Source organism: Sander lucioperca, chromosome 9 (assembly GCF_008315115.2).
Source record: "Sander lucioperca isolate FBNREF2018 chromosome 9, SLUC_FBN_1.2, whole genome shotgun sequence".
Lineage (NCBI taxonomy): Eukaryota > Metazoa > Chordata > Actinopteri > Perciformes > Percidae > Sander > Sander lucioperca.
The window spans coordinates 17317587-17605944 of NC_050181.1; the positions used below are offsets into that span (position 1 = coordinate 17317587).

Sequence of the window (288358 nt, forward strand, 5' to 3'; positions counted from 1 at the left end):
TTAAATAAGGCCCATGACGTGGCAATCCCCCTTGTTGAATGTGCACGTAGACCAACAGGAGATTTGAGCCCCTTAGACGAATAGGCCACGGTGATTGCCTCCACAATCCAGTGTGATAAACGTTGCTTTGTGATAGGCTTACCCTTGTGAGGTCCAGACCACGAAACAAGCAGCTGATCTGCTTTCCTGAATGACAGTGTCATAGCCAGGTACGCAAAAGCAGTACTGTCTTAAGTGAAAGCATTTTCGCACCCACCTCCAATAAGGGTTTGAACGGTGGTCCCGATAAAGCTTCCAACACCAGTGGCAAATCCCATCTGGGAGACAACGATTTTGACACCGGGCGTAAGAGCCGCGCTCCGCGCATGAAACAGCAGACCAGGGGATGCTGTCCCACTGTCTTACCGTTTAAACCCACATGACATGCAGAAATAGCGGCCAGATATACTTTAATCGTGGAGAATGCTTTTCCCATATCCAGGAGAGTTTGCAGGAATGTCAACACAATCCCTACTGAGCACTGAAAGGACACTACCCAGTAGATGTGCACCAGTCTTCAAACACACGCCACTTAGCTTCATACAAAGTACGTGTAGATGGAACTCTGTCACTTTGAATAGTCATTATAACATTTTCAGTTCTGGGTGGGGGTGAAAGATTCCCCCTTGGGCAAACAGGTCTGCAGGGCTTCACCCTCTCTCTTCTTCTCCTTGCAGCGGCGTTGCACGGTAGCCATCGCAGGCCGAACAGACCCTTCGGATCCACGGCAATGTCGAGGAGCTGGACTTTTTCGCGGTGTGAGAGGCTGGATAAATTGAGCCAACGCGGCCTCTCCTGCATCACCATGGTGCTCATCGCTCTTCCCAAGGAGGCATAGGTCAGTCACAACGCACACCTCGTCCCACAGCGTACAGTCCATGGTGCCGGCCATCTCATCTTGGAGCTCAGCCTGGTACGCCATCAACATGGATGATGCGTTAAGACCTCGCACTCCGAGGGCCACAGACTTGTATGCCTTGTCGGTCATAGATGACTGGAACTCATCTGTCTTCAACGGGAAGCCAGGAGCAGACAGTGCCATGAGAGCTTTCTGGCTGGGGTGAAGGTGGTGAGCAACCAACGGTTCCACAGGTGGCAGCTTGAACCGGGCTCTTTGACGAAAAGGGCTTCGGCCAGGTGCGGGTAGCTTCCTCCAGACACTCGGGGAAAAGGGGGAGCAGTTGCCTCTCTGCACTCTTCACCTTGGGCAGGCGCTTGCCTTCGTACCAGGAACCGGTCTTCTCAGGTGGAGGGCTGGGCCATGCAATTCCCAGCTTTTCGGCAGCACGTTTGTAAGGCTCATGCCGATAGCCGGGGATCCCCCATAGCCGCCTCTCGCATCCTCGGTGCTTCGGCTATATGGGGTCTCAGACATCGCTGCCCCTGAGGCCGGCAGGAACGGATTATCTTCGTCGTCGTACGAGAGGATGTTGTCCGACCCGTCAAGGGAATCCAGCTCGGCGTCAGGAGTGTCCTCGCAGCCCCCGTGCACACAGCTGTACTCGAGCAGCGGAGCCACTTCATCCATCTGCTCAGCCCAGTCTTCACTCGTGGTAGCTGCCAGCATGGGGTCCTGGTCAGTCAAACTAGCAACGCGAGCAAGCCGACGACGGAGACTTTTCATGGGCAGCCAAGCGCAGTGAGCACAAGAGCCCGCCGGGGCCAGTGCTTCTTGGGCATGTTTAAGCTCCAGACAGTCGTTGCAGCAGGGGTGAGTGTCCCTCGCGGAGATATTATTCCCGCATGAGCACACTCGCGCTAGCATGGCTTCCTTCGTGGCGGAAGAGGAAGCCATTTATACTAACTTAACACCAAATGTAGTTTGGAAACTGGCCAATATCGTGTTGCTATAGTATAGCTCAGAGTCATGTCACCTACCGAAGTTTTCTGATGACTCTGCAGTTGTTGGGTGTATAAGGGATGGACAGGAGGGAGGGAGTACAGAGCGCTGGTGGACAACTTTGTGGAGTGGTCTGGTAAGAATCACCTGCTGCTGAACGTGGATAAGACCACAGAGATGGTGACTGACTTCAGGAGGAAGGGAACGGCTCCGCAGCCCCTTTGCATCCTGGGTGGAGATGTGGACATGGTTGAGGAGTACAGATACCTGGGTGTCAACATCGACAACAGGCTGAACTGGAAAATCAACAGCACTGCAGTCTACAAGAAGGGGATGTGCAGACTCTATTTCCTGAGGAAGCTGAGATCCTTCAACGTGTGCAGCAGAATGTTGGAGATGTTCTACCAGTCTGTTGTGGCCAGCGCTCTGTTCTCCTCCGCCATCTGCTGGGGCAGCAAACCGGAGACGTTTGAAGCTGTGGTGGAGAAGAGGTCACTGAACAAACTGTTATCTATCATGGGTAACCCCGACCACCCTATCATGGGTAACCCCACATTGGTCCAACAGAGGAGCACCTTCTCTAAGAGGCTCCGACAGCTTCGATGTCGCACGGATTGATACAAGAAATCATTCCTGCCGCAGGCAATCAAACTATTTAACACTTCTTCACAGATAAAACTCATATACATCACAACTGCACTAATTGCAACTTGCACAATAGGGTTGTTTACCTACAACTTTATAAATACTATTTAAACAGTTGTACAGTTTTTTATTTCCAACTTATAGAAATTTTAAACTATTTATTCTTATATTCTATCCTATTATTATTTCATGTATATTGTATCCTTTTACTTCATGTATATTATGTATGTGAGATGTGTGTCTGATATTTTTGCTGCTGCAACACCGGATTTTCCCATATTTTTGGGATCAATAAAAATCTATCTATCTATCTATCTATCTATCTATCTATCTATCTATCTATCTATCTATCTTTCTATAAATACGTTGTTGCGTATCATTGCACATTTTTAAGTGGGTATATGGAAATCCTGGAGATTTCTTAGTGGGTATACTGTGTTTACGTGTGTATCATGTAGACTACACCACTGCAGCAGATATAGCCAAACCTTTGAGACGCAGCAACATCAGAGGCCTGTACTACGAGGCAAGGTCGACATGCCCTGGATTTAATTTAGTTATCCGGCTTCACCAAACCTAACAGCAGCAGTCTGTCATAAGGTGTGACCTGACGGTGCTTATCAACTAGTTCAGTCAACCCAGGGTTTCCCAATCCAGTGACGAGCACATTCACATAAAAGTGGAGGTGTTTGTACCATATGATCAATCACAAATATGGACAAGTCTACATGTCTACCTTTTACAAAAGAAGGGCACAATAAAGATAATCCTACAGAAATATGAAGAACACAGACAAAATACAGGCAAAACGCAATACAGTGGCTGCAAGGGACGTATAGCACAAAATTCTGGGCCCCCGCATCCACAGCTATTCATTCTAGCATCTTTTTGTCCCGTTCTCACATGAGGGCCCTGGGTACTCAGTCCCCTTTTTCCCCCCAGTCCGACGCCCCTGGTTGCTGCTGCTAAACCCAGGAAGGCAAGCTGGCAAAAAAAATTGCCAAAGCTGTGAATGTGTAAGTTACAAGGCTTATCAACAGGGTTCGAAATTAACTTTTTCTGCTTATTTATATCAATTCTGCTTATCAATATTAATGCCCCTTCAGTCAGGCACAACAAGATCTAACCTAATTACACTTGTGCATTCCATAACAATGTGTTGCTGTATTCTTTCAGTTGTAACCCTGGCAGTGTTAAGCAATCATGAACATAAAAAAACATAATTCAAACTGGTAAGCAGCCTTACTTGCACATATTTAAAGGCCAACAAGTACAAGGCTAAGACAAAGATACATAATTCCTTTTGCTGAAAATCTACATCTTTCATAATGATACCCATCAGGGAAAGTCAACGGGTTTTGTCGGTCTTTAAATGTTTTCACTTTTTTGAGCGCACCTCTTACTATCCGCGCACCGAGTTCCTCCACATCTCAAGAATGGTGAAACCATTATCAATCGAGTAGGTAGGTAAAAAAAAAAAAACACAAGATAAGATAAGATATAAAACCCTATGAAAAAACGAGGTAGAGATGATGTGACCCTGCCCGGAGGAAGCCCGGGGCCCCCGTCTGGAGCCAGGCCCAGATGGAGGGCCCATCAGCGAGCGCCTGGTGGCCGGGTTTGCCACGGAGCCCGGCCGGGCACAGCCCGAAAAAGCTACGTGGCACCTCTCTCTCCAACCCATGGGCCCACCACCTGTGGGAGGAACCGCTGGGGTCGGGTGCGCTGCCACATGGGTGGCAGTGAAGGTCAGGGGCCTCGACGGACCAGACCCGGGCAGCAGACGCTGGCTCTGGGGACGTGGAACGTCACCTCTCTGTGGGGGAAGGAACCGGAACTTGTGCGGGAGGTGGAGCGCTACCAGTTGGATCTGGTGGGGCTTACCTCTACGCACAGTCTCGGTTCTGGAGTTCCGGAGTTGCCCAGGGTGTGAGGCGCCGGGCGGGTGTGGGGATACTCACAAGCCCCCGGCTGAGCGCCGCTACGTTGGAGTTTACCCCGGTGGACGAGAGGGTCGCCTCCCTACGCCTGCGGGTTGTGGGGGGGAAAACTCTGACTGTTGTTTGTGCGTATGCACCAAACAAGAGCTCGGAGTATTCGGCCTTCTTGGAGACCTTGAATGGAGTCCTGTATGGGGCTCTAGTAGGGGACTCCATAGTTCTGCTGGGGGACTTCAACGCGCACGTGGGCAATGATGGAGACACATGGAGAGGCGTGATTGGGAGGAACGGCCTCCCTGATCTAAACCAGAGTGGTTGTTTGTTGTTGGACTTCTGTGCTAGTCATGGATTGTCTATAACGAACACCATGTTCGAACATAGGGATGCTCATAAGTGTACTTGGTACCAGAGCACCCTAGGCCAAAGGTCAATGATCGATTTTATAATCGTTTCATCTGATCTGAGGCCGTATGTTTTGGACACTCGGGTGAAGAGAGGGGCAGAGCTGTCAACTGATCACCATCTGGTGGTGAGTTGGGTCAGAGGGTGGGGGAAGACTCTGGACAGACCTGGTAAACCCAAACGGGTAGTGCGGGTGAACTGGGAACGTCTGGAGGAGGCCCCTGTCCGACAGACTTTCAACTCACACCTCCAAACCCTTTTCGTGCATCCCTGTGGAGGCTGGGGGCATTGAACCCGAGTGGACAATGTTCAAAGTTTCCATTGCTGAAGCTGCGGCGGGGAGCTGTGGTCTTAGGGTCTTAGGTGCCTCAAGGGGCGGCAACCCACGAACACCGTGGTGGACACCGGTGGTCAGGGAAGCCGTCCGACTGAAGAAGGAGTCTTTCTGGGATATGTTATCCCAGGGGACTCCGGAGGCAGTTGCAAGGTACCGAAGGGCCCGAAGGGCTGCAGCCTCTGCCGTGAAAGAGGCAAAGCAGCGGGTGTGGGAGAAGTTCGGAGAAGACATGGAGAAGGACTTTCAGTCGGCACCAAGGTGCTTCTGGAAAACCGTTCGCCACCTCAGGAGGGGGAAGCGGGGAACCATCCAAGCTGTGTACAGTAAGGATGGGACGCTGCTGACCTCAACTGAGGAGGTAATAGGACGGTGGAAGGAGCACTTTGAGGAACTCCTAAATCTGACTAATACGCCCTCTATGGTAGAGGCAGAGCTGGAGGATGATGGATTTCCGTCCAGAAATGCTTAAAGCTCTGGGTGTGGAGGGGTTGTCTTGGTTGACACGCCTCTTCAACATTGCGTGGAAGTCGGGGACGGTGCCTAAGGAGTGGCAGACCGGGGTGGTGGTTCCCCTTTTCAAAAAGGGGGACCAGAGGGTGTGTGCCAATTACAGGGGTATCACACTTCTCAGCCTCCCCGGTAAAGTCTACTCCAAGGTGCTGGAAAGGAGGGTTCGGTCGATAGTCGAACGTCAGGTTGAAGAGGAACAATGCGGATTCCGTCCTGGTCGTGGAACAACGGACCAGATCTTTACTCTCGCAAGGATCCTGGAGGGAGCCTGGGAGTATGCCCAACCGGTCTACATGTGCTTTGTGGATCTGGAGAAGGCGTATGACCGGGTCCCCCGGGAGACACTGTGGGAGGTGCTGCGGGAGTATGGGGTGAGGGGGTCCCTTCTCAGGGCCATCCAATCTCTGTACGACCAAAGCGAGAGCTGTGTCCGGGTTCTCGGCAGTAAGTCGGACTCGTTTCAGGTAAGAGTTGGCCTCCGCCAGGGCTGCGCTTTGTCACCAATCCTGTTTGTAGTATTTATGGACAGGATATCGAGGCGTAGTCGGGGTGGAGAGGGGTTGCAGTTTGGTGAGCTGGGGATCTCATCGCTGCTTTTTGCAGATGATGTGGTCCTGATGGCATCGTCGGCCTGTGACCTTCAGCACTCACTGGATCGGTTCGCAGCCGAGTGTGAAGCGGCTGGGATGAGGATCAGCACCTCTAAATCTGAGGCCATGGTTCTCAGCAGGAAACCGATGGAGTGCCTTCTCCAGGTAGGGAATGAGTCTTTACCCCAAGTGAAGGAGTTCAAGTACCTTGGAGTCTTGTTCGCGAGTGAGGGAACAATGGAGCGGGAGATTGGTCGGAGAATCGGCGCAGCGGGTGCGGTATTACACTCAATTTATCGCACCGTTGTGACGAAAAGAGAGCTGAGCCAGAAGGCAAAGCTCTCAATCTACCGGTCAGTTTTCGTTCCTACCCTCACCTATGGTCATGAAGGCTGGGTCATGACCGAAAGAACGAGATCCAGGGTACAAGCGGCCGAAATGGGTTTCCTCAGGAGGGTGGCTGGCGTCTCCCTTAGAGATAGGGTGAGAAGCTCAGTCATCCGTGAGGAGCTCGGAGTAGAGCCGCTGCTCCTTCGCGTCGAAAGGAGCCAGTTGAGGTGGTTCGGGCATCTGGTAAGGATGCCCCCTGGGCGCCTCCCTAGGGAGGTTTTCCAGGCACGTCCAGCTGGGAGGAGGCCTCGGGGAAGACCCAGGACTAGGTGGAGGGATTATATCTCCAACCTGGCCTGGGAACGCCTCGGGATCCCCCAGTCGGAGCTGGTTAATGTGGCTCGGGAAAGGGAAGTTTGGGGTCCCCTGCTGGAGCTGCTACCCCCGCAACCCGTTACCGGATAAGCGGAAGAAGATGGATTGGAAGATAAGATATACTTTATTGTCCCTGAAGGGAAATTTGCTTTGGACTCTGTCTGTTCCGCAGCTTTACAAAGACAACACAAAATACAGAAAATAAGCATCTCTCAACACATACTCTCATGCAACACAAAACATGCTTTCATATACATTAGACAGATTAGATAGATAGATAGATAGATAGATAGATAGATAGATAGATAGATAGATAGATAGATAGATAGATACAGTAGATAGATACTTTATTCATCCCGAAGGAAATTTTAGAGTAAGCACATTAACTCCTCCTTTCATTGGCAGTTTCTAATTGAACGATCTTGTACGTATTGCACAAAATGACACAGTGCACTGGCATAATGCACAACCCCAATAGCGTACGTATTGCACAAATGACATAATGCACACCCGAACAACAACATTTTAGTGTCACTGCCTCTTTTTTTTTCAATGAAGAAACTTTCGCAAATAAAAATACAAAATGTAACAAAAACAGAGGGTGTTTAAGTCAAGTTGTTGAAACAATTACCCTTCCCCCCCCCCCCTTTTTTTATATTTTGGGAATTTTCATTTTCCATTTCTCCTTGTCTCTGTAACCCCCCCCCCCCAATTGTGTCACTGTATGTGTTTGATTCTCAGGATTTATTAAGTTTTAAATCTCTCCTGCGACCAGAAGCCTGATGCTCAGGTTCACATAGTTTTAAAGTCTCTCACCCGTCTGATTAGAACATTAAACAGCCAGCTGCTTTCTCAGTATGCGGTGTGTCTGCAGGCCACCGAGGTGTGTGACACTCATGTGGAGTGTGTGTGTGTGTGTGTGTGATCCCTTGTTTCTCGCAGACTCTGGCTCCAGTGTTATCTGATTCCCCCGCTGTGTTTGCTCTCAACAGGTGTTTTTATCATGTGATTCCCCTGCTGTCTATACTCTCAGTTGGTTTTCATTATCAGATTCCCCTGCTGACTCTCTTGCTGCACGTCTCCCCCTCTCCTCTCCGTTTTCAGGTCTTTTTCTTGACCGTCCAGTGAATGCAACAAAACCTCTCTTAATGCATTCAATTAATATTTGGTGCTGGACCTGATCTGCTGAACATGATCCATAACCTCTTCCCTAGGCGGTTCTGTGTTACAGAATTTGGTCTGAAACTGCTGCTGTGTATTGATTCCTTGTCGCTTTGACCCATAGAATCGCCGGTAGCCGACTTTTCATTCACACGTAGAGCAAAATGTTGGGTGCCATTAAACCACTGCAGAAGAAGAGGGTGCAGCAAGTTGACAATGTGGAAAACGTGATGGAAATATGGCATTTATGTTTGTTTATTGAAATAATTTGAGGAAGGTTACAGTCTAATTAATGTTAATGCCTCAAATCTGACCTGTGATGATTTCCTGCATGTCTTCCCCCTCTCTCTCCTCTTTCTCACCTAGCTGTCCTATCAAAATTAAAGGCAGAAAAGCCCAAAAAATAATCTTTAAAAAAAATAAGAAAAGGTTACAGTCTCCTCATCGCTCCACACAGACGTTTAGGCTGCATGCTTTATATGTCATATAGCAGGGGTGGCGAACCTGTGGCTCTTGAGCCATATGCGGCTCTTTGCCTGCTGCTTTGAGGCTCTTACTGTGTGGCTGGGGGCTGTGTTATTGGTGGATTTATTTATTTATTTATTTTTTACTTTTTGAAACATTTCAGATAAGTACCAAAAAAAAATGGAATGCACTTGCCAATACATTTGCCAATTATTTTAAAATAAAAAATAATGCAGCAGAGTTTTGAGGACAAATTCTGCAACCCGAGGAAAAAAAAGCTGCCACAGATCACCTTCCTCATTAACCCTTTCACTGCTGAATCAGATTGTTTGAAAGCCCCTCTAGTGACAAACGAGTGAAAGAGTCGTTTCGAGTGGCCACAACCGTCAGAGTCAATCTAAGTGAGAAAACAAAACTATGAAAACTGCTATGTATTATGACTGTCATCAGATCTGGAAGTAACTGCTGCTGTTGTAGTGTGGACGTGCATGTGTTGTGTGGCTTTTTGCTATGGTGCGTGTTTTTTTGTGGCTCTTAATGCTGAACTGGTTGGCCACCCCTGTCATATAGTTTATGATTTAACAATGATGTACCACATACAGAATTTTAAATACCTGTTTTTATTCTGAATGCCAGATGCATATTGCAGAATTCTTGATTCACATTCTTCCCCCTTAACTCTGCTCTCAGTTTAGCAATCATTGCAGGTTATTAATACAGGAACATGAATTTTTCACACCATTATTTTCTTCAACGTGGTCCTCTGGGGATACATTTCTATTTAGTTTGAAATCATTATCCACTTCAGTAGGGGTGAAGTGATCAGTAATAAGAATTGTATTGTTTGAATTGCTGAAAAAGCAACCAAAAATGATGGCAGCAGTTTGGAGGTCTGGAACCAGGCTATACAGAGGGAATAAAAATGTGCCAACTATGCCAAGAGCCCTCTTTGTGTTTGTTCATAAAAGCATTGCATCATGCATTGTCACTGAATAACTGACACAACTTTCATACAGTGTATTCAGTTCCAGGTCTTTATCAAGCGCAGAAGCTGAAATGCCTAAACTAACAAAGGCAACTTTGAAAAGCCTTTTTGTGTCCCTACAAATAAACACTTTTTCACATTACCATGCTGGATAACTGAGAAAAGTTTGAAAAATGTAGATTGCTAGTGGTTTTGAAGACTGTCAAGTATTTATTCATTTGAATAAACAAGAAGAATTATTAATAAAAAGGTCTTCTTGTCCTTCCCGCTGGTTTTCTCCTAGTCTGTGCCACCCAGTAGGTTTTGATCTTCCTCAGATATTTATCTGGAAGAGAGAGAGAGAGACAGACAGACAGACAGACAGACAGACAGATACACAGAATGAAAGAAATATTAGTGTACATGATTAAAAGTAAAATATTGCATATTTGAAGTAACAGCATTGTAGACTGGGTAAACCCAGCCCAATCTGCCGCCGATTTGATTTCGCCCTGCAACTCAGGCTGGAAACCTGTACGTTTATCTATCCTGCTTCTGTTACAATTTTGCGGGAACCAATCACAAACTGGCTTATCCACCTGGCGCGCTATTGGTGGGTTTAACACGATGACGATAGAGAAGCGATGGCAAGCAGCTTCTTGTTTACATTCAACATGTTGGCCACCGAAGTGCAGCAACCCGTTGATGCCGCTGTCGCTGTTGGTCTGATTAGTTGAAGGACTATCCAATTGCGTCCAGAGTCATTTGAACTATAACCGTTGATCACGTCTCTTGTGCAGTAGAAAATACAGAGCAGACTCCCCAGACTAATGTTCAATCTTAAAAGATTGAGCTTGATCTGCTGATAGCCAGACTAACAGCATTGTTTATTTTCTCCAACATCTCTTTTCTTGTATGCATGTAATTTGTCCTGAGAAGAAATGAGCTAAAGAGATTGTAAAGCTGTCTAATTCTATTGATCATGACTGAATGATAGTTATACTGATCATTATTCACATTCGAGAGAAATTGAGCAACAACCAATTCTATTGACTCCCCTCTAAGGTGGGCAATTAAACAGTCTAATAGCAGCACAGGTAATTATTATCATTGTCTACTTACACTCTGGGATGCCAGGAGTCTCTTCCATCATGTTGCATAACTCGATTTCTTTCAACCTGATGGAGACCTTGCAAATGTCGTCTGCCTCGCTCCATGGGGCTGGACCAGGATCCTCTGCTGTCACACTGAAGGCGTCCAGAGGTCGGTAAGCAGGCACTGCCAAACAGCTCAGTGTGGTCAAAGCTGCTCCAGCTTCAACCCGCAGAGAGGCTGCGCTGTTTGGCTCAGCGCCGTCTTTGTAATCCTCATTAAAAGAGTCTGTAGTGGACCATTTGGTCAGAGAGTTCAGCTGTCTTGGTTCTGGGTGAAAATGAGCCCAGATATTCTTGTTTTCTGCCGTTTTGTCATGGATAGAGGGGATATAACTGACAGCTGCCATTTTGCTCAGAGAGGGCATCATTGTTTTGTTTAGATTCAAAGTGGAGAGCATCATTAACAGTTCTAGAACCTGGAAGGGTTTTAGGTTCAACCGCAAGAATGTCACATAGTCTGATGTAGTCTGCAGGACAAGATTTATATAAAATATAAAAGGTTCCTTGGAGTCAGCTGTTCGCTGTACTTGAGTACAGACTCAGCCTCTTGCATTTGTCTTGGTCTTGTGCCTTGTTGGACTTGGAATTGTCTTGGTGACTGGCTATTTGTCAAGTTGTCCCTGGCTGCTGATTCAGGATCAGTTGTACAGACCGTTGCCTAAAATCTATGCATTGATTAGTTTGATGTTTAGAAGATAGATCATTCCTGTTTCTAGATCCAACCTAACTGTTTAATCACTATATTAGCATTGGAAGGACAATATTGCCTATTATGGTCTCGAAAAGGACTCGATTTGTTCTGACTTGACTTGGTTTCGATTGAACCTGTCTAGGACTTGACTCGGACTCGATTAAGTTAGTCTTGACTAAAGCCCTGGCTGTTCCTAAGTTCAAAGTTAACCTAGTTCTAATGTGTTTAATAAGTAGAGATGTACTCATCACTAAATTAAAATGGGTTGTGCGCCTTTATGCAGTCTATGGTAGTTTTAGAAAATATAGTTCTTGTGTAGAAACTGGTTGTTTGTTACTAGCTTAATAATCCCACCCGTTGACTGCCAAGTATTGTGTAGCTAACTGACCCAACTGACAAAGCTAACCTTAGATTGCTAACATTAATATATAAACAATTTAGAGTGAAGGAGTATGGAATATGTTCTGACCCCGCCACTATACATGCGTATGCATAAACTCTTTATAGTTCATACTTTTTTACATCCATCGGTCAATATTTTTTCTGTTAATGTTCCTATTTTATATTATGTCTGCTGACTCTTGCACTGTATTTACCATTATGCACCAAAACACCAAGACAAATTCCTTTTATGTGCATACTTACATACACACTTATCCCCAACCGGCACCGTCAGACACCCCCTACCAAGAGCCTGGGTCTGTCTGAGGTTTCTTCCTAAAAGGAAGTTTAGCTAAATAGGCTATGTGAATGCTGGTGCCGGTCCAAAAAGCTGTGACCGGCAGCCTGTCTGGCGGCATTTATTAACCATTTGGCTTGTTACCATTTAAATGGTGTTCAATAGCTCCTTATTTGTCGGCAGCGTACGCTGTTGCAATGCCTGTTCTTATCTGTCTCGTTTTAACCAGTCCCTCCAGACGAGCGCTGGGTGGAAATGTTCGCGCATTTCAAAAGCAGGGAGATTCCATTCAAAAATGTAGGTCTCCTTTGTTAGTTCGCCATGTGTCTACCGGGCACAAATGCTCCCGTTGAGCGGATCTTTTCGCTCATTAACAACACATGGACTGACGAGAGGAACCGCATGACCATTTCCACCTTAAAGACGCTACTCGTCACACGGGCCAATTTTGCTGACACCTGTGCGCAATTTCACAGTAGGCTTTCAGATAACACACTGATTCTTGAGCAAATTCACTCCTCTAACAAATACTGTATACGGAATGAATGTTTCCAATAGGGAAGCTATCTGCTCTATCAAATGAGATTACATTTGTGATTGTTACACTAACGGTAAGGGTACATGAATTATCATGAATTCATGCATGAATTAATTGATGTAGACTATGTATTATTATGCATTATGTAATCAATGATTTATGTTGACGTGTTCATAGAGGTCATTCGTGACCTCATACATGAACAACACAACTAAAGCATTAGGTATGTGGGCACATCATTATGAATTATTAAGCATGATCATGATTATTTATTCTTCTGCAAAAAAATGTGGTCACCACTGCGCAAATTCTGATTTGAACACAACTTGTGCATAATGATGTAGCCACCTTACCTAATGCTATAGTTGATGTGTTGTTCATGAGGTCATGAATGAGAAGCTATGAACTCATGTCAATTCCTGATGATTCATAAGATATAGAGAAATGAAGTAATGCACAAATCATGAATTAATTCATGCATGAATTCATAATTCATGTACCCTTACCGTAAAGTGTTACCATAACTTTAGTTCAAGCCTGTGGCAGCAGTTCCAAATAATTCGTTTAGTGCCATGCAATGAAAAATATCTTTTCAAGTTCAGTGGGAGCATTTTCCAAAAGAATGCTTTAATTCTGAAAAATAAAGTTGGTCCCACACGTAACTCACTCAATGGGCCCTATTTTAACGATCTGAACCGCAAGTATCAAACGCCAAACGCAAGTAGCTTTGTGGGCAGATCTCCGGCGCTGTTGCTATTATACTGGCGGGATAAATGACTCTTGCGCCTGACGCAAATCTAAAATGGGTTGGTCTGAGGTAGCTACATTACTCATAGGTGTGGTTTGGGCGTAACGTGCAATAAACCAATCAGAGCGTTATCTCACATTCCCTTTAAAAGCAGGCGTGCTTGTTCCATGGTGGATTGCTATTATAATGGCGGATTTGCTAGGCGCACACTCTTCATACATCCATGGGCACACGGCAGGAGCTGTTCACAGCCGAGGAGACCGACGTTTGCTATTGATTTTTCTTTTTGACAAAATGTAAATAAAGAAATGTCACAAAAACATACTTTCCGATGTTTTGGGCTCACTCTCACTGAATCACGAGGTTATGAATGCATGGTGATATTTTTGCAATGTAGTCTAACATTAGACCGAGATGACCTCACTATAGACGATGCAGCTCTTCTGTCTCTCCTCTCCAGTGCTGCTGCTGGGGCATTTGGGTTAAGTGGCATCGGCACATGCAGCTCAACATCACATCTCCTTAAGTCCTCTAATATTTCTTCATTTATGTCATCAACACATCCATGATTCATGGAAATGCTGTGTAAAACAAGGTCATATTTTTCCTTGTATTTATGTATGGTTTGCAAAAATGGGAACTGCTGGGTCCGTGAGATGAGACAAGCAAAGTGCATGCACGGTGTGCACACTCTACGTTACGGCCAAGCATGCGCCCTTAAAATAGCATCTGAATAACGCGCCACTGACTTTAGACTAGGTTTTTCTTGGTCTGCGGAATTGTTTTCTGAAACTGCAAAATAGCACTAGGGAACGTTTGCGCCGGAACACGCCTCCTCTTTTTGCTGAACCGCCCCCGGGAGCGCAAGTTCATTCCCTAATTTACCAACGTGAGTCTGTGGAGGGAAAAGTCCGCTGTGCGTCGGGTGCAAAAAAGTCTAATATCCACTTTTATACAATGAATAGTGTTATACATTTGGTAACATTGGGAATCGATGACAGGCTATGTGTGTTCATCTGACAGGGCTGTGGGGGGGACCTCAGACCACAAAGGTTGGGAACCACTGAACGGGAGGACCCAGTTTGGCATTGCAGCAGATCTTGGAAATCGGATCTCTTCACTGGCTCCCAGTGCAAGCTAGAGTTGATTTAAAGTGCTCATATTATGCTCATTTTCAGGTTCATAATTGTATTTAGAGGTTATATCAGAATAGGTTTATGTGGTTTAGTTTTCAGAAAAGACCATATTTTTGTTGTACTGCTCATTGCTGCAGCTCCTCTTTTCACCCTGTGTGTTGAGCTCTCTGTTTTAGCTACAGAGTGAGACATCTCACTGCTGTTCCATCTTTGTTAGGAGTTGCACATGCTCAGTAGCTAGGTAAGGACTACTAGCCAGTCAGAAGCAGAGTATGATGGTGTGCCCTGACAGTAGCTTGGTAAGGACTACTAGCCAGTCAGAAGCAGAGTATGAGGACGTGCCCTGACAGTACCTAGGTAAGGACTACTAGCCAGTCAGAAGCAGAGTATGAGGGCGTGCCCTGACAGTACCTAGGTAAGGACTGCTAGCCAGTCAGAAGCAGAGTATGAGGGCGTTCCATGCTAGCAGCTAGGTGAGCATTATAACATGTGTTCCAAAGTGACCATGTTTGTCTCTGAAGTAAAGGCTGGACTACAATAGAGCTGTTTGGAGCAGTTTATGAACAGTGTTTTCTGTTGGAGATGGTAAGTCCCGTTTTCACTTAGTAAACCTATAACGTGCACAAAAAGATATATAACACAATAAAGGAAAGGGGAAAAGCCAAAAAGCAAATATGAGCACTTTAAGCTTCTTCTTTGAACATAGAAGGCATGGACTCACACCACCTAATTCATCTGAGCTTAATACACCATATACACCAGCATGCTCTCTCTACTCCCTGGATGCTGGTCTCCTGATCATTCCCCTAAATCTAGATTGAAAACCCACCTCTACTCATTATACTACAGCCAACCATGACACACCATCCTTTCTGCGTCCTTCACAAACCAACTTTTTCACTTATTGTCTTAAGTTGCTGGTTTTGTATTGTTTAATATTACTGCTTTAATGCTGTTCAAATGTTTTCTTGCTGTCTGTTATTTCTGTGTTCCTTAAAATGTAAATTTCACTGAGATCATGTTGAAAGATTTTACACTTTAAATAAAGTTTGATTGATTGATTGATTGATTGGAAACAACACAGGGACTAAAGAGGAGGAGGCACGCATTGAAGTTGGAGCTGTGACCACATAGTAAAACCCCCCCCCCTCTCTCTCTCTCTCTCTCTCTCTCTCTCTCTCTCTCTCTCTCTCTCTCTCTCTCTCTCTCTCTCTCTCTCTCTCTCTCTCTCCTCCCCCCCCCCCCCTCTCTCTCTCTCTCTGCTCTCCTGTCTTCATTCCGTCGGGCTTGAGGAGATCTCTCTTGGAGCTGGAGAGGAGAGCTCGGTCGCCTCTCTCCTCCAGCAGCCGCCGGGCTTCTCTGCAGCCTCTCGCCGCCTCCTCATCATGGATCTCGGGACTAAAAGACTGGCTGGGATTATCGCTCAGGTCGCCCTGCTTCTCTCCAGCTCGTACGGGACAACCGGAGAAGGTGAGCAGGCTGTGCGCTTTTTATTTACTTACCCCGGAGGAGACGGAGCGAGTCCGGGCAGCGCAGCCCCGGGGGAGAGTGCGCCTTCAAATGGGGCTTCCTCCTTCTGTCAAACCGCTTGGGAAAATACAGGTTTAGTAATAGGCTATTTCAGATGTTAAACTATATTAATCTGGGAAAAAGTGCACAGCTTTTTTTGCGCGTATCGGTTGCGCATCAGCGCTCGATTGTAAAGGAGACATTAGGAGAGTTGAGGCGCGTTTAACAATGATTTAATTTGTACATATTTATAACAACTGGATCAGTTTTAACAACGAATGTCATCCTTATTCTTGCACTAACGTTCAATCAGAACATGTCTTCTGCGTAACTTTTATGCCACGTCCTTGCCCTGTTTATTTTAGTCGACTATATTTGAAGCACGTGTTTAGTGAATGTCAGGCTGACTGTGATTATAGTTCCTACTAGAAAGCTTTGCATTTTACGATGCTTCTGCACAGAGAAGGTTTCTGGTTCACACAGCTGAGTGTTTGACAGTAAAAGGTCTCAGCTGTGTGTTTACCCTCTATAGGCTGAAAGGAGCAGCATTGCCACTAAAAGCCAGTTTGTCCATTGAATTGTGTGCCTAAAACAAGGTTATCTTTTTTTTCTTTCTGGTTAATTTGGCGCTCAGTGCAGCATGATGAGCATACTGGGACTGAGCCACCACGGTAGAGAGCAGCCAGAGTGTGAAGGTGTGTGAGAGAGAGAGAGGCTGCATGCAGGTTGGAGAGGACGGTTTGAGACTGAGAGGTTGCATGGTCTGTGATTTTTGTAATAGGGAAATAAAACATACTTAAATATATTCCCTTAAGTGCCATTGAGTCATGTTTGACATCAGCAATCAGGCACAATGGCGGTTCTTGTATTTTCATACATTTTTAACCCCACCTCTATCCCCAAAGAGGGGATATTATTCATTAATTTAACACTAAATGAGTATTCTTGCTTTATTGTTGTATGTTTATCGCAAGTCTTTTGTAGAACCAAACCCAACTCACTTACCCCTAAAACAGCATGTGGCCCCAGCCTGGCCCCCTCCATTTAAAATGGTTTTAGAACTGCCACTGATCAGGTAGTTTCCATGCAGGTCCGAAGCTGTGTCAGTGTGTGAATATGAAGTGGGGCTTTGCAATCATGCTTCCCTGCCTGACAGAGAGAGAGAGGAGGGGGGGGAATCCAAGAGGAGAGAAACAGGACATGGAGAGACAGGACAGTGATGTATGCCTCTAATTCGAAACAAATGGTGGAAAAAGTCCTCCATCCCTTCACTGTTCTATTCTCCTCTTCCACAACACAATTATTTCCTGTTCCTTATGTAACCCCTGTGCCTGTGTCTTGGCCTTCTTGCTATTTGCTGTTCAACATAATGTGATATGTGCGCATAGTACTATATTTATATTTCTCCCCATCCTCACTTGGCTTCTCTCTGCTTCTGCTTTTACCTTTTCTCAACTCTCCTCACACCCACCTGCGTCGTCTTTAACCTCTTAAACCCCAGAGTTGCTACAAACTTGGTTAAAAACCCACACGTCTTTATTTTTAATAATAGTGGAGGTTCCACAGTTTCTAAAAATATTTCTAACCCATTATGTCAAGATGATGAACAAAGAATATTTCCATTTGATGGGATGGTGTAGCCATAAACCGTCCTTTGTTTGAATACGTTAGTCAGTGTACATTATTCTAATTGTGTGGGATCAGATATTCCAACCTTCAAGCTACTTAAAATGAAACCAAAGGATAAAACTGGGTATTGAAGTATTTGTGGAATCCCGGTATTTCACTTTAGCAAGGATATTTTACCCAAAGGGACATTCAGCATAATCATCCAAGAAGGGCTTTTCAGGCTGACCTTCCTGCTGCAGTTTAATATCACAACAGCCTGCTGTAAGATAGTGAGACAGTGGCCCAATCCCAAAGTGAGCCCTGAGGACTAAGGACTAAAGACTCACAGACATTGATCTCAGGTGCTAAGTGAGTGAGTGTGTGAGGCCACATGGGTATAAATGGGATTGGGACAGCACTTCACGAGATCACATGTTACCTTGGCGACATTAAATAACAAAGATGTTGCTGACACTGGTTTTGGAATTTTCATTTTAAGTTTGTTGCTTTCCACACGGCCAAGGCCCAGGAGACGGCTGCCTGACAACAGGTTGGTCTGTGTTCCGTGGCCGTGTGTCGTGCTGTTGTTTACCTTTGTAATTTCTGGATTTCCCTATGGTCTCCGCAGTTAACGTCACAACGCTTTGAACTGTGGGTAATTCCCTTTGGTGAAGTCTGCATCGATGCAGACTCACGGAAAGGGCTCGGTAAGTGTGTACTCAAACCCTCACGCCCTTTGAAATTTGACATTGGGACAACCCTAAGCCCTTACGAATTTTGCGAGAACGCGCACCAAAGTCCGTGAGTCTGTGAGTCCGGACTTTGGGATTGGGCCAATGAGAGAGACAGATAGCATCCTCTACAGTCGGACAGATGGAGGAAGGAAAGAGAGCATTAGTGAGGAGGAGAGAGGAGTGTATAAAGACAACATATTCAGTTAGAGCACAGTTCCTCATCCAACCTTCCTCTTTTCTTCCTCCATGAAAGAACCATCCACAGGACAGCCTCACCGTCTTCCCTCCTGCTGTTTCCTACTCAGTCCTCTCCTTTCGGACTCGTCCTTCTCTTCTTGTTTTATTGTCAGCTTTTTTCCTCCCTGTTTATCCTTCTGACTCATTTGTAGGGTTGGGTATTTTTACGATTCCGATGCCGAATCGATACTTTTAAAATGATTCCGATTCCTAAACCGATTCTTGAAAAACTGAGAAATGACATCAAAGATGTAATATGTTTACTAGCGATCATGTGCAGTGAATGGTTAATATGCTTTTACGTCTGTTTTGGTGAGCCCAGAGGGCATTTTAAAAGTAGCCTACATTTACTGTAGCTAGCTAACGGTAGACTACAGAGAGAGGGGGATATTTTTACGTCTGTTTCGGAGCGACAGAGGGAAAATATTTCAGTCGACACATTAAGTGGAACCGAAATGAGGAACCAAAATTTTCGTTCTAATCCGGTCCGATTCCTACCGGTTGCTTAGGAACCCAGTACCCAACCCTACTCATTTGTCTCTACTCAGGCTGTTCTCAACCATGAGTACATATAGCTACAGAAAGTAAAGCACTGTAATGTGTATGTATTTAACGCATTTGTTGCTGTGTGCACCACATAGCTGCTGTATAAGAACGCTGTGGACCGCAAGCCAGAGCGAAGTTTTCTTCCTGGGGAAAACAAAAGACTTTCACTCAGGAAGCACGTGTTGTTTTAATCCAAACCACGACCTTTTTCCTAAATTTAACTAAAGTAATTTCTGGTGTCTAAACTTAACTGTTGTCACCGCATGACATTAACATTTTTCGGTCTAAGCTGAACTGCAACAGCCCAGAAAGGACCATCAACTCATGGTGCTCTGTCCCCGGCTCACAGTCACCTTTTGTCAGCTAAACTGAACTCCCAACTGCCTCTGATAGGACCGACAGGAGCTCCCGGAGCTCTGGAGCTGGCGTCACATGAACAGCCACCAGTATTTATCATCTTTGCGTCTTTCGTATTTGTGTATCAAAGAAAAACCGTCTCCTGAACGAGAGTCTCTGTCTCTGTATATGTGTTTATGTCGCCCGGCCTGATCCAGCAGCACACTCATCGTGCACAGACCATAAACCACAGCAGCATAATAAGTTAAGACTGCAGAGGTGGAGGGATCCCAGCCGCAGGTTTCAGACCAAGCTTTTCCATCTCTTTCCCCACCCCTGCAGACAGCTCGCTGTTCATTATGGAAGTGGTACTAGACGACAACAAAATAGAAATACATCACATTACAGCCACAGATGGCGTTCCGATGACTTGTTAGCTGGAGCCACTAGTAGTGAGATTCAAGGAAGGCAGCGTGTGAAACAAGCTACCCTGCAGGGCCGTAAAGTCACTGTGTGTTTATTCGCCATCCAATATTACAACATGAAAGCGTCACCGTGTGTTTAGCAGCTCAGAGACAGGCAGGCGGCAGCCAAGTGACTAAAATGTAAACAGAAATGTGCCTCTGAGCTGCCAGAAACCGGGATTTCCTGTTTTACTCATTTGTGCTGCAGGTTTGTTTAGGTGTTCAAGGACAAAAAGTTAAGATGTTCTTTACACTTCTATTCTCTGAGATAAATACACAGAATGATGGCGGCGTTAGCCAGGACCGTTAGCCAGTCGGGATCACTTTACTGACTGTGTCTCAATTGTTTTTCCGAGTAACCAACTCGGTACTCTAGCTATATAATTCAATGTGAGTACACGAATGTTGAAATGACAAAAAATGCCCGTCCCTTGTAGCCGTGATAAATTAGCCTGAACCTAATGCTTAGCTACCGGTTCAGGAGGAAATTATCCAACTCTGCGTCATTTTGGGCTCTAAGCTGTCTCCATCTTTCAAATACATCTCCAATATTTACCCAGGGTCATGCAACTGTTAGAAACATGCCGTTTTTTTTTAGGTCGGGTAGAATCTATCTCCGTTGATCTTGTTTGTTTGCTGCATTCATGGCTGTACTAACGTTACAGCTGTAACACGCTGGGTTTACGTTTTCACAGGTATATCTGGCAACCCGGGCAGTTGATAACAACACACAGGCCAAAACACAAACAGACATTCTGTCACGGAACGGAAAGTTCAAAAGGAGAAAAATACTGGCATTAGCATTGTTGTCAGAAAATATAGTATTTCAACATAGCATGTTTCCTTAATATCTGATGACACATTGGGGTTATTTTTGGATTTATCACAGTAAATATATTACAAATTGGACCTTTAAGGTTTGAAAAGCTATTAGCAAATGTGTCTTGTGGTTTAAGTAGTTTGGGTTTTTGTGTTGGTTTATTTTTTTTCTATGTAGCTTAAAATAAACGCTGTGACATTTAAGAATAGGGTGGCGGCAGCTTCAGCTCAGGGTAATGCAAAACAGGTTGGCCATTAATCATAGTGTTGTTGGTTTGAGCCCCAGCTGCTCCTGTCCAAATGTTATAGTGTCCTTTAGCAACACTGAACCTCAAAGTGCTCCTAATAAGTACAAGCATCTGCTGAATATAATGTGATGTAATGCAATGGATCAACCAGTGCATGTCTGTTGTTTTCTGCTGTGGTGTTAAATATGCTTTCTGGGAATGTGGATGCAGAATGTAGAAAGCAGGAGCAGATAATGCACCGTAAGTACACTTGTCACAGACTAATTATTGGAGAGATCGTACTAGGGGCATCTAACTAGGGATAGACTTTAGATTATAGGGATAGATTATCGGCCCTGGCCGATTATCGGGCTGTTTTTTGGCAGTTTGCAGATTATCTGTATCAGCGTTTTATTTGCCTGATAACTGATAAAGTTAATGAATTAAAAAGTGTTGTACTTTGGCTCGGCTACAGCTCTGTGTCTGTCCCTCTGCTTCAGTTTCTCTCACCACTGAGTCTGACTTAGGCTATGTTTAGACGGAAACGATCTGAAGAGAAAACGCAAAAGTGGCGTTCTCTCTTTTTATTCCGCGTTTAGACAAGAGTTTTGGGGGGGGAAATCTGCGTGCATATGGTGACGCAAGTGTGTGAAATTCGATGTAGTATGCACACCAGGCGGCTAGGTGGTAGTGTGAAGCACTGCCACACAACACCACCAAGCCTGCGCACCTACGTAGAACCTTCCTTCTACTTCTCCCCTTAGTAGCGCAAAACCAAAACATGGCAAAGCGAACAAAAGCTGACAATTTTGTCTGGACAGACGAGGAGGAGGAGTTGCATGTTTGTCTGATGATGACCGGCACAGTCGACCGTGATATGCCACAGCACAGCACCCACAGGAGCACTACCAATATCCTGAGCCTCGCAGCCCTTCAGCCGCTGCTTGAGAGCGAGAGGCAGCGGGCAGAGGAGGCTGAAGAAGACCCTCCTCTGCCCGCTGCCACTCGCTCTCTCTCTCTCTCTTTCTCTTCATCTGCAACGTTGTAGCCTACTCTGGCTCAAATGAATAGCCTACATATGGTCATCGAACTATAGCAACCTTATGAACATTGTCGAAATCATTTAAATATTGAGCCATCACATTGAAAATCTTTTAGATAACAGAAGCCTATAATTTCTGTAGCCTACTCTGTAACAACAGACTACCTGGACGCCTTTTTCTCGTCTCTCTCCACACCGCTGTCTTCAGACTTTTGCATTTTTACCCATTAGACGGGAACGTGACGGTGGAGAATTTTTAAGATTTCCACTCTGGAGGGTGGTTTCACTTTTTTGCATTTTTAAGCCCCCAAAACGCTGTCGCCGTATAAACGGAAGGCACATCTGATATATATATAGATAGATATAAATATTTTGTCCTTTTCACCCGCGAGCGTCATCGTGTAAACAGGGCCTTACAGTGATGGTTCGGAGTAATTTCACCCTAGGCTGCTTTGCACATTGACCTCAAGCCAAACAACCCCCCATAAGCTTTTTTCCCTTGTTATAACCATAGACAGTAAAATGAATGGACAAAGCAACGCCATAGACTTGCAAGGGAGACCAGTGAAGTCTATTAGAAGCACTTTTCCGGTCATGGCTGAGTGTTACTGCGCAGCCTCAAACTGAGCTTGAAGACGTAGATGTGACGTGAACAACCTGTCTGAAAGTTGGAAGTCTTCTGGTAGCTGTGCCAAGAGAAATCTCAATCATTCCCAATCTAGCAGAGACGGAGAGCGTAGGTATATGTAAGGAGATAACATAGACACAGGCTAATTATTGATCACTAAAATGATAGTTAACATTAGTAATTAAACTTAAACAGCTAATGGAAGTCCAAACTGCCTGTGAGCTTCTCCTGTACTATACGGTAATTTGTCTATTATGCGACAGTAAGTCTCGTGGTTATGACACAACCGTTAGCCTATTTTTATAAAAACGTCTGCTACAGAGCCATAATGTGAGCTACAAGGTAATGGAGCCTTTTATACATTGTCATGTTTCTTTAGAAATAAACAATGGACAAAAAAAGTCTGTAAAGTCTGATGTAAAGTTATTTGCTGTCAAAGTGACGTCAAAATGAATTGCAATCAATGGAATGCTAATGGCGGGTGATGGCTTATTAGCATCAAAATGGATCCATAGTAGGTACGCTTTGCGGAGGCTGGCTTACACCCTTGGTTATAACTTTGGTCGAGTTAGCGTTATCAGCTGGTTAGCTTAGTGCAGGCGCTAATAGATTGAATGGATGGCATTATTAGTGGGGTAATTTACGAGATACAAACGTGGATCCATTAACGCCTGCACTAAGCTAACCAGCTGATAACACTAACTCGACCAACGTTATAACAAGGGAAAAAAGCTTATGGGGGGTTGGTTGGCTCGAGGTCAAGGTGCAAAGCAGCCTAGGGTGAAATTACTCCGAACCATCACTTTAATGGCATACTATGTAACTTTTCCCTCTTCAGTGCCCCTGCAGGTTGTCTCATTGGAACTACAGCCGAACTACCCTGCGGCCCTTTGCTGCATGTCATTCCCTCTCTCTCTCCCCTTTCATGTCTTCATCTGTCCTGTGGAAATAAAGGCCTAAAATGCCCCAAAAAAATAATCTTTAAAAATTTTTTTCAATTGATATATCACTATTGATATATGAGGCTAGATCTCATCTTAAATTTTGGATATCGTAATATTACACAAGTGTTGTCTTTTCCTGTTTTAAAGGCTGCATTAGTTAAGTGATGAACTTTTTTGAACTGACCAGACTGTTCTATCTGTTCTATTATTTGTCTTTAACCACTTAGTCATTATATCCACATTACTGAGGATTATTTATCACAAATCTCAAACCCCTGTCTGTCTGCTGACAGCTGCAGGTTGAGGATTCACCAAGTTAAATGTAAGACCTTCTTAATATCACATACCGGTTTCACCATCATACAGGTGAAAGTATGAAAGTATAATGGAAAACCAGTCGGGCTGATATAGACTAGAATTCTTTTTTATTACAGTAGGTCACTTTTTTTTAGTAATTCCTAGCAGTATATAATAATGATAATTCCTGATGATGTACAGTAAATCGATAAATTAAAGGTCCCATGGCATGAAAATTTCACTTTATGAGGTTTTTTAATATTAATATGCGTTCCCCCAGCCTGCCTATGGTCCCCCAGTGGCTAGAAATGGTGATAGGTGTAAACCGAGCCCTGGGTATCCTGCTCTGCCTTTGAGAAAATGAAAGCTCAGATGGACCAATCAGGAATCTTCCCTTTATGACATCATAAGGGGAAAGGTTACCTCCCCTTTCTCTGCTTTGCCCACCCAGAGAATATGGCCCGCCCATGAGAGAGAGAGAGACATCATGGCTTTGCCCCCCCCCCCTCTCCTCCTCAATAGCTACAGACACGGAAACGCACATACTAAGGAAAGCTCATTGTGGGACTGGCTCTAGCGGCTGTAGTTCTACACCAAGGCTGAATTTCGGGAAAGAGACTTCAGATACAGTATTAGGGGACCACTAAGGTCTATATAAAAGAGACTTCAGATACAGTATTAGGGGACCACTAAGGTCTATATAAAAGAGACTTCAGATACAGTATTAGGGGACCACTAAGGTCTATATAAAAGAGACTTCAGATACAGTATTAGGGGACCACTAAGGTCTATATAAAAGAGACTTCAGATACAGTATTAGGGGACCACTAAGGTCTATATAAAAGAGACTTCAGATACAGTATTAGGGGACCACTAAGGTCTATATAAAAGAGACTTCAGATACATCATTAGGGGACCACTAAGGTCTATATAAAAGCATCCAAAGAGCACCATGTCATGGGACCTTTAATGCAACCTGGACCTAGATAAGTGGCAGGAAAAAAAGATGGATTCAGCAAATAAAAATGATGAATTTCATGTAAATTTCAGTTGCACATTATGAGACAACGAGCTTTCTAGCTACTGCAGCTAACAGTAGTGACAGAGTTCGCTACAGGTCTTATGGTGCACAGTACAACTAAAGGAATGAGGTGCCCGCACTCTGCTAATTCTCCCATACGTTTATTGTGCTGCAACATTTCGTTTTCGTCAGTAGTGTCGAAACGTTGCAGCACAATAAACGTATAGGAGAATTAGCAGAGTGAGGGCACATCATTCCTTTAGTTGTATCCAACTCCTTTTTGCCCTGCACCTCACCAGTGTGGATGTGCACACTACCACTGCTGTTCTATCTGATGGTGCACAGTCCCACTTTCACAACAAGAGCACTTTTAGTTTAGAAGTGTGTAACGTCTCTCAACATCCCACGATCAGATAGCCTGCTAAGACATTTTATAGTAAACATTACGCTGACAGCCGGCCAGAGAAAATATTTAGGACTTTTTGATACCTTCTGAGGCCTTTTTTGTTTGTTGAGGAAACTGAATTAAATCCATTTTAGACTTTTCAAGACCTCGACTACTCTCAGTGTGCATTTAAAATGTTTTAATGGAGAGGCTGACATTGAAATATTTGGTATTATAACGCTATTAGAGTGGGTTGTGTTTCCTTTTCTTTACTGTTTATTGCTTCTCTGTTGTCTCTCTAATTGTGCCCTCAAAATGTTTTGTTGCCTTATAACTCGTTTTGTTCTGATTTATTTCACGGTTCCTCCGAGCACTGCAGTACTTTGAATGTATGTCGGTGTTAATTACTGGATTTAATTAGCTTTGCTGTATTGTTAGCTGGTGGGTTTCCTCAGATGGCCTTCAGAAATACTCCTGATTCTTTGATTACTTTGCTGTTAACGCTTTGGATTTTCACTGCTTCTGAACATATAAAGGTGCTACAATACAAACACGTCAGCCTTAAAGATTTTAGTTGTTAAGTCGTATTCCTCAATGGACTTTAGGACTTAACATTTGAACAGTAGTGTCTTTGGTTGTAAGCCTTGTCAAGCTGCAGAAGTCTTTTACTTTTTCTTGATCTTTTACTTTATGCTGATCAGGATGTACACAGTACTTCTGCAACTGCTAGATTTTCTGTGTGTGTGTGTGTGTGTGTGTGTGTGTGTGTGTGTGTTGTTTATATATGTTGCAATCCTCACTGTAGGGCTGCACAATATATTGTTTTTTTTTTATCATCATTGCAATATCAACTGCCGCAATAAATGCATTGCAAAAGGCTGCGATGTATCGCGGAAGAGACTCAGAGATTTTTAGTGATGCCTTTTACGTTTAATCGAATGTTCAGTTTGTTTAATAAAAGAATTATGGAAATAATTTCCTTTCATTTGTTTTAAACTCAACATGCAATTTTTTGTATTTTAGCTGAATACTGAAAGCAGCAGAAAAGCATAATGGAGTGCACTGTTTATTTATCGCATATCACATAGTTTCCTCATATGGTGCAGCCCTACCTCACTGTTTAAATTAATATTATTATTTTTCAAATATAGCCTTTTTCTGATTCAAATCCCTGCTTAAAGATAAAAACAAATCTTAGAATACATTTTTCCTGTTTCATCTAATCCATCAGTGAAGTTCAAGGAGTACATCTCTAAAGCGTTAGGCTAAGTCACTTTCATTTTCATTTCCCAGAATGCCTTTTAAGATCTTACTCAGCATCTTGTTCTCTGGTGTGCAGTATCTGTGTAGGTGGATGGAGTGATTGTGATAAAGTAATGAGCTTCCAGGAGAGAAAAAGTAAAACTGGAGAGAGAGTAAGAACATTGTCACGGCGTGCTGTTCTTGGTTTTTCAAATGATAAGGCTTTTGAAGAGGCTTCTTTGGTTGCAAAATTAGTCTCCCACATCTCCTATGATGAACTTCTCTGCGGGATTGCTGAACATTGATGCAAAATTGAGACTCTTGAAAGAAGCTCTTGCTCTTTAATTGCGTGGAGCTAAACCTGTATTTTTCTATGATTGTTGATGTTTTTGATTACTAGGAGTTGGATGAAATATCCATATGACAATATACCGTTGTCCTTTGTTACGATATGAGAATGGAAACACTGATATTTTAATGAATAAAATAAGGTGCTCTAAATAGATTTCCCTGCTCCCAGCGTGGCTACTTCATGGCTCCTCGAGGTGGCACCCAACACATAAATGAGGGAAACTTGAACAGAAGTCAACTAGCCGAAGAGGAGGAGGTTTTCAACGGGATGGCGGACAGCAGTTTGAAGAAAATAACAGATGCCGCGGCCACGTTTTCGCTATCGTGAGCCATGTATCATAATGTGAGGTATCCTGTGATTCCCACCCTTATTGATTACTGAATCATTTCCCTACATGTGACTACTGTGATCATTTCCTGTCATTGCATTAACAAGTAGAAATTGAACCATCGGTCTCATCACCTTGCGTAGAGGTGTCAGAAAACAACTTGCCATTATAGTCTTCAGTGTCATCCAGGAGACAGAGTAACATTGGCATTCATTTGGAGTGGTGTTTCTGTCCACCTGATTAATCTAAGTTAAATACTCTTTTTAGCTAATCTCTTTTAGCTCTGTTGAAGGAAATATACAACTTTAACAGCTAAAGGCTCCACTATGTTCACCATGCTAGTTGCTAACTTTTTCTAACTACTAGGGATGCACCAAACCCAGATTTTTGGGGTTTGGCCGAATATTGAATCCACTGGTTAAGATTCTGAAACCAAATACCGAATCCTATTCCCAGGGCTAGCAAAGCTGGTAATGGTCGTCTGGTTAACACCAAGTTTTCCTTCCAAGTCCTTCCTTTGCCGTACCTGAAGTTGCTGCATTTTGGCTGCTGTCTGTAGATTCCTTCATGCACAACTCGTATTCTTTTTAGGGCTGTCAAAGGATAAATGTTTCTAATCGCGATTAATCGCCAAATTTCTACAGTTAATCACGATTAATCACATGATTTATCACTTGAATAAAATTCTATTATTTTGCATTTCAGAACTGTTTTAAGTACATATTAACAATGGAAAGCAATTCTTACCAGTGTATCTTAATTGGGAATCAAATGAATGCAAAGAAAGTTACTTTATGAACTTGACTTTAAGATTCGTAATTGTTTATTATTTATTTACTGTAAACAAAAGAAAAATGTGTGAATCTCATTCATTATTCATTATCATTATTGCACAATTCCTACAAGTACCTAACCTAACTGAGATGTAACACTAACACTTTGCTTATACAGTACAAACAAAATGGTTCAAAAACCGGTTGCCACAGCAGGACATTTGTAACCTTTACGTTTTTCTAATAAGGAATGTAGCAATTCTCCTGGACAGAAAAGGGGGTGGTCAATGTCCCAAATGACAAAAACAGTCAAAAAAACGATACAAATAACACAGTCCTAAAACCGTATGCTGATATCCAGAGTCAATATAGTGTGCAGTAACTTCAAAATAATTTTGATTACTTACTGACGTCCAGTGATCACTGGAAAATGAGTTTGCAGTACTTTGCAGCAGTTCGAGTTGGGATGCTTTCTCCGTGTCGTACAGGCTGTGTATATGTGAAACTACTGTCCCCCTCTACAACTTTTTAAAAGTAAACTTTCCATTCAGAATCTTATTGGCATTCATTTCGGCGTCTCGTGCTCGCCATCCACTCAAAAAGTAACGTTAGCCTACTACTCTTGGGCCGGCTCACAAGCCTAAACAAGTGTGTGCGGCGTGCCTGTTGTTTAGTTTCCGGTCTAGCTAGATCCGGTGTAGTGTTGTAGTTTTTCTAACGATACTAGTTGTTGCAACAGCATGTGAAAAAAACTACAAAGTTTGCTAGGCCAAAAAGAACGTTAATCTCGCGATAAAAAAATTGACGCTGTTAAAATGGGTTTGCGTTAACGCCGTTAGTAACGCGTTTAACTGACAGCACTTTTGGATGTTTCATACCAAATGTTGTAACAGTGGTGATGTTGTGTATTGTTTAGGGTCCTTGCCACGACGAGACAACTCGGCATTACAAATTGAACATGTAGCTGGACTTGAATGGCCTTCTTTTGACTGAAAATACTGCCAAACTACACTTTTTCTGCTCCCGAGTTCCATTTTCACTTTCTCACAGCCTACTGCATTGAACGGTTCACCTACGTAAACACCTCCCCGTAATCAACGGTGGCGTCATTACGTCGACCAGCGTAGTGCGCGTAGTGCAAGTGTAGGGTTTGGTTCGGTGAAAAAAATTTTTCGTTTCAAAAAAAGCCAAATCCGAAGCCGAATCCTGGATTTGGTGCATCCCTCCTAACTACCGATTGAGATTTAACCAAAACAGTAAAGTTGTGATTTGGAAAACCAAAACAACACGTTAAAAGAGGCTAAAACGCTCACTATAGCTCAGAGGAACTTCAATGTTAAGTCTCAGGGGATCGTCAGTATAAGCAACTCTTTTCACATTACATGTTGTCATTTGACCTATTGTTGATATAAAAGTATTATTTAGTGCAGCTTTAAGCCCTGTTTCTTTCCCCACTTCAGTCCTGCATGTTGTGCACCAAACTGTCCCAAGGAGAAAAAAAACACTCAGGAAACCATTCAGTTCATCGATCTTCACAGTGATGCCACATCTACAGCTGTTATCATGCCATCACATTTCAATTAGAATTAAACAATAAGGTTACTACTACCCATGTAAGGTTTGAAAGTACCCTACAGAGTGATTTCATTAAACAGATGTAGATAGAAACTATAGTCGTTCTGCTCCCTGCAAGAAAGAAAAGCAAGAACGAGGAGATAGGAGGAATTTTTACTTTATTGTTCCATGTGGGAAAAGAAAAACAACACACTTTAAATATAATGTCACAAATCCAAAAGAATTAGGCCACGTTTCCATCTAAACATAGCCTTACTTCCCACTGAATGCAAAAGTAGTGTTAGTTGTCCAAGAAGAGGAAGGACTGTGGATGTTTGCAGCCTGCTTTGCCTGTGTAGACAAATACAACAATAATATGTTTTCTAACCTGAGGATGAATCGATACTTTAACACATTAACAATGGCCTCTTTAAAGGTGAAGCATGGACAGATAAAAAGACTCCTAATGATAGACAGACATTTTACAACATTTAAGAAAGTAAATAACGGTTGAGGGTTTGGATTGAGAGGACGGATGGATGAAAAGTATTGTCGTGAGAAGCTGTAGAGAGCCCAATTAAAACAGTATTGCCTTGATGTAAAAGCTTTTGCACCAGGAGGAGAACCATTTAAAAGCCATAACCAAAAACAAACACAGCTCTCTGAAACCAATAAGTTGTCCTCCAGCCTTTTATTCCCCAAAGAGCCCACCTATAGTACATCATTCACTTACAGTAATAATCATCCACGCTGACTTTTCTCTCCACATTTCATTTGTTTCTAGTACCCGGGGCAAGGTCTGGCTGAAGCTGTTTATCACAGTGAAATGAAGGAGCTAAAATATGTCTTGAGAGTTTTGGTATTTGTGTTTCTTGGCTCACTATAAGTCAGCGCCTTAGCAGCAAGGCCTAAACCACTTCATGTTAAGTGGAGCTGCTTTTCATGCCCATTTAATAGAGACACTGTATAGATTCAGTTTATCTGCTGAAATGCTCATATCAGGTGTGACAAATCAAAACTGAACAGTGAAATATGAATTCCTAAACATCAGCGATTAAACACAATTCAGAGAAAGTTGCTGCACTAAAGCATCTGCATTGTGTTGCGACCTTGTTGGCCATATACAAGCAGCATTAGAGTTACAGAAACACTGATATGTCACCAATATTTCTCAGAAATCATGCCTTAATGCATTTTTTGCTTAATCCTTTGAATGGCTCTTCATGGTATCTAAAACAGAGTATGCTAAGCTATAAGCTCAGCTCTCAGCACCTAATTCTGAATCGTCTTTGCGATACTTTTTGTCTTTGGGAGATACAGTATTTCTCCAAACTGAACCCCCCACCCCCATCTCGGCTCTTGGACAACTCTTCGTGTTGTTTTGGTGCTGCAGCAGCGCTAACGTGTAGTGTGTCTGCAAGCGTTCCAGCTTGCAGACATTGTAGACACAGACAGAATATTGTCAGGTTGACTATATTGGTGCTTTCACAAAATATTTTACCAATGAGATTTTAGATAAATCATTATCAGTAATGTGGATATAATGACTGAGTGGCTAAAGGCAAATAATAGAACAGCTAGAACATTCTGGTAAGTTCAGAAGATTACATAATTTTACTGTTATGCAGCCATTAAAACCAGGAAAAGACACTTATTAGTGTTTCCCCTAGAATTATACAAGCCCGGTGGGCCGCCAGGCCAACGGGAACCCCCATCAGGCCGGAATTACATTTTTTATGCCATAAATAATTGGTTCTCCTATATTTATTCAACCTTGCACTGCCGTGAGTCCATGAATGGGACAACTGTCTGTTGTTAGTTGCCGTCTGTTGCTGCTAGAGTCAGTTGAACAGGTTAAAGTAATATAACGTTGTCGGTAATGTATACCTCCCGGTAGTCTCGCCTCGCCTATCTCCACAGTGCTGATGGATTCAGTGTTTTTAGCTTAAATAGACCAGATAATATGCGGTTAAAACAGATTGGTGATGCTGTTTTGCCCATGTTTTACGTGGTGTAAATATGTAAAGAAACTTTAAAGTGTTAAATTAAAAAAAATAATCTCAGTTAGGGGAAACACTGTTTATGCCATATTACGATAGACGATATCTTGATATCACAATATCAAAATAATATGGATATATTGCCAGCCCTAGTTCCAGCTATAAGTGTAGCCAGCTAACTGGTTTAACCATCCATCCATCCATTCATCTTCGTCCGCTTATCCGGACTCGGGTCGCGGGGGCAGCAGCTCCAGCATGGGACCCCAAACTTCCCTTTCCCGAGCCACATTAACCAGCTCCGACTGGGGGATCCCGAGGCGTTCCCAGGCCAGGTTGGAGACATAATCCCTCCACCTAGTCCTGGGTCTTCCCCGAGGCCTCCTCCCAGCTGGACGTTCCTGGAACACCTCCCTAGGGAGGCGCCCAGGGGGCATCCTTACCAGATGCCCAAACCACCTCAACTGGCTCTTTTCGACACAAAGGAGCAGCGGCTCTACTCCGAGTTCCTCTCGGATGACTGAGCTTCACACCCTATCTCTAAGGGAGACGCCAGCCACCCTCCTGAGGAAACCCATTTTGGCCGCTTGTACCCTGGATCTCGTTCTTTTGGTCATGACCCAGCCTTCATGACCATAGGTGAGGGTAGGAACGAAAACTGACCGGTAGATCGAGAGCTTTGCCTTCTGGCTCAGCTCTCTTTTCGTCACAACGGTGCGATAAATTGAATGTAATACCTCCCCCACTGCGCCGATTCTCCGACCAACTTCCTGCTCCATTATTCCCCTCACTCGCGAAATACCTTGGGGTCTGGTTTAACCTTCAAAGATAAACTCAGGCAACGCCTGCGTTTACCGCCTACGATGACAACTGTCCCCTGAAAAATGTAGTTGATTAAAGTTAATTCTGTGAGTTTATGTAAGAACAAAATCGTGGCTGTTGTCTGCTTACTGTAACATGCTCTCTGTTTGCCAGTTTCAGTGCTAGGCCTATTTAAGTTTGGCCAAAGATGGTTGTATGGAAGAAGAAACAGCGCTATATATGTTCATACAAATGTGAAGTAGGCTGGGCATTAAAAGAAAGACACTGCATTATTTTATCAGTTTATGTAGGAACAAGAAAAGTGTGTGCCTCTTGGCCCAATCATATATTTTTTAATATAAACAAACAGTTTAGAGAACAATCAAAATATCAGTCAGAAAAAGCCATTTTCCCAGTCATCTTCAAGTATGCTTTCATCTTTCTCTCTTAGCCTCATCAGTCCTCCTTTATCTTCCCTCAGAGCTGATTTAGAGCCATTGGAGTGTGTGCTATAATCATAGCCTAATGACAGATAATCTAAAGAACACTCAATGACTTTAATCCCACCCTTAATACCACTACACTCCCACTGTAGGTCGGTATACGGATTAGTATTTTCGCCCTCGTCCCTGGGCCTTTTAATAATGTTGACTGTTTCCTCTGAGTCACCACTCTAAACTCACAACTAATGACATTTAAACTTTGTAGTATCAGTTTACTTTCTGAGTACTGCCTGAAAGTCATATTTAAATAGCTGTTGTGAGTCAGTCCATCCATATTCAGACCATATTCCGCCCCGTTGTCCTGTGATTAAACTTTATGAGGGCTGACATGATGGACAGGTTATCATATTTTCTTCGCCTTGAACTTTGTGTCCAGTCTTAGCCAATTAAGCTTTAAGATCGGCATGGTTTGTTTATTTCCATGCTCAGTGTTGGAGGAACGGTATGACTATTCAGCTGCTGCAGGCTGTGGAGGGATTTAATATGAGTTACCAACCCAGTCTCATGAAATGTTCATGAAATGTTCGTGAAATGTTCTCGTAATTTAATGTATTGATTCTTGTACACGGACACGTTTGTCTCGGGTTTTTTTTTTTTCGTGATGGTCAGCGCTGTTTTTCAACACGGTCTCACGGCAGTTTGTGTAATTGTCACGTTATTTTTAATCTATTGATACATGCACAACAACACGTTTATCTGCTTATTTTAGGTGTAGGCTTGCCACATGGAAATGTATTGCTTTTCAGTGAACTGCGTGTTTGCACAGGGAAGAACAAAGCCATCGCAATGTTGTGTAAGTATGGCGAGCTTCCCAGCAAAGCTCCCGGTCTTTAATGATTCATGAGAGGGCAGCATCAGCCAGAGTCAGGGTGAGGAACAGGGAAAGTGGCTGAGGATAAATCCCCTTTCATATTTCTTCTTTAGTGTCATTTATGGAAATGTGTGCAGGCAAAGTGGAGCCATGAATGGGATCTGATGAAGTCAAGGTTACAGAACGGATGTGGAGCCACCAGTCATGAATCTGGATTAATGAACCCCGGCAACAGGTAGTTAAACAAGGAGCTGACAGAGGACTGCAGTCCATCCGTTTGATATTGGGCGCTGCTGGACTGTATTTGTTCAAGGCCGTCCCCAGAAGGAGTCTGTCTCCCCAAAATAATGAAGCCATTCATCAATGGAGCTGTGGTCATCAAATATGACTTGCTGTCGCCTCAAAAAGCTTTCATCTGCCGAGGTCATGATACTCCGTCACTCCGGGACAGTAGACTTAAACAATAAATGTTTTTTACACTTACAACTCTATTTGCACCAGCAGATACATTAGTTATGACTGTTGTAATTAGATATTTAACTGGGGACGTAAAACGTACCAACTGTAACTGCATTAGTTACCAAGGTCACCGTGCTCTTTCAGTCTCTATTACAGCAGGGATTAGCCTTTGGCTAGACAGATCATCCATTCAAAGGGAAGTCTGTGCTGCAGTTGGTGCAAACACAACATATTATTCCAAAGAATGATCAATGGGGAGCTAGAATGTGTTCAGCACAGTTCATATCAAACTGTCAGTTAGATAGCTTGGAAAGTTGCAAAACTTTGGTCTGAGGGTGGCGCTCAAGAAAAGCTTAGTTTAATGACTAGCATTAGAAATTTATCCTCTGGTGATAGCAAATTTCATGAAAATATGACCGTTAGTTTCCTATTCCTACTTGGTGTACAAAGTTAAACATCATACCTCAAGGAATGTCAAAAATAAAAAGGGGGAGGTATGAACATATTTAGTAAATTGAGCTTTCTAATATTCTTGAGTGCTCTATCACTTTTCAAAACCCAAATTGCAAAGTTCTTCACACAAGGTAACTAATGAAAATCTACAAATTATAAAAGCATTAGTTATGATAAAACAAAGTTTAGCAGTATCAAAAAAAACTCGAAGCAATTTAAAAGACGTCACTAATACATATCATTAAATCATTGCAAGTGTCCATTTAGAGGGCTGCATCTGCACGGTGGATGTGCTATTTGTTGTGTACATGTTCAAAAAGTGTGAGACATGAGTCATGATACTGCCTGAATATGGGTATAACAGCGTATATTTTAAGACCTTCTCCCCTGACTGGAAGACAAAATGACGCTCCGTTGTACACGACAGTGACAGAAATAGTTGTGTCCAGAATGAAAAGAGGGTTAGGGTTAGAGAGCTTGAGATACACTAGAACTTCAAACCCTGGCTCTTTACTCCCCTCCACACACCTGACCAATCACTGCAAACTGGGTGTGAATGTCAGATTGCTCCGGAAAGCAATCTCCACCCCCGAATTCCAACGTTTCCTCTGGGTTTCTGAGGTTTAACTGCCAGACATACTGATCAAATATCTTAAGGTGACTCTCAGACCCATCAGAAGTCAGAGCGAGAAGTGTTCAAGGCTATTACACTAGTGGTGACAGACTCATAAGTTTTGAATTTAAATATGGTGAACCTTGGATGGAAAGGTTGAACAAGACGACATGATGAAGAGTTTCTGGTTTTGATGAAATCTCGAGGCGACCAGACCAGACATTTTGTGAATACCTCTGTCACTCATACACAGGCAGTTTGTGTGGGTTTAGCAGATGAAAGTGGCTTTCCTCAACAGCATGTGTCCACCGTGCTACCCTCACAGTGTGGGTTGGACGTCACCACTGTCACTGTAAGCCCTGCAATTGAAAGCTTTTCAGCCTCACATTGTGCAAGATAATACCATGGAACTGTGGTGCCACTCCATTGTTTGCATCAGCACAATGCACGTCCTCCAGTGTATCTGCATCACTTCATGCGCCACAGTTCAGGCTCTTTACACACTGAGATAGATGCTGATAACAGTTTAACGTTCTCTCTGTTGTGTATTTTTATAAACCTGGCGTCCACAGCTCTGCAGACTGCTGATGAGAAGAAGCAGGGCCAGTCAGTTTGTATTAAAGAGGAGGACAGAGCTGAGTCAGTGGCCATTAAAGAAGGAAAGGTAAGGCTGAATTTCAATACAACAAGACGTTGAGGTGAAACAGAGGAAAAGGGTGGGCTGCAGGAGAAAAATGAGGGTGAGGAGAATTGAAGGAGGACAAGGGAAGGAAAGAAGAGGAGGAGGAAGAGCAAAATAAAGAATGAGAGGTTAGAGTTTAGGGGTCAGAGTCTGCAGGCTGTCTGGTAGTAGTATTCCCTCTGTGTTTCTCACAACTGCAGTGACATTTTCTACTGCCTTTTCCATTTTATCCCTCAATGACTTTGCTGTGTGTGTGTGTGTGTGTGTGTGTGTGTGTGTGTTACTGTGTGTGTGTGTGTGTGCCACCATCTGCTTTCTTGATGCACCGCCTCTCATCTTTGGGATGATTTGACCTCATAAGACGAAGCAGGAGGCAGAGGATAGCCGGTATGAAGGAAAGGGAGGAGCATAGTGAGTGAGAGAGGAAGAAAACAAGCAAATGAACGTGGAAGAAGGCTGAAGATAAAAGGAGGAAGAGGAGGATTAGGGTGAGAGGGGTGAATGAGGAAGAGTAGCTAATAGTTTCCACTGTCTGTTTCCCTGCTGTGACATTCTCAACAGCCTCTATAATTTACCCCCGCTGGCTTTTTAAGGGGCTTTGAGTGTGTGTGGTCATGTTCAGGGCCAAGAGTACTGCCTTTCTGCATGACTGCATTGGTACAAATATTAATGCCTAGCCAAAAGAAGTGAACGTTCAAGTAGCAGCTTCCCGCTCTTGGTTGGATCTGTTTGTGTTAGTGTCAGTATACTACCTTTAAATAATTATGATGGCATGAGCTTCAGTTTTAAGAAACCTGGATTCAATGTGATCACATCTAATTGTGTGCTTAATTGCTGAGGATGTGTGATGCTGTACTGTACTAGCTGGTGAACCCGGTGAGTATAAAGCTGCTAAGGAGCATTGATAATTCTCTCAGTGGTTGGATGGAGACAAGAGTGCGGATCGGGCCGCATTTTTCTGTCCGAGCCTGGCCCGTGTCCGACAGAGCAGTAACCGAGCCTGACCCGAGCCCGACAGACATTAAGATATTTATGTCTGAGCCCGACACAGTTAAAATCTCGTTTTTTTCTTATGACACATGTATGTTTGTTTGTGTGGAAAGCTTTTATTAAGCAACTGTAGGAAGGCATTCAGAAATGTCAAGGGGGTAAGCTTTGCTTCAGAACTCGAACCTCCTATGGCGCCATTTTGATGCTACCAAACAATCACCCAATGTTAGCATCCCATTGACTGCCATTCATTTTGACGTCACTTTGACAGAGAATAACTTTACATCTGAAGCGTTTAGAGACTTAATTTGTCCATTGTTTATTTCTAAAGAAACACGACAGTGTATAAAAGGCTCCATTACCTTGTATCTCGCGTTATGGCTCCGTAGCAGACGTTTTTATAAAAATAGGCTAACGATTGTGTCATAACCATGGTACTTACTGTCGCACAGTAGAGGAATTACCGTATAGTACAGGAGAAGCTCTCAGGCAGTTTGGACTTACATTAGCTGTTTAAGTTTAATCACTAATGTTAACTAGCATTTTAGTGATCAATAATTAGCCTGTGTCTATGTTATCTCCTTACATATACCTACGCTCTCCGTCTCTGCTAGATTGGGAATGATTGAGATTTCTCTTGACACAGCTACCAGAAGACTTCCAACTTTCAGACAGGTTGCTCACGTCACATCTACTTCTTCAAGCTCAGTTGGAGGCTGCTCAGTAACGCTCAGCGCTCACCGAAAAGGGCTTCTAATATCCTTCACTGGTCTCCGTCCAGAGCAATGGGATCTGTTGGTCCATTATATATTGTGTATGGGAAATGTCAACAGATGAGCGCATCAGCGCACACGGGGCAACAAGCGCATGTTAACACAGGCTTGCACCTACATAATAAGCTTTTTTAAATTTAAAATGTTCAATGTCTTATGGCGCTGATGTGACCGAGCCCGACCTGAACTCGAACATCATTTCTAAATATCTGTCCGAACCTTAGCGACGGGTTCCGACAGGCTTGGTTCGGGTATCCATCCTCTAATGGATTAGTTCAGTTCAGAAACAAACAAATGTAATGTTGCTCTGTGTCTGTTGGATGTATAAATAGGAAACACGTTTGCCATAACAACCGGACTGGAAACTACGTGACAACCATCAATCAGGGATGGGAAATCTAAAACTGTCCTTTCCATTTAATGTTAAGGTTTAAACTCTGAAAAATATGTTTCTCCACTATCACTCTTTAACAAAAGATTGACCTTTATTTCAACCCCAAAAACCACTCCCTATTTACTCTGTAGTGCACTATATTCACAAAGGAACAAAGTAAGTAGTGACCATGACTTTCTCCTAACAATCTCGCTTCTTATTGGGGAGTAAACTATCTGCCTATTATATAGAGAGTAGTGAATGGGTGAACATGGGAGTAATTTCAGACACCGCTTTTGTTATTTAGGAGCTATAGTGCAAACAGAAACCCAGATGGTATCTGAACTGGATTATCAGAGCAGTCTGATGCTGCTCTTCAGGGAGGAGAAAGTAGCTCTAGTAGTAGGTCTTGACCAGTTATATCACACAACAGTGTGCTAAATTCAATTTTTGCGGAGCGCATTGTCAACTCGGGAGATAAAATACTTCAAGCTTCAGGAAAAAAAGATTAAATTTAAGACAAGAAGATAACTCATGTGTGCAATACTGTTCTGAGCGATGCCATCTACAATCCTCAGCTCCATCACCACCATTGTCTATCTGACAGGAAGTGGAGAGTCTTTTTTTGTGTGACGTGGTTTATCAGTTTGATATGTTATCTTGGGTTAAAGTTGTGTTCTTCCCTTTTTTTATTCTTGTGAGCTGAAAAGACTCTCCAGTCTGGTCAATTCAGGATTTTCAAATTGCAAAAGTGTTCTGTCAGGATCCTGCCGTGACTGACTACCTTTGTGCCACCCTGGTGGCCATTTTGTATATTGTGTTGTGTTTTGTGCTTGTTGCTGTTTCCCATGTGCTCTGTGGTTACCTGTCTGTCATGACGTCTTTGTCTCCGCCCATCCCCTTATATGGTCTGCACTTTCCGTCTTGTTAGTTTCTCTCCGTTTCTGCTCTCACCTGTTCCCAATTATTGCCTTGTTGGTCTCGTCCAGTCCTCTGTCTTCCTGTTAATTGGTCTGTGTATTTCTACACAACCTGTGTTCCTATGTTCTTTGTTGGTTTGTGTCTCTGTTTGTCCTGTCTGAGTCCTGTTCGTTTGTGTGTTTGTAGATTTGTAGTTGTAAGTTTGTAAGTTGTCATAATAAAGCGTGTTTGTCTGAACTTCTGCCTGGAAGAGTCTTGCAGGTAACACTTTACTTGAAGGTATCGACATAATCGTGACATGACACTGTCATAACTATGACATGATACTGTCATAAACGTTATAAACAAGTCATTATCGTTGACTTCTGTCATTAAGTGTCATTCGGTTTTTGTCATGACAAGTTGACATTGTTTGGGTTGTCTGATTATGACAAGTTGACATTAATCAAAGTGACATTACCAGAAGTTGTCTTGGTCATGACAAGTTGACATTAAATTAGTTTGGGATGTCTTTTTAATGACAACTTGACATTAACCAGGATGACATTACCAGAGGATGTTTTTGTCATGACAACTTGACTTTCAAGTCAAGTCAAGTTGTCTTAATAAGGACACTCTCAAGAAATGTAATGTCAAGTTGTCATGACAAATACATCTTCTGGTAATGTCATCCTGGTTAATGTCAACTTGTCATAATCAAGACAACCCAAACAATGTCAATTTGTCATGACAAAAACCGAATGACACTTAATGACAGAAGTCATAAACGTTTATGACTTGTTTATAACGTTTATGACACGTTCATGACAGTGTCATGTCATAGTTATGACTGATTATGTTGATACCTTCAAGTAAAGTGTCACCGTCTTGCATTTGGGTCCTCCTGCTGAAACCTGACACTATCCATGCAACTATAATGTCATTGGACTAAAGCTTCTATTCCATCAGCTGTTTTAAGAACAATGCATTAAGAAGGATGTGACTAACAAGCTATGACAGGAGATGTTCACCACCATATCCTATATTTTTGCCCTAATTGGGGTCTGTCAGGACCTTTATCCTAACTACCCCACAATTACACTGTCCCGTGAAGTGTGAAAGTGCTGCCTCAACTTCTGGAAAGGACAGAAACTCTTCTCTTAGTGCAGTAGCCTTTGTGTTTCCAGCCTCAGGAGAAGCTGAGCTCTGGCTGTTTGACAGGCAAGAGAAGATGGAGAACACCAAATTATCTGCAGAGAAGTTTTTTTAGAGCACTTATCTTCTAATGCCTCCTGAGGGAGGACGGCTGAAAAGTAGCACTAAGTAGATGCTGTGACTGCGGCTCCTGTTGTGGTTTAGTGAAGGTGTAAACAAGCTCACACACATGCATGCACACACACACACACACACACACACACAAACAAACACACACGCACACAGGGAGAGAGCTCCATAGATGCCTTTGGTCACGACTTCCAGTTTCTCTCCTTTGGAGCAGATATAAAGTGTTTGTTATTGCAGTGCTGGTGCAGTGAGGGATCCGTAGAGCAGCTGTTAGAGTAAAGGTGTAAAGTGGTTGTCTCTGCTGTGATCTCCATTAGAGCCCGACCGATAAAGGATTTTTAAGGCCGATATCGATACAAATATTTGGTGATTTAAAAATCCGATATTCCGATATATCGGCCGATATATATTGAAAAAAAAAAAATCCAGAAACGCATAACAAAACATAAACAGATTTCCCTAACATTAGTTATTAGCTATGTAGCTATGTAGTTATTTATGAGTCTTCACTAAAATAATATGATAATGCAGTTTAAAAATAAACTTGTTTAATTGTCACAACAGAACAGAGGAACATCAAAATATATAAAAGTTCTGATAAATAAAATGTATAAAAATACAAACTTAAGATATGAAACTTAAAGTCCTTTGAACAAAAACACAATAACAACAAAAAAATCAAAGTGTTGCCAACAGGGAGGTTGTAGAGCGCCTTCTGTTGGACAGACTATGCAACGCCAACACTCAGAACATGGTTGAAGGGGGTTTCGTCTGTTTTCATTTTATTTTTTAAATATTCATTTATCGGCCATAATAAATGCTGATACCGATAGTTTGGAAAATGCCTAATATCGGCCCGCCGATATCGGTCGGGCTCTAATCTCCATAGCTTGGCTGTTCCAATAGCTGCAGCTGGCCTTAGGTTAGTGGAGGCATGTATCACCTCACCTTAACAATGTCTCTTAGATAGCTTCATCTTTTTTTTTGTTTTAAAGATTATTTTTTGGGCATTTTAGGCCTTTATTTATATAGGACAGCTGAAGACATGATAGGGGAGAGAGAGGCTGAATGACATGCATCAGAGGGCTGCAGGCCGCTGCGTCGTGGAGTAAACCTCTACATAAGGGCGCCTGCTCTACCAGATGAGCTACCCAGGCACCCGATATCTTCTTCTTGCCCACCAACTGTAGTTTAAAGATTAGTGATGTACCCGCAAAGCATTTGAATAAACTGAACAAGGTAAATAGGGGCAGTATTGGTGTTTCTGGGTTAATGCTCTACGTTGAGACAAGTTAATTGGGAAAAAGCTTGCAGTACTGCATGTGCTGCAGTGTGTATATGGTGCCATGGTTAACAAATGATTTAGCATTACTGAATGAATCGCTTGCTTGACAGTCCCCGCAACTGATGGATTTATTAGTAGTTTAGCGCTGAAATTGTATTCTTAATATCTCACAAGCTGGTTTGTTCTGCTATGCTGTCACACCACAAACGATCCACACCAGAGATGGCTTGGATGTGGAGAGAGATCCTCCTTTTCAGGCAGTCTTTACGCAGTTGTTTTGTCCACACCAGAGCTTGAATAACGTGTTCATACTAGGGGTGCACGATATATTGACTCAATATTGTTGTCGCGATATCACGTTACAATATTATATCGAAAGTGTCGCAGTAAGTATGCAGTATTTTGTTTATTTTGTGGAGCGCTGCGTCCCATCCACTGTGTGGCTTAGTTGTAGGGCTGTGTATTGGCAAGAATCTGGCGATACGATACGTATCACGATACATGGGTCACGATTCAATATATTGCAATATATTTCGATACTGGTTGTAAAGCGATATAAGTATAATTTTAGAAAAACAAATTTTTAAAGTGCCCATATTATGAAAAAAAACATTTGGGGTGTTATGTTGTGTCTCTGGTGCTTCCACACACATACAAACTTTGAAAAAAATCCATCCATGCTGTTTAGAGTGAGATACAGTTTCTGAATGTGTCCTGCCTTCAGTCTCTGGGTGAGCTGGTCCAAATCTGCACGGCTTGTGACGTCACAAGCCGAAACAAGCTGGCTAACCGCAACCATTAGCTCGTAGCGTTAGTGTTAGCATGCTAACGCTAACGTTAATGCTAACGCTAGCATGCTACCTCGTTCTCAATAGCAAAGCACTGCTACAACACACACAAGTTCACCATAATCTACAAAAGAACTACTTACATGTACGCCCTCATTTAGAAGTCTCCCAGCTAATCCTGCTAATCCTAAAGTAGGCCAAAGTTCAGCCATAGCTACGTTGTTAGCTTCTAGTAAAAAGTCAGGCACTGTTAGGCACTGCTAGGCAAGGACACTAGTGGTGTCGTCTCAGCATGGCCATCTAGCAGTAGGGGGTTTAAACACAACATAAACGTGAACCACTGTCTTACATGAATATTTTTGAACGTTTAAAAAAAATAAAAAAACATTTTTTTTTATAAAAAAAACAACAACTCAATATTGCCTTTTTGAAAATCGATACAGTATTGCAAAACAAAATATCTCGATACTCAAGTGTATCGATTTTTTCTTACACCCCTACTTAGTTAGTGTTTGATTTAGAGCCCGCTTGAAACTCTATAATGATCATGTTTCATTGGCCAGTTACCGTGCCACTTGCACATTAGTACACGTCAGCGCACGGGTCCACTACGTGACAAACCCTATGGAGCGTACCACCTGTGTGTGCATATTTCAACAGAGTGACAGTGTAAGTGAAGAAATAGATAGAGACAACAAAACGGAACGAATCAGAGAAGAGAAAGAAAAGTTGTGTCCTGTTCTCTTTATTTATATATTTTATACTGTCCAACCAGTAAAACATGTCCTGTTCTGTAGACATGGTCATTATGTATTTATTCATGTTGTACCAGTCCAATATGACAGTCAGTTGAAATAAACCTTGTGTTATATTTGTTATGTATCTATTTTGATGCGTTTTCCCATAACTTTTGTAATTTTACATAATATCGAAATTAATATCGATATCTCAATATTCATAATCAGTATCGCAATATCACATTTTGTCAATATCGTGCAATCCTAGTTCATATAGGCCTACGCCTAAAAAACTTCAACCAAATAGGCAAATGCATCAGAAGCACTCCTTATAATGTATTGTCATGTTTTTTAAGAGAATCCAAAAACACACTCACAAGAACAGCACCAGGAAAAGACCACACTGTTGTGATATGATAAATACAGACAGTACTGTATCTAGTCTCACGCTACAATAAATGCATATTATATAGATGCATTGCTCAACTTTCCACTCCCTTTGAAAAGACAAACGGTACAGTGTGCTGCTCCGACACTCATTTGCATAAAAAGTGTTTGTAGTATATAAGCCCCTCTACTGGTGCAATGCAGAGTTTTCAATTTTATGAATCCCCAATGTCCAATTCAGTGTTTCATTTTTTTAAATAAATTAGATTAGCCGAGGTGCTTGAATGATGTGAATATCCTTGTGCCGTGTATTTTATTTGAATGACAGAAGAAAATTACTTTTTTTTTTCCCATGGAGACTTTTTGCTCCGCTGCTCTCTATTAAGAGACATTTACAGGCAAATATATTCAAATTATTTACTTAGTGCAGCTGGTGAATTACTAGATATTTTATTATACATCTCCTCCTGGAGTCATTAGTACGAGTGATGTAGCCTGCAGCATTCCTGCCAAATCTGCATAACTCTGGCATTATAATTCACAGTGAATGTTTTGATCTGAACCCTGCTGGAAGTCCTGTTTCTCAGCAGCTTGCTTCAACTCTCTCGTCTGTGTTTATGCGAGTTAAACCTGGCAGTTTTAAAGACAAAGACATTTTAAATGCTGCTTTTGATGACTTCATTTGGTTGATGTCTGTCTCCCACACAGCCTCCTACGTGGCTGCTCAGCGTGATGAGCCTCACTGAGGAGGAGGAGGAGGATTGTTTCATCCTTTCAAAGGCAGCGCTAGATTGATGCAGAGTGGTGTATGCATTAGGAAGCTGTTTGTATGAATATGTGTGTGGGCTTTATTCTTGCACGTACAGGTTGTGCTGCACAAAATGAGGTTATTATCTGGTATTGTCTAACTGGATGAGGGTCGAAGGCCAGAAGGCATCAACATTATCAGTTACGTGCACAGACATTTTGGGAGGCAGGGGCTCAAGGAAAAAAAAAAGTGCTAATAGTTAATAAATAATTATTTATTCAAAATGTAAACGTTAAGAGCCCTATTTTAATGATCTAAGTGCACGGTGTGAAGTGCCTGGCGCAGGTGTGTTTAGGGTGTGTCCAAATCCACTTTTGCTAGTTTGACGGCGGAAAAAAGGATCTGTGTGCCGGGTGCATGGTTCTAAAGGGTTGTACTTAGTGTCTTCATTAATCAGAGGTGTGTTTTGGGCGTAACATGCAATCAACCAATCAGAGATCATCTCCCATTCCCTTTAAAATCCAGGCGCGTATGGACCTTGGAGCATTGCTATTATGATGGCAGATTTGCACCGTAATATTTTTATTTGTAATCTTCTGCATGATTGTATGCTGCTGTGCGTCCCTGTGTGTGTAACAAGCATAGTGTGCGCGCGCTGTGCATAAGCCTAGGCGCATTTACTAATACACTGTTAAAATAACAATGAAATGCTGCGTTATTGACTTTAGACTGAACACACCTCCATGTAAGACCAGCACGCCCAGAATGCACCTGAACACACCTCCCTGTAAGACCAGCACGCCCATGGGCCACAGATGGGTGCAGGTGCATTTGCTATTTAAACGACGTGGGTGCTGGACGGGAAACTGACAACTGCGTCGGTCTTAAACTAGCAAAGACACTTTTTTATCAATGCTTTGCGCTGCGCCGGGTGTGAGATAGGGCCCTAAATATATTAACACAACTCTGACTACCTTAACAACTGATTTTATTTCCCTTACGCAATTGTTCAATAGATTTAATGAATACTCAACAAAATAATCAGTTCACACAGAGACTTTTTAGTCTTCACCTGGTTAATCACAAACAGCAAAGGAAACTCTGCCACAATGTGCATGTTTTCTGTGCTACTAGTTTCAAGTATATATTTAGAATAAGTGACTGCACCAAGGAGAGGGACATCATTACACTAAGAATTTGTTTATTTTGCAAATGGCAATAAATCATTTACATTCTTTTGGTGCTATTGGAATAAATAACACTCAACAAAAATCTTCACACTAAACTGACAAATTCTTACAGGAAAAAACACTGTTATTATTAGATGAGGAGCCTACGATCCAAATGATGAAGTTACTGTTGTACTGTTAAACCAGCTACATTAAATCCAGTGCAATATTTATTCAGGGTTACAAGTCTCCAACACCTTGTCTGTGTATGTTCATGTCATTTTCTGTTGTTGTACATGTATGCTTTGTTTCCTTACTTGGGTGTTTATGTCATTTGTGGTAATGTTTCATGTATGTTTTTTTGTGTTATTTATTTTATGTATGTCTGTATGTATGTATGTATGTATGTATGTATGTATGTATGTATGTATGTATGTCTATGTCCACTTTTTTATATGAGCTACCCAGGGATGCCAAAAGAATTTCAGCCCTGGCTGACAATAAAGTTGTATCGTATCATAGTTATTTACTGTTTAATGCAGGACACTTTCTTCATGTTGTGGTCAATTTAGAGATTTTGGTCTATTTTGCTTTCATGTCTTCCTTTACTCTAATGGAAATAAAACTTCCAAAATACACACTGAGATGGTATTTGTTTTAGGCTGCATCAGTAGATTTATTCTAAATTCATCTCCATATTTAAACCTAACATTTCAGGGGAAAAGACTCATTAACTGGGCCTTGTCAAATGTATGCATATTAGCGCATTTTAATTAGTTAACGCCCTATACAGTATGCATATCAATGTGGCGATTGGGATGACGTTACTGGACACAGATTCTACTGTAGCTGTTCACCTGGAGTGTCTCCATTAAGTACAGTACATCTACCTGTAGGGCCATGATGCCTCAGCTAAACCTTAGCTAGCTTATCACACAAGCTAGGAGCTCATGTCAGCAAGACAGAAGTTATTTGTTTTGTCTTTTGGCTAATTAGCTGTAAACTTGAGGCACTGGCTGCTTAGTCTTTTGTTCATCACCACTCACCGCCACGCAAGCCAAGAAAAACTTTCTAGGGTAGGAGCTGGATCGGACTGCAGCCTCGCTGGCTGCCTGCCCTCCTGCCTCTGTGTGTGTTTGTGTGTATTTGTGTGTGTCTGTGTGTATCTGTGTGCTGCCGAGAAGACAATCGTGGACAGCGAGAGAGAGAGAAAGAGAGAGAGAGAGAAAGAGAAAGAGAGAGGGCTCGACAAAGTATATATATATATATATATATATATATATATATATATATATATATATATATATATATATATATATATATATATATGGATCATTAATTGGAACATCTACTTAGAAACATCTTCATCCTGCCAACCCCGAAATCTGGTGCCACTGATATGTCTGCACTTCTCTCGGATGCTCTGAAACAGACGATACAGGCAACACAAACACCGCTGCATGTGACGCTAGTTAACACTATACTCGACAGCAGCTAACGTTAGCCTACCGCTAACTAGTTAACACTATACTCGACAGCAGCTAACGTTAGCCTACCGCTAGCTAGTTAACACTATACTCGACAGCAGCTAACGTTAGCCTACCGCTAGCTAGTTAACACTATACTCGACAGCAGCTAACATTAGCCTACCGCTAGCTAGTTAACACTATACTCGACAGCAGCTAACGTTAGCCTACCGCTAGCTAGTTAACACTATACTCAACAGCAGCTAACATTAGCCTACCGCTAGCTAGTAGCTGGATTAAAAACGGTTAAAATGCTGACAGCTAACGCTAAACGGTGTAAAGTTTGTGTTTTAGCCGTCGGAAAAACAACACAAACGGTGCGTTCAATGAAACTGGTAAACTACAGCCTCGTGGTGCATTTGAAGTTATTGTAAATGTCCTTTTCCCACCTGGTGGTTGTTTTTATCGTTCAACAGCAATTTACTAGTGAAATAAGTTATTGTTATTGTTATACATTATTATTAAATCATTTCATTTTGACCATATGGCCTTAGCAATAAACAAGCCGTTCTTTAATGTCACCGACTGTTGTTTAGTACCCTTTTTTTTCTTTTCTTTTTTTACTTTCTTAAAAAGTATCGGTTCAGGCACCGTTAATTATGTATGCGATTCATTTCGATTAATTAATTACAGAGTATGTAATTAATTAGATTAAATTTTTTTTAATCGATTGACAGCCCTAATATATATATATATATATATATATATATATATATATAAACCATATAAACCATTGGCTACACTGTTGCATGTAGTTCAAAGTCAAGATCATGTTTATTGTTTCACAATCAACTATATCAACATTTTATGTTGATGCACTACTATATATTCTTATTATTTTATTTTAACAAATTGGCCTTACAACTGGCCTCTTCCTCCCTGTGTCATCTTCATCTGCCTCCTCCTGATCACTCCCTGCCTCTGTCCCTCTCTCTGAATCTGCAGCCTCCTCTTCCTCCCTGTGTCATCTTCATCTGCCACCTCCTGATCACTCCCGGCCTCTGTCCCTCTCTCTGAATCTGCAGCCTCCGCTTCATCACTCACAGTCAATTCTTCCTTTCCCTCTTCTCTTTCACTTATTTCTGCATCTCCTTCTGTGGTCTTCTCCTGCTCTGATCGGCCTGGTCTCTCCAGTTTACTGCCTTCTCCTTCATTTCCCTCCTCTTCCTCCTGTGCACTACTCAGAATTTGAATACAAATGATCGGTCTCAGCCAACCGAAACGGCGACCCTCTGTATAAACGTTATGAATTCAAACATGCCAGTTTGTAATATTTTGTATTATGCTGTTCTTGTCTTTACTAAAATCAAAACTAATCAAAGGGCAGAATGCTCTTACAAATCACGAGGGGGCGATTTGACTTTTGGCTAACGTAATAGACTAACGTAATAGTTGTTGATGCTGACTCGCCTTTAGCATACATTACATTTATTACAAATGTAACTTTAAATTAACCGTGTGTTTAAACTTCACCTGGGGAAACTGACTTCACCTTCAGAGGCTCGGGGGGGGGCAGCTCAGTCGCTCCAGTCTTTGCTGGGATGCAGGGCCACCACACCGTAGCAGACTCGCTGTGTGTGAATGCTGCTCTGCATGTTCGATGCAGGGCCACCCCACGACACCAGACTCGCTACAGTTTTTGACGTGATTTAACATAATATTTTGATCGAACGGATTGCAAAAATCTGCATATAATTAGGAAAGTGAGTACTGCGATATCAAGCCCCTTTTGATGTCTATGTGTGCACGTACCTGAACATTATGCTGGAGTTTGTGTCAGCGGTTTAATGAAGAATTGGAGATAAGGAACACATATTCCTGTTGTCGTTAGCAGTGAGAAGGGGAAAGTGCTGTGAGTCTCAGTTTCACAGCCAAAGGTGTCTGTTGAGAGAACGAGTGGCAGGATACCAGTTCTTCAAAGCATTGTGGGACGTTGGCAGTGGACCACGTTGGACATACTTGTTTTTTTTACTTTACCATGTGATCCTTTGGATTTTTGTGTCTGTATCTGATAATCCATGAATAGAATCAAGCACCTAGGAAATAGAAAACACACAATACTAACTTCTTATCATATATTTCCAGGTTGACACTTTTTGTGATCCTCTCTGCTTTCTATTCACTGAAATCTGACAGTTTTCATGTAAGATGGGAAATTTATGGCGTCAGGATTATGTCTGTTTTGCGAGTGCGCTCACGAGCAAATCTATCATTTCACAGGCGCAGACATATGACAGATATGACTCGCGCACCGATCCAACAATCGGGAGTTGTACAGGCAGCTGCAAGCGCCACCATGCGCCACAGAGGGTCTACTTTGCTTTGCTTCTGTTCACTGCTGTTTGTCGAGCTGATGGATGGAGCTCATCGGTATTCAGGGTCTCCGGCTCCGTCCTGGACTCTGTGGGCAGAAGCTTTGTTATTCAGCGAAACAGTAAAGAAGGGGAGAATGCAGGTGAACGAGCTGTGCTCTCCCTCACTGTGTAATAGTAATAGTCTGCCATGTCAATATTCCACTATTATTCCGAATATGACATTATTCTGAATTTGATACAGGTCATGTAAACAGCTTATTCCGGTTGGAAATTACAAATAAGGCCTTTTTCTGAATATAGCATTTTCCGATTAAGACAAGTGGGATATTCCCGTATTTTTCGGGTTTTAGAGGCTTGGACATGTATACAGCGCATTCGGAATCTGCATCTCAATCTGGGTTTGTACTGCAGTTTGCAAAAGTTTACGGCCAGTTTACAGCTCACGGTCAGCTCTATGTGTTGCTTTGGTTGTTGTACACAAACCAAACAGCCAACAGTGTAAGTGAATCCATTGGTAGAGATGCATGCTCAAGCTACTTAAACATTATTAAAGACTTGGATATCAACAGGTTTTTGGATATGCGCACACATCGCTACGCTGACCATTTTCAAGAAGCTGTTTGAAGGAATGAAAGAGGGATGCTGTGTTTGCTGGGTCAAACAAGTCCACCACCGCTGGTAAACTTTTTAAAAAATACTGTTTTGCACGGCTGCATGTAAACATGAATATTGGTGGACCATTCATTTTCATTAACCATGTAAACAGCTTAGTTGGAATATTGTCATTTTTGGAATGAGGGCAAAAACTATAATATTATGTGCATGGAAACGTAGTCATTGTTGATTGAAGGCCTCAAACCTCCAGAGACTTTAAAAAAAATTGTTTGAGCCTGGTCAAAGTGCTGTCAAACTCACCATTTGTCATATCAGTAAAATTATTACAAGTTAAGTTAATTAAGTATGAATGGATGAATTGGCCAGAGGGTGAGTGATGGGTGTCTGCGATAATATTTGATTTAAATAAAAAGATATTTCCCATCAGTCAAATGTCATGTCTTAATGGTTTCCTTCCCTTTGTGATCAAGTTTTGTGTGACTTCTTTATTGTTACATCTGAGGCTGAATCTCTTTCTGTTGGCCAGTATTACATCAGATAATGTTGTTATTCTACAATTCAGTAGAGATTGGACAGCAGAGTCACTCCATATTCCTTTATTCATTGAAATTCTTCTCAGAATGACATATTCCTTCCATAAATGTTGCTCCCTGGACTTGCTTGGAAGGGCTTTTGTCTTGAAGTAAAACGTATTGGGTAACACTTTACTTGAAGGTATCTACATGAGACTGACATGACACTGTCATAAACACATGACACTGTCATGACACAGTCATGACACATGAACCCTAACCCTAACTCTAACCCTAACCCTAACCAAAACTTTCATCCATGTATGTATCTTCGTCCGCTTATCCGGGGTCGGGTCGCGGGGGTAGCAGCTCCAGCATGGGACCCCAAACTTCCCTTTCCCGAGCCACATTAACCAGCTCCGACTGGGGGATCCCGAGGCGTTCCCAGGCCAGATTGGACATACAATCCCTCCACTAGTCCTGGGTCTTCCCCAAGGCCTCCTCCCAGCTGGACGTGCCTGGAACACCTCCCTAGGGAGGCGCCTCTAGCCAGATACCCAAACCACCTCAACTGGCTCCTCACAGATGACTGAGCTTCTCACCCTATCTCTAAGGGAGACGCCAGCCACCCTCCTGAGGAAACCCATTTCGGCCGCTTGTACCCTGGATCCCGTTCTTTTGGTCATGACCCAGCCTTCATGACCATAGGTGAGGGTAGGAACGAAAACTGACCGGTAGATCGAGAGCTTTGCCTTCTGGCCTTGTCATGACAAAAACCGAATGACACTTACTAAAAGAAGCGTAATGTCATAAACGTTTATGACTTGTTTATAGTGTTTATGACACGTTCATGACAGTGTCATGTCATTCTTATATAGATACCTTCAAGTAAAGTGTAACCACGTATTGTCTAATATCGTCCGTTGTTGAGGAATTGTGGTTTCTTCTGCTGTTGACCTGGGTGCCTAAAATATAAATGTCAAAGGAAAACTTTTGTTCTAAGTTTACCCTCGATTAGACGTTGAGGCTGACAGAAAGAGAAAGGAGGTGCGTTTGTTTTGGAGTTTGTGCGGAGGATGAAGCTGCAGTGGTTTAACATGCAGAAAGGCTCTCTGTCCAACACAGCCAGGGTCAGTGTGGAGGTTCAGCGGCTGCAGAGTCCAGCAGGTATTCAACATTTAGCTCTATTTTCCTCTGAGCCGCCTGTGTTTGTGCTCCACTGGTCACAATGTCAGGGATGTGAAATGCCAAAGCTCAGCTGAAGAGAAAGCGGCGCAGTGTTTTTAAATGGCTCGGCTCTCTTTACCTCAGCGAGGCTGTGCTCTCACCACACATTATCTCCTCAGGGATTACAGCACTCTCCCTTTCATTTCACCTCTTAAGACTACTGTAGTTCACCTGCTCCTCACGCTGAGCCCCCACCCCCCAGAGTCTGTCAGGTCAGAGCCTGCAAGGATGAATAGCATCAGGAAGAGCTTCAGAGGAAGTGAGAACTGCAGGCCTTCAGATGGCTGTGAAGTGAAGACCACATTTTACTCAAAAAAAGATAAATAAAATTTGACTGTCGGTTCTATCTCAGAGGATGTTTTCCCCAATTGAGAATGCCAACACAAAGAAATCGGAAGGTGAGGGACATCTGGCTGAAAATCTTCGGGCGGAACCGGAACAATCCCGTAAGGGACTGTTCGTTATTTAGTTAAGGGGCCACTGGAGGAGTTTTGTGACCTCTAACCTAAAAAGACTTGACCCTCCCCTCGTCAGTAATAATTTTCCTATGACCCTCCAAAATGATTTGAAAAAGAGGCATGACCCTCTCCTTGCGTGCAAGTTTGCACTTAGCAAAGAAGTACAGATACCATTTAATTTTTACAGCCATGACGTATACGACTTAACCTCTGCATTCTCATCTTATACATCCCACTCCTCTGTTATGGTGTGGTGGCCATTTCAGTAGATTTACTTACTAACATTGTTGTGGAAACACAATAAGCATGGAAACTAAATGCACAGTTCATGCATTACTGCATTACTTCAGATACTAAGTTACTCCTCTAGTAAACTAGTATTCATATGAAATAAAACAATAAAACATTGAGACCATTCAGCAAAGGACACTGGGATATAGGCTAACCAACACCGGTTGCTATGGACTTGGCACTAGGCTTCGTCATTGTATATTTTAGCATTTTAGGTAAAGCTGCCGATGCTGAACATTATATTCCAAAACATATATGTTTATTTTTAAAGCAGATTTTAAGTTACATTGTAACAATTTAACAATTCGCCCTTATGAAATCCAATCGCGGCACGGCTGTTTTGGAACGCAATAGACAGACGCTTAAATTCAACTAAAATGTAACAGTGAACAATCAGTGTTGGACCTACAGTCTGTTGAGATGCCTCTCCAAACTCACCATAAAACGTTAAGACACGTTGAGAAAAAAAGATCCCTATTTTGCCGTAATCCAATGACATGAAAAAAAAGTAATCCACAGCGATCAGTAGATCCACAAACAGAGTCACGGTGTATCCAGCAAGGCCGATACGAGCGTCACATTCACCAGCCAGCTCCAAACAGGTCAATGAGGCCTCTCCACTTCGCCGTTTAAACAAAGTGGAATAAACGCATAAAAGTCCAAATCTACACAAAACCCGCAATCAATTAGTAAGCTGACATCACATTTATATACATGGCATTTAGGAAACCTTTATTGCAAGGTTGGCACGGCAAGATGTCCAGACTAGTGCAACAGTAACTTTCGTTTTTTTGCGTCCTGCTGCTCCCATCGTCAGCCAGGTAATATTATTTTTACTAAAGCAGTATATGAAATCTGATGTATTACCTATCACCATTTAGTTGTTTTGTGTTATTTAAGATATTTATATAATATCTGGTCTTGCCAGATGTAATTATTCCACTCATTTTTTAAACAATGCAATTGTCTGTTTGAGCCACCAGGGGGCAGTGCTCCTCCTGCCCCCCCCCAGCAAACTCCGTGTATGGGGTCAGACCATCTGCTAGGGGGCCGAGACTGAGAGCTACATGGATAAATATGCACCAAACAAGCCACTTTGAAATTTTGCTCTTTTCATGAATAAAAAAGTTGGGTGACCCCCCCACCCAGACTAAAAAATGTTGGATGACACTCCCCTCAGCATAAAATAAAAAGACATGACCCTCCCCTATTTTCCTCCGGTGGTCCATTCCATAACGGTCCCTAAATGAAACTTTGTCGATATAGACTACTCGATTACTAACAATTGAAATAATAAAGATTGACTGTAAAGTGTTATTTGACTGTATATCAGGACTCTGAATGATATAGGCTGCAACAAACTGCCCTCTATAGACTTCAGACTCAGTCATTGCCAGATAATTTCATCATCAAAGAGAAACTATTCAGAGGTGCGGTGTCACTGAGGCCAAGCTGAGCGTTCTGATGTATTCAAGCAGCTGTACTGTAAAACTCTTCATATGCATATATGCAACTTTTGATGTTAGATTTCTTAAAGCTGCATTATGTAACAAAAAAAAAAAAATAGTGCCTACCATACACTAGAAGACTTTGAACAGACTAAAGTCTGACACCATCTCACATCTAACGTTAAAGACTGTCATAATATGTAAAGAATGGGGATCTTGCACAACACGACTATGTTTACATCCAGAAACCCCGCTCCGAGCGCCGTGGTGGTAGGCTGGCTGTAATACACCGAAAGGACTTACTGGTCAAAAAGCTTTCAGTACTCAATGTGACGATGCAATAAAAAATATCTTTTGGGAGTGCAATGCGCTGCCGTTAGCCTTACAAGCCAGACCCACATCAAGATGTTGGGTCTGGGAACTCACCATTGGCAGGGCTCAATCCGATGGTTATCTTTCAAATTCCCTCTGCACGCAATAGGATAGCGTTACAACCAACCAGAGCAACGAAGAAGGTAGCGGAGCTAGTTGATAGATTAAACTTTTGCCGTATCCGGTCGGCAAAACTCCGAACACATCTTCCTTTTTTAAGAATGACTTCAGTGCCATTCTTTGTTCTTTTCTCAAAGAAAAGCTTAACTCCAAGTCTTCCAGAAGACCGCTGTTCGCCAGCAGCAGCAGCCATAAGCCCGCCTACCGACTCTATACACGATGTGATTGGCCTGACCAGAGTTTACTTTTTCCAACTCGCAAGCCAACGGAGAGTGCCTAGACCCCCCTGGCTGCAAATTAAATTTGCTGCCGCTAGGGTGCGTCTAGATTTCTAGGCTACGCTGCCATACCTCTGGCCTCTACAATGTATTTATTTGGGAATGTGTTCTTTGTCACTAAATAATATAATTATACCAACGTATCACAGTTCAGCTAGAACAAAATCTAATGCTGATGTGACAGCTGTATAATGTAACTTGTTAAAAAAGAGACAGGTTAAAAGGTGACCCTCCAAATGGAGTGTTATTGCTCTTTTAAAAAGTGAAATCATCAGGCCGTGGTGGATATGGAGAGGCAGATGAAGACCGTGTGCTGTTGAGATGAAGTACCCTAATGTTGACAGGGTAATCGAAGCTAAAGCCTTGTTGTCGGAGTTGTGGGCCGTGATCGGACCGCGGTGTGACTCAGAGTAATTGGCTCTTATCTCAGCGCTGGAGAACAACAGCCAGTAACAGAGAGGCTTCAGATGGAGGCAGCGTTAGTTTGGCTTTAGCTTACAGTTTGGAGCTCGAGAGGAGAGCTGTGAATATTTATTGAGATGATGACGTTCATGAATCTGTTTATATTGCTCTGTATTTCTACCGTGTGTCTTTTGCTGTTAAGTAAATGATTTCTCTGCAGCAACACATCCCCGTGATCCAATTTGATAAAAAACCAAAAACTTGCGTTAATTTAAGTCAATTAAAACAAGCCCAATTAACATTAATTATTGCATTAGAGTATAATAAATTATGTTTTTATTGCAGCCGATCATCCATAAAGCATTAAAGTGTGAAATGTGGGGGTTTCTCCTGACAACAGTGATCGGTCTCCGTCAGGATCCAGCCTGTAATGAGCCAGTCAGGACGCCATTCATCTCCATAACACGTGATTACATCATTCATTCATCCACTTTATTACCCTGTTCATTCATCTGATATGGTGCTATTAACAGCTGACAGCCCTGTTTCCACCTGGGGAACATGGAACCTGCTTCTCAATGGTTAGACTCCGCTCTGACACTCACGGTCTCGTATCCACAGATTCAATAGGAACGACTATGAAAAGATAGAAAAGATTTTGATCTAAAGGCATCTTTATCTTTGCGTATTACATTATCTTTTAAAATGACAGTGGGTAAAAGCTGAAAAGCACAATGGTCAAGTTGAAAGCTGTGCTGTGGTTATTTAGCACAGATCATTTTCACTGTTTTTAACAATTCTCTCAGGCTAAGAGATGGAGAGTAATAATCTACAGTCTGATAATGGGATGTCCTCAGCCTGTTTCTACTGTTGATCTGAACCACTCAGCTGTGGATTTCACTCTGGAGAAGATCTTTTCATCTACTTTTAGTAGTAGATAAATGTATTGTTCCCGTGGGGCAGTTGAGTTTGCGGCACGGTCGCAAGGCACTTCATGACAGGACATCAGACATATGATACAAACAAATAGTCCATACATCAGACACCGACAGAACATGGAGAACATACATCACACACTACAATACACTATACACCCTTGGGTATGACCAGGCCAGCTGGACATATAGCTTATTTTGACTGATTTAAAGCTTATATGGCTTGTGGTACAAAAGAGAATTTGGATCTGTTCTTGGTCAGAAGGGGTGGGCAGAAACGACGCCCAGATGGCATTCTCTCATCATAAATGTTCTGGTACTTCTGTTCAGCCTTCTCCGCTATTCTGAAATGTGTGCGAGCGTAGAAATACTGTGGTTAGAGTTTGATAGAAGGTCCGTCTTTAATTATAAATCCTTGTATTAAGTACAAAACACTTAAAACAAATCGACTTGTTGGGAAGCTAACAACGGCGCTAATTAGGGTGACTGTAATGTGACTAATAATGAATGCTTTAATTTTTCTACTACAGCCATGTATCACGTTACAACACAGTTAGGGCTCCTGCACAGTGGCTGCGTGGCGTGAGCATGGCGTTTCTGTTGCGTGTCAGTTGCGTGGCGGCTGCGTGGCGTTTTATGTCTTTCCACACCAGAAAGGTGTCTGACGCGGCGCTACTGCTGCTAGCCTTGTCTGTACACATGTATATTTCCCATAAACATAAACGTAAATATATACTGATTTGATTACAGCAAAGACAACGTCGGCAGTGTTGACGGCAAAATAGGCTCCAGAATATTTCGTTCTGTATTGACAGGTGCAATATTTGAAAATCAATAATTATTATTCTTTTTTTTTATTACATTTATATCTGCATTTATGTCAAAACCTAGAGACTTTCAAACATCAAAATGTCATTTATTAAATGTATTCATGTCAAAATGACATACAAACATCTTTTTCGTATTCTATTTTGCCTGGAAACGCTTCCAACACGCTTGCGTGTCGTGTGAAAAATAGGCATCGGTCCTATTTTTAGCATGCACATGTTTTCGGCGCGGCTCAAGCCGCGCCTGAGACGTGCGTGTCACGCAGGCAGTGTGTAAGCTCTAACCTGTTACCATGGGAGCCGAAATAAAAATGGACACACCACGCAGCTGACACGCTCACGCCACGCAGCCAGTGTGTTGTAGTGGTGTTCGAAATTCCCCGCGGTTAATTTCATTCACTACACAGTCCACTGTAAAATACCCACAACGCACAGCTAATTTGAGCATACAGACGATGTACCCTACATTTTTCTCCTGTATGCCACAATGCAACGCGGTCCTGTTTTCTTGGAGGAGGAGAAGAAGAAGAAGCAGAAGAAGGAAAAATGGAGTGGGCTTTTGTTTTTAAACAGTGGGAATGTAATATACATCATCAATATACCCTTTTATTATTCTCCTGGGTGCTCGGTTTGTTTCAGGGACATATTAGAAGTATTTTTGTTTGATGCTGGGCGAGCCCGCCTCCGTCACACAATACTGGAGCATCTACTGACGCAACGATAGTCTTAGTGTGTGTCCGAAATCTGGTTTAGCCGTTCCCTAAATTGTCAGCCCAGTCTCACGGCAGTTTGTGAAATGCTCACCTAATTTAATCTATTGATTCGTGTACACGGACACGTTTATCTCCTTTTTTTTTGTGATGGTCAGCGCGTTTTTTTAAACCATCTTTTCAAACCATTCATTAAGAGCGACTACGGAAAATCCGCATAGGAAGGTTGGTCGGAGGGGTGCATGGGTCAAACAACACAGGACTTTCACCCAGGAGACCGGGGATCATGTCCCGTGTGTCACGTTTCCTAAACCCAACCGTCCCGTTGTTGTCCCGCGTGTCATGGAAACGTAAGCCCACCCACGACCTTTTCCTTAACTTAAGGGGCCGTGTTCAATTCACAGAATTCTGTGAGATCAGGTTGTAAAAAACATGCTGACCATCACGAAAAAAAGGAGATAAACATGTCCGTGTACACGAATCAATAGATTAAATTACGTGAACATTCCACGAACTGCCATGAGACTGGGTTGAAATTGTTCACTATTTAATAAACACTACATAAGGAATAGTGAGTGAGTTAATGAGGGAACGGTTTCCAACACAGCTTTAGTACAAGGCTTTCCCAAAAAACTCTAGGTGAGGCTCTTTACCTGAATATTCCTTGTCACAGTATCATGTAATTCAGAGTTTGCTTCTATCAAGAACTTAGCAGAACACAATGTAAGATGTTAACTATGTCATGAAAAATAAGTCACAAGATCCACAGTTAACATACAACGTAAAAAAAGCTGAGTGAAGTCTGATAAATTGCCTTAAGTGACAACGAGTTGGTGCTGATGACTATGATGATGTTTGAAAATGCAATAAATGTGTGTGGAGTTAGAAAGAAGTAAGCTTATTAAATCTATATAGCCCCATCCTGATCTCACCTTGAAGTTAGCAGCTGGAAGTGTCACTACTAGCGTAACACAGCCGCATCTCTGACCAACTATCAAGTTGCATTGTGGGTAGTGTAGGAAGAAGAATGTGTGGAATAAAAAAGACTGGTTCTGCTGCATTTTTTTTTTATTTCCATCATGAGTGAAAATATTATAGATGTGCATTGCTAAATGTGTGGAGTAACAAAACTATAAGAAAAGCTTGAGTTTCTCTAACAGCAACAATGGAGGTACCAGTAACAAAGAGGTCAAAGGTTAAAGCCACTGCACATTGACAACAAATGTGACAAATTGTCCTGACCATAACAATGGGCATACATACAAACAGACAGCGAAAATTCTTCACTCCTTCCAGAAATTATTTCTAAACAGCATATCCAATTCTAAGTGTGCTTTTTTTCTGCTTTGTGATTGGTTGACAGAGGTGTGTGACAGCGCGCTGGTGTCCAACCTGCCGCCATCGTCCTTCAGGAGCTCGTCCCAGCTGTCCAGCAGTCACGCACCGGGCTTCGCCAAACTCAACAGGAGAGACGGTGAGGAAGAGTTTCTGCAGCTGACCCCAACAGTATACACAAGTATCTGATTGGGCTGGAGTCATATTATTATTAAAGTGCCCATATTATGAAAAAAAAACACTTTTTCTGGGATTTGGGGTGTTATTTTGTGTCTCTGGTGCTTCCACACGCATACAAACTTGGAAAAAATCCATCCATGCTGTTTAGAGTGAGATACGGTTTCTGAATGTGTCCTGCCTTCAGTCTCCGGGTGAGCTGGTCAAAATCGGCAGGATTTTCTACGTCACTAGCCGAAACGAGGTGGTTAACCGTAGCATGCTAGCTCGTTCTGAATGGCAAAATACTGCTACAACACACACTAGTTCACCATAATCTACAACAGAACTACTTCCATGTCCCTGTTCTGCAGGTATTCCACACAAAGTTGGAAGTGTACCCTCGTTTAGAAGAAGTCTCCTGGCTAATCCTGCTTTGTACTACTGAAGTTGTAGAAACAACTAGCTAGATGATGTGATCCTTACCTAGCTACTGAGCATGTGCAACTGCCAACAAAGATGTTACAGCAGTGAGAGGTCTCCCTCTGTAGCTAAAACAGAGACCTGAACACAGGGTGAAAAGAGGAGCTGCAGCAATGTGCAGTACAACATAAATATGGTGTTTTTAAATTAAACCATGTAAACCTATTCTGGTAAAACCTCAAAATACAATTATGAACCTGAAAATGAGCATAATATGGCCACCTTAATATTGTTATTGTTGCCAGGGTATTAGGGAATCATGTTTATACTGCCTTTGTCGTATATTGCCTTTTATAAGAGGGGATGTGAGCTTCTCCTTTAGTCTAGTGAAATGGGAGGTTTACCTGAGTCAAACAGAGGCAATAGAGAGGAAGCAGCGGTGCTGGTAACAAGCGTCTCTGCTGCAGTTGTGCTCAGTGGAGAAGAGACTTTGTTTAAACTCAGGAGACAAAACCCAACAAACAGGAATATTTTCACCGGATTCACAGAGACAGAGGTTTAAAATGACGTCTGACAGACTAAAAGAAAGAACAAGCAATAGCTGCTTCGTCCCATCTTCATTCTTTATAGATGCTGTTTGTGTTGAAGGTTTATGCCAGAAGGATACATGTGAATGTTTTTTTTCACTCAACATAGAACCCAGCAGGGAGTCCTGTGCTGGATGCGGATGTGAGGCTTTGATAAAATGAAGATGGAGCTTTCTGCAGGGAACGGGCTTCACATTAAAGCCCAGAATCAGCTGGGAGGGCGAGATGGGTTTAATCTGGATCTGAATGATTTTCACCACCTGGGAAACTAAAAGAAGCTGCGCCTGCAAAACACTGCTCAGGCCTCAGTTTGTTTAATCATCGAGACTCTGTCGCAAAATACTGCCACGCTGCTCTTCGTTTTCTGACCTGACATTGATTTTTGGTAACGGTTGATTGAGAAAGCTCTCCGCTTTGGTACTGGCATGTATCTGCAGCACCTGTAACAGTATCCAGCAGCTTAGCTTTTACTTCAACCTGCAACTGAAGATTTGATTCACCTCCAGAACTGCCAAAACATTACAAGTAGGAGGACGTGAAGGTTGCACAGATATTTTAGCTAATGTAGTAAAGACTTTAAAAACTTTCACCGTTTGCCCTTTGCTAACACCTACTGGTCTGAAGCCAGTCGACTGAAATGCTGCTGACATTTCTTGGTCCCTTTATTAAAGGTGCATTAGGTAAGAGTTATAAAACTAACTTTCTGTCATATTTGCTGAAACTGACCCTATGTTCCAGTAGAACCACATGAAGCAGGTAATTAAAAAGAAATCCGGCTCCTCTGGCTCCACCTACAGCCTGTAGTGTGATTTGCAAAAATCCACCCTGTTTAGATGCACCAATCAGGGCCAGGGGGGGTGTCTAACTGTTCAGATGTTTTGGTGCCTAAACTTAGCTGTCACCGCCGCATGACACTCACCAATCAAATTTTTTGGCTAAGTCCTGGATCGGACCACAGATTGGTGATAAACAGTATGACCAGGATGCGATTTTCCGGGTGGGATGCGCAGGATTTCCCCCTTTCTGGTCTACATATCCCTGCCTCTGCTCAATTATTTTTATCCCCGGTGGGAACAAAATGCATCCCCCCCCCCTCAAAGTGATCATCTACTTCACCTATAGCCTAGACCATATATTAATTGTATACCTAAAATAGAAGTAGCCTATTTTAAGTGTAGTGCTGTAATATGAACAGTATAGTGATAGAAGGATAAAATCATAGCGGCCGTTGCAGGTTGTATTTAGCTGCTACAGAGCTCCAGGACGCCGGCTACCAGCCGCAGTTGTTTAGCCGCCAACAGGTGACTGTGAGGACGGGCCTGTCAGGGGCCGTGGTAGCGGAGTTTAGCCAGAAAAAGTGAGTGTCATGCAGCGGTGACAGCTAAGTTTAGGCACCAAAACGACTTAACTAATCTGGATTAAAATACTCCCGAAGAGCGAAGAGCATTTCCTGGGTCAAAGTGTTTTGTTTTCGCCACATAGTGAACTCCACTTTCCGGCTTTAAAGCGCTGTGCTGAGACCACGTTGTGCTATTTCATTATGGGATTATTTTCCATTGAATATCGAAGTTGATAAACACGTGTTTTGGCATGCCAGGTTCGAGTGGCTCAACAGTTATGACAGTAATATTCATGCATCTCCTAATCTAGCTCTAGCATTTAGCGGGTAGATAAGGAAAGCTGTGTGTGTTACATTTCCTCCTCAGTAACATTCACGGTGCAAGATCCCAGAAAGTGATTCCATCTGCTCGCCAAGGAAATCAATGGACGTCTCTGTCTCATTTCCATCTCCTGCTGCTGCTGCTGCTAACGTTATGCCTCCTCCAGTTGTTCTCTGAGGAGCAGCTTTGCTCTCAATTCATTTACCCACTAAGTGTACAGAGATTATCAGAGTCTTGGAATATCCCCTACACAGCATCACGTCATCCTTACAGCTGGAATCTATAACACTACACACATTCAGAATTATCCAGGTAATGTTTAGGTGAATCGCTTGTTCTTTCACATGGGATGCACCTTTGTATATCATAGCACATTTCACCACCCACACTTCATTGCACTTCATGTGTAGCCGACTTTATATATTATGTAAATGTAATGAATTGGCTTCCAAACAGAACGTTAGCCCTGTAGAGGGATTTTGTGAAAGTTGGACCATCTGTGTTCTTCCATGGTACAGTTTTTCTAACAAGAGTCTGCGACCACACTGCAGAGCTTTGAGCTAAAGGCTAACGTCTGCATGCTAACACGCTCTAAATGACAATGCTAAAAGCTGATTTAGCAGGTGTAATTTTTAGATTGTTCATCATATTAGTACATGTGCTAATAAGCATTAAACAGAAAGCACAGCTGAGGCTGATGATAATGTAATTAGTTTTACAGGTATTTGATCTTAAACTAAAGTAGTGGACACATTTTGAACTGATGATGACACTAGATGAAAAGTCAATGGAACAAGTTATTAGCATAGATATAAAATGGATAGAAAGAACATTGGACTGCCGTGGTCATTTGATTGGTACACAACAAAATAGCGTTTGTTGTTAGTTGTCATGGTGACAATACACTAAGCTGTTAACTTACTCATCTGGCGATAGCAATGTGCTTTGGCGGAAACATTATGTTCATTTAGCGGCTGGCTCTCTGCCTCTTAGGCCGGCTACACACTGGCTACGTGGCATGACCGTGTCAGCTGCGTGGCGTGTGCGTTTTTATTTCGGCTTCATGTTAACAGGTTAGAGCTTGCACACTGCCTGCGTGACACGCACGTCTCAGGCGCGGCTCGAAAACACGTGCATGCTAGAAATAGGACCAATGCCTATTTTTCACGTGACACGCAAGCGTGTTGGAAGCGTTTCCAGGCAAAATAGAATACGAAAAAGATGTTTATATGTCATTTTGACACAAATTCATTTAATAAATGACATTTTGATGTTTGAAAGTCTCTAGGTTTTGACATAAATGCAGATATAAATGTAATTAAAAAAAAATTAATAATTATCGATTTTCAAATATTGCACCTGTCAATACAGAACGAAATATTCTGTAGCCTATTTTGCCGTCAACACTGCCGACATTGTCTTTGCTGTAGTCAGGTCAGTATATATTTATGTTTATGTTTATGGGCAACAACATGTGTACAGACAAGGCTAGCAGCAGTAGCGTCACGTCAGACACCTTTCTGGTGTGGAAAGACAGAAAACGCCACGCAGCCGCCACGCAACTGACACGCAACAGAAACGCCATGCTCACGCCACGCAGCCACTGTGTAGCCAGCCTTAACCTTACTACACCACTGCTCGTTATTCCGTAACTGCAAAACCTCATCACCTCCGCGACTCTCCGGGAGTCGGTTTATACGATAGTTTATACATTACCATGGCAATGGTACACATAAAAATGGGTGCCGCTCTGACCATTCAGCATTGTTGATTGAAATGGAAATGGCCTTTCTATCCATTTTATTTCTATGGTTATTACAATTCATCCTCTGGGGACCAGGAATGTTTCTACAAAATGGGATTGTGATCCATCCAATCATTGTTGTCCATGGCCATGAGGAGAGCAGAACTTTTTTTGTTTACTTGTCTGACTGACTTGTGATGGTAACACTTTGTTTTATCATTGCAACTCTGCCAAAGGGAAACAATAACTTCATGTAACCTATTTTTAAACAGACACTATAAAAGCCAGCAGCAGTTTCCCTCTGCAGTGAGACCAGAGGACCTGGCATTGTGTTCCAGACTGTGACCTGATGTAGCTGATCACAGTGAGGACAGCTGGCTCAGAGTCTGACACTACAAGTGGATAAAAAGCCCTGATAGTCTATTGATTGGAGATGAATGGCCTTTTACCAGGGACCTTAAGGATGAATGAGCGATTTCCCCTTTTCACTTTTTATCTTTTTTATTTCTCTCTTGCTTTCCACCCTCTTCTTTTTTCAATTCACTTTCCTTTCCTTTCCTCATCCCTCTCTGTCTCTCCTATTCCTTTTCTCCTCCTCCTCTCTTCCTTAATCTGAATTGTCCCTGTCCCTCTTCTGTACAGTTTGTGTTCTGCTGTAGTCATTAGTTTCACTCTGTCCGCCGTCACATTTTCATTTGCATTGCACTAAAAAAGTTCTCAGTGACGCCACTGCAGTTATGCTGTAATGGACTTGAACATGATTATCGTACAGCAATCAATCATTGAAGGTGTAATTAAACTTTAATGGGAACCTGTGAATTGGGACTTTAACAACGGCCAACTAGTAGTACTGACTTCCATATTTAATTGTCCTGCGTGGTTTCTGAAAAATTCCACTGTAAACTCCATCGCAGTAAAGACCTTTGTACACCAAGTCAGTACATTTTGTCCGAAATTGTTGCACGTTTAAGATTAGATTAGATTAGATAGACTTTATTGATCCCAAATTGGGAAATGTCAGTGCTACAGCAGAAAAATATCAGACACACAGCACACATACAGAATTTACAAGAAATAATAAACAGAAAATTCAAAAATTACAAAGGAAAGAATGAACAAACGTATATATACAAGTTAGTAATAAAAATATACCACTACGTAAATAGTATTTATAAAGATGTACAAAAGTAAGTAAAATCTATGTTTGTGCAATTTGCACTTAGTGCAGTATTGTGATGTATATGAGTCTTATCTAACAATCAGTGATGAAGTGTTAGAAAGTTGTATTGCCTGTGGTAGGAATGATTTCTTGTAGCGGTAAGGGAGACACCGAAGCTGTCCGAGCCTCTTAGAGAAGGTACTCCTCTGTTGGACCAGTGTGTCTGTGTGTGTGTGTGTGTGTGTGTGTGTGTGTGTGTGTGTGTGATAGATAACAGTTTGTTCAGTGACCTCCTCTCCACCATAGTTTCAAATGTCTCCTGTTTGCCTCCAATAACGGAGCCAGCCTTCTTGATCAGTTTGTTCAGTAAGAATTAAAGAATAAGAATAAATATGACTTTACGCTCCCAGCACAAAGCGCCACAAACGACAAACCAAGTAAAGAATTGTGGCAGGTGATTGCAGAACAGCTTGGAATCGGGAATGGTATGATCGCAAAACAAAGGACGTACGAAAGATTAGACTGTAGTGATTGTGCTTTAGGCAGCCAAACGATAGTTTGTTGCTAATGTCATTCATTCGTTAGTTGTTGTTGGGACTAGTGCCGTCCAAGTGATGTAGTCAGACTACCACAAAACCCTCCTCACTGCTTGACAACGTTTTCTTGTTCTCGTTTTGCGAATTTTCTCAACGAACAGAATAATACAACACATCGGACTCAGTAGATATCCTTTAGCTCGCGATTGCATCACACCGTCCTTATCAGCAGATATATCAAGTTGTCACAGATTTGTAGATAAAGACTTCTTGTAGTGGCAATCTGACCACAAATAAATGCCACTGGAGGGAATTTGAAACCATTTCCAACGCTTGCTGGTGCAAATAATGAGGTCCGCCATCGTCTTAAGGTTAATCCTTTATTTTATAAATGCTTTTAAAAACACCTACAAAAAGTTTGCAAGATTAACAACGAGCAGACGAGATCTGAAAACATCACTCGCACACAGCTGAGGTTGAAAAACTGTGTGGCTTCCCAGATCCCTCTTCCTCTTCTCACCTGGGATTCCCTTTTTAACCTCTTAGCACACATACACACAGGTACACAGGTGACGTAGCGAACAAACCATTCACACAAACCTACCACACACACACACACACACACACACACACACACACACACACACACACACACACACACAATACACACACAATACACATAATACACGCACGCAGCACGTCTAAATTGGCTACAACACTTCTTTTCCATGCTGGCTTAAAAGTTGAGATTGAAAGGTCGTTCTGGACCTTGGGAACAGTGTTACCATGACAATTATCACCTGACTCTGCAGCTCCCCTCAACTTCTGTGGACTTCTCGAAATGAGCATTGCCACATACAGTTTTCTGTGACAATCATGGAATCCACTTTTTGGACTTTTGTTTTGTGTCAGTTTTAGCTGATAAATATATGAAATATCTAAGACATATTACAGTTACCTTGGAAAGTGTTTAATAATTTGTAATGCAAATTGTGCATTAAAGATCTTAAATAAGAAAAACTAAGGTTTAATCATCATTTTTTGTGCCCTTTTGCAGTATGGCAATTAAAAACTTGTAGATCTCTCAGTGTTTCCCAGCCTGCTGCTGCTGTCAGTGCTGCATTGAGCTCATTAGCTTCCTGTTGGACTCTGTCAGACTGACATGTTATCAGGCTGCTGAAATTACCCTCCACACTTTGTATTCTCATGCAAATGACCAGCGCTTATTCTGGACCTGGCACTTATATTAGCCTGTCTGTTACATGCCTTTCCATCTGCCTTTGCATTCCTTTAAAGTGCCTGTCTGTCTGTCTTCTTCCTGTCTGCCTCTTCATTTCCTTTCAGCCTCACTGTCTCTCCCTCTCTCTAACCCTGTCTGTCTCTCTGTAGCTGTCTGATGGAATATCAGTACATCCTTAGTCTGGATCAATGGAAGTACATTTCAGGTATAATTGCCTGACATCGCAACGGATGTCCCTCACCTTCGCTCTATGTGTGTTGTTGTTCTCAAACTCCATTCTCTTTGGGAAACAACAGCAACCTCCGAACTAGCAAGCACACTGAAAATGTCAACTTTTGAAGAAGATTTGGATGGTGCAACAAGGCAGACCTGCTTGGTTCTTTCGGGGATGATTGTAAAGATTTACAAAGAATATGTTTAGGGCGTTTCCTTTCTAACTGGGAGGTTTTGGGACCGATTGGTGGGATTGCTGTGGACGAAGTACAAATGGGGATACACTGGTAAGAGCTAATGAGGTTTAACCATGTATCAGCTAATTTAAATAGCTTAATACTTAATACTTTACTGTATTGCGTCAACAGTTAACTTCATTTAATATGTATGTGGCGTTTTCTTTTGTGGGGTGCAAATGTTCCACCAGAACAAGTTCCTTCCTGAGACTATTTAGCAGAGTCACCGTTGCTGTGTCCGGAGCTTAGCGCCGCCCCAGACGATTGTGATTGGTTTAAAGAAATGCAAACAACCCAGAACGTTTTGTTTTCTCCTATCCCAGAATGTATGTGTGGGGGAGCCAGACCTTACTCCACAGGGCTGGCGATCCGAGACTAGTACATTCTTAATGATGAAACAGTCATGTGTTCCCATTTCATCCATCCATCTGCTCCAGGTGGCCAGAAGCAGCCAGGCCCAGCCAGGCTGTCAGGGGCGTGCTGTACTTGGCTACTTACTGTATGTCACAATTAATCTGAGAAAAAGACGACATTCACATTCAGCCAGCTAATTCTGAAAACATATTTTCCTCTGTGTTTTGTCCCTCCGTCCTCACTAAGCCTCATTTGTCACACTCCGATATGGAGCCCTGCAAACATGCTCTCCAGAATGGATGGAAATGAACAGGCATTTCTGTGTCGTGTTCTTCTTAGTATAGAATTTGGTGACATGTTATTATTTAGACCTCTGCTTTTTCGGACTCTTTCTTTGACTCGTCAAAATGTCTGCCATATATTTACCGACGGGACCTGACAGACCCGACGGGTTCGGTCTTAATTTCTATCATTTTACACGGGTTCGGGCCGGGCTTGGGCTTGCACCCCGGGTTGCGTGGTAAATGAGCGGTCAGGTGATGCGTTTCGATGCGCACATTTGAATAATGTCGGGCTGTAAATGAGGTTCAGCTTTTAAAAAGCTGTCAATCAAAATGTACTTGTCGGGCTTGTGCCGAATTCTGTCGGTCTCGGGCCTTGTCGGGCCGAACTTTTAAGGCCCGATTACAGCTCTACACCTGACATCTAAGCAGCCACAGCATTTGCAAACATCTGCGTGGGTGTGTAGAAACTTTAAGATCTAATGGCTTTAGTGTAGACGTAGTCTCATCATTCTTTCTCTGGTATCATTGCTGTCATGGCTGTCACAGCTTAATGTGCCGTATCTGAGGGATGCTGGTGAAGTGAAGAGATGACACACCATACTGTTGTGTTTTTGTTTGTTTAAAATCAATTTCAGTTCAGTGTTATTTTTTTTAGCTTCTAATGGTATACTTTTGATTTATCAACATTGTTTGAATGATAGATAGATAGATAGATAGATAGATAGATAGATAGATAGATAGATAGATAAAAACTTTATTGTCCACTGAATTTACATACACTGGAAATTCATCTTTGGCACTCTGGCAACATAAAATACTTAAAACACAGCACACAGACACTTATAAGTTAAGTTGTGTAGTTACATAAGATGTAAAATAAATAATTAGAAAAAAAGAAACATGAATGAATAAATACTAATACAATTCTCAGTCTTGATCATTCTCATCATCATCGTCACCCTGACTGGGTGGTGCATGAGTGAGTAGGAAGAGGAGTTATTTGAGTTTGCCTTGATTCAGAATGAACACAGCAGCAGGGACAAATGACCTCTTGTACCCGTTTTTCCTGGCCATTGGAACCATCAGTCTCCTGTCAGATGGCAATAGCTGAAAAGATGGATGGAGGGGGTGGGTGGGGTCATTGAAGACCTGGATAGCCTTTTGTGTTATGGAACGGCTGTATAAAGTGTGGAGTTGTAACTGCTTTTCTCCTGTGATTTTGCTAGCTTGGATTACCACCTGAACCAGCTTGTTCCTATGTTTGACTGAGAGGTTCCCATACCAGGAGGTGATGTTGAACGTGAGAGCATGCTCAGGGAGTGACCTGTACACCATGGTCATGGTGTGCTTGCTGGTGTTAAAGCTTTCCCAAGAAGGGCGAGGCGCTGTCTTGCCTTTTTATAGATGTAGTCTGCATTAAGTTGGAATTTGAGGTCTTCATCTATAATTGTCCCAAGATATTTAAAATTACTGACCTGTTACACTCCTTCCCCTTCATGTTGATGGGCATGAAGTTAATTTCTCTGTTGCCTGCTCCCCTCTTTCCTTCAAAGCACAGTTCCTTGGTCTTACTGACATTCAGGTCAAGGTAACTGCTGTCAAACCAGGTGACAAGATGGTTGATGTGATGAAAGCAGGAAGGGCTGTTGGCATCCTGTAGGCAGGCAACAAGGGCCATGTCATCTGCATATTTGATTAAATGTATAGATTCATCGTTGTTGTAGTTGACCTCATTGGTATATATGGAGAACAGAAGGGGGGACAGGACACACCCTTGTGGGACACCGGTGTTTAGGACAAGACAGTCAGAGATGGTATTGTTCATACTGACGCGCTGGGGCCTTTCCCTCAGGAACTCCCTAATCCATAGGATGAGACTATGGATGACATTCAGGGAATTTAGGCGTCCCAGGAGAAGATGTGGCTGAACAGTATTAAATGCAGAGGAGAAGTCCATAAAAAGTACACAGGTGTATGTTTTGGCCTTGTCTAAATGACTGTGTATTTTTTCTAGAAGAGTGAGAGTGGCATCCTCCACACTTCGATCGGCTTTGTAAGCAAACTGCATTGGGTCCATGAGCTCAAACGTTTGCAGTTTTAGTTCTCTGCACACTAGACGCTCCAAGCGCTTGCATAATAAAGAGGTGAGGGCAATGGGTCTGAAGTCATTGAGTGACTTAGGGCGTGTTGTTTTAGGCACTGCAATAATAGTTGCCATTTTCCAGGCCTGAGGGACAAAACTGGTGTTAAGAAACAGCTGGAATAGCTGGGTGAAGATTGGACCCAGTTGAGTGGCACACTCTTTCAGTACCCTTCCCTTGAGTCCATCTGGTCCAGGGGCCTTGCGGGGGTTAACACGCTGGAGGACTAAAGTCACATCCCTTTCCCTCAGTGTCACGGGCATAGCTCTCATCCCCTCACAGGCAAGCTCACATTTGCCACTGAAGTCATGTTTATCAAACCTAGAATAGAAGACATTCAGATCATTGGAGAGACTGACAGGGTCTTCACACTGAGGTGCTATGTTATGATTCCTTCCCATCATAGTGTTAAGTCCTCTCCAAGCATCTCTTGCATTCCCATTCCTTAGAAGTACTTATTGGACTTTAACTTATCATTGCACTTACAATAACGAGCTTAGCTGTCCTCAATTTAGGTCATCGTGTCGTCTCATCTCTGGTTTTTCCTGCATCCACCGTGTGTGATTGTGTGTGTTAGTGTGTGTGTTTCTGTGTGTGTGTGTGTGTGTGTGTGTGTGTGTGTTTGTGTGTGTGTGTTAGTGTGTGTGCGTGCGTCAGTTGCGGGGGGAACTGAGCAGCCCCGTCCGCTGCAGAGAGCCGACAGGATTGAAACAGCAGCAGCTTTCAGCAACTTTAGAGAGAAAAATCGTTACAGCGTACATTAATGTTAAAATGTATACAGGTTGGCAGGACGGTGTGAAATGTTTTGCACGGTCTTTCGCTGTACGTTTTGTTGGTGTGTGAAATGTGAGATGTTCGAGTCAGTCACACACGTCTCGTCTTCATCACAAACAAGGAAATGATCAACCCGTTCTCACTCCCGCTTGGTCATTGGCTCTCAGAGTGCACGTGGGACTGCTGGGATTGGTTGAAGTCGTGGGAAACTTCAGGTTATTGGTAAAATTTGCGGAAAAGTTGCAGTGATTGGTCAAAATTGCGAGTCGCACCAAATTTGCGGTGATTGGTTGAATTTGCGTGAATTGGCGCGATCGCAACATTGCGAAATCCTGGAGGGACTGACTATTCCCTGATCCTCTTTCTGGCCATCTTAGCACTGATGTCACACTCCTGACCTCCATTATTCTTTACTTCTCTCAATGGTTGGTTGGGTCGTGTCTCGACAGACATTGGGAGAGAGAAACCATGGCGATCTCTTTGATTTAAAGTGACAGCCATGACAGAAAGCGTTTAGACCATCAGTTCACCTCAATTACAATAGTTTGACTTATATGAACAGGGTGGACACAGTAAATCTTTGTAATGCCTCTCTGTCTCTGAGCTGCTTCCCTCTGACTTTTAGTCTGCGTGAGTAAAGGTCAGAGTGTCTGCTCTTTTCTGTTCTCCTGTCACTGCACACTTCTGTTAGTCAAGTGCTCATTAGCTTTGCCATTTAACTCTTTAAAGATCAGGCTCCAACAGTCGCCAGACCGACACCGATTCTTTTTCCCAGCTGAGCTTTTCTCCTCTGCCTGCCGCCACACATTGTGTGGCTGCATTTCTGACTTTCAATAAAAGCTGTCGAAGTTGCAACTGTTGCCTTTTTGAGCTTACATGACACTCAGGGTGAGAATATATGCCGTAATATAACCATATGAAAAACTATTAGGTCAGCTCGGCCCGTCTTTCTAGACTAAAGAAGTCTGACTTGTCTCTCAGCCAAATCACAGGGGGAATTTAATGCGACATGATCCCCTAATCTGAAATCTGTCCCAAAGTGACCATCTGGAAGACATAGTGTGTAAAATAGGCTTTATGTCATTGAGGATTCGCCTACAAATATAGATAGTGGATATAGGGTTAGAAGAGAAGAGAACTGCATTGTCTCTCTTAAAGGGACTGTACTCAACAATCAGAACATTAGTATAGCAAACATGTACCATGTAAAGATATAGTGGGAGTATGGCGTCCTGAGCAGAGGATGAAGTCACACTCCCTCTGTGTGTGTGTTGTATATGAGCTTCTCTCTTCTTTGTATTGATAGCCGGTCCGGCTGCAAGTGCATGTGTACGGCGTCAGGATTATGTCATGTATAAAACATGCTCATGAGCAAATTATATCATTTCACATGCGCAGATATTACTTTTTTCGCACCAATCCAACAATTGAGAGTTGTACAGGCAGCTGCAAGCAGGAAACAAAACATAGGGAGAGGGGAAAAAATGGCACTTGTGCGTATAAAACTAAGCAGCACAGAGTACAGAGCAGCCACCGCGCGCCCCGCGTGTCTGCTTTGCACGCTTTTGCAGGTCAGCTCTGCTCGCAAAGTTGATATCCACTCGCCCGAATGAAACTTGACTTTTGACATTTTGGAGCGGAAACCAAGGACGCACTGGCCCTCCTAACCCTAACCCTTACCCACATGGAGCTCATTAGTTGACCTTGATTGACAGCTATCGTTACAGGAAGCTCAGAGTTGTTGTCCCGGCTGAAGAACTGAAGTGTCTTTCATTATCCTTGTGTGTGTGTGTGTGTGTGTGTGTGTGTGTGTGTGTGTGTGTGTGTGTGTGTGCGTGTGTGTGTGTGTGTGTGTGTGCGTGTATGTGCATAGGAAAATACTTTGTTACTTCGTTTTGGCCTGACACCCTCACACACACACACACACACACACACACACACACACACACACACAAGGATAATGAAATAGTACACATTGCTTCAGTAATCTAACTCTAATCGATCACATTTTTATTTTCTGTAGGAAGACATCTCAACCTGCACAACCAATCAATACATTACAACACAGCCCTTTCATTGATGAGATTTACTATGTGGGAGGATACACACTGTAAAACAAGGCTAATGTAAAACGAATCAATGCTTGGCACCACATTTTTGTTTATGGGAAATGATAAACCTGAGTTTTCCAAAAGATATTCCCCCATGGGATGGGAGCACGGTGTAACAAGTCGCTCCAGTGTCCCAGAGGTGTTGAGTTGGGTTGACATCAGGTGTCTGTGAAGGCTGAAGCATTTGATTCACGTCACTTTCATACTCATCAAATCATTTAGCTTCCTGTATGCATGTGCTATGTTGTCAATTCATGTATTTATTCAGGTGTTTCCCTTTATTTGTCACCCATCGATATATTTACAGCATACAATATCTTCATTGGCTGTGATTATGCTGGACTCTAATAAAATGGTCTAAAAGCATTATAGTTTGGAGACATGCAGTCATTGTATGTCAGAATATTGGAAAACTCTATTTCAGTTGAATTTATTGGAAAGTTGAAGTATGGTTTAAGGCACACGCTACAGAATAAGCAATGTTTAAAATGATTTCATAACATTGGGAGACCACTTTCTGATGCTGATTGTACTGCATGTTTTCATTTCACAAATGAAAAGACATTATGCATGTGTGTTTCTCAGATAGATATTTTAAAAAAAACATATTCCTGATGCCACTCTGGGTCACAGAGCAAATACGAGTGATTTAAATTCATCAGGAAAGTTCCAAAAGTATGACTTATATCCCATTATATATAGCTTCAAAATAGATTTAACGGTTTTTGCTTTGGTTCAATCAATATTTTTCATTCGACTTTCATAACAAAAAAAGTGAGATTCTAGTTCAGAATGAAAGGTCAAGCAATGCAATTCATTTTCTCAGCATCTACCAAAGCCTATTCCATCTCCTCCCAGGTGGAAATCTAATAAATGATTTATGTATGCTGCTTTCCCTCCCTCTGGCCCTGCAGGCGCTGGAGGCTGGTCTCCTCACACCTCAGACAGGTACCAGTGGCTGGAGGTGGACCTGGCCCAGCGGACCACCATCACAGCTGTCGCTACGCAGGGCCGCTACGGCAGCTCTGATTGGCTGTCGTCGTACCTGCTGATGTTCAGCGACACGGGACACAACTGGAAGCAGTACAGACAGGAGGACAGTATCGGGGTGAGTCCACACTGCAGGAAACACTTCCATCAGAGCTGTGGGGTTACGGCTGCACCACACTGCATATCGTCGCTGTCGGGCAGAAACCTTGGATCTCCATGTAAGGGACAAAGCAGTGAGGCAATGAGGAGAACAGGAGTTTTTGTTGAAAAGAGCATTTTTAATTCACGCAAACAATGCAAAACAATATAAAGCAAGAACTTAATATCTAGACCTATAACTTTACTCAAAAATAGTACCATCAAACTGGAAATGAACTCAACAAACTGACCTAACTGAATGAAACAAAAGGGGACATACTGTATATACTTGTCCAAACCAAATTACACACAAGGGGAAAACCAAGATGGACATAACTACAAATAATGTAAAGATAACCAAACTTAACCTAAATCCCCCCTCCAACATGGTAGCAGATGGTACGGCCCAATTGGCAGGCCCCGGGATATAACATTGGGCTTGTTGGAGATGAGCCAGGCCTGCGCAGAATCGATCACTGGCGAACGCCGCCCAATGCATGCCGCTTAGATTGGTGTCTGACTTGATCCCGACTTGCTCTGACATCATACACACGTGGGCAACGACCTCACGAGATCAAGGCGGCCGCAGGTTTTAGAGCCAGGCGCTGCAGTTGCTCTCCACTGACTGCCAGACCCAGGCGGACCCAGGGCATGATGGGCAACGCCCGGCTCGCAGCTGATTGGTTCAGAATCGACTCAGCATGATGACATTTTATATAAACTTTTTATTGTTTTTGAACTGGAGGGATTTTACTTGCTATTTGTTTGATTTAAAGGCTTATGTGTGGCTGATGGTGATTTTTAGAAGTCAGAGAGACTAAGGTTTTTATTCTGCGTTTAGACGAGCGTTTTGGGGGGGGATATCTGCGTGCATATGGTGACGCAAAAGTGTGTGAAATTCGATGTAGTATGCACACCAGGCGGCTAGGTGGTAGTGTGAAGCACTGCCACACAACACCACCAAGTCCGCGCCGCCTGCGTAGAACCTTCCTTCTACTTCTCTCCCTTGTAGCGTGGAACCAAAACATGGCGACGTAAAAGCGGACAATTTTGTCTGGACAGACGAAGAGGTGGCACAACAGGGCGTGGACTGGGAGTCCTGCCAGTCAAAATATATAGACGTATGGACCGAATTTCTTTAGCAGTATCCTGTACCTGGAGGGACGTCATAACCACACGAGAAAGACGCTATCTGTAAAGCTGAAAGCCATCCGGACCAAGTATAGGCAGGCTGTGGATACCCAACGGCGCAGTGGCCATGGGCGAGTAATCACTCTATATTTTGATTTATGTAACGAAATATGGGGTGGGTCGCCATCCACCACAACAATAGAGGCTGCAGACTTTTGCGTTTTTACCCTTTAGACTGGAACGCGACGGTGGAGCATTTTTAAGATTTCCACTCTGGAGGGTGGTTTCATTTTTTGGCGTTTTTAAGCCCCAAAAATGCCATCGCCGTCTAAACGAAAGGCACATCTGATAAAATATTTTTATGTTTTCACAGTAAACAGGGCCTAAATCTGTTCAGATTATGAATCATCTACAGTCTGTTGCTAAATAACACCAGCAACAGATGTAGGGAGAGCATTTTAACAGCTACTCTGTCATTATAAAAACAACTGGAGACTGTGTACAAGCTGATATATGGGTCTGATAACATTTTATTAAATCTGAATCGGATCTAACAGGATGTGAGTGTTTCTGTGACTTCCTGTTGAGCCTGAAGGCTGCTGAAAACGGCTGGAAACTGTCCGACTTGACCACAGATTTTTGTCACCGCCCCCGGCTGCTGCCGCCTGCTCTCGTCCACTTTACAGGCGAGGCGCAGCTCATCTTTTACGAGCCTAGTCCTTCACCCTTGGCCACACCTTTTCTGCACCAGGAAGGACCTCCCCACCAGCATGGTAACAAAGACAGAAAACATAATGACTAATATATCAGAATAATTATTTAACCTTACAATGTAAAAATGTGTGCACTCCATTTACACCGTGAAAAGCCAAAAGGAAAGAAACATGTGGAGTATGTGGCTGACTGCACAAGAAATGAATGTGTGTACTTAAAGCTGCAGTAGATAACTGTTATAAAATTAGTTTTTGTCAAATGTGCTGAAACTGTCAGACTATATCCTGACAGAATTGAATTTCAGAATTGAAATAGGCAATGCAGTAACAGAATCTTGATTCATATTTTATCAGTGCTGCCTAGTTTTACAGTTTGACCGCAGTTCACGAGCAGTCTATGACACTGCGTAAGAGACTCCTTGGCTCTGATTGGTTGTTTTCCTCATGCCATTAGGAGCACCAAAAATATGACAAAAAGTAATTTTTTTATGAAGGTTACCAACTGTAGCTTTAACAGAATGGGGTGAAATTGTGTACCGTATTACCATTGCTGGCTGATTTTTTAACCTGTGTCCTTGGCCATCACACTCCACATTTAGTCATTTAAATTTTTTCCTTCATAAATCAATGCCACTGGTCACCCTTTATGTCTGTCTGTGGGTTTCACAAATATTTTTAACAGTGACGAGGCAATTTCGTCTGACTTTGACAAATGTAAATAGCTCAATGAAATGTTTTTAAAATTAAAATGTTTTGAAATTAAATTTTTTTTTTCATTTCCTGAAAAGCAACATTTCGGACATATGAGGTTTTCGCCCAACAGCGACCATATGCGTGTTATGTCCATCTTTATTTTCGTGGCTACCCTTTAGTTCTTTTGGTCTTGAATAGACTCTATTTTCTCTCAGGGATCAATAAACATCATCCTATTTAGTTTTGTGTGATTCATATGAAGTGATGGAGTGTCAAGCAGTGCTACATCTACCCTGTGCTGATAAACGGAGTCATCATGAGTTTATCTCTTCATTTATAATGCATGAACCGAGGTGAAAGCTCTGCTGACTCTGCAGACCCGTTGACAAATCACTTCAGCTGCAGATCACGAACACAGGCGCAGTCAAGTGGCACAATTTTGTTTTATTTATTTATTTTTGTCTGGTACTCGCTGTCATTTCTCTCTCTCTCTCTCTCTCTCTCTCTCTCTCTCTCTCTCTCTCTCTCTCTCTCTCTCACTTTTTCACGGAGTAAACATGTTGATTTCATCCATCGTTGCTACTGTCGGCACAAATGTTTGAGATGTTAAAGAACGGGATCAGATACAAAGTGACACACACTATCGTTCTCTATCTGTTGGGTGGCACCAATACTTTTGATGGGAAACTCTACTTATAGTTATTACATTATTATTACTTTTATAAAGAAATATAAGACATATATTACTCATACATACACATACTGTACGCTGTATGCAAGCTTTGTTATCAGACGGGGAAACCCATGCATGATTGGATTTCTTGCAAACACATTGCAAAACATACACAGTTTTTGAATTAATTGTAAAATTATAGAAATGTCAAATGTATTTGAATATTTCAAAAATCATATACAGTTAAATGAGTCCCTATAAGTGTTGCAGCAGCCTTTAATTTGGGTTTACAACTTATATTTACATGTGAACATACACATCCTCTGACTAGACAAATGTTTTCTTTGCACAATCAAGTTCAAATGTAATGCAGTTTAAAGCGCGCTACACATTCAAATTTTCTACAGAAGGAAAGCTCTTGAGTTTGCTCACATGTTGACCTGACCCATCTTATTCATCATTAAATTCACTTCTGACAACATTTTAGACGAGAAATCAACTATGTAGAGGTCAAATATGGGCTGTTTTACAAAAATTGATGGCTAATTGCAAATTTTGTCCGACTGTGTGTCGGGAGTTCAGCGGCCGGTGCTGCCTGTGTTGCTGCCTCGCCTGCTGGGAGGTAGATGGAGCTCCGTCACGGCTGGCAGCCCACGGCACTCCATACCCGCGCAAAGTCACCGTTTTTTGGGTTAATGGACTACCAAACGCCGCTGCCCTGACAGAGCTCCAGGGCCTGCAGCTCCTCTCTTCCTGCTAAATGGCCGCTGTGTGTCAGCGAGCTTGTTACGCCAGCAATCTCTTACCACAGGTTCCAGTTAATCTCATAATGGATATGTGTGTTGAGTTATTTAAACAAACGATCATGGAAATAAACGCCTCTTGTCCGCGAGTCTCATTGATAGAGCCTGCGGCTGGATGGAGCTCTATCAATGAGAGCTAGCTAGCCTCCTCTTAGACCTCTGAAACGAAACCCCTAATGTTCACAAAAAAGCATTACATTGAAATCGGACACCATAGTTAGCTTTATAAGACCTTGGGGTAGATGTTCTATAAGTGTCATGACGAAATTCAAACTGTAAATATACGAAAATTATGCCGAAAGTGTAGCAACGATCTTTCCCATAGGATTAAATGGGACACATTCCTAGCTAGCAGCTCCTCCTAAGGAGACCCCTAATGTTCACAAAAATGCATTAAATTGAAATCGGACACCATAGTTAGCTTTATAAGACCTTGGGGTAGCTATTTTATAAGTGATGTGACGAAATTCAAACTGTAAATATACGAAAGTTATGCCGGCAGCTGGCAGCCAGCCAGCTCCAGAGCTCCGCGGAGCCCCGGTCGTCCAATAACCGAGAAACGGTGACTTTCACTGGGTATGGAGTTTGCCGCTTTCTCGTCAAACTCATCAAAACATTACGTGAATTACTACGAGAATGGATGACTCCACCCACATTCATATAGCGCTGTGTGAACGCGTTCATGTGATTGGCTTATAAGTAAACAATCCCCCACGTGGGGTGCGTTCTTGTGATTGGCTAAAACAAGGGAGATATCTGATTGGTTGTAGATCATTCCCTGTTTAAAAATTTGTGTGTCGAGCCAAGTCAGGGCAGTCTCAAAATTCACACACAAATGCAGTGAAGTTCACAGACCGCAAGCAGTTTGTAAATCAAGATATATTTGTGTGTGCATCAGAAATACATTTCTGAATCTTGTCCTGTGCATTTCTGAATCTTGTGTGCATTTGTAAATGTTGTTTGCATTTCTGAATTGTGTGTGCATTTATGAATTTTGTGTGCATTTATGAATTTTGTATGCATTTGTGAATCTTCTGTGCTTTTTAAATTTTGTGTGTGTATTTGTGAATTTTGTGTGCATTTGTGTATCCTGTGTGTGTATTTATGAATCATGTGTGTGCATGTATGAATCCTGTGTGTGCATATGTCAATGTAGTGCGTGCATTTATCTTTATTGAGACTCTTTTAGCTCCATAGCTGTATGGAACGCACCGGGCAGAGCAGCAGCTCGACCGCAGCCTGAACCTAGGGTTAATAACACATGGGTACCGAGTCGACCGTTCTCTGGGATATGTTTTCATGCTTATCGAATGTGATCAGTTTTAGCGCAAACTGCTAATTATCTTATAAAGCTAGTTATCAGGACACCAGTAAAGTAAAAAGAAATCTCTAAGAGAAGAAAACCGCTAACAAGGCTCAAAATAGCACCACACTTCCACGGGAGCATAATGAGGGTCCTACATGTAAACCGAAGCATTGAGAACTTTGTAAGTGTACAGACAGTTTATTAAAAAGTTTTCTGTTGCACGACTAAAACTACTTTTGAACGTACACGTTCCACCAAAACAAGTTCCTTTCCGAGGCTATTTTGCAGAGGCACCATTCCCCCTTTCGGAGCTTAGTGCCACCCAAGACGATTGTGATTGGTTTAAAGAAATGCCAATAAACCAGAGCCATTTTTTCCCATCCCGGAATGCTGTGTGGACTAGCCTGACCTTCCTCCGCAGCGCTGTGGAGGAAGGTCCGGCAAAGCGAGACTAGCACAGAGAGGCAGTTCACCCGCATGTTCCCAGTGAGCCTTATACAACGTGTGGGTATTACAAACTGTGAGTATGGACATTTATCCAGCGTAAAGCCATATTTGTTCCAGCAGTGCAGAGAGAAGCTTTTGATTAGAAGTCGCGCCGAGGCAATTTCCCCACATGGAGGGAATCCAGCTAATCTGAGCACCGGGGATCGTCTCCGACGGAGAGCAGAGAACGACTTCTCACAGCTTAAAAACATGTTGATCTGACACTCTGCATTAAACTGAGCACGATCCCAGTCACATTTCAAAGTGTTTCCGAACTTCTGTGCACTCGTCGGCCGAGCTTACCGAGTCTGTCAGAGGAGAAAGTTGAAGGCAGAGCTGCTGGATCAACCACAACACATTTTCTACTCTTCTTCTGCTTTCAGTGTAGAGGCCTGGAGACCAGGGAAGAAATATGCTGTTTTCTCTTCTCCTCTTTCTCTTGGTCCTCTTTTTTTTCTTCTTCCAGAAGCCTGTGGGTGCTTGGAAATATAGCAATCCATCTTTTCTTTATAGTCTCTCTCCTCTTTTTCAGTTTCAGTTTGTTTCCTCCTGTCTGGAGGGCTGGGGGTGAGGACACGAGTGGCCATCTTTTTTAACTTTCTTCTCTCTCCCTTTTATTTCCTCTCCTCATTTCCTGCTGCTTATCTCCCTCTTACTCTCACCATGTGATTTTCTTTTCCTTTTATTTTGTCCCTCGGTCATTTCCCTTTGATACTCTTTACTGTATCTCCTCCTTTCTTTTTTGTCATTTATTCATTTAACACTTAAAATGACCTATGTGTACGTGTTCTTGTGGCTGTGTGAATAATGACTGTTGGGACTGTGAGTCAGAAGAAAAGTAGCATGACGTTGTTAAAACACCACAAATTCTGCATAACGGATTTTTGCATGCTCCCAAAACTTTTATTAAACATCCATGTAATCTTAAAGCAGGGTATATGTGTAGGCTTTGCCTATGAATACAAAAATTGGCTGCTAGGGGGCGCTACAAGTACAAAAAGTTTATATCTCATGAACAGCTCACGTCTACAGTGGGGTACTGATTCGTAAAAGTGGCCGTGGCCTATAGGACCCAGGTTTGGATTCACCACTTACACTAATGTCAGCAACTTCAAATGTACAGTAGATGTAGATGTATAATGGTTCATGGACCTCACATACCAAAGATTACACATACGGACACCTAGGTGGCGCTATAATGACGTCAAACGTGTTTTTGCCTATAACTCCCACATTACACATTGCACATTAGAAACCCTTACATTCCCGTGGTCCTTGAATCAAGCTGTATCTGATGATATAGGCCACGGCCATTTCCGCTAAGAAGTTTTTTCGCAATATCGCGCAATGTGCAAAACCAACTTTTTCGAACTCCTCCTAGGCCATGCGACCGATCTGCACGAAACCTGGTACGTAGCAATTCCAGATGGACGTGACCAAAAGTTATCAAAAGAATTTTGCTACGTTAAACTATGCGCATTTTAAGGCCAAACTAATTTCCTAGCTAGCTACCAAACACAAACTTTATCATATCTCTGTCAAATTAAAATTAAATGCTATCAGCAATAACCTTGAGATGCTCTTTACCAAATTTGGTGAAAATCGGCCATTATATGGCGCTATAATCAACGTTTATGTGTTTTGGCCGATAACGCAATGCATGGAAATGGAACATTTGCAATTGCAATTTCTCTGCCGTAGTAATTGCTATCAACATGAAACTTGTGATGCTTGTTTGGCATGCCGCTCTGAGGCTCTGTACCAAATTTGGCGAAGATCGGCCATTAGGGGGCGCTATAGTCAACGTAGACCAGTTTTGGCCCTTTTACTCAATCAATGTTAATGGGTAATTTGCAATGGCAATGTACCACATACCTTGCAGCTCACACCTCTTGATATTTACCAACGTTTGCCTCCCCACGTTACACTTTGGGTCCTGCTTTCACGCGCTCCCGGGTCGTCGGGGGAGACTCGCGCTGGGAGGCTTGGACCCCGTCATAATTCAATTCAGTTCAATTCAATTTTATTTATAGTATCAAATCATAACAAGAGTTATCTCGAGACACTTTACAGATAGAGTAGGTCTAGACCACACTCTATAAAGCCCCAACAATTCCAATAGTTCCCCCAAGAGCAAGCATTAGCAGTGGCTATTGCGACAGTGGCGAGGAAAAACCTCAGCAGACCCAGACTCTTGGTGGGCGGTGTCTGACGGTTGGGGTTATGACAGTACGGGATGTAGCGTGGCACAGCAGAGCATGGGTGGACGCGGTGGACGCAGCAGGACGGGGAACAGGGAACAGGGAACAGGGAATCGCAGAGCGCAGCAGGGTGTAGCAGGTCCATAGCCACAGCTGCACCCAAGACCCAGGTCTTGGTGTCGCCCTAATCCGAGGCGATGTTCTGGGCGAAGAAGAAACATAAGGACTCCGGGGAGTAAACTCCCCAGAGCTAGGTTAGTAACAAGCACTTCTGGGACAGGATGTGCATAAAAGGAAACAAAAGAAAAGAGCGTGTCATAAGAAGTAACTTCCTCGGCAGTCTCGAATTATAACAGCATAACTAGGAGAGGCACTATATTATTGATTATACGATAGGTAAATCTGATGACTATAAAGAGAAGCAGAGAGAAGCAGGGGTGCTGTGTCTGCAGCTATACACCCTGCCCCGCCGGTCTAGGCGTTCACTGCAACACCTCACTCCCTAACTATAAGCTTTATCAAAGAGGAGAGTTTTCAGTTTAGTCTTAAATGTAGCGACGGTGTCTGCCCCCCGAACCCAGATTGGGAGCTGGTTCCACAGGAGAGGAGCCTGATAGCTGAAGGCTCTGCCTCCCATTCTACTTTTAGAGACTCTAGGAACCACAAGTAACTCTGCATTCTGGGAGCGTAGTGCTCTAGTGGGACAATAAGGTACTAAGAGGTCCTCAAGATATGAAGGCGCGTGGCCATTTAGAGCTTTATAGGTCAGAAGAAGGATTTTAAATTCAATCCTGGATTTTACAGGAAGCCAATGGAGAGAAGCTAATACAGGAGAAATATGATCTCTTTTCTTAGTTCTTGTCAGAACACGCGCTGCAGCATTCTGGATCAGCTGGAGAGTCCTAAGGGACTTATTTGAGCATCCTGATAATAAGGAATTACAGTAGTCCAGCCTGGAAGTAACGAATGCATGGACTAGTTTTTCTGCATCGTTTTGAGATAGGATGTTCCTAATTTTAGCAATGTTACGAAGGTGAAAAAAGGCTGTTCTAGAGGTTTGTTTTAGATGGGCGTTAAAGGATAGATCCTGATCAAAAATAACTTAAAAATAGATTTCTGACAGTAGTACTGGAGGCCAGGGCAATGCCATCCAGAGTAATTATATCTTCGGCTAATGAGGTTCGTAGGTGTTTCGGGCCCAGCACAATAACTTCCGTTTTGTTTGAGTTTAACATCAGGAAATTGTAGGCCATCCATGATTTTATATCTTTAATGCAAGCTTGAAGTTTAGCTAGCTGGCTGGTTTCGTCTGGCTTGATTGACAGATATAATTGGGTGTCATCCGCATAACAGTGAAAGTTAATTGAGTGTTTCCTAATAATATTGCCTAGAGGAAGCATATATAAGGAGAATAGAATTGGTCCAAGCACTGAGCCTTGAGGAACCCCATGGTTAATTTTAGCGTAATTGGAGGGTTTATTGTTAACATTAACAAATTGTGATCGATCAGAGAAGTAGGACTTAAACCAGTTTAGTGCGATTCCTTTAATGCTAACTAAATGTTCCAGTCTCTGTAAGAGGATGGTATGGTCAATAGTATCGAATGCAGCACTAAGATCTAATAAGACAAGTATGGAGACAAGTCCTTTGTCTGATGCAGTTAGAAGGTCATTAGTAATTTTCACCAGTGCCGTCTCTGTGCTATGATGCTTTCTAAATCCTGACTGAAAGTCCTCAAATAAGCTATTGCTATGTAGAAAATCACATAACTGATTAGCGACTACTTTCTCAAGGATCTTGGAGAGAAAGGGAAGGTTAGATATAGGTCTATAGTTGGCTAAGACCTCAGGATCGAGGGTGGGTTTTTTCAGTAGAGGTTTTATCACAGCTACTTTAAATGACTGCGGTACATAACCTGTCAATAAAGACATATTTATCATATCTAGCAATGAAGTGTTAACCACGGGTAACGCTTCTTTAAGTAGCCTCGTTGGGATGGGGCCCAAGAGACAGGTAGATGGCTTTGCTGAAGAGACCTTTAGCATTAATTGTTGAGGGTTTATAGGATAAAAGCAATCTAAGTATATGTCAGGTCTAGTCGTTCTTTCTAGCAGTCTGTCAGTTAAAGGTGACCCATTAGAGGTTGGGGGCAAGAGGTGATGAATAGTATCTCTAATTGTTATAATTTTATCGTTAAAGAAACTCATGAAGTCATCACTACTCAGAGCTATAGGAATAGATGGCTCAATAGAGCTGTGGCTATCTGTCAGCCTGGCTACAGTGCTGAAAAGAAACCTTGGGTTGTTCTTATTTTCTTCTATTAGTGACGAATAGTAGTCAGATCTGGCCTTTCTTAGGGTCTTCCTATATGTTTTCAGACTGTCTTGCCAGTCTAAACGAGATTCTTCCAGTTTGGTGGAACGTCATTTACTTTCAAGTTTGCGCGAGATTTGCTTTAATTTACGAGTTTGGGAGTTATACCAAGGCGCTAGTTTCCTTTGCTTCATCGTCTTCTTTTTAAGGGGAGCAACAGAGTCTAAAGTAGTCCGTAGGCAGGCCGTAGCACCGTCTACGAAATTATCAATTTGAGAGGGACTAAAGTTTACATAAAGATCCTCTGTTATAATATGGCACGGTAATGAGTTTAGTGCTGTTGGAATATCTTCCTTGAATTTAGCTATAGCACTGTCAGATAGGCTTCTAGCGTAGAAGCTTTTATCTAATTTTGTATAATCAGGTAGTAAGAATTCGAAAGTTATTAAGAAGTGGTCTGATAATAAAGGATTTTGCGGGAATACTATTACGTCTTCAATTTTGATGCCATATGCCAGCACAAGGTCAAGGGTGTGGTTAAAACAGTGCGTGGCCTCATGCACACTCTGACTGAAACCAATTGAATCTAGTAGTGAGTTGAAAGCAGTACTAAGGCTATTGCTGTCAACGTCCACATGATATTAAAATCTCCTACAATAAGTACTTTGTCTGATTTTAGGACTACACATGATAAAAACTGAGAATTCCGATAAAAATTCAGAATATGGACCTGGTGCTCGGTAGACAACAACAAATATAATAGGCTGTACTGTTTTCCATGTTGGATGCTGAAGATTAAGAACGAGACTTTCAAAAGAGTTATAATTTAGTTGAGGTTTAGGATTAATTAACAGGTTTGAGTCAAATATGGCTGCAACTCCCCCTCCTCGGCCTGAGCCTCTAGAAATTTGAGTATTAATATGAGTGGGAGGAGTGGCTTCATTTAGACTGACATACTCTTCATGGCCCAGCCATGTTTCAGTTAGACAGAATAGATCAATTTGATTATCGGATATCAATTCGTTTACTAGTATTGCTTTGGAAGACAGAGATCTGATATTTAGTAGACCGCATCTAATTTTCCTATCCTGTTCTATCATTGCAGTGGTAGTTGTAATTCCAATTAGGTTAAGTATTGCCCCTCTTTTGGTTACCTGTGATTTAACTGATCTGAGTCGAGTTACAGACACTGTCTCGTTTTTTGGGGCAGGTTGTGGCTGACGTGAACTGGATGCTAAATTGACTATGTTTGCAGTCAACTTCTTATTACTTAGGGGATTCAACACTTTGTATGGTCTATTGTTGATTATAACTGGAATAGTACTAGTACTACATGTTACCCTGCAGAAAACATTTTCAGATTCATTCACTTGTAAAGTGGCATTAGGATCAATACCTGGGGGGCATGAATCTGTGATATTTTCAACAGAATGTCAATACTTAACTTTCAGTGTGGTCGTTATGTTGTCAGATAGCAGCCTGGCTCCATGTCGGTTTGGGTGGAGACCATCATGTTTCAGCAGGCTGGGCCTCTCCCAGAACAAGTTGAAGTTGTCGACATAGGGAATGCCCAGGGAAGCGCAGTGTGGTTTCAGCCAGGTGTGGAGCCAGAACAGTCTGGACCATCTTTCAGCACCCTTTCTGTAGGTAGGTAGAGGCCCAGAAATGACGATCCGTTTTCCTGTGCCCATCAGGGTGGTGATGAGAGTGGTGAAGTCTTTTCGAAGTGCTGTCGACCGTCTCTCTCTGATGTCGTTTGTGCCCACATGCACGATGATGTTGTCGACCTTAGCGTGGCAGGCGAGGATGCTGGGAAGTTTGTGCTGGATGTCACGGACCTTGGCACCAGGGAAGCAGTAGACCTTGGACGGACCGCTAGGTGTAGGGGGAATGTAGAGGTCCCTGACCATGGAGCTTCCGATGACCAGCGTGGAAGTTGTTGGGTCTGATGGGGGGCGCGCCGACTGTGTGGATGGGCCAGGATGAGCGCCGTGGGGACGTGGCAGAGAAGGGTTTCCGCAGAGCAGAGGGAACTCCTCATCGTTCATCAGAATGGTGTAGCGATTTTCTAGTCGTATAGGTTGGGCTGGGCCTGAGCGTTGTCCTGACCGTCTGCTGTGGTGCTTGCTTATACGCCATGGCTCAGGCTGGTGTGGAGTGGAGCTGGTTAGCAGAGCTGACTTGGTTCTCGGCAGAAGCCGAGGAGAGACGACAGGGACAGAGGTTGTATTAGTGCGTGGTGGGGTGAGAGTAGTGCAGGGCAGAGTGGAATCAAGACATCCGACATTAGTGTGTGTGTGAGGGGAGCTTCCAATGATAATGGTGTCAAGGAACTGTTCATTCACCTTGATCTGGTGGAGAGTCGCTATTCTGGCTTCAAGTTCCACTATCTTCTGGCTGAACAGGAGGCACGAGTCGCAGCCAGGTGTACAGCTGAGGGGGGGCATCGTGTAGCTTGCTAGTTTAGCTAGTAGCAACGTTGACGGAGGCCCTCTCCAAAACCGATCCCTCTTCACTTGCAGTTCACAAGTCAACACTTGCGGATGCTCCTGCTTGTGTTAGCAAGCTGTGGATACTCTGTTACTACTGCCAAAATATAGAAAAGAATTCCAAGGAGGCAAACATCCTAAGGGGTCCGCGTCACCTCCCCGCTAGCAGACAGGCTAACTAGCCGTTAGCACAACAAATAGCTAGACGTTGGTTAACGGAGCGGAGGAGAGTTTTACAAACAACGGAGAAACTGCGGCCAGACAGGTCCGGTTAAAATACAGCTAGACGATGCAAAGAGTGACTGTATTTCACTGTAGAGGACTTAAATCGCAGGACGTTAAGCGTTAAGCAGTCTGCAGCTTCCGTTGTCTACAACAGGAAACAGGAAGTCAACCGGAAGTCATACGTACCTGAAGGTGTGTCGTACCTTGACGGTCAAAATTTTCAACTTTTGAAATTTTCAAAATTTTCAACTTACCTCAACTAACTGCTTTCAGTTCTAGTTATATTTTAGGTTATTCAATGATCTGCAAACAACACCTTTGTTTAAATTAAAGTTTAAATAATTTTCTTATATATATCCATAGTTAACAAAGTCTGGTTTGATTTGAACTAAATCCAGCTGCAGAAAAGTTGTGCTGAACTCTACACTGTATATTTTTCCAGGTAACACTAACTCAGAAACATGATGAACAAGTCCTTGTGTGTGTGTGTGTGTGTGTGTGTGTGTGTGTGTGTGTCTGTGTGTTTTCAGTCTTTTCCAGGGAACAGTAATGCAGACAGCGTGGTTCAGTACAAACTGCAGCAGCCGGCGATAGCTCGCTTCCTCCGCCTCATTCCTCTGGACTGGAACCCCAGCGGGAGGATCGGACTCCGGCTGGAGACCTACGGATGTCCTTATAGTAAGCCTTGATGTCCTCGCAGACAAGGAGTGGAAGTGCTGCTGGCTCTTTCTTGTGTTGTATTCACTCATTCATTCAACCTCTATTGATCCTGGAGAGATCATTGAGGGGCGACCCTCATTTTCAATTTCGTCAAGTCAGATTACAAAGGCAAATACAGAACAACAGCACAGAAAGTACAATGATAAGGAACACAGAAGGGCAATAAAACATTCAGATTTGGAAAATGATTTGATAAATGCGTTAAGAAAATAGCGACGAAATACTGTTATGTGAAGCAGTTACAAGTAGAAGTTTGCAGGTTTAAACCAGATTTCTCAATTGTCCAAGAGAGACAATTGAGTTGATTTTAAAAAAAAAAGTGCTGTAATATCTTCCAGGAGTCAGGTGCACTGAAACTGAAAGCAGTTTAAAGCAGCACTAACAGGTAGGGATGCACCGAATCCAGATTTTTGGGGTTCGGCCAAATACTGAATCCACTGGTTAAGATTCTGCCGAAACTGAATACAAAAAGCCCAATATTCAGCCGAATCCTGGATTTGGTGCATCCCTAGCAACAGGTGCTCTTTGGATATTGTGGGTGTATTGTGTTTATTTCATCCTGTGAATGGGCCCAGTGCATGAGTGGAACCTGGTCTCAATTTAACAAAATGTAAAAAGGCATGTCTCCTTCAAAACAGGGCCCTCCGTAGTTCTCTCTAGTCTTAATTGGACTGACTGGACTCTCTGGAGATGTCACACTGTGGACACTGGTTGCACTGGTTTCATCTAAATGACCTGCTGAATTTGTTTATTCTTCTCCAGGGAAATTTACTTTGCATGGAGGATTTAACAATGGCAAATTACTACAACTGAGTAATCAGAGAGAGTCAACATCTCACCAATCAATATGCGGCACAATTAATTTGGTTAAAAAAAAAAAGAAACACTCATTACACATCACAGCAATTAAATTGCTTGTGATTTCCCACAGACACAAAGGACGACAAACGCCAAATGACTCCTCTTCATCTTCTTCATCTTCTTCACGGCTCAGTTGAAGAAGCAGGTGTTGGTAATCTTTTGTCCTCTCAGGATAAACTCCCTGCTGTGTCTTTGTAAATGTTTGTTCACTGTGTTATTGTCCCTCATAAATGACACCACACTCATGAATATCAAAAAACTCCACACATTTACAAACATACTCAAATACATTTATCACACACTAAATATTAATGTGCAAACGTGATTTCCATATGAACTGATATGAAGTGTCTGCGTGTCGTATTCTACAGTATCCCCATCCGTTAGCTTCTGTTTTATTCTGTTTCTCCTTCCATCTGTGAGGCTGTAGTCAGACTGGTAGCTTTAAAAATAAAAGAATTTCTGCTACTGTCATGATACAACATACATAGGTACATACATACGTTCATTTACTGTAAAAAAATAAAGCATCAACACAATTATCACAGTAAGTTAAGTGAAAACTGGGGCTGGGTACCGAATTCAATAATTTTTAGGCACCTCCCAAAATGCCTCTAAAGTATCGAAAAATGCTTCGTCATTCAATACCCAATTTCAATACCTAAGGAGTAAATCTCATCAGCGTCAGTGAGCCAATCAGCATGCAGCATGCTTCTACCAAGATCTAATAATGTCTGTGATTGGCTGTCTAATGTTACACGTCGTAGAGACATGCCGGAAAAACTCCACCTTACACAGAGACGGCTCACGTAGAAGGAGCTGAAAAATAAATAAAAAGATTTGTGCCGTAATGTGTAATGTTGTAATTTTTTTTTTTGTTTTATAAAATTGGTATCGAAGAAAGTATTGTTTAGGAAGCTGTATCAAAGTCACGTTATTGGTATCGGTACCGGTATTACATTTTCTTTTGAACGATACCCAGCCGTAGTAAAAACATAAGTCATCAGCTTTATGTAGCCTACAGCTTAATATTTTCGGAGGATAAGGAGTCATATCGCTGTACCATTCGATACCCGCATGTCAGTGTTCCCTGCACTCATGTGGCCTAAAAGGTGCACAATACCCAACATCTGAAAGCTGTAAATGCTTGATACATTTAGAGGTCCAGACTATGTTGAGGCAACATAACACTGGAACTGGCACTAATTCATCATATTCCTTCACCAAGTGGAAAGATGTTTTTTTGTCCCTTACTGTAAAACTGCTGTTTTCTGCTGTCCCCTCTGGAAGAAGATGGATTATGAGAAACATTTAAAAGATGGATTTTGATAAATACCCTGTGGTGGTCTGGAAATATTCTCAAGTTATTTAAGGCGACGGCAGATATATTAGTGTAATATGTTTATCAGCCAGCGTGACGGTTGGCAGAGGAGACGTGTTGTTTTCCTAGCTTGGCGTTCCTGAACTAATGTGGCATGCACAGCAGAATCCTCAGAGGAAAAACAAATGAAGGGAGCTGAAATATAGCTGTTAGCAGCAAACAGTTTACCACAATGGGACAACTGTGGGTAATAATCTGTGATTGAGGCAACGCAACAAAACATTTCATGACTTGTCTCGGCAGACATTTCACGCTTAATCAATCAAATCTATAAAAACGGATAAAAACGCAACATCAGCGATACAAACTGAACAAACAGCACAGACATAACACCACTGCTGTCAGTCATACATGCACATGCGCCCCCAATCAAAAAAACTAAATGTTAAACCAAAAAGTACATTACATGTTGATGAGGGCAAAGTTAAGGTCATGAAGAGTTTTTTAATATAGACGTTTTGCAGTTTTTGTGCCAAATTGTTCTTTTCTGGTCAGTAAACATGTATAGAGATAAAGCTTTTATTCTGAAGGATTTGAGCTGGAAGTCTTGTTGTGTCGTGTTGTTTTTTTTTTTTTGCTGTGTGGACCACATTGAGTGCTGCTGCATAAGACTGCGGCTGGTCGTGTAGGGAGGTGGTCTGAGTGGATGGGTGGGTGTTAACACACAGGACTTTGAAGCCAGGGAGCGGAGTTCGCTTACCGGGGAAAACAAAAGACTATCACCCAGGAAATGTGTGTTCCTTGGAAGTGTTTTAATACAAACCAGGATCTTTTTCCTAAACTTAACTAGTTGTTTCGGTGCCTAAACTTAAAGGTCCAATATGTAATATATTTACTGTAATAAATCCAAAAATGACCCCAATGTGTCGACCTAAAAAAACAACAACAGTTGCGTGACCAGAGACGTAACAAACCCCGGGTAAATATTGGAGATGTATTTGAAAAAATGGAGACAGCTTAGAGCCCAAAAGGATGCTGAGTTGGCTAATTTCCTCCTGAACAGGTAAGCATTAGCTTCAGGCTAATTAATCACGGCTACAAGGGATGGGCCTTTCATGTCATTTCAAAATTTGTGTACTCACATTGAATTATATAGCTAGAGTACCCGAGTTGGTTACTTACAAAAACAATTGAGACACAGCCAGTAAAGTGATCCCGACTGGCTAACGGTCCTGGCTAACGCCGCCATGCTAACCCTGCTAACTGCTAACATAACCGGAGGACCATGCAAGCGGGCCCTGTTCAGCGGCCCTAGCCGACAACGGTGAGTTATTTTAAGCCAAGAGAGGGGGACTGTAAATCGGGAAGAGAGGACCGTGAGTTTGCAGTGTGTTTAGCGATTGTGGTAGTGTCATTTTTAGCGGTTCTCACTGTAATTCTAAGCCGAGGAAGTGTGTCTGTCCGTACATTTTTTTGCAGAAATATAAATAATCATGATCATGCTTAATAATTCATAATGATGTGTGAGCTCACGAATGACAGACTATGAACACGTCAATTCCTGGTGATTTATGGAATATTAAGGAATGCAGTAATACATAAATCATTAATTACATAATGCATAATAATACATAGGCCTACATCAACTACTTCATGCATGAATTCATGATAATTCATGTACCCTTACCGTAAAGTGTTACCAGTGTTATTCTAACCAACACACACACAAATGTAATCTCATTTGATAGAGCAGATAGCTTCCCTATTGGAAACATTCATTCCGTATACAGTATTTGTTAGAGGAGTGAATTTGCTCAAGAATCAGTGTGTTATCTGAAAGCCTACTGTGAAATTGCGCACAGGTGTCAGCAAAATTGGCCCGTGTGACGAGTAGCGTCTTTAAGGTGGAAATGGTCATGCGGTTCCTCTCGTCAGTCCATGTGTTGTTAATGAGCGAAAAGATCCGCTCAACGGGAGCATTTGTGCCCGGTAGACACATGGCGAACTGACAAAGGAGACCTACATTTTTGAATGGAATCTCCCTGCTTTTGAAATGCGCGAACATTTCCACCCAGCGCTCGTCTGCTGACTTCCCAGCAGACCTGGAGGGACTGGTTAAAACGAGACAGATAAGAACAGGCATTGCAACAATGTTTACAAATATACATTTTAACGCTGGCTGCACAGATTATGCAGACGTAGACCGCTACGATTGGCTGACACACACACACACACACACACACACACATTGTTAAAATCATACGCTGGACGCTTTATTAGTCTTTCTACATTGGTTTAGTTAATGATCAGGCTATAATAAGACCACATTGGCTATGTAATCGCTGACAACCAGGACAATTTTATAGTGGTTGGTGTAAACCAGGACATTTTAGCGTCCCGACAGGCTTTTGTTGGGACTCGGGACACGCAACTCAGAATCGGGACTGTCCCGGTCAAACCGGGACGTCTGGTCACCCTAGGTCTGTAGCCTGCGACACCAAGCTAGCAACTGCTGCTCTGTAGCACGGAGCTGTGTAGCTGATATCACGTGACCAGTCGGAGGTCTCCCGGTTTTCATATGATATCGTACGTTTTAGTGTGCATAACTTTTCGTACAATATCCTACGAACCTGTTCATGAGAATGTGTTGTGTTGTTTTGCAATATTTCTCAGGATAATGCAGACGTTTTTTTCCTTCCCAACCTTAAACATTTCCCTTCACGTCCCTACTGTGGTCCCTTAGAAAACTGAGCTTCGGTCACTTGTGGGTTTGACAGTTTGCAGCTACAATCAATAGTTTTATATTAACATTAAATACATGATATTATATTATTATATGTCTCCTTAGTGCTTGCGTTCTAGAATGGTTTTGTCTCATCGCGAATCTTTGGTCTATACTGGGCTTTAGGATGACTAATAACACAACGCAAAATTTGTCTGAAGTTACTTTTTTTTAAGTTACATAACATAAAATGCTTCTTAAAAGCTATTTCATTGGATAAACAGCAATATTTCCCAAGTAGTAGAATTTTTGCTCCATTGATTTGCAGGTCCAGTCAGAGAGACTGAGGGAAATGTGAAACAAAGTTGAAATTATTTTAAAACCCTAAAAAATTCGGGGCTGGGGCCCCAGAAGCCACAATCCCATCCCCAAATCTGTTGGTGGGATACTTATAGGGATAATTATAATCAGATAAAATGTAATATTCTGGACGAAATGTCATGTAGGACTTAATTGGAATGGCTTGTTAGTATATTGAGTAGAAGATTAGGCTTAGAGTAAAGTTTCCAGCTTTAATACACACTCAGGATGACTCCGGAGCTTCGTCTTGCTGCTCTGTAATCAGCAGGAAATACACTGTACAATCCAATAAGAGCATTACTGCAAGCACAGTGGCTGCTGTGTGATTGTGTGCGAGTCCTGGCGTCAAGGAGGCCAAGAGTTGCCAAGTTCATTAAAAAAAACGTTCAGTAAGACAAATTAGTTGAACGGCTGGAAAGGAAATGGATGCTGAACTCAGCTACAGCTTTTTAATTCAGTATTTGCAGTCCATTCTATAAAGCAGGGGTGTCAAACGCATTTTCCTTTAAGGGCCACACTGGAAAAGAGAATCACATCAAGGGCCAGACATGTAGAGTTTATTGACATCTTATTTTTTTTGTCATTTTTGTTGCTTTTTTATGACTATTGTGGCTTTCTCAGATGTTTTTGTCACTCTTTTTTATTTTTATTTGATGTTTTTTGCAACATTTTTTAATATTTTTTTTTTTACTTTTGTCACACTTTGGTCGACATAAAGTAGCCATCATAGAGTTTAGTAAATCAAGCAAAACATTTTTTACAACCTGTTTCACAGCCTGAATATGAAAACTCTCTCTAGTTATGTGGGAGCTTCTGAGTCTCAAAGTCGGCAAATCTGCGTGTATCTGAGTGTCGCGTAACAATAGTTTGAAAACAGTTTCCCGTCTTTTTGGTATGGCGAACAACAAGACGGTGCAAAATGTATTGTGAACCTGAATTTATACGCTGGCCGGGTTCGGCCAATGGCCTTGAGTTTGACACGTGCTTTAAAGCCTGCACACTCAACGCACACACAGTTTACCTCACCTGCAAATCCTCAGCGAGCAAGCAAGACCTTGAGGTGAAATTTACTGATGAAGAGTGATAAACAAAATTCTGTCGGACCCTCATGCTGCTTCCACAATATCACAACAGCAGGGAGAAATTCTGTCTAGTTCTCGGTGATTTTGTGTTTTAACGACAAAAACATCAATCATATTTGCAGATTCTGAAATGAAATTAACAGCAATTCTATAGCGCACAATGGTGGACTTAAAGCTATAGTGCGTAGTTTCTGTCTCACCCATGAGGAATTCTAAGTAATGACAACAACACAGTCGGCTCGTCCACATGATACAAGCCTTACTCCTCCACGTAGTTGCTTGTAGCCAAGGAGGACACGGAGGATTAAAAAAACATGATGAACTCTTCAAAAGAGGTCATTATCTTCACTCGAGTTTCTGCACGGGAAAGTCACCGGACGTCACAATCTTCTGAACATAGTCACACTGAGAAATCCAGAGAGAGTGGTGTGGAGCTGATAGTCTTAATTAGCTTTGTAGCAACTCATTTGATAATGGTTTGAATGTAACGGACTCCTCTGTGTCTGTTTTGTCTTCCAGCCTCTGACGTGGTGAGTCTGGACGGCGGCAGCAGCGGTCTGGTGTACAGGTTGAGTCCCGTACCGAGGCGCGCGTCCAGAGAGGCCATCTCTCTGAAGTTTAAAACCCTGAGGAATTCTGGAACACTGCTGCACGCAGACGGAGAGGGAGCACTCGGCCTCAGTCTGGAGTTAGAGAGAGGGAAGCTACTGCTGCTGCTCAGACAAGGTACAACACACCAGATACATACTCATATCCACTGTCCACAAATACTTCAGGGCACTGACAGTACAGTGGAGAATAGTCATTAACGGGATCGTTCCGGTGCCGCCAGATGTCCGTTTCCTTCCTCTTTCTTTGTGTTGGCGTTCTAAACTCCGGTGGATTTCTGAGGATTATGGTTAACTGCTCCTCAGATCTCTGCAGGGTAAATCCAGACAGCTAGCTAGACTATCTGTCCAATCAGAGTTTTCTGTTGCACCACTAAAACTACTTTTGAACGTACACATGTTCCACCAAAACAAGTTCCTTCCTGAGGCTGTTTTGCAGATGCACAGCGGCTCCGTCCAGGGCTTAAAACGATTGTGATTTGTTTAAAGAAATAAAAGAGCACGCTTTTCTCCCATCCCAGAATGCTGTGTGGACTAGCCAGGCCTTCCACCGCAGCGCTGTGGAGGAAGGTCTGCAATGCGAGATTAAGTGGAGTATAACACAAAAATCTGAGAAAACATTTGTAATTTAACAAATTTAACAATTAGCGCCTGTTGATGACTTTAAAGACGTTCCTACTATGCTTCACACTAGTCTTAGTTATATGAAAACTGTAATTTTTCTGCATTAATTTCTTCATTAAAATAGATAAGTAAGAGATACTGTACATGTTTCAGATGTTTTGTCTTTTGACGAATAGCTAAAATGTTCAATAATGCCTGTCTCACAATGTAAGAAATACACCAAAAACACACATAACACAACATATATCCTCTGACAGGGGAACATACCATTTCCATCTGAATCACCCTGCAGGTATTTAATAACCACTACTTGTTTGTGATTTCCAGTAAAAAAAAGCTTCAGCTGAAACAGTTTGATCAGCAAAGAGACATTTTGTTCTCTGTAGAAGATCTGTATATATGTTGGAGGGCAATATAAACCCCTCTGAGCTAACTTTAGATTGGTTGTGGTTGGGTGAGATGGACGACACGCACGCTGCCGCCTGATTGATTTAAATCTTGGCTCCCCCCTCTGCTGCTCTCTGTCTGAATGTAAGAGCCTAATGTTCAATCAGGATTACAACACAGCTATCAATGTGCGGAATGTTGAAGTTTAACATTTCTCTGTAGTTGCAGCCATGATGGATGGTCTCCATTCACTGTAGCATGTGTTAGGGCTGGACTCTACCACACTTGATGCACGACTTACAGTCGGTCCAGAGGGAGGTGTGTGTGTGTGTGTGTGTGTGTGTGTGTGTGTGTGTGTGTGTGTGTGTGTGTGTGTGTGTAACCGGGGTTAAACCAGAGCTTGTCAGGCTGCCATGCTGAATCATCACCATATGGCTCACCTCTCATTAGGAACCCCATCTGGCTGCTGAAATATTTTCTCCATGCATCCATTAAGGGTTAGAGGCGAAAAAATTATTCTTGGATGCATCATGATTTTCTCTTGAAAGATTATGTCTCAAATGCAGTAAAAGTGAATAATTGGAAAGTAGATTTTTGCGGCTAGTAGTACATGCAGATAAACGGCGTCCACCTCCTTCCACGCCGCCAGTGCACGGAGCTCCTCGCTCCTCTCGCCGCCAAAACGTCCACCAAAATGGTTAAAGTGCTCATATTATGCTAATTTTCAAGTTCATAATTGTATTTAGAGGTTGTACCAGAAAATGTTTACATGGCTTAATTTTCAAAAAACACCATATTTTTGTTGTACTGCACATTGCTGCAGCTCCTCTTTTCACCCTGTGTGTTGAGCTCTCTGTTTTAGCTACAGAGTGAGACATCTCACTTCTGTTCCATCTTTGTTGGGAGTCGCACATGCTCAGTACCTAGGTAAGGACTACTAGCCAGTCAGAAGCAGAGTATGAGGGCGTGCCCTGACAGTACCTAGGTAAGGACTACTAGCCAGTCAGAAGCAGAGTATGAGAGCGTGCCATGCTAGCAGCTAGGCGAGCATTATAACGTGTGTTCCAAAGTGACCACGTTTGTCTCTGAAGTAAAGGCTGGACTACAATAGAGCTGTTTGGAGCAGTTTGTGAACAGTGTTTTCTGTTGGAGATGGTAAGTCCCTTTGGGGTGGACTTTGGGCTTTTTCACTTTGTAAACCTATAACGTGCACAAAAACATATATAACACAATAAAGGAAAGGGAAAAAAACAAAAAGCATAATATGAGCACTTTAAAGTGAAATGAGTGCCTTCAAGATATTAAGATTTTTTTTTTTGCCATTTGTGCATACACCAAACTGTCCATGCACATATGAATTCTTATGCAGGCTCTTTGAATCAAGTAAAAAGGAAAGCACACCAACTAAAATAGAAAAAGATTATACAAGGTGAATAAGATCAAATAAAATAAGACCTAACCTTAAGACTTAACCCTTACAGTAAGAATAATTGCCAATGAGCCACCGTTGAATAAAAAATATTTTCTGCATTTACACCTATAATGTGCCATTGTAAGAAAGAAAAAAAACTATGGAGCCAGAAGAGGGGGGCAATATTCTTACATTTACGAGAAACAACTTTTCTGAGATTAAAGTGGTAAATTTACGAGAAAACAAATTCACAATATTACGAGAAACAACTTTGAAAAGTAGTGTTTGTTTTCAAGGAACCACATTGCTTCAGGATCACTACAGACGCCGTGGCTTATATTAATGACCTAATCATAATATATTACAACCGCATTAAGCAATAAGGAAATACCATTGATTTTAGACCAGAATCACCATATTATTATGTTCTGCTCTAATGGAGTTTTTGTGCTGTTTTGGGTAGTTTTTGCTAAAACAGCTTTCAGGCCAGGGGAAGGGTTCTTTTTAGCGTAAATATCAACGCTCACCTACTAGGGATCAACCGGTACTGGTTTTTCAAGGCCGATCTGATTGTTATTAGTTATTTAGTTTAGATTTAGTTATTTTTGGAACCGAATCTTTAACCCTCCTGTTGTCCTCGGGTCAAATCTGACCCATTTTCAAAAAGTTTCTATATCAGAAATTTTGGGTTTCTTTCAACCAAATTGTCAAAGAAAATAACATGGATGGTTCCATACAACGGTCTTCACAAGTCAAATAAATGATCAGTTCACTACTTTCATTGAATTTGGGTGTTTTATTCAATTTTATAGCATTTGAAAATAAATTCATAAAAGAATGTTGAAAAAGGTGACACAAATGTGGGAAAAAGCTTCAAAAACATTTTAAAAAACGCAGAAAAAAATCGACAAAAACATTGGAAAACATGACAAAAACATCGGGAAAAGCGACAAACGTGTCGAAAAGTCGACCAAAACGTTAAAAATAAGTTAGAATTTTAAATTTTGACCCAGAAAAACAAAACATTGCATGGTCGACAGGAAGACAACACAAGGGTTAAGTCAAAATGAAGATATTTTCGGTTACATACTCCAACACAAAATTTTGTTTAAATTCTTTAAGCAATTATTTAATAGTTAGCATTCCATTGACTGCCATTCATTTTGATGTCACTTTGACAGCAAATAACTTTACATCTGAAGCGTTTAAAGACTCTATTTGTCCATTGTTTATTTCTAAAGAAACACAACAATGTATAAAAGGCTCCATTACCTTGTACCTCACGTTATGGCTCCGTAGCAGACCTTTTTATAAAAATAGGCTAACGATTGGGTCATAACCACGAGACTTACTGTCTCATAGTAGATTAATTACCGTACAGTACAGGAGAAGCTCGCAGGCCGTTTCAACTTCCATTAGCTGTTTAAGTTTAATTACTAATGTTGCTGTTGCTGTTGGTCCATTATATACTGTCTATGTGATGATGTCACTGTCAAGCCAAATACGCACAGAGTGATGATGTCACTGTCAAGCCAAATACGCACGGAGTGATGATGTCACTGTCAAGCCAAATACGCACAGAGTGATGATGTCACTGTCAAGCCAAATATCTGCGACAGATCTGCTGGTGACATTTTCATCAGACTGTTGTAAATGACCTCAGATTCCCCCAAGGTGTTGAAAACAGGTCACACAGCTCCGAGAATAATTGTGAATCACTTAAAACTTCTCACTCCACTTATACAGTAGCTCCCTCAGGACAGCCTGTTCCTGCCAGTCTTTCACCCCGTGTGTCCATCCTAAACACCGGCTGGACGCTCCAGCTTTCTCTCCCAAACTGTCATGACAGGGAGAGCTCATTAAGGGGGCGACAGTGGTGAATGTAATAAGCCATGACTGCAACAACCTTTAATGCACCTACCTATTCCTTCTTTCTGATTCCACCAAGTGTGCCACACGTGCGCCAAGGAAGCCTAGCCACGAAATTACGAAGAGTGTAGGGCTGGGTACCGAATTCAATACTTTTTAGGCACCGACCGAATTCCCTGTAAAGTCTCGAGCATAAAAAAAAAAGCCTCGTCATTCAGTACCCAATTTCAACACCAAGGAGTAAATCTCATCAGCGTCAGTGAGCCAATCAGCATGCAGCATGCTTCTACCAAGATCTAATAATGGCTGTCTAACGATACACGTCGTAGAGACACGCAGGAATAACTCTACGTTACCATAGAGACGGGGCTCACGTAGAAGGAGCTGAAAAATCAATCAAAAGATTTGTGCTGAAATGTTATAATTTATTTTTGTTTTATAAAATTGGTATCGAAAAAAGTATTGTTTAGGAACCGCTATCAAAGACACAGTATTGGTATCGGTACCGGTATTGATTTTTTACGATACCCAGCCGTATAAAAACATGTCTTGATTTCATAAGTCATCAGCTTTATGTAGCCTACAGCTTAATATTTCGGAGGATAAGGAGTCATATTGCTGTACCATACGATAACGATACCTGCAGCCCTAAAAGTGTTTGGCACGCTCCAAACGCACTTGGCAGGGCACCCCCTCTCCATTTCTCCTTGCCAAAAGTGTTTTCCTATCCCCTGCTTTCTCTTTATCTCTCCTTCTGTCCCCCGCTTAGATATATATTTCAAATGCTCATCATCCCAGCACCTGTATCTTCCTCCATCCATTCCTCTCTCATATGTCTATCCTACCTTTCATCCATCCGACTCCAAATTCTCCTCCGTCCCTTCTCTTTCCCCTCCGTCTCCTCTCACAGCATGTAAACTTGTAGAAAAACTTCACCTGAAGAAAAAGACAATGACACATTCTTAAAGAAAGTCTTTTAAAGAAAGTGAAAGTAAAGAATTAACTTTACACTAAGACCCAGACATCTTAGGAACGTCTGTTTCACCGTAACAAGTGGATCACCTTGGATGTCACCTTCCAGAAAAACACTTCACTAACTCACCTGTGATTTAAGTGAAGACTGTTCCCCTTCAAACACATTCTGTCATCTTTTAGAATGACAGTTCCACTTTAAAGGAACACGCTGACTTATTGGGACTTTAGCTTATTCACAGTAACCCCCAGAGTTAGATAAGTCCATACATATCCTTCTCATCTCCGTGCGTGTTGTAACTCTGTCTGACGCCCCCAGCGCTAACTAAGCTTAGCACAGATCCTGGAGGTAACCGGCTCCATCTAGCCTACTGCTTCGAATAAGTGACAAAATAATGCCAACATGTTTACATGTTGTACAGGGTGTACAAATAACAAGGTCACATGAGACACAGCCATCTTCTAACCGTATACAAACTGGGAACTATATTCTCAGAAAGGCAAAGCACTGCTACTTCTGCTACTTGGGCTACTTAGTGATTTGCTAGCAGCACCTGAAGCCCTGTGGTGAGGAGCAGGGAGTTCGCCTGGAGTTGGAGTAATAGAGTCAACAATTACTAGATAGTAAAAGCATAGTGACCTTGTTATTTGTACACCCTGTGACTATACAAATCACAACATGTAAACAGGGAAATGTTGGCGTTATTTTGTCACTTATTGGGAGCAGTAGGCTAGTTGGAACCGGTTTCCTCCAGGATCTGTGCTAGGCTAGAGTTACATAGAGTTACAACACGCACAGAGATGAGAAGGGTATGTATGGACTTATCTAACTCTGGGGGATACTGTGAATAAGCTAAAGTCCCAATAAGTCGGCGTGTTCCTTTAAGGGCCTATTTTGACGATCATAGCGCACGGCGTGAACCGCATGGCGCAGGTGCGTTTAGGGTGTGTCCAAATCCACTTTTGCTAGTTTGACAGCAGAAAAAAGGGTCCGTGCGCCGGGCGCATGGTGTCTTCATTAATTCATAGGTGTGTTTTGGGCGTAACATGCAATCAACCAATCAGAGATCATCTCCCATTCCCTTTAAAAGCCATGCGCGTTTGGACCTTGGTGCATTGCTATTATGATGGCGGATTTGCACCGTAATATTTTTATTTGTAATCTTCTGCATGTGTGTGTGCTGTTGTGCGTCCCTGTGTGTGTAACAAGCATAGTGTGCGTGCGCTGTGCATAAGCCTAGACGCATTTTACTAATTCGCTGTTAAAATAACAATGAAATGCTGCGTTATTGACCTTAGACCAGGTTTTTGTTGGTCAATGGGACGATCACTTTCCGCTGCCTCAAGATAGCAATATGCCCAGAATTCACCTGAACACACCTCCCTGTAAGACCAGCACACCCAGAATGCACCTGAACACACCTCCCTGTAAGACCAGACCATGGGCGCACAGATGGGCGCAGTTGCATTTGCTATTTAAACGATGCGGGCGCTGGACGGGGAACTGACAACTGCGTCGGTCTTAAACTAGCAAAGACACTTGCGTCGGGCTTTGCGCCGCGCTGCACCGGGTGCAAGATAGGGCCTTAAGAACGGTGTCATGTTAAATTAAGTCTGCATCCTAATAAAGAGAGGCTGCAGCTCAGTGAGAGGAAATCCATTAAAATGATAACAGAGAGAGTGAGAGGAGCTCAGACCAACACTGAAAAACAGCAGACAGCCTCTCTTCTACTTCTTCTTCTCTTCCTCTGTTCTTCTTATATTTATATATTTCTGCATTTGTTACATGACTCTTCGCCTCTGTTTTCCTCCTCCTCTCCTCTTCTGTTGTCATTACTGTTGTTTGTCTTGGTGTGTCTCCACAGACCTCCCATTGCTATATTTTCTCCACATCAGAAGAGACCATTTGCTTTATTCAGCTCCCTCTGTCTCTAAAACACACACACACACACACACACACACACACACACACACACACACACACACACACACACACACACACAAACACACACACACACACACACACACACACACATACACACACACACACACGCCCCTTTGATACTCCCCATCGGCCATCTTTTCTGTTTTCCTCTTTCGTCCTTCACTGTTATGTATCTCTATCTTTTGAATATGTGTTTTTCCTCTTGTGTTTTTTTCTTTCAAAAGTATCCCTAAGCCTTTTTCAGTTCAGTGTCCTTTGACTTTCTGTCTTATATTTTCCGCTTTATTTCACCTTCCATGTCCTATCTCTCTCTCCCTCTCTCTACATACGTATTCTTAGGTTACAGATTGTGTAAATTAGGTCATCTGCTGTGTGTGCGTTGACCTTGGGCTCACCATGGTCCGCTCTGCTCTGTTAACACTATCACACCTCCAGGTCTGAACCCCCCCGGAGCAGATGCACTTCACTTTATGAGGCAACACTGAGTAGCAGCCACTCTGACCTGAATAACCGAGAAAACAACACTAATATTTCGAAAAACCGACGGTAGATAAATCTGCCTTCAGATATAGCACTACAACCGCTCCCACTCTCCTTAGGGAAGCGTTTTCTTTGTCCTACATGGGGAATATTTATTTTATCATATTTTGTTCAGCTTTTAGGACTTATGATTTTTGTCATTTGTACAGTGTACCTTTTAGAGTGCTTTTGTTTAACATATTTCAGAACATCAAGTAGTGATATTACACTTGATACTTGTAGCTTGTAGGCAAACGATGATAATGTATTGCAGCTAAAGCTTTGCATTGATGCTTGAATCATAATCTCAAAGACTCATTTCAGTGAAAAGTCAGCAGATAGATTTGATGAATATATCAGAAGGCAACTAAGGCACTTCCACGCAGATCATAATTGGTGTTTTTCATTACTGAAATCACCCATTTTGAACACAATTGCCTGCATGGAAAGCTTCAGTGCTTTAAGAAAACTACCGTATGTTTGCTGACTACTTAGTTCCACATGGTGAAACAATTGTTTCCTCATAAGTTACAGTCACTTACTTTGCTCCACTGCAGGGTAATAATCAGTGGACTCTGCATTAGGAGGTAATCCTGCACCCCAATAAATGCGATAAAAGTACAATTCTTAAGTACCAATTAAAAATACTGATTAAAAAATGCTGGGTTTAAACTCAGATTAAACTGCTGTCACTATTTGGCTGATGCAGGATCTGGCTTTATAGTGAGCAGGTAGGTACAGTATAGGGGAATTAACACTTGTATTGAATGCTAGTCGTACATAATCTGAGTCAATATCTCTACTTTCAGTTACTTTTGTGAAGTACCAACCCGTTCTCACTCCCAACTTGTCATATACTGACGCTTGGTCAGTGGCTGTCAGCTTCAGATACGATGCAAAAATCACCTTTTAGCGTCTGTATGGAACGCACCGGGCAGAGCAGCAGCTCTGCAGTGCTGTAGGATGATGTAGTATTAAGAGGGACAACGGTAGCAAATAGTATGAAAGACCGAAAGTCCACGTAGGGAGGTGGTGGTGGATGGGTCAAACATCACAGGACTTTCACCCAGGAGAGCGGGGTTCATGTCCCGTTCTTGTCCCGAGTATCACTGAAACATTCATTTTGTAACCCCACCCACCATCTTTTCCTAAACCTAACTGTCCCGTTCTTGTTCCTCATGTCAGTTAAACGTACGTCCCGACCCAGAGCGTCAACAGTGACACCAAGAGTCCCGACTAAGCGTGTCTAAATATGACGCTAAAGGGCTAGACGCGAGTCCCGAGAGCGTCACATAGTGAAGCCAAAGGGCTAGACGCTAAAGGAGACTTTTTGCGTCAGTAACAAACGCCAAGGGCACCTGACCAAGCATCGCTTTTTGATGTGCAGGGAGTGAGAATGTGCTGCAACTAAATAATGATTCTTCATGATCATTTTTTCTATGTTTGAAAAAGAGGAAGATACTGCAACTGCAAATTGGACTGTCCTCATTTTGTTATCTTGTGTCTACAGTTTGGCTTATGATGCAGAATTGACTCTCTGCGTTCAAACAACAGAAATGTGGATGATGGTATCTCGCAGACTGCCTCACTTCACCTTTCTTACTCTTTGCTTCAAAATAAATAGGAAAACTTCTGAGGCGGCAAAAATCTTCCAAACAAACGTCTCACTCTGTGCCCCAAAGCTGTGGATCGTTACAGAGCTTCTGATGAATATGTGACAGGCATGGTGCTTTATGAGAGTCAATAGCTGAAATGATTATACCAGCCTGTTTTCTGATAAGAGCTGTCAGTGTCTCTCTCCATAATCAGATTTTGAGCGGCGGTAATATAATAGCAGACAAGATGCAATGAGGTGATTCTGCCTTGAAGACATGTGCAGAATGATGAAGTAAAGAGTTATGCACAGGCTATGATGTAGTTTTTAGACTCAATCCTAAACTTTTTTTATTAACAAGGCCCCCAGACTCCTGCTGACATTGGCTCTTAACCTTTCCTCCATCCCTAGACACTACACTTTGCATTAACCCAAATCCTGGACTATGTATCTGCCCATTGCACATTCTACGTATATATCCTAAACTTTTTGCACATTGCCAGAGGTGGGAAGAGTATAAACAAATTCTACTTAAGTAAAAGTACTACTGAATGAACTTGAATGAACTTTTACTTAAGTACAAGTGAAATTACCTGAATAAAGATTTACTCAAGTAAAAGTAAAAGCTTCATTTTCTTTTGCGTTCTTCAGCAGAATTGAACAGACTTGTCCATCTCTATCCTTCTTCTGATTTAAAGGTGCACTATGAGTTCCTGCATGGTTTCAGTGTGATTTCGTTTTTGTCTCAAATCTTAGGCATCTCTCCTTGATCCGCTAGCTGCCTGCCCCCTGAACACACCGTGAAAAAGCCCGGTCTCGGGAGACAACACAGGGGTTGTAAACACGTCAAACAAACACTAGAGGCACAGGATAGGCACCAAAATACAACAAAAGACTCCAGCCAATCACCAACACGATGGTTGGGGGAGGGAGTGGGGGTTAGTGACAGTTAGTCAGTTAGTCATGACAGTTACGGAAGCATGGGGGGAGGGGTGAGCTTGCTCTGTTTTGTTTTGAATTTACTTGGAACGTCAACAGAAGTGACCATGCAGGAACTCATAGTGCACCTTTAAAGTGCCCATATTATGAAAAAATCACTTTTTCTGGGATTTGGGGTGTTATGTTGTGTCTCTGGTGCTTCCACACACATACAAACTTTGAAAAAAATCCATCCATGCTGTTTAGAGTGAGATACGGTTTCTGAATGTGTCCTGCCTTCAGTCTCTGGGTGAGCTGTTCAAAATCGGCACGGCTTGTGACGTCACAAGCCGAAACGAGCAGGCTAACCGCAACCATTAGCTCATAGCATGCTAACGCTAATGCTAACGCTAATGCTAACGCTAGCATGCTAACGCTAGCATGCTACCTCGTTCTCAATATCAAAGCACTGTTACAACACACACAAGTTCACCATAATCTACAAAAGAACTACTTACATGTGCGCCCTAATTTAGAAGTCTCCCAGCTAATCCTGCCTTGTAACTGACCAAAGTTGTAGAAAGAGCCTTTCTTTTACTGTCTATGGAGCTAGCTAGCTGACATGATCTACATCTGAGCTACTGAGCATGTGCAAGTGCAATCAAAGATAGTACAGAAGAAGAAGAAGAAAAGAGGTCTCACTCTGTAGCTAAAACAGAGACCAGCTGAAAAGAGGATCTGCAGCAGTGAGAGAGAGCACTGCAGTACAACAAAAATATGGTGCTTTTTGAAAATTAAACCATGTAAACCTATTCTGGTACAAATGAAAATGAGCATAATATGGCTGCTTTAAGCGCCAGTGAACACAAACTGGTGCTGCCCATCATTCACTGCAGTAGTTTCCCAGGTGCAATTTATTTCCTTAATGTTAAACAGCTATATTGTACATATTTGTTTCTGCATTTACTGTTTATTTCATAAATAACGTTTAGTATGTTTATGTTTGTGTGTGCACCAACCACCAAGGCAAATCTCTTGCGTTACTTACTTTGCAATAAATCCTTTTCTGATTGTGATTCTGATTGTCTGCCACCTGCCTGTACAACCAAACCAACACAACCATTGGCTGTGTATGCTGACCACTGTGCAGCTCTACTAACAGTTTACTGTCTTGCTCGTGGGCACATAGTTCAACACATTCAATTAAAGTTCATTTATAAAAAATGAAAGCTAGTTTTGGAAAATCGACAGCGTACATGGACACTTCCTTCTCTTCTCTTATTGCTGTCTTGCAAGGCATGGAATGGATTTGCTTCAGACAGATGTCATTTTGCAAAGCCCAAATGCACAGCTTGCTCTGCTGCTCTGTCTTTGATTCTAATATTAAAAAAAAATTTTGCGAAAGTTTGCGAAATGTCAAATTTCTAGGTTATTGAGACCCAGTTCTTGAATGTCCTGTTTTCGAGGTGAGAAATAAGCTACGCAGCTACAAAATCATGCTTAATTTTGTATCTATAAGCACCTAGTTTACAGTAATCACTTGCTCTTAAGTCCAGGGGATTACAAGAGGCAGCAAGTCGTGTTGTTTCCACTCTGAACTCTCATATTGCTTCGTGCTTGCTCTTTCCAGTCATTTAGCCAGTAATCAAATCCTCCATTCAATGAAACCCTCAATCCTAAGGTCCTCTCCCTCTCTGCTCCACCTCCAACATCTGATTTCTGTTGAGGTCTTGCCATTGTTCCTCTCATATTAATCTCTCTGTCTCTCCACTCGTTCAGACTGTAATCAAATAATAAATGTGTTGACAGGACAAACTTCCCCAGTTATTTATGGTCTACATCCTAACTTTCTCTCTTTTTGGATGAAGTATCTTTTTTTTATCCAAGCTGCAGACAAATAAACCTGCTCACAAAATAGGCTGAAATATCTCATATACATTTGTCCATCATCTTCCAAACTGTCTCTGTTTCTCTCTTTGAAGTTGGATTTGTCTCTCCCTAAAGAATAGCTAATACATTTTTAATGGCTAACTGTATTCAGCTTCAAAGTTTCTCTTCCAGTACTTTTGGTGGGCAGAATCCACTTATTTTGACTTGCTCATCAATCATTGATGATGTCTTACTATGAACTATGGTTCCTCTCCAGTTTTTAAGCATTATCACACATTTGGCACAGTATGCAGATACCCTGCAGTCCCTAATGAGATGAGAGAGAGGCTGACCTCGGCGTGCCCCCCTATGTGGGAAACTGAGAACAGTGAAATATTTAGACACAGCATGGAGGCTGGTGTGTTGTGGCTGTCATCAGGCGTGCGCTCCCATGACACCAGGTCAGGTTGTTAGAAAGAAGCAGACCTGCAGGTCAGATAATGAGAGGACAAACACCAGACTGTCACATCACATCACTAAAGATAGGAAAGGAGAAAACAGCATACATGAAAATAAAATAGATTAGTTATATTTAGTAGAAGCAAAGCTGCAAATAAAATAGCCAGAATAGCGCACTGTGTGGCTGTGGCTCAGGTGGTAGAGCAGTCGCCTATCAATTGGAAGGTTGGGGGTTCGATCCCTGGCCCTGCAGTCCCATGTTGTGTCCTTGGGCAAGCCACTGGTTGCATCTCATAACATTTAAATTGCCTCCTTGAGTCCTCCACTTGCCTCCCTTAGTCCCTCCCACTGCATCTCATGGCCCTTAATTGACAGCTTCTTGACTCCTCAGTCCTCGGCTGAACCGGAAGTTGTTCTGTCCCTCCTCGGTGAAAGCCGTCTCAAAACTCTTATTTCTGTCCCGAGGACTGAGGAGCGAACATCGAGGAGGGATCATCGAGGAGGGATCATCGAGGAGCTATAGGTGAGGATACAGAGAGGTAGCTTTCCTGGAAGCCGTGCTGAAGGAGTTGCTAACTCCGCCCAAACAGCTGACGAATTAATGTGACGCTTCAGAGGAAAGGACGTCTCATCCCTCTAAAACACATTTGCTCGTTGTCTCTCTCCTCCCATGATTTCCTCACGTCTCTCCCGTGCCTCCTTGTGGGAGGGGCTAAGATGCGAGGAAGGGAGGCAAGCAGTGGAGTTGAGGAGGCAATTTAAGGGACATGAGAAGCACCTCGTGAAATCATGGGAGAGAGGAAACAAGCAAATGTGCGTAAGAGGGATGAGACGTCCTTTCTTTTTCATCAGCTGTTTGGGCGGAGTTAGTAACTCCTTCAGCTGCACGGCTTCCAGGCTGCTCTCGTGTTTCCGTGCCTATAACTCCTCGATGATCTCTCCTTAGTGCTCGCTCCTCGGTCCTCGGGGCAGAAATAAGATTGTGATTATGAGATGCAGCCACTGAACCCCGAATTGCTCCCGATGCTGCACCATCGGAGTTAGAATGTGTGTGAATGTTTATCTGATGAGCAGGTGGCACCTTGTACGGCAGCAACGGCCACCAGTGTGTGAACGTGTGTGTGAATGGTGAATGGTGCCTGTAATATGTAAAAGCGCTTTGAGTAGTCGTTAAGACTAGAAAAGTGCTGTTTAAATACAGTCCATTTACTTTTAACCAGCATAGCAGACTTCATAACATTGAAAAAACACACTCACAACTCCAAGAAAATGAATGAAGTTTGATTTTATCTTTAATGCATACGGTTCTTTTCTTCTTTCGTAATGTTAAGTTCAGACTTAGCAAATTAAACAGTGGTAATGTTTTATTAAAAGACTGAGAGTCTGTCTCTGTAATTTCCATTTTTCACTTTGTGTTATTTCAATAACGGTCTCTTTGTGTCCATCTGCCTTATCCTCTCCCAACCTCCCCTTCCTTTTCTTTTCATCCGTTGACATCTGTGTCTTTGCTCCTCTTATCTTCTTCCTTTTATTTGATTGATTCCGTCCTCCTCCTCACCATATCCACCTCTTCATCCTCGCTGTTTCTGCCCCTTCCTCTTCACTCTTTCCCTCCCTTCCTCTTACTTCCTTTCACCTGGCTATCTCACGATCTTCCTACTCCTCGTCTCCTTCTTCTTATCCTCCTGTATGACCTCTTCTCAATTATTTTCCCTCCCATGTCTTTCGTACTACTCACTCTTTCACTCCCACCTTCACCAACTCAACCCTCTCACGTCCCTCCTCTGTCCAATCCTCATCCTCCCTTTCCTTCTTTGCCATCTTGTCTTTGTCACCTCCCTCTTCCTCCCCACCTGCTCTTTTGTGTTGCTCCTCCTCCTTTATTATCATTCAGGTAAAAAAATTATTTATTTTTGAAAGGCACAGAGGTGAGGAAGGAGAGTGGAAATAAATGCGGCTTGATTTTTGATAACCCTAACATTCCTCGTCTTAAATCCTATCTACCCCGTTCTCCTCCTCCTCCTCCTCCTACTCCTCCTCCTCCTCCTCCTCCTCCTCTCTTCCAGGTAGGATTTCATCCTCTGAACCCCGGCTCCTGGCTTCCCTCGGCAGCCTGTTAGATGATCAGCATTGGCACCATGTAGCGGTGGAGCGGCGCAGCTCTCACCTCAACCTCACTGTGGACAAACACACAGAGAGGGTTCAGATGCCTGCAGAGTTCAGCCACTGGGACATCCAGCAGGTGTGTGTGTGTGTGTGTGTGTGTGTGTGTGGGGGGGGGGGGGGGGGGTCTGTTGACACAGACAACAGGTTCTCACTCCCATCTCGTAAAATACGGAAACTTGGTCAGGTGCCTTTGTCGTTCTTATTGACACTAAAAGTCTCCTTGGTCGGGACTATTGGCGTCCCTTTTGATGCAGTTAGGTTAAGGAAAAGGTCATGGGTGGGCTTACATTTCTGTGACACGCGGGAACAGGACGGTTGAGTTTAGGAAAAGGTTGTGGGTGGGCTTACGTTTCAGTGACACGCGGGAATAACGGGACGAAAGCGACTTTAGGAACCGTGACACAAACCCTGGTCTCCTGGGTGAAAGTCCTGTGTTTGACCCATCCACCACCCCAACCAACCTCCCTACGCAGAATTTCAGCCTTACATACTACTCGCTAAACCCTATGTAGCTGCTGCTCTCCGGTATGTTATACAAACACGCTGAAGGGCGCCTTTTTCGTCACTTCAGACGCTGACAGCCACTGTCCAAACGTCCGTATTTTACGAGTTCGGAGTGAGAACAGGTTGACACAGAAACACACCTGCATAAACATAATATATACCTATACAGTGGTGAAAGCAGGGGCGGGGCAACAAGGGGGAGCACCGTCACTTGGCTACCTGTTCTGCCAATTTTCCCAGCCCTTGTCACATGACCAATTAATGTTTCCATGACGACTATCCAAAATTCTGATACCATGGAACCAGCACTGGAATTGTTTTTTTATTTGGCAGACTGAGCCTATAGAAAATGTGTATTGTATTGGATATACAATTTTTTTGATGTTTTATTTATCAGAATAGCATTTGGTTTTTCTATCCTTTCCAATATGTCCCATATTTCTAAGCAGATTTTCTATGCTGTATTCTGATGAAATGCCCCCACCTGGCCCCCCCACCAGGCCCCCCCTGATTGATTATTGCCCCCCCCCCCCCGTGCAACCTCACCTAAAAAATCCTGGCATCGACCCTGTGTGGAAGAAATATTCAGATCCTTTACTTGAGTGAAAGTACTAATACCACACTGTAAAAAATACTCTGTTACAAGTAAAAGTCCTGCATTGAAAATGTTACTAAAGTAAAAAGTAGTCATCAGGAAAATGTACTTAAAGTATTAAAAGTAAAAGTACTCCATGCAGAAAAATCCTCCCATTTTACAAAGTGTAAAGGATCCAAACAGTTGTGTGTTTAATGGTCTAATTATTTCAGTTGGACTTGTAGACCTGGAGTGGAGTAAAAAGTACAATATTTCTCTCTGAGATGTAGCGGGGTAGAAGCAGAAAGTGGCATGAAAAGAAAAGACTGTAAAGTACAAGTACATCAAATTTGCACTTAAGAATAGTACTTATTTAAACGTACATTCCACCACTGTATGTATTCATTTTCACAGCAGATATTTGTTTCCGTCCCCATACAGCTGAGTGTCGGGGCAGTCCAGAGCTCTCAGAAACCAGAAGTCTCCAAGAGGAACTTCCATGGCTGCCTTGAAAACCTGCTGTTCAACGAACTCAACCTGATAGACTTAGCTAAACACAAAGACCATCACGTTACTGTAGTGGTAAGTACACTTTTACCATGAACACCCGCTACTGGTGCATGTTCTTTCCTTTGTGGTGACAGCTTATTGTCTAGGGCTGGGTACCGAATTCAATACTTTTTAGGGACCGACTGAATTGCCTCTAAAATATTGAGTATCAAAAATGCCTCGTCATTCAATACCACATTTCTATCCCTAAGGAGCAAATCTCATCAGAGTCAGTGAGCCAATAAGCATGCAGCATGCTTCTACCAAGATCTAATAATGTCTGTGATTGGCTGTCTAACGTTACACGTCTTAGAGACACGCAGGAAAAACTCTACATTACCATAGAGACGGCTCACCTAGTAGGAGCTGGAAAAATAAATAAAAAGATGTGTGCCTAATGTGTAATGTTGTAATTGATTTATTTAAAAATAATGGATTTCATAAAATTGGTATAGAAAAAAATGTATCATTCAGGAACCGGTATCAAAGTCACGGCATTGGTATCGGTACCGGTATTGAAATATTTTGAAGCCCTACTAATAGTCACTTGCAAATGTTCCACTTTGTTTATACGCTTCTTGGGAGTGAATAGGTCAGAGCTAGGGGTGGGAATCACGATATGATATTATCACGATACTTATGTCACGATACGGTGTTATAGCCATTTTAATTATATTGCAATATTCTTCGATAATAGTTTTATCTAAAGAGATACGTTTCTCTGTTTGTTCATCTTACGATCTAGTGGACTGAGAAAGCAAATGATTGAATTATTTCAGTACTAAAAAGTTAAATTCGCATGTGCAACTTCTACAATAAAAGATCAATTCTTGGCGCCCATGTATCGATACAGTATTGCCACGGAAAATATCGCGATACTTTGCTGTATCGACTTTTTCCCCCTCCCCTAGTCAGAGCCTAAATGGCAAAAATCAACACTGCATATACCCTCTTCAGATGTATAACAGTATTGATCAGTTACAAGATTAGCTCAAAAGGGTAGGTCCATGGGAAATACTAGCCTACAAATCTTTTGTGGCACCACATAGAGGTGTTATTTATTCCTCTAAAGTGACAATGACAGATCACTTAAATCATTTGGGGGAACGCACAGAGCTTTGATGTTCAGCCTCTCAGACTCTCTGGGCTCTGAGCGTTTTTATCTGGGAGAGAATGCAACATCAATAGCTGCAGCTGTGCCACCTCAAATAAAATCTGCAGGCTATTTTTGGCACTGCAACAGCTGATAAAAGATTGTGCTTTGTGTTGTGTGTGACTATTACTAGAGGTGCTAACAAACACCATAAGGACACAGGCTAAGACCATAGACAGTAAAAGAAATGGACACAGCGGACATATGGACATAGACTTCCACAGAGACCAGTGAAGTCACGTAGAAGCACTTTTCCGGTGATGGCTGAGCGTTACTGAGCAGCCTCCTACTGAGCTTGAAGACGTAGATGTGACGTGAGCAACCTGTCTGAAAGTTGGAAGTCTTCTGGTAGCTGTGCCAAGAGAAATCTCAATCATTCCCAATCTTGTTACTTCATATGAATTCACTTGCCACATACCGAAGTATTTCCAATCCATCAAAACGTTGCTGAAATATTTTATTCTGATGCTTTTCATGGACTCTCTATGGGCTTCTCCCTTGACTGTATGCCTCCACGTCCCCCCCGATTGCCTGCGAGCTTCTCTTGTACTATATGGTAATTCCTCTACTATGCGACAGTAAGTCGCGTGGTTATGACACAATAGTTAGCCTATTTTTACAAAAATGGCTACTACGGAGCCATAACGTGAGATACAAGGTAATGGAGCCTTTTATACATTGTCGTGTTTCTTTAGAAATAAACAATGGACAAATAGAGTCTTTAAACTCTTCAGATGTAAACTTATTCGCTGTCAAAGTGACGTCAAAATGAATGGAAGGCAATGGAATGCTAGCGGGAGGTGATGGCTAGCCTACAATCTCCCCATAGGAAGTACACTTTCCAGATGCTCGCTTATCCCCTTGGCTAAGACTCCACTGAAGCTTCTCCAATGCTAACCAACCCCTAACACAGTAGCGCCGCCAGCCATAAACCTCTCTGTGCGTCCATTTGTTTTCTGTGAGACGTGAAACGCATCTAATGAGAACAATGCGTAAATGCACACAGGAGCAGCAGCCGACAGCAGCTCTGTTCTGCTCTCTGCTCTGGTCACAGTAATCATTGTCTCATTAATTATACCTTATTTCACCAACAACCCATTCACTGTTAATCAAATTCTTTATTTTTTAGGACTCGAGCCTTTTAAAAAAAAGAAGTCAGAATTCTGAGAATAAAGTCTGAATTCTGAGATTAAAGTCCGAATTCTGACTTTTTTCTCAGAATTCGGACTTTAAACTCAGACCTCAAATAAATTTTTCACATGTGGCCCTAATCCTCTTCCATATTACTGTAACGTAGCCTTTCAAACAGGAAAAGCCAACAGTTTTGCCATATTACGATATCCAAAATCTAAGAAGATATCTAGTCTCATATCACGATATCAATATACAGTAGTAGTTATATATTGCCCAGCCCTGTGTGTGTATTTCTTACATGCAGGTGTGTTCATACATCAGCCATCTTAGAGCACCAGAGAGAAATCATGTGGATGATGTTGCTAATGAGCTGTTAGCTGGTTAGCGACTGACGAGCGCCTAACGAGGACAGTGAGTGATGAGAGGTCAAAGGAGAGGAGACTTTCAGTCACGCTACCTTGTCTTCTCCATGACCACCTTTAGATGTTTCTACAGCGACAATAAGTGGACCCAGCTCAGTGGAGAGCAACCGTTTCTAATAAATGGCCTCTCATTACAGTAAAGGACTGGAGAGCGGAGAAGCCAAAATAGAAAAAGATTCAGAGAATCACATGCATGGCTGAATATCTAATAGAGACTATTAGCTATAGTCCTTTTTAATATGTGTGTGTGTGTGTGTGTGTGTGTAAGGGTGTGAGGGGGATTTTGGGTATGCCGCGTGTGTGTTAGTGAATGGCTTTTGGGGGATTTTATAGTGCCCTTTTTGCTTTTATATTTTGCAGTGGTGCAGCATCCTCCGCCATGTACGTCCATATATCATGTTAACAGCTCTACAAAGGGCTTTTAGATGTCATCTGTGTTTCCGGAGCATTATAAAGATAGCGGGATGATATTGCCAGCAAAGAGCTGGGACTGTAATATATTACTGCTGCAGCCTTAGCAACGGACCTGCTGTCATTATCACTACTCAAAACAATGGGCCGCAACGGAGAAGTCTATATAGTCCCCATTCACACACATACCCAGCTCTCTCCACACCTCTGAATTGGCTGACATTGGTATTTTTCAGTTTAGAGGAGACTTGCTGATGAGATGATAGCGACAGAGGTCACACATCGGCACGCCCTCTGCAACTGATTAATATTCATGTTTGATGTTGTTTTTATCTCTCCAGTAATCATGTTTCTGTGCCGCCTCCTCTCTGTCTCTCTCTGTCTACTCTGCATCTGTCTCTCTCAGGGCAATGTGACCTTTTCGTGTGCTGAGTCGCTTTCCGTCGCCGTGACGTTCCCCGGCCCCCAGAGCTTCCTCCAGTTGCCGGGGGCGGCGGGGGCGTCCTCATCCGAGGGCGTGTCGGTTGGGTTCCAGTTCAGGACGTGGAACAAGGCGGGGCTTCTGCTCACCTTTGAGCTGCCTCAGGAAGGGGGCGTGGTCTGGCTGTACCTGAGTGAGGCCAGACTGCGGCTACAGATCCATAAGGCTGGCAGGGCGCTACTGGAGCTCACTAGAGGTCAGTCTACAGGTCAATTTATGCTTCTGCGTTAAATTGACACCGTGGTACGTGGAGATGCGGACCCTACGCCATAGCCTGCCGTGCACCTCTCAAAAAATGTAACTACACGTCGCGGCGACGCAGATAGCGACAACTGTGTTTGGTCAGCTCGGCCGTGGCTTGGCTTGGCCGACTCATTTCCTGGTTCTCCTTCTCCATAAACAACATGGAATCAAGGAGAGGGTTAACTTTTTCTGTTACAGCTTTCCCACCAGCGTCTGAAAGCACAGGGGACACTTTGTCTCTCCGCTACTCGCTCCGAAGCTAACCCCCGTCACTCTCTCACTCGCTGTACCACACACACACACACACACACACACACACACACACACACACACACACACACACACACACACACACACACACACACACACACACACACACGTGCTATTCTCTTAAAGAGATTCGCTAGAACAACATGGACACCAGCACATAAGTATAAAGGCTGATTTATGCTTTTGCGTTAAATCGAGTGGGTTCGTACGTAGTAACGTGGACACACGGACCTACACCGGACCCTAGGCCGGACCCTAGGCCAGACCCTAGGCCGTAGCCTGACGTACACCTCTTGAAAAATGTAACTACTCATAGCGGCGACGCACGTCGCTCGGCCGTGGCTTGGTAGCGTTGCATTTCCCCCGACTCATTTCCTGGTTCTCCTTCTCCATAAACAACATGAAATCAAGGAGAGGGTTAACTTCTCCTGCTCCAGATTTCCCACCGTGGTCAGAAAGAACAGGGGAGACACTTTGTTTCTCTCACTAGGACTCTAGAGTCGGTACTCGCTCCGAAGCTAATTGCCGTCACTCTCTCACTCACTCTACCACACTATTCTCTTAAAGGAACACGGCGACTTATTGGGACTTTAGCTTAGTCACAGTAACCCCCAGAGTTAGATAAGTCCATACATACCCTTCTCATCTCCGTACGTGTTGTAACTCTTTCCGACGGCTCCACCGGTAGCTTAGCCTAGCACAGATCCTGGAATCGGTTCCAACTAGCCTACTGCTCCCAATAAGTGACAAAATAACACCAACATTTTCTTATTTACATGTTGTGATTTGTATAGCCACAGTGTGTACAAATAACAAGGTCACATGAGACACAGACATCTTCTAACTGTATATAAACTGGGAACTATATTCTCAGAAAGGCAAAGCATTTCTACTCTCTGCTCGGGGCTTCTCAGGTGCTGCAAGCATATTAATCCGCCCAAGTAGCAGAAGTAGCAGTGCTTCCCAGTCCCAATAAGTCGGCGTGTTCCTTTAAAGAGATCGACGCACACACCAAAGCACAAGTATAAACTTCAGGCCACTTATGTAGGCTACAGCATAAGCTCTACGTAGATCCTCCACACAGCCCCTTAACTGCCTATAAGATTCATTTCTAACCCCTTACCTCTTGTTACCAATGCCTAAAAGCTTAAAAATGCCTTACACCCTACCTATAGCTAATCTTAACCTCAACCTCCTCACACGTCACCCCTAACCCCTAATCCATTTATGTTTAATGAGGTTGAAAATCTTTCCTTTCACTCTTTTTGTAAACATTGTAAAATGCTATATGAGTGGAAATGCATAGGATAATAATTATGACGATGTTTTCCCAGGTTCAGCTCTGAATGACGGTCAGTGGCATGCGGTGGAGCTGAACTCCAGGCGAGGTCACGTGACCATCGCCGTGGATGAAGAAGGAGGAGGCGTCGCTCACGCCAGCCACTCCGTCACCACAGGAAATCACCTCTTCTTCGGTGGTAAGAGCCAAATCGAATCATATCAAAGGTGTAAAACTGTTGAAGGTGGCAGTCGCTGAGCTGCTGCACCAAACTGAAACAGAGCATCAATCAGTATTCAAGAGGAGTTTTTGCTACACAATGATGTCATTCAAATACATTTTGCACTAGGTCTGTGTTAGTTCAGCTATATTTCAATTTTGAATTAAAGCTTTAGTGCGTAACTTTTTGATATTAATGAACGTCCGTTACATTCAAGCCATGGCCAGATGAGTTTCTACAAAGCTAATTAAGACTATCAGCTCCACATTTCTCTCTGGATTTCTCAGTATGACTATGTTCAGAAGATTGTGGTGTCCGGTGACTTTCCCGCGCAGAAACTCGAGTGAAGACAATGACCTCTTCTGAAGAGTCCATCATGTTTTTTTAATCTTCCGTGTCCTCCTTGGCTACTAGCAACTGTGTGGAGGAGAGGGGTGCGGTCACGGAAGGCTTGTATCATGTGGACGCGCCGACAGTTTTGTTGTCATTACTTAGAATTTATGGGGGAGAAAAAAACTACACACTATAGCTTTTTAGGCACAATTATCTAAATGATTAATTTAAATTAGGGCTGCATGATATGAGTGAAATATGTAATTATGATTATATATATTGCGATTGCGATATGATTCACAATATTGGAGGAAATTATGATTTTTATTTTTTAAATGATTATTCTCATTTTCATTGAAAAATTTTAAAATGCATTTTTTGAAATTATTATAATGTGATTTTTGCGAGGATCTGTGCCAAACAGAGATTTTTTCTGTTGTCTGTAGGATAGGATATGTAGGCCGGGACGTCTCTGCAGCACCATAATACTTCTTTTAGAACACAGGTTCTGGTTTGACACAGATTTTGCCTTTAACAAATATTGCACCCTCCCACCCCTCTCTGCGATTTGGTCATTGCACTAGACCATAATGCGATTTCGATAAAACTGCGATTCAACAGTTAATATTACCCACCTGAATGTTTTATGTTATTTTATTCAACAGTACATTGAGTTCTAACTGTGTCTCTATTCATATACAAAACAACTACTATCTTTTCAGACTACAACTTTAAAATGTAAACTACAGTTGCAGTAAACACAGTAATCAGTAAGTTGTCATATTTGCCCTGAAAGATTAGTATTTTTATATATTGTACTGTACAGTTGGAGTCATCAACACTCAGCTGTACTGTTGTGTGTGTTTAGCTCCTGGCTGTCTTATAATGAAAGTTATAAGTCTGCTTTTCCTTTCCCTCTCTTTCTCTCTCTCTCTCTCTCTCTCTCTCTCTCTCTCTCTCTCTCTCTTATTTCTCCTCTCATTTCTCCTTCCTTGTCCTTGTATAATGCTGTCCCTTACTTTCTCTCTCATCTTTCTCCTCCTGTTTTCTGTCCTCTCTTCAGTCTTTCCAGTCTTTTTTCCTTTTCTGCTCCATATGTTTCTTTCTCCACTTGCTTCCTCGCTGCCTCCTTTTCTTAAATCTCATCTCTTTTCTCCTGTCTTTGCTCAGCCGTGTTGCGGTCCAGGATGTTATTTACTGCCTTAGTCTTTTTATCATACTGCACAGACACATTTACACTAGTTCCTTTTCCACATTAAATTGACTACTGTGAAAACAAATTAGCCCTATTCATTTGATTAAGGCTTGGCCTCTATTTGCATTATTCCAGCCACTTGAAAATACACAAATCCCAGCTCAGCTCTCTGTGTGGTAAAATACAGTACATTTATTTGAATTCACATTAACATTAAATGATGTGTTTTCAGCATTACCTACGGATGTAACTATGCATTTTATCCACTGTAAGGTGACATTGGGAGTCCTTAAAGCCACCTTCAAAAAAAGTAGTATTATTATTATACAACATAACATATAAATGTGTAACGATTACAGCCGGTTGAGATAAAGAAAAAGAATTGTGATTCAGTTTTTAAGCGTCCCAAGGCGTAATGTACTTAAGATTTCACTTGTTTGACTTCAAACATCACCATGTCTTCTTACTTTTTTTTTTTGGAAGAGATTCTTTTTATCTTTCTATCTATTTCATTTTTGTTATTTAAGATAAAGTACAATCTCAGTGTCACTTTTGCTAGGCCGACACATCTGTCGTTTTGCACAGTTTATAGAAACAAAGGAATATTTTTCAGTCATTTGTCTGCAACTCATTCTGTTAACAAACATCGTGAAAATCGTACTGTCAACTTACAAAGTCAAATCCTGAATCGAATTGAGAGCTGAGTGTATCATCACATCCCTACCATTACCTAAACCCAAAGTAACCAGCACAGTGCGTTGTATTCCACATTTGCTCTGATGCACCTTCCAATTCTATGAATAGTATCCATAATACTATAGCTGTCTTGGCTTCTGCTTAAAGCCCATTGCTGTGTTATATCCCTGCTGTCATGTCTCTCCTGCACAGTCTTTCTGTTGTCGTGATAACTTCTTCTTTGCGTCCCTGCTCAGGTTGTCCTGCTGAAGAGGACAGTCAGGAATGTAAAAACCCCTTCAACATCTTCCAGGGCTGCATGCGTCTACTCAGTGTGGACAACCAGCCAGTGGATCTGATGAAGGTGCAGCAAAGACTGCTGGGAAATTACAGCCACCTCCAGATCGACATGTGTGGCATCATTGACAGGTCAGAACCCCCCAAAAACCCATCTCACTGGTCTCCCATGGAATCATGTTACCCTCTCTGCCATTTCTGAGGCTACATTTACATTGCTACGTTTTGGTTTTAAAGGAGAATTCTGGCCAATTTTTACGTTAATCTTAATTGCTATAGCTATGCGAGTACTTTCGATACAAAAAACCCGACCAGGATCTGTCCTAGCAAACTGGAGTAGCTGCAGCTACGTGTATGAGCTTCCACTGAGCTAAAACGGCAGTTGTCGGGGCAAGGTTTAGAGTGCCTTTGTGCCTCTTAACAGACACAAAATGCAATGTCTGTGGCTTGCACAGTAATAGCGTTACTGAAGGCTAGATTTAGCTTGCGCTTGGAGCAGCTGCTTCATCTGCCTGTTGCCCCTCTGTCTGTCTCGTTCTTTCCAACTCTTGTGAGGCTAGTTCTTCGTCTGTATACTCGGGTTCGAATAAATAAGGACGACCATCAAACTCAAAAGGCTCTTCCGTGTGTTGTATATCTGCTATATTCTCATAGTTACGTTACTCCAAGCTTCTTCCCTCGTGAACACCTCTGCTCTTCACTCTTCACACACTACGCTCCGATCTGCACACTGCGCGAGGCTACAGCTAGGCTTCAGTAACGCTATTACTGTGCAAGCCACATACATCATTTATTTCCATGTAGTTACATAGTCACTGATATGGTCATAACCACTACAGTGCTCAATTACCTATTTTTGAGGGGGAAATAAACTACAATTTTTTGCCGCAAAGGCATGATCTGTCCTCTGGAGGACATCCACCAGACCACAGAGTGCTCGGGGGATTTTTGTCGGCTGCGGGAGGCGAGGAAGGCAGGGACGAAGGCTGCTTGCCCGGCTAAGGGAACTACCACACAGATCGACACTGACAAGCCTCCTACCTACCAACACCAGATCGATCACACACAAAATGGATGAGCTACAAATACACATGGAACTGCTGCGTGATGATTTTCACAAAAGCTGAACACACTTATCACGGACGGCAGATAGCAGCTAACAGCTAGCAGCTAGCAGTTAGCAGCTAACAGGCCAAGCTGCCCACCGGCAGGATCAAGACAGGGTATGTGAATGTAAACAATGTCTGAGTTGAAAACGCATCTTGTTGTCATGTAAGGGCCCTGTTCATGTGGCAGACATATTAATTGCATTTTGTGTCTGTTAAGAGGCACAGAGGCACTCTAAAACTTGCCCCGACAACTGCCGTTTTAGCTCAGTGGAAGTTTGTACACGTAGCTGCAGCAACTCCAGTTTGCTAGAACCGATTCAGGTCGGGTTTTCAAGATTAACGTAAAAAATGCCGGAATTCTCCTTTAAGTGGCGTTTTTAACCAATCTCCATTTAAACTAACACACCCAAACCTCACATCTCATCAACATTCCTACTGGGCATAAACAGGAGGCAGCATGTAGACTCCGCCCGTTGCTGGTAGTTGCCTTGGTAACGTTAGTAGCTTAGAGAACGAGATGTCATGACCCAATCAGGCGGCTAAATGTTGGCACCAGTCTCGGTGTTGCCAAAGGTCTCCGTTTGCGGCTGTTGAGAATGCAACAAAACCCCGCAGATTCCAAACCAAAACGGGTCAGAAGTGTTTCCTAATGTCTCCGGTTTAGGGGCTCAGAAACACCAGAGCAGGGGGAATGAGAGGGGGAAGCACCAGAGCAGGGGGAATGAGAGGGGGAAACACCAGAGCAGGGGGAATGAGAGGGGGAAGCACCAGAGCAGGGGGAATGAGAGGGGGAAGCACCAGAGCAGGGGGAATGAGAGGGGGAAATACCAGAGCAGGGGGAATGAGAGGGGGAAACACCAGAGCAGGGGGAATGAGAGGGGGAAACGTAGGAAAAGATTTGTTTTTAAACCAAAACGTAGCAATGTAAATGTAGCCTGAGACATTAATGCAGAAATGCCTACACTTGTATTCCTTAGATAAAGTCATTTGTAGTTCTAACCATAAGTATTGTTCTAAATGTTTGCAGTTTAGGGGTTCCTGCTGTTCAGTATAAAACAGTTGGCACAGATTTACATAGTTTTTCTGCTTAAAGGATTTTGGATATGTATATATATATATATATATATATATATATATATATATATATATATATATATATATATATATATATATATATATATATATATTTGGTCTGAGAGTAATTTACAAAGCATTGTCAATCAGCTGCTGCAGGTATTGTCTCATCACGTCAATGTTTTGCTGAAGTAGACAGATAATGAACTTTCAATCGTTGTTTCGTTGGTGGCCCTTTTATAAGGATTCAATCAGCTCACCAACAAGTCAACACAATCCAATTACACTGGGAAACTAAACTTCTTACTAAAAGCTGCTGTTCGCTGGAAACTCTTAGTTAGGAACATTTTTTGCCATTAAGGAGGACTCATAACATACTTGCTGAATAAGGACCCTGAGTTTACTGAGTTACACATCACTTCCTGAAACTAGCAGTGTAAAGTGATCTTCCATACCAGGAGTGGGGTTTGAACCCACGAGGGAATTAGCCCATTGGATCTTAAGTCCAACGCCTTAACCACTCGGCCATCCTGGTACTGCTGCATGGGTGAATACATCACAATACATGTCAGATAACCTCACAAGGAGGCATAAATACTAGCAATGGGATTTGAATCCATGAGGGTGCGTTCATTACACATTCTTGGTTAGTTTGTGCGTACTATACACTACAAGACTCTGAACAGACTTTGAAAAGACTAAAGTCTGATGCCATCTCACATCTAACATTAAAGACTGTCATAATATGTAAAGACTGGAGATCTGGCAGGCTCACACATTGCAAGACTACAGCTAGATTTGTATATGTAACGATGGTCAAGCATCAGGAGGACAGAGGCGAAATGTTGAATTGTTCTTCCTTTTTATTTTTCCTTTGGAAAATAAATCAGGCTTTGGTGTACACATTTACAGCATCAGATCAAAAGTATACAGCTTCTCTGCTAATTACTCTTTCAGTAATAGAAAATGCATACAAAATTATTATCTGAATCATAACTTTTTAACTTCTCACGTAGAATGGCATAACTGCAGCCGAAGTGCATAAAGTTACAGCACTTCATTAAAACCTAATTACATTATGGAGCCACATACCTTTGGAAAATAAATCAAAACATTGTCTTCAGACTTCAGAAAGACTGACTGGGACTGAGTTTTATGACTCCCTTACACCAAACGATGGAGACGACGGGAGCACGCCAACTCTAGCAAGACTCTCAGGATTTTATTCCCATATTGGAAATAGCCTAAGTCTGCGACAGTGGAATCGCTTGAAAAGTCGTTTGGTGTAAGGCTGGCATAACATGTTTATCTTGAATGACAAATGATTGATAAAGTGCCACAGTGTTTTCTGAGAGGCTGTGAAACAACCATCAACAATACATGTAGCACCATGCAAGAAATTAAAGGAAATCATATCTGTGCACATCTCAACCTCATACACAAGGAGTGAGTTTTGAACCCACTAGGGCATATGCCCATTGGATCTGAAGTTATTTTCCTATATCCTACCACTGGATACAGAGACTAATAGCTGGAGTCGTGCTCTGTCTTTGTTTTGTGATCCAACTTTATATGAGACACATCTGTGAAATGTAATTTTTCTTTTCTTTGACTTTTTGGCACAGTAATTTATTTGTGAGGTGAAGCGTTGTGTTGTGAGTGTTAGAGCCAGGAAAATAAGAAACAAACACACACAAAGAATCAAAATGTTACACTCACACTCAGTATTTCCATTAAGGAAGGGAGAATTATTGTTCAGCGGAGACCTGAGGTGTGACATAATCACTGATTAAGATTATGATTTTTTTGTTACATATAACAAAAAAATCTCATCTTTTCTCACCAGCTGTTTAATAATAAATGCTATTCTCACTGGTGTATCGCCTTTTTTCATTATTTATCAGCTTTGATCGAGCCTGTTTCAATTAGAATTACCATGATGATATCAGTGTTATACCACAGATCTTCTAATTTATTACTTTCCATTCTCTGTTAATGTCAGCAACTTTCATTCTGGTTTTATGCATTTGTGAAAGCCCTTACATTTTCTCTTTTGAAGACCATGAGCCACAATGGGGACCTTTGTTACATGTCATTCCCCATCTCCTTCATTTCCTGTTATTTCTCTACTGTGCTATCTTGTACAGAAATAAAGACATACTGTAATTACTGTATACCCCATCCCCACGCACATCTACAATGAAGTACACCTTACAGAGAGAGAGAGAGAGAGAGAGAGAGAGAGAGCATGAACAGACTACCTATCTTCCCATATTACCTTTCAGGTTTCTTGAAAATAATGATAATATGGATGATGGATATCACTTCTCTAATGCACAATGGTATTGGTGAACAACTGGAAAACATAATCTAACGAGACTAAGAGTCTACTGCCATTACTTTGAGCCAAATACTAATGTCATCCTAAGGGAAACATGAATGTGTAGACCAAATGTCATGGAAATCCATCCAATAGTTGTTATTATGTTGTTATGTTATATGTGTATTCAACATAACCCTAACCCCAACAACAAATGTCAACCAGATGGTGTGTAGGGTTGGGCATCGTTTATTTTGATACCAATTCTGATTCTTCCTTTCAATACCAATCAATTCTTGATTACGATTCTTTGAGGGAGAGTTGAAACGTGTCACATGCTTATTTTACAGATAAGAGGAACATTTTATTTTGATTCAATGGTGGTTTGCAGTTTTACCTGGCTTTTTTAACGTAAAATAAAGCCACATTAGAACGCTGCTTACTGTGCTCCATGGCTGCAAAACAACAAGCCTGGAAATATGGCGGCTGCTACAGAAACCAAAACTTGCACGTGTTAAATTTGGAACCGATGATCTGATTCAAAACCAAATTTTCCAAACAATTCCAATAAACAAACAATTCCATCGGAATCGTTATTTTTGAAACAATTCCAAGTTGGAACTGGTTCTCGATGCCCAATCCTACATGGTGGTGCTAGAAAATTAGTTAGGGGATCACCAAAATCAGAAGGATTCACCCTCTGGGGACCATGAATGTCTGTTGTTAAGATATTTCAGTTTGGACCAAAAGAGATGGTCCGACCAACTGACCAACTGTCATTGCTTCTGCTAGAGCCGAAAACATAAGATGTTATTATAAAAGATGATAGGAAAATATCACAATTTTCAGTTCATCTTTGATGTTTGTATTTCCATGTAATTTCCATTTCCATCTCTGTAAGAGTCATTTGTAGTTATCTCACATCAAGAGAGTAACTCATGTGGAGCAGAACCAATTGCTTGCTGTCCCAGTGTCATGCTAAAAAGCCCAATAAAAGGAACAATTATAACAATTATAAACCAGCAGACACACACTCATATACCCACCTATGTATATATATATGAATACAGCTACACACACCAGAGAAGGATAATCTGCACCAGTGGGTTTAATTAAATATCCTCCTGTTTCTACATTTATTAATTATCCAGCAGAATTCAGTTCTTGCACAGATCTGCAGTGGAACAGAACGAGAGACAAATCATGGCTCCCACTGTATGCTCTCACTGTAACTCTCTTGATTAAATTTGGGGATCATGGGATATAAAGTTGAAAGGAAAATGGAATTACAGGCGCAGCTTCCATACGCTTCTCTTACCTCAGAGCAGGATGTTAACTGTGTTAATGTGTCTTTGTGCAGACGTAACAGCAATGCAACCTCATTCAATGAGTACAATATAAGAGCAGCCATGCATTTAATAGACTTGACCCATCAGTCTTGTAGCAGGGGTTGGAGTGAATCAACAGTCAGATCTAATTTACTTCAGTTCTTGACATTGCAAGCAGCATGATCAAAAAGCCAACAGAAGTCCATCCATTTCCTGTAGAGGTGAACAACCGGGGGAATGAGGGAAACAACAACCTTGTCAGCCATTAAAGCTTTAGTAACTTTTTTAAAATAATGAACGTCCGTTACATTCAAGCCATTGCCAAATGAGTTGCTACAAATTTAGTTAAGACTATCAGCTCCACACAACTTTCTCTGGATTTCTCAGTATGGCTGTGTTAAGAAATTGGTGTCGTGTGTGGAGGAGGGGTGGAAGTGAAGCGCGTTCACAGAAGGCTTGTGTCATGTGGAGGCACCGACAGTTTTGTTGTCATTACTTACAATTCCTCATGGGGGCGACAGAAACTACGCACTATAGCTTTAAAATGTTCTAGTTCTCCATGGTTGTTCTGAAAAATGGCAGGAAAAAAACACATTATCACTGAGGCTATTTTGCAGAGGCACCAAGACGATTGTGATTGGTTTAAAGAAATGCCAATAAAACAGAGCATGTTTTTCTCCCATCCCAGAATGCTGTGTGGACTAGCCAGACCTTCCCCTGCAGTGCTGCGTAGGAAGGTGTGGCAAAGCTAGACTAATACATTGCAGAAATCAAGGCTATTAATCATACAGGATGTTCTCAATGGCCCAGATAACACAGGGGACATATAACCTTGTTTCTACTGTATGTTTTCAGCCAATAATAGCTGCAGCTGAGTTAAAGCTGTAGTCACTACAAATGATTGGAAGAGTTTTAACTATGCTTTTCCTATGTTAAGGTCTTACTGTCCAATCAAAGCTTTTACCAGGAGTGGGATTTGAACCCACGAGGACAACTGTCCATTGCATCTTGAGTGCAACGCCTTAACCACTCGGCCATCCTGGTGGTAGTTGCTGACTGTTTTCTGCAACAAGCTGCAGCACAACACGCAGTCACTCGTCTCTTTTCCTTCTCTCTTTCTGAAATGAAGCTGCCTTTATGTGTGGTTGGAGTGTGTCACTTTAACACACAAGACCATGTTGTTTGTCCCGTCTCCTGGTTGCTAGTTGCTATAGTACTCCCTTGAGAACTCAGTGTTGACATTTACATGGAAATTAAACATTTAGTTCGGCAAATAGTAGTCTCACCTTGCCAGACCTATCTCCACAGTGCTGTGGAGTAACGTCTAGTACACCACACATACATTCTATGATAGGAGGGGAAAAAAACGCCCTGGGTTGTTTGCTTTTCTTTTAAACCAATCACAATCGTTGCTCATCGACGCAGCAACGGTGGCTTTGCAAAACAGTTTCGGGAAGAAACTTGGCTAGGCTTTATCCTGGGAATGTACTTCAGTTGATTCAGACCAGGCAAGTAGAGACTCTGATGCTCTGTGAAGTTATTATTCTGTTGTGTTTTATTACTATATTTAGTACATTATGACAGATACATTGCCTACAGTCTGTGATCATTCTGATCAATGTTTATTTATGGGAGAAACATTTTACAGGGGTAAATTTCAACTTAATATTAGACATGTAGCAGAAGGAGGTTACTGCACTTGAACATAAACAGAATACCAGGAGTGGGGTTCGAACCCACGAGGGCATATGCCCATTGGATCTTAAGTCCAACGCCTTAACCACTCGGCCATCCTGGTACTAGTCATGTCAGTAAAGTGTATGTGATTTGAACACATGTGGACTTGTGTCCATTGCATTTTGGGGATAATGCATCACCAATATTGTTATTCAGCTACTCATTGACATTTGTGACTAAATGTGACTATAGTGTAAGAGTCATTTTCATTTGTTTTGGGTGTAGGACACAAATTGTCCACTGGTGTCACTAGTGTGTTTGTGACTGGTATCTATTTAGGTAGGAACCTTTCAACAGGTAACTAGGGGTGCTGTTAAACGGAGGAGCACAAATAGTTTTTGACTGCATCAAATCGCTACACAGCGCAACTCACATGTGGATGTGTAAATGTTTGTTGATGGAGCTTAATGGACACATGGACACATGGATTCTTGCACGTTGAGTCGAAGAGCATTGTGATCAATAAATGACTATTGGAGTCTATGATTTCAACTGAGCGGTGTAATGTAGGAGAGACCGCGTCAGTTAGTTTACTAGCCATATACTGTTTGCTTGTTTGTTTTAAGTCCGTATAGCAGCCCCCTCTGTGGCTTTAAGTTTGTAGGCTTAGCCAATATATATAGGATGGATGTTTACGGCCTAAATATACTTTTTGTTGTTCAGCCTCTTCTTCAACCATTCAAAAAGCTACGAAAAGATAAGCACTGTAATTCGCAAGCATTCCACGTTTTTTTTTTTTCTTTTTGCATTATTCACTACATTGAGTTCGCTTCCCGGAGAAAACTAAAGTCTTTCACCCAGGAAATGCGTGTTCCTTAGGAGTATTTTAATCCAAACCAGGATCTTTTTTTCCTAATCTTAACTAGTCGATTTGGTGCCAAATCTTAACTTTCGTCGCTGCAAAACGCTCATATTTTGTGGACTAAATTGAACCGTAATGTCCGCCGAAACGACCGGCAGCTTGCGGTGCTCTGTACCCGGCTCACAGTCACCTATTTTCAGGTAACTGAATCACCAACTACTGCTGATACAACGGAGGTCTGTAGCCGGCATCACAAAGTTCTGTAGCGGCTTAAACAACTAGCAACTGCCGCCCGCCGTATAACCGTCACCAACACACTCATTACAGCCCTGACACACACACACACACACACACACACACACACACACACACACACACACACACACACACACACACACACACACACACTGAATATATATAATAAAAGAACCAAGCAGTGTGAATTTAAAGTAAAAAGCTATGTTTTATCTGCAAGGCTCCAGCGTACTCTTATATTAAAGCAGTGTAGAGATAAGCTGAGGTAAGGCTGCTGAGTCAGAGCTTTTTATCTAAATAAAAGGGATAGGCTGCAGATTCTGTACAGTCATCTATTTTTTTTCAGTATTCCTGCCAGGGTTTGGGCAAACACACACACACACAACACTGTCACATACATTCAAATAAGTAAACATACTCTCTAAAACATGTATTTAGGAATATAAAGACAGAATAAAAACATACCACCAAGCTTCGCAAACCAATGATGTAAAATTGTGTTTGTGTGTGTGTGTGTGTGTGTGTGTGTGTGTGTGTGTGTGTGTGTGTGTGTGTGTGTGTGTGTTTGTGTGTTTGTCTCAAACCTCCTGGAGGTGCCAGCCGGTCTCGCAACAGATGGAAAGCAACCAGTGTGGATAAAAACACTGTTACTCATCGTCTCCTGTCGTCCTCTCTCTGTCTTTTTCTCAGCAGAATGAGGTCACAGGATGTCTTTGTGTCTCTCACCAGAGACACAGCAGAGCAGAGCTGCGAGCTGAGCTGTGTAACCTAAAAGTGTCTGTTTAACATCTACATAGCTATAGTTTTGCGTTTATGTGCACAGGTTTTGAGGTATCGGTCTCTCAGATGTCTAGCACCGCGCCCATACATGGGGTTGAATGGGATTTGTTAGTGGTGCTCACAGGGCTGAAAAAAAAAAATGACAAAAATCAACGGCAACATGTCTTCAGGGTTGTCGTTACTCATGCACAGACCTCAGTTTTAATCAGAACTCCTTTCTACCAAATAAATAGTCCCTATGAAAACTATTGACACTGCAGATTAGAGCTGGGCGATATTGAGAAAATCAAATATCACGATATTTTTGACCAAATACATCGATGTCGATATTGTGGCGATATTGAAGATTTCGCTATTGGTGCTTTCACAAATATTTACACAGTGAGAGTTTTGATAAATAATCACCAATAATGTGGATACCATGGAAAATTATAAAACAGTAAGTAAGTCCGGTAAGTCCAGAAAATTACAACACTGTAATGCAGCCTTTAAAACCAGGAAAAGACAACACGTGTGTCATGTCACGATATTACGATATCCAAAGATTACCCAGAAGTAATAGACTAATGAACTCATAGAACATGGAAAAATTGTATAATTGTCCTGTTACAGTTATGATATAATACAGTGCACATATACAGACTGTTGCCAGTTTGTTACATGTATGCCCACCTTTATGGGGTGCCGTTTGTAAAGCGGCTCACGCTGAAAATAACAGAAACATTTAGGCACATTTAGCTTCAAACTATGTTTAAAAAACTGGTATGAATGGATGGGTCACTTTTTTGCACATTTACAACAATATTTGTCAACTTAGAGATATTTTAAATAGTTAAATCCAAATATTAAATGTTACACCTAAATGTTAAATCTAAATCTAAATGCTAAATCTAAATCTAATTGTTAAATCTAAATGTTAAATCTAAATCTAAATTTAAATGTTAAATCTAAATGTTAAATCTAAATTTAAATGTTAAATCTAAATGTTAAATCTAAATCTAAATGTTGAATCTAAATGTTAAATGTTAAATCTAAATGTTTCGAGATGCATTTTGAATGTCCATATTAGTTAAATATTTAGTTTCACCCGAAACATTTAGATTTGACATTTAACATTTAGATTTAACATTTAGATTTAACATTTAAATTTAGATTTAGATTTAATATTTAGATTTAACATTTAAATTTAGATTTAGATTTAACATTTAGATTTAACAATTAAATTTAGATTTAGCATTTAGATTTAGATTTAACATTTAGATTTAGATTTAATATTTAGATTTAACATTTAGATTTAGATTTAGCAATTAGATTTAACATTTAGCATTTAGGTGTAAAATTTAATATTTGGATTTAACTATTTAAAATATCTCTAAGTTGACAAATATTGTTTTAAATGTGCAAAAAAGTGACCCTCAAAAATTCATATCAGTTTTTTAAACATTGTTTGAAGCTAAATGTGACTAAATGTTGCTGTATTTTCAGTGTGAGCCGCTTTACAAACGGCACCCCATACACCTTTAGCTAAACGTCTTGTTAAAACTGTTTTAGATTTACATGATTCCACTGATTGTTATTTTGGAAGCTGCAGTCCGTGGTGCTGTTGAAATACATTGTGTTATACTGAGATTGTATTATATTTAGTGTATCCTTATAGATAAAAACTGTCATAAGAAAAAGTGATTTTACAATATTACATGAGATAACTTATAGAGCTTTTAAAAAAGTCAAAACTATTTGTGCCAACAACGCAATGTAATGGTAAAAAAAAAAACTTTAACGCCAAAGGGAAAACTAGGCAACAGGATTGACATACTGTATGGTGTATAGAGAGTTAACAGAGTGCTAACTAACATTTGATTTAAAACTGTATGACTGATCTTTGTAGCAGTGTTAGCAATTCAGTCCCTTCAAAGTAAAACGCTGTGTAAATGTGCCTGGTCCCTGTAACTGCATGTTTGTGTTTTATTTGCCGAGATCCATGTGACTCTGTTAGAAGAGAATCAGGACTCACAGGTAGCTGGTTCCCTGTGTGTTTCCATCCTGCTGCTGGTTAGAAAGATTTGCAGAACCAGTTCCCGTAACTACTAGCCTGATGTCATCATACTCAGATTCTAGTCAGAATATGAGTCTGATACTACTCCACTGGGCTGTGATTATGGGGCGTGTTTCAACCAAACCAGGGAAGAAAATGCCTCTGCACTCATTTGGATAGACCTCCAACCAATCAGAGCAATGGAGTATGTGATGCGCCCCATCGGGGCCAGCTGATAAATTAAACTTTTGCCGAATCCCGTAGGACAGCCCAGTCTCATGGCAGTTTGTGAAATGGTCACGTTATTGAATCTATTGATTAGTGTACTGAAGACGTTAATGTCGTTATTTTTGTGTGGTTCTTAGTTATGTATTTCAATGGGAAGCATATTTCGTGATCACAGAACGATTACGGTAGCGAGTAGTATTGATAAGGCGAAAATCCGCGCAGGGAGGTTGGTCGGGGTGGTGGATGGGTCAAACAACACAGGAATTTCACCCCGGAGACCGGGGATTGCGTCCCGCCTGTTGCAGTTCCTTTCCGCGTTATTCTCTTCCTAACCACAACCGTCCCGTTGTTGTCGGCGTCTCCTGCGCGTGACCGTTCCTTTCCCCGTTCTTCTTTTCCTAACCACAACCTTTCCCCGTTCTTCTTTTCCTAACCACAACCTTTCCCCGTTCTTCTTTTCCTAACCTCAACTGTCCCGTTGTTGTGGCGTTTCATGTCCCTGTTGTTGCGTGCCACAGAGACCGCGGATCGTGTCCCTGCGCCCGGGGATCTCGTCCCACGTGTGGCGGTCCGTCCCGTTTTTTGTCGCCGGTGTGTGGCGTTTCATTTCCCCGTTGTTGCGTCCCCCAGAGCAGCCCAATGTCATGGAAGTTTGTGAAATGTTCACGTTCGAAAATCGTGACCTGTACACGAATCAATAAATGAAAATAATGTGACCATTTCATAAACTGGTGTGAGATCGGGTTGCGGAGGAAGGACGGCAAAAACATCTTTCCGATCGACAAATGCCTTGATCGCAGTTCTCTGTTCCTCTTTTAAAATGAATGCACTGTCGATATCTTCTGTAACAGACGCGATGGCGGAATCTACACATCCCAATTCTCCAGCGGCAGCCATCTTTGTTGTAAACAAATTTAACCAAGTGCTCTTTGGTGACGTGGTTGATTACGTTACTGTTGATCATCTGTGCATCATCGTATAAAGCCCGCCCTGACAATTTGATTGGTCCGAACAGCTCTGGTTCGAGCATAGTTGCTCCACAACGGATCAAGTCCAGACCGAACTTCCTGACCTCAAATGTTGTGGGCGGGGCTAAGTTTGGCTGGCATCCAGGCTACATAACTACCAAAACATGGAGAAATGCAGTTTCTCCCTGGTTCCTTTAGTTATTTCAAGCTTCAGGAACTGTTAGTCACGTCAACATTCATGTCTTTACTAACAGGTTGCTTTCTTTAGTTGTAACTTCTAGTCAGTGGCGGTACAGTTCTCCTTGCGGAGGGCTCAGACTCACAATCTGATTATTGCTTGCATTTTGGACTTTGCTATGGCAAAATGTAGCCAATACAATACGGTTTAAATGCAGTTGGCGTGTTGTTCCACTGCTGACTGCAAACGTGCATAAATTTTTACTGCTGCCTGCTGCATACATACAGTATATGCTTTCTAATATTTAAAGCACTCACTTTTTCTTTTAAAATGACCACATTGGCCCTCGGGATAGGAGTCACATTTATAGGTGTCTGGTTAAAAAACATCTGTAAAATATGTGAGCCTGTTAAAATATAAAAATGGATGTTTTTAAATGTGAATGCTTTTTCTCCCATTGTTTTTCATTACACATGCATTTCCTGGACTCCCTTGGTAGATTCTAAGTCTCCCACATTCAGTATTCTGTAGATCTGTTAAAGTCCAGGGGTTTAATGTAGCCAAGAGGTGAATGAGTGCCACAAGCCCATGTAAAGAGGTAACTTCTCCATCAAAAGACACAAAAGAGGAGGGAAGAGTAAATCATGCCTACATGTGTGCTGACTCAGTCAGCAGAGATAATGAGAAAAGTTGATCTACAGGAGAATAAATAGTTGAACGCAATACAGAACGCCTGAGAGCCTTACTGCATTATATTCCTTAGTTTGAATTTGCAATTGTCAGCTGTGTTTCCCTTTACACAAATAAATGTATTTCCATTGTACATTGACGCAGAAAAAGGTAAAAATAGGTGCATCAAAATTCACCAGAATGCAGGAAATTAAGTGTTTAAAGGACAATTCCGGCACAAAATGAACCTAGGGGTTAATAACATATGTGTACCGAGTCGAACGTTCTCTGGGATATGTTTTCATGCTAATCGAATGCGTCTCTAGCTTTAAACTAGCTACTGCAAAACCGGTGGTTAGCTGCTAACGCAAGCTGTCATGGCACATGGTAAAACGCTATTTTATACCACTAACAAGGCTCAAAATAGCACCACACTTCAACGGTTCAATCACGAACGCTGTCTTTGAGCCATGTTACTGGCTACTGGTTGCCAACGTTCGTCGTTCAACTGCTCATGACTGTTTTTCCAAGATGGCGCCCACAATGCATGAACGCTACTTTCTTTATAATCTTTTTAATAAACTGTCTGTACACTTACAAAGTTCTCAATGCTTCCGTTTACATGTAGTGACCCTCATTAGGCTACAGTTGAAGTGTGGTGATATTTTGAGCTTTGTTAGTGGTATAAAATAGTGTTTTACCAAGTGCCCCGAAAACCACCGCTGGTTTTGCGGTAGCTTGTTAAAAGCTAGAGACGCATTTGATTAGCATGAAAACATCTCCCAGAGAACGGTCGACTCGGTACACATATGTTATTAACCCCTAGGTTCATTTTGCGCCGGATTTGTCCTTTAATGCTCAAGATTTTCTACCCCCCGCATCAAATGTGTCCCCACAAATGGATACGAACCTTTGCCTTTAGGTTGCAAAGCCAGCTGTGATTAGGCCAAACGTTTGTTCCATCTAACTAACATCTACAAACTGGCCAGCTCAAATGATCATCTATACGTAGAGAAAGAAAAACACAAAATAAATGTGCAACACTTCTTTGTCTTTCTCATTTTCAGTGTCAAATAAATGTATTTTCACAATGGCTGCCATCCTCCTTCATTTCCCTTGGTCCTCCTCCCCCCTCCCACACAGCACTGATGTCATGATGCATACAGCGGTATGATATTTACATAAACACAGACTTCAGTCAAGTCTCCTGCTGGATTTCTTTAAAGAGCTTATTCAGTAGTAGTAGTTCAACAGTATGGCAGCACTTTAGAAGAGCAGCTCGCTTCATTCAAGATCTGCCGCTGAGAAGAAGTGAAAAGGACCTTTTCTATTCGCAGAAATATTTTGCTTTTTATATAAAATGAAAGCAATATCTAAAGTGAGAGAGTAATGAAATGGTTCTTTTGATCTCTCTGGGGAAAGGTGAAAGCTGTTACAAAATGAATATTCTGCAGATTAGAAATCATTTTCCATTCAACAGAAGAAAGGTTATTTTTCCATCAACCTCCCACAACTTCATGAATACAAAAACTAATGGGGTGGTGATGGCGCAGTGGATGTGACCCATGCCTTTGTTGTGGGAGACCTGGGTTTGATTCCCACTGCGATACATCAACCAATGTGTCCCTGAGCAAGACACTTAACCCATAGATGCTCCAGAGGCATGCAACCTCTGTCATATATAGCAATTGTAAGTTGCTTTGGATAAAAGCGTCAGCTAAATGTAATGTAATGTAATGTGAAAAAATGAAAGGCATTCTATTGCTAAATAACCTTTCTCTCCGTGAAATGGGAAGCTGCAATTCATAAGAGGCCCATTTAGTTTAATGAAGTAGTTTTTGCTTTTTGAAAGGTGAGTTGAACTTTCCCCGTTTTGCTCTTTCTAAATGGATAGGTGTGACAGTGTTTCTGATGGTGATGGCTTTGCCTCCGCGATCAATCATCTCATCCACTTCGTGTGGTTGCTGTGCCATTTAGTATTAATCATATGACAATTTTTGGTGCCACTGTTTTTTTCTGTATGTCAATTTTATGTTTTCCTGTATATGTGTTGTGGTGTTTTAATCCTATATTTGTGGGGTGTTGTAGGACACAGTTTGATGCAGTAGAATTGTTTCCAAAATGTTAAGTTGCCGTAACAAGCAAATAAATCAGCCCTTAACATTAATAAAATGAATTGTGCTTGATCTCTGTCTCTGTCAGGTGTTCTCCCAGTCGTTGTGAACATGGCGGCCGCTGCAGTCAGTCCTGGACCGGCTTCCACTGTAACTGCTCTGAGAGCGGCTACAGCGGAGCCACCTGTCACAGCTGTAAGTCAAACATCAGCACAGACAGACAGACAGGCAGACAGACAGACATGGAGAGACACAGACAGACAGACAGACAACAGACAAACAGACCAACAGACAGACAGACAACAGACAGACAACAGACAGACAGACCAAAAGAAAGACAGACAGACAGACAGACAGACAGACAGACAACAGACAAACAGACCAACAGACAGACAGACAACAGACAGACAACAGACAAACAGACCAACAGAAAGACAGACAGACAGACAGACAGACAGACAGACAACAGACAAACAGACCAACAGACAGACAGACAGACAGACAGACAGACAGACAGACAAACAGACAAACAGACAGACAGACACACAGACATGGAGACAGACAGACAAACAGACAGACAGGGAGCCGGACAGATGGAGGGACACACAGACCAACAGAAAGACAGAAAGACAGACAGACAGACCGAAAGACAGACACACAGGGAGACACAGAAAGACAGACAGACAGGGAGACACACAGACAGACACACTGACAGACACACAGACAGACAGACAGGGAGACACACAGACAGACACAAAGACAGACAGACAGACAGACAGACAGACACACACACACACACACACACACACACACACACACACACACACACACAGACACACACACAGACAGACAGACACACAGACAGACACACAGACAGATAGACAGACAGACACTCAGACAGACACACAGACAGCTAGACAGACAGACAGACGCACAGACAGACAGACAGACACAGACAGACAGACACACAGACAGACACAAAGACAGACAGACAGACACACACACACACACACACACATACACACACACACACACACAGACACACACACACACACACACACACACACACACAGACACACACACACACACACACACACACACACACACACACACACACACAGACACACACACAGACAGACGGACGGACAGACAGACACACAGACAGACAGACAGGGAGACACACAGACAGACAGACAGATACACACACACACACACACACACAGACAGACAGGGAGACAGACCGACAGGGAGAGAGGTGAGACGGGACCGATGAAATAAGCATTTGGAATGAGGCAGTGTGTCCAACTGAATAATTAAGATTTCTTTTTTTTCTCCTGCATAATTTAAACTCAGAGGCAGAGCAAACAGAGACATAACATGAAGTTAGATAAAACATTCATGGTACAAACCCATTAACACATAAACACATTTAACAATGAGAAAATTCAAGTGTATTTGTATGGCACACTTTAAATGGCAAGTGCTTCATACACGATAAAAACAATGAACAGGAATCATACAAAACATTCAACACAGGCAATGACCAAACTGACTCATAGTAGTGTTGCCTGCCATTTGTTTGGCTGAATTAAGGACATGTAATAACTACAAGGAAGACTAATGGAGACGGAGAGAAAGAGGCAGGGCTGATGAAGGTCTGCTGTTGTATTTACTGAGTCTTTGTACTCCCATCAGTCATTACTGTCCTCTCCAGTTGGATTCTTCTTCACACTATGGGACGCTGCCGCAGAAAAAAAAACTTCAGATGATTGTCTTGACTCAGGTGATGAGACGGCGATAGCAGTGGTGGCAGCAGTCATGATCCTTCACAGTGTGTAGTCTCTCCCCCCCCCACAGCTCCTGTGTGTGTCTGCCAGCAGATGTGTTGGTGTGGATGTGATTCATGTTGAGCTGATCTCATTATTTTTCCTCCCAGCTGTGTACCAACAGTCCTGTGAGGCGTACAAGCACAATGGCAACACGTCTGGACATTTTTATATCGATGTGGACGGCAGCGGACCAATCAAACCGCAGCTGGTCTACTGCAACATGACAGGTGACACACACACACACACACACACACACACACACACACACTCATCCTCCCATCATAACGATAGTTACGTATTGTAACTCCAGACTTTACATTTCTTTGACTACATGACTCGCGGGCATCAACACCTGCAGATTAGAGTTTAGATTCTCGGCCCGGGCCGGACCCTTGATCAAGCAATTTTTTTTTTTTTTTTTAATCCATTACCTATTTAGCCTAATTGGGTGAGGAGAAAGCTATGCCATAATCAGAAATACTATAAATATGTATATATAAGCTATATAAAAGTAACAAATGTGTACAAAATTTAGGCTGCAGTTACAAAATGCAGCACTTCATGCGCGGAGTCTCCTCCTCTCACACGCATCACACCGGGCCTGCTGGGCTGTATTGTGTATCTTAAGTGCAACATGGAGCTTGAAGATGTAAAGAAAAAAAGAAAAACAGGAGAATTAACTTTGAGCAAGTGTGGAGGAAAGTCGGAGGTATGGAAAAAGTTTAAACAAGTCGTGGGCAGTGACAACAATATGTTGTTCATCATTGTTTCTTTTTTTTTACGTTTCTTCATTCGGATCCATTTGCGATCCGTTCCATTCTGAATAAACTAACAGCAGTTTACATGCTTCGTCCTTGTTGTATTATTCTAAACAGATTTCTGTAGTTCAAACAACTCTGAATTGTAGTTGAGAACGTCAGTTATAACGGCCCACGTATTAAAATAGCGTCGGGTTTAAATCGGGCTCGGGCTCATAATTCCAGTTAATGTGTCGGGCCGGGCCGGGCTCGGACGCAACGTGCTCGGGCTCGGGTAGGTTCGGGCTTGATTTTTTGGGCCGATCTAAGCTCTACTGCAGATGCATCACTGACAGTGCTGACACCACCCTGTGAGGTGAATGTGTGACAGCGGAGAGTTTAATGCATTCAGTCTGGTTTTCATAGTGGCAGAGTTTATTGCCACACCAGATAAACTACCTCCTGTGAGATGATTGGCGAATCCTTTGCCAGTTTATGGCGAATTCAGTGTTTGTAGATGCTGCACAGTCTCCACTGTGTGGAGTGCAGCTCTCTCTGAGGGTGTCATAAGGATTAGGTCGTCTAACAGAACCATGATCCCCTCTGCGTAATAGCTGAAAAACCACCTTGATACATTTGGAGGGCATACGATGAGAGAGTATCCAAATGGCAGCCGGTTGTCTATAGAACTCCCAGGAAGGAGAAGCACATGAATTTTCTGTGTTTGGGGATGACCAGAATGTGAACGTGCCCTCAGTGAACCAATCGCCAGGCAGACACACTGCGACGCATGTACAGCAGTCAACATGTTGAACGGTCACTCCAGGATGCACCGGTTGAACGAAGACAGGTCCAGCATCAGTCTCATCCCTCTCGTTTGCGCCTGTTTGAGGAAATAACAGGAGTAAAACCTGTCGTTCTCCTCCTCTGGAGGAACGCGGGATATTAGGCTAAAGCAGCGGACAAGTCAGCGGTCTTTTGACCGCCAAAGAGATCCCCTTCCGGGATGTCTGGGTGTTGCCGCTGGTGGTATCCTTACCTTACCTGACTGTCCGCCCGGCTGCCATCGTCTTCTGCTTTAGTTCCTCCGTTGGTAAGTGGGCGCAGAACTGCTGGCGGCCGGCAGGGTGTCAGCCCGGCGAACGGGGCCAAGGCACGCCTCTTTTTTTCATCTGTCATGTCTTTTGTTTAATTGTTTAGATATGAATAATAAAGTCTCACTGCTAATTTGTGTATACATCTTATTAGTGATATTTTTTTTTTCCAATTCTCTGTTTTTTGTTTTCTCTCTGTATCCGTCACTCGCTGCTTCTCTTTCTTTTAAACAGAAACACTATTACAACATGTTATTTCTATGGCCTAGAAAAGTTCAATCAACATTTGTGAACATGAGCTATTCTCTCTCAAAGCCGAAAACCAGAGAAGGAAGTCTCATAGACTGCTCCATAGACACTGACTGGGAAATAGAACATGTACCCATATCCTCAGAACATTCCCCCGGGTGCTCTACGTGTCATCTACTTTATATAACATTTTTCCCAATTAATTGAATATGGAGCAGTTCCAGACTTTAAACTATATACATTTGAGTTCTAGCCATAGAAATAGAATGAGAGTAGAATGGACAAGTTTGTCGTGGTCATTTGACCAGTTCAAACGGAAATGGTGCTCAGCACTGTGCACTGACCAGAGAAATACAATGAGTTAGCCAGCTGGTACAACAGGCACAGTTCTTTGCAATGGCAGCAGTAAACACAAAAATGACCATTCTGCTACGCTGATTTGAATAATAATGTCCGTTCTATTTCTATGTTTTTTGCACTCTAGGTTTTGGATTTGGCAGAGAGTTGATTGTGTCTACTAATATTTTTGGACCATAGGAAAAACATGTATGAATTTTGAAAATTTGGGCATATTTCCTCTTTTAAGTTCTTAAGTTCAAGTTCAAAGATGCTTGAATTATTATAGATTTATTATATATTTTATTTATTTAATTAAATTCAATCTTTTTTTTACAGAGTAGGTTGGCAGATTATAGTATACATCCTCATTGCAGCCCTGTTAGTAGTTACTAGGGCTGGGCAATGTATCTATACTATATCGATATATAGATATAGTCTTAAATTTTGGATATTGTAATATCGTGATATGAAAAAGTATAGTCTTTTCCTGGTTTTAAAGGCTGCATTACAGTAAAGTGATGTAATTTTTCTGAACTTACCAGACTGTTCTAGCTGTTCTATTATTTGCTTTTAACCACTTAGTCATTATATCAACGGTCAACATCGAGGTATTTGGTCAAAAATATCGTGATATTTGATTTTCTCGATATCACCTAGCTCTAGTAGTTACACTCAGGAATAAAATAACAAGAGCAGACAGAGGCATTAATATGACAGAATAATAGACAATAAACAAGATAGTGTAAGCCTCAAATAAAGCAAATAAAGGAGTTAACAGGCAGGTAAATGACGATTATTGAAGGTACAAATGTTTTGATTTTTAGGATACATTGTAGATTATACATCGGGACAGTAGATCAAACTCTTCATCTATCTCTTGAATGTAAAAATAATACGTAAATTATTCCTATAAGTCTGAGTGAGAGTGCCAAGGCCAAAGATAAGATGCCAATTGTAAATGGCCATTGTCGCAAAGGCAAGTGATGAATGAAGAATGAATAATTAAAAAATGCAAATTAATAGAGGTAATTGTTCAGTAAATAGCAACAATAATCAAAAAATCTATCCATCTATATATCTATCTATCTATCTATCTATCCGACACCAGAGGAGAACACATGGATGGTGATCCAGCACAACAACACAGAGCTGACTAGAGTCCGGCCGTCTCCAGGTGTAAACCAGCATTCAGTCCAGTTTGACTACTCGACTGAAGAGGAGCAGCTATTGGCCGCCATCAGCCAATCAGAGCACTGCGAACAGGAACTGTCCTACCACTGCAAGAAGTCCCGCCTCCTCAACACTCCAGGTAAAGCCTGTTCAGGAAAGGTTTGCTAAGTGTACCCACGTGTGATTTCTTTATAATGTGGGGATTCACAGGTCGATGTTAATGGACTATATTTATATAGCGTTTCTAGTCTAAACTACGGTGGCTGCAAATACCACAACACAACCAAATATATAAACGCACTGCAAATAAAAAACGATGCAAAAAGAAAAGCACGCAAACCCCGAAAAAAGAAGCGATGCAAAAAGAAAAACAACTTCATTAATTTGACAACACATGCGCAGCATTCAGCAAACGCACTGCAAATATCACAACACAACCAAATACATAAACGCACTGCAAATACACACAACACAACCAAATAGATAAACGCGCTGCAAATATGAAACGATGCAAAAAGAAAAGCACACCAACCCAGAAAACAAATGCAACAAAAAAACGCTGCATCCAGATTACACAACGGAAGTTATCCAGGCCTCTAGAGGGAGCAGCTAGTGGAACAGCTATATTTTCGACCGTTATTAACCGATATTAAATTCATATTATTATTATTATTATTATTATTAATAACATAATATGTTATTAATATACAGTCTATGCTCCCGTCTCATGCCCTCCCGGCTGGTGCTGTCCCCGAGCTTCGGCTTTTCAAAATAAAAGCTTGCGTCTGGTCCGCTATGTGTTTTTACTTTGGTGTGTTGGGTGTTTGTGAACTAAACAGTATGGCAATCATGCTGATGATTACAATAACTTTTTCAGCAGATGTCTTACTGACAACACGTTGGAGTTAGCAAAGTAGTTCTGTGTTTATATGTGCGGGCGGGATTTCTTCAGTTTGATAAATCCCACGGTAAATTGGCTGGTTTACTAACAGGGAGGGACTATAAATCCTGTCTGTTTTTTGTATTTCAAGAGTGAATTGCTCCACAATATGAATACAGATTGATCACTTATTTTGTTGGTAACCGTTGTTGTATAATCACAGTATTACACTTGAGGAGGCCTACACTTCAGTAATTTCAGACCTCGAAATTAAACCCTCTCATGTGGCTTAAACTAACGTCAACGTTAAAGCTGATGCAGTTTTAAATGTTTTATCACCACGAGTTTACAGACGTCTCTGCTGATTGAGTATCACCTGTGACCTGAGCCGAGACACACCCACCAAACCAGAGAAAACATATCTCAAACATAGATTTAATATTTACAGTCTATGCAGTCTATGCAGTTTCTCTCTCTCTCTCTCCCTCCCTCTCTCCCTCTCTCCCCGTGAGGTCGAAAATCCAGCTGTTCCACTAGCTGCTCCCTCTAGAGGTCTGGAGAACTTCCGTTGTGTAATCTGGATGCAGCGTTTTTTTGTTGCATTTGTTTTCTGGGTTGGTGTGCTTTTCTTTTTGCATCGTTTCATATTTGCAGCGCATTTATCTATTTGGTTGTGTTGTGTGTATTTGCAGCGCGTTTATGTATTTGGTTGTGTTGTGGTATTTGCAGTGCGTTTGCTGAATGCCGCGCATGTGTTGTCAAATTAATGAAGTTGTTTTTCTTTTTGCATCGCTTCTTTTTTCGGGGTTTGCGTGCTTTTCTTTTTGCATCGTTTTTTATTTGCAGTGCGTTTATGTATTTGGTTGTGTTGTGGTATTTGCAGCGCGTTTGCTGAATGCTGCGCATGTATTGTCAAATTAATGAAGTTGTTTTCTTAATTTGCTTGTGTTTTGTCTATTTGCATGTGTTTTCTTAAGTTGCAGGGCGTTTGCCCCTGTCGGCCACCGTACTAAACAACTACTCAAAGCACTTTTACATAGTACAGAAACCATTCACCTGGCCTAGGTGTTACCTGCTCTTCAGGTTAAAGGTGATAGCACAGCATTGAGGGTGATTGTTTAGTGTCTTGCCCAAGGACACTTTGACATGGGACTGCAGGGCCAGGGATTAAACCACCGACCTACTGATTGGTAGACAACTGCTCTACCACCCAGCTGCCCCAAGAACAAGTAGTCTTATGCTGTCAGACGTAGAGTTGCTCACCTAGCAAGGACAGGACCTGCCCTGGTATTTACACTACTAACTTAGTTGGACATTTTGGGAAATATGCGTATTTGCTTTATGGCAGAGATTTAGATGAGAAGATGAATACCGCTTTCATGTGTGTACAAAGGTAAAGCCAGCAGCCAATTAGCTGTTTGCTTAGCACAAAGACTGGGAACGGGGAAACAGCTAACCTGGCTCTGTCAGAGGGTTACAGAATCTTCCAGCACCTAAAGCTCATTAATTAACCCATTTGATATTGTGTGTTTAATCTACAAGGGTTACGTGCCAGACTGTTTCTTGGCTGGGACCAGTAACTTCCTTGAGTCTCTTCTGATTGCATGGCAACTGCTCAGAGCCAAGAAATAGTTTGGCACATTGCCCCCCGTTAACATGGCAAATTGTTGTTTTTACACTTTGATTAAATACGTGTTAATATGGCGTGTTAATTCTTGAGCTTTAGAGCTGCTGTTGGGTAGATTTAGTTTACTGTTGGACAGAGCCAGGCTGCTGTAGCTGTTTACCCCTGTTTCCAGTCTATGTGCTAAGCTAACCGGCAGCTAACTGTAGATGTTGAATAGACAGATACCTGTTTTGTTTTATTTATATTTTGACTAATACAGAATATAGAGGATTCTTAAGTCAGTTTCTTCCGACTTTATCTTTCAACTTTAATCATGAACTCTACTGGAGCCCAACATTTCATTTGATTTTATTCTGTGTTTCTGAATAAAGTAAATCTCACTTTTTAATAATCCTATTCAATCTTAATCTTTTAAATCTTTTAATCTTATCCAGGGGAGAGCACTCAAGCATTTTCCTCTTCCTTTTCCCTCAATACCCCTCATGTGTACGTTGAAATCAGAAAAGACTGTAAACAAGAACTTGTTCTTAATTGACTTGTGGGGTTAAATAAAGCTTAATGAAAGCTTGGTTTAGCAGGCTTTCTTCAGCTGGGACTCTTTCTCAACCAGAAAGAACAAAACATAAAAAAGCTTTTTGCTGCAAACTTTATGCGGTTTCAGGGATGTTTTTCTCTTTCACGAATGGTTCAGACAAATTGATCATCCAGGATGTGTGTAATACCTTCTATTCATCAGTGTTTTCTTTGTTTAGTCATATGTTTCCTGTGCATGTATGGACTCAGAGGTGGTGAGTATGAGAAACAGAGGGAGAATTACTTTGATCACCAAGTTCCATTGCATTTGTCTTGGTAGCAGTTAATGCATCAGCTTTCACTCTCATGCAAGTTTATATACAAGAAAAAACATTGTTTAGTGTGAAGAGACACAGCTATGATAGAGCACAGCTTTGATAACATCCAGTTTTTAGCCATGCTGGCAGTATGGCTCTGGGTTTGTCGTTCGGTCGGTCCACCACTTGAGTCCAGACTGAAATATCTCAACAACTAGTGGACGAATTGCCATGAAATTTGGTTCAAACATTCATCGTGTCCAGTGGGTGAATCTAGCTGACTTTGGTGATCCTCTTACTTTCTCTCTGTTGCTACCATGAGGTTGACATTTGTTATTTTGACCAAAATGTCTCAGCATCTATTAGATGGATTGCTATTAATTTGGTTCATGTCCCCCCGCCAGGATGAATTTTGACAACTTTGGTGATCCACTAGCCTGGAAACCAGACAAATCTTCAAGCTCATGTTTCATTTGCTCTGGCAGATACGTCCGGCCCCTTGACATTCAGTCAGATTACCAGGGGGCCAGGACCTGGACGGGCCAAACATGGAGCGGGTTTAAGACAATGACTGACAGAGGAGTTTGTGCTTATCGAACGTACAGTAGTTAACGAATGTAACTGGCACACTGCCTCCAGCCTAACGCACCAGGCTCCCGAAACTGTCAAACTAGGCGGTCCTGACCAAATATAAATCAAGATTATGTTACTGTATTGAATATTTCTCACCTTAATGTTTTGAAAAATATATATATTTTAGTGCTGTTCAGATGTAATTTGAGAAAGTTTGTGACCAGGAAGTTATTTTTCCTGCTTCACAACAGACCAAACACCTCCCCAACTTGCATGTGTCGCTCAGAGCCACGTTGTTTCGTTGCTCTGATTGGTTGTAGGCCTTTTCGATTACTCCAGAGGCATTTTAGGCATTTAGATACTTATAACTAATTGGTTTGTAGATGGGCTTCACCATCCTCTCGCACCCTCTCTCTGTGTCAGAGTTTTTTCAACTGACTGCTGCTCTCCCCTACTGCCGCGGCTCTTTTTGTTTTGTTGTGATGTTGAGAAGTAAGACACGGGAACTTTCTTTCTGCATCATTTAATCAGAGACAAACGGACTCCTACACTGTACTTTAACTACCACTTAACAAGTAAACTGCTGATGTGTTCTCTGCTCTGATAGCCAACAGCTGTCTGCTCTGAGCGCATTCACCGTCACTCACTCTCTCATGTGGCCTATACACTAAACTCTGAGCTATTCCTTAAAGGAGCTTCCCTGGTCTTATATCACGATGATTGTCTGCCAGAGCTTCCTATATATAGTCCGAAAGTCCGAACCATCCTAAAAATGCTCGGATCAAACTGAAAAGTCCGAAGGTCTGGACCAAACGAGGTAGGTGTGAAAGCCCCCTCAGTCTGTGCCTTGGAAATCGAAATCTTGGAAAATCAACTAAGAGGTTCGAGTCTATACGCATTTGCGAATAAGTCTGGCGATGCCAGGCTATGACCCACTGACTTTGACCAGTACTTTGGTGTATGACCAAATACCTGCAAAACTAATGACATTCCCATCAGCCTCAGGTGTATTTTGTGTTTTGTGCTCATCATCAAATGTTAGCATGCTAACCCGCTAATCTAAAGTGTCAGATAAGCATTATACCTGCCAAACATTGGCTAGACTCTTACTGTTGCTGTATGTGTATTTGAGCAGGAAATAGTGCTGAAATAATCAGTCAGATAATTGATGAGTTAATAGACTGAAAAAAGTAATCAATTACAAGTTGGATAACAATTAAACATTTGAAGTCATTCCTTATTTAAACCAGTTATCCAGTGGACATGCATACAACTATTGATTTCAAGGACACATCCTCAAAGTTCTTCTTCCCTGCGGAACTACAAAGAATTTGAGTGGTTAAGCAACTTTTTGGGGGCCGGGTAATAAAATGATGGATGAAAATAGTGTAAGTGGTTGAAAAGGAAGAATGGTATAGAGGTTCTATTATAAACCCCATGCTGCTTTCTGGGAAAATAAAGAAGCGCTGACTCAACAGAGACCTTTCCAATCACATTCTCTCACTCCTCTCCACCTATGCACTCTCACAATGCGAAAAGCATTTTTTACTGTATACTATTGACGCCCTCCACCCAAAAAACAATATATTCAGCGTGAGAGGTAGGAGCTGGCAAACATCCCCCGGCTTCAAACACGGGATTGATTTCAGGAGGCTGAGAGATGGGGACCCTTTCCATTTCCATACAGCACTCAGCTATTTTCTCACAACCCTGTTCAACTCAGGGCACGATATGGCTTACAGTATTTCCATTGAGAGTGCATCTGTGTAACTTATGCCTGTGTCCTGCAAGTATCTCTTGTTTGATCATGGATGGGGGCAAGAGCCTGCACTGATGTGCAGTTTTGTTAGTAATGGTCTCACAAAGTGTTGACCAGTAAAAATAAGCTTCATCTCTCAAGCTCAAGCTAGATTTCTGTTGCTTTAGTTTTCCTTTAATGCCTCATTTTTTTTAATTAAGCTAGCCAGAGGACACTAATAAGGTTGCATTCATTACCAGAATGTTAAAAAAAACCTTAAGCTTCATGTTTGAGGCTAAAATTCTTGAAAATAAAGTTGTAGAGAAATTGGGAAGCTTTTAATCAACTTTAATTTTTATTTTGCCAAGAGGAATATCTGTGTCATATCTGAGTCAGGACATGACAAAAGAGGGAAATTCGATAATGGGGCAGTATTTACAGTAAGTTAACTTTTCCAACCATGTACTGTATGGGTCAGTTTTTTTTTCCTCAGCTTTGTAGGAAATGATTGGACATGTCGTGACAGGATATATGAAAATTATATATACTGTAAGAGTTGTTGTTGAACAATAGAAAGTAGTTGTACATTAAGTGTGTGTGTGTGTGTGTGTGTGTGTGTGTGTGTGTGTGTGTGTGTTTCAGAGGGCTCTCCGTTCAGCTGGTGGCTCGGTGGTCCCGGTCCCGGTCTTGTGCAGACTTATTGGGGCGGAGCTCATCCAGGAAGCCAGCAGTGTGTCTGCGGCCTGCAGGGCGACTGTGTGGACCCACAACACTACTGCAACTGTGACGCTGACCGCATGGACTGGTACTGAAATCAATACATATATAGACATGGTTATTATTACTGTATACGCAACTATAAGTGCATTTGTTTATGTCTTCATTTTGGTTTAACAGGCTCAAACCGTTCAGGTTTGACTGATAATTTGCACTGAGTGAAACACATATTTGACTCCTGTTGTTGATAATTTTGTCATAAGGGTGATGATTTCACTGTCTATTGATGTAGTAGACTGCATTGTTTTAAAGGCAGAGCCTGGGACCTCTGTTAGGCAGACACAAAACGTCACCTGTCTATACCAAAGACACACGTCATATATTTGCCCTTAATTTAATTATAAACCAGATTTTATCACATTTTGACACAACAACATCCTTCACCTACAGAAAAACCCAAAACTGAGGCTACTAAGTAGAGCTTTTACTCTGACTCTGGAGAAGCAGGATAGCTGTTCATTTGGCAACATGATTGGCTGTGAGCTATTCTATATCAACAACATTTCATTAACTGGATTGTTCCGATGCTGCAGGAGATTCTGCCGGATGTCCCTCATTCACCTTCCTCTTTCTTTGTGTTGGCATTCTAAACATCCTCTGAGCTAGAACCAACAATCAAATTATATTTATCTTTTTTTTTCCTCACATCCTCAACAGCCATTTTAATTCCAGAGCTTGCTTCCCTACGTGCACGTTACACCAAAACAAGTTCCTTCCCGAGGCTATTTTGCAGCAGCACTGTGGCTCTGTCCGGCGCATAGCGCCGCCCAAGAAGATTGTGATTGGTTTAAAGAAATGGCAATAAACCAGAGCATGTTTTTCTCCCATCCCGTAATGCTGTGTGGACTACCCAGACACCCTCCGCAGTGCTGTGGAGGAAGGTCTGGCAGTGTGAGACTAGCTGTGACCAGATGAGATCAGAGGAAAATTAAGAAACAGAACCGGCCTGTGGTTGCATTTTAAAATTGTGGCAGTTTGACACCTGTTACATTACTGTAAAAGTAAGTAGGTCAAACATGCCACATATATTCACAGCAGATGAATGTATGAACAATGTAAAGAATTAAAGGTCCCATGGCATGAAGATTTCACTTTATGAGGTTTTTTAACATTAATATGAGTTCTCCCAGCCTGCCTATGGTCCCCCAGTGGCTAGAAATGGTGATAGGTGTAAACTGAGCCCTGGGTATCCTGCTCTGCCTTTGAGAAAATGAAAGCTCAGATGGGCCGATCTGGAATCTTCCCTTTATGACATCATAAGGAGCAAGGTTACCTCCCCTTTCTCTGCTTTGCCCGCCCAGAGAATTTGGCCCACCCATGAGAAAGAGAGAGACATCATGGCTTTCAAATGAGCAAAGTGGCCGTTGGTCACAGGACCTTTAAAAATAATACTTACAGATGTAAAAGTTGAAACAAATGTAAATCAACTACTATAACCAATCAACTATTTTTGGTACTGTATGTTAGAATTGAATGTGATCTATTGAATGTGATCTCTTATTGTGTACTGTACATGGACATAACTTAAACAAATGCATGATATCGTACCATCCTCTTCTTACTTCAGTAAATGTAGGCATCACTGCCTGTTACTAGAGATGTTCCGATACCAGAATCAGAAAAGCCTCCGATACCACCTAAATTGCTGGTATCGGTAAGTACTGGAGTTTATGCACCGATCCGATAACACGTAATGTAGCCCCAAAGAAAATCTACTTTAAAGTAGTTTATTTATGTTCTTTTTCAGTTATGACTGACTGTCAAACTGAATAATAAAAGAAAGTTCTGTGGCGTTTATTGTTTGTGTTTGTTCATGTTTCACAAAGAGTTTAACAACAAAGATAGAAATCATATCACATCCATACAGGGATAGTAGTATACAGCTGTTAAAACATCATAAAATATATGACACGCTGGTATCAGTGTACACTGAAAAGAAAAAAAAAAAACTTGGATTAACTTAAAAAAATTGAAGTAATCAATCACACGAAATAGTTGACATTGACTCAAAGTAAATAATTTTATTTAGTTTAACCTGAAAAGTTTAACTCCAAGCAACCACCTTTTAAAGGTTGGGTCAAACTAATTATTTATACATCCGAGTAAATTAATTATTTTAGGTTGCCTCAAATAAAAAACTAACAGTTGTCATTATTTCAAATGTATAGTAAATCAAATTTGAAAAAAATTATTTTAATACATTTTGATCAATGACTACTCAGAACACTTTCCTTTATAACACATTTATATTTATTGTTTAGTAAATTGATAACATTTAACATCTGTTTCAAATGTATGAAGAGAAACAGTCTGCTTCAGCTGAACACCCGAAACGAGACTATTGATGTCATCAGAAGACAAATCATGGAGCTGTGAATAGTAGCACAACTCCTGAGACATCATGCAGTACCCATGGTGAATTTACCGAGACATACATTTTATAATTCAGATGTGAGCCTTACGGTAACGATCCATTTGTCCGACACGACTGAAGTGTGGTGTATATGTATGACGTCATACATCCATGGTTGATGCTCCACGCCCCTGACCGGCAGCTGATTGGACGAACGCGTGTCGTGGGTTTGGCTTCTCGAGAATTTCAACAGATCTAATAAAATTGCTCTGATCAAATGAATAAATTCAGTTTAATGTCCCGCTGCCAATTTATATTGTATCCATATAAAAAAAATGGATTCAACCATAAACACAAACTAGAACGTTTACTTTAAATGAAAAAACTAATAATTTTCAGCTATTTCAACGAGAAAATACACATTAAACGAACAACAGCAATGTTAGACTTTTTTCAGTGTACGGTTGTTTGTCATTCTCTTACATTTTGACCCATCCTGCTATCTTCATCCCACCTCAGTTCCGTCTTTCTACCATCTCTCGGTCCAAACTGTGAAACTGTTGGATGCTGACACTGTTTTTTACACACCATCCATCAGATCATCAGAGCACTGTGAGGATGGATGCATGAATGAATGAGATGAAACCTTTATTGCCCTGAGAGAAATTTGTTTTGCACTCAAGGGAGCCACATTGAGTATTAAGCACAGACAACAGTAAATAACAATAACAGTAAAAACCACACCAAACATCCAACAACATTGAAGACATAGAGGATACAGAAAACAGAGCATAAACAACAACAACGCAGCTATGGTGGTGACATGCAATCATCACTCCAATAGCTAAGATGAATAATTAAATAATCAATAGTGCACATGATAAAATGTATAGGTGCCTGTGTCTGATCTGTTCAGTAACTGAATGCTTCTCGGAACAAATGATGTAATGGCATGTTTGGTTTTTGTTGGGGGCATTCGAAATCTACGTCCAGAGGGGAGGGGGGGGAACTCTGAGCAAAGTGGGTGGGATGGATCATCCAGTATCCTCAGGGCCAAATTGAGGGTATACTGTTCTGTGAGTTTGGAGATGCTTTTAACATCGGATCCAGTAATTTTCGGGCCAATTTTAGCCACCTTGCCCCCCCCCCCCCCCCCCTCCCAATCACAGGATGTGGAAATGGAATGGAAAATGTCTCACCTGACAAGCACTTTGACGTGTAGATTATCGGAGGCGCATAAATCTGAACACGGGCGTAAATGGACAGAGCTGCTCACTCGCCTGTCCGTCTGCAGTGCTCTTTCAGAAAATAGCTGTCACAGATATTGGCATAGATGGAGTGTTGAGTGTCAGGGTGGCTATGATACGATCTGGCTCACCATTAAAATGTATTCCTGAAAAATTGTCTAAGACGCTGCACAGGTTGTGTCAGCTTATTAAAGTACTGTTGTAATTCAGCAGAACAATTTGCTACCATGTTTCAGCTGGCTAATTAGCACCATTTATGTCAAAGTTGTCCAATAACAATCTCTTTATCTTTGTTCTTATTATGTATACTAATACTTATTATTAACTAATTATATCAATGTCTTCCCTCTTTTCCTTCCACTTCTTCTGCTTCTGTTTCTTTATTTTTAATGGTTCCTTCTCTTCCTCCTTTATTGGTGTGAATGCTGAAGGCATTCACAACCTATGTTCTGCTACGTATTTTTATTATTTTCCTGTACCCTTTTTTTGCACATTAACTCCTTCCACATTTTTCAACATATAAACTTAATTATAACATCAAAACGTTCAGCACAATTAGGACATTCCTGCGTCTATACAACATTTCCTTAACTTTCATAATTTCTGAAATATTCAACGTTTACCAGGAAATTTTCCCCATTCAAGTGAATGGATGGAATTTTCCAATTTGACACAAATTTATACATTTTCAACTGCTTTCTACTCATTCATACATTCACCGAGAAACACCATTCAGACTTTAAAATGTTCCACCTCTTTCATACATTCTGGGTAGCGTCAGCCTTTCAACATATAGCATTCACACCGCAATTTCTTCAGAAATTGCATTCTCTAGTTTGTTTTTGCTCTTTTTCCATGTCTTCTTCTTTTGCAATTACTCTCTCTTATAACTCCTCCTCCTCCTCCTCCTCCTCTCTTACTCCTCCCTCATTAATTCTCTTATTTCCTCTCCTTGTCCTCCACCCTTTCTCCTCCTCCCTCATTATTGCTTCCCCTCTGTCTCGTTTCTTCATCTCTTCCCCTTTTTCTTCCTCCTCTTCCTCCTCCCCTTTTAATCTCTTCCTCTTGTTCTGTAATCATCTCCCCTTTGCTTCTTCATCTGTTTCCCTCCTTATCATCCTCATCATCTTCTTCTTCCCTTTCCTTGGTCATCTCATTCTCCTTTTCTTTTCCCCTTTCTCCTTTGCCGTCTCTTCCCCCTTCCCCCCCCCCCCCCCCCTTCTTTTCCATTCCTTTTTTCCTTTCTAATTACTAATTCTTCTTCTCTTACTTCTTCTGAAATTGTATCTCTCATTAAGGCCTGGACTTTACATCTGCCCATTGCACATACAGTATAATCTTTGTAAATTCTGCACTCAGCCCATTCAGCCTATTTTTTCTTATGCTATATTTCTTTTCCTGTATGTATTGTTCATTTCATATTCATGTTTAATATGTTTGTTTCTTTGTCTGTTCATGTATGGGCCTTTCACCAAGGCAAATTCCACATAAGTGTATCTTATTATGGCAATAAAAACCTTTCTGATTTCTGATTTTACTTCATCCTCTGTTACTCCTTCCTCCTCCACCCGTCCGTCGCCTCCTATTCCTTCTCCTCCTTCTTGCTCTTCCCCTCCACCCTCCCTCCTTTTTACACTGTTTGTATTTGTCTCTTTTATGTTCTTTTATGTATTTTTTTGTCATTTGAGAGTGCCCTGTCAAAGAGAAATAAGACAAAGACAATAAAGTTTTTCTTATCTTATCTTACCTCCCTCCTTCCCTCTCCTCCTGCAGGGCTGAAGACTCAGGCCTGCTCACCCATGAGGAGAGCCTCCCTGTCAGGTCTTTGGTGCTGGGTGACATCCAGAGGCCCGGGTCAGAGGCCGCCTACAGGGTGGGACCGCTCCGTTGTCATGGAGACGGTAAGTCCTGCTCTGGTTGCCTGGTTACACATGATGGAGAGAGGACAGAATCTTCCTATCCTGAAGAATCCCAGCTTTGTATGAAACTGTTCCCTGTCACAGAAACAGTGCACTATATACACTATATATACAAGTGAAAAAAAAAAACCTTAGCGTTGAACCCTGGGATAAAAAAAATGATTTGCCTCTCCCCGTTCACTTCCAAACATATTTTTTCTTAATTGAGGTGCCATGAGATCCACCTGAAGCGGAGAGACTTCGCCTCTCAATACCTATTTAAGCAATATTACACAAGAGGGGGTGTTTTTTACCATCATATTATTGGCACTACAAAACCTCGGCACAAGCGCCTCTGCCAGTAGTACCAAAAATTACGTTAAATTAGTTTTTATAATTAGACATATATTTTATAACTAGACAGGGATTTCTAGTCGGCCAGCTAACTTAAACTAACGTTAGCTTTGTAGCAGAGGTGGAAAGAGTTCAAACATATTCTACTTAAATAAAAGTACTATTACTGTGATGAACTTTCACTTAAAGATCTTGACAGTGTTTTCATTATCATGTTTCTCAGAGAATTTCTGGAACGCTGCGTTTTTCGACAAGGAGACGTCATACCTCCACTTCCCCACCTTCCACGGAGAGCTGAGCGCAGATATCTCCTTCCTGTTTAAAACCACGGCCTCGTCTGGCGTGTTCTTGGAAAACCTGGGCATCAAAGACTTCATCCGGATCGAACTGAGCTGTGAGTAGGAGCTGGAGGGTGGAGATGAAATCCGGATTAGAGTGATGTGTCAGTGAAACCTGGAAGCCCAAGTCTTAATCTGGATCTGTGTAAAACCCCCAGACGTAATCTGTATCAAACTATCCTGAAGGGAAATATATTGTTTATTTTAGGTTGGACTCAGCTGTCTTAAACTTCCTTTTCTGACTTTAACTAAATGTTACAGAAAGTTTAACATCTTAGGGAGGTTGTTTCAGCCCAAAGGTGTTGGATGGGGCTGAGCTCAGGGCTCTGCGCAGAGCAGTCAGCTTCTTCCACACCAAACTGGGAAAACTGCACGGGGGCATTGTGATGAAAGTTGGAAACATGTCTAAAATATCATCATATACTGTTGCATTAAAGCCCCCGATAGTTTTTTTTTTTTTTTTTTACAGTAAATCTGAAGTATCTCTCTTTAACGTTAAATATTCATGATTAAAGCCATAAGAACAACACTGTCGTTGCATCCAACAACACATTCTCACTCCCATCGCGTCAAAAAGCGACAAAAGGGACAGTTAGGTTTAGGAAAAGATGGTGGGTGGGGTTACAAATGTACAATTCAGTGACACACGGGACAAGAACGGGACATGAACCCCGGTCTCCTGGGTGAAAGTCCTGTGTTGTTGGACGCCACAATCTTCTGAACATAGTCATACTGAGAAATCCAGAGAGAGTTGTGTGGAGCTGATAGTCTTAATTAGCTTTGTAGCAACTCATTTGGCAATGGCTTGAATGTGACAGACGTTCATTAATATTAAAAAGTTAAGCACCAAAGCTTTACGTAAGCAATAATTAGAGTCAGGGTTCGAATTATCATTTCATCTTTGTGGGAGTCTCTTTAAAAAAAAAAATAAAAAATAGTCTATGAGCAGCAAATTTTGAGCATTAAACATTTCATTTCCTGCATTCAGGTGAATAAATTTTTATGCACCTATTCACCTTTTTCTCAATCAATGTATGCTGGAAATATCTTAATTGTGTTGACCTTGGGTCACATTGACCCGTTTAAAATTTTTGTTTTATATTAGAAAATATGGGACGTAGAAATAAGCGCTGAAAATGTGTAGAAGAAAAATGGAAAAATTTAAAACGTTGGAAAAAGCAAAAACAAATTGTGATAAAAAGGCGTCAAAAATGTCAGAAAAAAAAGGTTGAAGGGAAGACAACACAAGGGTTAATATAATTATAATAAAACATAATGGAATATATTACAAAAGGCTGTCAGGCATTCTGTATTGCTATTTATTCTCCTGTAGATCAACTGTCCTAATTATATCTGAGTCAGCACACATGTAGCCTCTAGAAGCATAATTTACTCCTCCCTCCTCTTTTGCGTCTTTTGTTGGGGAAGTAACCTACTTAAATGTGCACATGACAATTATTCACCTCAATGATACGTTATTCATTTTAATGGATTAATAAATCCCTGGACTGTAATATTTCAGATGTTTGAGCAAGATTTCTGCTCATGTTCAAAACTTTGTGCACATTCAAAATATAACTCATCTGTGCTCTCTGAGATTTGGAGGAGTCGTGATATTTTGAGAAAAATAAAGTTATAATATTTCAGAAAATAGTCTACCTGCATCATAGTCTGCTGTGCATTACGTGATTGCTCTGCTGATACGGTAGATCTCAGACCTTCTGACAGACTTGAGCCCCGTTTGGGTCTCTGGTCTCTGAATGAGAGAATGTTTAGGGAAGTGGCTGTACGCTGCTCTACATCGGGGATGGGAAACCGAATCTACTGCAGAAATTCACGGAGCACAAACGGGACACATCTACCGCAGCTCCCACTGGCTCCCACATAATTCGAACCCTGATTAGAGTTGAATTCAAGAAAGAAACATCCTTAGTTATTTTGTATGAAATGTGTCTGCTCCATCAGGACTTTGTTTGTGTGGTGTGATGTAAAACAAAATGTAAACTATTAGCTGTGTGCAGTCATTGAGGAACTGGTTCAAGGAAATGTCTCTGACACATAGAAGGTTAAGCCTTTAACTATAGGTTAAGCCTTTTTATGGCATAAGAATGCATTGTGTACCAGACAGATAAGCAGAAGAACAGTAAAAGACAGTTAAAGTTAAGAGAATAGAAGAGGAAGTTGCACTACACAGAGGCCCCGACCTTGGTGTGTGTGTGTTTATGAAAGATAACAAGGAGACACCCCCCTGTGAGGAGAGAATAAAAATACAGGGACAGTTTAGATCGGAGTTCATTCGAACAGAGATCTTGGTGGACTGAGTTTCGACTTCATGTCTGTCGCTAGGGAAACTTAGACTCTGTTTGTCATCCCACAATTGTGTTGTAACTTTTATGCTGGACTCAGTAAACTTTGTTTAACTGAACTCTTCGTCTAAGATTGATCCTTGTGTTCTGGTAAACTTAAGTCCAATGTAAGAAGGCGCGTGAATTAATAAATTGGAGTCAGATTTGACAGGCCTTAGGGCCTTATTTTTGACATAATTCCCTCTACAGTGATCAGATTTGACAGTGCTGGCAACACAGACAAACCCCCTCATCAGTCATCACACTTTGATTCAAATTCTGCTTCATTCTGATGAATCACGGTGACATCGCCTTTTTCCAACTGAACCACGAGCCCTAAACAGCATATGGTGGCATTTACTGCTTGCTACAGTAGCTTAGCATAAAGACTGAGGGAAACAACTGAATTAAGTGAAAATAAAAACATCTTTTGTGGCATACTGAAGAAGACGTATCACGCGTCTTTAACTCAAGATAAAGGAAATGTAAAATACATTTTTGTTCTTGGGGGAGTTATGTGCTGCAAAATCAGACCAAATCTGAGATGTTAATTTTTGCTTTGCTTCAGGGATGATTGAGTTGAGACTGAGAGCACACGGAGCTCTTCTTTGCTTCACTTCAGCTTTGTGTTTTCATTGCTCATATTTTCAGTTTCAGCTCTCAGTTCTCTGCAGAGCTTTCTAGCTGTTGCCCACAGAACATATCATTTAGAATATGACAGCAATAACCAAGGGTTTTTTATTTTTATTTTATTGTATGTGTACCACAACATCATGGTCTCGCTCCCATTGGTTTGTTGTCTTTTAAAATATGGCAGAAATACTCACAGGGGTGTTCTTTATGCTTGTGGTTATGCAGCTAGGTATGAGATATGTGTTTATGGGAAGACATGGTGTCTGGTGTTTAGTAAGTCGTGTATGTGTTATTATGGAACCCAGGCAACTTCTAGGCAAGACCACCTTCAATAGCATTCACACGCTACTATTGGCCAGGCGTCCATGCTTACGCAAGGTAACGGAACCCGATTTGTTCAGGTCCTATCCCCTGGCCAATCGGCTATCCTAACCTTAACCACTCAAGGTCAATGCCTAACCCCAACCAATCGGGCTGCTTCGTAGGGCGGGACTTGCCTAGGAGTTGCGTGGGATCCATAATAACGCATTGTGTAGCGATGGCTTAAATCAGTTATTAGAGTCATCTATAGTTGCTTTCTGAAGCTCAATCAGCCCATTTCACCAGTTTTGTTGAGTTTAGTTTGTAGCTTTATATATTGTGCTGCATTTTGCATTTTCTTAGAAATGGGATTTGAAGGGGGACACACACAGAATGTTGTACAGGGACACTGCTGCACCAACAGCCTCTCTCCTCGGGGAAATCATTGTCAGTGTTCATGTTCCAGCTCTGAATACTGCTGCTCTGTTTTGCCCGCTTCCTCAGAGAACAATTTCTAAATGAAGTTACCGTGTGATGCTGGGATATTGTTTCATCTTGTTCTGTGCTCACACAGTAATACATCTTCTCCTTCCAAAACACGAAAGATGAGTCTAAAAAATAGGAGTCTCTAAAATCGACTCCTTTTGTTGGAATGAACTTGACAGGAATTTGTCATCTGAGGCTGTCATCTGAAACTGTTAGATTCCAGAAGTAAAAAAAAAAATCTCATAAAACACCCAGCTGACATTTATAATAACTAAAACTCCAGCCTTGGAGCAGAGAATTTCTCAACAGTATGTTGTTTGGCTCACCTCACATGTCTGGATAAGGATGGTAGATATTTGAAAAACAATCTGATATTGTTGTTCATTCAATATTCATCTTTTTTTAGCTGCTTTTTACGAACACCATTTCCCCTGAGCCCTAGATGTTTGTGAGCCAAGTGCGTAACTTTGGGTTCAGTATTTGGGGGGGGTAGAGATCTCCAACTATCTAGGGAGGTCCCGGGAGATGTATTGAAAAAAGAGATAAAATCGTCAAATGGCGACAAATGTTGAAAAAGACTTTGAAACAAAACAAAAAAAGCTGACAAAAACTCAACCAAACAAAAAAGCAACCAAAGCCTTGAAAAAAATGTCGAAAAAAAGGAACAAAAGCCCAGTTTTGATTATTGTTGGGGGTTGTAACCCCCCCATCCCACCCCACCGTAAATTACGCCTATATTGTGAGCAACGACAAAAGAAGCGAGGCCCTTGGCAAGTCGAGGGGTCGCAGTTAGCGCAGATAAGAGGAGCGAGTGCTGTACACGTTTTTAAACTTGTTGGCAGAACTTTAAAAGAGAGCGTTGGTAAATGTTATTGATAAGGACAAAACCAAATGACAATGACGTAAATACTCGCACTGCCCACTTTTTCACGGAAGCTGTAGTTTTTTCTGTGCTAACAAAGTCATTGTTGTTGAACTTTCTTAAAAGGTTTAAATTTCTCAACTGCCATATCCCATTAGGAGGCCAAATTGCTATAAATTACCTGTATATAAATATTTAAATGCACTATATTTCAAGAGGGGAGGTGGGAAATATCTCAGTCACTTTAATACAGTGGTAGTTTATTTTAGTGAGGTAGGTTTTTAATCATTCATTATTAATTACAGACCACGGAGCTGCTGCAGCGCGCCGTCCGTGGTCTGTGCAGCTTCAGGTTTATAAAGGACGCGCTCTGCTGTGGGGATGCTGTTGTAGATGAGTCCCGTTTGTGCTCCGTGAATTTCTGCAGTAGTTTCGGTTTCCCACCCCCGATGTAGAGCAGCGTACAGCCACTTCCCTAAACATTCTCTCATTCAGAGACCAGAGACCCAAAAGGAGCTTGAGTCTGTCAGAAGGTCTGAGATTTAATTAATAGTTAGTTAGTAGAAGTTGATATTGTCATCAGTGTATTCCTGTGATGGTTGTGTTTAATGCCGGTCTGCAAATCAAACTTCCTTTAAGATGGTAATAAAGTTCAAGTTGACGAACCTCCACAAGACCATACACATCCACTATATTGACTGATACAAATGCTGTAATCAGGCTACTGATATACATGTATTTATTATCTGAATCTACAGCTGTGAGATGTGAGAACCACACATTTCCTTTGAAAAAAAAAAAAACATGCGTCTATGAGGAATTCTAAGTAATGACAACAATTCTGTCGGTGCGTCCACATGATACAAGCCTTCTGTGATCGCGCACCACCCCCACCCCTCCCCCATGCAGTTGCTAGTAGCCAAGGAGGACACGGAGGATTAAAACATGATGGACTCTTCAGAAGAGGTCATTATCTTCACTCGAGTTTCTCTGTGGGAAAGTCGCCGGACGCCACAATCTTCTGAACATAGTCACACTGAGAAATCCAGAGAGAGTTGTGTGGAGCTGATAGTCTTAATTAGCTTTGTTGCAACTCATTTGGCAATGGTTTGAATGTAACGGACGTTCATTATTATGAAAAAGTTACACACTAAAATTTAATTATGTTTAAAATGGTGTGAAATCCTGACCCATAATCCTGTTCCTTCATTCGTCTCTCTTACATATTTGTTTTCCGCTTTGTCGCCATCCTTTCCATGAATCATCCCTCTCCCTCTAACTCCCTCTTCTTGTCTCCTGTGTATCCCTCTCCCTCCTGTCAGCCTCTACTCGGGTGCTTTTCTCCTTCGATGTTGGTAACGGGCCGCTGGAGGTTCGCGTGGACTCGAGTGTCCCTCTGAATGACAACCGGTGGCATCGCGTCCGAGCCGAGCGGAACGTCAAGGAGGCGTCGCTTCGATTGGATGAACTTCCTGTCGCCACACAGGAGGCTCCTGCTGACGGGCACTTCCACCTGCAGCTCAACAGCCAGCTGTTCATAGGTGAGGGGGACGCAAGGGCGTAACTTTGGGTTCAACATTGGGGGTTGGATAATTTGGAGCATTTCAAATACTTCATTTCCTGCATTCTGGTACATTTTTCTGCAACAATGCGTGCCTTTTCTGCATGAAGTTATAGTGCAAATGTCTTTATTTATGTAAAAGATATTATAATAGTTTTTTTGGGGGGGGTTTTGATAATTGGGGGGGTTGTAGCCCCTCCCATCCCCCCTGTAAATTACACCTATGCGTGCCCTACTGTTTTTGTGTTTGTGTGTTGCTGTGTTTTCATTTGAGTCATGATTCCCTCCGGGTGTGTGCCACGGCTGACGGCGTTCCCGCAGCTTAAGCTGCTCAGCGGTAATGAGGGAGAAGCATTACGTGGTCGGTGTGTGCCAAGCGGTGCCAGAGTGAGCTGTGAGAACCAGAGAGAGACAGTAGCTGTGTATGAAACCATTCCCTGTCACGGAAACAGTGCATTATATAGTGCGTTCGCCATTTTGTAGTGGTGTTTGCATTCTCCCCCGTAAAATTTCATTCACTATGTAGTCCACTGTCAAATACCCACAATGCACAGCTAATTTCAATTCAATTCAATTTATTTCTAGTATCAAATCATAACAAGAGTTATCTCGAGACACTTTACAGATAGAGTAGGTCTAGACCACACTCTATAATTTACAAAGCCCCAACAATTCCAGTAATACCCCCAAGAGCAAGCATTTAGTGCGACAGTGGCGAAGAAAGACTCCCTTTTAGAGAGAAACCTCGACAGACCCAGGCTCTTGGTGGGCGGTGTCTGATGGTGCCGGTTGGGGGTGTGATGAACAGTGGCAATTATAGTCACAATAAAGATAATGGAACAGTGACTACAAATGGTAGTCGTAGTAGTTCTAATAATAATTTGAGCGTACACACGATGTAACCTACATTTTTCGAACTTTGTTTTGGTCTGTTTGTTCCGCAGCTTTACAAAGACAACACAAAATACAGAAAATAAGCAACTTTCAACACATACTCTCATGCAACACAAAGCATGCTTTCATATACATTAGACAAGTACCTATATAGTAAGCACATTAACTACTCCTTTCATTGGCATTTTTAATTGAACAACCCTGTCGGCTGCATTCTCCGCACAAAGTGTAGCACAGCCCTTGCACAATGAAATATTGCACAACTAATATATTGCCCCAACCTCAATAGCCTACGTATTGCACAAATGACATAATGCACTCACATGTTTTTCGTTTTTAAACAGTGTAAAGTTAACATGTAACATATATACAACCTTTTATTATTCTCCTGAGTGCTCGGTTTGTTTCAGGAACGTATGAGTATTTTCTGGTCGATTTGTTTACATGATGCTGGGCGCGCCCGCCTCCGTCACACAAATAACCGACACATCTACTGAGTGTCCGGAATCTGGTTTGGTCGTTCCCTATATAGTTCACTATTTAATAAACACTATATAGGGAATAGTGAGTGAGTGAGTGAGTGAGTGAGTGAGTGAATGAGTGAACGGTTTCCAACACAGCTGGTGTGTGCCCGAGTGAGCCAGTGTGCTGAGCCAGGCCAGGCCAGGCCAGGCCAGGCCAGTCAGGATTGTGCTGTGAAGCAAGTGTTTATTGAGATGTTTTGTTTGTTAAGATGACCTGCCACACAAAACCGTTTTTACTTGTATTTTTTGAAATCTGTTAGGTCCATATGTGTTTGTGTTAGGTCGTGAATGTGAAAATGAACTGCTACCTCCTCTGTCAGCTCTAGCCACTGAAAAGAAATAAGCGGAGAAATCAGGCCAATTACAAAAGCTGGTCAGTCTGACGTGGTGTTGCCTGAGCTCATTACTATTCATGAGCTCGCCCAGTTGCGCTGGGTAAAGGATGCTGATAGCCAGGCTCTCATTGGCTAGCTGTTAGCCAATCAGAGTCAAGCAGCTTAGCTCGTTGAATATTAATGAGAACTGGCACAAATCGAGAATGGCTTGAAACAAGGTAACCAAGGCATTTTTTCCACAAAAAAATGTTACAGAGTCCATGGTAGAACTTCAGACATTACCACAAAGTAATGTAATACGTGTGGCAGGGCACCTTTAAAGGCTTAGCTCTTTAGTTCACCTTTTGTGAAACATTCATTGTTTATGTAATTGTTAGTGTCCTCTGCTCCTAGACAGTAGGGATATAATAATGAGATACATGTGAACAGTTCCCTCATTAGTAGCAGTACTGTTGGCTTTGACATCTCTTCCCTATTTTTTCTAAAGCATGTCTCTTTCTTAATAACTCGCCTACACAAACAGGCACTTCTCTGTTTACATATACAAATACATGTATAGTATATCTTCTCATACATTATATTCTTTGTTCTCCAGTTCTCTGATTTATTAAGTGTTTTTCTGTCCATGTTGGTAAGTGTCCAGTTGGCAGATGATCCTCTTTCCTTCTGTAACATGTCTTCATTATTTCTACATTTTTGATTGATGCGCCAGCAATTCAGGCAGCAGCTCTGTGCATAACAATGATGTCCTGTTTAATTGAAAACCAATTAGCAGTATGTATCAGCTTAAATAGAGCTCTGACTGTCACAGTTGTGTTCATGAGTCAAGGAGGAACGTAGTTGTGTGCAAGTCATACTTTCAGGTAAAGATAGACAGTAATCATTTCTAGTTTATTACCTGCGCAGATGCTGCTGTGGCGGAGAAGAAAATGTCCTCCGCTTTGAAAATCACAGTGGTTTCACACATTCTAAGCCTGTTATTGACTAAATGCCACCAAGTGGTGCTATGGAAGATGTCATTATTATCAACAGATGGTCTAGCACTGTAACTCCCCCTCCACAACTAAGCCTGCCAGGGCGAGTTTAGACGGTTTAGAAATCAGTAGCAGCTAGTACAGGATGTGTATCTTCTAAAAAACGTTTCTTTCACACAGGCATGATCTAACATAATATGTTATCGGCTAAATCCTGTTGTTTTATCTGTTGCAGTATTGGATGTAGAAGGTGCTGAATATACACATGTATTCAATAGGGCTTCATCCACAGCTCTACTGTAAAGGAAAAACTCAGTCGCAGCACAATTCATGTTCACAAACGTGAAGCAGGTTCGGAAGACTTTGATGACTTACACAGAGGCATGGTTTCTGATCTGACCACGAACAATAACCATTTTTTAATAAATCAAGCATGCATCAGGGAGCAGTAATATCTAGTGTAGTGTGTGATGTGATTTCTTGCAGTGAGGGTCTTTAAATAATCTGTAAATGAAGCTGAACCTGTGTAAGTGATTCATTAGGCAGTCATGGAACCAACCATCAGTGAGCTGAGAATCTCTGAAACAAACTCCATCCATACTGCAGCCCTGTTGATGTCAACATCTGTTCAATACCACACTTTGAGTTCTCTCTGTGACCTCTCCTTAGAGCTATAGGGGGAAATAATGAAAATCCAACACTTATCAGGTGTTATCATTCTGCAAACATTGTTGTTTGTCATTTCACATCAGCAGACACACAGCGTGGAGGGAAAACAAACTATCAAACAGGGATGAGATTGGAATTCCAGGGAAATCCAGGTGAATATTGATTGGTTGAATAATCCGCTGTGATGTCACCACCATCAGCCTGAACCTGCATATGTTTACCTCTGAATTGTCTGTATAGTACGTTGGAGTGAGTCTCATAGATGTGTATGTTGGGATGGAAATGAGCCTGTATTTATCCCCAGATTGGTTTGTCAACAGTCTCACTCCCAGAGCGTCAAAAAGCAACGATTGGTCAGGTGCCTTTGGGCAAATTGTAACAAGGCGTAGTTTCTGAACCCAAGATGAGATTCTCTCTCTCCAGAGCCTCAGAAGGTGATATTACCTGAAAAAAAAAAATCTTGATGTGTGAATATGTCAATGTTCATTTCTGTGTTTGGGGCCTGTTGTGTAACAGTGGGCTCTGCAGGATTACTATGCACATATACAATATCTTTGTGTGCACAGTTTATTCATGAGCACACAGTCCACACAAGGCAAAGTATTGAGTTACAGTATTTGGATTCACAAGCCTCAGCATTGGCTTGTTTGAAACTATGAACCATCTTACCACATGCATTGTATTTATGAGTCCTGATTTGGAAAGCAAACTGCTCTATTGTTTGAATTATGAGCCGCTGTGTTGGTTTGAATAATTTACAAGCCATATCTCAATGTACACACTGTATTTATGAGCCATAATCCTGCCTTGCTTTATAAGGCACTGACTCCCATGTTTTGATTAATAAGCCACATTATTGCCCAGCGTGGATTTATAATCCACACCATTGTTCATTTTCCAATTCCTTTATTGCTGTTTGTATTGTATGTGCTAAAAATCCATACGCAGCAAATTTGCGTGAGCTCAACGATGAATGCAGAAATCACTTCCTTTGTGAAGGTTTATAAGCAATTATTTTGCCTTGTTTGGAGAAAGAAGCCTCTGTATATTTGAGCTGCATCGCTGTCTGTCCGACTGATGTGCTGGACACAGTTTACTCCTCTCTGCCGCTGTATGTAGACCAAGCGTCCTCCTGTACGAGGATTTGGAGGATTCCTTTGATCTTCGCTTGCTTCACATATCCCTCAAAATGCAGCAGTGTTGGCGTCAGATCATCCTGTAGTATATCATGTAAGCTGTATCCTGGCAGGTGAAGCTTAGCTGGTAATCTATGTTGACTGATGTTCTTTTGTGTTTTCTTCCTGTCCTCTCTGCAGTGGCATACAATATGCTGTGTCGAGGTATCTTTTCATTTCAACTTTACAAATTAGGGGTCGGTATCACTAAGTGATCTACTGTACAACAGAGGGTTTTTAACCCCTGGATCGTGGCCCAGGACCGGCCATTGGCCATTTGCTACCAGGCCATGAGGAAACAATATGTTTTAGCAGCAAAGGCTATGTTAATTTTTCCAATTATTTTAATTGAAATGTATAGTTTGTTTTGTTTTAATTACCTTGAACCTGGTGCAGTCATTTTCCAACTTGCATCAAGGTTTATTTGTATGTTTGCGGTTAATAGAGGGAGATCATGCCTGAACCACAACCTTTATAACTTGATAACATGCATGCACACCTGCAAACTGATTGGGAGTGACCCCCCCTGACTACCTTACAGTTTTAGATAATGTTGTCCATAGTCTGTTGTTCAAAAAAGGTTGAGAACGCAGTATGTAGTACTGTAGATGTGTCTACTAGTATGTAGACACATTGTTTTTTTTTTGAAAGCCCAATGTAAGATCCTTCCTTCGTGTTGTCTTTTGATTTCAACTTCACAAATTTCTCATATCACAGTGGAAAAGACATCGTAATTAGTGTGTTATGTTATTTATACTGCTTGATGCACAGATATGGTCTTTTCCCGTGTGCAGCATCAGCAAACCACACTGTACTGTACGTGCACTGTCTTTGATCATTTGGTCGGATCTCCGCCTCACATCTCAGATCGTCCTTTACTGTTTTATCTGTATTAGCAGACAATATTTCATGATTTCACATCAAGACTTTAATTCTCTTCTAGGCTAAGGCTGTGCTGTCGGACATGTGCTTGATTGTCCACAGCTCCGGAGCTTTGGATTCGTTCTTTCTATGTTTTGCTTTCCAAGCGTGGCGTTGAGGCTTGCACGTGCATCACTTTTGATGATTACTTTGATACTGATTGTTTTCCACTCTTGCATGTTCCAGCGTGCTTTAGCACACGCTGTGCAGATGTCATGCTGAGACTCGAGCGGTTGTGCTGTTTGATACGAGGTCTTGAGGGTCTTAACTTAGAGGTAGAGTTTATCTGTTTGGATTCTTTGATGTTATCTTTGATCTACGCCGTTACACTCTGTAAGTGTATCTTGTAAGCAGTAGTCTCCATTTGATGTGCAGAGAGTGTAATCCATGTTGGAGCTGAGGAACAGCAGGAAGTGTGGTTAAAACCCTCACCTCTCTGATACCATCCCTGTTAGAGATTTTGTTCTCTAATGACCTTTCTTTTCCCCGGTTAAGTCGCTTTGATCAGAGCTGGTGGTCCTCAGGGATCTGTCTCTGGTCCCTGCTGGAATCACAACTTTTACACATGCTACCATGTTAACCTTTATAGCAATGTGAAAGGTTGTTGCTACAAAGTTGCAAAGGAGGAGTGCTTTCTGGGTGTCTGTGAGTAAAAGTCCCTAGAGCTACCTAGAACAACCGAACCAGATCCGCCGACCGTATCGCCGCGCAGAAGGAAGGGTACTCATGGACGAGAGGCTCTTGCTCGTGACAGTGCGAGATTTTACCATTAACGGCATTCTCCTCGGCTGAGCTGTAACGTGAGCTAGCTCAGCTGAGCTAGCAGTATGAGTTAGCTATAAACACAAACTAGCAATGTCAGACCAAGAGGGACTTTTGCACGATGATATGGTTGTCGGGTGCGCTAGAAAGAAAATAGTTCCTACCTGAAACTGCCCACAGCCAGGTCTGTGGATTATCTTGAATAATCGTGTCTTGATTTCTGGAAAAAGACATTGCTGATGAGTTTTTCAAATGTATTTTGTTTTTGGCACTTTGAGCACCACAGGCCAAGCGCCATCTAGTTCCATTATAATGGAGAGAAGGCAGACATCCCTACGGCCAGTATCTCCAACACGCAACAAAACTATGTAGATTGATTAATAGATAAATAGCAAGTAAGAGGGAAAATATGTATGTAATGATTTTGGGGTAAACTGTCCCTTCAAGACAAATATAGCAGAATTTCCAGGACTTTTACAAGATTTTAAGGGGGGCCAACTTTTCCAGAATCTCAGCACGGTCTCTTGTTCACACAGGATTTGTTGGAGAAGCAGCACATGTGGAAGGAGTAGTGAATGTCTACATGGACATGAATGACCTTATGTTTCAAGTAGTACTGCTGTCGTGTTTCAAAGTGTGGTGACTTGTGGTTAACAGTTTCAGATGGTTGCCATTCACAATTTAATGTTTCCATAACGTAACAAACTGAATTATTATACAGAAAAATAGGTGTTACTGCTGGGTTACACTTGATTACAACACTGATTCATATACAAAAGGCATTTACATAAGTGCGAGCATACTTAAGGAAGGTCATATTAGTGTGTACATAAACATTGTAATTTCCCTTGTGGGATTAATAAAGTATAAATTATATAATAATTATAGTATAATGTATTATTATTATGTGAGGGTAGTCAGTGTGTCACCCTTATGAATGGTTATTTAAAGATTTCCATTTCCAAGCAGGTCAGTTTCTCATTACTGTATTCTAATCATTACAGTTTCCTGAATCGTAATACCTAAATGTTGAACAATGACTTTCAGTAGACTTAATAAGGATAAAAAATGACTCTTCATTGTGTTGTGTCAGAGGAAATGTCGATGCAAGTTTCATATCCTTTGTTGCTGCTGGTTCAATAATTCATACCAGTCAAATCAGAGCAGAGAGTGGAGGCCTGGAGGAGAGTCGAGCGGAGCTCAGTGATTTATTGGTGTGAAAGCTGCTGCTACTGAACAATAGGAAGTTGTCAGCTTCAAACTATGAGAGCAAAGAGCTGCCAAGTTTGTGCTCTGAACACAATAAGTTTCGATCTGTGATCTTTGCAGAAATAGGAGGTTGTCATGTTTGAAGTTTGCGAACAATAGATGTTGCATCTCAGAAAGCATATACAATGTTGAACATGCAGAGTTGTGATCTTAGCTGAAACATTGAACGGTAAAGTGAGCATACTGTTTGCTGCTCGTCCTATTAGACAGGCAATCAGCCACTGATCCAGTGAGCAGCCGGCGTGGCATTAGAAAGACGGACAGCAGATGAAAGTTATGCCCCCGATTCAGTTTTGCACCTACAGCTTGTTGCCTCATTGCCGTTTCATCGTTGTGTCATTTCATGAGAAGAGTGTTGACAGTTTGGAGCTTCTGGGGGAGCAGAGGCGACATGTGGATCTGCTGTACATGACAGGAGGAGGAGAAATGTAAAACTAGAGAGAAAGAAGAAATACTGACTTGTCAACACGGAGAAATAAGAGAAGGGCTGTGACAAGGAGTGTGATGGTGTGTTAAAGTAGATCCTTGGCTAAAAACAGGAATATTTGTCACATTCCCCACCCAATTTGTGCCAAGTCCCAATCTAATGTGCTGATTGGAAAATCTACACCAAGCAGAACTGTCACTGGGCAAGCAGTTGTCAATCTGAACTAAGTATTAGAACTTCATACATTATTCTTTGTAACTTATATTAAAAGAAAAACGTTGTTAGGTGACACACTAGTTAATGATTTCTCCGTAAAGAGCTGCGTAATAAATACACCTTTTCAAGGAGAGGTAAGTGCTCTCATTGCAGTAGTAGTCATGTCAGATTACGCACAAGGAGCAGGTTTTGAATTCAAATACTCTGATTTATCTTTTACTGTGCAGTTGTGCTTGTGATCCTTAGTAAAGTCATTCTACCAGGAGTGGGGTTCAAACCCACGAGGCCTTTTGACCATTGGATCTGAAGTCCAACGCCTTAACCACTCGGCCTGGTAGCAACCATGAATGCAAAGTGGTAGAGATGATTCACAACCTCTCTATCCTCAATCATTCATTGACCAGCCTCACAGTCCCACTGCTGGGTCATTCCTTTGGTCTGGATTTATACTGATTGGCTCCCAGGCATCTTCATCTTGCGTAAAGATTGATTGAGAAGTCACAGTATGTATTTATTAGGGGTGGGAATAAAAATCGAAAATTGTATGTATCATGATTCTTTTTGTGACGATTTTCATAATCAGTTCTTTTCCCTAGAATTGATTTTTTATTTTTTAGCCAGTGATTCACCTAAATATTTTCTGTTTATACCGTATCTCCGACGGTGACTACATCATATCTGTTTCCAGCAAAACAGACCAGATGCAGGAAATGCAGAAAATCCATGTTATGTTCTTCTTTATAAATGAAATAAAAGTCAGACTGAATTACATGTGATGTGCATTCTTTTTAGAAAAAAATCAGTTTTTAGAAATGTATCATTATATATTGTCTCTAGAAGTGTATACTCAATACTATCCAATCGCAATACTTTCAGCAATCGCAATGAATGAAAATCCCAATACACATCGTCTCATCTTTTTACATCATTGTTATATTTATATTTATGTGTCAATATTTTTTTTTTCCCACCCAATTTCTGCCAAGTCCCAAACTACAAACAGGATTTTGAAAAGTGAGGAGGACATGTCACAACTGAAAGTGTTCTCATTGCAGTAGCAGTCATGTCAGATAACTACACAAGGAGCAGGTTCTGAATTCAGAAACCCCATGAGTTGTTTTTTTACTGGGCAGTTTTGCATGTGATCCTTGTTAAAGTCATTCTACCAGGAGTGGGGTTCGAACCCACGAGGGCTTTTGCCCATTGGATCTTAAGTCCAACGCCTTAACCTCTCGGCCATCCTGGTAGTCATCATGAATATAAAGTGATAGAGATGATTCTACATCATCAGCTGAAGGTCTAATGTGTAATGCTAATGTTTATATCACAACCTCTCCATCGTCAATCATTCATTGACCAGCATCACACTCCCACTGCTGGGTCATTCCTTTGGTCTGAATAGAGCTCAACAGTCCCGCCCCTCCTCCTAGAGACCTTGGGTTCCGGAAGTAAATTTCCCATTCATTTCTCCCATTGACGTCTGGAAAGATCCGTACATAAAGAGTTTTAGACCATGCCTTAGGCTAACTAGCTACGACGTGACATAAGCATACAACATATAATTTCAACTGAAAAAACGAACAGAAAATCCAAAAAAAGTAAAAAGGTACAAGACTGTGTACATAGTTTCATTATTGAGCGAAGAAACTACTCATTCCATAAACCACCGCGCAACACTGAAGAAAGGAAGCTACGTTAGTTTAGCTAACAGCTAATTTGGCTAACCACTAACTGAGACAGTATGTATTAACTTTAAAAAAAAACTCAAAATTAAACCTGAAAATAACCGTTAAAATATATAACAGCTGTTACGTCAGCTGTAGCCTGCTTTACCCAGTGTTTAGTTTAGTTAACGTTATTTTAGACTGAAACAAGCTGTAGTAAGTAAGTAAGTAAGCTAGCAGTTAGCCGAATTAGCTGTTAGCTAAACTAACGTTAGCTTCCCGGTGGAGGCTAACGGCAGAAGCGTGGAACCGATCGTGTTTCGTGCGGTGTCGTCAATCCTCGTAAAACAGGATTATCATTTTGGGCATGCGCATGACGGATCATGCAGGCAGCTCCCCCTCCTCACCAGCATGAGTTCCACCAATCAGAGGCATCACTGTTGGATTGTGGGATTGTTCAGGATTGTGGGTAATGGAGTACTTATCCAAGACATCGTGAATAAAAGACATTTATCTCAAAACAAGGTTGGTGCCCCATGAACTTTTGGCATCTATATGAGCATATACAATCGCTGAGTCATGTCGTACCTGGTTTTAAGTCTACCATCGATGGTTACGATTTTATGGCTTATACTCCAATTTGTCAATGGAGAAATTGCATTGTATTTCTACTTCCGGAACCCGCTATGGGTGGGACTGTTGAGCTCTATTCATACTGATTGGCTCCCAGGCACCTTCATCTTGCATGAAGATTGATTGAGAAGTTACAGTATGTATTTAGTAGGGGTCAGGGGGGGAATCGACTGACTGGCTTGACATGTGATATGCATTCTTTTTTAGAAAACAATTTGTTTTTAGAAATGTCTCATGATATATTGTCTCTAGAAGTGTATACTCAAAACTATCCAATCGCAATACACATCGAGTTGGCACCCATGTATCGTGAAAGAATGGAATCGGGACAGAAGCATATGGTCCCAGCCCTAGTATTTAAATATACAAGCTTAGCTCATCTCTGCACACTGTGGTCTATGAACATCTTTGTGTTTGTAAGGGGTTATTGCTTTCCCACCCAATTACTGCCAAGTCCCAATCTAATGTGCTGATTGGCCATCTACACCAAGCAGAACTGTCACTGAGTGCTCATTTGTCAGTCTTGTCTCTGTATTAGAACTTCATACAGTATTATTTGTAACTTAGGAGAAAGCAATCCACATAAGCAGAGTGTAGGTAATACAGTAACTAATATTTGTCTTGTGAAACCTGCTGTTGTTTTTTTGTGTCACTTCTATAACTTTTCACAATATAGAAGGTATACCAGGAATGGGATTTGAACCCACGAGGCCAACTGTCCATTGCATCTTGAGTGCACCTTAACCACTCGGGTATCCTAGTAATGTTTACGTGTCTCTAAATGGCAAAAGAAAAACATTGTTAGCTGACACACTAGTTACTGATTTCTCCGTAAAGAGCTGCATAATAAATATTCCTTTTCAAGGAGAAGTAAGTGCTCTCATTGCAGTAGTAGTCATGTCAGATTACCGCACAAGGAGCAGGTTTGGAATTGGAAAACTCCATGATCCATTCTATGATTCTACGTCATCAGCTGAAGGTCTAATGTGTAATGTTAATGTTTATATCACAACCTCTCTATCCTCAATCATTCATTGACCAGCCTCCCACTCCCACTGCTGGGTCATTCCTTTGGTCTGGATTCATACTGATTGGCTCCCAGGCACCAACTTGATGCTCAACATGATCTTGCGTGAAAATTGATTGAGAGGTTACAGTATGTATTTTTAGGGGTAGGGATAAAAATCAAAAATTGTATGTATTGTGATTTTTTTTGCGACGATTTTCAAAATCGATTCTTTTCCCTAGAATTGATTTTTTATTTTTTAGCCAATGATTCACCTAAATATTTTCTGTTTATACTGTACCTCCGACGGTGACTACATCATATCTGTTTCCAGCAAAACAGGCCGGAAGCAGGAAATGAAGAAAATCCATGGCTGTGTCTCAAACTGCCTACTTCTGTCAGTACACTGCTAATGGTCACTGACCACTTACTGCCGTAGTACCCACTTTCGATGGTTAGTATTGTCCCAAAAGGAACACTTACGTTAAAACACTTACTTACTGACGAGTGGTCGGCTCAGCTCGCCGCCTCTCAAAATCTGACGAAAATCTTTCAAACTGACCTTTGTTGATCTGAAATGAAGACAGATTTATTATTTGTGTCCCCCTTCAGAAATTTTATGTTTATTGTCCCCCCCTAACTGTATTAATAATACAGCCACAATTATACTCGTAGAAGACGTGTTCACCGGGGAAAGCCTTAATACTATCATTAGTGTAGCATGGAGACTGTACCATTATCCTTCTTTTCAGTGTTTCTCTCTCGATTCAATGAAAAAGCTGGCTAAATTGACCGAAATATTCTTCTTTAAAACCATTTATTTTTAAGTTGTTTATAATCAAGCCACAAAAATACCTTAAAACATAATGACTTATTTTGAAAAAGTGTCCCCATATATAAAAGAAATACAATACTTTTGTAGACTTGTTAAATTAGCTGATCATAATGTAAATTAGTGAGCCACTGGTAAAGCTCATCTGCTCACCCTGACAGCCACACACCTCCAAAAATATGAACTAAGCTCAACACACTTACCTGAGACTCTCCACCTGACTGTCCCTGGTCTACCTGTTCCTCAGGTCTTTCTGTCTCCTTTGCCTGTGACATAGTGACATTAGTATTTCCATAAGCACCCATTCTTATAAAGATGTTACCAAATTGTCTTGATATGAGGACTTATTGTACTTACTTGGCGTTTTGGTGTAGGCCTACTGAAAAAGGATCTTATGTCTGTTTTTCTTTTCTCTGTCATTTTAAACAACACAAATCTTTAACGGCAGATGTCTAAATATGAGTTAGTTTCATAGGTTCACCACGTGGTCATATTATAATTATAAAATGATCTTGCGTCCTCCACATAAATATTAGGTTTCGTCTGGGACATCCATCCATCTTCGTCCGCTTATCCGGTCTCGGGTCGCGGGGGTAGCAGCTCCAGCAGGGGACCCCAAACTTCCCTTTTCCGAGCCACATTAACCAGCTCCGACTGGGGGATCCCAAGGTGTTCCCATGCGAGGTTAGAGATATAATCCCTCCACCTAGTCCTGGGTCTTCCCCGAGACCTCCTCCCAGCTGGACGTGCCTGGAACACCTCCCTAGGGAGGCGCCCAGGGGGCATCCTTACCAGATGCCCGAACCACCTCAACTGGCTCCTTTCGACGCGAAGGAGCAGCGGCTCTACTCCGAGCTCCTCACGGATGACTGAGCTTCTCACCCTATCTCTAAGGGAGACACCAGCCACCCTCCTGAGGAAACCCATTTCGGCCGCTTGTACCCTGGATCTCGTTCTTTCGGTCATGACCCAACCTTCATGACCATAGGTGAGGGTAGGAACGAAAACTGACCGGTAGATCGAGAGCTTTGCCTTCTGGCTCAGCTCTCTTTTCGTCACAACGGTGCGATAAATTGAATGTAATACCGCACCTGCTGCGCCGATTCTCCGACCAATCTCCCGCTCCATTGTTCCCTCACTCGCGAACAAGACTCCAAGGTACTTGAACTCCTTCACTTGGGGTAAAGACTCATTCCCTACCTGGAGAAGGCACTCCATCGGTTTCCTGCTGAGAACCATGGCCTCCGATTTAGAGGTGCTGATCCTCATCCCAGCCGCTTCACACTCGGCTGTGAACCGATCCAGTGAGTGCTGAAGGTCACAGGCCGATGATGCCATCAGGACCACATCATCTGCAAAAAGCAGCGATGAGATCCCCAGCCCACCGAACTGCAACCCCTCTCCACCCCGACTACGCCTCGATATCCTGTCCATAAATACTACAAACAGGATTGGTGACAAAGCGCAGCCCTGGCGGAGGCCAACTCTCACCTGAAACGAGTCCGACTTACTGCCGAGAACCCGGACACAGCTCTCGCTTTGGTTGTACAGAGATTGGATGGCCCTGAGAAGGGACCCCCTCACCCCATACTCCCGCAGCACCTCCCACAGTATCTCCCGGGGGACCCGGTCATAGGCCTTCTCCAGATCCACAAAGCACATGTAGACCGGTTGGGCATACTCCCAGGCTCCCTCCAGGATCCTTGCGAGAGTAAAGATCTGGTCCGTTGTTCCACGACCAGGACGGAATCCGCATTGTTCCTCTTCAACCTGAGGTTCGACTATCGACCAAACCCTCCTTTCCAGCACCTTGGAGAAGACTTTACCAGGGAGGCTGAGAAGTGTGATACCCCTATAATTGGCACACACCCTCTGGTCCCCCTTTTTGAAAAGGGGAACCACCACCCCGGTCTGCCACTCCTTAGGCACCGTCCCAGACTTCCACGCAATGTTGAAGAGGCGTGTCAACCAAGACAACCCCTCCACACCCAGAGCTTTAAGCATTTCTGGACGGATCTCATCAATCCCTGGGGCTTTGCCACTGTGGAGTTGTTTAACTACCTCAGCAACTTCCACCAGGGAAATTGACGACAATCCCCCATCATCCTCCAGCTCTGCCTCTACCATAGAGGGCGTATTAGTCGGATTTAGGAGTTCCTCAAAGTGCTCCTTCCACCGCCCTATTACCTCCTCAGTTGAGGTCAACAGCGTCCCATCCTTACTGTACACAGCTTGGTTTTCCAGAAGCACCTTGGTGCCGACCGAAAGTCCTTCTCCATGTCTTCTCCGAACTTCTCCCACACCCGCTGCTTTGCCTCTTTCACGGCAGAGGCTGCAGCCCTTCGGGCCCTTCGGTACCTTGCCACTGCCTCCGGAGTCCTCTGGGATAACATATCCCGGAAAGACTCCTTCTTCAGTCGGATGGCTTCCCTGACCACCGGTGTCCACCACGGTGTTCGTGGGTTGCCGCCCCTTGAGGCACCTAAGACCCTAAGACCACAGCTCCTCGCCGCAGCTTCAGCAATGGAAACTTTGAACATTGTCCACTCGGGTTCAATGCCCCCAGCCTCCACAGGGATGCACGAAAAGCTCCACCGGAGGTGTGAGTTGAAAGTCTGTCGGACAGGGGCCTCCTCCAGACGTTCCCAATTTACCCGCACTACCCGTTTGGGCTTACCAGGTCTGTCCAGAGTCTTCCCCCACCCTCTGACCCAACTCACCACCAGATGGTGATCGGTTGACAGCTCTGCCCCTCTCTTCACCCGAGTGTCCAAAACATACGGCCTCAGATCAGATGAAACGATTATAAAATCGATCATTGACCTTTGGCCTAGGGTGCTCTGGTACCAAGTACACTTATGAGCATCCCTATGTTCGAACATGGTGTTCGTTATAGACAATCCATGACTAGCACAGAAGTCCAACAACAAACAACCACTCTGGTTTAGATCAGGGAGGCCGTTCCTCCCAATCACGCCTCTCCATGTGTCTCCATCATTGCCCACGTGCGCGTTGAAGTCCCCCAGCAGAACTATGGAGTCCCCCACTGGAGCCCCATATAGGACTCCACTCAAGGTCTCCAAGAAGGCCGAATACTCCGAACTCTTGTTTGGTGCATATGCACAAACAACAGTCAGAGTTTTCCCCCCCACAACCCGCAGGCGTAGGGAGGCGACCCTCTCGTCCACGGGGTAAACTCCAACGTAGCGGCGCTCAGCCGGGGGCTTGTGAGTATCCCCACACCCACCCGGCGCCTCACACCCTGGGCAACTCCGGAGAAGAAAAGAGTCCAACCCCTATCCAGGAGTATGGTTCCAGAACCGAGACTGTGCGTAGAGGTAAGCCCCACCAGATCTAACCGGTAGTGCTCCACCTCCCGCATCAGTTCCGGCTCCTTCCCCCACAGAGAGGTGACATTCCACGTCCCCAGAGCCAGCGTCTGCTGCCCGGGTCTGGTCCGTCGAGGCCCCTGACCTTCACTGCCACCCATGTGGCAGCGCACCCGACCCCAGCGGTTCCTCCCACAGGTGTTGGGCCCATGGGATGGAGAGATGGATGCCACGTAGCTTTTTCGGGCTGTGCCCGGCCGGGCTCCGTGGCAAACCCGGCCACCAGACGCTCGCTGACGAGCCCTCCATCTGGGCCTGGCTCCAGATGGGGGCCCCGGGGTTCCTCCGGGCAGGGTCACTCCATCTCTTCCTCGGTCACTCATAGGGTTTCGTCTGGGACAGAGGATATATATTTAACTGATCAGCTACATAACTTCATATTGAGCAAAACACAACTGTAGATCTCCAATATTAACCCTAATATCAGTTCACACACATAACGGCTTATCGCCGTGGTAACATTAGTTGTAGTGGGTGCATTTCTATCCAACAAGCTATAAGCTAGGTAACGTTACATTATATTACACTAACATAGCAAACTTTTTTGTCATTAATTACTCAGCATCATTTCTATTTGATAAAAGAAAAACTTAATCCGATGTTTAATGTGAATAAAAGAGCCTTGAACCGCCTACTTACTACATACCGTGAGTCATACTGTGAGTCTGTGAGTCTAGTGCAGATCCTAAGGTACAGCAGGCAGTGCACCAAACCACTGTGAGGCAAGGGAGGGGAGACTCAAAATGTTTCTAAACTTAAAAAGCATTTTTTGGGGTGTGTGTTGTTTTACTGCTTACACAGATATTTTAAGTATACATCATTATGTTATTTACAATACACAGCATTGTTTTAATGATATTTCTAGGTGGGGACAACCCTTAGATGGGGGGGTCTTGACCCTCCCCCGACCCACCTGGGATTTACGCCCTTGCCCCCTGTCCCCAGTGGAAATTACGCTCTAGCTCAGTACTATCAAATCGCAACACACATTAAAATGACACCGCTGTATTCTATATTTTCACAATATAGAAGGTATACCAGGAGTGGGATTTGAACCCACGAGGACAACTGTCCATTGCATCTTGAGTGCAACGCCTTAACCACTCGGCCATCCTGGTGATGTTTACTTGTCCCTAAATGGCAAAAGAAAAACGTTGTTACCTGACACACTAATTACTGATGTCTCCATTAAGAGCTACATAAGAAACACACCTTTTCAAGGAAAAATAGGATAAAGGTATACCACAAAAGGAGCAGGTTTGGAATTCAGAAACTCTGTGAGTTATGTTTGACTGTGTAGTTGTGCTTGTGATCTTTGTTAAAGTCATTCTACCAGGAGTGGGGCTTGAACCTACGAGGGCTTCTGCCCATTGGATCTTAAGTACAACGCCTTAACCACTCGGCCATCCTGGTAAGAATCATGTATGCAAAGTGGTAGAGATGATTCTACGTCATCAGCTGAAGGTCTAATGTGTAATGTTAATGTTTATATCACAACCTCTCTATCCTCAATCATTCATTGACCAGCCTCACAGTCCCACTGCTGGGTCATTCCTTTGGTCTGGATTCATACTGATTGGCTCCCAGGCACCTTGATCTTGTGTGAAGATTGATTGAGAGGTTACAGTATGTATTTAGTAGGGGGGGGGGGGAATCGACTGACTGACTTGTGCATTCTTTTTTAGAAAACAATTCCTTTTTAGAAATGTCTCATGATGTATTGTCTCCCACGAGGACAACTGTCCATTGCATTTTGAGTGCAACGCCTTAACCACCCGGCCATCCTGGTGATGTTAACATGTCTCTAAATAGCAAAAGAAAAACGTTGTTACCTGACACACTAGTTAATGATTTCTCCGTAAAGAGCTGCATAATAAATATACCTTTTCAAGGAGAAGTAAGTGCTCTCATTGCAGTAGTAGTCATGTCAGATTACGGTGACTACATCATATCTGTTTCCAGCAAAACAAACCAGAAGCAGAAAATGCAGAAAATCCATGTTATGTTCTTCTTTACAAATGAAATAAATGTCAGACTGACTGAGATGTGATGTGCATTCTTCTTAGAAAAAAAATCAGTTTTTAGAAATGTTTTTTGATATATTGTCTCTAGAAGTGTATACTCAATACCAAGGATGTAACTTTGGTTTGAGAAGTGTGGGGGGGACACAAAGTAGGGTGTCCGGGGGTCCTCTGCCAGAAAAATGTTTTTGATTCGAATCCCATTTCCTGCATTTCTACATTCATTTACAGGGACAGAGGTGATATAAAATCCAGGAAATAATGAAGTTGACCATAATGAAATTATGCCAGAAAGGATAGCAGGCTACTAAACTATGTATAAGAAAAAGATGTCTTACTGTATTTGTTGCTTAAAATAGTGGCCAATGACAGAGGCTTATAAATGAAATAATATTAAACTAATTTGAAAGTGGGGGGGACACATACATGATTTTGAAAAGTGAGGAGGACATGTCCCACCTGTCCCCAGTGGAAATTACGCTCTAGTTCAGTACTATCAAATCGCAACACACATTAAAATGACACCGTTGTATTCTATATTTTCACAATATAGAAGGTATACCAGGAGTGGGATTTGAACCCACAAGGACAACTGTCCATTGCATCTTGAGTGCAACGCCTTAACCACTCGGCCATCCTGGTGATGTATACATGTCTCTAAATGGCAAAAGAAAAACGTTGTTACCTGACACACTAGTTACTGATGTCTCGATAAGAAACACCTTTTCAATGAGAAGTAAGTGCGCTCTCTCGCTACAAGCGGGTTTTGAATTCAAAAGCTAACCTTTATTTCATTCTGTGCAGATGTAGTCCTGATGATTGTTACATTCATTCAACCAGAAGCATGGTTCAAACCCACAAGAGCTTCTACCCATTGGATCTTAAGTCCAACGCCTTGACCACTCAGCCATCCTGGTAGTGATCATGAACGCATTACATTACATTACATTACATGTCATTTAGCTGACGCTTTTATCCAAAGCGACTTACAATTGCTATATATGTCAGAGGTCACACGCCTCTGGAGCAACTAGGGATTAAGTGCCTTGCTCAGGAGCACATTGGTTGATGTATTGCAGTGGGAATCGAACACCAAAGACATGTGTCATATCCACTGCGCCATCAACACCCCAAAGTATGCAAAGTGGTAGAGATGATTCTACGTCATCAGCTGAAAGTCTAATGTGTAATGCTAATGTTTATATCACAACCTCTCCATCGTCAATCATTCATTGACCAGCCTCACACTCCCACTGTAAGCACTGTTATTTAAAGTTGTGCCCATTATTTTTATAATTATTCATGTGACAGTCATCGTTACTGTTATATTGCTGTATGAAAACTGCTGTTAATATTGTTGTTAGAAGTTTGATGAATATATTTTGGCAATTGTTGAGATAATTAGAAAAGGCTGGTAAAGTTGCAAAAGGGCATTATATAAAGTGCTGTACATGTGTGCCAAATACACCAAAAATGTTTTTCAGGCTTCTGCATTTTTGGGTCCATAGAGCATGAGGATCTTTCACTTGCTGAGCCGACTGACTTCCTGCTGGCTCCCTGTATTTTACAGCTTTTCAAAACTTTTTCAGTTTTTATTGGACCTAGCTTTGCAAATTCAAATACTAAAATGTGACATTTTGGGATGTTTATGATGCTCGGAAAAATGTATTCACCTTTACAGCAGAATGTAATAACTCAACTGTTTAATTTATATTAAGTCTTAAAGTTGTGCATAATTAAGGGTGTGTCTCTTTGAGTGACAGGTGGCTTTCATCACAGGATGCGGGCATAGACTGTAGGCTCCATCTATTTTCCCATTTTTAGATTAGCCGAAATCAGGCACTGCCAAGATAGCGTCAGCCGGAACCACCAGGAGCACTTTAAGCTTCATTTAGGCTCTTTAGAAACCTGTGGGTGACGTCACAGAGTCTATATCGACGACGTTTCATTTCGGCCAGATTTCCATCACCATCTTGCTTTCTTTGTGTTGGAATTTTAAATTCCGGTGGATTTCTGAGGACTATGGTTAACTGCTCCTCAGATCTCTGCAGGGTAAATCCAGACAGCTAGCTAGACTATCTGTCCAATCTGAGTTTTCTGTTGCACGACTTTTTGAACGTACACATGTTGCACCAAAACCAGTTCCTTCCTGAGACTATTTTGCGGCGGCACTGTCGCTCCGTCCGCAAATTAAATTTGCTCTACCAGACATATCCAAGGCTTTTTTTAAGCATTTCAAGGAAACCTTTAAAAGTTTTTTTTGCGTCACTGCTGCGAAGGTTTCAAACCACTGACCTCAACAAACCGCCACTCTCTGTAGCCTCCTCTCACAGTTTCGTTCACTCTGCCGTTCAAATGAGCTCAAACTGACTCAACCTGCTGCACCCCACTGAGGAGGCCACTCATGAATATTACATTTGCTCATTGCACAATGAACCGTTTTCCCCATTGCTCAAAGCCACATACATGCAGGCGATCATGCATGAAGTCAAGTGAGTACATACACACATATGCACACACACACACAAACTTGTAAATTTCTCCTTACTGTACCCCAGCTACTGCACTGTAAGTATAGGTACATAACATACGCAATCATCGTCACACTTTCACTTATACACACATCCAACACACTGTGATTTGATGACTTTTGATGCTGTTGTGGTGTTCACCCGACACACATGGTGGGTGTTGCATGGGGGCTGCCGCCACCTGTTTTTAATGATGTTTATTTGGCACATGTCTGAGGAGTGAAAGGGCGGATGGTGTATGCGTGACTGACTGGCAGATGTTTAAGATGAGGGAGAGAACGCATCAAGCAGATAACTCCCACAGATAACCGAACAGTGTCACTACCCAACGTTCCACGAATGATGGTAACACGGCCGGGGCTTTGTATCTTTGCTGTTTGCATTTTTAAATGGGATGTTCTAATTTTTATTCTCTTATCTCGCTGACTGTTGAAGCATGTTTGCCTCTTCGGAACGGAGACAAATTTGTTAGGCCATCAAAGGACAGGTCTTCAGCTCGCACTAATGTTTCAGTGAGCTCAGCGCTGAAAAGAAAAACCAACCCTGAAGATAACTAGCAGCCTGTTTTTTTTTAGACATAAATCTGCTTGATGAATAAGAAAGTAGTCGTGTTTCAATAAAAGAGGTTGGAAAGTTGTTTGGAGAATGGACTGTCCTGAGTGCTAGTTACCAGTGGTCCTTGGCAAAGATAGGGGCCAGTATTTTATTTTGAAAGGGTTCCACTGGCGTTCATCTAACATGTGTCTGTGTACAATTGTATTTGCATGTAGGGTAGACAGCAATCAGTTTTTGGCGGATGACCACTTTTTGTCATATGACAACAGTAGCCAGTGAATCACAATTAATGATTTATAATCTTTCTAGTCTCATTGCAGTAGTCTATTTGTGCAAATGATTAATTCAATTCAATTCAATTTTATTTATAGTATCAAATCATAACAAGCGTTATCTCGAGACACTTTACAGATAGAGTAGGTCTAGACCACACTCTATAATTTACAAAGACCCAACAATTCCAGTAATTCCCACAAGAGCGAGCATTTAGTGCAACAGCGGCGAGGAAAAACTCCCATTCAGGCAGAAACCTTGAGTGGTGAGGAAATCTTCCTTTTAGAGAGAAACCTCGGACAGACCCAGGCTCTTGGTGGGCGGTTGTCTGCCGGTGCCGGGTGGGGGTACGATGAACAGTGGCAATAATAGTCACAATAAAGATAATGGAACTATGACTAGAAATAGTAGTTGTTGTAGTAGTTCATGGCATATCAGGGCACTGCAGGGCGTATCAGGGTGAAGCAGGCCATAGCGTGACGTAGCAGGGCGTAGCAGGACATAGCAGGGCGTAGCAGGGCGTAGCAGAGCACTACACGGCGTAGCAGGGCGCCTAGCAGGACCACGGCGACAGCTGCAACCATGATTTAGGTGCCAGCCTAATCCAAGGAAAACTGCTGGGCGAGAAAACATAGGGCTTTTACGCATTTAGTCGGTCTGCGATCATCTGCAATACTTTCTCTAGCTGTTTCAATACAGCGGCCGTGTTTCTTTTTTTTACAAATAATTTATAATAATAATATAATAATAATAATAATAGTTTCACGTTATCATACTTCCATAAGAAGCTGCTGCTCATTTTTTAAAGTATGAACTCATTTTAGCATCAGTAAATCTGTTATCGACCTTGCGGTCTGTTAAAGAAAGCCGTGAACGTGCATCTATCCAAATGATTTCATCCTGACTCGACCTAGTCTCTCCTCCTCAGCCTGACTCGACCTAGTCTCTCCTCCTCAGCCTGACTTGACCTAGTCTCTCCTCCTCAGCCTGACTCGACCTAGTCGCTCCTCCTCAGCCTGACTTGGCCGTCGTGAAACGCACCAAGCCAGGCTGCACAGATTAGACTAGGTCAAGCCTCGCTTTATAGGTTATCCTGGATTTTTTTAATTCTGCTTTTGTGAAACAGCCCCCAGGATGGCAAAAAGAAAACATTACTTGAGACACTAGCTACTGATTTCTCCAGTAAGAGCTGCATAAAAAATACACCTTTCATTGCAGTCATGTCAGATTAGCTACCTTTTATTGTGCAGATCTTGTAATGATCCTTGTTAAAGTCATACTACCAGGAGTGGTGTTTGAACCCATGAGGGCTTTAGCCCATTGGAGCTTAAGTCCACCCGTCAACCACTCGGCCATCCTTTCATCATCCAGGAGTCACAATATTAGCACTTTGCTGCCACATTAGATGTAAATGGGTTCTTTCTGGTGTTAATGACTCAGAGAAAGCTGATGGACAGCAAGAGCTTTAAAGGTTTTCACACTGACAGTGGAGTCTTCAGTTAAATGCACTTAAACTGTAGTTTCCAATTAAATCCCTGAGTGCTTTCTCTTGTTTGCCCTGAGATGGCTCATTTCTTTTTACCCTCGACTGCACTTACACCTCCTCAGCCCAAACACAACCTCCCTACTACTAACCTACCTACCTACCTACAATAACTCATTATTCCTTCACATAAAACTTTATTATGTAAATTTACACTAATAAAGCGCATGCGAGTGTAGTAGTACTCGAGATTGGTGTTAAGACCGGTCTCAAAACCACTTTTTCACGGTCTCTGTCTATCGACCGCAATTTTACTTCATTGGTACTTCATGGTTCAAACCCACAAGAGCTTCTACCCATTGGATCTTAAGTCCAACGCCTTGACCACTCAGCCATCCTGGTAGTGATCATGAACGCATTACATTACATTACATTACATGTCATTTAGCTGACGCTTTTATCCAAAGCGACTTACAATTGCTATATATGTCAGAGGTCACACGCCTCTGGAGCAACTAGGGATTAAGTGCCTTGCTCAGGAGCACATTGGTTGATGTATTGCAGTGGGAATCGAACACCAAAGACATGTGTCATATCCACTGCGCCATCAACACCCCAAAGTATGCAAAGTGGTAGAGATGATTCTACGTCATCAGCTGAAAGTCTAATGTGTAATGCTAATGTTTATATCACAACCTCTCCATCGTCAATCATTCATTGACCAGCCTCACACTCCCACTGTAAGCACTGTTATTTAAAGTTGTGCCCATTATTTTTATAATTATTCATGTGACAGTCATCGTTACTGTTATATTGCTGTATGAAAACTGCTGTTAATATTGTTGTTAGAAGTTTGATGAATATATTTTGGCAATTGTTGAGATAATTAGAAAAGGCTGGTAAAGTTGCAAAAGGGCATTATATAAAGTGCTGTACATGTGTGCCAAATACACCAAAAATGTTTTTCAGGCTTCTGCATTTTTGGGTCCATAGAGCATGAGGATCTTTCACTTGCTGAGCCGACTGACTTCCTGCTGGCTCCCTGTATTTTACAGCTTTTCAAAACTTTTTCAGTTTTTATTGGACCTAGCTTTGCAAATTCAAATACTAAAATGTGACATTTTGGGATGTTTATGATGCTCGGAAAAATGTATTCACCTTTACAGCAGAATGTAATAACTCAACTGTTTAATTTATATTAAGTCTTAAAGTTGTGCATAATTAAGGGTGTGTCTCTTTGAGTGACAGGTGGCTTTCATCACAGGATGCGGGCATAGACTGTAGGCTCCATCTATTTTCCCATTTTTAGATTAGCCGAAATCAGGCACTGCCAAGATAGCGTCAGCCGGAACCACCAGGAGCACTTTAAGCTTCATTTAGGCTCTTTAGAAACCTGTGGGTGACGTCACAGAGTCTATATCGACGACGTTTCATTTCGGCCAGATTTCCATCACCATCTTGCTTTCTTTGTGTTGGAATTTTAAATTCCGGTGGATTTCTGAGGACTATGGTTAACTGCTCCTCAGATCTCTGCAGGGTAAATCCAGACAGCTAGCTAGACTATCTGTCCAATCTGAGTTTTCTGTTGCACGACTTTTTGAACGTACACATGTTGCACCAAAACCAGTTCCTTCCTGAGACTATTTTGCGGCGGCACTGTCGCTCCGTCCGCAAATTAAATTTGCTCTACCAGACATATCCAAGGCTTTTTTTAAGCATTTCAAGGAAACCTTTAAAAGTTTTTTTTGCGTCACTGCTGCGAAGGTTTCAAACCACTGACCTCAACAAACCGCCACTCTCTGTAGCCTCCTCTCACAGTTTCGTTCACTCTGCCGTTCAAATGAGCTCAAACTGACTCAACCTGCTGCACCCCACTGAGGAGGCCACTCATGAATATTACATTTGCTCATTGCACAATGAACCGTTTTCCCCCATTGCTCAAAGCCACATACATGCAGGCGATCATGCATGAAGTCAAGTGAGTACATACACACATATGCACACACACACACAAACTTGTAAATTTCTCCTTACTGTACCCCAGCTACTGCACTGTAAGTATAGGTACATAACATACGCAATCATCGTCACACTTTCACTTATACACACATCCAACACACTGTGATTTGATGACTTTTGATGCTGTTGTGGTGTTCACCCGACACACATGGTGGGTGTTGCATGGGGGCTGCCGCCACCTGTTTTTAATGATGTTTATTTGGCACATGTCTGAGGAGTGAAAGGGCGGATGGTGTATGCGTGACTGACTGGCAGATGTTTAAGATGAGGGAGAGAACGCATCAAGCAGATAACTCCCACAGATAACCGAACAGTGTCACTACCCAACGTTCCACGAATGATGGTAACACGGCCGGGGCTTTGTATCTTTGCTGTTTGCATTTTTAAATGGGATGTTCTAATTTTTATTCTCTTATCTCGCTGACTGTTGAAGCATGTTTGCCTCTTCGGAACGGAGACAAATTTGTTAGGCCATCAAAGGACAGGTCTTCAGCTCGCACTAATGTTTCAGTGAGCTCAGCGCTGAAAAGAAAAACCAACCCTGAAGATAACTAGCAGCCTGTTTTTTTTTAGACATAAATCTGCTTGATGAATAAGAAAGTAGTCGTGTTTCAATAAAAGAGGTTGGAAAGTTGTTTGGAGAATGGACTGTCCTGAGTGCTAGTTACCAGTGGTCCTTGGCAAAGATAGGGGCCAGTATTTTATTTTGAAAGGGTTCCACTGGCGTTCATCTAACATGTGTCTGTGTACAATTGTATTTGCATGTAGGGTAGACAGCAATCAGTTTTTGGCGGATGACCACTTTTTGTCATATGACAACAGTAGCCAGTGAATCACAATTAATGATTTATAATCTTTCTAGTCTCATTGCAGTAGTCTATTTGTGCAAATGATTAATTCAATTCAATTCAATTTTATTTATAGTATCAAATCATAACAAGCGTTATCTCGAGACACTTTACAGATAGAGTAGGTCTAGACCACACTCTATAATTTACAAAGACCCAACAATTCCAGTAATTCCCACAAGAGCGAGCATTTAGTGCAACAGCGGCGAGGAAAAACTCCCATTCAGGCAGAAACCTTGAGTGGTGAGGAAATCTTCCTTTTAGAGAGAAACCTCGGACAGACCCAGGCTCTTGGTGGGCGGTTGTCTGCCGGTGCCGGGTGGGGGTACGATGAACAGTGGCAATAATAGTCACAATAAAGATAATGGAACTATGACTAGAAATAGTAGTTGTTGTAGTAGTTCATGGCATATCAGGGCACTGCAGGGCGTATCAGGGTGAAGCAGGCCATAGCGTGACGTAGCAGGGCGTAGCAGGACATAGCAGGGCGTAGCAGGGCGTAGCAGAGCACTACACGGCGTAGCAGGGCGCCTAGCAGGACCACGGCGACAGCTGCAACCATGATTTAGGTGCCAGCCTAATCCAAGGAAAACTGCTGGGCGAGAAAACATAGGGCTTTTACGCATTTAGTCGGTCTGCGATCATCTGCAATACTTTCTCTAGCTGTTTCAATACAGCGGCCGTGTTTCTTTTTTTTACAAATAATTTATAATAATAATATAATAATAATAATAATAATAGTTTCACGTTATCATACTTCCATAAGAAGCTGCTGCTCATTTTTTAAAGTATGAACTCATTTTAGCATCAGTAAATCTGTTATCGACCTTGCGGTCTGTTAAAGAAAGCCGTGAACGTGCATCTATCCAAATGATTTCATCCTGACTCGACCTAGTCTCTCCTCCTCAGCCTGACTCGACCTAGTCTCTCCTCCTCAGCCTGACTTGACCTAGTCTCTCCTCCTCAGCCTGACTCGACCTAGTCGCTCCTCCTCAGCCTGACTTGGCCGTCGTGAAACGCACCAAGCCAGGCTGCACAGATTAGACTAGGTCAAGCCTCGCTTTATAGGTTATCCTGGATTTTTTTAATTCTGCTTTTGTGAAACAGCCCCCAGGATGGCAAAAAGAAAACATTACTTGAGACACTAGCTACTGATTTCTCCAGTAAGAGCTGCATAAAAATACACCTTTCATTGCAGTCATGTCAGATTAGCTACCTTTTATTGTGCAGATCTTGTAATGATCCTTGTTAAAGTCATACTACCAGGAGTGGTGTTTGAACCCATGAGGGCTTTAGCCCATTGGAGCTTAAGTCCACCCGTCAACCACTCGGCCATCCTTTCATCATCCAGGAGTCACAATATTAGCACTTTGCTGCCACATTAGATGTAAATGGGTTCTTTCTGGTGTTAATGACTCAGAGAAAGCTGATGGACAGCAAGAGCTTTAAAGGTTTTCACACTGACAGTGGAGTCTTCAGTTAAATGCACTTAAACTGTAGTTTCCAATTAAATCCCTGAGTGCTTTCTCTTGTTTGCCCTGAGATGGCTCATTTCTTTTTACCCTCGACTGCACTTACACCTCCTCAGCCCAAACACAACCTCCCTACTACTAACCTACCTACCTACCTACAATAACTCATTATTCCTTCACATAAAACTTTATTATGTAAATTTACACTAATAAAGCGCATGCGAGTGTAGTAGTACTCGAGATTGGTGTTAAGACCGGTCTCAAAACCACTTTTTCACGGTCTCTGTCTATCGACCGCAATTTTACTTCATTGGTACTTCATGGTTCAAACCCACAAGAGCTTCTACCCATTGGATCTTAAGTCCAACGCCTTGACCACTCAGCCATCCTGGTAGTGATCATGAACGCATTACATTACATTACATTACATGTCATTTAGCTGACGCTTTTATCCAAAGCGACTTACAATTGCTATATATGTCAGAGGTCACACGCCTCTGGAGCAACTAGGGATTAAGTGCCTTGCTCAGGAGCACATTGGTTGATGTATTGCAGTGGGAATCGAACACCAAAGACATGTGTCATATCCACTGCGCCATCAACACCCCAAAGTATGCAAAGTGGTAGAGATGATTCTACGTCATCAGCTGAAAGTCTAATGTGTAATGCTAATGTTTATATCACAACCTCTCCATCGTCAATCATTCATTGACCAGCCTCACACTCCCACTGTAAGCACTGTTATTTAAAGTTGTGCCCATTATTTTTATAATTATTCATGTGACAGTCATCGTTACTGTTATATTGCTGTATGAAAACTGCTGTTAATATTGTTGTTAGAAGTTTGATGAATATATTTTGGCAATTGTTGAGATAATTAGAAAAGGCTGGTAAAGTTGCAAAAGGGCATTATATAAAGTGCTGTACATGTGTGCCAAATACACCAAAAATGTTTTTCAGGCTTCTGCATTTTTGGGTCCATAGAGCATGAGGATCTTTCACTTGCTGAGCCGACTGACTTCCTGCTGGCTCCCTGTATTTTACAGCTTTTCAAAACTTTTTCAGTTTTTATTGGACCTAGCTTTGCAAATTCAAATACTAAAATGTGACATTTTGGGATGTTTATGATGCTCGGAAAAATGTATTCACCTTTACAGCAGAATGTAATAACTCAACTGTTTAATTTATATTAAGTCTTAAAGTTGTGCATAATTAAGGGTGTGTCTCTTTGAGTGACAGGTGGCTTTCATCACAGGATGCGGGCATAGACTGTAGGCTCCATCTATTTTCCCATTTTTAGATTAGCCGAAATCAGGCACTGCCAAGATAGCGTCAGCCGGAACCACCAGGAGCACTTTAAGCTTCATTTAGGCTCTTTAGAAACCTGTGGGTGACGTCACAGAGTCTATATCGACGACGTTTCATTTCGGCCAGATTTCCATCACCATCTTGCTTTCTTTGTGTTGGAATTTTAAATTCCGGTGGATTTCTGAGGACTATGGTTAACTGCTCCTCAGATCTCTGCAGGGTAAATCCAGACAGCTAGCTAGACTATCTGTCCAATCTGAGTTTTCTGTTGCACGACTTTTTGAACGTACACATGTTGCACCAAAACCAGTTCCTTCCTGAGACTATTTTGCGGCGGCACTGTCGCTCCGTCCGCAAATTAAATTTGCTCTACCAGACATATCCAAGGCTTTTTTTAAGCATTTCAAGGAAACCTTTAAAAGTTTTTTTTGCGTCACTGCTGCGAAGGTTTCAAACCACTGACCTCAACAAACCGCCACTCTCTGTAGCCTCCTCTCACAGTTTCGTTCACTCTGCCGTTCAAATGAGCTCAAACTGACTCAACCTGCTGCACCCCACTGAGGAGGCCACTCATGAATATTACATTTGCTCATTGCACAATGAACCGTTTTCCCCATTGCTCAAAGCCACATACATGCAGGCGATCATGCATGAAGTCAAGTGAGTACATACACACATATGCACACACACACACAAACTTGTAAATTTCTCCTTACTGTACCCCAGCTACTGCACTGTAAGTATAGGTACATAACATACGCAATCATCGTCACACTTTCACTTATACACACATCCAACACACTGTGATTTGATGACTTTTGATGCTGTTGTGGTGTTCACCCGACACACATGGTGGGTGTTGCATGGGGGCTGCCGCCACCTGTTTTTAATGATGTTTATTTGGCACATGTCTGAGGAGTGAAAGGGCGGATGGTGTATGCGTGACTGACTGGCAGATGTTTAAGATGAGGGAGAGAACGCATCAAGCAGATAACTCCCACAGATAACCGAACAGTGTCACTACCCAACGTTCCACGAATGATGGTAACACGGCCGGGGCTTTGTATCTTTGCTGTTTGCATTTTTAAATGGGATGTTCTAATTTTTATTCTCTTATCTCGCTGACTGTTGAAGCATGTTTGCCTCTTCGGAACGGAGACAAATTTGTTAGGCCATCAAAGGACAGGTCTTCAGCTCGCACTAATGTTTCAGTGAGCTCAGCGCTGAAAAGAAAAACCAACCCTGAAGATAACTAGCAGCCTGTTTTTTTTTAGACATAAATCTGCTTGATGAATAAGAAAGTAGTCGTGTTTCAATAAAAGAGGTTGGAAAGTTGTTTGGAGAATGGACTGTCCTGAGTGCTAGTTACCAGTGGTCCTTGGCAAAGATAGGGGCCAGTATTTTATTTTGAAAGGGTTCCACTGGCGTTCATCTAACATGTGTCTGTGTACAATTGTATTTGCATGTAGGGTAGACAGCAATCAGTTTTTGGCGGATGACCACTTTTTGTCATATGACAACAGTAGCCAGTGAATCACAATTAATGATTTATAATCTTTCTAGTCTCATTGCAGTAGTCTATTTGTGCAAATGATTAATTCAATTCAATTCAATTTTATTTATAGTATCAAATCATAACAAGCGTTATCTCGAGACACTTTACAGATAGAGTAGGTCTAGACCACACTCTATAATTTACAAAGACCCAACAATTCCAGTAATTCCCACAAGAGCGAGCATTTAGTGCAACAGCGGCGAGGAAAAACTCCCATTCAGGCAGAAACCTTGAGTGGTGAGGAAATCTTCCTTTTAGAGAGAAACCTCGGACAGACCCAGGCTCTTGGTGGGCGGTTGTCTGCCGGTGCCGGGTGGGGGTACGATGAACAGTGGCAATAATAGTCACAATAAAGATAATGGAACTATGACTAGAAATAGTAGTTGTTGTAGTAGTTCATGGCATATCAGGGCACTGCAGGGCGTATCAGGGTGAAGCAGGCCATAGCGTGACGTAGCAGGGCGTAGCAGGACATAGCAGGGCGTAGCAGGGCGTAGCAGAGCACTACACGGCGTAGCAGGGCGCCTAGCAGGACCACGGCGACAGCTGCAACCATGATTTAGGTGCCAGCCTAATCCAAGGAAAACTGCTGGGCGAGAAAACATAGGGCTTTTACGCATTTAGTCGGTCTGCGATCATCTGCAATACTTTCTCTAGCTGTTTCAATACAGCGGCCGTGTTTCTTTTTTTTACAAATAATTTATAATAATAATATAATAATAATAATAATAATAGTTTCACGTTATCATACTTCCATAAGAAGCTGCTGCTCATTTTTTAAAGTATGAACTCATTTTAGCATCAGTAAATCTGTTATCGACCTTGCGGTCTGTTAAAGAAAGCCGTGAACGTGCATCTATCCAAATGATTTCATCCTGACTCGACCTAGTCTCTCCTCCTCAGCCTGACTCGACCTAGTCTCTCCTCCTCAGCCTGACTTGACCTAGTCTCTCCTCCTCAGCCTGACTCGACCTAGTCGCTCCTCCTCAGCCTGACTTGGCCGTCGTGAAACGCACCAAGCCAGGCTGCACAGATTAGACTAGGTCAAGCCTCGCTTTATAGGTTATCCTGGATTTTTTTAATTCTGCTTTTGTGAAACAGCCCCCAGGATGGCAAAAAGAAAACATTACTTGAGACACTAGCTACTGATTTCTCCAGTAAGAGCTGCATAAAAAATACACCTTTCATTGCAGTCATGTCAGATTAGCTACCTTTTATTGTGCAGATCTTGTAATGATCCTTGTTAAAGTCATACTACCAGGAGTGGTGTTTGAACCCATGAGGGCTTTAGCCCATTGGAGCTTAAGTCCACCCGTCAACCACTCGGCCATCCTTTCATCATCCAGGAGTCACAATATTAGCACTTTGCTGCCACATTAGATGTAAATGGGTTCTTTCTGGTGTTAATGACTCAGAGAAAGCTGATGGACAGCAAGAGCTTTAAAGGTTTTCACACTGACAGTGGAGTCTTCAGTTAAATGCACTTAAACTGTAGTTTCCAATTAAATCCCTGAGTGCTTTCTCTTGTTTGCCCTGAGATGGCTCATTTCTTTTTACCCTCGACTGCACTTACACCTCCTCAGCCCAAACACAACCTCCCTACTACTAACCTACCTACCTACCTACAATAACTCATTATTCCTTCACATAAAACTTTATTATGTAAATTTACACTAATAAAGCGCATGCGAGTGTAGTAGTACTCGAGATTGGTGTTAAGACCGGTCTCAAAACCACTTTTTCACGGTCTCTGTCTATCGACCGCAATTTTACTTCATTGGTACTTCATGGTTCAAACCCACAAGAGCTTCTACCCATTGGATCTTAAGTCCAACGCCTTGACCACTCAGCCATCCTGGTAGTGATCATGAACGCATTACATTACATTACATTACATGTCATTTAGCTGACGCTTTTATCCAAAGCGACTTACAATTGCTATATATGTCAGAGGTCACACGCCTCTGGAGCAACTAGGGATTAAGTGCCTTGCTCAGGAGCACATTGGTTGATGTATTGCAGTGGGAATCGAACACCAAAGACATGTGTCATATCCACTGCGCCATCAACACCCCAAAGTATGCAAAGTGGTAGAGATGATTCTACGTCATCAGCTGAAAGTCTAATGTGTAATGCTAATGTTTATATCACAACCTCTCCATCGTCAATCATTCATTGACCAGCCTCACACTCCCACTGTAAGCACTGTTATTTAAAGTTGTGCCCATTATTTTTATAATTATTCATGTGACAGTCATCGTTACTGTTATATTGCTGTATGAAAACTGCTGTTAATATTGTTGTTAGAAGTTTGATGAATATATTTTGGCAATTGTTGAGATAATTAGAAAAGGCTGGTAAAGTTGCAAAAGGGCATTATATAAAGTGCTGTACATGTGTGCCAAATACACCAAAAATGTTTTTCAGGCTTCTGCATTTTTGGGTCCATAGAGCATGAGGATCTTTCACTTGCTGAGCCGACTGACTTCCTGCTGGCTCCCTGTATTTTACAGCTTTTCAAAACTTTTTCAGTTTTTATTGGACCTAGCTTTGCAAATTCAAATACTAAAATGTGACATTTTGGGATGTTTATGATGCTCGGAAAAATGTATTCACCTTTACAGCAGAATGTAATAACTCAACTGTTTAATTTATATTAAGTCTTAAAGTTGTGCATAATTAAGGGTGTGTCTCTTTGAGTGACAGGTGGCTTTCATCACAGGATGCGGGCATAGACTGTAGGCTCCATCTATTTTCCCATTTTTAGATTAGCCGAAATCAGGCACTGCCAAGATAGCGTCAGCCGGAACCACCAGGAGCACTTTAAGCTTCATTTAGGCTCTTTAGAAACCTGTGGGTGACGTCACAGAGTCTATATCGACGACGTTTCATTTCGGCCAGATTTCCATCACCATCTTGCTTTCTTTGTGTTGGAATTTTAAATTCCGGTGGATTTCTGAGGACTATGGTTAACTGCTCCTCAGATCTCTGCAGGGTAAATCCAGACAGCTAGCTAGACTATCTGTCCAATCTGAGTTTTCTGTTGCACGACTTTTTGAACGTACACATGTTGCACCAAAACCAGTTCCTTCCTGAGACTATTTTGCGGCGGCACTGTCGCTCCGTCCGCAAATTAAATTTGCTCTACCAGACATATCCAAGGCTTTTTTTAAGCATTTCAAGGAAACCTTTAAAAGTTTTTTTTGCGTCACTGCTGCGAAGGTTTCAAACCACTGACCTCAACAAACCGCCACTCTCTGTAGCCTCCTCTCACAGTTTCGTTCACTCTGCCGTTCAAATGAGCTCAAACTGACTCAACCTGCTGCACCCCACTGAGGAGGCCACTCATGAATATTACATTTGCTCATTGCACAATGAACCGTTTTCCCCATTGCTCAAAGCCACATACATGCAGGCGATCATGCATGAAGTCAAGTGAGTACATACACACATATGCACACACACACACAAACTTGTAAATTTCTCCTTACTGTACCCCAGCTACTGCACTGTAAGTATAGGTACATAACATACGCAATCATCGTCACACTTTCACTTATACACACATCCAACACACTGTGATTTGATGACTTTTGATGCTGTTGTGGTGTTCACCCGACACACATGGTGGGTGTTGCATGGGGGCTGCCGCCACCTGTTTTTAATGATGTTTATTTGGCACATGTCTGAGGAGTGAAAGGGCGGATGGTGTATGCGTGACTGACTGGCAGATGTTTAAGATGAGGGAGAGAACGCATCAAGCAGATAACTCCCACAGATAACCGAACAGTGTCACTACCCAACGTTCCACGAATGATGGTAACACGGCCGGGGCTTTGTATCTTTGCTGTTTGCATTTTTAAATGGCATGTTCTAATTTTTATTCTCTTATCTCGCTGACTGTTGAAGCATGTTTGCCTCTTCGGAACGGAGACAAATTTGTTAGGCCATCAAAGGACAGGTCTTCAGCTCGCACTAATGTTTCAGTGAGCTCAGCGCTGAAAAGAAAAACCAACCCTGAAGATAACTAGCAGCCTGTTTTTTTTTAGACATAAATCTGCTTGATGAATAAGAAAGTAGTCGTGTTTCAATAAAAGAGGTTGGAAAGTTGTTTGGAGAATGGACTGTCCTGAGTGCTAGTTACCAGTGGTCCTTGGCAAAGATAGGGGCCAGTATTTTATTTTGAAAGGGTTCCACTGGCGTTCATCTAACATGTGTCTGTGTACAATTGTATTTGCATGTAGGGTAGACAGCAATCAGTTTTTGGCGGATGACCACTTTTTGTCATATGACAACAGTAGCCAGTGAATCACAATTAATGATTTATAATCTTTCTAGTCTCATTGCAGTAGTCTATTTGTGCAAATGATTAATTCAATTCAATTCAATTTTATTTATAGTATCAAATCATAACAAGCGTTATCTCGAGACACTTTACAGATAGAGTAGGTCTAGACCACACTCTATAATTTACAAAGACCCAACAATTCCAGTAATTCCCACAAGAGCGAGCATTTAGTGCAACAGCGGCGAGGAAAAACTCCCATTCAGGCAGAAACCTTGAGTGGTGAGGAAATCTTCCTTTTAGAGAGAAACCTCGGACAGACCCAGGCTCTTGGTGGGCGGTTGTCTGCCGGTGCCGGGTGGGGGTACGATGAACAGTGGCAATAATAGTCACAATAAAGATAATGGAACTATGACTAGAAATAGTAGTTGTTGTAGTAGTTCATGGCATATCAGGGCACTGCAGGGCGTATCAGGGTGAAGCAGGCCATAGCGTGACGTAGCAGGGCGTAGCAGGACATAGCAGGGCGTAGCAGGGCGTAGCAGAGCACTACACGGCGTAGCAGGGCGCCTAGCAGGACCACGGCGACAGCTGCAACCATGATTTAGGTGCCAGCCTAATCCAAGGAAAACTGCTGGGCGAGAAAACATAGGGCTTTTACGCATTTAGTCGGTCTGCGATCATCTGCAATACTTTCTCTAGCTGTTTCAATACAGCGGCCGTGTTTCTTTTTTTTACAAATAATTTATAATAATAATATAATAATAATAATAATAATAGTTTCACGTTATCATACTTCCATAAGAAGCTGCTGCTCATTTTTTAAAGTATGAACTCATTTTAGCATCAGTAAATCTGTTATCGACCTTGCGGTCTGTTAAAGAAAGCCGTGAACGTGCATCTATCCAAATGATTTCATCCTGACTCGACCTAGTCGCTCCTCCTCAGCCTGACTTGACCTAGTCTCTCCTCCTCAGCCTGACTCGACCTAGTCGCTCCTCCTCAGCCTGACTTGGCCGTCGTGAAACGCACCAAGCCAGGCTGCACAGATTAGACTAGGTCAAGCCTCGCTTTATAGGTTATCCTGGATTTTTTTAATTCTGCTTTTGTGAAACAGCCCCCAGGATGGCAAAAAGAAAACATTACTTGAGACACTAGCTACTGATTTCTCCAGTAAGAGCTGCATAAAAAATACACCTTTCATTGCAGTCATGTCAGATTAGCTACCTTTTATTGTGCAGATCTTGTAATGATCCTTGTTAAAGTCATACTACCAGGAGTGGTGTTTGAACCCATGAGGGCTTTAGCCCATTGGAGCTTAAGTCCACCCGTCAACCACTCGGCCATCCTGGTGACCAAAACATTGTGGGAGCACTGGTTTTGATTGATCAGCTGAATGTAAAATAAAGTGTAATGCTAGTGTCATGCACTGTTTAAATGTTTTCAGGAGGCACAGCGTCCAGGCAGAAGGGATTTCGGGGATGTATTCGCTCCCTGCAGCTAAACGGCGTCACCCTGGACCTGGAGGAGAGGGCCAAGATCACACCTGGGGTTCGAGCCGGCTGCCCGGGTCACTGCAGCAGCTATGGCTCGCTCTGCCAGAACCAGGGCCGATGTGTGGAGAGAGACAACAGCTTCCACTGTGACTGTGGCCTGTCAGCATACACCGGAGTCTTCTGCCATACAGGTACACACATAAGTACATTTTTTCTGTTGCTGGTGAAGTTAGTGACTGAGATAAATAGCTCTGACATATTATCACCCTTCAAAGTTGTTATGGCTAACAGACAACAGTTGTCAATTCACACTTTCAAAAGACAGAGAGCAACATTAGCATTTTTTTGGAGTTGCGTTTGTGTTCACCTGATGAATGTATATTTAGTCCAATATTAAATCTTCTGTATCAAAACACAGATTTATTTGTGTGCTGGTCTGAATTCAAATACCATGAAAGAACTTTACTAAACTTTGCCACTTTTTTGCTTAATTTTCTTGAAACACTGTTGTTGCTATGCTACTTCCTCTGATGTAGCACTCATCTAATGTAAAAGGAAGTGGCAAAAGTTTAATATACCAACTCATATCTGCACAGTGTAGTCTATGCACATCTTTGTGTCACTCAGGCGTAATGTTTTTTCCACCCCCTTTGTGCCAAGTCCCAAACTAATGTGCTGTCATTGGCTGGTACTAATTTGCTGATTGGCCATATACACCAAACAGAACTGGTCAATGGGTGCTCAGTTGATCTTCATAAACCATTCTTTGAAACTTATGATGATGCAATCTACATGAGCAGAGTGTATGTATTACAGTAACTAATAGTTGTCTTTTGAAAGCTGCTGTTGTATTTTCATGTCACTTCTATAACTTTTCACAATGTTGAACTTATACCAGGAGTGGAATTTGAACAGTCCATTTGAACAGTCCATTGCATCTTGAGTGCAACGCCTTAACCACTCGGCCATCCTCATGAGATTAGCATGTACCTCTAAATGCCAAAAACCAATCGTTGTTACCTGACACACTAGTTACTGATTTCTTAAGTGCTGTATAAAAATGTCAAAGGAGCAGTCATAGGTATTAATACAGTAGTAGTGATGGCAGATTATCTACAAGGGTACGCATAGCATCTTTCCTTGATCCTTTTGAAAGGACAAGTCAGACTACCAGGAGTGGGGTTCAATCCCAAACTTTGATTTGCATTGAACATGTTAGAGATACATCCATGTCTATCACGTCCATCCAGGAGACCCGACACCTCCACCTGCCTCACTTCATGAGTGGAGAGAGGCAACCTGGAAATGTGTTTTAGAGGGATGAGACGTCCTTTCCTCTGAAGCGTCACGTGAATTCGTCAGCTGTTGGGGCGGACTTAACAACCCTTTCAGCTGCACGGCTTCCAGGAAGGCTGCTCTCGTGTTTCCTCGCCTACAGCTCCTCAATGATCCCTCCTCGATGCTCGCTCCTCGGTCCTCTGGGCAGAAATAAGAGCTTTGAGACGGCCTTCACCAAGGAGGGACAGAACAACTTCTGGTTCAGCTGAGGGCAGAGGAGCGAGGAGCTATTAAATAAGGCACATGAGATGCACTCAAGGTTGATACTGGTTTTCCGAGCAAGAGGTTAGGAGTTGCTAATCAGGATGACATAATGGTCATGGCCGAGCTACAGTGGCCTTAAGGGTAAGGCACTGGTCTCCTTAACCAGAGATTGTTGGTTTGATTCACATCTAGAGTGAAGATATTACACCGTTTCAATTGATACATGCTTATCTTGATTGTCACAACACCAAGGCAGGGTTTTTATAGAGGAATTTGTTGTGCCCCCCCAAAGAGGTTTTAGCCAGCTCCAAAGGAAAATCACCAGCACAAATTATCAAATTGTCAGAAATAACAGGAAAATGCATTGATTTCTGTCAAATAAGGTAACACAGATTCATTGCCTTTACTGTACGAGGTCCGACCATGCTTACTGCCATGCGTAGTCGCCCCACAAAGGCTGATTCTGAGTGAGAAAAACCCTGCAAGGTGTATATCAACAATCAGTCACAGCTTAAAGTCCACATACATCTTCCCGCAGAGGTGTCGGCCAGCTTCAAGTCAGAGACGTCCGTCAGCTACACCTTCAAAGAGAATCCATACGAGTTGAGCAGGAACAGCAGCTCTCTGCCGTCTTCCATCTACTCCGACATGACGCTGAGAGGAGAGAACGTCACGCTGAGCTTCAGGACCAACCAGAGTCCGGCTCTGCTGCTCTACGTCAGCTCCTACTACAGAGAGTACCTGGCCCTGCTCATCAACAAGCACGGTGAGGAGGCTTTTATTTTGAAAGGCTCGAGGTTGTGCTTCCAAGTATTGTGGGGGATGACCAAAATGGATTTGTATAGGGAAGGCAAAGATTCCATAATGTAAGGCACGCGCCTTACATTATGGAATCTTTGCCTTCCCTATACAAATCCATTTTAATGTACTGTACTGCCAAAAAGAAGAAAAAGACACGGCTCTTCTCTCGCTTGACACAGAGAAGGCCTTCGATAGCGTTGAGCGGACTTGAGGTTGAGGTTGCCCCCAAGGTTCACCTCTATCACCACTTCTGTTAATATAGCTATTGAACTAGCAATAGCAGTTAGATCTAGTAGGCAAATACAGGGGATTACAATTCACAACAGAGGCTTTTATTTGGAAAGAGTTTGTTCTTGTGGCAAGCTTGAGGGTGAGCGTCTTGTTTTGATTGAAATCTTCTTCCTTGTAATGGCCTCCTCCCCGTTTTTTTGTTCTCCCTTGTGGGGTTTCATTTATTTGAATTCTTTTTTAACAAGATTATTCAAAGCTGGGGATAAGACGTTTGTACTGAAGTTTCTTCAAATCTTATCTTAACTCTAAAGCCCCATTTGCTTTCCCTCATTCTCTACTCTTGTTTTTATCCACATTTTTCAAACCTCTGAGAGCACAAGTGTATTGAAGAGAGTTTCTTTTCTGGCTCTTTGTCTTCTCTTTTTTCAATTACTTTTCTCTGCTCCTATCTCCTCCCAGCCTCTCATCTCACCTCTCCTCCAATCCTCCTCTGACTCCTATCATTTTATCCTGATATCGTCCTCTCCTCCTGTCCTTCTTCCTCCCTTTCTCCTCCTCCTCCTCCTCCTCTGCTGTGCTACAGCTTTACCAGATCAGGATGTGTCAGATATTTCCTCTCTCTGGATTCACCCCGTCAGCCTCTACTGCCTTTTAATCCGTCCAGCCGGGCCTGCTATTATGTTTTTTGTCTCAGGCTGAAGAAAATGTGTTCACTGGTCTCATCACTGAGACCTGATGAGTGATGCTGGGGGAATAAAAGTTTAGTGGGCTGCTAATGGGTGGCAGGTTAGTGTTCTGCTGAAGGAAATAGCAGAAAACTTGCTTGAGTTTTATTAACTTTTGTGTAAAATAATTATGTTGTGAGTTTTAGGAGTAGTATGAGGCACTTTGAATTGAAAATTACATTTTCATCATCCAGGAGTCACAATATTAGCACTTTGCTGCCACATTAGATGTAAATGGGTTCTTTCTGGTGTTAATGACTCAGAGAAAGCTGATGGACAGCAAGAGCTTTAAAGGTTTTCACACTGACAGTGGAGTCTTCAGTTAAATGCACTTAAACTGTAGTTTCCAATTAAATCCCTGAGTGCTTTCTCTTGTTTGCCCTGAGATGGCTCATTTCTTTTTACCCTCGACTGCACTTACACCTCCTCAGCCCAAACACAACCTCCCTACTACTAACCTACCTACCTACCTACAATAACTCATTATTCCTTCACATAAAACTTTATTATGTAAATTTACACTAATAAAGCGCATGCGAGTGTAGTAGTACTCGAGATTGGTGTTAAGACCGGTCTCAAAACCACTTTTTCACGGTCTCTGTCTATCGATCGCAATTTTACTTCATGCCGTCTCTGCCTCAAATAAAGAGGACTCTGGATTTTAGTTGACCACAACTACAGGAATATCATTGATTTGCCTGGGCATTGTCTAATTTTATGTTATCATCACTGTGATTGGATGTAGAATGTCCTGCTTCCAATGCAACCAATAACTTGATCCCCCCCCCCCCTTAACACACACTCCCAAAACAGTGAATGCGGGAGACAGGAGGAGAAGTTCTGGCACTGGTCTAGTCTTGGTCATGACTCGGTCTCAACTAAAGGGTGACACAGGAATTAATTGTCGCTCCCATCCTATTCCAAGCCCACGAAAATACTCCCGTCATATCCCGATCAAGTGACTGCCCCCCCCAAAAAAATCATGTCCTGCAAAATCCTGAGAGAAAGACTCCCGAATCCCGTCCCGCTCCAGTTTTGTTCCCTATGTTGTCTAAAGTTATCAGACTCTGTTGCCCCCCTGTAGCGGCTAGCAGACAGCAAGCATGTTTAGTTACGTCTGTTTCTCTCTGCCGTTGTGGTTTTTTACATAGAACCAGGCTGGTTAAAGTTAACTTAACTGACGTTATAGAGGTACAAGCACTAAAGATAGCTAAATGTCAGCTATCGTAGCTAAAATTAGGCTGTGACAGCCAACGGCAGAGAGAAACAGACTTCAATTCAATTTTCAATTCAATTTTATTTATAGTATCAAATCATAACAAGAGTTATCTCGAGACACTTTACAGATAGAGTAGGTCTAGACCAAACTCTGTAGTTTACGAAGCCCCAACTATTACAGTGGTTGCCTCAAGAGCAAGCATTAGCAGTAGCTATTGCGACAGTGGCAAGGAAAAACTCCCTTTTTTGTTAGGAAGAAACCTCGGACAGACCCAGACTCTTGGTAGGCGGTGTCTGACGGCACCAGTTGGGGGAGTGGTGAATGGTGGCAATAATAGTCATAATAAAGATAGTGAAACAGTGACCACAATGGTAGTCGTAGTAGTTCATGTCATAGTAGGGTACAGCAGGGCGTTACGGGGTGTAGTGTGGCACAGCAGCCTGGGTGGACGCGGTTGGACGCGGCAGGACGCAGTCGGACACTGCGGGGAATCGCAGAGCGTAGCAGGGTGTAGTAAGTCCATAGCGTCAGCTGCACCCAGGACCCCGGTGTAGGTGCCACCCAATTCCAAGGCGATGTTCTGGATGAAGAAGAAGCAAAGGGACTCCGGGGAGAAAACTCCCCAGAGCTAGGTTAGTAACAAGCATTTCTGGGACTAAGATGCACACAAAAGGAGACAAGTGAAAAGAGAGAAGAGGGAGCGGCTCATTGTGTCCTTGGAAAGAGCTTCCCACAGCAGTCTAGAGTTATAATAGCATAACTAAGAGAGGCAGGCTAAAGAGAGGGGCCCTGGACCGGGCTCGTACTCTCCCCTGCCGGAACGGGCTTGTACTTCCTGCCTCCCTCTACTCTACTCTACTATGCTGCAACTCCTCACTCCCTAACTATAAGCTTTATCAAAGATGATGGTTTTCAGTTTATTCTTAAATGTGGCGACGGTGTCAGCCCCCCGAACCCAAGTTGGGAGCTGGTTCCACAGGAGAGGAGCCTGGTAGCTGAAGGCTCTGGCTCCCATTCTACTTTTAGAGACTCTAGGAACCACAAGTAGCTCTGAGTTCTGGGAGCGCAGTGCTCTAGTGGGACAATAAGGTACTAAGAGCTCTTCTATGTATGATGGTGCTTGACCATTTAGTGCTTTGTAGGTCAGGAGAAGGATTTTAAATTCAATCCTGGATTTTACAGGAAGCCAATGCAGAGAAGCTAATACAGGAGAAATGTGATCTCTTTTCTTAGTTCTTGTCAGAACACGTGCTGCAGCATTCTGGATCAGCTGGAGGGTCTTGAGGGACTTATTTGAGCAGCCTGATAGTAAAGAATTGCAGTAGTCCAGCCGGGAAGTAACGAATGCATGGACTAGTTTTTCAGCATCGTTTTGCGAGAGGATGTTCCTGATTTTGGCAATGTTACGAAGATGGAAAAAGGCTGTTCTTGAGGTTTGTTTTAAGTGGGCGTTAAAGGATAGATCCTGGTCAAAAATGATTCCTAGATTTCTGACAGTAGTGCTGGAGGCCAGGGCAATACCATCTAGGGTAGCTATATCTTTAGATAATGAAGTTCGGTGGTGCTTGGGTCCCAGCACAATAACTTCCGTTTTGTTTGAGTTTAACATCAGAAAATTGTGGGTCATCCAGGATTTTATATCTTTAATGCACGCTTGAAGTTTAGCTAACTAACCGCTTTCGTCTGGCTTAATTGACAGATATAATTGGGTGTCGTCTGCGTAACAGTGAAAGTTAATTGAGTGTTTCCTAATAATATTGCCTAGAGGAAGCATATATAAAGAGAATAGAATTGGTCCAAGCACTGAGCCTTGAGGAACGCCATGGCTAACTTTAGCGTATTTGGATGGTTTATCGTTAATATTAACAAATTGGGATCGCTCAGAAAAATAGGACTTAAACCAGCTTAGTGCGATTCCTTTAATGCCAACTAAATGTTCCAGTCTCTGTAAGAGGATGGTATGGTCAATAGTGTCGAATGCAGCACTAAGATCTAATAAGACAAGTATGGAGACAAGTCCTTTGTCAGCAGCAGTTAGAAGGTCGTTAGTAATTTTCACCAGTGCCGTCTCTGTGCTATGATGCATTCTAAATCCTGACTGAAAGTCTTCAAATAGACTATTTATATGCAGAAAGTCACACAATTGATTAGCGACTACCTTCTCAAGGATTTTGGAGAGAAACGGGAGGTTAGATATAGGTCTATAGTTGGCTAAGACCTCAGGGTCGAGGGTGGGTTTTTTCAGAATAGGTTTTATCACAGCTACTTTAAAAGACTGCGGTACGTGACCCGTTAATAAGGACATATTGATCGTATCTAGTAATGTGGTATTGACCACGGGTAGTGCTTCTTTAAGTAGCCTCGTTGGAATGGGGTCTAAGAGACAGGTAGTTGGCTTAGCTGAAGAGACCCTTAACATTAATTGTTGGAGGTCTAAAGGATAAAAGCCGTCTAAATAAGTATCAGGTCTTATCGTTCTCTCTAGCCCTCCTGCGCCCAATGGTGAGTCATTAGAAGCTGTGGGCAGAAGGTGATGAATTTTTTCTCTAACTGTTATAATTTTATCATTAAAAAAGGTCATGAAGTCATCACTGCTCAGAGCTATAGGAATAGATGGCTCAACAGAGCTATGACTCTCTGTCAGCCTGGCTACAGTGCTGAAAAGAAACCTTGGGTTGTTCTTATTTTCTTCTATTAGTATTGAGTAGTAGTCTGATCTGGCATTTCTGAGGGCCCTCCTATAATTTTTTAGATTATCTTGCCAATCCACACGAGATTCTTCCAGTTTGGTGGAACGCCATTTACTTTCAAGTTTTCGTGAGATTTGTTTTAATTTGCGAGTTTGGGAGTTATACCAAGGTGCTAGTTTCCTTTCCTTCATCATCTTCTTTTTGATAGGAGCAACCAAGTCTAAAGTAGTCCGTAGGCAGGCCGTAGCAGCGTCTACAAAGTTATCAAGTTGGGAGGGACTAGAGTTAACATAACAGTCCTCTGTTATATTAAGGCATGACATTGAGTTAAGTGCTGTTGGAATATCCTTCCTTAAATTTAGCTATAGCACTGTCAGATAAGCATCTAGTGTAGAAACTTTTATTTAATTTCGTATAGTCTGGTAGTAGGAATTCGAAAGTTATTAAAAAATGGTCTGATAATAAAGGATTCTGCGGAAATACTATTAAATCGTCAATTTTGATGCCATATTCTAGCACAAGGTCGAGGGTGTGGTTAAAACAGTGCGTGGCCTTATGCACACTCTGACTGAAACCAATAGAATCTAGCAGTGAATTGAAAGCAGTACTAAGGCTATTGCTGTCAACGTCCACATGATATTAAAATCACCTACAATAAGTACTTTGTCTGATTGAAGGACTACGCATGATAAAAACTCTGAGAATTCAGATAAAAACTCAGAATATGGACCTGGTGCTCGGTAAACAACAACGAATATAATTGGCTGTACTGTTTTCCATGTTGGGTGTTGAAGATTAAGAACAAGGCTTTCAAACGAGTTATAATTTAGTTTAGGTTTAGGATTAATTAACAGGCTCGAGTCAAATATGGCTGCAACTCCCCCTCCTCGGCCTGAGCCTCGTGGAATTTGGGTATTATTATGACTGGGAGGAGTGGCTTCGTTTAAACTAACATATTCGTCATGGCCCAGCCAGGTTTCGGTGAGGCAGAATAAATCAATGTGGTTATCTGATATCAATTCGTTTACCAATAATGCTTCTGATGACAGAGATCTAATATTTAATAGTCCACATTTGATTTTCCTATTCTGTTCTATCGTTGCAGTGGTTGTTTTAATTCCAATTAGGTTGTTTAGTATAGTATAGTGTATAGTGTTTTGTTTAAACGGTCTCAGTCGGGGGACAGACACGGTGGTTATGGGATTATGAATGGGTGATTGCTCTGAAGGGAGCACAGAGGGGCGTGTAGCGCTGTATCTCGGATTGTTGATTTTGGGAGAGTGTGTCTGGTCAGTGTGCTTGTGGGAGTGTTTACGGGATGTAAACAGTCAATCAGAGGTCTGGGTATGCAGGGCGTGGTGTAAATTCCAACGTAGCATCTGGCTTCCGCGTGTATTGGGATGAATCCCATCCCTGCTGAACAGGGAGCCACGTTCCCAAAACAGATTGAAGTTGTCAATAAAACCTATCTTGTGAATGCTGCATGTGAGCTGAAGCCAGGTGTTAAGGGAGAGTAGTCTACTAAAGAGGCCTGATCCGCGACCTAGAGATGGAAGTGGGCCCGAAATAAAAACCGACTTCCCAGTGCTTTTTAAAGCCTCAATGAGAGTGGTAAAGTCTTGCCTTGTGCGCTCACACTCCTGAATCTGAGTGGACATGTCGTTATGTCCACAATGGACCACGATGCGTTTGATAGAGGTCGGAAATGAGGGTATCAGGTCCATAACTTTAGCCAGGATGTCTGCAACTTTGGCTCCGGGAAAACAGTGTGTGACAGCATTATGAAACCGTAGGTCTCTAGTGATGGAGTCCCCAATAATTACTGTGGTTAGGGGGAAGAGCGGACGAGGAGTGGGGGGGTGTGGATAGCCGGTGACGGGAGCAAAACAGTCAGTGGGGTTTCAGATGGGCAGGGAAAAGAAGAGGAAGATTGCTTACCGTTCGGTAATTACTTTCAGATTGGGAGCTCCAGGTGAAGTCGTGAAAGCCGTTGCTGTAGAGGTAACATTACGGTAAAGCAGTGCATGGAGATGAAGCGCTCTGTTTTTCTATGCTGGTCGGCGTTCATCTTCTTCTCCAGCATTTAGCGGCAGATTAGAACACTTGTAGGCATATACTGCCCCCGTCAGGTCCGGAAGAATTGCATTCTCCGGTACCTAAGGCTGTTTAATGCGCATTGCAGTGTCATTTTTTTATTTGTTCTCCGGCTCCGTCCCGCTCCCGCCTGCCTCCGTTGATTTCTATGCTCTATTCCGTCCCTATCATGGTACCGACAGTGAGATTGAATCTTGTACCGCGGGACTCCTGCAGGAATCCCGTGACCCGTAAGAGTCCCGAAAAATTGTCACCCTGTAGTCTCAACCCCTCAAAGTCTTGGTCTTGACTTGGTCTCGATACACTCTGGTCTCGGCCTTGACTACATCACTGGCGCATGCTGTAAAAATATATCTTTTGAAGGACAAACTTTGACTCCTTATCCCTCTTTTTTGTTAAATCTGCATCCAATGTTCTGAATATTAGAAGAATGAATTGCATTTAATTAGATTAGCGTTGTTATTGATAGGGAATTAGTCTTAATCCTCTTCATATAGAAATCTTAATTAATAGAGCAACTGCTTTTTAAAAAATTCAGATTGATCTTTGAAGGATTACAGTTTTTTTCGATTGCGAAACGACACTGGTCACAACTGAAGCCACATGTGCAAAACTCAAATTACAGTCTACAATACCAACAGTCACCTGAGCTCAACAGTTCACATCTCCTGCAAAACTCATTCACAGCAACACACCTCTTCACACACGTCTCAGAACAGGCTCAGTGCAGAGAAACACTCAGAACTCACTGAGGGCGTTTTCACACCTACCTCATTTGGTCCAGACTTTCAGACTTTTCAGTTTGGTCCGAACCAAAATTGCAGGTGAGGACGGTGCCTCGGACCACATTTTGGTCCGATCAAAAGAGGCGGTCTCGGTCCATGGTCCGGTTCGTTTATAGTGTGAAAGCATTTTTTGGATGGTTCGGACTTTCGGACCAAATACAGGAAGTTCTGGCAGGCTCTCCTTGTGTTACAAGAAGCTCCTTTAAGGAATAGCTCGGTGCTTAGCCTGTATGTGAGAGAGAGTGACGGTGAATGTGCTCAGAGCAGACAGCTGTCAGCTATCAGAGCAGAGAATACATCAGCAGTTTACTTGTTAAGTGGTAGTAAATGTACAGTGTGGGTTTCCGTTTGTCTCTGAATAAATGCACCAGAAAGAAAGTTCCCGTGTCTCGCTTCTCAACATCACAACAAAACAAAAAGAGCCGCGGCAGTAGAGGAGAGCAGCAGTCAGTAGAGGAGAGCAGCAGTCAGTAGGAGAGAGCAGCAGGCAGTAGGGGAGAGCAGCAGTCAGTAGAGGAGAGCAGCAGTCAGTAGGAGAGAGCAGCAGGCAGTAGGGGAGAGCAGCAGTCAGTAGGAGAGAGCAGCAGTCAGTAGGAGAGAGCAGCAGTCAGTAGGAAAGAGCAGCAGTCAGTAGGGGAGAGCAGCAGTCAGTAGAGAAGGGCAGCAGTCAGTAGAGGAGAGCAGCAGTCAGTAGGAGAGAGCAGCAGTCAGTAGAGAAGGGCAGCAGTCAGTAGGGGAGAGCAGCAGTCAGTAGAGAAGGGCAGCAGTCAGTAGGAGAGAGCAGCAGTCAGTAGAGAAGGGCAGCAGTCAGTAGGGGAGAGCAGCAGTCAGTAGAGAAGGGCAGCAGTCAGTAGGAGAGAGCAGCAGTCAGTAGGAGAGAGCAGCAGTCAGTAGAGGAGAGCAGCAGTCAGTAGGAGAGAGCAGCAGTCAGTAGAGAGAGCAGCAGTCAGTAGGGGAGAGCAGCAGTCAGTAGGGGAGAGCAGCAGTCAGTAGGAGAGAGGGGGTTTGCTTACCTACAGTTAATAGATATATCTATTTTTTTTGTCTGTAGTAATTTATGTAATTCCTGGAAATGTTACAAACAAAAGGTGCGCGGAAGGCGCCGTGGAAGGCGCCGCGGAAGGCGCGCTGCAGCAGCTCCGTGGTCTGTGCCGCTGCTCGTCTCTATTGTTACAGCGAGAGTGGACACTAAGCAACGCACAGGTCTCCTTCAGAGCTCCATGTGTTTGAGTCTGACCCATAGACTGGAAACGTCACGTCACGGGAACTTCAAACTAAATCATTAGTTTGAAGTTTTCCCCCAGTTAGGAAATGATCGACAATAATCATCAATTCAATCTAATAATCAGGTTGGCAAGCAAACGTGTGGCTGAGGGGGTGCCCTAGGATGATCATGTTTAATAAAAACGTTTTATTTCGCTTGTCATTCTAATTCTATTATTAATGAGAAGTAGACCTAAGGGCGACACGGCACCCCCAACACATTTGACGCCCTAGGCAATCGCCTAGTTCGCCTATAGCAATCGCCGGCCCTGACCTACATCATCTCTAAATACTAATGACTGTGGTGTTCCCATTGCTTACACCTCCGTTACTTTGTGAAAAACAGTAAAAACGCAGTATTACTATAGTAAAGGAAGTGTTTTTCACATTTTCACAACCGTGTATGTAATGTCTGACATCTTACCTGGACATGTTGGTATCTTTGCTCTTTTACCTGTTCACTGTTTCTCTATACGGTCCAATGTATAACTGTTAATTCTTATTTGATGTTCATTTTCAAAAAAGGCTTCATGAGCTTTCCCTTTATACAATATATATAGCATGTGTTCACTAACAAGTCTAAAACAAGAAACCATTGCAATCACTGTGCAGACTATAGTTACAGTTTTGCACACGTTACTCCAGTTGTACCCACTGTCGTCTAGCAATCGGAAAAAAACTGTAAATACCGGTATGTGTTTACCCTGTTAGAAAGATTTAAAGATTACAGGACATGATAAGGCCAAAATTTTAGAAAAACAAAAACTTCACATAGAACTAACGTTTGAAATGCTAATATTTTAGGTGTAAATCGCTTATGTGTGTGTGTGTGTGTGTGTGTGTGTGTGTGTGTGTGTGTGTGTGTGTGTGTGTGTGTGTGTGTGTGTGTGTGTGTGTGAAGATGTGCTGGAGGTGAGATACAAGCTGGACGGCAGCCGAAAAGCTGAAGTGTTGAGGAGCAGAGTGAAGAGCCTGGCCAACGGACAACTACACACTGTTACCATCAGGAGACTGACGGACTCTGTGTCTGTGCAGGTAATGTCATCCCTTCATCCAGTCCTTGTAGCTAACACCTTAGTCTATATCCACGACATTCCACTTCCGGGATTGCTCCGGTGCCACCGGAAATTCTGCCGGATGTCATTCTTTTCGGCCGGATGTCCGTTTACTTCTTCTTTCTATGTGTTGGCGTTCTAACCTCTGGTGGATTTGTGAGGACTATGGTTAACTGCTCCTCAGATCTCTGCAGGGTAAATCCAGACAGCTAACTAGACTATCTGTCCAATCTGAGTTTTTTGTTGCACGACTAAAACTACTTTTGAACGTACACGTTCCACCAAAACAAGTTCCTTCCTGAGGCTATTTAGCAGAGGCACCGTGGCTCCGTCCGGAGCTTAGCACCACCCAAGACGATTGTGATTGGTTTAAAGAAATGGCAATAAACCAGAGCACATTTTTCTCACATCTCCCAGAATGCTGTGTGGACTAGCCAGACCTTCCTCCGCAGCGCTGTGGGAAAAGGTCTGGCAATGCGAGACTAGTAACACCTTAGCAAACCAAACAATAGGCTCCGCACACATCCAGCAGACACAGAGCCACAAGAAAATCCCTTTGGGTTCTTCTTTCTGGACATCTGACAAATATTCGTCCAATATTTACTCTCCTCCTTGCTTCGCTTTGGTCTTCTGCTGTTCAACATGTTCCCCTTTCTTCACCAGCTGCACACTAACTTTGTCTGTCTGCTGTCTGGTGCTGGGCAGGAAGCATTAACTTGAATTGTCTGAGCTAATTTGAAGAAACAGCTAGTCTGGCTATCACCAGCCCAAGCTCAATCTTTTAAGATTGGACTTCAGTCTGGGGAGTCTGCTCTGTCTGCTTCTACTGCACAAGAGGCGTGATCAACGGGCATAGTTCAAATGACTCTGTACGCAATTGGAGAGTCCATCAACCAATCAGACCAACGATCCGGGTGACGTACTTTCATCAATGGGTTGCTGCGATTCGGTGGCCGCCATGTTGAATGTAAACAAAAAGCTGCTTGCTGTCACTTCTCTATCGTCATCGTGTTAAACCCGCCAATAGCGCGCCAGGTGGATAAGCCAGTTTGTGATTGGTTCCCAAAGATTTGTGATGGGTGGTGATGGCGCAGTGGATATGACACATTCCTTTGGTGTGGGAGACCCGGGTTCGATTCCCACTGTGATACATCAACCAATGTGTCCCTGAGCAAGACACTTAACCCATAGTTGCTCCAGAGGCGTGTTACCTCTGACATATATATAGCAATTGTAAGTCGCTTTGGATAAAAGCGTCAGCTAAATGACATGTAATGTAATGTAATGATGGAAGCAGGATAGAATAATGTAAAGGTTTCCAGCCTGAGCTGCAGGGAGAAATCAAACCACCGGCAGATCGGGCTGGGTTTACCCAGTCTAGGAAACAGCCAGCTACTGTGTTATATGTGAAAGGCTGGGGAGAACCATGAGACCATACATTAAATGTGCTGTAAAGGCAAAACAATGAGCTAACAGACACCTAAATGGGACATATGCTAATTTTCAAGTTAACATGTTTAAATGTATTATGTTCAAAAAACACATTATTTTGCTCATTCTGCCTGTCTGAATATACACCATCTGTCTGAAACACTCTGTTTTAGTGCCTGTCTCTTTAAGCCCTACTTCCAGAATAAAAAAGCCCAGTCTGCTCTGATTGGTCAGCGTTTACTGGTCTTCAGCATCTGTGCCCTCGGAGTCTCGGCACCTCTATTGGAGCCAGGGAATGAGTGTAACGGCACTGTAGCGGCACTCTCTATATACAGCCTAGTATAGTTGTGACGTCACAACCATACAGAAGTCCTGACGGCTCGTTTAAAGGCACAGTTTCTGAATCCTGGCTGTGTGCGTTTTTCTTTGGATTGAGCATTTTGATACTTTCACAGTATTTATATAGCACTTTGACCTGCTTTATAATATAAAAGACATGGAAATCTCACTTTTTTTTCAATATGGGACCTTTAAAATCTCTGCAAAGCTGCAGAGTTGGATGTTAATTCTCAATCTTCTTGGTTTCATATTACACAGAGTCAATTCATTCAGTTGAGATATCAAAAATATTACTCAATGCAGGTTGAAGGACATTTCATAGGACCTCTAGGATGGACTATAGAGATGTGCCTGCTTATTGCAGTACTGCCTACTGCTTATTTCTCGAATAGGAAATGTTTTCTGTCAGCATGAGAATAGTCTAACACCTTGTCTACAAATGACATGTTTCAGTCATGTCTCACTGGGCCAATACACTTATTTTTATCAAAATATCTGCCTACGCCAGCCGCAGAGTAGCATAGTAACGGCCTGCAACAGCCACTTTGGTAACACTTTACTTTAAGTTCTCCTATTTAGCATTTACAACACACTGTAATGCAGTTGAACGCTGAAATAAGGACATTTTTATGTTTCAAGACATCTTATAAATTATTCTAACTGTGCCTCAGTCTCCACTAACAGTATGGGTGCACACAGGAGAAGTTATAGTAGACACATACATTAATAAACACTAATATCTGCCCACAGCTACATTATAGTGTGTATTAAATGTTAATATGCTGCATGTAAATGCTAAATAGGGGGCTTAAAGTTAAGTGCTGCAACATCTTTTTAGGCTTCAAGTCTTCAGGTTTTCTTTCGACTTACACACTCAAGTTCTACACGGGGTAATGGACTGCAAAACGCAGCAGCTGCTGCTGATGATGTGCTGCTTAACGTTTTGCCATGTTTGCCAAATGAGGCACGGTCTCAAGGGCTAATACAATGGCACATACATACAGATGCACACACAGGCAGACCCATCGACTCCAAGTGTGTACTCTGGTGCAGTATTGTGATATTCATCTCTATGATAAAGCCCCCATCAGCACTTCACCGTCCTGGATGCAGCTACGGCAGGGCAGCATCTTTATCTTCTGAATGCCTTATCTTGTTAACAACAGCCACAGGTGATATATGAGTTTAACAGGCAGCAGCCTGGATGTCTGTATAATTATCAACACCCTGAGAGGAAATACAAGGTGACCTGGCCTTGCATGGGCACAGCCTCCTGATTCACTGAGGCTCCAGTGAAATGTAAGGTGCATCTCATGTTATTAGTTTATATCATACTGAATTATCATATTCTTATATAATTATTATATCTCTGGAAACATACTCTAAAGGCAGAAGGTGATAGTTTAGTCTGGAGAAAGCTATCTCAACAGCTGTTTACATTGCACTGGGTCTGTTTTGGTCCCCAAAACATAAGTCAAAATTTTTTGGAGCACATATACAGTACAGGTTGAACCCCATCCTGCCATCCTCAGGCCAAAATGTAATATTTGCATATAAGATATCTACTGCTAGGAGCCTCTAAAGTTAGACATTTTCAAACGCAAATTCAACAAAAAAATTCTCCTCTTACAGATCGACCAAAACGCCAGAGAAGACTTCAACCTGACATCTGACGGAGAATTCAGCGCCATCAAGACGTTGGTGTTGGGCAGAGTGCATGGTAAGTGAGGAGGCTGTAAAAGCAGAGACAAGGCCTTTTATTTAGAGAGCACTCTGACCTACACTCATTTACATAACAGCTTTAAGACATTTGACCTCATCTGACGCACAGTTTCAGCTATTTGCACCAAATGGATATCATTAAATATGATTGTTATCTGAAAAAGAAGTCTACAGCAAAATGTAAGAACTACTTTTGCATGAAGTTTAGCATTGTGTTATGTTTATATTTCATTTCAGAAGAGTTCACAGTCTGAGCAGAACAGTTCAGGTGCTGCAGACACTCAAGTTGAGCTACTTCTGTTATGTCTAATCTAAACTGGACCACACAGTTTACTGCTAAAACAGAAAAAAAGATTAAATATCGGGATCAAATTCAAAGTGTAATTTCTTTGTTTAGAAAGACATTTCTTTCTTGCCTGTACTGTAAATGCCTAAATATTATAAGGATAGCCAGCTACAAAACATACTACTTATAATATAAGTGTGTTGTTGCTAATTCTATGGCTAAAGCAGACATGTTAGCTTGTATAAGTTAAGTTCACTTTCTACTTGTGACAAAAGTTGTGTCCAGAATCATTCATTTTCTGGTAGTCCAGAATGTAGTGCCTCTGCCATGTTAATAGTTGTTAGTTAATGAACACTATACAATAACATTGTTTTTCAGTTTATATTGAAAGAAATCCATTCATTTATCAGTGTTGATATTTTTTTTAAATGGGTGAAAATCAATCAAATCAATAATGCAAAATAATAATCTGCAAATCCAGATAAAAATCTCATGACATTATAACGTTGTCCATAGTTTGCTCCAATTATGCTGGTTTCAAGTTCGCTGTCCAAACAAATCTAGAAAACCATGATGCATAGTTGATTAGGTGTTGTGAATATTACGTGTAGCACCTTTCACTCTTTAATCCAACCAGGAGAGATGATTCAAAAAAAGAGAAACATGTTAGACAGCTTCTACAAGCTTTAGCAAGTATGGATATGTTGGGTCTGGGAACTCACCATTGGCAGGGCTCAATCCAAGGGGTGGGATAAACAGTTGTCTTTCAAATTCCCTCTGCACGCAATAGGATAGCGCTACAACCAGGCAGAACAACGAAGAAGGTAGCGGAGCTAGTTGATAGATTAAACTTTTGCCGTATCCGGTCGGCAAAACTTCGAACACATCTTCCTTTTTTCAGAATGACTTCAGTGCCATTCTTTGTTCTTTTCTCAAAGAAAAACTGAACTCCAAGTCTTCCAGAGTTGCGGCCAAAGCTGATTCAAACATAGACAGTATATAATGGACCAACCGATCCCGTGTCTCTGGGCGGAGACCAGTGAAGGATATTAGAAGCACTTTCCCGGTGATGGCTGAGCGTTACTGAGCAGCCTCCAACTGAGAGAGATGACGTAAATGTGACGTTAGCAACCTGTCTGAAAGTTGGAAGTCTTCTGGTAGCTGTGCCAAGAGAAATCTCAATCATTCCCAATCTAGCAGAGACGGAGAGCGTAGGTATATGTAAGGAGATAACATAGGCACAGGCTAATTATTGCTAACTAAAATGCTAGTTAACATTAGTGATTAAACTTAAACAGCTAATGTTAGTCCAAACTGCCTGAGAGCTTCTCCTGTACTATACGGTAATTCCTCTACTATGAGACAGTAAGTCGCGTGGTTATGACACAATCGTTAGCCTATTTTTATAAAAACGTCTGCTACAGAGCCATAACATGAGGTACAAGGTAATGGAGCCTTTTATACATTGTCGTGTTTCTTTAGAAATAAACAATAGACAAATAGAGTCTTTAAACTCAGATGTAAAGTTATTCTCTGTCAAAGTGACGTCAAAATGAATGGCAGTCAATGGAATGCTAACGGGGGGTGGTGCTTGTTAGCATCAAAATGGCGCCATAGGATCTACGGGTTGTTGACAGACGCTTATCCCCTTGGATTCAAAAGACCGCTGTTGGCCAGCAGCAGCAGCCATCTTCTTGTTTTCAAGTAGCAGGGAATTCACACGGAACCGTCGCAACTCTGCCTTCAATATGTTAAGCCCGCCCACCGCCTCTATACACAATGTGATTGGCCTGACTAGAGAATGGTTTTTCCAGCTTGCAAGCCAACTTGCTAGACGACCCTGGCTGCAACTTACATTTGCCGCCGCTAGGGTGCGTCTAGATTTCTAGGCTAGATATGTTTAGCATCAGTAAATGAGTGCAGGGTCAAGTTAAAGCAGGAGTATGCTTTCCTGTAAATCACATGCACAGATGTTAAGTCTGGGCCTCTGGAAGGGTTAGACCACATCTCCTGTGTGTGTAGTCCTGGACCTGTAAAGAGTTGGGGTGAGACAGTAACTGGCTCTGTCATGACTTATTCATGTTCTCTTTAAGCAGCTCCATCAGAGACGGACAGAGATATAAGATCTTAATAACACCAGGGGCTGAGAGGCCGAAGGCTGCAGTCACACCTATCTGATAAAAGAAATAGCTTTAAAGTGCCCATATTATGAAAAAATCACTTTTTCTGGGATTTGGGGTGTTATGTTGTGTCTCTGGTGCTTCCACACACATACAAACTTTGAAAAAAATCCATCCATGCTGTTTAGAGTGAGATACAGTTTCTGAATGTGTCCTGCCTTCAGTCTCTGGGTGAGCTGTTCAAAATCGGCACGGCTTGTGACGTCACAAGCCGAAACGAGCAGGCTAACCGCAACCATTAGCTCGTAGCGTTAGCATGCTAACGCTATGGCTAACGCTAGCATGCTAACGCTAGCATGCTACCTCGTTCTCAATAGCAAAGCACTGCTACAACACACACAAGTTCACCATAATCTACAAAAGAACTACTTCCATGTGCGCCCTTATTTAGAAGTCTCCCAGCTAATCCTGCCTTGTAACTGACCGAAGTTGTAGAAACAGCCTTTCTTTTACTGTCTATGGAGCTAGCTAGCTGACATGATCTACATCTGAGCTACTGGGCATGTGCAGTGCAATCAAAGATAGTACAGAAGAAGAAGAAGAAAAGAGGTCTCACTCTGTAGCTAAAACAGAGACCAGCTGAAAAGAGGATCTGCAGCAGTGAGAGAGAGCACTGCAGTACAACACGAATATGGTGTTTTTTGAAAATTAAACCATGTAAACCTATTCTGGTACAACCTTAAAATACAATTATGAACCTGAAAATGAGCATAATATGGCTGCTTTAATCTGAGGCATGCATCAAGTAATATCAAATAATGACCATAAGAAAATGATTGATTTGGCACGGATACAAAATGTATCTAAAAGTGTTCTGATTTGTTCATGATTTCTGTGCTCGGTGTTATTCGAGTGGCCCTTTACTAGAACATATTAATTAAAAAAGAAAGCATGCAGTGGTGTGTGTTAGTGTCATGTGGTACTCTTATTCATTTGTTGATGTTTCAAAAGTTTACAGAAGATTTTGATGCATTGAATTGCACACATGCACATGCTTGAATACGTGATATTTGGGTATTCTTTATTTTTCATTTCCTGGCTGAAAAAAATGTAATTACTTGCAGTTTGGGGCATGGAATTTATAAAAGTCTTCCATATTACCATAAGAGTAAAATTGTCATCAGCAGCTTCATTTCACAATGTTGTCTACTGGTTTCTGCCTCTAAACACCCATATCCATCCAAATCCATTGTTAAATAAATCAAAACAACTAAGTGTACAATAATACAAAATCCATGTGTCAGAGCAAACATGCACGCCACATATCTTAGGGAGTAACTAATTCAAATCCTCCAAGATCGTTTGTCCTTTTGGATGTAAAGCTCCAGTGTGTTTTAACCCCGTCATGTCAGTGTGACCGGTTCTCCCCTCTGTCCATCCAGAGGAGGCGAAGAGTCAGATCAGGATCAGAAAAGCAGCAGGAAAGTGGATTTTCTGTTGTTTCCTGCCAACCCTGTCATCCATCAGCCTAAGTAATGGACCCAGAAGGAACACAGAGGTTGGGGGGGGTGTGATGGAGTAAGGAGTGTGTCTGCTGAAAGAAGCGTAGAGGCTGAATGTTTCCTGCTGCTCTCATCAACATGCAAATGTGCCCTGGTAAAAAACACAGTCACCTCTCCGTCATGTGAACAGACACTGATGCAGCTGCTCACGGGGAAATGTTGCCTTTCACAGCTGCTGTTTATACTGCTGTGGAGGAGCGGAGGTGAATGATGGACAGCTCTGAGTCAATCAAATGAACAGATAGAGCGGAGAGCGCACATCAGTCTCAAGGAGTGATAGCTGCAGACTGGAAGCTGAATCATTGTCTGCTGTAATGAGGGTGTGAGTGTAATGTGTGTGTGTGTGTGTGTGTGTGTGTGTGTGTGTGTGTGTGTGTGTTTGTGTGTGTGTGTGTGTGTGTGTGTGTGTGTGTGTGCTAATCATTAGAGTCAATGTGCTGCCATGATTGTGCTGCTCTGATAACAGGGAAGTCAAAGAACCTGTCAGTGTATGTCGTGATTTGTATTGATCGACTCCTCCCACTGGTTTAGAGACTACAGCCTCTGCACGAAAGGATAAAAGTTCAATCACTAGCACAGATAAGTGATTTTTTTTTATTTCTGAGCTCTTTCTTTAACACTGAAGGGTTCTAGTGAGTGAGCATGTCCCCTGAAACCCACATTGCAAAAAAACCAAGCCAGCGTTCAACACTTCACCTTTGTGTTGTCCTCAGGTTGTATGGAACCACAACGTTCTTCGCAGGTAAAGTTAATGACTACTTTCATTGCATTTTGGGTGTTTTATTCAATTTTATTAGCCTAGAAATCTAGACGCACCCTAGCAGCAGCGAGCTAGAAAAACCAAACTCTGGCCGGGCCAATCACATCATGTATAGAGTCGGTGGGCGGGCTTATGGCTGCTGCTGCTGCTGCTGCTGCTGCTGCTGGCGAACAGCGGTCTTTCGAATCAGCTTTGGCCGCGACTCTGGAAGACTTGGAGTTAAGATTTTCTTTGAGAAAAGAACAAGGAACGGCATTGAAGTCATTCTTAAAAAAGGAAGATTTAAGTCTTCAGGTTTTCTTTCGACTTACGCACTCAAGTTCTACACGGGGTAATGGACTGCAAAACGCAGCAGCTGCTGCTGATGACGTGCTGCTTAACCTTTTTCCATGTTTGCCAAATGAGGCACGGTCTCAAGGGCTAATACACTGGCACACATACAGATGCACACACAGGCAGTCAAATTCAAAGTGTCATTTCTTTGTTTAGAAAGGCATTTCTTTCGTGCCTGTACTCATGGGCGTAAATCTGATCTAACAGTAGGGTGGGGGGACAATAATCATAAAATTTCTGAAGAGCAATTTTTGAAGGGGACAAAAATAATACAGCCACAATTATACTCGTAGAGGACGTGTACACAAGCCACAAAAATACCTTAAAACATAATGACTTATTTTGAAAAAGTGTCCCCGTATAAAAGAAATACAATACTTTTGTACACTTGTTAAATTAGCGAGCCACTAGTAAAGCTCATCAAATATGAATTAGGTTCATAGGTTCAACACGCGGTCATATTATAATTATAAAATGATCTTGCGTCCTCCGCTTAAATATCAGGTTTCGTCTGGGACAGAGGATATATATTTAACTGCAGCAAACCCACTGATCAGCCACTTCAAACACAACTGTAGATCTTCAATATTAACCCTAATATCAGTTCACACACATAACGTTAGGCTTATCACCGTGGTAACGTTAGTTGTAGTGGGTGCATTTCTATCCAACAAGCTATTAAACAGGGGTTTGTATTGTTTTACTACTTACACAGATATTTTAAGTATACATCATTATGTTATTTACAATACACAGCATTGTTTTAATAATATTTCTAGGGGGGACAACCCTTAGATGGGGGGGGGGGGGGGGGGGTCCTGACCCCCCCGACCCCTCTGGGATTTACGCCCTTGCCTGTACTGTAAATGGCTAAATATTATAAGGATGCTTCTTCTAGAGCAGTTTTCTTGTGTCTTTTGGAACAAAAAGTCATAATATCCAATTTGAGGGTGGTTAAATCATATTTTTATCAAACATAAGTCATCTGGTCAGGAACCATTTGCAGTACAGTGTTATTTAAATTTTCTCATTCTTCCCTCTCCAGAGTCTGATGATTTGGATCCCGACGTGGCCAGGTTGGCGTCTCTCGGTTTCACCGGTTGTCTCTCAGTGGTCCACTTTAACTCCATCAGCCCTCTGAAAGCTGCTCTGCTCCACCCGGACACCAGCCCTGTCATCATCACCGGACCTTTAGTCCAGTCCAGCTGCGGCTCCTCGGCGTCAGTCAATCCCTACGCAGCAGAGAACACACATCACCAGTCAGGTAGGAGGGGGGGGGGTTGTTTTAGGTTAGGTTTAGTTTTACTGGACAAACCAAGCCGTTCTCACTCCAAACTCATAAAATACTGACACCTGGTCAGTTGCTCTCAGCATCAGATACTGCCGTAAAAATCCACCTTTAGCGTCTGTATGGAACGCACCAGGCAGAGCAGCAGTTCGACCGCGGCGCTCTAAGATGATTAAGAGAAGTATTAAGAGAGACAATGGTAGAGAGTAGTATGAAAGACAGAAAATCTACACCATAGTACATGTCAACAATTAGTCTGTCTTACAGCTGACTTTTCTCATTTCTTCATTTTTTAACTGCTGTCTGTCAGAGGTGTCAAGTAACGAAGTACAAATACTTCGTTACCTTATTTAAGTAGAAATTTTGGGTATCTATACTTTACTGGAGTAATTATTTTACAGCAGACTTTTTACTTCTACTCCTTACATTTTCACGCAATTATCTGTACTTTTTACTCCTTACATTTTACATTTTACAGCTTCGTTACTCCTATTTCAGTTCGGCTTGTTTTCATTCCGGCTTGTCATCGTTCAAAAAAACACACACAAAAAAAAAAACCTATCCAGATAAATCGCGCCATCCGGATAGAGTGAATTTGATTGTGATTGGCTGAGAAGTATAAACATATACCATTCCAACACCTTATTGGTTTGTATGCGATCCATCGCACCTGCACAGACCCGGTGCTAATACGGCACCGGTGCCAACGACCGTTATCTACCGGACTGAATAGCAATGCGGATTTCGGTGCCTTATTAGGTGCCACTTACATGCCTGCGCTTCTCTCTGATGCTCTGAAAACGGACGTTAGAGGGAACTGAAACATCGGCGCACGCAGGGGCGTCGCACCCGTGGGGGATGTGGGTGTTTTAACACCCACACTTTTCCCGGTGAGAGGGTTCAACACCCACACTTTTTCTGCAGTTTTTCCACAGTTTTGAACAAACGCCTTGCGTCGAACTGCTGCCGTAGCTACGTCGTAGGCTGTGTGTAGCGATTATATTGCCTGAGAGAACAGAATTGCGTCCATAGCAACGCTCTGTTTTTCATGGCAACGATGTGTTATACTTCGCAGCAGTCTTAACAGACCGCATTCTACATCGAGGAGAACTCGCAATTTTTACGTTAATCTTGATCGCTATAAGTATGTGAGTACTGTCGATAGCAAAAAAAACGAGCCGAATCGGTGCTAGCTAACTGGAGCTGCTGCAGCTAATGCCGAGAGCTCCCACTTAGCTAAAACGGCGGTTTTGGGGGCAGATCATAAAGAGTGCCTTTGTGCCTCTTAATAGACACAAAATACAATTAAAATGTCTGTGAAGTTGTGAAAACAACTTCACAGACGTTGTGAAAAGAAGTTGTGAAAACATCATCAGTTGCAGCAGTATCTTATTTACACATCCAGCAGTAATGGAGCAACACTAGAATTCGTTTGGAGTCCTGTTTCTGTTCACCTAATTCAATATTTACTCTCTTTTAGCTCTGTTTTTGGTCTCCACCGACCCCCGAGGGAAATAGCTGGCTAAATGCTCCACAGTGTAACTGCTGTGTTCACTGCCCCATCATTAATCCAAACCATGGATGTGAAGTTTCTGGATCCAAAAAAAGCCCAATTCTTCCCCATACTATGAATGAAAGAATTGCCCAGCCATATGCTCACTTGGGTCACCTGTGGTTGTTCACAGCAGATGGGAGTTGAAATGCAAAAAAAAATGAAAAGGTTATTCAGAGGATGTTATCGTCTTCTCATTTTAAATGTCTCTTCTCTTCTCTTAATGCCCAATAATTGCTGGCCGTTTCTTAACAATATGTTTTGGTAATTGTTGGCAGGTTGGCTAAAAGGCTGACAAAGATAAAAACATAAAATTAGACAAACTGTGCCCCTGGTAATGATGTATGGGTAAGACTTTATAATAATTAATTAATGCATGACTTGTAATGTAGTACTTCATGAACTATCAGTAATATATAAGGATTAATAGTATCTCATTCATGACTTAATGCAGGAACAATACATTAATTAATGCATCAATTACAGTATTTGAATCATTATGATTTCTGATGCATTAATGATGTTCATGACTTCAAATCACAGCAGTGTACATATATTCGGAAGAATTCTAGTGTTGTAATCATGGTTAACTAAACATAAATTCTCCATTACTTCATCATGTTTGTGGCCCTTCAAATAAAGTGCTGACCTGGTCCATCTTCAAAATTAATACATAGGATTAATGTGGCATTAAATCCATCTAAGTCCATCCATCTTCGTCCGCTTATCAGGTCGCGGGGCCAGCAGCATTAAATGTATTAAGAATTAAAGGAGTGTGTTGGCAAAATGATACTGAGATCACTACATGTACACAACACAGTATACTGCAGATGCATTTTTATAGTTGCTTTATTGACAACAACATAGAGCACTTGAACAGTAATGCCTGAGAACAATGCTCACCCAAGTAGGATATTAATGAATTTGACAAGACATGACATGAATTCATGATCATTCCAAGCCCCCAGGAAGAGCGCAGAGTCTAAAAGCCACCATGGGCTTAGCGGATAACGGTGGTACTGCACCCCATGGCCCAGAAAGACTTTTCACATAGACTTTGCATGGCGAAAGAAACGTCTATATTTCAGCGGATAATTTGTTTCTGGGTATATCAACTTACCAGCCCGAACACTGAAAGGGTCCTTGTTTAAAACGTTAAGTTTTTAACATTTTTAACATTCACTAGAAGCGAATCCAGAATTATTAAATTTGGCATGATGAATGCACATAGTGGACGCGAGCAGAGCCGCGGGACTGCGCCCGCCCGCTCACATGACTGTTCTCCCTAGCTCATGTAGCTAGCTGTAATAATGGATATAGCTAATGGTTGTAATTCACCATGTGTTCTATTAATACGTCCATGGTATTATCTTATGAAGTCATGATACATCCCAGGGATGTATGTATGTAGCTGCTGTAAAGCCTGTTAGCTACGTGGATGTAACGTCAGCTAGTTTCCCAAACTGGCGGGCTATCGGCTAGCTAGTTGCTAACATCAGGGGTAGCTAGCATGGCTGTATTAAGATCTATACATATCTAGCTATATGCCTACATAACGTTACTACAGACATAGTAATTACATCACCTTGGTTCTCTCTTATGATACATCCGAGGGCTGTATGCTGTAAAGCTTGTAACGTGAGCTGAAGCCATGGATGAGCTTTGTTCACGAAACTGCAGGCTACCAGCTAGCTAGCGCTAGTTAGTAGGTAGCTAGCTAGTAGCACAACATAATTATTAAATCTCCTTGGTTGTCTAGCTAAATACATCTATTGTTTATTTAGCTAAGCATGTAAACGATAGGGAACAACGAAGACACAGTGTTTAACGTTAGTGAATATTTTAGACAATGAAAACGGCGAGTTCATGAGTTCGCCACTTGTAAGAGACATGACAGAGAAGCTCATGAACGCATATGTTGCTACCGGTTGCTACGACAACGCAAACAAATTGTTGCTAGTGCGCATGCCCATCGTGAGCCAACCAGCGTTATGGGCCAACAATGCGGAAGAGCCGAGCTCCATGTTTGCTTTATGCGCTTTTGAGCACTTTCATTGGAATGTACGGGGCTTCCCGCCGAACACTGTATCCAGTTCTCTTAATACATCCATGGATCATTCGTGTACCATTATTATAAAGTGTTACTGATGCGTAGGAATCTGTGAGTGTGTGCCATTTTCTCCCCTTTGTTTCGGTGTGTGTATCTATTCTTGGTAGGAGCTGCTATTTCCAACTGTGTAATGGTCTCATTAAGTATGTACACCTTGTTGAGGAGACTCATGACAATGCACATGATGAGATAATTAACTTGGATCACAGAGGGGATTTGCCAGTGTCTTTCCTCTGTGTCTGGTTTTCATGCAGCTTCATGTTCCCTTAATAGAGTCCTTTGGAGAGCTGCTGCCGTATTCCCCGTCTGCTCTGAATGATGATACTGTGATGTTGTCTCTGTATTTCTTCCCTTTTCTGACTTGAATGCTCTTATTTTCTTTTCATGTTTTCTCTCCACGTCTTTACACTGTTCTTCTTCTGCACATGTCCTCGTCTAACTCTTGGTGCCCTCTCTCTTCTCTTCCATCTTTCCTTTCATTTCTTCTACATTTCTTCTTTCTCCACTGTAGACCAGTCTGGTTCAGTGGGTTCAGGTCAACCTTTAGTCAATGCCATCAGGACTGACTCGGCTCTGATTGGAGGTATGCTGAACTGTTTCACCTTGTTTTACTGGGTTTGTATTGGACTTCTCTCAATCACACTCAATATTTCATTTATGAGCAACATTCTGCTGAAAGCCAGCAAAGGTGTGATGGGCAAAAATAAAATCCATCCGAAGTAGAACGTGTTTGCTAAATTTTTCTGCCCAGCCAGTTTGATTCAAAGTGATGATTGATTCCTTTAAGCGTCTAGATAGAGAAAAGTGAGAGAGTCAAAATTCTTCTAAAAGTGTCCATTGAATTCCTGTGACTCTGCGTCTCAGTGCACAAAGGACCACTAATTAATCTAATCAAACCTCGGCTGAAATGACTTGCGGATCGAGAAGCTTTCGCTCTGTTATCTTCAAATGCAAACCAAAGTAATATAGTGCAAAATTGATTTCAGCTGTATTTTGGGATTGCAATTAAATGAAACCTTTTCTGAGTAATTAAAAGTGTCTGAACAGAAGAGTCCAGCCGGGTCCAAATGTGTTCAATTCTGTTCACTGTACATTTAAAGTTAGATTAGTAGAACAATCCAAACTGCAGAGCGAAAGAGCTGACATCCCCAGGGGAGGCAGAGATAGGCAGAAATCATCCCAGTAGTTTCACAATGCTCTGTGACCAAAGTCCCCTGTGGAAGATTTCTTTTGCAGAAAGTTGGCTTGTCAGCCAGATTTCACACACACACACACACACACACACACACACACACACACACACACACACACATCAATGTCACAGCTCTGCTCTGGTAGTTGTCAGCAGTGGGGAAAGAAGTGTTCAATTTATTTACTCACGTCAAAGTAGCAATATCACAGTGTAAAAATACTCCATTACAAGTAGAGATGGCCCGATACCATTTTTTGCTTCCCGATACCGATTCTGATACCTGAACTTGCGTATCGGCCGATACCGAGTCATATATTTTATTATGTTTTAACAACTATATACTACTATCCCTGTATGGATGTGATATGATTTCTATCTTTGTTGCCGGTCTGCCTCAGGTTAAACTCTTTGTGAAATATGAACAAACACAAACAATGAATGTCACAGAACTTTCTTTTATTATCCAGTTTGACAGTCAGTTATAACAGAAAAAGAACATACATAAACTACTTTAACGTAGATTTTCTTTACGGCTTTATTACCTGGTATCGGATCGGTGCATAAACTCCAGTACTTCCCGATACCGATACCAGCGTTTTAGGCAGTATCGGAGCCAATACCTGTATCAAATTTGACCCATTTGATATATAGAATATGTAGAGAATGAAAATAGGCTAGTCTTCACTTCAGCGTGTGGTATGTTTCTGGCGTAACAGTATCTGTGCTAAGCTAGACAAAAAAACAAACTACCTGTGCTAAAATGTATGTCAATCTTTTCATCTTACTCCTATAAGAAATTAAACAAACATATTTCCCAACATGTCAGAGTAAATGTCCTGCATCTTGCAGGTGTCATAGCAGCGGTGGTCTTTGTGATTGTGACCGGCCTGGCCATCACTGCCAGCTTCCTCTACCGGAGAAAAGAGACGTATCGAAACCAGGAAGTGAAGGAAGTCAAACAGGAAGACAGCCCAGATTTCCCTTTCAACAACCAGACTGACTCCCAGAACGTCTCCACTGAAAACCCAAAGGAGTATTTCATTTAACTTGGAGGCCTAATGAACTGAACAGGCAGGGGAGTCCTGCCACGCCTCAGGACATTACACTGCACTCAGAGACCCTGAGACACTTCAATGGCTGCTCAGAATACGGAAAGCAAAAAAGGAACAATGCACACAGTTTTGTCAGTGCTGGACTTATGAAGTGTTGATATCCATGTAAATATTCCAAAAATGTAAACGTGGAAGTGATGTCTACAGCTAACTAATGTCTCTGTCATGTTGAAAGGTTGCAAATACTCTTTGTTTTTAACGATTTAATGATTTCAGTTAATCAGGGCGCGTGGAATCATGACTGGATTGGTTTGGCTGATGCTAGGAGGATAATGAATGGATGTTTGCTTAAGTGGAAGTGGAAGTGTTTGACCTGTAATTAGCCCCTTATGAAGAGTACTTCTTTAAGAGTGGTTTGTTGGCGTGTAATTTGTCATGTGCAGGGCTTCGGGGGAGAAACAGTGTGCACTCTTTAGAGGCTGTAGAGCCTCAGAGCCCTGTTAAAATGAAAACTGTGTGAAAATGTGCTAGCATTGTCAGAGTCCTCCCCACCTGCAAACAAATACCAAGGCATTGTTTTTCTAACTCCAATTCAATGACATTTTATTTATAGTGTCAATCATAACAGGAGCTATCTCAGGACACTTTACAGATAAAGTAGGTCTAGACCACACTATAATTTACAAAGACCCAACAATTCCCCCCAAGAGAAAGCATTTGGTGCAACAGTGAAAAAAGGAAAAACTTCCTTTTAAACAGGCAGAAACCTTGGACAGAGCCAGGCTCTTGAGTAATTTTCTTCCATAAAATGTTGGTGTTAACAAGTGGCCTCTACATTTCAATTCAGTTTTATTCATAGTATCAAATCATAAAAAGTTATCTCAAGACACTTTACAGATAGAGTAGGTCTAGACCACACTATAATTTACAAAGCCCCAACAATTCCAGTAATTCCCCCAAGAGCAAGCATTTAGTGCGACAGTGGCGAGGAAAAACTTCCTTTTAGGAAGAAACCTTGAGTGGCGAGGACAAACCTCATTTTAGGCAGAAACCTGGGACAGACCCAGGCTCTTGGTGGGGGGCATCTGTTGCTGCTGGTTTGGACACAGAGCCACTGATACAGATATGCAGATATAGAGAAATATGATTCATCATAATTTTAGCAGTTGGTATGATGAACAGTGGCAGTAGTAAGAATAAAGATAATGGAACTATGACTAGAAATAATAGTTGTAGCAGTTCAGGGTGTAGCAGGGCAAAGTAGGGCAGGACCACGGGAGCAGCTTCAACCATGATTTAGGTGCCACCCCAATCCAAGGAAATCTGTGAGGCGAGAAAACATAAGGACTCCGGGGAATAAGTTCCCTGGAGCTAGGTCTTCAAAGTCAACATAGTCCAATCATTGGCTATGAGCACATTTGTCCTGTTTAAAAAATGTAAACTGCATTCTGGCAACTACTGGTCAAGAGACTTTTGATACCGTAGGGATTCATTTCCACTTTATTTTTACACCTTTCTTTCTTTTTCTTCCTCTCATACTTAAGTCTTTCTTTCCTTAGAATTATTTCTATTGTAACATGAAAGAACAACGAAAGCAGGGAGGAGAAAAACACCCATGAGCACTGAAAGTTACTGAAGTTCCCTTTATTAAAAAGGCTTGTACAGGTCGTTCACTCTATTATAAAAGTTCTCTCGTCCCTGCCGTTTGCCGCCTGCTGGTAGCTTTCTCTCCCAGCTTTCTGAACGTCTCTGAAGAGTAAAGCTTTTAACACTGACAGCAGCGCAGACTCTGTAACACTGGCTGTCTGTCACCTCGTGCACTGCACGCAGAGACAGCTCATGTGTTTTTTGAAATGCTAATCTGCTTCGGTCTGGCAGGTGGATTGTGACTGGATGGAAAGCAGAGAGACGATCAGAATGAGACAGAGAGATTATCTGAGAGACATCTACAAGCCAACATGGATTTAATAAAAACAGCGATTGTGCTATTCACACTTGTTGAAGATGAAGAAATCCCCCCCATGTGTTAATTCAACTCATGTGTAAAGAGCGCTGGATGAGAAGCAGAGAGAGGATCGACCGCAGCTGGTTATCAAACACACAGCACTATCTCTCTGCAGGACTCCAGAGCACTGATGGGAATTTAATGACAAAAGTTGCTAAAACTTCAAAGTGCATTATTCATCTCTTTGTTTGTGTGTTTGTTCTTTTGTTCCCCACCGTACAACAGCTAAAGCCACACAGTGTTGTCTTTAACCCTCTTTGCACGGGACTAGTACTACCTGGTGACCACTAGTCATTTGTAATAATTACGGAGGTTGTCTGTGATCTTAATCCCATGTGGTAATATTAGTCCATGCGAATCGACATGTCTGTGATTTGTTGGGGTCGCATATCAATTTTTCAAGGTTTTTGATTCCTGTGCACCTTTTCATCCCTCTTGCGAAGATGGATATGGGATGGTGGGGGGCTTATGACCAACCTAGCCTCGACCACTGCCCGACCGGAGACCTCCGTCCCCGAGTTGACGCGCTCCCTGCGGCTTCGTCTGAGGTCGGACGGTGATGCTGCGTGGGGGCCGCCGCTGCAGGGATAGGGTATGCACCTCTGGTAACCCTTATAAATTTAAGACAGTGTTAGGGAAAGGAACCTTTGCCCATATAGGGGCAGTTCAGTGGAACAAGTTAGACCGGCAAATTAAAGTCATTTCCAGCATGAACTCTTTCAAAAAGAGAATCAGGGCCTGGTTACTAGAGAGGGTAGCGGGATAGAGCAGGGGGCCAGTAACAGTTTTTATTTTATGCTTTTATGCTATGTCATTGATTATCACACACTCTGTAAATGTCTTGTCTTGTTATGATGTTATGTGTTGAGGACCACAATGGAAATAAGTCCTGGACTTTATTGTGTTTTTATCCTCAATTGTATTTGATGTCTTTTCATGTGTAAGGCATTTTTGATACAATAATTCAATTCAATTGGGCCTGGCCCAAAAAGATACAGAACCCCGACCCAAGTGCGGTGTGGCAGCCTTGCCCTGGCCTGCCTCCGCGCGCCTCTGGGTATCCATTTCTCGGGGTACAGATATGTCAGTAATTTCAAATAAAAGCTTTGCTTATCCGGATGCGGCACACAAAACTCAGATGTGGGGGGGTGATTTCTAAATCACACAGCAGGTCCCCAGATACTTATCCCGTGCGAATAGGGCTTTTGCCACATCCTTGATTCCAAAGATTAGATTCTTTGGTGAACAAGAGGCAGCGACTGTCCTCCATCCTGCGGCAGAACTGAGCACTCAATTGCTAAGAGGAACTCAACAGGTAACCTTGACAGCCAAACAATCTCGCAGACGGAGCGCAGCTGGAGCACACTGCATAACAATACAGCAAAATAAAATGTTTATCAAGATCCAGAGAGGAAACGTTGAATTTTTCCAGACAGCATTCACAGAGAACAGTGTGTAACGTTAGTAACGAGTCGCTGACGCGTGCAGTGGTGTGTGCACAATCTGTGAGGAAACCTTCAGCCTCAGTATAGTGTCACCGTGAACAACAACTTTTCTGACAGGCAACAGTATATCACATTTTTACATTTGCGCCTGTATTCTAGACCCTTTTGACTCTGCAATGAGAAACATCTCCACTTGTGGGTTACAGTTGATCAAAGTTGGACTCAATGCAAAATGTTCTCACTGGTTTACTTCCACTACACCTGGCGATGCTCATGAGTCCAGGCCTTAAGTCTGGTGATATTCTGCAATTTCCTTATTGTCATCAAATCCTACGAAAAGACTAAAACAAACTATAATCAACAAAGTAAATATCAATTGCTCCTACTAACAAGTTTTGTCTGTGTAGCCAACGCCTGATACCTGTAGCTTATTTCTCTGTGCCACACCGCTCCATCACTGCAGTGAGCCAAACTGTTTCACTAGGTGACGTGTTCCTCCACTGCTGAAAATAGTCCCCAACAAATGCATTGTTTTTTGTTGCCGGTTAGCTCAGTTGGTAGAGCAGGCACACATATATAGATGTTTATTCCTCCACGCAGAAGTTCCAGGGTTGGATTCTGACCTGTGATGGTTTCCTTCATGCCCTCTCTCTTCACTTCATTCATATCATTAAAGGTGGAAATGCCCATAATAAATCTTTTAAAAATGAATTTAATGCAAAAATGCATTGTTTACTCCCGTTTGGGTAACATTTGCTTAACTAGTGACCAATTGTTTGAGGAAATAATTAACCCTTTTTAAAAAAAATCAAACTATATATTTGTGACCTGCTTTTATATCTAATATTTACATCTTCAGAAGGAAGCAAAGGGTTTAGGACTGAGGCCACAGGCTCAGATACTATGGAGATACTGATTACCACATTGTTGAATTTGGTCTTTTGATGAGATTTGTTGACGTAGGGGGGAAAAAACAGAATAACGGCAGCCTTATCGTTTAAGAAGTGATTTTCTTGAGGGGAAGTGGTGACTCTCTGACAATGCACCGTTTAAGGTTGTAGTGTGTTCTGTGTAACTGTCGTGATGTTGTGAGTGTGAATGACATGCCATAGAAATATCCAGATTTGACCCATATTCTGGCTGTTTGGTTATTAACGAAATCCTCTGATGAAAAAAAAAAAAATGATGTGTTTTTGTGCTTTACAGATGGTTCACCAGAGGAATAAATGTTAGCAGGATACACTCTAATTGTGCTTGTGAACCACTTTGTTCTTACATTTACATGTGTGGAGGACTCTACAGAAAGCCAACGTGTGTCTCCACAACAAATTGAAAATAAATTTGCATCTGTTGTGGTGGGAATCTTTTCAAAAGAATTGCTCTTTCATTCCTTTTTGTTAAATGAAGCTGACACACAGCAAAGACTTCCCCCTCAACAACCACGACAATTTACATAAACTTGAATCTTTTATATTTGCTCCTTCAAACCCGCAGTGTGGGAGGATACACATCTGTCAGCACTGACATTTCTGATAGCTGTTAACGTTCTGCAGATGAGAGAGTAATGTAGAGCAGTGGAGCATCCAGGAGTAGAGGATATCAAAGTGATCCTCTGTGAAGAGACACTTAGCCTGTTTAAACCCTCAAGACGCCCGAGATGATTCAACTGCCTCAGATTAGTGATCCCTGGTTGATTCATTCAAATCTCCCCGTGGTGGTTGTTATCAGAGACAAGATGTGAAGCCGAGAACTGACATCTTCAGCATCATCAGCAACATCAAAGTGAAGAAAACTTCAACTGTGTAAAGGATCGACTAATCTACTGCCAAACTAGAATCGAAATGTGATAACAGATTTGGTCACGTCTTTTGGCAGTGCTGTGTACAGTTTATGTGGCTGATTAGGATGATAAATACCAGTGGGACACAGCTCCATTTCATTTCAACTTGAATATATCATTCTAGGATAGCATTTGAAAAGTCTTTGATGTGCTGAATCAACACATTTAATCTGATGTGGCGTTCATGCAGCTCATGGGATTATTCCAATTCACACCGTGGTGGAAGCTAGTGCACAGAGCTGCCTCTGTGTTGAAATAGTCTCGCATTGCCTAGTCTCACGTTGGCAGACCTTCCTCCACAGAGCTGCGGAGGAATGTCTGGCTAGTCCACACAGCATTCATGGATAGGTGAAAAACTTGCTCTGGTTTATTGGCATTTCTTTAAACCAATCACAATCGTCTTGGTTGGTGCTAAGCACCGGACAGAGCCAAAGTGCCGCCGCAAAATAGTCTCGGGAAGGAACTTGTTTTGGTGGAACGTGTGTACGTTCAAAAGTAGTTTTAGTCGTGCAACAGAAAACTCAGATTGGACAGATAGTCTAGCTAGCTGTCTGGATTTACCCTGCAGAGATCTGAGGAGCAGTTAACCATAGTCCTCAGAAATCCACCAGAGGTTAGAACGCCAACACATCCGGCTGAAAAGAATGACATCTGGCGGAATTTCCGGTGGCACCGGAGCAATCCCAGATGTGGAACGTTGTGGATATAGACTACGCAGTGCCAGCCCTATCTCCAGAGCTCTGTGGAATAAGGTCTGGCTACACCACAAATACATTCTGGAATAGGAGGAAAAAACACTCTGGGTAGTTTGCATTTCAATAAACCAATCACAATCATCTTGGGCACCGCTAATTCTAGAGGCAGCGACGGTGGCTCTGCAACATATTCTCAGGAAGGAACTTGTTCTGGTGGAACATTTGCACCCCGCAAAAGAAAACTCCACATACAATATTAAATGAAGTTAACTGTTGACACACTCATGTGAGCTATTTAAATTAGATGAACCTCATTGGCTCTTACCAGTGTATCTCTGTGTGTACTTCGTCCACAGCAATCCCACCAATCGGTCCCAAAACGTCCCAGTTAGAGAGGAAATGACGTAAACATATTCTTTATAAATCTTTACAATCATTCCCTGAAAGAACCAAGCAGGCCTGCCTTGTTGCACCATCCAAACTTGCTGAGCAAATAAAATCACTGAGATTGTAAATAGTTCCAAACCTCGGCATACATCCACTCATGCTGTAGTATTATTGCATTATGGTGATCATGCAACAGCTTATATTTTGTTTGTAAATCAGTAGATCATATACTGTACCTTTATATTGTGATATCTTCAGAGCTCTAAATGGCACCGAATGAAAAGAACAAAATTGATTCTTGACATGGTTTTATTTAATATTTCCTACAGAGAACCCAGTCACACCTCTGTGTATTCAGTACATCTCATTGCTCAATGCTGTGTCCCTGTTGCAGTGTTGAAAATGATGCTCCTCTATGTAACAGCGAGTTTTAATAAACTATCTAATAAAGTTTACTGTCTGTCAGCTCCGTCTTCAACGTCTCTGTGCTGATTTAATCAAATCACTCTTGTGTTTCTCACAGTGTAGGTGAGCTGAATAATTACACCTGTGGGTAGACAAACTAACAAGACCACCTAATGAAGAAACTTTTCTGAAATAACTTCTGAAAACACTGCTGTGTATAGGGGTGGCTATTTCGGGCTACATTATTTTTCCTCATGATAAAGCTATGTGACTCACAGTTAGAGCACGTCTCAGATCAGCAAGAAACTCTCCTGGATGAATTATCAGTTCAAAAGATTGACAATGGTGTTAGAAAATATCCAGCTCTGTCATTTCAAAAAAGTCAAACGTACAACTGCGACTATAAATTATGTTATGTGCACCGCTAACTTTGAGAAAAATTCACATTTGGATTATGTGTCATTTTTTTGTTTAGCTCTCAAATACAGCAACAATGAGCTTTGAACTGATTCGCTCCCGACTGCCTTCTTCACCATGGTAACAGCAGACGAGGCTCGTGGGTATTGTAGTATTTAAGCTGTTCAACATGCCAAGATAATTAAACAAATCATGATTTCACCGAAACAAAGTTGAAATCATTCAAACTGGTGCCCCTGCCATAAAGCAGGAGAGTTTTAATAAACCTTAAAGACATCAAGGTTCAAAGGAAAACATTTAATGAGGATGACTTCGCTAAGCTCTACCCCTGCAGTTACTAAAAATTTGCAGTCATTTTTGAAAAAAATTGGTCTGACTTGACTTCAGACGCATGTAGACAGAAGCCTTTCTAGCCGGTGTGGTCAATTTTACCAGCAAAAGTAACAACTGTTGTTGGCAGATTTTATTAGCTGTAACAGCTAGCTAGCATTAACTCTGTCAGTTGGTTTAAAACTGCAGCTGAGTTTTTAATGTTTCCGGACAGTACTTCTGTGTTGTTAGGTTGTATATTAGGCTCACATTGTTGATTTCCATCTTACCTCTGTCAGTGTCTATCAGTTAACTCAGAGGCCCAGTGTATTAAAGATACTTTGCAGATTTTAATCCTGCTCTGTGTCATCTTTGTGTGGTCAGTGTGTTTGGCTTCCTTCCGTGGCGCCAGCGCACGAACCTCAGAGCAGCCGAGGCGACCCTTCGCTTCTCTGCTGAGAGCTCGGTGCGCTGCAGCCATGGAGCCACAAACTGTTCATCTGCACACACTGCCATGACACAGAGCTGAATTTGAATCTGCAAAATATCTCTTTCAGTGTGTGTTCATCTGTTTCAGTGCTGTACACAGCAGGCTTCAGTGTCTGTTGACTTTGCTGTGCTTCTGTTGGACTGAGTTCGAGCCTGTTGAACTGTTGGCCGACTACCTCCAGGTTTGTTTCCCTTTTGGGACTCAAGCTGCTCCCATTTCTGTCTTATAATGTACTAGTGGCTCACAGAGAACACACAGTGGAACAGATTTTAGTTCATGACGACCTCCTGTTGGCTGTAGTGTGGAAAAATATGTAGATATTAGAGGATCTCGTCTCATCACACAGCAGTAGAGTAACAGTGGACTTTCTCTCTGCTTTGCCTTCATGTTTTGTCATGACGCTCTGCTGGAGGGAGAGCGTCATGACAAATAGGGGTGGTGATGGCGCAGTGGATATGACCATTCCTTTGGTGTGGGAGACCTGGGTTTGAATCCCACTGCGATACATCAACCAATGTGTCCCTGAGCAAGACACTTAACCCCTAGTTGCTCCAGAGGCATGTGACTTCTGATACATATATATATATATATATATATATATATATATATATATATATATATATATATATATATATATATATATATAGCAATTGTAAGTGGCTTTGGATAAAAGCGTCAGCTAATGTAAATGACATGTAATGAGGGAAGAGATCTCTTCTCTCGTAGCAGGCTGCTGGTAATTGCCCAGCCCACCTTCAGTTTATAATCCGAGCGGCTGTGGAGATGTTTCTCACTGCAGAGTTTGAATTCAATCAGATGAGTAATTAGATGGCAGAGTGTGTCCTGCTTATTATCAGCCCACCTGCAGCATGTAGGAGAGATGAGAGTCAGTCTGCGATCACTCCCCTCCTCTTCACGTTCCTTCATCTGGCGGAGGTCTAATAATCACACTTCATTCCATTCATGTGTGGGCTTTTTAATTGAAAAGATTGAAATCATATAAAATAACTATTTCAGTGAAATGTAATCTGTCATTTCCTTTAATTTATGCATCTCACCAATACTGTGTGATGCAGTAAAAAGCTTGTAAATGGACCTTTAATCTTAGTTTCCAAAGGTCAGGAATAAACAAAAAAAACCCAGAATTGATACGTTAGATGTATTTTTTCACTAGTCCTTGTGTTGATAGACCTGTAAGTCTATTTGTTGGATCACAGTTTGAGCTTTTATTGTGCATAATCTAGATCAGGGGTGGCCAGCCATGTAAAATGAGGAGTCTGGAGGTTTTCATTCGCCTGTGCCGGCATGCAGCCTGTTACACAGTGCCGAGGTCAGGGAAACCCACTTACAGTAAATGGAGTGCAGGCGACTCATTAGGCGGCAGGTTTCATTAAATCTCTATCAGCTGATAATGAAAGAGCAGCAGGAGAGATGATTTCACAACTAAGTGTTGGCAGAAAAAGCACAGTACCTTTTCATTTGAATTGAACCAGGACAAGCCATGTCAAATGTGTGTTTATTAGGCATTTTATGCCTTTATTGGTTAGCCGACTGTAGATAGGTGACAGAAAACAAGGGGAGAGAAGGGCTTGCAACAAATGTCCCTGATAGGACACAAACTATGGATGCTGCGGCTCCTGGTCGACGGATTATGGGACATGTCCATTGTCAGTTTCCCATTAATTTCTATGGGAGCAGCAATGCAATGCATTCTGGTAGCATTTCGGGGACTTTGGAGAAGCTCCTCATTTGCATAAAGTTGAATCAGCCAACTTCATGCAAATGAGCTGCAGCTGGCTTGGCTCGACGCCTCTCAAATGCTGATGAAAATCTTTTAAACTGACTGTTGAAGACAGATTCAACAACTGCATAGCCTATAGATGTTTTCAGGAACACGTTTCAGTATTTCGGTATTCGCCATTTTCGTAAAATAATAGATTGTATTCCAAATGAGCCGCCATTATGGTCGGTTTTCAAATGCGGGTGCAGACAGCGCCACGTGACGCTGCAGCCATGGCGGTTGTAGGAGGGTGTAGACTGTTTTATTTGCTTGTCAGTGGTCAATGACGAGAAAGTGACAACTGCTGGTGGCAAGCCCACTCGCGTGCAATGCTGGGAAGCGGGGCGATCTCTTCTCTGAAAACAACACGTATATGGACATGTACCAATAACCTCTCGGCCATCAGGCCACCCCACATGGTTTTTGGTTTACTTGAGACACAAGCCGGCACAAACTGGCATATGTGGCATGTCATCAGTGATTAGTTGGAAATAAAACCTGCACCACCCCTGCTATAGAAGAAAACATACTTCAATGATCCCTAAGGGGAAATTACATTTTTACACTCTGTTGTTATTACATATTACACACAGGCCCAAAATACACATGCACTAATGTAGAAATGTCAGAGTGAGGGGCCTGCCCATGAACAGGCGCCCCGAGCAGTTGGGGGTTCGGTGCCTTGCTTAAGGGCACCTCAGCAGCTGCCAGTCCACACTCCATACTTGGTCCGTACGGGGACTTGAACCGGTGACCCTCCGTTGTTTAAATGGTTCAAATAAAGATTTTTAGCAAGTTTGCCTTTATTTATGATAGTATGAAAGGAGGTGAGGACATGTGACAACGATTCCCGACTTTTCAAAAGAATGCATATGGTCAAACTTGTCTCATGCTCCTTTCTTCTTGCAATACTTCTATCATACACCTTGCATTTCTGTCTGAATGGGAAGCTTGATTGATTGAAACTTCACCTCGCGTTACACATCAAAAACACCTGGCACATCGGATCACTGTCCCAAAGCTGCAAGTCACATCTTCCACTTAAACACATCAGTTCAAACGTGCTAATTTATGCTGAGTAACCAATTTCTGTGTGAATGGGCCTTAATGGGTTTTGCAACATTATAAGCTTGTCATACATTCTGATTTGCTGCTGAAAGTAAAAATGTTGTTTTGCTATATAAATATAGACAAATGTAAGCAACAAATACAGCCAAACTACAGGATGAACATTAGTAAACATGCATGATATCATACAAAAACTTATGCAAAACAATTCATGTGATGTTCTATCGGTGACTGCCGGCTGGTCACTTGATGAACGGTCACATGACAGTTAAGTTTAGCGGTCTTTACAGTTAAATTTAGCCGAGAGTGAGATGAGTGAGCCCCTGTGATCACCGTGAGGGGACAGTCATTTTAGAGGCTGTTGCAGTTAAGTTAAGCCGACAAAATGTGAGCGTCACGCGGTGACGACAGTTAAGTTTAGGCACCAAAACATCAATATAGCTTAATTAAGGTTAGAAAAAAGATTGTGGTTTGGGTTAAAACACCGGTCCCCTTAAGTAGAACTCCTGGGACGAACACCTGTTTCCTGGCTGAAAGTCTTGTGTTTTCTCCTTAACTTCTTCCAGGGCATGAACTCCACTCCCCCGCTTGAAAGCCCTGTGTTTTATAACCCACCCATCTACCCCACAAACCTCCCTACGCTGATCTTATACAGCAGCAGTCAATGTGGTGCTAGTCTCACATTGTTAGACCTTCCTCCACAGAAAGGAAGGTCTGGGTAGTCCACACAGCATTCCGGGATGGGAGAAAAACGTGCTCTGGTTTATTGGCAATCACAATTGTCTTGGGTGGCACTAAGCTTCGGACGCAGCGACCGGGGCTCTGTAAAATAGCCTCTGGAAGGAACTTGTTTTGGTGGAACATGTGTACGTTCAAAAGTAGTTTTAGTTGTGCAACAGAAAACTCAGATTGGACAGATAGTCTAGCTAGCTGTCTGGATTTACCCTGCAGAGATCTGAGGAGCAGTTAACCATAGTCCTCACAAATCCACCAGAGTTTAGAACACCAGCACAAAGGAAGAGGAAGGTGACGGACATCTGGCCGAAAATGAGAGATATCCGGTGGATTTCCGGCAGGACACCGGAACAATCCCGTAAATGAAACGCCGTCGATACTGACTAACGTGGTGCATACAGCAATGAATACGTGGAATACAAATGAACCACAGTGCATTCACAGCCTGAAACATGAGGTGTGTTGAAGATTTAATCAACAGAGCATGGACTCCAAATGATCAATGCCTTTACTCTTTAACAGATTTAAGTCTTGACCTGCTTATCAGAGGGAATTAAAGCCAGCAGGGTTTTTGAGACAAAAGATTGTAATTAATAGTCAAGGTTGTCTGTCGAAGGCCTGCAGCCTCTTCCTCACAGCGCTCCGCCAGCCTGATGAGAGCGTGCAGACGGGAAACTGAAACTCTTTTAGAAAATCAATTTATTATTGGATAGTGAGGCTGCGAGGTGGCTCGGCCGGAATAACTGATAGGTATCAGGACAAACACTGACTCCTCTGTGTGGAGTTAGACTGAGAGGAAACGCTGGAAATGTTTTGGAGACAGAAGGTGACGAGTGCGAGGATAATCTTTCTAAAAGTACAGGTCGTCTGTCGGCAGCCATGTTTAAAAAGTTGTCCTCCACTGCTATTTCTCTGTCATAGATTAGCTCTGTTTCTCCACGGACCATTATTTTTTTACCATTATTAAGCAGTCCTTCCAGAAAAATGCAGTTTTTTTGTGATTGTTGTGGGCAAAAATCCTTGATTATGCGTCACGTTTTCTTAAAAAATGCGATGGAATATGCGGGATATTTATGCAATTTTATGCGATGAAATTGCGGGAACTTGCAAAAACTGTGGTTTCATCATGGCTTCATCGCGGGGTTTGCAGCTTTTCGATGATGTTCACATCGCGTAATTACGTCACTTCATAACGTTCCCATGGCAACAGGGGAAAATGTCTGCTCTTGTGTGAAGTAACCGCAACATTTTTGAACTTTCTGCTAAGACATGTGACTTTTTTGCAACGAAAATGCGGGGATTATGAAATCATGCAAGCCCCGCATATTTTGCGCGGAAATCGGCAATTTATGCGGCGAAAGTGCAGCGTATTTGAAAAAATGCGGCCCCCGCATAAATATGCGGACTTTGGCTGATTATGCATTGAATTATGCGATTGCATAATTGTTGTTAGAACATTTAGTCGATCAGAGGCAGCTGACAGCCATCCGTGTGGCACAACGCAGAAATTTACATCCGCCAAGATCCAAACTGCATAATACTTCTTTTTACTTCTAGTATTGTCACGGCACAACCAACTCTGGGAACTTGATTACCCTTGTTACATGTAGGGATTAAAACAGAAGGTGGCTTTGCTCGCACATATGATAACTAAGAAAAGCTAACCTCTTAGCCGTCCGACTGAAAGTAAGGGTTTGAGGCCTACCTGCCGTTCCTCGGCTCGGCATGTCCTCAGCTTTGATGCCGACTAGCCCGTTCCTCTTAACCTCGTCAGTCGGTGCAGCGTTTAACAGTGTTATGACACTCAGTTGACATTTCATTTGTTTGACATTCAAAACGTGGACATAACATTAACACAAACTCTGTGGGGAAACGTCAGTTAAATCAGAAACACAATCCTCTGCTGCCGACGCTCTCAGTCAGTCTCTCACACTCCACAGCAGCTTCCCTTAGTCTGCTTCCACAGACCCTTTCAACCTGGGGGCGCGGGTAGGCCACACCCACCCTGGCAAGGCAAGGATATGCATACAATTGAACTTTGACCCTCTTGCTCATATATACTGTGCAAAGGATTGTGGGTCTGATTAGCCAGAAAACCATGCTGGCTTGCATACTGCCAAATCCCGTCCTGATGCAGTAGGTGATCCTGTTATTTTTGGCATAATGAATTTGACATACTATGTATTGGGACATACTAAATATGTTTTTCTGGCAGACGAAATGGTATAGTATGCAGGAATATTCCATCCAGGCATTTCTGACAGTCTGGCAAACATTTCACTGACTGACTGTTAGAACAGGACATGGTTAACTGCATGAGGAAAACCACATCTGGTGCTGTCAGAGGTCGAACAGAAGATTGGATATGTGTAAACAATGGTTAATCAGCTAGAGAATAACAAGCATACACAGCTTAGGATCTTGTCTCTAGCTGTTGTAGTTTGGGAGGAGTCAGTTCCCCTGAGAGATGTGTAGCCAGCAGCCTTACCAAGGATGGGGTGGTCATGATTTTATCTTTAGAATATAATCAACAAAAAGCTTGACTAAAGCCAAGAATTACTTTTTAGATTTAAGGTGTTGCCTGTGTGACTGCCTGGTATAGTTAAAGGATTGAAAATGCTTAAAGTGGCCATATTATGCTCATTCTCAGTTTCATAATTGTATTTTGAGGTTGTACCAAGAATAGGTTTACATGGTTTAATTATCCAAAAACACCATATTTTTGTTGTACTGCACATTTCTGCAGCTCCTCTTTTCACCCTGTGTTCAGGTCTCTATTTTAGCTACAGAGTGAAACCTCTCACTGCTGTAACATCTTTGTTGGGATTCGCACATGCTCAGTAGCTAGGTAAGGCTCACAATTGCTAGCTAGCTGTTTCTCTAACTGCAGTCAGTACAAGGCAGGATTAGCCGGGAGACTTCTTCTAAACGAGAGCACACTTCCAACTTTGCGTGGAATACCTGCAGAACAGGGACATGGAAGTAGTTCTTTTGTAGATTATGGTGAACTTGTGTGTGTTGTGCAGTGTTTTGCCATTCAGAACGAGGGGGCTAACCGCTAGCATGGTTTAGCCCCCTCGTTTCGGCTAGTTACGTAAAAAGCCCTGCCGATTTTGACCAGCTCACCCGGAGACTGAAGGCAGGACACATTCGGAAACCTGTATCTCACTCAAAACTCAAAACTTGTCTCTGGTGGAAGCACCAGAGACACAAAATAACACCCCAAATCACAGAAAAAGTGATTTTTTTCATAATATGGGCACTTTAAAACCTAAAACTAGTCCCTACGAAGTGGTGTCCGACCACGCAGGCAAAACTCCGCCGTCACAGAGAGGACCCAGACACAAAGAATCGAGTAAATGGACATAACAACGCACACTTTGGGAGTCTCTCCTCAAAAATATTCATGATTTTGAATTTGATTGTACACACATGAAGCGGCGAAAGTTTTTGTGTGAAGAATGTAAAAAAAAGAGAGTTTAAAGGTACACTGTGTAGGAATTTCTCCCATCTAGCAGTGAAATTGTATTTTGCATTCAAACAAATAGTGCTCTCTAGCGCCTCGCTTTTTCAAATGCGTGTTGCAACTACGGTAGCCGTTATGTGTCACGTTGCCTTTTTAATTCCCTTTTTCACTTTTTTTATGGCGACGAGGATTCCTTCTCCTGTGGCTTGGCATAAGTATGATCCTCCATTATGAACTAAAGTGCAGTGCAGGCTTTCAAATTTGCCGGGGCAGTGACAAGCGCCTCTCACTGATCTCCTTCTCCGTTTCAGCTGGTTTCAGTCACGTGACGCTGGCTCTGAACGAAAACGCGCCGTGGATTAGCTAGATAAGTAGCCTAGTGCTTTATGTCCCTCTCAGCGATTATAGGTTTTCAAAATGGCGGAATGACATGGAAGCCTCCTTGGACTTACCCGTCCAATATAAATACAGATAAGAAATTCTTCGCTTACGAGGATAAGTCAGATCATTGGCAGAGGTCATTTTACACCAATGAGGACATATTTATGAATGAAGACATTGATTTTAGCTAATAAAATACTTAAAACACTACACAGTGTACCTTTAAGAGTGAAGTTCAAACCCTGCTTACTTCCTAACCTTTGCATACCAGGGAAACGTAAACCGGGTGTGATTGTCGGATTTTCCGGAAAGATACATATGACTGTAGAGAGGAGTTTCAGACACTGTTCGACATATGACAAGCACTCTGTTTGAAACACACTGAGGCCTTAAACATTAGCTTTTATCATCCTACATTATTGTCCAAAATATGACTATAATGAACTCCTATACCCATGGAAAAGCCAGATTGATGAATCAACATATACTGATCTGTGTCTGTAGTCAAAAAAGCAAAACCTACATTGCAATTTTTTGGGGAATATTTCATCAAACTCAACTTTACATCTTTGGGCTGTCAATGAGATTGTTGTGCACCTTTGACCATTGATTTGACTTCTCCGTTTTGGTTCCCCTGGTGAAGTCAGTAGGGGTGTCGGACTGGGGGTGTAAAGGGGACTGAGTACCCAGGGCCCAAAAAGATGCTAAAATGAATAGCTGTGAATGTGGGGTGGGGCCCATAGAAAATTACTTTCTACAGCGCCCAGAATTTTGTGCTACGCCCCTGGAAGTCAGATGTTTTGGTAGTCAGATTTCCTGTCAAACATTAACAGACATCTAAAAAAAAGAAGCATATTTTCATATGATAAGATGTTAATTGACTGTTTTGTGTGTTTGGCGTCTCTCATGATGAAGTGAAGGCCTGTTTGACTGAAAGCTGAGATAATAACCTGGATGGTTTGGACATTAGAGTTCTAAGCTAAGCAAAATACTTGGTTTTGTGTTTTGTGTGTGGTTTTAAAAAAAAATTAAAAATTAAATGACAGCTTCCTTATCCTTTTTAGAAAGATAAACTGTTCTGCATTATGACTAGACTAATATGCAGCAAACTTTTCAGCTTAGAGAAGCAGTACTCTGCTGTAAGAAGTAGGGGTGAGAATCATCAGCAGCCTCACGATACCATATCATCACGATACTATGATGATATATGATACACAATGTCAAAATACCATATTATTACGATTTTAAACATATTGCAATATTCAGTGATATATTGCAATTTATTACTTTTTTTCCCAACTTCAAAGTTTTTTTTGAAATCATGTCCCCAAAAGATAACTTTGTCAACATCTGTTTTATCAAAAAAGATAAATTTCTCTGTTTGTTCATCTCACTTGAATGTTATTGCTGCAAAATGGGATTGTCAAGCAGACAAACTGACCAACACACATATAATAAAAGATCGATACTCGGCGTCTATTTATCGATACAGTATTGCCACGGAAAAAACCACGATACCATGCTGTATTGATTTTTCCCCCCCACCCCTAGTAAGAAGCACTACTTTCTTGTTTGCAGCCTCAGTTCATTTAAAGCATCAGCTTCCTCAGCTCTGTTATAATGTAACTTCATTCAGAAAAGATGCCTCCAGATTGCCAATCTTCTCATGTTTGCCTTAAATGACTTGGACTTGAGGCGATATGCAACGTGCCCAGCTCATGCTCAAATTTCCAAGATGGTTATGAAAATCCCCTATGTTTTCAATCATAAATAATTATCCCAGCAGGAAGCCTCCATTTTCCTCCAGGTATCACTTAAGCTGCTCCATTATAGTCAATATCATGAAGCTTTCTGCAGCTAAAGTCTCTCATTTACCTCGTGGCACAGCTCCCCGTCACACACACTTTTAGGCTGACGTTTACAGAAGCCTCCTTTTGGTTATCTCACACACAGAGATCTATTTTTCTGCTCAGCGGGGGCCTCTGTCTCATTCCCTCTCAAATTACTCTCTCTGTTTCTCTCTTCCTATTTTCCATCTTCAGTTTGCTGCTTTATTTCCCAGTCATTGTCAGCCTGCCTCTATTCAACCTTGTCTTTTATTTCATTTTTTTTTTTTTTTGCACACCAATTAAGGGTTTCACTAAGCAGCAGCCACAGCATTTATTGTTCAATTTAGCATCCACAGCATTTATTGTTCAATTTAGCATCGGTTTACCACCGTGGTGGAAGAAGCATTCAGATCATTTACTTAAGTACAAGTACTAATACCACACTGTAAAAAAAATACTCTGAAATAAAAGTCCTGCATTGAAAATATTACTTAAGTAAACATATGTAAGTATCATCAGGAAAATGTACTTAAAGTATTGAAAGTAAACGTACTCAATGCAGAAAAATCCTCCCATTTTAGAAAGTGTAAAGGATCCAAACAGTTGTGTGTTTAATGGTCTAATACTTAATTATAATCTTAATGTGTAAAGTAACTAGTAACTAAAGCTGTAACAGATGAATGTAGTGGAATAAAAAGTACAATATTTGTAGCGGAGTAGAAGTAGAAAGTGGCATGAAAAGAAAAGACTCAAGTAAAGTACAAGTACCTCAACATTTGGACTGAAGTACAGTACTGGAGTAAATGTACTTAGTTACATTCCACCACTGGTTTACCATTAATCCAGATGACAGTATAGCCTTAGCCTGGTCCTACCAGACTCTGGTACACTAGCCTGGTCCTACCAGACTCTGGTCCATTAGCCTGGTCCTACCAGACTCTGGTCCATTTCATGTGTACAGAGAGTCTGGCCTCTCTCCATTGACAAGTGTTAACTTCCTTGAAGGCGGGTACTCTGTTGAAGTTTAAAACTATTGGATCTGCCCAGAGCCACTCTGGATCTGCCATAACCAATCGCTAACGTTTGGTCGTGACGTCGGCTTAGCATCACTAGCGTTCGCCTTAGCCAACTACTTCACCACTAACGGAGCGAGCTGGAAAATCAAACTGTTCCTGAACCCCGTGGGGAGGAGAGCCACAACATCATGGCCACCAACACAACTCAGCAAAGACTGTTCTTGCTCGGGCTTTAACTTCTGGATATTCGGCAGCGTTGCCACAACGGACCGAATGGCTTCGCTCGCATCTTTCTCCGCCGCCATTATGGAACTACAACTCAAACTAGCACACAACCTCAACGTCATCGTTCTCAGCCACTCCCTCTGTTCACTGATTGGACCGGTAAATATTGGCCGGAGAAAACTCAAGAATATACCACAAACCCCGACGGAGTACTGAAGGAAAATGAAAATTGAGCGGAAGTACGTAGGAGGGCGGAGCCAAGCTAGTATAGCCTGGCAGGTTGTGGATATATATGACATTACCATGCCATCTGTTGTGTGTTTTGGTGCCTGATAAAAATGCTCAGAAAACACTTTTATTAAGCCGAGCTACACGGGAAATAAACTCTGAGGAGAACATGTTTTTTTCTCTCTCTTGTGACGGTGGGATTTGTATGTCAAACCACAGCAGGATAAAGTAGAGTATGGTAAAGCGTTGCAGTAATCAGTGTCTTCCCAGCCAATGCAGGGCAACCTAACGACGAGGCAAGAGAAAGGTTTTCTTGCCATAATTCAAAGCCAGTAAATGTCTACTTAAAGGAACATGAATAATGCATTTTCCAAATAGATTTATTTAACCTAAGATAGGTTTTTCTGTATTTATTTGTTTGTTCGCGCACGGAGCAGCAGGTTTGAGTCAGAGCTTCATTTCCCCACAGGGCCGAATTTGTTTTAGCTATCCTTGTTTTCAGTGATTGTTCCATAATGTAGGCGTCACAGCCCTGTGAGAATGCAGCCTTGAATAAAGGCAGTACAAATGAAATTGACTTGACTTGTAGGAAAATATAGAGCGTGCTTAATGCCGCACCAGACCAGATGGGGAATCGTTTCATCCGTTAAGTAGAAAACAACACCAGATAACTGCCCTTACCTTAACCCTGACTGCCTCATTGAAATGCAGCAGGAGTCGTGTGGCTATTAGTGAGAAATCCTCTCCGCATGCACAGTGACAAATTGAAGTTTAAGAGAGGATTAGAAAACAGCTGTGATTGAACGCTCCGTCCAGAGGAAGCGGAGATGCTTTCCTTCCCGTTCTCGACCCTTTGGTATCATTTAGTGCAGGGGTGTCAAAGTCATTTTAGTTCATGGGCCACATCCCCCTAATTTGATCTCAAATGGGGCAGACCAGTACACCATTACAATATCATCACATCTCATATGATGTTGTAGAGGAGATTGTACTTACAGCATTCGGTAATCAAAGCTCTAGTTGTTTACTGTCCGTGCTTTGTCATCATCACCACCTACACTGTTTTATTTGTTAGATTTGTAATTATATCTGTATTTATCCTGTGCTGCACCGTGCACTGTTACACTGTACTGTGTTACAGTCAGAATGATTAACTCACCGTGCACGGAAAGGAATTAATCTCGGTGGCATCCGAGTAACTTCAAACCCGTTGAAACAGCTTCAGAGATTAAAACCATCTATATCACCACCCATGCTGTTTTCAATCACATTTATCATCCAAATGATATTCACCACAAGCAGCAGACTGCATGTTACACCATATTAAAACCTATCCATCAGTGGATCTAGTGTAGTCACAGCTCCATCTCACTGGCTTGTATATGTAATCACAGCTGTGATCATCCATATTCAGATCACCTGGATCCAAATATCGACAGTGGGCGGCAGTGGTGGAAGAAATATCCAGAGTCTTTACTTCAGTAAAAGTACTACTACCAAATTGTAAAAAATACTCCGTTACAAGTAAAAGTCCTGCATTGAAAATGTTACTCAAGTAAAAGTATGTAAGTATCGTCAGGAAAATGTACTTAAAGTATTAAAAGTAAAAGTACTCAATGCAGAAAAACCCTCCCATTGTAGAAAATGTAAAGGATCCAAACAATTGTGTGTTTAATGGTCTCATCATCTCAGCTGGACTTGTAGGCCGTTATATTGTTGGCTAGTTTACTTTAGAATAAAACATCAGATTTTATAAACTACATGTGTTTTGTGTGCAGGAATCTTAATCTGTAAAGTAACTAGTAACTAAAGCTGAAGTATGATGAATGTAGTGGAGTAAAAAGTACAATATTTCTTTCTGAGATGTAACAGAGTAGAAGTAGAAAGTGGCATGAAAAGAAAAGACTCAAGTAAAGTACAAGTACTTCAACATTTGGACTGAAGTACAGTACTGGAGTAAATGTACTTAGTTACATTCCACCACTGGTGGGCAGCGAGCCAGTCAGACCGGCTGTTAACATCAGTGGCGGACTGTGTATTTTACACCTGGGCCTTCAGTACTATCCTACAGCAATTAAACCACCTTTGAATAACCTCGCCATGACACTAGGACATTATTGTGTGGACTGAAGTGATTTAACACAAGGCTAGAGAGTTTCAATACACTATTGCAGAGACATGAATACACGGTGACTGAAGCATCACTTTTAGGCAGTATGGCAGGGTGCTCCATCACATATAATCCAAATGAATGGAATTACCAAAGAAACAAAAACAAACCCACAACAAAATTCTAAATTTACTCACACGACAACCAATAAGCGATCGAAAACACAAATAACACTAGGGATACACCGAATCCAGATTTTTGGGGTTCGGCCGAATACCGAATCCACTGGTTAAGATTCTCCCGAATCCGAAACCGAATACCGAATCCTCCTCCCATCCTCAGTGTGACTGTCCTTCCTTTGCTGTACCTGAAGTTGCTGCATTTTGGCTGCTGTCTGTAGATTCCTTCATGCACAACTTGTATTCTTTCAGATGTTTCATACCAAATGTTTTAACAGCGGTGATGTTGTGTATTGTTTAGGGTCCTCGCCACCACCAGACTAATCAGCTTTGTAAATTGAACATGTAGCTGGACTTGAATGGCCTTCTTTTGACTGAAAGTACTGCCAAACAACTCTTTTTCTGCTCACAAGTTCCATTTCCACTTTCTCACAGCCTACTGCATTGAACGCTCCACCTACATAAACACCTTCCCGTAATCAATGGTGCCGTCATTACGTCGACCAGCGTAGCGCGCGTAGTGCAAGCATAGGGTTCGGTTCGGTGGAAAAAAAATTCTACCAAACCGAACCCTGTCACAAAGCTCAATATTCGTCCGAATCCAAAGCGGAATCCTGGATTCGGTGCATCCCTGAGTAACAATTAGGAATCAACAGGCTTCCCCACAAATTCCAACCAAGCAGCTGGGGCTCAACAACACACGTCACCACGCACACACGGAGGCACAGCGGCCACTGACACTGCTCAAACCTTCAACACCAGCAGCAACTACCTAAAGCAAGCAGTGATAGCTAGTACACTCATTTGACTAAAATGCAGAAAAATCCATTAAACTTACCAAAGCTGCTCATCATTTGAAGAAAAAGTACATCCTTTCTTTCATTAACTTTACATCTAAAACTCTAAACAAACTATATATATATATATATATATATATATATACTGTATAATTATAAAAATATAATTTTCTGATTCTGACAACCTCTTGGCCTGCAGAGAAGGCCTTGCTGGCCCTGACGGCCCGCCTCTGGTTAAAGGTGTTCCACTGCTCAGTTTCTCTGTAACACATCAGCGATGCTGTTCATGCCCCTGAGGTCCCAGTGATGGATTCTTAGTTTACCAGACTTTCAACTGCACGAGACCCAGGCGGATTCAGTAAATCCGGGAAGAGGCTGTCTTCTCTGGGATCTCTAACACTCAAACATCAGCGCAGCCAGATGAAAAACGACCATAGTGTATTCCTGAGTGGGACGATGAACCACAATCTGTATCACTTTGATCATCATGTACAACAAATGTGCAGGAATTTGTCTTCTGGGTGACACTGCTGAGATGTTCGGAGCAGTGTACATCATCAGCAGACAGTAATGGAACAAAATCATTAAACAGAGTCTATATATTGGTTCACTATATAGTCTTATGGGAAGCTGACAGTTAATATGCACAGATTTAAGTGCTGAAATTCAAAATTGTGATTTGTTTTTTAATGGTAAGTGGGAATCCATTTTATATTTTGCACCAAAATCAAAATCAAAACTGGGAAAACCTGATCAGGACCATTTTGATTATATATATTTGACATTGCATGCAGTGGCTGTTTCTTTAATACACATGGCCATGAATAAAACCCTTACAAGCAGATGCATGGCCAGCTGCTGTGCCCTTTAAAAGAAAGCTACATCTACTTTTTCACAGGTTTAGGGGTTTGACCAGTTCACAATACTACTTTATTTGAATACTTTTTAGAAGGATGGTGAGGTACATTTGTGCAGTAATGCAGTAAAATAGTGACAGAAATATGTAGACAAGCTACTTGCATAACAAGTCCTCCACAATAAACGACAAAATATATACAGCATTTAGAAGCATTTTCTGGACGATGTTGTAATATCAATGCAAAAATAATGAAGAGCAGAGATTTGAAATAATAATAATAATAATAATAATAATAATAATAATGATAATATTTATTTATAGGCTACTTTTCAAACTCCATGTTACAAAGTGCTTCACAAAACAAAACAAGCCATAGTCATAAAAACATCAGATTTGATGTATAAAAATGTGTAAATTTAAGACAGCACAAATCATGTTCAAAGCAAGAAATCATTTACTTCTCGGAAATTTACAAAAACTGTTTATGGAAAGGCAGGGTGGGTATAATCTGAGAGGAGAACTAAACTTTAATAAACTCAAAATATCAAAATCAGGTCTGTGGGCTGAGTTTGTAGAGTGGTTTGGACCAGGTGCTTAAACATTGTATAAACATAATAAAGTTTAAAAAGTTGTATAAAAACGTTGTATAAAAGTTATATAAAAACACTTTATTAAAAGGATATGAGCACGAAGAGAGATGATTGATAGGGTGGGCTAGTGTGATTAGGGTTAGGGTTGTTTGGTGCAAAATGTTAAAAATATTTGGTATATGTTTAAAATGATATATGCTTTTTGTGTATATTTGTTATCTTGCTATTATATAAAATACATAATATATACAGGAACTATTTACAGTTGAATGAGGGGTGGAGAAAAATAACAAGCTTCAGCTTCCTCCCGTTACCTTTCTGAACAGATTGAACATATTATTTGTAACACTTAATAGATATTGTTTTTCCTTTTGGTGTGTTGCTACGCACTTAATGTGTTTTTATATTTTATTTTATTGTCATTTTTGGTTCAAAATAAATATAAAGCTAAGATAAGATAAGATAAGACTAACCACCAAGAAAAAGGAAAAACTCTAGTATTTAAAGTTTCTCTGCTGCAAAAATAATTATGCTCTGTGCTCAGGATAACTTTGAAATAAACGCACATCTTGAAATAGTGTTTGAAATATTGATGTTGTGTTAGTGCACATAAAAGAAGAGGAGCTCTCTCCAACTTGGCCACAGTTTACATTAAACTGGTTGTACGACTTTGTAATATCTACGGGCAGGTCATTCCGGAGCCTCTGGGCCTCGATTTCTGTGGCTATTAGGCACCTGAATTCACTTGATTGACATCTCTTGAAATTTTTATACAGTATGTGATTATTTATGTTCATTATGACAGATTTACCTGTGTACTGTCCAGTTGGATTCTGTCATTGGCAGTTTGTGTAATTGTCACATTATTTTTAATCTATTGATTTGTGTACAACAACAGGTTTATCTCGTTTTTTTCGTGCTGGCTAGCACAAAATGGGAACCATCTATTCAGAAGTTGGGTTTCAGAAAAAAACAACGGGGAAAGGACGCCACACACGCCGGGAAGCGGCCGCGGGGAACGCACAACAATAACAGGACAGTTGTGATTAGGGAAACAAAACGCCACACGCGGGACGTGATCCCTGGTCTCCGGGGTGAAAGTCCTGTATTGTTTGACCCATCCACCACCCCAACCAACCTCCTTACGTGGATTTTTGGCATTTCATACTACTCATACCATATCTAATGTGATGATCACGAAATACGCTTCCCAGTGAAATACATTACTTTAGATTTTCGTGCTGGCCACCACGAAAAAAAATGAGAAAAACGTCCCCGTGAACACGAATCAATAGATTAAATAACGTGACCATTTCACGAACTGCCGTGAGACCAGGTTGTGTGTTGATGTGTGTCCTGTGTTGTGTTTACAACGTTGCTGGCATCTGGTGATGCTTTTTTTCTGTGTATGTGTTTTAGACATCCTGCTGCACACTACATTTCCTTTTCTAAGGATAAATAAAGTGAAACTTGAACTTGATTTCAAACGCTCTGTCCCCTTTAGTATTCAGCCAGGTCTCTGGAACAGACCTCTGCCCGAGGATCTCAAAGTACATATACCGGCGTGTATGGTACCAGGAGGTCTGAGATATTGGCAGGTGCGAGGCCGTGAAGAGCCTTAAAAGCGATCAGTAAAATCTTAAAATATATTCTTAAACATACTGGGAGCCAGTGTAGAGAGGAGTGATGTGATCATGTCTCTTGGTTCTGGTTAAAAGTCTGGCAGCTGAGTGCTGCACATTCTGGAGTCGATTTACAGATTTCTGATTCAAAGTAAAAAGATATCATTGATTCTGCAAGCCTTGGCCTAAAGTTCAAGATTGTCTTAAGTCTGGGAATAAGAATAGTAAATCCCATTTCATTCACATCCAACAGCTGTTTGAGGATCTGTTACACCTCATCCTGAGAGATTCTCCTCAGTGCCGCCTGTTGAAGGAAATGATTCATAATTCAGCCTTGTTTTGCCTCGAAATTCATTGGATTCTTGTTTATACCGCTCTCGACTACGATCACCTGTTTGAGATTGCTTTGTTTCAAAGGTGCAGGACATCTCCGGGGACTGACCTGGGAAGGAGAACAACAAGCTGGTTTTGCTTGTGGGCTTTTCATGTTCAGTCACGGTTCAGCCCAATACACAGCAACACAATAGAGCAGCTAGTTACATCACCCCTCCCAGCGTCTCTGTGCTCAACAGGCCTGCTGCTGTTTGACTGTTGTTTTCTGCTCCTGTCCCGGGGGAGGGGTGGTGTTTGATAAGAGTTGGCACGGCTCAACGCTCCTCAGGGTTTTCACACCTCTAAAAACAGTTTGATATGAACAAAAGAATAACTGCAAGATCAGGAAAGGAGGAATATTTGGTTTCTAGAAAGTACAAAAGAATGCGGAACATCTCAGAGATGCAACACCCCCAGAGTTTTCACCATCACAGCCCCCCTTCCTCTGGAACTCCCTACCCATATACATCTGGGACTGTACTGACCTACACTTTAAAATCCCGACACCTACTTCTTAGAATAGCCTTCACCCTACGATAATATCACATGTCATCTACTGTTAGTGGCTCGTTTTATTGTTTCACTTGCTTTTACTATGCTTGTTTTTGTGTTTTGTGTTGGTTTTATTGCTTCACTTGTTTTTATTGTAGCTAACATGCCAGTTTTATTGTGAACAAGTGTCTTAGGGTACTATGAAAAGCGCTATATACATAAAATGTATTATTATTATTCGTATATACAGTACTCCCCAGTCAGCATCCACCCCTTTGCCAGATTGTCGTCTGTATGTTGTATGACCTCTTGCTTGCATTCTGAGACCCACCTACCTGCCCTAGTCCGTTTGCTTTGGTCTGGCAGCCTTCCAGGTAAAAGGCATATTTCACAGTAGACATTTTGACTTGTCATAGTTTGAAAATTTGAAAATGTATCACACCTTTGTGACGAAAAGAGAGCTGAGCCAGAAGGCAAAGCTCTCGATCTACCGGTCAGTTTTCGTTCCTACCCTCACCTATGGTCATGAAGGTTGGGTCATGACCGAAAGAACGAGATCCAGGGTACAAGCAGCTGAAATGGGTTTCCTCAGGAGGGTGGCTGGCGTCTCCCTTAGAGATAGGGTAAGAAGCTCAGTCATCCGTAAAGGAGCTCGGAGTAGAGCCGCTGCTTCTTTGCGTCGAAAGGAGCCAGTTGAGATGGTTTGGGTAAGGATGCCCCCTTGGGCGCCTCTCTAGGGAGGTGTTCCAGGCACGTCCAGCTGGGAGGAGGCCTCGGGGAAGATTATGTCTCTAACCTGGCCTGGGAACACCTCGGGATCCCCCAGTCGGAGCTGGTTAATGTGGCTCGGGAAAGGGAAGTTTGGGGTCCCCTGCTGGAGCTGCTGCCCCGCGACCTGACCCCGGATAAGCGGATGAAGATGGATGGATGGATAGATGGATGGTTTGACAATTACAGGTGGAACTAATAACACTAACGGTGGCTCTGGAGGAGGCACAAAATAGAGAAATTAGAAGAGCCCCAGATCCTGAAATCAAAGAAGCAGGTAAATGAAGAAGAGGTTGATGTGGCTGATGAGAAGCAGCTGGACCCCTGACTCCCGCAGACCTGGCTCCACCCCTGCAATTAAGACACACAGACAGACAGAAGCTGTGTTGGAAACCGTTCCCTCACTCACTCACTGAGAACATCGTTGCGTCAGTAGATGCGTCGGTTATTTGTGTGATGGAGGCAGGCGCGTACGGAGCCCCCTAAGGCAGGGGTCACCAACCTTTTTGAAACTGAGAGCTACTTCATGGGTACTGAGTCATACGAAGGGCTACCAGTTTGATACACTCTTCTGAAATAACAAATTTGCTCAGTTTGCCTTTAGTTATATATGATTATTAATGATTAATGATACTCATCTATGTGAAGACACTGATTACGTTAATGATTTCTCACAATAATTATCAACAATGACTTAACAAGGTGGGAAACAGATAATGTCAACATTCAATTTTCATTTTTAGAACATCCCTGAGGGCTACTCATGTGGTCCTTGGGGGCTACCTGTTGGTGACCCCTGCCCTAAGGGGACATGCGCAAAAAAAATCTAAAGTTTAGTTTCATGTGCTCATGTGAAACTTTCATGTGCGCACGCGAAACCTTTTCATGTGCGCACATGAAACTAAATTTTAGATTTGTTTTCATGTGCGCCGCTTTGAAACCCATTTGGCGCTGTTATGAACAAAGCCAGTGCCACAGTCAGCAGCACTGCAGCAAAGAACTCCGGTTAGAAAGGATGGCGCCTGAAGATGAGTTTATATAGATGCCAAAAGGCTTCAATTTGTCATAAAGTCTACTAGGGTGACCAGACGTCCCGAAAAATTCGGGACAGTCCCGAAATCCAAGCAGTCGTCCCGAATCCCGAATCCTGCCCTAATTGTCCTGAAAATGAGAGCAAAGTCTCAAGAGCAGACTCTCGAGTAGTTATATAGTCTGATAGAACATTAGTCACGAATTTTGATAACACACATTGCTATTTTTCATTTCATTTCATTCATGTTGAAATGGAGGCTCAGGTTGGTGTCCCGGGACCCGATGAGCAAAAACGTCTCTGCAGGTACCAAGAGGACTGGGTAGGGAAATACCCCTGGATTACTGCAGTTTTACGTACAGTTTTACAAAGCGTTTTGTAATGTATGTAGGAAGGAGTTTGGTTTTTCAACTGTAAATGGTTCCCATTTTGTGCTTTCGGACCGTCTGGCGAGGTCGGTGACTTGAGTCTGTTCAGTGTGTCCCGTGCTGTCGGCCGTCCGAGGAGCCGTCGGCCTTCATTTTGGCCGACCCAACATGTTCAGTCGGAGACAGGGCAGTCGGGACTCACCCGGAAATGGCGAGCAGATGAGCCTCTCAAAATCTGACGAAAATCTTTCAAACTGACCTTTGTCAATCTGAAATGAAGACAGATTCAGAAACTGCACGGCCTATTTCTCTCTTAAAATGTTTTCAGAAACACGTTTTGGTGAACTATTTTAGTAAAATATGAGATCGTATTCTGAACAAGCCGCCATGACAGTCTGGCTGTGAATTTCCAGAGAAAAAAGACCCACGTGACGCGTTTGTCCAATCAGCTGCCGGTTTTCATTTTCTGGTAAATAATCAGACTGTTAATGGAAACAATACAGAGCAGCGCCGCCTGCTGCTATGGAGACGTATTACGTTTCGCGCACGTGCAGAGCGTATGCTCAAGTCGGCGTCGCCTCAGTGTGTTCTGAGGCATTTTTGGACCTCGGGGACCCGACTGATAAGTCCGACTGGCTTTTCTGCCAACGGTCGGCCGTCTGGTTGGTGTGTCAGGGCCCTAAAGCCCATGAGAAGGCAGCCCACAGCCGCTCCGCTGCCCTGCTGAAAATGTGAAGCAGAAACGCTTAATGTCAGATAACGACCATAATAATTGGACTTTGGGTTCGATTTTTTGACAGTTTTCAGTGGTTATGAGGAGCAATATGAGAGAGAAATGTGGGGATCATTGATCATTGTTTAGGTACATTAAACCACGTTAAGCTTTTTCCTTACAATAGGCTCTAATGAAGCAGAAACGCTTAATGTCAGGTAACGTCCATAATAATTGGATGTTTGGATCGATTTTTTGACAGTTGTCAGTGGTTATGAGGAGCAATATGAGAGAGAAATTTAGTAATCATTGATCGTTGCTTAGGTACATTAAACCACGTTAAGCTTTTTCACGTTAAGCGTTTTAAAATGTCCCGTTCAACAGCCCTTGGAGTTCTCGTAGAATTAATCGAACATCCTCTTTCCTTATGTTTAATCCATTCTCCTTGCATTTTGTAACTGTTCATAAATGAAAGTAATTTTCCGATCCAAATCGCTGTAGCCCTTGCTCTGGAACAGTTTACAAGACTTTAAAATCCGTTTTAAATGTCGTATCGAAACAATATAATGGTGACAACTTGCAAGCAAAGCAGCAATGTCCTTATAATGAAGACCTAGATTAAAATATAGTGCAACTAACTCCTGTACTGTAGTCATGTACTATAGCTAGAGATAGCTGTCACTGTCATGGCCCAGGTTACATCAATATACGGCTTTCAAATGCTAACACAAAAGTTTTGCGTGCTCACACGAAACTTTCATGTGCTCACGTGAAACATTCATGTGCGCACATGAAAAGGTTTTGCATGCGCACATGAAAGTTCCACGTGAGCACATGAAAGTTTCGTGTGAGCACATGAAACTAAACTTTAGATTTTTTTTTTTTTGCTCATGTCCCCTTAGGCGTGCCCAGCATCATGTAAACAAACCGGAACAAAAATACTTCTAATACGTCTCTGAAACAAACCGAGCACCCAGGAGAATAATAAAAGGGTATATTGATGTTGTATATTGCATTTCCACTGTTTAGAAACGAAAGCCCGCTCCATTTTTTCTTCTCAGTTTTTTAGCAGGTGCTTCTGCTTCTTCTTCTCTTCCGGGAAAACACGACCTCGTTGCATTGTGGGTTACAGGAGAAAGATGTAGGGTACATCGTATGTACACTTAGGGTGTTTTCACACATACCTCATTTGGTCCGGACTTTCGGACTTTTTTGTTTGATCCGAACCAAAATTAGAGGTGTGAAACCACGGTCCGGATCAAAAGACCAAATTTTGGTCGGACCAAAAGAGGTGGTCTCGGTCCGGACCAAACTGAACCATGGTCCGGTTCGTTTACAGTGTGAAAGCATTTTTTGGATGGTTCGGACTTTCGGACCAAATAGAAGAAGCTCTGGCAGGCTCTCCTTGTGTTACAAGACCGGGGAAGCTCCTTTAAGGAACAGCTCGGTGCTTAGTGTGTAGGCTACATGAGAGAGTGAGAGTGACGGTGAATGCGCTCAGAGCAGACAGCTGTCGGCTATCAGAGCTGAGAATACATCAGCAGTTTATTTGTTAAGTTGTAGTAAATGTACAGTGTAGGTTTCCGTTTGTCTCTGAATAAATTCTCCAGAAAGTTCCAGTGTCTTGCTTCTCAACATCACAACAAAACAAAAAGAGCCGCGGCAGTAGAGGAGAGCAGCAGTCAGCTGAAAAAACTCCGACACAGAGAGAGGATACGAGAGGACGGGGAAGCCCGTCTACAAACCAATCAGTTATAAGTATCTGGAGACGCAGCTCACATATGTGATGACGGCAGGACGTAGTTTTGTCACGTATAGATCTTTAGTGCGCTTGCATAACTGCAGTGTGAAACCAAAACTTACCGGATCAAATGTTACAATGTAACAAAAACATGAACCTTGGTCCGGACCTTGGTTCGGACTTTCATGTGTGAAAACACCCTTAAATTAGCAGTGCATAGTGGGTATTTTGTAGTGGACTATGTAGTGAATGAAATTTTACGGCAGAGAATTCGAACACCACTACAACATGGCAAACACACTATATACTGTACATAGTTCACTGTTTCTGTGATAGGGACACAGCTAGTGACAGAGAGAACAGAGGCAGCGGGCCTGACATTCTACTCGCAGTTGAGCTGATTGTGTGCATTCATTGTCATACAAAACCCTTTTTTAGTGATCCATACGTCACACAACTCCTCTATACTTCTGCCTCCTCAACATCTCAACATGTAAATGTTTACATTCATTTTTTACATCATTTACCTTGTTAAAGGTGCTCTAAGCGATGTCACGCGTTTTTTAGGCTACAACATTTTTTGTCACATACAGCAAACATCTCCTCACTATCTGCTAGCTGCCTGTCCCCTGAACACACTGTAAAAAAAATGCGGTCTCTGTAGACAGCCCAGGCTCCACAAACAGCAACAAAAACAAACTGCTCCAACCTGCACCACCAAACATAACAAACAGCAATGTGTGTTGTGTCTTCCAGCCAATAACCGACAAGAAGGATTTGGGGGTGGGGGTTGGGGGGTTAGTGCGCGGAAGCACGGAAAGGAGGTGGAGGGGACGGGATGAGGAGAAGGGAGGGGCGAGCTAGCCTCAGTTTTGTTTGAAAATACGTCAACAAGAAGTGCCGTCACCCAACATCGCTTAGAGCCCCTTTAAGCCACCTTAAAATCAAATGTGTTCACAGAAACCAAGAGATAAATTCACGTGTTGTCCACACGTGCTTGCACACACCAGCTGCAGTCATATCATCTCGGCTGCAGCAGTATTTTTCATCCATTGGTTCTTTCCTTCCTTTTAATCAATGAAAACTAGTAAAACCACCACAGCAGATGGCAAAGATCAGCAGGAATGTGCCGTGCGACACCAAACCACTTTCTCTGCCCGGATGAAAAGTGTCTTTAGTGTATTTAACACACATCACGCAGACCCATGGCTAATTATAGGGAATACATTATACTCACACGGCTGAAAGAAAACACCTGCAGTCATAATGAGATCTGATCCATTATTCATCTCAGCATTATTTCGCTGTTTATTCACATCCGCTGCAGTTGGAGATCGCGACTCTTTCCATCATGTGTGAAGAGTATTTCTATTTCCTGTAAATGACATCTGGACCAGCCTGCTGTCTGTTGAACCGTTACACTGACTCTGCACTACACACAGGCCTATACATGCACTAATGGAGAGATGTCAGAGTGACTCCTATCTCTGTCAGGATGATTGTTACATTCTATTTATTATGTCACATCCAGTATGAATTCTGCTGGGACGGTTTTATTTCATTTTAAGTCTGCTCCCATCATCGTGCTCTGTAACACCCTAGCATATGTCCAAGCCAATGCTTCTGTGGCTTCCGCACTGCAGCAGAAATATTACTGTACACCACTGCCATATACCACGTTTCACCGGCATATACTGATTATTATTCTTACTGATTCTTGACATAAGCCACTTCCATTTATAATACGCTGCTGCTATGTGACTTTAGCGTCTTGTCACTCACACTCCATTGACAGATAACCACTTTTCCCCAGGCTGTACTGATGGTGTCAGGAGCCATGTTCTGGTACTGTGTTGTTGCTGTGTCACCAGCACATGGCACATGAAAACGCTGTGTCACTCCTCTTCCTCTGTCACAGGAATTTGACAGCAACGAGCCTGTCCCGCACTCGAAAAACAAACTTTGACAAGCTGCACCACGGTGAGCTTTATGCTTCATTGAACGTATTTTACATCACCATGCTTTGGTTTTAATTCTAAGTATATGATTGCAAGGGCCAATTCCACATAAATCAACATTTGTATAAGAATGATCTCCTAAGCTAGCCTTTCGAACAATTTTCATTTTCCTTCAGTACTCCGTCTGGGTTTGCGGTATATTCTTGGGTTTTCTCCGGCCAAATATTTAGCGGTCCAATCAGCGAACAGAGGGAGTGGCTGAGAACGATGACGTTGAGGTCGTGCGCTAATTTCGAGTTCCGTAATGGCGTCGAAGAAAGATGCGGTCCGTTGTGGCAACGCTGCCTAATATCCAGAAGTTAAAGCCCGAGCAAGAACAGTCTTTGCTGAGTTGTGTTGGTGGCCATGATGTTGTGGCTCTCCTCCCCACGGGGTTCGGGAAAAGTTTGATTTTCCAGCTCGCTCCGTTAGTGGTGAAGGAGTTGGCTAAGGCGAACGCTAGTGATGCTAAGCCGACGTCACGACCAAACGTTAGCGATTGGTTATGGCAAATCCAGAGTGGCTCTGGGCAGATCCAATAGTTTTAAACTTCAACAGAGTACCCGCCTTCAAGGAAGTTAACATTTGTCAATGGAGAGTGGCCAGACTCTCTGTACAAATGAAATGGACCAGAGTCTGGTATAGGGTGACCAGATTTCCCGGAACTAAAACCGGGACACCTTGTGCATGACCGTAGTGCTCATGGACGCACACACTTTTTAATGTGAACATGTGCCAGCCCAGGTCAAACATAGACACAGATTAGACACAGTTTGGCCAACAGCACACGTAGGCCTACTGCTCACAACATAATGGGGTATCTCAGTTAATATTCATGAATTTTCTTGTCAGATAAATTGTCTTTTCAGGAAACCGTGACCTGTAGTAGTGAGTGATTGGGAAGTAGCCTACTACTGCAATCAGAATGAGAGAATGAGATTTTTATTTCATTGTTTCCAGAAATAATAATAACTGAACTGTGCGTACTAGGAAGTAATGCAATCATCATGAAAACAAATTATTAGTGAATATTTAATATTATATCTATATTAAAAATTGACAGATAAGAGGCATTGCAACGTTTACAAATACATTGCGCTGGCTGCACAGATTATGCAGACACAGACCACTACGATTGACTGACACACACACACACTGTTAAAATCATACGCTGGACGCTTTATTAGTCTTTCTACATGGGTTTAGTTAATGATCGGGCTATAATAAGACCACGTCGGCTATGTAATCGCTGACAACGGGGACAATTTCATAGTGGTTGGTGTAAACCAGGACATTTTAGCGTCCCGACAGGCTTTTGTCGGGACTCGGGACACGCAACTCAAAATCGGGACTGTCCCGGTCAAACCGGGATATCTGGTCACCCTAGTCTGGTAGGACCAGGCTACTCCTAAGCAGTAAAGTAAGTTTTTTGGGGGCATTTTAGGCCTTTATTTTATAGGACAGCTGAAGTCATGAAAGGGGTGAGAGGGGGAATGACATGCAGCGAGTTAAACCTGCAGCCGCTGTGTCGAGGAGTAGATCTCTATGTATGTGGCACGTGCTCTACCAGGTGAGTTATCCAGGCGCCTGTTAACTTCTGCATTTAATAAGGTCTCTGTTTGGGTTCTTTGGGGTTTTCTATGTTATGTGTGGTTGTAGATGTAATTTATCATTACAAGAAAAAAAGACTTCAAGGATGAGGACCAACTGATTAGTTGGGAAATGCAAGTCTGGTAAGAGCTGGGTAACGTTAACATTTTTTCAATACCTCTAACAATACCCTGACTTTGATACTTTGCTACTACTACGTGAGCCCGTCTCTATGGTAACGTAGAGTTATTCCTGCGTGTCTCTACGACGTGTAACGTTAGACAGCCAATCACAAACATTATTAGATCTTGGTAAGAGCATGCTGCATGCTTATTGGCTCACTGACTGATGAGATTTGCTCCTTTGGGATTGACATTTGTTATTGAATGACGAGGCATTTTTCGATACTCGATACTTTAGAGGTGAATTTGGTCAGTGCCTAAAAAGTATTGAATTCAGTACCCAGCCCTATGTCACTTTTCCACCTCCATTAAAGAGCAATACACAGCCGCTCTCCTAAGCTTTCCGATGGGAAGCAGTCAGGACTGTCTCCTACACAGCAGATGAGACAGATGGGGATAAAGCCCCAGAGCAGCTATAGTCCAACACACACTGATAGATCTTTACAGGCCACTTCAATCCTCTGTGTTAGTCCACACCGCCGTAGGCTCATTTTTCCATCTGATCCACAGGGCCAGATGAAAGGCAATCACCGTGGCCCGGCGCTCTGTGTTTTCACGTGAGAAGGTTGGATTATGTTGATTTCCCCAGAGCCCCACATCTCCTCGGTACGGCCCTTTGTTGGGTCATTTCTGTCCAGTTTCTCAGACCTCCTCATTACTCTGCAGCCCAATACCAAAAACATATGGATCCACAAATAATTCTGCAACTCCATTTATTTTTCTCCAACAATACTCCTATAATACCTGCTACTTTTCTGCTTCTCATTTACTTTTTATATTCCTCCCTGCTGTTAAACCACCAGCAGCCATCAATCACAAGAATGTTTGTTTCTCATTCAGTCTGCAGTCTGTCACGGCTGCCTCTTCCCAGAAGGCCGCTGGCTCACAGCTTGTTACTGTGTACCTTTTGCTGACCACCCATGACTCTGTGTGCATGTCTCGGGCCCCGCCCCAGTGGCTCATGGGAAATCATTAATCCACTGTCTGTGAACAAACAGAAGTATCTTAGTCCATCAGTTAATACGTCGCCTTGCAACCAAGACCCCAAATGCACTCCCACTCAGTCTTAATTAACTGTACGCAATCAGAGCACACCAACACTGCTGATATCATTCTCTCTTTGTCCAAATGTTTTATAGAAAAGCTTTTTCCAGGCCTTAATCTTCCAGGATTCAAGAGGGGAATAAGGGTGCTAATGATGCTCAGTGTAAGTAATCATGCAAAACACAAATACATAAAATTCAGTGTTAAAATGATTCTTTTTAAGGGTTTTCAGGGATTTCAACAAACAACATGTTACCGAAATGATTTAAAAAAGATACAATTTTCCAATCGTGACACTTCCTCATTGTCTGTTTGCTTCATGTTTTGACTTTTGAAACCCACATTAAATTTCAGAAGAGACTCTAATCACCACTTTCCAGTCTCCTGAGCTCAGAGTTTACGCCAGCTGCAGTAAACAGGAAGATAGGGTCTCACTGTGCATGCAAATGAATCTGAGCGTGTTGAAGTGATCCTTATCAATTGCCAACTGTCAACCACTGCGTGTCCTTACACAAACACAGATGTTCAGCTTTGTGACAATGCATTTTCCTGCTGATCCTGTATATTTTTTTTTAATTTATATTTTCCTGTTGTTAAGACTGCATGACATGATCCCATTCTCACTCCCATCGCGTAAAATACAGACGCGGTCAGGTGCCTTTGGCGTTGTTATTGACGCTAAAAGTCTCCTTTAACGTCAGATCTAAACACGCTTCATCTAAACGCGCTTGGTTGGGACTATTGGCGTCACTTTTGACGCAGTTAGGTTTAGGAAAATATGGTGGGTGGGCTTATAAAAAGGTACGTTTCCGTGACACGCGGGATAAGAACGGGACAGTTGGGTTTAGGAAAATATGGTGGGTGGGCTTATAAAAAGGTACGTTTCCGTGACACGCGGGATAAGAACGGGACATTTGGGTTTAGGAAAAGAAGAACGGGACAGTTGGGTTTAGGTAAAGAAGAACGGGACAGTTGGGTTTAGGTAAAGAAGAACGGGACAGTTGGATTTAGGTAAAGAAGAACAGGACAGTTGGGTTTAGGAAACGAATAACGGGACAGTTGGGTTTAGGTAAAGAAGAACAGGACAGTTGGATTTAGGTAAAGAAGAACAGGACAGTTGGGTTTAGGAAACGAATAACGGGACAGTTGGGTTTTGGAAACATGACATGCGGGACAACCCCAGTCTCCTGGGTGAAAGTCCTGCGTTGTTTGACCCATCCACCCCACAAACCAACCTCCCTACACAGAATTTCAGGCTTTCATACTACTCTCTACCGTGATCTCACAGCGCCGCCTAGCTGCTGCTCTGCCCGGTGCATTCACACACGCTAAAGGGTGATTTTTGCGTCGTATCTGACGCTGAGAGCCACTGCCCAAGCGTCAGTATGTTTCGAGTTCGGAGTGAGAATGGGTTGGTGAAAGCATGTGCTGGTCATGTGTTGTAGAACTTTGGTTTCCCAATGATTGTGTGTACATGGAAAATAGGATATTCACCTGTAACTATAGGAGAGAAGGCAAAAGTCTATATATCATTGCTTCAAACTCGTCAAATGCTTTGTGTGTTTTATTTCTGAGTGCTTATATATAGGTTTCCAAGGCATTTCAAGAGGGTTTTTAAATAGTTTATTTATCTTATGAAGGAGAATTTTCCCAACATATAAAATGAACTCATCCTGCAGTTTATCACAAACATTCAACATCAACACATCTGGAGATACATGGTTTTCACTGAACAGGAAGGGGATGAAGAATTGTATTCTGTAAAGTAACTAAAGCTGTTGGACAAATGTAGTGGAGTAAAAACTACAATATTTCCCTCTGAGATGTAGTGGAGTAGAAAGTATAAATTAGCAAAAACTAGAAATACTCAAGTATACACAAGTATAAACATTGATTGTACAGTACTTGAGTAAATGTACTTAGTTATTTCTACCAATGAGAATTGGTCTGACATGACGTCTTCATCTCCAGAAGCAAAAGAATATTTTTTAGTTTTCTGTGTCCTTTCAGCAGACTCACTGCACTGTAATCAACTAATTAGTATCCACGCATTAATGTAAAGAACATGGTGCGTCCCAATAATGAAACTATATGCAAATCATTTACAGATGGATGGTGGTAGAGAATACGCATTAGAACTGTAAATCATCCTAAATGCTTGAAATACTTTGTTGAATATTTAATTTACTATATTTTTACTGTAATGTGACTAACACGTTCATCTCCATCTGACCTTTTCTAGAGTTCACATATTTTCCTTCCCGCGCAGCACATCCACATTGTTTTTTAATCAGCAGAACAATGCCCAGGCAGCAGCTGTAGACATGAAATGTACTATCTTAAGGTTATATTAGCATAATATATATATATATATATATATATATATATATATATATATATATATATATATATATATATATATGTATGTATGTATGTATGTATATATACAGTACAGTGCTGCTTTGTTTGCCTTAAGCAAACACTGATTATAATTAGTGATTCAGATTACAGTTTCTACTGCAGTCTGCTGCAGAAGATAAAGGGCATATTTGTTTGTGTGTGTGTGTGTGTGTGTGTGTGTGTGTGTGTGTGTGTGTGTGTGTGTGTGTGTGTGTGTGTGTTTGACCTTGTGCATCGTCATGTTGTGATGTTGCCGATTTGTTGTTCAATGTGTCTATGTGGTTGCATCTGTCCCGATCAAATTAACAGGACATGAAATGACATTTTTAAACCCAACAGGAAGCTCCGTTATGAACCAACATGCAGCCTTTTGTTACCTTCACTCACTGTTCTCCAGAGAAAAAGACAGCATGCACATAGACACTTTGTTAATCTCTTCTCGCTCTGACCCCGCTGCTCTTTGCTCGCCAGTAATGGATCATATCCACGCTAACAAGGGCCATGAAAGAGAAATTAGACTCGCAGAATGGAGACATTTTAACTCTGCAATCTGCATAATGAACTTTAAGCTGCTGAACCCCGACTGTGACTTTCTCTCTGCTTCATTTTTTCTGTTCCTTCTCTCCCGCAGCAGGCTGCAGCAGGCTGATAGCAGGCCTTCAGTCAGAGAGGAGACAGACAGTGAGTGAACTTCCAGCTGTGTCTCTGAAGCCACATCAGCCCTCCTCCTCCTCCTCCTTCTCCTCCTCCTCCACATCCCTTCTTCTGTCTCTTCTTGTCTCACTCTGTCTCCTTCCTGCTCTTCTATAAACCGCTGTCACTCCTAGAATGTCTTTTATTCCTCTATCCTCTTTAATTTTCTCATTGTGTGTTACACACCCAGTCCTCAATCCTCCCATTTCAGGAACTACAAACGATCCAAACAGGTGTGTTTAATGGTCTAATAATCTCAGGTGGACTTGTAGCCGTTATATTGTTGGCTAGTTTACTTTAAAATTAAAAGCATCATATTTTATGAACTACATGTGTTTTGTGTGCAGGAATCTTAATGTGTAAAGTAGTAACTAAAGCTGTCAGATGAATGTAGTGGAGTAAAAAGTACAATATTTCTCTCTGAAATGTAGCGGAGTCGAAGTAGAAAGTGGCATGAAAAGAAAAGACTCAAGTAAAGTACAAGTAGCTCAACATTTGGATTTAAATACAGTACTGGAGTAAATGTACTTAGTTATATTCCACCACTACACTATCTTAGTATTTTTGTCACCTAAACTTAACTAGTTCCGTTTCACCATGTTTACTGCGTGTTATAACCCGATTATCGGCCATCTGACAGTCTGGCGAGGTCGGTGACTCGGGTCTGTTCGGTGTGTTCCGTGCCGTTGTCAGTCGGAGGAGCCGTCGGCCTTCATTTTGGCCAATTTGACTTGCTGAATCGGCCGGTGGGCAGTCGGACTCAAGGACCAATCTGATTGGTGGAGTGCTTAGCCCTTGACTAGTGAATCAGTACTTCTTCCACAAGAAGAAGCCCGAGAGCTGACAACACCAGTATCTTCTTATTACTAGCCATCGTATTTTCTTCCGTTCAGCGAGTAATGACAACAAGGATCCTTCTTGACTACTATCAACACTCTCTGATGAAAACAATGACTGACGACTAGGGTTGGGTACCGAAACCCAGTTCCACTATGGAACCGGTTCCTACGCAACCGGATTATAACGCAAATTTTGGTTCCTCATTTTCGGTTCCACTTACGGACACACTTTCTCTGTAGTCTACCGTTAGTTAGCTACCGTAAATGTAGGCTACTTTTAAAATGCCATATTTTCCCTCTGGGTTCACCAAAACAGACGTAAAAGCATATTAACCATTCACTGCACGTGATCGCTAGTAAACAAAGTTTTTCAAGAATCGGTTTAGGAATCGGAATCATTTTAAAAGTACCTGTTCGGCATTGGAATCGTAAAAATCCAAACGATACCCAACCCTACTGACAACAGCGTGCTCTGTGTTTACTAGCGACAATATAGACTGCTGTTATGGAGACGTATTACGTCTCGCGCAGAACGTACGCTCACGTCGGTGTCACTGCAGTCCCATGTTGAAGTGTCCTTGGCAAGACACTGAACCCCGAATTGCTCCCAATACTGTGCTGTGGGAGTGTAAGTGAGTGTGAATGTTTATTTGATGAGACTTTGTACGGCAGCCTCAGCCACAGTGTATGAATGTGTGTGAATGGTGAATGGTTCCTGTACTATGTTAAAGCACTTTAAGTAGTCGTTGAGACTAGAAAAACTCTATGTAAGTCAGTCCATCAGAATCAGCTTTATTGGCCAGGTTTGCGTAAATAAACAAGGAATTTGACTCTGGTTAATCAAAAGGGATCAAACTTTATTCTTAATCGTCACATACACACAGTACAATGTAGTGAAATTCTATTACTGCATTTAATCCATCCTAAGTATTAGGAGCAGTGGACAGCTATACATACAGCATCCGGGGAGCAACTTGGGGTTCAGTGTCTTGCTCAGGGACACTTTGACATGTATCCGGAGGAGCCTGGGATTGATCCACCAACCTTGTGGTTGAGGGGCAACTACTCTACCTCTAGAATCTTTGCTCTCAAAGTACAACACTCACTTAACATATAAAGAATAAAAACAGAAAGGACAGTAAGAAATATAAAAAATATTGTTAAGTATACAGTTTAACAATACAATAGAATTTATAAATTTACAAAAAATATACAATAACAATTGAAGATAGGGAAGGAATAGTGCAATATCAGTCTGAGATTTAAGATTTAAATATAAATATAGTGCAAGGCAATTCAGTGCAATGGTAATATATTAATAACAATATTGTAATTGTACGATTGAAATATACATGAGGTAGTCCAGTACATTCAGTGTTGTTTGGGTATGTGTTAGCCTTGCAGGAACTGTGAAACATTTCCATGTGAAAACAGCAGAGTCCAAATGATCATTCGAGAGTGGATGGTCCTGTTGGGGTATCAGTGTTTTGGACTTGTTTCTCCTCAGTGGGAGTTCATCCAGAAGCTGCTGTTGAAGCTGAGATTATTACAGCTGCTGTTGTTCAACAGCCTGAAGCTGTTTGTCTGATCATTAGCTCACCAGATGTCTGTGCCAACACATTAAGAACACCCTCAAAACACTTTGAAAAACTTATATTTTTTTGGCATTTTGGTTAAATCCTAAAAAGAAAATTAAAAAGCTGGAGTAAGGTAAGGAAAAAAAGGGGTTAAGAAGAGTTTATGTGAGATAGTGGTTGTCTGAGAGGAAGGGAGAGAGAGAAAGCTGACAGAGGAGGAGGAAGCTGGAGAAGGACTGTCAAGGTGATTTTTTTTTTTTTTTTTTTTTGTGATGCTTCCCAGAGGACCTCTATTCATCTCTCTCTCTCGCTCTCTCTCTCTTTTATCGGCATCAAATAGAAATTCCCTGGTTACGTTTAGACCTCCCGGTTCTCTCCAAGTCGTTTGGCATTTATATTACAGCCTGCAGAGATGCTGCAGAATGTCATTATCTCTTTATCCCTTATCTACATTTCTGGCTGTTTTTCATCTCCTGCTTACATACAATCCAATCAGAGAGATTGATCTGTAAACTTTAGCAGCATTACACCCACAGCCAGATTAATCTCTCTCTCTTTTGTGGACATGGAGTCAGAAACAGACCTGTCCATCACGACAGATGAATTAAGCTTTCAAACTTTAGAAACATGACCTTGTTATGCCTTTGACCACCTGTTACAACTACAAATCCTGTTCTGGCCTGCTCTAACCAGTATGTGGAGTTTAAAGCAAATCAAGTGCATTTCTATACACACTCTTCCCAAAAGTATGTGGACACCACCTTTTGTCTGGGGCAACTTTTCATGTGTAGGTTTAGTGCAGTGTTCTGTTCCTCTCCTGTTCAACAAGACAAAGCAAACTCCATAAAGAAATGGTTTTCTCAGTTTGGTGTGGAAGAACTAGTTGTTAAGGAAAAACTCAGGAGCAGCACAACTCATTTCACATACTGTACATGAAAAATGTTCGGGAGACTTTGATGAATTACACAGGATCATTTAATGAACACTCAATTGAGGAGAATTTAGGATCACACAGTACAGTATTGGTGCCGTCCCAACTCTCTGAAGTTCCTGTCTTCCTGAAGGTGTATTTAAACTCAAGCTGGAGGCGTTAAGTTTAGCTAAACCTTCAATTACTGGCGCCCAAATATCTCAGCACAGACAAAATGTGTCATGTGTTTAGTTTCTCTATGGCCTTGGCGGGGTGAGCAGCACTGTCTTATCATAGAGCTGCTACGTCTCTTGTCATCTATGGAGACACAAAGTTGAAGTATTCCTCTGCCTGAGACAGGTTATTAAGACAATTGGACACTGAGCTGAATGAGACCTCTGGTACCACTGTCTCAACTTACATAGCATGAGCTCATAAGCAGGAAATTCCACAACAGTATCTTACCATGTACAATGACAATAAAGGCTATTACTATCTATCTATCTATCTATCTATCTATCTATCTATCTTGACTGGTCTCCTCTGACCTCACCCCCATCCAACAGCTTTGGGATGAACTGGAAGGCTGACTGCCAAGTGAGGCCTTATCACCCAACATCAGAGTTGGCTAGCTCTATGACTTTAGGGATCACTATGTCAGTTGGTCGGTCCACTACTGAAATATCTGTATAACTATTGGATGGATGGCTGTGAATTTTTGTACAGATGTACCTGTATATGTTCTCAAGAGAATAAATCCAAATGACTTTAGTGACTGCCTGATTTTTCCTCTAGCGCCACCTGCAGGTCAAAATTATCTTTGCCCAATACTTTGATTTATGATTTAACACCTGCAGAACTGAAAGCATTCCCATCATCCTCAGCTTTATTTTGTGTTTATTGCTAATTTGCAAATGTTAGCAAGCTAACACACTGAACTATGATTGTCAACATGATAAACATTATACCTGCTTAAATTCAGCATGTTATTGTTGTTATTGTGCCCACGTTAGCACGGTTAGCATTTTGCTCAAAGCTGTACGCTAGCATGGCTGTAGATTCGTAGTCTCATTTCCACTGGCAGTGTAAGACTTGTGACTTCAACTATGATACAGATTTCCTTCTGTTGTATTTATTTTTGTTAAAGCTGCACTAGTCTGGAACAACAGAAGTACATTTCCAGGATAACTGCCCGACATCGCGCTGGATGTCCCTCACCTTCCAGCCGTGTGTTGCTGTTCTCAAACTCTGTTCCCTTACAAGAAACAACAAACTTTGAGCTAGCTAAAATGTCAAGTTTTGAAGAAGATGTGGATGGTGCAACAAGGCAGGCCTGCTTGGTTCTTTCAGGGAATGATTGTAAAGATTTACAAAGAATATGTTTAGGTCATTTCCTCTCTAACTGGGACATTTTGGGACCGATTGGTGGGATTGCTGTGGACGAAGTACACACAGAGATACACTGGTAAGAGCCAATGAGGATTGACCATGTATCAGCTAATTTAAATAGCTCACGTTACTGTATTGTGTCAACAGTTTAATTAATAACTTAATAACTTAATTTAATATTGTACGTGGTGTTTTCTTTTGCGGGGTGCAAATGTTCCACCAAAACAAATTCCTTCCTGGGACTATTTTGCAGAGCCACCGTCACTGCGTCCAGAGCTTAGCGCCGCCCGAGACAATTGTGATTGGTTTAAAGAAATGCAAACAACCCAGAACGTTTCTTTCTCCTATCCCAGAATGCATCTGTGGTGTAGCCAGCCCTTTCTCCATAGAGCTGTGGAGATAGGTCTGGAAATGCGAGACTAACTAATCAATTAAGCGTCTTTCAGCTCATTTGTTGGTTTTCACTCTAATCAGTTTGTTTCAGACAGCCAAAACTATTTTAAAAACCCACTATACTGTGAGCTACCTGTAAAGTGGTGAATATGGTGGAGCATTAGGCAGCTAAAGAGGATATTGGTGGAGACCAAAACAGTGCTATATTAGACTTATATTTGCCAGGTGGCCAAAAACAAAATGAATGATGCTCCTTGCCTCATAATATGTCACTGTTGTGTTAACAGCTTGATTCTATTTCCCCCCCCAGAAAAAAAATCAGACATGGCATATTTCATATTTGCTAAATTGTTACACATTTGACTTTACAAACGTGTACTTCTGCTGCACACTTGGTCCTGTTTCTATTTGTATACACTCGTACCTTTAAATGTTCTCTCTAAAGATGATGCAAACCAAACATTTAATGCATTAATTACTGGCTTTCCCCAACATTTAGAGACATGTTTCACACTTGTCTCTGAATGCTGATTACATGATTCAAGAAAAAGGACAATGGGATGTTTCATTGATGCTAAGCGCATTGTCTTTGTTAAATGAGACAAACACGCAACCTTCAGTCGTGCTGCCTTCTCCAGTTGAAAACAATCTCACAACCACTCCTGTTGTGTTTGCCAAATGGAATGAAAAGGAAACTTGTGCTTTCTAAATGCCACAGAGCTGAATGGCTCATCAGGGAACAATAATAAACATTGCATACTCAAAAAAAAAAACAGACACATGCTGCTAAAGGAAATTAACAGCTTCACAAGGGTCATTTGTGTCTGGTCTCATCTCAGTTTAGGAGACTCACACAGGCAAGATTGTTACATCCTCTGTAGGATTTTTTCTGTGTGAAAATGAAGTCAGAAAATGCAAAAAGGCTTTGTGCCTATAGATGAACCACACCAGAGACTCAAAACAGCCCTTATGGAAACAAACAAGGACGAAGATGATCTGATTTGGATAGTCTGGGGACAAATGAATCATATATCCTAATCCATAATATCCTGCAGCATCTTCTCTGCCTGTCTGACCTGCGCTGACGTGGGTCAATGGACCAGATAGTTTTGAACTCACAGGGAGAAGAAAACAAAAACTGAGTTTGGTAACTTGAGGAGAAGCTCTGCAGGCTGACTGTCAGAGACACTAATTGTGTGAATGCTGATTCAGCAGCATTCACAGTATTGTTATTCTTTTCTTTATTATTCATATTATTGTGTGAATGCTGATTCTTCCACTTCCTTTATGTTGGCGTTCTAACCTCCGGTGGATTTCTGAGGACTATGGTTAACTGCTCCTCAGATCTCTGCAGGGTAAATCCAGACAGCTAGCTAGACTATCTTGCAGTGGCTCTGTGCGGAGTTTAGCGCCGCCCATGACGATTCTGATTGGTTTAAAGAAATGCCATTAAACCAGAGCACGTTTTTCTCACATCCCGGAATGATGTGTGGACTAGCCAGACCCTCCTTCAGCGCGCTTTGGAGGAGGGTCTGGCAAAGTGAGACTATATGAACACTGACAAAACATTATGGTTAAATTATATATACACTTACTCACTGACTCACTCACTCACACACTCACACAGACACGCACAGACACACACACACACACACACACATACACAAACACACACACACACACACACATACGCAGACACACACACACACACACACACACACATATGTTTGTTTCACTATCTTTGTGGGGACCCGTCATTGACATAATGCATTCCCTAGCCCCTTACCCTAACCTTAACCATCACAACTAAATGCCTAACCTTAACCCTTACCCTCACCCTAACCATAACCTAATTCTAACCCTAATCCTAAAACCAAGTCTTAACCCTCAAACAGCCTTTTAACCTTGTGGGGTCCAGCATTTTTTTTACCACAAGTATACTGTATTCCCCGGTTTTTGGACCCCACGAATATAGTAAAACAAGCACACATACACACACATACACATACGCAGACACACACACACACACACACACACACTGTGTATGACAGGTGTCGAGAATCAATCAGATTGGATAAAATAACATTAATTCAGTTCTGATTTGTCAGTGACATAGCAAACTAATCCCAGAGGAGAAACCAATCAGAGACCACTTCAGGTCACATGCTTGCTAGAAGTTGAAAGATGTACATACACATTCATTAATCCAGCATTGCTGGCCCATGAAACCACTTTAAACATCATATGAGTAAACAATTTTAATTTCAAAATAATTTTGTTGTTCAACTAACTAACATTTGTTTTTTCTAGAATAGTGATGGGGGTGGCGCCCTAGCGCCCTTTAATAACAAGCCGTCACTGGAGCTAAGAAATTCTGTGTATGAAATGGGTTGAGAAATGGAAACGTTATAGTAATATTCAAGAAAAAATACTGCTCCCTGTTTACTTGTTGCCATTAAAACGGACTTACGGCAGCTATGATTGGCCAGGCGTCCATGCTCGCTTGAGATAACAGAACCGGATTTGTTCAGGTCCCCTGACCAATCGGCTATCCTAACCTTAACTACTCGGGGTCAATGCCTAACTTCAACCAAACGGGCTGCTTCGTAGGGCTTTATTATTATTAATATTAGTCTAAATAATTCATCATTTCTGCTTCTTTAACTCAAGAATTAGGTATAGTTTTCTATAAATGAGGTTTTTAATTGACCATGAATTCCAAAAATAAGTGTAAAACTATAGTGCAGTGATAGTAAGTTGGTGTTAGTGGTGTTTATACATGGTAGTGAAAAGAAGCGTTAAACGTCAAAAAAGCACCAAAAACATGAAAACATGTGATTTTCAGTTTTGACCCAGAAGACAACACAATATACCCTTGTGTTGTCTTCTGGGTCAAAACTGAAAATTTATATTCATTAAAACAATTATCACTTTTCCACATTTCCTACAACTTCACCTTCTTCTTACACATTTTAACCAGCAATCCAGTTTAGCTTTAGCCCTAAATTTTCAAAAAAAACTTAAAATATTCCACATCTTTTTTACATTAGTGGTGTTATTCAACTTGTCAGTGAAATTCATATTAAATAAAACCATTTCCACTTTTCCAACTATTCTCACTACTTCTTCTTATGGATTTAAGCTATTAATCCAGTTTAGCTTTAGCAATTTAGCTTTTCAGCATTCGCACGCATTTTCTGCAGGAAATGCATTTTCTAGTTGGTTTTGCTGCCCGAGGTGGAAACCGAGCGGCCGGTCTGCTGAATCCACGGCTGCAGCTGTAAATGAATCCGTTGAACATGACGCGACTATCCAGTAGAAGTAGACGAAAATCTTTCAAACTGACCTTTGTCGATCTGAAATGAAGACAGATTCAGCAACTGTATGGCCTATTTCTCGCTTAAAATGTTTTCAGAAACATGTTTTGGTGGACTATTTTCGTAAAATACTAGATTGTATTCCGAACGAGCCACCATACTGTCGTTTTGAAATTCGGGAGTAGCCAGACCCACGTGACGCGTTCGTCCAATCAGCTGCCGGTCAAGGGCGTGGAGCATCAACCATGGATGTATGACGTCATGTCAACACCACGCTAGAGTCGTGTTGCCAAAGTGGATCTGGCTTCAGAGTCAGACTGAAGCAGGGGCGGGGCTAGAACAGGGGCATGTGTGCACATGTGAAATATGGTTGACTGTATCATCTGCTCAGATACAGAGTTTTTGCTTCTCCTTTCACTCTTGTGATGAAAATAATGTCTATCTGTGTTTTCAATTGACGATGGCTGCATTTTATCCCTTAGAAATGGTTGCTTTTCATTTGTGTGCGAGAGAGCGTGTGCACATGCTTGTGAAGAGACAGAGAATCCAATCCAAAACGAGCTTCACTTCGGAAAAGTTGCAACTTTTTTTTTTTTTTTATTGTGGCACCAACACACTTGTGTTTCTCTCCCAAGTTTGAAAACCTTGACAACCATAGAGTTTAGTTTAGTTTATTATAGGATGCCCATTAGCTGTGCTAAACTACATTTAAAAACATCCATTATACTATATATATATATATATATATATATATATATATATTACAGTCTACATGAAAACAAAAACTTTCTACAAATTCATTCTACAAATATGATGCTCCTTTTTTTCTTTTTTTTAAAAAATGTTTTTTTTTTTTATTAACATTGAACTCTGTGTTAAATTAGTCAGTAACAGTGGTAAAGAATTGGATGTTTTCATCGCTCTACCTACTACTGAGTGTTTTAAGAAATGAGCGTTTGCCCTGGGGATTAAAAATCTCTGGTGGCATATATATATATATATGACGCTAAATTGTGTTTTTAATTGACTATACCAATATGATGAAGTGTTTTTGGATTGTTAAACTTTCCATGTTGAAGGTGGAAGGGCAGCAATTAACCTGTCTTCCACTTTTAGCCATGTTAGTGCTGTATGGACACTGGAGAGCAAGTGTGGGGAAAAAGTATAGAACTCTTATTGTAAATATTTTATTATATATTGCTTTGTTAAGTTTAGTCTTGTAAATGTCTGTCATATAATCAAGAACATCAGACAGATGTAACCTCACTATGTAATTTTACTATGGGATCCAGATCATGTACAGGTCCCACACATACTGTGTATTCACTTTTCTTTCTAAGAAACATACATTTAGCAAGAATCAATATCAATCATGTATCAATATGGGTGTTTATTCAATACACATTGTGTTGATGTTTTAATTTAGTGAACCATGTTTAAGCACAATTTAGGCTCAGCAGTCTCAGAGAGGAGACTTTTGTGTCAGAGAGACAGGAAGTGCAGGTTGAAAGCGTGCCGCTTTGTTCTGTACTAGCTGAAGTTTACTTAAATCTTTTTTTTTGGGGCATCCGCCCATCTTATCTGGCAGTAAGAGTATTTCTCTAAAACCCAGTAAACCCAGGCCAGCTTCCCTCATCTAGGACAGTTTAACACCGAGTTTGAGCTTTAAGAAAGGTCTTGATGGGAGCTCTCTTTCTCCTCCATTTGTTGGGGGTTGAAACCCGGCTTTGAGCGAGATTTAGCTGGACCTGTGAAGGGTTAGCTGCTCTGTGCTCTGTCTCAAGCTTGTGAAGGGTTAGCTGCTCTGTGCTCTCTCTCCAGCGTGTGAAGGGTTAGCTGCTCTGTGCTCTCTCTCCAGCTTGTGAAGGGTTAGCTGCTCTGTGTTCTCTCTCCAGCATGTGAAGGGTTAGCTGCTCTGTGCTCTGTCTCCAGCTTGTGAAGGGTTAGCTGCTCTGTGCTCTCTCTCCAGCGTGTGAAGGGTTAGCTGCTCTGTGCTCTCTCTCCAGCGTGTGAAGGGTTAGCTGCTCTGTGCTCTCTCTCCAGCGTGTGAAGGGTTAGCTGCTCTGTGCTCTGTCTCCAGCGTGTGAAGGGTTAGCTGCTCTGTGCTCTCTCTCCAGCGTGTGAAGGGTTAGCTGCTCTGTGCTCTCTCTCCAGCGTGTGAAGGGTTAGCTGCTCTGTGCTCTCTCTCCAGCGTGTGAAGGGTTAGCTGCTCTGTGCTCTCTCTCCAGCGTGTGAAGGGTTAGCTGCTCTGTGCTCTGTCTCCAGCGTGTGAAGGGTTAGCTGCTCTGTGCTCTGTCTCCAGCTTGTGAAGGGTTAGCTGCTCTGTGCTCTGTCTCCAGCGTGTGAAGGGTTAGCTGCTCTGTGCTCTCTCTCCAGCGTGTTACAGAAGGGCTTTCTGTCAACCTTGTGTTTTTAAAAACAGCAGAGGAGTCTGAGCAGCTGAAATGTTGCCGGGTCTTCCATTTTATTGTCTTTCCTTGCATCAGAGAGGTCAGAGCAGTGGTGGAATGAAAGTACATTTACTCAAGTACTGTACCCAAGTATAAGAGGTACTTTATTTCAGAGAGAAATATTGTACTTTTTACTCCACTACATTACTCTGACAGCTTTAGTTACTAGTTACTTTACACATTAAGATTTCTGCACACAAAACACATGTAGTTTATAAAATCTGATGTTTTATTCTAAAGTAAACTAGCCAACAATATAACGGCTACAAGTCCAGCTGAGATGATTAGACCATTAAACACACAACTGGTTGGATCCTTTACACTTTCTACAATGGGAGGAGAGTTCTGCATTGAGTACTTTCAATACTTTAAGTACATTTTCCTGATGATACATACTTTTACTTAAGTAACCTTTTCAATGCAGCATTTTTACTTGTAACAGGGTATTTTTACAGTGTGGTATTAGTACTTTCACTGAAGTAAAGGATCTTACTGAACTGAATAGTACTGTAAGTCCACAGCAGCAGCAGTCTGTCTGGTCTCCTCTCCCCTCAGGCTGTGTTGTAATATTCAGCTCACTGTACTCAAATCCAAACTCTGCCTGTGGTTACGAGACAGGATAACACGGTGATTACTTCAATAATGTAATACTCCAGTAGTTCACTATAGGGCTGTGCATAGGCTTAGTTTATTTATTTATTTATTTATTTATTTATTTATTTATTTATTTATTTAGTTATTTAGTTATTTATTTATTTAGTTATTTATTTTTTAAGTGGTAGATTTGTCCCCCACAAAAAATATGAAAGACCCCAAAAGAGGTACAAAATAACTGTTCAGGGGGCTCAAAACATGAATATAGCCTACCCTTGTTACCTGTAAATAAATGTTACTAAAAAACTACTGAAACACCTGTGATGTTTAGAATATGCAGGAAGTTTTGAACAATACAGGATAATAATAATAATAATAATAATAATAATGAAGAAATTGCACCATAAATTGATGCAGACAAGGCACATATTGTTGAATAAAAATTCACCAGAATGCAGAAATTGGAAGTGTTTGACGCTCAAAATCTCTTGGGGATGACGTAAGTGATGAAAGTAAAAGTCCAGCATTGAAAATGTTACTTAAGTAAAAGTATGTGTATCATCAGGAAAATGTACTTGTATTACAAGTAAAAGTACTCAATGCAGAACTCTCCTCCCATTGTAGAAAGTGTAAAGGATCCAACCAGTTGTGTGTTTAATGGTCTAATCATCTCAGCTGGACTTGTAGCCGTTATATTGTTGGCTAGTTTACTTTAGAGTAAAACATCAGATTTTATAAACTACATGTGTTTTGTGTACAGTAATCTTAATGTGTAAAGTAACTAGTAACTAAAGCTGTAACAGATGAATGTAGTGGAGTAAAAAGTACAATATTTCTCTCTGAAATGTAGCGGAGTAGAAGTAGAAAATGGCATGAAAAGAAAAGACTCAAGTAAAGTACAAGTACCTCAGCATTTGGACTGAAGTACAGTACTGGAGTAAATGTACTTAGTTACATTCCACCACTGGTAATGTGGATACAATGACTAAGTCTTTAAAGGCAAATAATAGAACAGCTAGAACAGTCTAAGTTCATAAAATGACATCACTTTACTGTAATGCAGACAACACGCCACAATATGATATCTAAAATCTACGACCACATCTAGTCACGATATCGATATAATATGGATATCAGAATCAGAATCAGAATCAGAAAAAGCTTTATTGCCAAGTACGTTTACACACACAAGGAATTTGTCCTGGTATTGTAGGTGCATGTCACATTAAAGCAACACGCACAGACACACGAGTCGCCATATGCGGCGCCATCACAACTCTCTTAACTCTCACACGGACAGATACAGCATGACATGAGGAGAGGAGAGGGGAAAAAAAGCAACTCTCAGACTATCCTCATAAAGATAAGAACAGTGTGGGAACAGGAAAACACACCTCAGCACGTAAGCACACAAACAGTACATTTGCACTGCTGCACAACATAACATAACATAACATAAATGTACAGTTGCGAAGGCGTGGGACTGGGGGTATAGGGTAGGGGGGGGGTTTGGCCTGCTGAGAAACGCACAGCCCGGCAGCCCCACTAGTGTCTCAGTCCGCAGAATGTTATATCAAAAACACAGCACATTACCGTGGTGACACCCTTGAACAGTCCAGAACCGATACGACAATCAGCAGGCAGTGGGGAAGACGGGGGAGGAACCAAGAGCATCTCGCTTGCAGAGCCCCAACAGGGTGACTGTTTGTTTCAAGAAACGGCCTTGGCAAGGCCGTTCAGGATAAGGGAGCCGAAAGATTACATTTGTTTAGTCTACACGAATGGCTGCTCTAATTTAAACATTCATTCTATTGTTCAACTGTTCAACTGGTCAATTTTTCTTTCCAGCACTGATAATCGCTTTTTCATCAGTGACCTTCTTCATGATGGTATCCAAGCCGTGGGTCATTACCATGTTGTTTTCCATCACGCGATTAATAGTCCCAGTTTGCAAACTGATCGCTTTTTCAACAGCTTCAGTCAGGCCAGGCAGCTTCCTTGGGCTTTGGACAGCTACCAAAGTCTTTTTAATTTCTCGATAAACCAGGGCGAAGCATCCTCCAATCAGCAGCAGTACAGTTATCATGGTTCCGAATAGGCAGATATCCTCAACGTCCTCCACGGAAAACGTTCCGTCAGGACATGCTGGCTCACCCGTACCAGTGCTCCTCCTTGAGAATACAGTGTCAATTATTTTGGGTATTTGTAGAGCCAACAGACAATATAAACAGATATATTGTCCAGCCCTAGTTCACTACAAGTTGAAACAGTGAATGCTGAAATATTTTATTCAAAATCCGATTTTCTTTCTGGTACAAGACAGATGGCGAGTCCTGGAAAACATAAATATATTCCAATCATTTACTGCAAAGTTGCCTCAAGTTGCACGACAAACTGAGAAAACGAATATTGGAATATTGATTCCTTCTTCTAGAATAAAACCCTGACGGTGAACACTGGCAGCAGAGGTTTACTTTGTAACACCCAAGTGATGTGCAGAGGACATTAAAAACCAGACAGGTTCTGGTCATTCTGCTGGAGAAAACAGGAGGAAGGGATGAGGGAAAGAAATGAGGGATAAAGAGGAAAAGATTACAGAGCTCAGCAAGCATTTGATAGACTGTGACAAAAGAGATTTGGGACTGAATTTACTAAATGATGCAGGTAACATCAAACTATTTTAGAAATCAAATCTGGTGGTGGTGAGATGTCAAATCTCGTACTAGGAGAATGTCCAGCTTCTTTTCTGGTGTTAACATTGGGAAGGTTGCTATATTTGTTTGGCTATTTTCCAAAGTGTAAATCTCCAGCATGAACCATACGTCCAAAAAGCTACGAAAAGTCAAGCACCGTAATTCGTATGATTTATACATTTTTTTGTTGTTGCTGTGTGCACCACATTGAGTGCTGCTGTATAAGACCGTGTAGGGAGGTGGTCTGAGTGGATGGGCGGGTGTTAACACACGACTTTGAAGCCAGGGAGCGGAGTTCAGTTCCCGGAGAAAACAAAAGACTATCACCCAGGAAATGTATGTTCCTTGGGAGTGTTTTAATATAAACCAGGATCTTTTTCTTTTTCCTAAACTTAACTAGTCATTTCGGTGCCTGAACTTAACTTTCGTCGCTGCATAACGCACACTTTTTCATGACTAAACTTAACTGTAATCTCCGCCGAAATGACAGCAGCTCGCGGTGCTCTGTACCCAGCTCACAGTCACCTATTCTCGGGTAACCTAACCACCATCAATGACCGGCAGCTCGCAGTGCTCTGTGCCCAGCTCACAGTCACCTATTCTCAGGTAACGGAACCACCAACTACCACTAACCTGACGGAGCACCATGCGGAGCGCCATGCGGAGCGCCAATGCGGAGCCGGGGACACCAAGCTCTGTAGCGGCTTAAACAACTAGCAACTGCCGCTCTGTAGCACAGAGCTCTGTAGCCGATGTCACGTGACCAGTCGGAGGTCTCCTAGTTTTCGTATGATATCATACGTTTTGGTGTGTATAACTTTTGGTACGATATCCTACAAATCCGCTCATATGAATGCGTTGAAATCTCTCAGTGAAGAGAATTTTTCCCAGTGGAGGAGGAAGTGCATCTCTTGTTTCTACCTCCTCTCTCTCTCTCTTTCTCTCTCTCTCTTTCTCTCTCTCTCTCTCTCTCTCTCTCTCTCTCTGCATTATGAGCCCTTTGACTCTCTAAGACTCTTTAATAAGTATTAAACTGTACAGAAAGGTGGCCTGATATACCACAGTAAACATTCATTACGTATTTAATCAGAAGCAGCTTTCTTTCAAATCCAGCTTTTATTACAGGTCTGTCTCTCTTCTCTTGTTTAATCCCTTAAATCCATTTTGTTTTCTTCTTTTGAGCTCCATTTTCCTACCCTTGTGTCTCCCTTTGATAACATTTACAGGGAAATAAGCAGTTCGCTGCAACACATACTCAGAGGATTCCCATTTAAAGACACTTCAAATCATCTTAAAGCATGAACCCTTCCTCACCGACTCTCTCAGCAGTTTTCACAGGACACACAAGGACAATCCTACGACTGTGGCCGAGTAGATAAACCTCTGTAAACGTTTTCAATATTTTTGCAATGTAAAAGATATTTGAACTACATCCTTGGCTAGGACAAAGACAAGCCATCGCTCACAGCGGTGCATGCTGGGTAATGTCACTGTCCTTTCGTCTCTGTCATTTCACCATGTTCTTCCACTTTCTCTTCCATCTAATTCTGCTGGAGAGAAGACGAGTATCGCCTTGACGACTGTGATATTGGATGTGATATTTTTGTGGCGTTAGGGTACACAAGGCAATCTGCAGCTGCTTTTTACTGTCCTGCTGCAATTGTTGCAAAAATAGTTTTGAGTCTCTGCTGAACAACAATGCAAAGGCAGGCAGACGGGTTGATTGGCTTCCAAAAAAGGCAGACAGCCTCCCAGTTCTCATCTAATCCGTAAAAGAAAATGTAAAAAAAAAAGTGTATGGGAGAGGAGACGCAGCACAGCGACCTGCGAGTCTCACGTTGGCAGAGAGGAGAGCGCTGCTGCAGCTTAGAGATTACTGAGAGAGATGGTTGACTGGGCTGTCAGACAATGATGCATATATACAGTAAATGAAATGTCTGGAGGGCTGGGAGGTTCTGATAAAGGCTCATAACAAATACATATACCCGCATACACAACGTATTCCCACAGCGGCATGAGTAATGAGTCACAGGCTCGGGGGAACGCTGTGTGTTGACATGGCTACTTTACTACGTGCCCATTTAAATAGAGACTGTGCTGAGAATCCCTACACAGTATATTTATACAGTAGAATATATAAACCATGTTGCCTTCCATGTTTTTTATCGAATGAAAAATGCCTTATGGAAAAATCGATTATAATGAAATGTAAATGTAATTTGTACGTTCAACGTCATCGGATTTTCTCTTTAATCGGTAAACGGCTTATGGGATAAACGCTGATGGAAACATTATTTGCTGACTAAATAATAAGTTGCGATTACGTTGTAAGTCATTTTACGGTTGCAACCCGCCATAAAACAAAGTTTTGTCATTTCCGTCACATATTTCCACTTTCTTTGCAGACATGGCGCGTGTCAACAAAGACAGATATAAGTGGACGAACGAGGAGACAAGAGACTTCTAAAGTTTAATTTTCAAAAATCTAAGAAATGCCATAATATATCTGCATTATCATAGCGATGTTTTGATAGCGTCGTCGTTGTCTTATTACAGCTGGCACATGAGCACTGTTACAACTTGTGCCATATGAATCATTTGTAGGTAGACGGCCAGTCAAGTTTGGCTAGCAAACTTTGTTCGCAAATGTTAGCTTGAATGTTGTGCGATTCAGTGCGAAAATGAATGGAAACACCTTAAAATGTCTAAAATCTATTCGATATACCAATTTGACCATAAAACAGCACGTGATGTCATTATGCACAGGTTTGTATTTGCTTTAAAGCCGATGGATAGACTGTCTCCCTGCTCGGCTGCTTTGGTGACAGGCGGCAAACTCACTCAGCAGGACAAATAAACCTCAGCAGGCATCTGCCATCACACACACACACACACACAGTAACACTGCTCCCTGCTGGATCAGTTATACCTCTGCTGGAATAAAACTGCTGAGAGGTCGGTGTTTCCTAATAAAAGAATATACAGAAAATGAGCATCACACACTCACAATGAGGAATAAAAACCCTAACAAAGGTGGTAGGTCGTACACATTTGTTATTTCTATATGTCTATCCAGTCAATACATCGTTCAGGTCTCTCACTCAGGGACACAATTCAGCCTTTATGGTTTATTGGACTGCATTAGTTTTTTTACCAACAAATCAAAATGAAGCTTCACAGCAGAGATGATAAGAGACAATCAGCTGCGTGCGTGCGTGCGTGCGTGCGTGCGTGTGTGCGTGCGTGTGTGCGTGCCTGCGTGCGTTCATAGACATCGGAAAAACATTTTTCCAAGTGAAAACGTCATCATTCACGTCCCTTCCTGTGGGAATCAGAGGTGGGAAACTGGGGCTAGATTTTGCTAACCGAGTTTCCCAGTTGGTGACGCGTTGTTGACAACTGACGTTTGATGTAGGCGACTTTGGTTCACTGAACATATCTCAATGACAATAAACTGTTTATTGTGGACAAATGCCTTTGCCACGAAACATACACAGACATAACATGTTTCAAATTATTCATAAATTCGCCCATGTATAAAAAATCAACACCTTATCCGTGTCCTTTCCCGTCCGTTGTCCTGCAGATGACACAAACACATGTCCATGTGCTGTTTCTATGCTCGTATAAGAAAACAGCAGCAAATCTTTTGTTATTGTGGCCTCCATGTTTTCACACACCTGATGCTCTAGGCTACGGCCAACAGTTGGTGGCAGTCATGCAACAAGTTGTTATGCCAAACGCCAATATAACAGAAGAAGAAGAACAAGCATCCCGACCATGTGATCTGGCAGTCGGAAAACAACGTAATCACGGGGGCGGTCCCTGTTATTCCCAGGTGGCATGAACACAACCATAGACCTTTTTCACGGCAGACATGTTGACATGTCATAGTGGGAAAAGCACAGGTGTATTCAAAACCATTAATGATGGCTGCATTCCACTTAGGAGAGGCCCTGGTATTGTGCATGCTGACTCACTTGTTGGGTTTAGGGGTAATACCCTAAACCCAACAGGAAATCCGCCATTTTGAATTGAAAGTTGTTTTTGGCCATTTCCACATGTCATACTTTAACAAACTCCTCCTAGAGATTTCATCCGATCGACTTCAAATTTGGTCTGTGCCATCTAAACACCTTAAAGATGAAAAGCTATTAAAAGAAAAACTTTTCTTCATAGGGCGTGGCCGTGGCGGGGCAGCCATTTTGTGTGTTTCGCCAACAAAACAGGAAGTGGGTGTAACCTGTGTACATTGCCCAATCAGCTCAAAAATGTTAAAGATTCATAAGAGTCCAACTCTGAGGACATCTAGAGACAGATATTTACTCAAAGTCATAGCGCCCCCTAGTGGCAACAGGATGTATGCCTAAAAGTCAAGGTGCTATACTTCAACAAACTTCAAATTTGGTGGTTGCTCTTTCAAGACCTCAACGATGAAAAGTTATTAAAATCAAGACTTTTGTCGAACAGTGTGGGCGTGGCGTAGCGGCCATTTTGGGCATTTATCGATGAACGAAGAAGTTGTTGTAACTTGAGTGTACGTTGTCATATCTGGCCGAAATTTCTCACGTTTGCCAAGAGTCCATGCCTGAGGGCAAAAATTTACTTTTGGTCATAGCGCCCCCCGCTGGCAACAGGAAATCAGCCTTATATGACAAACATCATCCGATTTACATGAAACTTATAATGTGTGGTCTACATGTGATAATGAGCCGGCCCCTATACTTTAACCATGCCCACTTACTCAGGCCACGCCCCCCTTTTTTTTAACTTTTGAACCGTTTAAGGTACAGTCTTGTATGAGGTGTCATTGAACTCAGCAGAGAGGTCCTTTGTCATTGGTCATGGTTTTGCCCATCCCCTATGCTTAAGCCACGCCCCCTTTCATAACTTATGACCCGTTTGACATAGACTATTGTGTGAGGTATCATTGAACTCAGCAGAGAGTTCCTTTTTCATTGGTGATGGTTTGCAATGTCAGACGGTTGCGCAAATACACGGGCGCATGGAGCGGCGTCCACCAGTAACCCCGATGCGCAAGGAGGTGCGAGGGCCTGTCCAGCGCTGCTTGCAGCTTTAATTGTTGTTGACTTTTTTCCTGTGATATTTCTTGAGGAAATCTGTTTTTTAAAGTGTCAGTTGTCAACATATCTAGCTCTTATTTATGTTTACTATGTGCAGATACGAGGCAAAAGAGAAGGACAACAAAGCCAAAACAACTTTAAATCTGAAGCATGATGATGATGAGCCAGCTGATGAGGGGATGGACAGGAGGACTCTTACAAACCTCCTTTAGAAATACAGTTAGTTTTGATTTTTGTGAAGTTTTTACTCACTTGTTTGATCTAATATAAAAAAGCTTTTTTCTTAATTAGATAGGGACAAAGAGTGAAAACCTGAATAACTGCAGTGGTCTTAAAATATTTATCAGATCAAGTTTATTTATGTAGTTCATTACATACAAAATGGAACCCAAACTGCTTGAAAAAAAAGGAATTAATGCCATGAAAAAAACAAACCCTCCGACCGCTTATTCTGGCCGTCAGCATCAGTGTTGCTGATCAGTGGTGCTTTGATTGACAGGTGTGATGTGATTTCTGAGCATCCCAACTAATTTTGACAAATAGCTCGGCGTGTGCAGCATCACGAACTGCAGCGGCGTGAAATGAGCTTTAATTACTGGCAGTTATTGCAGCTCTGACGGTGTTTGAGGGTTAGGGTTTCGCCCCAGCAGACGTCGAGTCATGTGGTTTGTTGTTGTTGCTGAAAGTGAACACCTCTAAACATGTGTGTAGGGTGTGTGTATGATGTATCAGTTATTGTAGAGATATCGGTAATTGCTCCAGCACATGCTTGACCTCCTGTGCTTTCCATATCTCATCTATAAAACGTAAGCTCTAAATGACAAGACGTGACCGGTGATTAGAAATAAAGGTTTCTCATTATTTTGTTGGATTCAAAGCTAATTAAGACTATCGGCACAACACAACTCTCTCTGGATTTCTCAGTATGGCTATGTTTCGAAGATTGTGGGGTCTGGTGATTTTCACTCGCAGAAACTCGAGTGAAGATAAAAGAGTCAATCACAGAAGGCTTGTATCATGTGGACGCGCCGACAGTCTTGTTGTCATTACTTAGAGTTCCTCATGGGGGAGACAGAAACTACACACTATAGCTTTAACTGCATGTTTTAGTTCAGATGTCTAATGTGTGAGTTCAGAGCTCAATCATTTTTTTGGGTTGTCTTACTTGTGATTTCCAAACCCCCTGACTCAAACTTAACTTGCTAAAAGTGCTCATATTATGCTTTTTAGCGTTCCTTTATTGTGCTATATATCATTTTCTACACGTTATAGGTTTACAAAGTGAAAAAGCCCAAAGTCCACCCCAAAGGGACTTACCATCTCCAACAGAAAACACTGTTCACAAACTGCTCCAAACAGCTCTATTGTAGTCCAGCCTTTACTTCAGAGACAAACGTGGTCACTTTGGAACACATGTTATAATGCTCACCTAGCTGCTAGCATGGAACGCCCTCATACTCTGCTTCTGACTGGCTAGTAGTCCTTACCTAGGTACTGTCAGGGCACGCCCTCATACTCAGCTTCTGACTGGCTAGTAGTCCTTACCTAGCTACTGTCAGGGCACGCCCTCATACTCTGCTTCTGATTGGCTAGTAGTCCTTACCTAGCTACTGTCAGGGCACGCCCTCATACTCTGCTTCTGACTGGCTAGTAGTCCTTACCTAGGTACTGAGCATGTGCGACTCCCAACAAAGATAGAACAGCAGTGAGAGGTCTCACTCTGTAGCTAAAACAGAGAGCTCAACACACAGGGTGAAAAGAGGAGCTGCAGCAATGTGCAGTACAACAAAAATATGGTGTTTTTTGAAAATGTAACCACATAAACCTATTCTGGTACAACCTCTAAATACAATTATGAAACTGAAAATTAGCACAATATGAGCACTTCATCCGAAAATTCTGCCTATTGTCTTATCAACGCCTTGTTTTGAATCTGAACAGGCTTGAGCCATTCAACTCATTTTAATTGGTTTATACTACGTGGTAGTGTAAACTTTATAATCAAGATCAAACACCAAGGTTATAATTTGTAATTATGTCACACTGCTTGGCTAAAATCAAAGAGATAATATTACTGCTGCAATATTCAATCATTTCCTGTCCAATATTGACTGACAGTCTGTCTGCTGTTGGTGTTTTGTCCCCTGGCAGATTGAATAAGACACGACAATAAACTTCAATATTTAGTCAAACACAGTTTATCAGGAAGCCTCAGGACTTGAGTTCATCAATATCTTTATCAGGACAGAACACGCTCAGCCTGTAGATTAACAGCTTAGATTCAGAAAGCAAAACTTTAAAGAGAAACTTAACACAGACAAGAAGGGTTAACCATTACCCTAACCCTTTAATTAGAATTAAAAAAATTGACAATAAATAAAAATATGAATACATTATAATTAATATCTTGGCACACAAGATTTCAAAAAAATCATATTGACAATCAAATGTATTTATAAGTCATAAAATGTATAAAAAATAGTGTAAAATCACGTTTTCCTAAAGCTTAAAGGGCGATATCATCAAAGTGCTTGTTTTGTCAGACCAACTCAAGATATTAAGCAGACAGCAACGCTGGTACTGTTTTCACCGTGTGTGTGTGTGTGTGTGTGTGTGTGTGTGTGTGTGTGTGTGTGTGTGTGTGTGTCGTCCCAGAGACACCGACTGTAGCAGGAACAACCAGAGAGGCCGGTGTCTTTTACCTTTCCGTGTGTTCATACAGTATTTCTTTCTGATTTTGTCACCACGATAACATTAAAACCGTGCAAGATGCAGTCTTGAAACTTTACAGCTGTGTAGTAAGTAACATACTGACGCTTGGGCAGTGGCTGTCTGCATCAGATATGACTCAAAAATCACATCATCGTGTGTAGAACGCCCCGGGCAGAGCAGCAGCTAGGCATCTGACCGTGTCCGTATTTTACGCGATGGGAGTGAGAATGTGTTGGTAGTTGAGTTAAGAAACTCTGGCTGAGGTCAGAGATGGCTGTAGTCCTAGCAAGGGTGCTGAAAATAAAAGGGGTAGAAAGTAGGGAAGGAGCCTACTCTATTCTTTTTTTTTATTCTTTATTTATTGGACAATGGGAATATTACAGTTCAGGAAGTGTACATAGATAATACATGAACTCAGGGTAGCTCCTCTCATTGCCCTTTTTTCTGTCCCTTGTATATCTCACGAATATTTCAGAACTATTTGACAAGAACAAGGGATATACGGGTTATAGCATATTTACCACATGAGCGTTTGTCAGATACCATATATACATATGAAAATAAAAAGGAAAAGGAAAAAGATAAGAAAACATGTTTAAAGAACTGGCAGTATTTTCTTCAATAATCATATAAATAAACAATACAAGGATATATATATAGATCGGTTAGGCACACCTCTGTTTGATAAAAAGCATTAGTGTGATCACACTCCCAGTGGTTGTGTCTGTCGTATATATGAGGTCCATTCAGTCCATATTTTAACAAACTTGTTTATTTGTAACCGATGTGAGAATGTGATTTTTTCCATCACATGTATGTTATTGATTATCTCTGTCCATTCCTCTGTTGTGGGAGGGTCAGGTTGTAACCAGTGTCTAGTAAGAGTTTTCCTACCAGCTGATAACATGACACCAAACAGATACTTATTAAAGTGAACATTCATATTTAAATGAAAATCTGTATTTCCTAATACAAGGGTACTAAACTGAAAGGGTATGTTAATTTGGAATATATTCTCCATTGTTCTGTGTATCTCAGACCAGAATTGTACTATTGCTGGACACTTCCAGACTACGTGCCAGTGATCAGCTTCCTGTTTCCCACAGAGTCTCCAACGCTTGAAATATGTATTTTCTGCTTTGGGGTGATAAGAAATCTAATTAAACATTTCTATCCAAACTCTCTCCACATACACTCACCTAAAGGATTATTAGGAACACCATACTAATATCGTGTTTGACCCTATCCTATCAATATGGGCCAACATTTCTAAAGAATGCTTCCAGCACCTTCTTGAATCAATGACACAAAGAATGAAGGCAGTTCTGAAGGTGAAAGGGATTCCCCACACCATTACACCCCCACCACCAGCCTGCACAGTGGTAACAAGGCATGACGGATCCATGTTCTCATTCTGTTTACACCCAATTCTGACTCTACCATCTGAATGTCTCAACAGAAATCGAGACTCATCAGACCAGGCAACATTTTTACAGTCTTCCAACTGTCCAATTTCGGTGAGCTCGTGCAAATTGTAGCCTCATTTTCCTATTTTTAGTGGAGATGAGTGGTACCCGGTGGGGTCTTCTGCTGGTGTAGCCCATCCGCCTCAAGGTTGTGCGTGTTGTGGCTTCACAAATACTTTACTGCATACCTCGGTTGTAACGAGTGGTTATTTGAGTCAAAGTTGATCTTCTATCAGCTTAAATCACTCGGCCCATTCTCCTCTGACCTCTAGCATCAACAAGGCATTTTCGCCCACAGGACTGCCGCATACTGGATGTTTTTCCTTTTTCAGACCTTTTCTTTGTAAACCCTAGAAATGGTTGTGCATGAAAATCCCAGTAACTGAGCAGATTGGAAAATACTCAAACCAGCCCGTTAGGCACCAACAACCATGCCACGCTCAAAGTTGCTTAGATCACCTTTCTTTCCCTTTCTGACATTCAGTTTGGAGATCAGGAGATTGTCTAGACCTGGACCACACCCCTAAATGCATTGAAGCAGCTGCCATGTGATTGGTTGATTAGATAATTGCATTAATGTGAAATTTAACAAGTGTTCCTAATAATCCTTTAGGTTAGTGTATAGGAATTAGTACATTTCCCTTGAAATTCACAGCAGCTTGACCACTCTTCCTCTGAAATGATCAAGTTACCTTCATTCTCCCATCTATTTTTTACGTATTCTGTGGAGTGTGTGTTTTTAGTCATAAAACCTCTATTCCTATTGTGTAATCCTCTTATATTATTTATATTCTTTTTTTTTACCTTAATAAATACTACTTTGCACCACTGGTGCTGCAATAACTCTCCTTGAACACTGTGCTCGTTACCTGATGATGCTGATCATTTGTATTTAACCCTTGTGTTGTCTTCCCGTCCATCGTGAACTTGTTGTCCTTCCGGGTCAAAATTAAAAATGACCTTTTTTTTTTGGGCGCTTTTTCCGACGTTTTTGTCACTTGTCAACCCTTTTTTTTTCGTGGTCAATTAACCTCATTTAAATGACACATAGCTAATTTTTTTGTTTAAAAGAAAAGCATAAATTATGAATTATTATGACTAATAGTTCGGATCAGACGATGTTGAGTGAATCGCAGACTGACTCATGTCAAAGTTTAGTCAAGATACTGTTTTTAAAACCTTTTTTTTTTTTTTTTAAATGCTATACAATTGAATAAAACACCAAAAATTCAATGGAAGTAATCATTGCTTTTACCTGCGAAGAACATTGTGGTTCCATACAACGTTCATGCAAGCATCCATGTTATTTTTGGCCAATGGCCAAGGCTGATATCGATACAAATATTTGGTGATTTAAAAATCCGATATATCGGCCGATATATATATTTTTTTAAAATCCAGAAATGCGTAACAAAACATAAACAGATTTCCCTAACATTAGTTATTTGTAGTTATTTATGAGTCCTCACTAAAATAATATGAAAAATAAACTTGTTTGTTTTATTGTCACAACAGAACAGAAGAACATCAAAATATCTTAAAGTTCTGATAAATAAAATGTATAAAAATACAAACTTAAGATATGAAAATTAAAGTCCTTTGAACAAAAACACAATAACAACAACACAAATCAAAGAGTGTTGCCAACATGAAGGTTGTAGAGCGCCTTCTGGTGGACAGACTATGCAACGCCAACACTCAGAACATGGTTGAAGGGGGTTTCGTCCGTTTTTATTTTATTTTTTAAATATTCATTTATCGGCCATTATAAATGCTGATACCGATAGTTTGGAAAATGCCTAATATCGGCCGATAATATCGAAAAATAGAGCCCGAAAATAGAGCCCGACTGATATATCGGCGGGCTCTATTTTCTAAGCAACACTCTGACCAATGATCTGCAGTCTGCAGCCCATTGGGCTGACTACAGCTTCTTTACTTTACTTTAATCCTTCATCATAAAACCGTATCCGGGTTCCCACCTTAATGCACACAATGGCGTTTTCTGTGGACAAAGCCATCAGCGTAATGGTGCGTTATGAATATTCATAATAACTAAGTCTTCAATTTGTATAAAAGACTCCCACAAGACATATGTATGCCTTTTATTGTGCTGTGGTTTGCTTTGGGTAACCGCAGCAATTAAAAGGTTCATTATGAGCGCACATTTTCATTACCTTAACATTACACTGAAAAATGTACTTGTGCTCTTCCCAGTCACCTAAGGGAATACTTGCACGGATGAAAAAATAACTTACATATACATTGCTCATTTGGCGCTGATTTAAGATGAAAGCGTTCAGATTGCACAGTGTTCGACCCCCCCAAAGCTGTTATCTCTGCTGGCTGATTCTCACCACCTCCCTATCTCATCACCTGCTTCTTTTCTCTGTAATTACACATAATTGGTTTTCTGTACCAAAAATCATTCATGCGGATAACCTCTCTCTTGTCTCAGTGAGAAAAATGAATGTTAGGTTACATAGATTTATGCCTCAATGGAGCTTGGTTGGTCTACAGCACACACGTGCCACATTCAGGCGACTGTGTGTGTGTGTGTGTGTGTGTGTGTGTGTGTGTGTGTGTGTGTATGAGATGACATAAAGTGAAGAGTAGTAGTTTTAGAAATTTGAGAGACAGTTCTCAGGGATCCAGGTTCACGCTGGAAACACTTCATCAGAACTGTCAAAAATACAAACAACTGTACATTTTACAAACAACTGTGTAAAGTTTACTGTAGTATTGGCCATAGTATAGTCTATATCAACGGCGTTTTATTTCCGGGATTGTTCCGTTGCCGCCGAAAATTCCGCCGGATGTCCGTCACCTTCCTCTTTCTTTGTGTTGGCGTCAGGGGCGTAGCACAAAATTCTGGGCCCTGTAGAAAGGCATTTTCTATGGGCCCCTCCCCACATCCACAGCTATTCATTCTAGCATCGTTTTGGGCCCTCCTCACATGAGGGCCCTGGGTACTCAGTCTCCTTTTTCCCCGCAGTCCGACACCCCTGGTTGGCGTTCTAACCTCTGGTGGATTTGTGAGGACTATGGTTAACTGCTCCTCAGATCTCTGCAGGGTAAATCCAGACAGCTAGCTAGACTATCTGTCCAATCTGAGTTTTCTGTTGCACAACTAAAACAACTTTTGAACGTACACGTTCCACCAAAACAAGTTCCTTCCTGAGACTATTTAGCAGAGGCACCGTGGCTCTGTCCATCCTTAGCACCACCCAAGAAGATTGTGATTGGTTTAAAGAAATGCCAATAAACCAGAGCACGTTTTTCTCCCATCCCAGAATGCTGTGGGGACTAGCCAGACCTTCCATTTTAATGGCACAGCATATACAATATACTATACCTGGGTTAGGGGGTAGAGCGTACAATATACTATACCACACATCAATGTGTAGGCTATGTGATGTGTAAATAAAGTATGAATGTGTGTGTGATGTGTGAAAAACATATGAACGTGTGTGTGATGTGTGAATAAAGTATGAATGTGTGTGTGATGTGTGAATAAAGTATGAACGTGTGGGTGATGTGTGAATAATGTATGAATGCGTGTGTGATGTGTGAATTAAGTATGAATGTGTGTATGATGTGTAAGAGGCAAATTGTAAAGGGCTTTGTCCGGTAAGGTAGAAAGGCACTATATGAATGTAACATTTCTAAGACATACTATACTATGGTTTTTTTATGACACTTTTCTTATGACATTTAACAAAATGAAAGGTTTCACTTTTAAGAGAAAGTATTTATTGGAAACAGGCAATAATTTCTAGGACAAAATCAGACAAGTACACATCCTGAAATGTGAACTAAGTGAGGCAGGAAACCTAAACTCATCTGTAACAGTCAAAATGGTATTTGTAAGTGAAAATAGTAACTAGAAACATAAACACATAAGAAATTGTTCCCCTCTCCTCCTGAGTCATATGATCCTTATTCATAGTTAATTTCATGACATACCAGACTTGAACACTTTCTTCTCTGGTCTCAGTGAACTGTTCAAACTGTCAAACGTATTCACACACCTGTTGTTTTCTGTTTCAGGTGAAAGCTGAGTGTGTGTGTGTGTGTGTGTGTGTGTGTCCATCCATCCATCTTCTTCCGCTTATCCGGTAACGGGTCGCGGGGGTAACAGCTCCAGCAGGGAGTGTGTGTGTGTGTGAAACCTAATTTCTCCTCACAGTTCTATGAATCAATACCAATCATAAACTATTTTTACTTTTCTCTCTTCTGAAGCTCAGAGCCAAAAACAAACGTCCTCTAGTTCACCGGTGTTTGGTGTCAATAGAAGTTTACGAGTGTTAAAATATGTGGTTCTTAAAAAGGTCAGTGTCAGACCTAGATTTTTTTTATCCAGTTGGAAACAAGTTATTCAGTCGACAGCAAGAAACGTGCTTTTGATGATCTAATACAAGGGGAAGGAAAAGAGTTCACTGTCTATTTAGATCTGTTGAATCTTAAGTTTTACAGCAGTGTCAAAAATAAAAGTAATCTGTGTTGCACTACATTTTCCTC

The 288358-nt window shown here is 42.0% G+C and overlaps 1 protein-coding gene, 1 long non-coding RNA gene and 7 other non-coding genes across 9 annotated transcripts; 1 reads left to right on the top strand and 8 right to left on the bottom strand.

Moving 5' to 3' along the window:
• The first annotated feature begins 15782 nt into the window (after window positions 1-15782).
• Window positions 15783-222319, top strand: LOC116044902 (contactin-associated protein-like 4). Its single transcript, XM_031292425.2, has 24 exons — window positions 15783-16014; window positions 58743-58853; window positions 73248-73441; window positions 87025-87172; window positions 94080-94286; window positions 108802-108977; window positions 110421-110561; window positions 114055-114325; window positions 115977-116120; window positions 118602-118773; window positions 134327-134433; window positions 136175-136294; window positions 139595-139795; window positions 145947-146109; window positions 151455-151582; window positions 152157-152327; window positions 158220-158438; window positions 193946-194185; window positions 196075-196302; window positions 206246-206379; window positions 209802-209889; window positions 215998-216216; window positions 220414-220485; window positions 221944-222319. Exons 1-24 carry the CDS (start codon window positions 15930-15932, stop codon window positions 222138-222140), a joined length of 3936 nt encoding a protein of 1311 aa, XP_031148285.1. The 5' UTR covers window positions 15783-15929; the 3' UTR covers window positions 222141-222319.
• On the bottom strand, window positions 112340-115125 carry LOC118495846. The gene is made up of 3 exons (XR_004898290.1): window positions 115114-115125; window positions 114605-114611; window positions 112340-112529 (listed from the first exon to the last, which is right to left on the bottom strand). It is a non-coding gene; the product is annotated as an uncharacterized LOC118495846 (long non-coding RNA).
• On the bottom strand, window positions 121277-121359 carry trnal-uaa. The gene has a single exon. It is a non-coding gene; the product is annotated as a tRNA-Leu (tRNA).
• Window positions 125434-125516, bottom strand: trnal-caa. The gene has a single exon. It is a non-coding gene; the product is annotated as a tRNA-Leu (tRNA).
• trnal-uaa lies at window positions 126188-126270 on the bottom strand. Its single transcript has one exon. It is a non-coding gene; the product is annotated as a tRNA-Leu (tRNA).
• trnal-uaa lies at window positions 167788-167870 on the bottom strand. Its single transcript has one exon. It is a non-coding gene; the product is annotated as a tRNA-Leu (tRNA).
• On the bottom strand, window positions 175184-175266 carry trnal-caa. Its single transcript has one exon. It is a non-coding gene; the product is annotated as a tRNA-Leu (tRNA).
• Window positions 175479-175561, bottom strand: trnal-uaa. The gene has a single exon. It is a non-coding gene; the product is annotated as a tRNA-Leu (tRNA).
• Window positions 176729-176811, bottom strand: trnal-caa. Its single transcript has one exon. It is a non-coding gene; the product is annotated as a tRNA-Leu (tRNA).
• Window positions 222320-288358: the final 66039 nt, after the last annotated feature.

What these genes read in the sequence shown, in the direction of transcription:
- LOC116044902 (XM_031292425.2), top strand. Translation starts at nt 15,930, where the DNA reads ATGGATCTCGGGACTAAAAGACTGGCTGGGATTATCGCTCAGGTCGCC. An exon ending in GTACGGGACAACCGGAGAAG is followed by an intron (nt 16,015 to 58,742) that starts GTGAGCAGGCTG and finishes ATTGGTTGACAG; the next exon opens with AGGTGTGTGACAGCGCGCTG. An exon ending in GCTACTGGAGCTCACTAGAG is followed by an intron (nt 114,326 to 115,976) that starts GTCAGTCTACAG and finishes ATGTTTTCCCAG; the next exon opens with GTTCAGCTCTGAATGACGGT.